The sequence below is a fragment of the Mya arenaria genome, chromosome 12 (genome assembly GCF_026914265.1).
Source record: "Mya arenaria isolate MELC-2E11 chromosome 12, ASM2691426v1".
NCBI lineage: Eukaryota > Metazoa > Mollusca > Bivalvia > Myida > Myidae > Mya > Mya arenaria.
Window position 1 is genome coordinate 62922218 of NC_069133.1, and position 211059 is coordinate 63133276.

General features: G+C 36.4%; 6 protein-coding genes and 1 pseudogene across 13 annotated transcripts; 5 read left to right on the forward strand and 2 right to left on the reverse strand.

Moving 5' to 3' along the window:
- The first annotated feature begins 3241 nt into the window (after positions 1 to 3241).
- On the forward strand, positions 3242 to 25480 carry LOC128210401 (ATP-dependent RNA helicase DHX58-like; annotated as a pseudogene).
- Positions 25481 to 46207: 20727 nt separating this feature from the next.
- LOC128212175 (antiviral innate immune response receptor RIG-I-like) lies at positions 46208 to 76682 on the forward strand. Of its 2 annotated transcripts, XM_052917483.1 has the most exons (22): positions 46208 to 46325; positions 46877 to 47017; positions 54161 to 54298; positions 54813 to 55145; positions 55425 to 56039; positions 56156 to 56263; positions 56683 to 56811; positions 56983 to 57318; positions 57581 to 57652; positions 60257 to 60514; positions 60679 to 60801; positions 61620 to 61730; positions 62777 to 62931; positions 63247 to 63431; positions 63719 to 63917; positions 69339 to 69507; positions 69746 to 69841; positions 70363 to 70535; positions 71029 to 71167; positions 72864 to 73091; positions 74553 to 74720; positions 75047 to 76682. In XM_052917483.1, exons 2-22 carry the CDS (start codon positions 46879 to 46881, stop codon positions 75679 to 75681), a joined length of 4509 nt encoding a protein of 1502 aa, XP_052773443.1. In that variant the 5' UTR covers positions 46208 to 46325; positions 46877 to 46878; the 3' UTR covers positions 75682 to 76682. The 2 variants fall into 2 exon arrangements, with proteins under 2 accessions (XP_052773443.1, XP_052773444.1); XM_052917484.1 differs by lacking the exon at positions 60679 to 60801.
- A 3640-nt stretch (positions 76683 to 80322) lies between these two features.
- LOC128211671 (phosphatidylinositol 4-kinase type 2-beta-like) lies at positions 80323 to 102055 on the forward strand. Of its 5 annotated transcripts, none has more exons than XM_052916675.1 (10): positions 89096 to 89426; positions 90158 to 90596; positions 94506 to 94706; positions 95122 to 95253; positions 95682 to 95835; positions 96910 to 96977; positions 97492 to 97591; positions 98255 to 98388; positions 98923 to 98982; positions 100123 to 102055. In XM_052916675.1, the coding sequence occupies exons 2-10, from the start codon at positions 90351 to 90353 to the stop codon at positions 100291 to 100293; spliced, it is 1266 nt and encodes a 421-aa protein (XP_052772635.1). In that variant the 5' UTR covers positions 89096 to 89426; positions 90158 to 90350; the 3' UTR covers positions 100294 to 102055. The 5 variants fall into 5 exon arrangements, with proteins under 5 accessions (XP_052772633.1, XP_052772635.1, XP_052772637.1 ...); XM_052916677.1 differs by having other exon boundaries at positions 90173 to 90596; XM_052916676.1 differs by having other exon boundaries at positions 89096 to 89360.
- Positions 102056 to 121653: 19598 nt separating this feature from the next.
- Positions 121654 to 147546, reverse strand: LOC128211457 (condensin complex subunit 3-like). Of its 3 annotated transcripts, none has more exons than XM_052916271.1 (26): positions 147458 to 147546; positions 147158 to 147266; positions 145971 to 146192; positions 145516 to 145744; positions 142303 to 142533; positions 141855 to 142047; positions 138772 to 138921; positions 138419 to 138535; positions 136249 to 136462; positions 135137 to 135313; positions 134625 to 134852; positions 133921 to 134154; positions 132607 to 132788; positions 131996 to 132170; positions 131840 to 131854; positions 131293 to 131463; positions 130143 to 130284; positions 129854 to 129901; positions 128525 to 128737; positions 126253 to 127323; positions 125827 to 125966; positions 125144 to 125441; positions 124096 to 124212; positions 122806 to 122988; positions 122380 to 122551; positions 121654 to 122047 (listed from the first exon to the last, which is right to left on the reverse strand). In XM_052916271.1, exons 2-26 carry the CDS (start codon positions 147257 to 147259, stop codon positions 122029 to 122031), a joined length of 5043 nt encoding a protein of 1680 aa, XP_052772231.1. In that variant the 5' UTR covers positions 147260 to 147266; positions 147458 to 147546; the 3' UTR covers positions 121654 to 122028. The 3 variants fall into 3 exon arrangements, with proteins under 3 accessions (XP_052772231.1, XP_052772229.1, XP_052772230.1); XM_052916269.1 differs by having other exon boundaries at positions 147462 to 147538; XM_052916270.1 differs by lacking the exon at positions 131840 to 131854 and having other exon boundaries at positions 147462 to 147538.
- Positions 147547 to 147614: 68 nt separating this feature from the next.
- LOC128211459 (uncharacterized) lies at positions 147615 to 167080 on the forward strand. The gene is made up of 6 exons (XM_052916272.1): positions 147615 to 147743; positions 152350 to 152521; positions 153168 to 153194; positions 154096 to 154290; positions 162156 to 162335; positions 166617 to 167080. Exons 2-6 carry the CDS (start codon positions 152364 to 152366, stop codon positions 166696 to 166698), a joined length of 642 nt encoding a protein of 213 aa, XP_052772232.1. The 5' UTR covers positions 147615 to 147743; positions 152350 to 152363; the 3' UTR covers positions 166699 to 167080.
- A 1926-nt stretch (positions 167081 to 169006) lies between these two features.
- Positions 169007 to 183260, reverse strand: LOC128210873 (integumentary mucin C.1-like). The gene is made up of 4 exons (XM_052915226.1): positions 183215 to 183260; positions 171952 to 172638; positions 169400 to 169415; positions 169007 to 169172 (listed from the first exon to the last, which is right to left on the reverse strand). The coding sequence occupies exons 1-4, from the start codon at positions 183258 to 183260 to the stop codon at positions 169007 to 169009; spliced, it is 915 nt and encodes a 304-aa protein (XP_052771186.1).
- A 13823-nt stretch (positions 183261 to 197083) lies between these two features.
- Positions 197084 to 206495, forward strand: LOC128210874 (formin-2-like). The gene is made up of 2 exons (XM_052915227.1): positions 197084 to 197087; positions 206050 to 206495. Exons 1-2 carry the CDS (start codon positions 197084 to 197086, stop codon positions 206493 to 206495), a joined length of 450 nt encoding a protein of 149 aa, XP_052771187.1.
- Positions 206496 to 211059: the final 4564 nt, after the last annotated feature.

Consider the following 211059-nt stretch of genomic DNA (forward strand, 5'->3'; position numbering starts at 1 on the left):
TTTTATAGAGTAATTTGAAAATAAATATTTCTGTTAACTCATTATTGTATTGAATTGATAAAGGAAACCTTACATGTTCTTACATTTCTTACTTTATTGGATTTTTTTTATTATTTGACTAATTATTTTGGCTTATTTTTTTTACAAAACTTTATTTTCCTTATGTAACAAAACTAAAATAAAACATTTCCATCTCATGTGTAACATATACCGATATGCATATTGGAGTAATATCTTCATAGCAGACACTTATTAAAATTATATTTATTGATATCATATCAAATGTATTTTCAATGATGGTATAAAATGTGTGTTATGCATAATACTGAAATAAAACTGTATCACAAAAGGTAGTCATGCTCAAATGATAGTTTGAAGAGCCTGATGCTAAATTAGTGCTATTGTAATTCCGTGTTAGTTTTAATATCCTTTGACGGTTAATACTTTCGAAAGGTTTTTAAAATGACAGCAAAAACAACGACGTCAGCGTCACTCGCGTAGCAGTGCAGATTGTTGCGCACGCTGTTTATATTAAAGGTTGTTCGAATCCCCCAGTAGGAATGTAACGTACTCTGTTTGCGTTAAAGACTGTGCCCTACCCCACTAGAAATGTTTAGTACGCTGTGTAACGCACGCTGTTTACGTCATAGGTTGTGCCCTACTCCACAAGGAATGTTAAGTACGCTGTGTAACTCACGATGTTTGCGTTATAGGTTGTGCCCTACTCCACAAGGAATGTTAAGTACGCTGTGTAACGCACGATGTTTGCGTTATAGGTTGTGCCCTACTCCACAAGGAATGTTAAGTACGCTGTGTAACGCACGCTGTTTACGTCATAGGTTGTGCCCTACTCCACAAGGAATGTTAAGTACGCTGTGTAACGCACGATGTTTGCGTTATAGGTTGTGCCCTACCCCGATAAGAATGTTAAGTACGCTTAGTAACGCACTCTGTTTACGTCATTGGATTCGCCCGCGCTAAATAAGCATGTAACCCACGCCTTCAACATTTTAGGTTACGCCCATCCCTATAAGGGATGATACACACTCTGTTTGTGCAATCATGAGGTTGTGTCCAACCCCCAATTCATAGGGATGTCACGTGCGCTGTTTACTTGATAGGTTGTGCCCACCCCATAGGGATGTAACGCACCGCATACTGTTAACGTTAAAGGTTGTGCCCACTCCATAGGGATGTAACGCACGCTGTTTACGTGATAGGTTGTGTCCGATAGGGACGTCACGTGTGCTGTAAACGTTATAGGTTGTGCCCACCCCATAGGGATGTCACGCACTCTGTAAACGTTATAGGTTTTGCCAAACCCATAGGGATGTAACGCACGGTGTTTACGTTATAGGGTGTGCCCCGTAGGGATGTAACGCACGATGTTTTCGTTATAGGTTGTGTCGTCAATAGGGATGTAACGCACGCTGTAAACGTTATAGGTTGTGTCGCCCATAAGGATGTAACGCACGCTGTTAACGTTATAGGTTTTGTCGCCCATAGGGATGTAACGCACGCTGTTAACGTTATAGGGTGTGCCCTCGAGGGATGTAACGCACGATGTTTTCGTTATAGGTTGTGTCGTCCATAGGGATGTAACGCACGCTGTAAACGTTATAGGTTGTGTCCCTCATAGGGATGTAACGCACGCTGTTAACGTTATAGGTTTTGTCGCCCATAGGGATGTCACGCACGATGTTTACGTTATAGGTTGTGCACCCCATAGGGATGTAACGCACACTGTTTACGTTATAGGTTGTGCCCCCATAGGGATGTAACGCACGCTGTTAACGTTATAGGTTGTGCACTCAATAGAGATGTAACGCACGCTGTTAACATTATAGGTTGTGCACCCCATAGGGATGTAACGCACACTGTTTACGTTATAGGTTGTGCCCCCCATAGGGATGTAACGCACGCTGTTAACGTTATAGGTTGTGCACTCAATAGGGATTTAACGCACGCTGTTAACGTTATAGGCTGTGCCCCCATAGGGATGTAACGCACGCTGTTAACGTTATAGGTTGTGCACCCCATAGGGATGTAACGCACGCTGTTAACGTTATAGGTCGTGACGCCCATAGGGATGTAACGCACGCTGTTTACGTTATAGGGTGTGCCCCGTAGGGGTGTAAAGCACGATGTTTTCGTTATAGGTTGTGTCGTCCATAGGGATGTAACGCAAGCTGTAAACGTTATAGGTTTTGTCGCCCATAAGGATGTAACGCACGCTGTTAACGTTATAGGTCGTGTAGCCCATAGAGATGTAACGCACGCTGTTAAAGTTATAGGTTTTATCGCCCATAGGGATGTAACGCACGCTGTAAACGTTATAGGCTGTGCCCCCATAGGGATGTAGCGCACGCTGTTAACGTTATAGGTTGTGCACACCATAGATATGTAACGCACGCTGTTTACGTTATAGGTTGTGTTACATAGAGATGTAACGCACGATGATTACGTTATAGGTGGTGCTTACCCTAAAGTGATGTAACGCACGCTGTTAACGTTATAGGTTGTGCACCCCATAGGGATGTAACGCACGCTATTTACGTTATAGGTTGTGCCGCCTCCCATTGAGATATACCCCACGATGTTTACGTTATAGGTAGTGCCTTATTGGGATGTAACGCACGATGTTTACTTATAGGTTGTGTCTCCATAGTGATTTTACACACGCTGTTTACGATATAGGTTGTAACCACCATATTAGGAATGTAACGTATTCTGTATTCTTGTTAGAGTATAGGTTGCGCCCCGCCCCTGCCCCCCACCTCCACACACACACATACGCACATACTCACGTGCGTTGTGTAACGCCCGCTGTTTGCGTCGCAAGTTGTGCCCGTCCCTGGTAAGGAATGTATCGCACGCTTTTTGCGTCGTAGGTGGTGCCCGTCCCTAGTAAGGAATTTATCGTACGCTGTTTGCCTAATTGAAATAAAATGAGACTTAGCTAGGATTGGGTAATTTTTATTACTGAATCGGATGACTTGATATTATCAATTCACCCAGTGTCTACTGTAAAATTTATAGTTGGTTTAATTTTCCGTGAATCACCAAATACAATTTTACATTGAACTCGAGCTCAATTTACATAAAAACAGAACATGGGGGTGTGCGTTTGCCAGGCGTGTTTAAAACGAAAGTAGAAGTATGTTTTATTTCTGAAAATTTAAATCTCTATGGCACGTCATCTCAAACACTCGCCATACTTTAACCCGGCCTTGCATTATACTACCACCGCTCTTATGGGATAAAAATCTATTTAAATCTAGGGTATTTCCTAAGTAGTGGAGTGATAAGGTAAGATTTTGTTTTGACAGATAAAAAAAATGTGTTTATTTACTTTATTCCGAATAAACATCGATTTACTACTTAGTTAAGTCCTTAGCTAAGATATTTATACTGAATTAGTGTTTTTTTTTGTATTTCAGTTTTGTTTATGATAAATGTGTAATTTTAATTAATGACGGATTCCATTTTCAATGCTTTTATATCTATATTTCACAGATTATTAAAATATTTGCTTTGGAAGATCTAATTTTAAGAATACAAAATAACGACATTTGTAGTAAAAAACATTTGAGAGGTTTATGTATTTTTAACTTTGAGAGCATTTTCTGAAAGTGGTAAAACTAAAAGCATGCCTGGTAATCGCACACACGATTTTTTAACTTGAGACTGGTGCAACTTTGTTGTTTTATACAAAAAATTATATTAACGCGTACCCTCAGAGAAACGTTGTAAAATATGAGGCTAGTATATAAGGTTATATCTCGAAGAGTTCACTAGCTACAATAATGAGCCATCAGGGATACTTTTTATTATTTTGACATTTTTTATGTATCTCTGTCATAGTAAAAAATGGTCAAAAGACATTTTGGAGGACTAAGAACCCACATGCTGCTACATGTATGTCTCGGCTGCCCTTTAACCCAACTAATGAATTAATTATCACTTGATCTTATAGGTAATTGTTATATGGATATATCATACCAAGAAATACCAGCCAATTTTTTCCACTTTTCATTTCTCTACGAGAGTCAACTTCAGCTACACATTAACCCCTAATTGACCGAGATGAAAAGTCAAATTCTCCTGTTATCATGTCTAGGGGAATTGCTGCGGTTTGAGTCAAGATTTGGAAGAATGTATGAAAATCATGAAGAAGTATTAAGAGTAATACATAATTATTGACAAGTTAAAAAGGTTAAACGTATACATAAAATATGTTATTTGGAATGTAAATGTAACCTGTATTTATCTATATGAATCTGGTCGTTTCATAGGTCGAATTGTATTTAGGGTTATGCCTTAGTAAGCGTTTATATATTGATTTTACAATGGAAGCTTGATAGGTTTCGCATTTTAAAAAAGATACAAACGCTCTTTTAATTATTCATTTTAAAACCTTTGTTGTTCACTGTATTTTTTATATAAAATTCGTTAGTACAGTCGAACACCATTGGCTAGAACTAATAGGGACCGTCGAAAATACCTCGAGCCTCGGAAAATTCAAACCAAGCGGTATTTCTTACTTTCAGTATAAAAACACATTTTCGGCCCAACGAATTCGAGCCAAACGAGTTAGAGCCAACGGGGTTGTACTGTATACGTATACACCATGAAAGGGGCAATGTGAATTCATTTTCGTATTACAGATGTTTTGTCTTCATACCGTGATCGGCATAAGAACATATTTTGGCCGACATAAAATAATTATCCTTTAGTGACTCATTTTCTGTATAACATTGAGCCCCCCGTACCCCCGCCACCTCTAAAAAATAATAAATTGACTCCCTACGATCGTGACTATTTTTTAATATAACTTACTGCTGTTATCTCGCAATAAATAACTATAAATTATGTAGTTGTGGATAAAGAGACAACGTGATTTTCGACATCCACCGCAAAAAGACTCCCTGGTATGATTTTATTTCATGTAAATGAGTCAAAATATTAGTTTCAACATATATTTTTTACAACGATTGTGAAAAAAACATTATATCAATTACTCTTGTTGGTACGATTTTAAGCGAAAGTGTGAGCGCGCTTATTAGTGCGCTTACTGGACAACCAGCCCAGTAGTCGATAAATTGTGACGTGTGCTCCATTTTTTCTAGAATATAATGACTGGGTCGTAATTCTATTTGGGATAAAATACATACAAACGCAGGCCAAATCATAATAGTCTCTTATACAACAAGAGAAATCAAGTTGTTAAATAAATGGACACAATCTAAGCTAAAGGCGCTATTTTAATACATGTACATTTATATGGTAAGAAATATAGTAAGTTACTTTTGTTCTTGATGTTTTTAATCTTTAAACTCAAATGCTTGGTTTAGAGAGTTAAACTCTGTTGTCAAGGACATTTTTAAACTACAACATCGATTTACTACTTAGTTAATTATAGTTCTGCAAATCATGTTTATATTCAGTAATAAACCATTATTGAAATGTTTGTGTTATGTTTGACAAGTATCGAACTATACAAATTGAGATGAAACGTAAAACCGGAGAATCATGCACTATTCCAAAAACTTACCAGAGTCCTTGCTCCAATGCAATTCATGCTGGGCGTAATGACCATTAAATTTCGATGATTTAACTAATAGTAGATAACTGATAAAAGTTGCCTGGAGAATCACAAAACCATTGACTTGAACATTCTGCATGTGCCAGGTATATGCAGGCATAGCCCCTGAAAACAAGGGTTTCCTTCTTAATCGAAATTGGATATGATTTCTTGGCATGTCTAATAGATGGTGTATAATTGTTCAGAAATGGCAGATCAGGAAGGTGCCAGTATGGATGATCTACCTAGAGATGACATTATCAAGGCGAATATCCTGGCATATCTTCCCCGTATACGCACCTTCATTCAATCAACAGATCTTCTCAGATTGAAATGTTATAGCAAAGGTATGTCAAAATAACATGATAATTTGAAGTTAAAGCTAATCATTTAAGCCATAAATAGTTTAAATGAAAGCTGACTTGGTAAAGCCTGTGCATCACCAATGCCCCCCCCCCCCCCCATTTCAATACATGTCCGTTTTCAGGGCCCATGTCTATGAACAGTATCAAGTCTGACTCAGAAAAGAACCTTTATTGAATAACAAAAAATCATCTATATTCCATTTCTTTTTGTACTATAAAATCAATGTCGGCTTCAAATAGTTATAAAATTCTGGATATTTCATTATGGATACTCAACTATAATAAAGTTTCAATATAATTAATATTTGCAATTTTGCCACTTGAGTCTCAGACTTGAGACAGTAATCATGGTCCCTGACCTTTAAATATGTATTTCTTATTTTAGTTCTTAGTGTGTAATGTATGTCTTAATATTATACCTGAATTTAAAATATTAAGAAATTACAAGCTGACCAGAGCATGCAATACCCACATCTTAATACATGTATACGTTACCTGAAAATGCTTCGTGTTTTATTTATTAAATTTGCTTATTGTTGAAAACAGTTCACGGCATGTTTTTGTGTAATTATATACTATAGTGTGCCCCTACTGTAAGTATTAAATAGTCTGAAGCAAAACAAAGCGTGTCATATCCATTTCATTGTGTATGCTATTTAGAAATGTGTTTTACTTTGAAAGCCCATGGTTTTCTGTAAACTGTTCTTAAGTATGTAGTGTATGTTTTTTATAATGATATTTGTGTAAATACTATCAATACTGCCCATAGATAACGATTACATTCCGTCATGCTCACTGCCTTTTATGTTTCTGATGTTAAAGTAATACATTTACCACAAAAGGTATGTAATCATTTCATTTTATCTTTTTACAATTCCAAACAGCTATTTTATGTCATTTTATAAGCTTTCTTCTTACGCTTAACTTGACACTGGAGTGGCAGGTATGGAATATATATATATATATATATATATATATATATATATATATATATATATATATATATATATATATATATATATATATATATATATTTATATATGATGATATTTTTTCAAGTTTAACTCTTACAATTTATGTCCAATCTATGTGACCATGACGTGTGACCTACAATATATAACGGGTATTATTGGATGGGCTTCAATGTGTCCACAATATGCTTTGATGAGCAGTTGTTGATGGGTTTCGGTAGGGTTATCATTGAGGTAAATTTGACGCTGCTTATGTGGCCCATCGAAAGCTAAATGCACCATTGCTTGATAGGAACATGATGCAGATTAAACATTTGGAATTAATTACAACACATTTTGTTAAAATTTGTTTTTAAATTATTTAATTCCTTCTGTTTGTTCATTATTTAAACTTCACCATTTCCAATAAAAAATAAGTGTTTGTTTTCTTTAAACTTAAAAAATACAAACAACATATCTGATAAAAATGTGTATTTCCATTGCTCTCTATATTTTTATACACTACGTTGTTGGGGCTATTAAAGAATCACCTTGTCCCTTTCTCCCGTCCTTCCATCCTGGGACATAAGGACAAGTCAACTTTTCACCATTAATCCATATGTTTTTTAGGTATTGACTTCAAACTTTATACACATTATGATGTTGACTGTGTTGAGGAGAAGTACTGTGCAAAAGAAACATTGCTTTGTGTCTGTATTTTTTATTGTTATAGCTCTTTGATTATTTTATACTTATTTTTTTACTTCTCTCCATCCGGCAGTGCACAAGAACCATAACTCTGGCTGCAGACCCAGTATTTTTTTAGTTATTACCTTCATTAATTTTCATACTTATGTTTTGTCCGAAGCATAACTTTAAAGTCTTTGAGGTATTGAATTCAAACCTCACTCACATATAGATATTATAAGGAGAGGTGTAGTACTCGGAAACCATGGCTGCAGTGTTTTTAGTGAGCTATTAGTTTAAATTCTAATGTGTGGTCCAGAGCATAACTTAAAAGGTTTTTGAGGTATTTACCTCAAGCATCATATAAAGGTATATCTCGTTGAGCAAAAGTGCAGTGTACATGTACCATTAATCTAGATGCAGTATATTTTAGTTATTGCCCTTTGTTAATTTTCATAAAGTTTCCGCTGTGTCCGTCAGTCCGTCGTTCCGTCCGTCATACTCTTGTCCGGATAATACTTCAAAACCAGTGATGGGATTGAAATAAAACTATTTTATATAGATAGATGATAATCAAAGGAAGTGCAGTTCACAAGAACCATTATCTTATCATGCATATTTATAAAATTATCTCCCCTTTACAATTTTTAATAAGTGTTGCTTGTCCGCACCATAACTTCAAAACTGCTGATGAGATTGAATTAAAACTTGGTTTACAGATAGATGGCAAGTGCAGCACACAGACACCATACTCCTTTCATGTATATCAAGGTAGCTCATTTTTAATGGAAACCTCCACTTGAAACTCTTCAATTCTAATGTTTAAGCCTATGTCGTTAAGCACAAGATTACACAGCTTTTTAGGGTTTCAAGGTAGCGGTCCGAATCCACCCAGAAGCATTCACTCACTGATAAAGTGCAAAAGTGTTTACAATTCGCAAATACGTATATTTTTATAATAATGAAATATTGGGACCATGAACATTAAATGCTGTAACATTGAAACAAACGAAAATAATTACTGTAAATTTTGATTGTAATTTCAAACATGCCCAAGTTCTTTCAAATAATTCTACACTAAAGTAATAATAATGATGAAAGTCAAGTGTATAAATCAAAAGTCTTACCTTTAATGTAATGGTAACTTACTTTTACACACAGGCTTATACACAGTATTAGGTTACTGCAACTTTTTTTTTACCTTGCCAACACTTTAAGAGATGATGGGTAATCATCAAACGAACGAACATTATTGTATTAACAACTACTTCTAAAAGAAATAGCGAGACACATGTTTTTTATATATATATTTATACTCAAGACGCAACCTTTTTCAAACATATATAAGCTCCAATGACAGAAAGTGACAGAAAATGGCAAAAGGTTCAGTAGAAACATAACGTCATGATAATATAGGTCTGGTATTGAAAATTATCACCGTGGGGGAGTATGTTCACTATTGCTGTAAACTATGTATGACCTGCATACTCAATTCACTTAATATAGAAACAGTTGATGTACCTCATAGGTGAATCCAACATGTCTTGTACAGTTTGGAATCGTTTTGATTGTTTGTCAAAAAAAATATGGATTTACCTTTATTTATGTGAGCTCATTATTAATATGTTGACAATTTTGAATACACTATATATATATGTAAGAAAAATGATTGTGTATTGTATAATTCATGGTTGTATTGGACGTGTACCGGGTACTTAAATAATTGAACCTAAAAACCAGCCAAAACGTATCTGGCCCGTGGGCCCCATATAATTCGTCAATGTTCTACTATTTGCATCCGTATCTCAGTTTCAATTTACAATCGGTTTTCAGAATTTCCATCGGATGCTGATATGTTGCTCGGCCATTGATACCAACATGTTTACGCCCGTTTTTTTTTCTGTGTAGAGCAAAGAAAGAGGATATTTGAACTGTCCCGAAGGAGCGGTGATAAAGCTGTTGAGCTCGGTTTGCGAATGCTTATCTATGATATAGAGGACTGCGGGCGTTTTACCGCGTTCAAGGAGCTGATGGCCAGCGAAAACGGTACACATAAAATGCTTTGTGGTAAATGACAAAAGTTATGCGTGAACATGGAAAAGTCACTTATATAAAATGAAAGAACGGAAACTACAGAGAAAGGTACCTTAGTGTAACAAAAAAACCTATTAGAGGCCGATTGGTCAAGACCGAACAGACACTATACTAGAGACACAAATGTCACAAGATAACAAAATACATAACACAAACATAAAGTATAACAATGAAAACTACAGGAACAAGCCCAGTAGCCGAAAACTCAAAATTAAACCCTGTTTAGAGGTACAAGACAAGGATACAAACTGCAGTGAACTAGAGTTCCAAACACACGCCCTTATATATAAATGATCGAGTTTAAGCTTTAACGGAGCTATAAATTTTACTTGCAATGAAATCGAAAGAGTATTTCCATACATTTTCAGTATAATTCAAATTAAAAAGACTGCCTGCCAGGTACCTAAGAGTGAAATGATGTTCATGACCAAGCCATGTATTATTATTGCAGGATATCCAAAGATTGCCCGATACATCGAGGGTGAAATTGTTGCTTCAGATGAAAACTTCAGGAAACTTTTGGACCTATTTGCTGATCAAATAGTTTCAGTAGTGAATCCAACGGAGATTTTACCAACCTTGCTAACAAGAGATCTTATAACGAACGAAGATGTTCAGAGGATAAGAGCTGAAACTTCCAATCAGGGACGCTGCGGCATGGGAAATGCTTTTTAGATTACAAAGTAGAAAGGATAACTGGTTTAAAGATTTCTTGGTCATTTTGATTGACCATGGATATAACGATTTAGCTTCCAAACTGGAGCCGGATATGTTCAACAGTAATAATAAGCCATGTTATTTTCTAACGAACACAAAATATGAAATGTGTAACGGTCTGGTTATTTCTTTGAATAAGCAGTGCTTTTATTACATTGTCCTCTTTAAATGATTTGATTATTCTTAAAACGTGAAACATTCTATTCATTAGTGTAAATTGATTTCCAATTATAATATTGCCTGAAACAGTAAACATGCGAAACCCATGAATGAAAAAACTCCTATTATAAATGAAGTGATAACAAATGTGTTTCTACGCCTCATGTTTTATATATATGTTGCAGAGATTGTTGTGCAGAAAAACGAAGACACTCGGATGTATGACAATTTAAGAGATAGCACCGTTTCTATGACTTCTGAAACAAAAGAACCAAATGCTTTTGTGGCTGAAGGATGTGAATTTGGCAGTGGGGGGAACAAACAAGCAAACACTGATATGAAAATGTCAGATTTGAATTCAGAACCAATTGCCAGCTCTCATTGCAAACCAAACGAACTTGGTGAATCGGATACCTTAAAGATGGAGTTGGACGGACTTGGCATGGAATTTATAAACATGCTACTGCCGCAAAACAAGGAGGAAGTTGTGACTCCCTCCGATGATGATACTACAAGTTTTAAGGCCGTACAAGCAAGAACCTCCAGAGGTGACAGTCAGACAGATGATGCCTTAATTGCCGATAAAAGCGAAACTGATAAATTTCAATTAAGAGATTACTTTACTCGATACCCTAATCACGCAGAACTGACGCATTTGAATATGGAAATAGAAGAAACGCTTGTTAAAGTTATTGCAAGAGACAATAATTCAAGCGGATTAAGTCCACAGAAGTCTCATGAAAACCAGACACAGTTAGAAGTCGATGACAATTCTAGCAAGAATTCCGTTTCACAGTCTGGTAGGCAAAATGAACAGCAGTTTTTTCAGTGAAGTTGTAATGCCTTGCTCTTATGTTAATTCAAGATACGCATTGTTGCTGCTATCTTGTATTTCTTTGTATTTTTTTCAGAGTTCAGCAACGATGAAATAATCGAAGGTAACTTGAAATCTTTTTCTAGATATATCTGTCCGTGTTTGGAGCCAACCGACTTTTTAAGGCTGCCTTATTTTAATCAAGGTAAGAGTTTGCATGGTAATTTTGAAAAAGCTTGCATTTCAAGTAAAAGTTATTGAACCTTGTTAAAGACTAATTATCTTACGTTTAAAGGCTCTCGAAAAGGCATCATTTACAATATGTTTGCGAAAAAACACATCTTTGAATTATATAATTATGTTTTGGGCGCTAGGTAGCAGGTCCCATTTTCGCAAAACGGCCCGAGTGCAAACTGAATTAGTTTATGATCATTTATTTTTTACTCTTCTTTGCCAAATGATATTAAAACTTGTTTTGTGGTGATATTTAAAAAATACACCATCTTCAATGAGTTTCTAGAAGCGCGTTTACTTTCAATGAATGTTGTCAGGTTTCAATTAATGCCAAGACTAAGAAAATAAAAACTTTGACCTTTGACATTTCTGATATACCGATCATTTCTTGAAACAGAGCAACGCAAACGGTAGAGAGACTGTGACAGCATGGCTGTCGAAATGGGCTATGATATCTTCATGAACGAAATTGACGACCCTGGACGATTTGTAGCTTTTTATGAGCTTATGGCTGGAAAAAATGGTATCGTAACAATTTAGTTCATGTACATATACTTTGCATTCGAAATATTGTATCGTAATGGTGATTAAATGAAAGCGAAAAATAAGATTTCTACGACTAACTTCCATGCGAATATGGTGAATTGCAGTGTGTTTTCAAAATGGTATGTTGGTATATCTTAGGTTATCCCAAAATTGCACGGTTATTGGAAGGCGAGTTCGTTGTTTGTGACGAGGATTACAGAAGATTGCTGGATTTATTTGTGGACGAGTTATTAGAAAAAATCACTGATCCTACAACACTTATTCCTATTCTTGAAAGATTTAAAGTTATAAATGACGCTGATGCACAAGAAATAAGAGCAGAATATGTCAATAAAGGGCCAAATCGAGCTATTTGGATCTTGCTGTTCAAACTTCCTTGTCGAGTAGAGACTTGGTTTAAGGATTTCATGAATGCTCTCATTGAATGCGATTTATTGGCACTGGCTGAAAAGTTGGAACCTGACATTTTCAAAAGTGAGATATTTCCTTTATTGATTTACATTACTTTTATCTGAATGTTCTTATTTTTGAAAATATTTGTTCTGTTTTTAGTTTTTGAAACCTATCAATAACATTAATTCCAAAAAATCACTTGTTTTCGAAAGTACGTAACCTAGACAGATGTTCATGAAATGGTATTAACCTAAAGGTTGGAGTAAATTTTCTTTATAGTAAATAGTTCTATAACTGATTTTCTGTTTTAGAATTGATGGCGCGACATAGGTACGATGAACGAGACAGTTGTGGTACCGAGACAGAAATAGCAACTTCATTTGGTAAAAAATAATTTCTGTGTGATATCTGAGCTAGTTTGTAAACTCTTTTTTAAAATTTGTTTTACCAAGGATAAGCTCAATGGTAAAGAAATCAAGTATAAACCCATTTAAGATGCACAATATAAGGGCCCAAGCCACATTAAACGAGAGACACAAACGTAAAAACATCACAGACCATATACGCGTAAATAGCCTGACAAATTAACGATGGGATAACCGCCTAGGGACGGTCAGTGAATCAAGTCAAATCAGGGTGGATGAATATTCCATTATTTTTAATGAGTTATCGTTTACATACATAGTGTAAATATTTTACTACTTACACTACCATTCATATGCCTTTTTTTGTGTTCACAAACAATATTTACAACGACCTTTTCGTAGATTGGGAAGAAGCAAAAAGCTGCCGAAATGGAGACGTCCCTGAATTTAGCGAGTTACTCCAGTCTTCTCCAATCATGTCCGATGAGGAAGAAACATATTTGAGGGCAAATGTTGCTGTTGATGACCTTACATCGGCTTTCAATGAACTTCTTCATAACACTGATAGCCATGAGACAGAAATATATTCTCGACTTCCCAAAGGGGAAACACGAACGACTGTTAATCAAACAAGGTCTCAGATGGATGCAACTGAAGCTGGTAAGGCTTTGACATTACTTACTCAGTTAAACGTGTACGGAAGACAAATGTATTTATTAATTTAGATGTTCAAAAACGTTAAACAACAATGATTATATTAGAAAGGTGAACTCTATTCAATTTTACCTACCCTTTTATCTTATTAGAATTATTTTGATATTCTACAGGAAAGCGATTAGTTTATGACAAAGAGTTTTTATTGGCATGTAAAGGATCGCCCCTTTCTTCGATTTGTCCACCCGAAATAGCAAACATTCCGGACATTGATATACGTATGCCTACTAGAATCGGTTTGTTGAGTAGATTTAGATTTGTTAATGATGCCTTTCTTCTTCATTCGCTTATATATTCGCGGCATTGTATCATACATACTCTTCATTTTGTTTTGCATTGCCACCAAAATCCTTATTTCAATTTGACTTTCATCAAATAATAAACGGAGCTGCAATACATATCGTCACGTTAATTTTAATCAATTTGATAGTCATGTGTTTGGCTGGCATGAAAAGAGTGATACTGCTTTAAACAAATGAATTATACATTAATTATATTTTTTATAATTAATCATTTTGGACAGTAATTTGAGTCCGTATGTGATTATCTATGTCTCCAATTCTTAATTGGCTGTTTTGGTTTGAATATCAGAGATACATTGTTTGTTTAAAAAACGATAAGTCTGTCAATCTTTTCGTTCCAGTTCAAAACATGTGCACTCTCGAAATAAATGTTGTTATTTAACGAAAATGATATTGAAAATACATGCAAGTTAAACTTGCAAACACTCTTATCTAAGTAGGTCATTGTTGGTGTATTTAACTATTTATCTATCAATTCATCAATGATTAAAATATTTTGCATTGTGTTCTTTTTTAAAGTTTATTTCATTTTAATTCTTATAAAATTTTCTTCTATTACACAGATCCGGAAAGGGTCTTTAGCGAGGATGAGTTTGAGATAAATATTGAGACAGGTAAGTTGAATTGTAGGACTTAATATATATATTTTGAGATCTTTGAATAATATAATTAAGATTTAAATTCGTTTAGCATATAATATGCAGTTTAAGCCGTTGCAAGGAGTCGTTGTCAGTATTGCAATTCCTATTTTTGTTAATGAACAGTTCCAAACCAAAACTGCTGCTTTCATTATCATCTCGACTATTAGAAGAATATGGAGGCTATCCTACTCGCCCCAGCGTTAGCGTCCGGTTAAACTTTAAAAAAAAAACAAGTTAGCATTTGCACTCATAACTCCAATACCCTTCACTCAATTCACTAAATACTTTAAACAATTGTTCAGGACCATCACACAATAAGGTTACATACCCTCATAGTTTCCTTAACACAAATGTTGGTCGCTGATTGACTTAGGAACTTTAGTTAAAGTTTTAGGGCTCTAAAGGTCAAGGTCACTAAAATAGAAAAAACCCAGCTGAAACTGAATTTCACAACGAAGGCTGAAGTTCTTCTGTCAATCATTGAAAACCTGGTTTCGTCGCATTGCGGCGTTTCTTGTTTACTTTCTAATTTGACCTTTGTGGTGCTTTTGACAGGCATATACTACATAGTTATTGTATTCATTTCCAAGACAACGCTGCGTAAAGTCGAGCGCGCTGTCCTACGACAGATCTTGTTATATATGTACTTTGTGCTTCTAAAGGATTTTATTTCCCTTGATAGAAGCATCAGTACAACATTGATAAAAAGTCAATAGCAAAAGCATATTGGACGTGTACGTTTCTAAATAATTATTCGTGTGACATTGTTCATGCATTTATTTATGATAACAATATAAATGACTATGATGCTGGTGAGGAGGAAATGGAGAAGCAGCATATAAACGCGGATGATAAGGCTGATGGTGTTGGTTATTGTAAAATATAGATTGTAATGTGAGTTTGGTCAAGATGCATTTTTGGAAGTATGTGAGAAATAATTATCAAATTTAAGTATATATGTTTGAAGTTTATCGTTCGGTTTGTTTCCAGACCAAGACGATCTTAAAACGAATGTTTATGACGTGGATATAAGTCTACGGGGTTACCAAGAAGAGTTAGCACAGGAGGGTTGCTATGGAGAAAACGTTATAGTGATGGCTCCAACAAACTCGGGCAAGACCAGAGTAGCATGTAGAATTATGCAGGTAATTCATCTTTTGAAAAATCATCTTTCAAAGGGTTTTGAGGAATGAATATGAAAAGGTTATATAAATGCCAAACTTTCTACCATTGTATATGAGTTCATGCTTTGTTTTATGAAAGAAACGGTTTGTATTCAAACACGTTTTTTCATTATTTTTGTTTATTATCTTTACAAATATGTATTGATATTGTATAACACCACTATGTACATATCATTACATAATGGTGTCTGATGAGAAGCAATAGAAGTTATTGTCACTTTACATTTATTTAAATAAAGATCGACTTACTTTAAATTAATGTTATTATAAATTGTTCAGTAAATTAATAATGCTGTTGACGCTTATCTGTTTAATCTTCGCTATTAGTAAAATTTGTACGTATACATCGTAGACTGATATTATTTTCATTGTTCTGTCGTTAAATCCTTAAAGTGCACTCATAATGACAAATCCTGCATGATTATTTCTTTCAACACTTCTAGGTTCACCTAAGACAGAAAAAAGCAGAAAGAAAGAAGGGTCGTATTTTATTTCTTGTTGAAAACGAAGCGCTAGCCATTCAGCAAGGAGAAGTTTGTGCAGAACGACTTACAACTTACAGGACAAAGGTGTTCAGCGGTAACGTCCACAGGCTGAAAAGGCAAATGCTCTGGGATTTCCTTGAAAGGCAAGTCTGTTCGTAATTGTTAAAAACATGATGCAATGAAATTGGTAAAATGTCATAAACTGTTCGTGCAAACTGTCATATATGATGGCCGTCATAAGTTTAATTTAATCTATTAAAATATTATGGTTTAATACAAAGTCCACCCAGACGTAAGAAGCTATTTTGACACGCAAATTCATGGTTGAATTTATGCACCAACTGTAATCTAAATGCATGATAAATATATAAAAAAGAGAATTGAAAACATATACTTTATAGGTATTTTGTTCTCCTTATTGAAATATTTTCAAGACTGACTTGGTTTTTTACTGTTTTGTTTTATTGATTGTAGAAGAGACATCTTTGTTGTAACAGCACAGATTCTGGTGAATGCTTTAAAGGCAAACAAAATTAAAAGCCTCAGCAAATTTTCTCTGATTGTGTTCGACGAATGTCATCACTCAAACAAACAACACATGTATAATCAAATTATGGCTCGATATCTTGACCTAAAACTGCGGGAGAAAGATGAACTGCCCCAGGTGAGTATCAATTGACGTTGCGTATTTGTTGTTACATGAATACCGTATTGAATGGCCTGTCGCTCAATAGCAAAAAAACTGTTTTAATTTAATAGCCGATGCATAATTTAGATAGAAAATCATGACATTAATTGCTCGAAATAAACATATTTTATTAAAAGCAATTGTGTTAAAATGGCGATCTGCGGCTCACCATTTTTCTGGTAGCTCATCTCGATAATCTCCACTTATTCGACCTCGCTTTTGTTGCGACAAATGCGTCGGTGACAGCGGCGTCGGTACACCAAAATACCTTGTTCAGACAATAACTAAAATTATTGATGAAATCGCATCAATAACTCAGGGTTTTGCCCTTTTTATGTCATAAAATGTGCAGTTTTGTGCAGACAATGTAGTATCCAATCATAATAAACTTTAGTGACAATGTTTGTTGGCGTATGTCTCGGTCAAGGTCGATCGTTTGGTAAATTACATCAGTTTCTTCATAGTATGTGTTTCCAATCAAGATAAAACACTTTGTGACGGTGTGTGAGGGCATAATGTCCCGATTCAGTTTGTTCATGGGATAAATTTCCTAATAACATATAGTGTTTTGCCCCCTTTAAAGCTGCACTCTCACAGATTGATAGGTTTTTCCCTTTTTTGTCTCAGACTAAGCTGAATTTGGCATCTATTCCTTCACTGCAGTAATATAAAATAACTCACTATCGAACAGATCTCAATTATTAGAAACACTGCCGGAATTTTCATTTTTCTTAAGGCGATAGTAACGCTTTTAGCCAAAAAACTTCAATTTCGAACATTAATATGAGAAACTGCGATCTAATTTTTTGTCAGCAGTCTTATATCAATGGTTTCCAGACATTTACGCAAAAATGGCTTATTCTAAGACAATAGAAATAGAAAAAAAACAATACGTTCAATTTGTGAGAGTGCAGCTTTAAGTTAAAAATAGTAGTTGAATGCGCAGACAATAACTTAATTAAGTATTGATTATCCAAATATGACGAAAGTTGGTAATATCGTTTGTGGGCACAATGTATCATTCAATGTCGATCGTCGGGTAAATAAATCTAGAGTTATGTTTATTCCATGTTCTGTAATAACTTAACTTTTTATTATCCTATCATGATGAATAATGAGGCATTCATGTCTTTGTCATGAATGATCTCGTAGTGAATTAACTCAGTAATTTCCAGAGTTATGTGCACACAATAACTTTAGCATTTATCACAAATTTATGTTGAAATTTTCTGACAGTGTTTGTATGGACAAAATCTCGATCAAGCTTGATGTGACAAATCGCCCGTGTTAATCAATCTGCTAGTGTTGGTCTTTTTGCATTTTTATTTATATTATATTGAACTTACTATGGTGTTCGCTCTAAACAGGCTACTCATCCGATTTCGAAAAAAAGAAGTTATACATTGAAGTAGTTTTATGTTGCTTGTTAAGTTAGTTGTTGTATTATTAAACAGGCGATCATATTAAGCCTCGACATTTGTTTCTAAATTCTATATATCCCCTCTTTGTAGATCGTTGGACTTACAGCATCCTTGGGCGTTGGTGGAAAGACTGAATGGGGCCAAGGAGTAGATCATATGAAGAAATTATGGCAAGCATGGACGCAAAGTTTATATGTACAGTGAAAAAGCCTGATACAATTATTGAATTTAAATTATTTGTGAACCCACCGGTTGAAGGTATGCCGACGGTTTATTCTTATTAATTTTGTTTGTTGGCATTGGGGCAATGAAGTAATGAAAAACGCACTGGAGTTTTGGCAATTGAATCTACATTCTAATGAGTCTGTATTATACATTTTTGATAGTTGCAAAACTTAATAACGACAGTTAATAAAAAGCACGTGTTATACAGAATAACGTTAAATTCATCGTAAAGGAAACCTATACGTTTTTAAATGGAAAAGTGTCTTTGTAATTACAGAACTATTGCCTGTGCCTGGAAGAGCTGTCGACTGCTTCAAAAATGCTGTAGAAGAAATGGCTAAGCGCATCGACACACATATGGCGACACATCGAAGTAAATTTACCATATTAGTGATTATTCAATTTTTATAAAAGGCTTAAGTTTTTGACAAATAACGAACAAGAAACTGATATAACATTTGTAAATCGTTTGATGTAATGAAAATGATGTTGTTTTGAATGTGTTGTAGGATCTTTAAAAATTATTTGAAACTCATTTAGATGAGTTATTGTCTTGCTTTGGTGTCGTCGTCGACTTCATCTTTGTAATGCCCCTTGAAAATTGGAAACATCGTTCCATAAGCTTCAACTTTGCCATAACATAATAACCTTATTCACATGAAACATTGTATATGTGTTACTAGTATCTAGTGCAGTGGGAATAGGAACATGATTGGCATGGCCCGTAATTCCGTTCAATATAATTACATGGAACATGGTATACATATTACAGTGGCAATGTGCATAATGTGCACATTTATGGCAAGGCCCATAACTTTTACATAAATTATTGTCGAGTTATGCCCCTTATTCGACTGGGAAAAATCAGAACGTTGTAGTTTCTCCGCGGCGCTTGTTTTACCTTGATTTAAGACATACTTGTTTAGAGTTGTAAGTTATGATTGCTGTTATATGAATATAGCTGTACGGGATGCTGCTCCAGAGGATGAATTTATAAAGGCGATGTGCAGATTTCCACCAACATTTGGAACCGTCAAATACCTGCAATGGAATGCTGAGTTCGTGAAAAATATAGCAAAGGTCCGATCAAAAGACATTCGTCGAGTGATAATTCCTTGTCGGTTACATTTAGAGGTAACAATTTCAATTTTTAGATTTAAGTATTGACGTAAGTCCCTTTTTCGATGAAAGAAACAACAGAGAAACGTTTGCTTCGCGCTGTTATGTTTAATGCAGTTCGCACATGAGACACACAACCGTCTTATAACCATTGTATAGTAGTCCTTAGAAGTGTAGATTTTTTGGTTAAGAAAACGAATAAACAAAACGCCTGTCATTTGTACTATTTCGATCAGGAAAGGCTTGGTTTAAGGATAGCTCAACAGATGTGTACGAATTATACTTGAATATATCAATATATTGAGTTTGAAATAGGACCCATATGTAGTTTTATTTGTCATTCCAGGTGTACAACAAAGCGTTAATGGTGCATAGTGATGCGAGGATAAGAGATGCATTGGTTATTCTTGAAGAGTTTATGGAAGACTACAGGGTAGTTTTAGCAAAACATCCTACAGATGCCTTTCTCATGGCTCTTTATGATGGTAACTATTGTCAACTCAGTAATTAGTCTGTTCATTGATGCAATACGATCTATTTATATTGGTACAACTTAGATATATTAATCTACAACCTTAGATTATATCATTGATGTGACCAAAAGTGTATTATGTACCAATCAAACGGGGTCAGCGTGCGATTGGGGGCAGCAGCCCACACATTTTCCAATACAGCAATTACCCCCAAAACATAAAATTACATACTTAACACTGTTACAGAACGTCAACCTTAAACATATTACATGTTTATGAATAATGATCATGTATGTTTGGAGATTTTAGCTTGACTATTCGAAGAATAAGGAGGGCTTTATTACTCGCCCCAGCGTCGGCGTCGGCGTCTGGTTAAAGTTGAAGGGCAAGATGGGATTTTCACTTTTAACTCCAATACCCTTCATTCAATTTACTTAATACTTTACACAGTTCATCAGGGCAATCACTTAATGAGGTTAGATAACTCCATATTATCATTTATACATATTTTTGTTGAACTTAGGTTAAAGTTTTAGGGCAGGTTGGGATATTTATTAATAACCTAGGGTTAAGGTCACTGTTACTTAAAATAGATTACCGGTTGGTACTAAATAACTTTAGTTATGGTTGACATACTTGACCAAACTTGATATGTAGGAAGATTTAACGGAGGACTACAATGGAATTGGTGTTTGGGGCCCAAAGGACCCGGTTTGGTCACATCGGGGTTCTTGTTTACTTTTTAATTTGATTTTTTATTGCTTTTGACAGGCACCTATTACATCATTATTTTTACTTCTAGGACAAAGCGGCGTAGTCTAGCGCGCTGTCTTACGACAGGTCTTGGTGTTTGAATGTTTTATTTCGTGTTGGCATTTAAATTCAACCGGGGTAAAATCATATTCGGCACGAAAAAAGTTCGAAGTCTTTGTCTTTTTTTCGACGTTTCCCTCTTTGGAAGACTGCCGTTTTAGTACGACAACGCTTACGTCATGTTGTGTATCAATGACCTTATAAAAAGCTTCGTGACTCAGTTTTAGCCACGGTTGATGGGTCTTTTCAGAGATAGGCCATAATGTGGAATTCATTTCCCTCCTTTGTGGGATCGGCCATGGCTGTTGGCTGGCCATAAATTTGAGTATGAATAATAAGTCTATGTAAGAGTTCATTTTGGCGATATACAGCAAGGCCACAGGCAAGGAAAGCTCGCACCATTTTCTGTAAAACGCCAAAAATGATTTACTCTTTGGTGTTCGCACATATGTGTGGGCCAATGGTAGTCAAGCATTTGCCCCATTTACTGTAGCTCCATTTTATGTAAAGTAGATCTTACGGTAAATACAACCATGTTTTCGTAGAGAATATTTTGTCAGTCTACATAAATTGGTGCAGTCTTCTATTTTCTGTAGTATGCTGCTCCCTCTGCACTGCGGGAAGTGAATATAATTGACAGCTTACGGTACCGTTGTCTGGAGGCAGTTGAAGCTTACGTTATGAACCCAAATTTAGAATTGATGTGTTATAAACTATCGGATCGTATTTGCGACGATTTAGTACACATTTAAATATTTATGTGACAATATTCAAATAACAATTAATCTTTTACGTTAGATTTTCTTCTTCTTTTGTTATTTTCTTTCTAATACACAACCAAACACAATTCAGTACCAAAAAGTGCGTTTTTTTTGTTGATTTTCATTCTCATGCGAAACTATATCAGAAGAGCGTTATTGAAAAGAGCATAAAATCATTACCAAGGTCATAATAATCAAAATATCTGCAATTTGTTGAATTTAAATGAAAAGTACCCTACAAGTCCACCTATCGGTGCTTTCCCCCTATTGTACAACAATCGCACGACACTATATTACTGATTTTATTAAGCTTTTAGCTTTCGCGCCAAAATACCACGCGACTACATAGAGGGCGGAGCAAATGAGCCAAATATAGGCGAAAACCAAATATAAATAGACGATTAAAATGATGCGAAACAAAACGGGTAAAGAAACCTTTACATTGCATGAGGGTATTTTTAATATTCCTTCATTTACTACCTAAAACCTGCTTAACATATACTATTTTGGGGACTGCATACCGAAAATGCTAAATGTTTCCGTGTATCTGGTAAAACCTCTAACTCCGAGTACTGTTTGAAAATAATATGTGCTATAAAAACTGGTTACACCCTGCATGTGGCATTACAAGCATTCACACATATCTCTATTTCTTAGATCTTCGGGAAGAAACATTCGACACGGAACCAGAAAACCCCAAATTGCTCAAACTTGAGCAAATCCTGTCTAGAGTTCTTTGTGAGGACAAGAATGGCCGAGGGATTATATTTGTGCGAACGCGGGAATTGGCTCAAGCATTGGTTAGATGGGTGAACGAAACAGATGGTTTGAACATTCTAAATGCTTCCGACTTTGTTGGACAAAGCGCGTCCGATTCAGTTGGAGGTATGGTATTTTATTGATTAATATATTTTTTTTTATAAATAATGAAGAACTAAAGAATATAAATGAACATTTATAATCCAATCACGATGAGGTGACAGAGTATAGGCATAATGACTTGGTCAAGTTCGATCGTTGGGTAAATGGCGTTAGTAAATCCAGAGTCTTACGTTACTAAATAGTATGTATACGTCTTGTGTAGACAATATCGTTACAAATTTTTCTCCTTTGTGGTACAATTGTTTTGACAATAATTGGCTCTCCAAACAGGCGACAAATCCAATTCCAGACAGGTCTTGTTATGAAATACAAATGATTTAGCGTTAAAAAATAACAGGTTTTTTCAAACTTCGTAGTAAGCCAAGTTTTGTCTTTCATAGTTACACTCTACCCCTAAAACCTGATGCGTGGTATCTAAGTTACTGAGTGCATACAGTTAATATTAATAGTCGTACATTCGATTGTATTTAAATGTAGTCGATTCCATTGTTTTATCTTTGGGCGAAAGCTAAATATACACTGAATTACTTTTCTTATTCGACACGTTACATTTATTTCTGATGTAAAATGGCCGAAATATAATACAATACAGGTGGTCTTGTATGTGCAACTACTGTGCTGACTTGTTAAAACTATCAAATAATTCGTAACAGTAAAACGATTACGTCGCAAATGATATTCAGATATAAAGATAAAACCAATGACAATGAAATGTGTAAATTTACAAGTAGAACTTATTTATAAAAGATGGACTCCTTGTCCAACGCATAAAGGATTATTGCTTCTTTTAATTAGTGTTTTTCCAGCTTAAAGTATATTAACGTTTGAGATTTTGACAGATTCGGTGTACAGCATTGAAATAACAATAGGAAAAGCTTTAGTTTACCATAAGGTCAATTAAGATAATGCTCTTAAGATAATTTATAACAATTATATACTTTAATTGAACTATAATGCTATTTTACGAACTGTTTCGGTGGTATGGCATAACATAGGCCGGTACTCCTGCTGAATGAATGTACAAAACACTCTTTATTGAAATGAACAAAAATAGTTTTGTACAGAAGGGGTTATAAATCGGTAAGTGATAATTCGCCAATACCAATTTGTGATAGAATGGTCATTACGTACAAGGTGATTTCCTACTTACATATATTGAACCAGCAATTCAAGTTGTTGCTGTTTAGGGATGACCAGAAAGATGTGTTGCAGTACTTTAAGGATGGACAACACCGACTTCTTATTGCGACGTCTGTTGCTGAGGAAGGTCTTGATATATCTAAATGCAACCTTGTGATTCGTTATGAGCATGTCACTAATGAGATCGTCAGACTTCAATCGAGAGGAAAACAATTGAACACAAACAGTTGAAAACGTTACAATTGACTTATCAGTGAACCGATCAAATTTAGAATATCGACATAAGTTTATACTCATTTATTTTAGCCCGATTATGACGACAGCTATAACCTGAAATATTTAGACGTATTCTTGTTTATTCACCAATCGAGATAAAATTAGGGTTTATGAAAGAATTAAATATTATCCTACGAGTATTTATTCAAAATATGATGAAAGTCATGTTATAAATAAAATTAAAGAATTAATGTTTGGAATTGTTTTCACGGTACATTTATCACTTCCTGATAATCTTGAATGCAAAATATACCAACTTCAGGGCAGGCAAGAGCGGAAAATAGCTTGTACTTTGTTATCGCGGAGAAGGACTCTTGGATTCTTGCTAAAGAGGAAAAGAACCATCAATGTGAGGAACTTATGAATCAGATTGTTTCGCACCTGCAGGTGTTCACTGAAGATTATGCGAACATCTGGGAGAGAGAGCTCTTAGAAATTCAAGAAAGAATGAAACAAGAAGAAGAAAAACAAGCAGAAGAAAGAGAGCTGAACATGGCAGCTAGAGGTGCCCGTTTTGAATGCTTTAATTGCAGTTCCTTTATTTGCTTGTCTGACGATATTAGGGTCATAAAATATGCACATCATGTTATCATTGATGAAGAAGCAAAACGACGTCTTACTCTCAAAAGAGGGGCTCCTAACTTTTTTGAACCAGAAGGCGCCCAATATGGAGGGATTTTGTATTGCGCAAATGAGGAATGCCAACGGGAACTGGGATCGGTTTGTACTTACAAATTCTCTGAGTATCCATTGGTAGGATTGAAGAACTTTAAGAGTTTTGATAGATTTGGACAAGGTCGCGTGTTTAAGAAATGGAAACAGGTCAAATGCAAAATCGAGGAATTTACTTTTGAAGACTTGGAGACTGTTGTTGCAGAAAGACTTGCGAATGTTTAAACTGCTGGTCTTACCTTTGCGTTTGTGAAACATTTTGTTTTGTAAAATCACAAAGGAAAATTACTAGATCTAGTCAAATTATCAACGCCATTTAAAATACAAACATGATATGTTGTTAACTCTTAATTGATCCGTTTAATGTGCAATATGCTTCAAATCGTTCCATAATTATTAATTGTGTTATTTATTTTATATTTGTAAGTCAAATATTTATAGTATGCTTTGTGATACGTTGCAAGTCATAGTTATCGTGTATAATTTATTGTAATAGTGGTATATGTTGTGGTTATGTCAAAATAAAGCAATCTGGTGATTATATTAAACAACTAATATAATAGTCGCTGAGCGTTTTTCCTTTCAGTAGTACTGCATTGTCCAAAACATATATTATTCAGATGTTACCACTTTGTAAGTCATCGGCTGCCAATTATTTTTTTCTTTGTACTGCACGTGTATTATACAAGTCATGTTTTTGCAATGCATATATGAATTGGCTTTGTGATTTGTTTTGTCATGTATTTATGTTTGACTGATAAAAATTGCTTTGTACACTTTGCTTTGTTACCCCATAGTATGGTGTTAGATTGCATGCAGAAGAACACAGCGACAGTCAAAAGCCAAATGTTTGCTTAAACTTATTATTATATTTTGTCATTATTTGAAATGGTATTTTGTTATTTATTTATTTATTTATTCATTTATCATTTAATTGCTTTTATAACATAACTTATGCCGCAGATGAGATAAAACCCCATGCAATATTTTTCATATATAACTACATGTAGTGTTATAACTATGCAAATTAGGAAACTGCATCACATGAAAATGTATTCATACTCGCTGTCAAAAAACTTAAACAAACATGGCGTCGGTCGATATTTTCGTCGACGACAAAGTATCAATATATGGCAAAGGGACTTGTGTTGTAACCGAAATTGTTTTCCATGGCTTTGGAACATGAACATGGTAAAAATAGACGGCACTGAGTTTGAGGTAGAGCTTGAAGATGAGCATATTACACTTTTGCCTGAAAATGGTCCAGCGTCCCAAATATAGAATAATAAAAAACGATTTTCCATTGCTTCTCAGCCGAAGTTGATGAATTTAATACAAACCAAAGAAATAGAAACACTCTTGTAAAAACTGTTAATGATCTCAAGATATTTAAGGCATTCTTTGACCAGCCAGAAATTAATGAATCCCGAGAAATCCACGACATCCCGACTCAAGAACTGTCATCTCTGCTATGTCGCTTTATAATTAGCGTAAAAAAGCAAAATGGCGGCGATAACGAGTCTTCCTGATCTCTATTTGTGTCGATAGGCAGTTAAGAGAAAAGTCTACGAGGAGAGTATTAACACTGGGCAAGGGTTTGGAAAAAAATCGCGAGACACTGGCGATGAAGCAACGGCAGTTGAAAGGTGAGGGGAAGGGTTATTTTTCAAGGAAAAGCGATCTACTGACTGACGACGACATTGAACGGTTTTGGCAGACCATCTACACCAGACAGTATTTTGCAAACATTTTGGCTTTATAATAGGTGGTTCAGGAGCACAAGGATATGTGTTGGGGGACGTAGAACTGAAAAGTTAGGGCAGTGTTCATGTCCAGTGTACCTATAGCCCGATTATGTTAATCGGTAGACAAAACATCGAATATTCGAATACCGATTTTGACATTCGAATACCAAATGTTTGATCGAATATTCTGATATTCGTTTGCATCCCTATAAACTACATATCAAACTCATAACACGTAGACCAATGTTAGTTTTGTTTAACCGATCATCTCTAAATTCCAATCGTTCCACTCCGTGTTTAAAATGGACGATTCCGGGCGAATGATTTATAATGGACCATTCCATTCCTATTTTTCAAAATTCGACTACTGTGCATATCTGGAATAAAATATCCCATTCCTACATATATAATAAAATATTCGATCATATTTTATATGTGCATGTCTTTTTCGCATATGGTGCAGTTTCCGTATGTATCAAATGATCTTAAATTCAGCTTCGAAATTGCAAAGCTAATAGTTACACAACGTAGAACGGTTTAGTTCAGAAAAATTATAGAGATTAGTTCAGTTAACGACCGATGATCACAAGAGTATTAATCGAAGCGCCGCTGAAAGACTGTCAGTGATGTAAATGAAGCAAGCAAACACTTCCGCTAAGCCCTTTCAAATGAAAAGTGATCAATCGATTTCATACATTTGAAGAACTCTCTTTAAAGTAGATGAAAAAAGATAAATCTGATTATGATAAGCACAAATATATCGTCCCTATATAGGCATGTATCCAATGGCTTAAGATTATTAAATCAAGTTTGAACCGCTTTAAATCAGATTAAAGCATATTATTCATGTTTGAAATGCTTCAATGTTTGCTTTTTGACGTCGCTTTTAAAAGTTTCAGTACGCGAGTACATGCCTTCATTTAGTTAGGCTCTGTTTAAGCCAATGTCTTTAAAATGCAAATCCAATACAAACTATACGCAAGATTCAAGGAACAGAATGAAAATATAACTTAATATAAGTACTCTTTCAAGCCTGAATTTGCTTTTCAGAACTTTTATGAACAAACTCCACATATGTACAAGTTCTTTTTTAACTGCAAACCTGCAAAGTATGTTTACGTTTGTGTGAGTATTGCAAAGAATGGTTTTAAGGTAATACAAACGAACTGTACTAAATCTGTAAAATGAAGATGTTATATATTTATTTTTCGTGTCATTCTGAATATGTACATTATGTATTATTCCTCGGGCGTGTCTAGCATCTTTCTACGTATAATTCCTCGGGCGTAACTAGTATCTATTACGTATAATTCCTCGGGGCTAACTAGTATCATTATACGTATAATTCCTTGGGCGTAACTATTATCTTTCTACGTATAATAATACTTCGGGGCTGACTAGTATCTTTCTACGTATAATTCCTCGGGCGTGACTAGTATATTTTTACGTATAATTCCTCGGGCGTCACTAGTATCTTTTTACGTATAATTCCTCGGGCGTAACTAGTATCTTTCTACGTATAATTCCTCGGGCGTAACTAGTATCTTTTTACGTATAATTCCTCGGGCGTAACTAGTGTCTTTCTACGTATAATTCCTCGGGCGTAACTAGTATCTTTTTACGCATAATTCCACAGGCGTAACTAGTATCTTTTACGTATAATTCCTCGGGGCTAACTAGTATCTTTCTACGTATAATTCCTTGGGCGTGTCCAGCATCTTTCTACGTATTTTTCCACAGCGGGTCCAGCATCTTTCTACGTAGTATTCCTCGGGCGTAACTAGTATTTGTACGTATAATTCCTCGGGGCTAACTAGTATCTTTCTACGTATAATTCCACGGGCGTAACTAGTATCTTTTGTCACGTAACAGAGTTACGTATAAAATGTGACGTAATACCGTAATACTTTTATCAAAGTTATATTTAAGATATAATTAAGATTTAATTAAATGTATATGTGTCTACATACTGTATGTTTAGTAATGTAGGGCATATTTGATTGTCATTTGAATATGGAGACGGTTGACAGCCGACCTGGTACAAATGTACAAAATGGTCATGTTAATTACAAAAACGTGTATTCCTTGGGTTGTAAAGCTGTCATATTTAGACCACAAATTAGTATAAGAGAGAGGGGTTAGGCAAGGCAAGGAGAGCGGCCTTGGGTCCTTAATGGACGGCAGTTAGGATGCGGGATTACCTTAAATGTCATGCTGTATTTAGAACTTATCATTGTACTTAGAAAGAACGGTGAACAATAAAGACTTAGAACACTTGAACAGTTGTTGGTTGGTTACTGAACGAACTATCACGAAAGTTAAGTGAACGGTGGCATTACGTGACACTTTCTACATATAATTCCTCGGCCGTGTCCAGTATTTTTCTACATGACAGTTATATTTATTCTACACTGGATTTAAATGACAATGTTTAAAGATGGAAAATATCAAAATTCAAGGACAACACCCTTTCATGAACATGGCTGCACTTGAAATATTTCAAGGCACACTGTGACTTTATGTTAAATGGCTTACTCCCTGTTTGTGTTACGTCACACACTCATACCAAGCAATGTAACAGTTGATACATTATTCATTACTTATATCGCTGAACTTGAATTTTATTACGATCGTAGTGATTGAAAATATTGTTACTATGACAAAGCAAGTACTTTTTATGGAGTAATCAGAAAATAAATATTTCTGTAAACCCATTATTCTATTGTATTGTTAAAGGAAACCTTACATGTTCTTACATTTCTTACTTTATTGGATTTTTTTTTTGACTAATTATTTTCGCTTATTTTTTTTTTACAAAACTTTACTTTCCTTATGTAACAAAACTAAAATAAAACATTTCCATCTCATGTGTAACATATATCAATATCAATATTGGAGTAATATCTTTATAGCAGACACTTATTAAAATTATATTTATTGTTATCATATCAAATGTATTTTCAATGATGGTGTAAAATGTATGTTATGCATGATACTGAAATAAAACTGTATCAGAAAAAGGGTCATGCTCAAATGATAGTTTTAAGAGCCTGATGTTTAATTGCTGTTATTGTGATTCCGTCCTAGTTTCAATGTCATTTGACGGTTTCGAAAGGTTTTTAAAAAGACAGCAAAAACAACGACGTCAACGTCACTCGCGGAGCATAGCGCATTGTTGCTCACGTTGTTTACATAAAAGGTTGTTCAAATCCCCCATAGGAATGTAACGTTTGCTGTTTACGTTATATGCTGTGCCCTTCCCCAATAGGAATGTTATGTACGCTGTGTAACGTTATAGACTGTGCCCTACACCACAAGGAATGTTAAGTACGCTGTATAACGTTAAAGGCTGTGCCCAAAACCACAAGGAATGTTAAGTACGCTGTGTAACGTTATAGGCTGTGCCCTACACCACAAGGAATGTTAAGTACGCTGTGTAACGTTATAGGCTGTGCCCTACACCACAAGGGTTGCTAAGTACGCTGTATAACGTTATAGGCTGTGCCCTACACCACAAGGGATGCTAAGTACGCTGTATAACGTTATAGACTGTGCCCAAAACCACAAGGAATGTTAAGTACGCTGTGTAACGTTATAGGCTGTGCCCTACACCACAAGGAATGCTAAGTACGCTGTGTAACGTTATAGACTGTGCCCTACACCACAAGGAATGCTAAGTACGCTGTGTAACGTTATACGCTGTGCCCTACACCACAAGGAATGCTAAGTACGCTGTGTAACGTTATAGGCTGTGCCCTACACCACAAGGGATGCTATGTACGCTGCATGACGTTATAGACTGTGCCCAAAACCACAAGGGATGCTAAGTACGCTGTATAACGTTATAGGCTGTGCCCAAAACCACAAGGGATGCTAAGTACGCTGTATAACGTTATAGGCTGTGCCCAAAACCACAAGGGATGCTAAGTACGCTGTATAACGTTATAGGCTGTGCCCTACACCACAAGGGATGCTAAGTACGCTGTATAACGTTATAGGCTGTGCCCAAAACCACAAGGAATGTTAAGTACGCTGTCTAACGTTATAGGCTGTGCCCAAAACCACAAGGAATGTTAAGTACGCTGTGTAACGTTATAGGCTGTGCCCTACACCACAAGGAATGTTAAGTACGCTGTATAACGTTATAGACTGTGCCCTACACCACAAGGAATGTTGAGTACGCTGTGTAACGTTATAGGCTGTGCCCTACACCACAAGGAATGCTAAGTACGCTGTGTAACGTTATAGGCTGTGCCCTACACCACAAGGGATGCTAAGTACGCTGTATAACGTTATAGGCTGTGCCCTACACCACAAGGAATGTTAAGTACGCTGTATAACGTTATAGACTGTGCCCAAAACCACAAGGGATGCTACGTACGCTGTATAACGTTATAGGCTGTGCCCTACACCACAGGGAATGTTAAGTACGCTGTGTAACGTTATAGACTGTGCCCAAAACCACAAGGGATGCTACGTACGCTGTGTAACGTTATCGGCTGTGCCCTACACCACAAAGAATGTTAAGTACGCTGTATAACGTTAAAGACTGTGCCCTGCACCACAAGGGATGCATAGTACGCTGTATAACGTTATAGGCTGTGCCCTACACCACAAGGAATGCTAAGTACGCTGTATAACGTTATAGGCTGTGCCCAAAACCACAAGGAATGTTAAGTACGCTGTGTAACGTTATAGGCTGTGCCCAAAACCACAAGGTATGTTAAGTACGCTGTGTAACGTTATAGGTTGTGCCCTTCCCCAGTAGGAATGTTATGTACGCTGTATAACGTTATAGGCTGTGCCCAAAACCACAAGGGATGCTAAGTACGCTGTGTAACGTTATAGGCTGTGCCCTACACCACAAGGAATGTTAAGTACGCTGTGTAACGTTATAGGCTGTGCCCTACACCACAAGGAATGTTAAGTACGCTGTGTAACGTTATAGGCTGTGCCCTACACCACAAGGAATGTTAAGTACGCTGTGTAATGTTATAGGTAGTGCCCTACACCACAAGGGATGCTAAGTACGCTGTATAACGTTATAGGCTGTGCCCTACACCACAACGGATGCTAAGTACGTTGTATAACGTTATAGACTGTGCCCTACACCACAAGGAATGCTAAGTACGCTGTATAACGTTATAGGCTGTGCCCAAAACCACAAGGAATGTTAAGTACGCTGTGTAACGTTATAGGCTGTGCCCTACACCACAAGGAATGTTAAGTACGCTGTATAACGTTATAGACTGTGCCCTACACCACAAGGAATGTTGAGTACGCTGTGTAACGTTATAGGTTGTGCCCTACACCACAAGGAATGCTAAGTACGCTGTGTAACGTTATAGGCTGTGCCCTACACCACAAGGGATGCTAAGTACGCTGTATAACGTTATAGGCTGTGCCCTACACCACAAGGGATGCTAAGTACGCTGTATAACGTTATAGACTGTGCCCAAAACCACAAGGGATGCTACGTACGCTGTATAACGTTATAGGCTGTGCCCTACACCACAGGGAATGTTAAGTACGCTGTGTAACGTTATAGACTGTGCCCAAAACCACAAGGGATGCTACGTACGCTGTGTAACGTTATCGGCTGTGCCCTACACCACAAGGAATGTTAAGTACGCTGTATAACGTTAAAGACTGTGCCCTGCACCACAAGGGATGCATAGTACGCTGTATAACGTTATAGGCTGTGCCCTACACCACAAGGAATGCTAAGTACGCTGTATAACGTTATAGGCTGTGCCCAAAACCACAAGGAATGTTAAGTACGCTGTGTAACGTTATAGGCTGTGCCCAAAACCACAAGGTATGTTAAGTACGCTGTGTAACGTTATAGGTTGTGCCCTTCCCCAGTAGGAATGTTATGTACGCTGTATAACGTTATAGGCTGTGCCCAAAACCACAAGGAATGTTAAGTACGCTGTATAACGTTATAGACTGTGCCCTACACCACAAGGAATGTTAAGTACGCTGTGTAACGTTATAGGCTGTGCCCTACACCACAAGGAATGTTAAGTACGCTGTGTAACGTTATAGGTTGTGCCCTACACCACAAGGAATGTTAAGTACGCTGTGCTATGTTATAGGTTGTGCCCTACACCACAAGGGATGCTAAGTACGCTGTATAACGTTATAGGCTGTGCCCTACACCACAACGGATGCTAAGTACGTTGTATAACGTTATAGACTGTGCCCTACACCACAAGAAATGCTAAGTACGCTGTGTAACGTTATAGGCTGTGCCCTACAACACAAGGAATGTTAAGTACGCTGTATAACGTTATTGGCTGTGCCCTACACCACAAAGTATGCTAAGTACGCTGTATAACGTTATAGACTGTGCCCAAAACCACAAGGAATGTTAAGTACGCTGTGTAACGTTATAGGCTGTGCCCTACACCACAAGGAATGCTAAGTACGCTGTGTAACGTTATAGGCTGTGCCCTACACCACAAGGAATGCTAAGTACGCTGTGTAACGTTATACGCTGTGCCCTACACCACAATGAATGCTAAGTACGCTGTGTAACGTTATAGGCTGTGCCCTACACCACAAGGGATGCTATGTACGCTGCATAACGTTATAGACTGTGCCCAAAACCACAAGGGATGCTAAGTACGCTGTATAACGTTATAGGCTGTGCCAAAAACCACAAGGGATGCTAAGTACGCTGTATAACGTTATAGGCTGTGCCCAAAACCACAAGGGATGCTAAGTACGCTGTATAACGTTATAGGCTGTGCCCTACACCACAAGGGATGCTAAGTACGCTGTATAACGTTATAGGCTGTGCCCAAAACCACAAGGAATGTTAAGTACGCTGTCTAACGTTATAGGCTGTGCCCAAAACCACAAGGAATGTTAAGTACGCTGTGTAACGTTATAGGCTGTGCCCTACACCACAAGGAATGTTAAGTACGCTGTATAACGTTATAGACTGTGCCCTACACCACAAGGAATGTTGAGTACGCTGTGTAACGTTATAGGCTGTGCCCTACACCACAAGGAATGCTAAGTACGCTGTGTAACGTTATAGGCTGTGCCCTACACCACAAGGGATGCTAAGTACGCTGTATAACGTTATAGGCTGTGCCCTACACCACAAGGGATGCTAAGTACGCTGTATAACGTTATAGACTGTGCCCAAAACCACAAGGGATGCTACGTACGCTGTATAACGTTATAGGCTGTGCCCTACACCACAGGGAATGTTAAGTACGCTGTGTAACGTTATAGACTGTGCCCAAAACCACAAGGGATGCTACGTACGCTGTGTAACGTTATAGGCTGTGCCCTACACCACAAGGAATGTTAAGTACGCTGTATAACGTTAAAGACTGTGCCCTGCACCACAAGGGATGCTAAGTACGCTGTATAACGTTATAGGCTGTGCCCTACACCACAAGGAATGCTAAGTACGCTGTATAACGTTATAGGCTGTGCCCAACACCACAAGGAATGTTAAGTACGCTGTGTAACGTTATAGGCTGTGCCCAAAACCACAAGGAATGTTAAGTACGCTGTGTAACGTTATAGGTTGTGCCCTTCCCCAGTAGGAATGTTATGTACGCTGTGTAACGTTATAGGCTGTGCCCAAAACCACAAGGAATGTTAAGTACGCTGTATAACGTTATAGACTGTGCCCTACACCACAAGGAATGTTAAGTACGCTGTGTAACGTTATAGGCTGTGCCCAAAACCACAAGGAATGTTAAGTACGCTGTGTAACGTTATAGGCTGTGCCCTACACCACAAGGAATGTTAAGTACGCTGTGTAACGTTATAGGCTGTGCCCTACACCACAAGGGATGCTAAGTACGCTGTATAACGTTATAGGCTGTGCCCTACACCACAACGGATGCTAAGTACGTTGTATAACGTTATAGGCTGTGCCCAAAGCCACAAGGAATGTTAAGTACGCTGTATAACGTTATAGGCTGTGCCCTACACCACAAGGGATGCTAAGTACGCTGTGTAACGTTATAGGCTGTGCCCTACACCACAAGGGATGCTAAGTACGCTGTATAACGTTATAGGCTGTGCCCTACACCACAAGGAATGTTAAGTACGCTGTGTAACGTTATAGGCTGTGCCCAAAACCACAAGGAATGTTAAGTACGCTGTGTAACGTTATAGGCTGTGCCCTACACCACAAGGAATGTTAAGTACGCTGTGTAACGTTATAGGCTGTGCCCTACACCACAAGGGATGCTAAGTACGCTGTATAACGTTATAGGCTGTGCCCTACACCACAACGGATGCTAAGTACGTTGTATAACGTTATAGGCTGTGCCCAAAGCCACAAGGAATGTTAAGTACGCTGTATAACGTTATAGGCTGTGCCCTACACCACAAGGGATGCTAAGTACGCTGTGTAACGTTATAGGCTGTGCCCTACACCACAAGGGATGCTAAGTACGCTGTGTAACGTTTTAGACTGTGCCCTACACCACAAGGAATGCTAAGTACGCTGTGTAACGTTATAGACTGTGCCCAAACCACAAGGAATGTTAAGTACGCTGTATAACGTTATAGGCTGTGCCCAAAACCACAAGGGATGCTAAGTACGCTGTATAACGTTATAGGCTGTGCCCTTCACCACAAGGAATGTTAAGTACGCTGTATAACGTTATAGGCTGTGCCCAAAACCACAAGGAATGTTAAGTACGCTGTATAATGTTATAGGCTGTTCCCTACACCACAACGGATGCTAAGTACGCTGTATAACGTTATAGGCTGTGCCCTACACCACAAGGGATGCTAAGTACGCTGTATAACGTTATAGGCTGTGCCCAAAACCACAAGGGATGCTAAGTACGCTGTATAACGTTATAGGCTGTGCCCAAAACCACAAGGAATGTTAAGTACGCTGTGTAACGTTATAGGCTGTGCCCAAAACCACAAGGGATGCTAAGTACGCTGTGTAACGTTATAGGCTGTGCCCAAAACCACAAGGAATGTCAAGTACGCTGTGTAACGTTTTAGACTGTGCCCTACACCACAAGGAATGCTAAGTACGCTGTGTAACGTTATAGACTGTGCCCAAAACCACAAGGAATGTTACGTACGCTGTATAACGTTATAGGCAGTGCCCAAAACCACAAGGGATGCTAAGTACGCTGTATAACGTTATAGGCTGTGCCCTACACCACAAGGAATGTTAAGTACGCTGTATAACGTTATAGGCTTTGCCCAAAACCACAAGGAATGTTAAGTACGCTGTATAATGTTATAGGCTGTTCCCTACACCACAACGGATGCTAAGTACGCTGTATAACGTTATAGGCTGTGCCCTACACCACAAGGGATGCTAAGTACGCTGTATAACGTTATAGGCTGTGCCCAACACCACAAGGGATGCTAAGTACGCTGTATAACGTTATAGGCTGTGCCCTACACCACAAGGGATGCTAAGTACGTTGTATAACGTTATAGACTGTGCCCTACACTACAAGGAATGCTAAGTATTCTGTGTAACGTTATAGGCTGTGCCCTACAACACAAGGAATGTTAAGTACGCTGTATAACGTTATAGGCTGTGCCCTACACCACAAGGTATGCTAAGTACGCTGTATAACGTTATAGGCTGTGCCCAAAACCACAAGGGATGCTAAGTACGCTGTATAACGTTATAGGCTGTGCCCAAAACCACAAGGAATGTTAAGTACGCTGTATAACGTTATAGGCTGTGCCCAAAACCACAAGGGATGCTAAGTACGCTGTATAACGTTATAGGCTGTGCCCAAAACCACAAGGAATGTTAAGTACGCTGTGTAACGTTATAGACTGTGCCCTACACCACAAGGAATGCTAAGTACGCTGTGTAACGTTATAGACTGTGCCCAAAACCACAAGGAATGTTAAGTACGCTGTATAACGTTATAGGCTGTGCCCAAAACCACAAGGAATGTTAAGTACGCTGTATAACGTTATAGGCTGTGCCATACACCACAAGGGATGCTAAGTACGCTGTATAACGTTATAGGCTGTGCCCTACACCACAAGGGATGCTAAGTACGCTGTATAACGTTATAGGCTGTGCCCTACACCACAAGGGATGCTAAGTACGCTGTATAACGTTATAGGCTGTACCCTACACCACAAGGGATGCTAAGTACGCTGTATAACGTTATAGGCTGTGACCTACACCACAAGGGATGCTACGTACGCTGTATAACGTTATAGGCTGTGCCCTACACCACAAGGGATGCTAAGTACGCTGTATAACGTTATAGGCTGTGCCCTACACCACAAGGGATGCTAAGTACGCTGTATTACGTTATAGGCTGTGCCCAAAGCCACAAGGAATGTTAAGTACGCTGTATAACGTTATAGGCTGTGCCCTACACCACAAGGGATGCTAAGTACGCTGTGTAACGTTATAGGCTGTGCCCTACACCACAAGGGATGCTAAGTACGCTGTATAACGTTATAGGCTGTGCCCAAAACCACAAGGAATGTTAAGTACGCTGTGTAACGTTATAGGCTGTGCCCTTCTCCAATATGAATGCTAAGTACGCTTTGTAACGCATGCTGTTTACGTTATAGGGTGTGATCTACCCCACCAGGAAATTCAGGTACGCTTTCTAACGAAAAAGGCTGTACCCTACCCCAATAGGAATGTTAAGTACGCTGTGTAACGCACGCAGTTTACGTTAAAGTCTGTGCCCTACCCCAATAGGAATGTCAAGTTTATTGTGTAACGCACGCTGTTTACGTAATAGGCTTTGCCCTACCCGACCAGTAATGTTAAGTACGCTGTGTCACTCACGCTGTTTAATTTATATGCTTTGCCCTACCCCAACAGGAATGTTAAGTACGCTGTGTTACGCACGCTGTTTACGTAATAGGCTGTGCCCTACCCCATTAGGAATGTTAAGTACGCTGTGAAACGTTATAGGCTGTGCCCAACACCACAAGGAGTATCAAGTACGCTGTGTAAAGTTATAGGTTGTGCCCTTCCCAACTAGGAATATCAAGTACACTGTGTAACGTTATAGGCTGTGCCGAACACCACAAGGAATATCAAGTACACTGTGTAAGGTTATAGGCTGTGCCCAACACCACAAGGAATATCAAGTACGCTGTGTAACGTTATGGGCTGTGCCCTTCCCAACTAGGAATATCAAGTACACTGTGTAACGTTATAGGCTGTGCCCAACACCACAAGGAATATCAAGTACACTGTGTAACGTTATGGGCTGTGCCCAACACCACAAGGACTATCAAGTACGCTGTGTAACGTTATAGGCTGTGCCCTTCTCCAATATGAATGCTAAGTACGCTTTGTAACGCACGCTGTTTACGTTATAGGCTGTGCTCTAACCCACTAGGAATTTTAAGTACGCTTTGTAACGTAAAAGGCTGTACCCTACCCCATTAGTAATGTTAAGTACGCTGTGTAACGGACGCTGTTTGCGTTATAGGATTTGCCCTATCCAACTAAGATTGTTAAGAACGCTGTGTAATGCATGCAGTTAACGTTAAAAGTTGTGCCCCACCCCAAAAGGAATGTTAAGAACGCTGTGTAACGCACGCTGTTTACGTAATAGGCTTTGCCCTATCCCATTAGAAATGTTAAGTACGCTGTGTAACGCACGCTGTTTACGTAATAGGTTGTGTTCTACCCCATTGGGAATGTTAAGTACGCTGTGTAACGCATGCTGTTTACGTAATATGCTGTGCCCTTCCCCATTAGGAATGTTAAGTGGTTAAGCACGATGTGTAACTTACGCTGTTTACGTATACAATAGGCTTTGCCCTACCCCATCAGGAATGTTAAGTTCGCTGTGTAACGCACGCTGTTTACCAAAAGGAATGTGTTGTTGGCGTAATGACTACATACTGTCAAATGACTTTGATCTTGTAGCAATTACAGAAACGTGGCTCGGAACAAAAGTGGATAAAGTCTGTGTTAACGAACTATTGCCAGACGGATATAATATAAAACACGTGCCTCGGATAGGAAAGGAGGGTGGAGGTGTTGCAATTGTTTATAAGTCTGCAATTCAAATTAAAGTACTATCATCTAGTAACGCAAACGAATTCAAACAATTCGAATACATGGACTGTAGCATCAGTGTTCGTGACTTTTCAACACGCTTGTTAGTAGTATATCGTCCACCACCATCAAAAGACAACGGTCTAAGCACAGCTTCGTTTCTTAATGAGGAATGGCCTGCTTTCCTATCCAGATATGTGACAATTAACAAACACATAACAATTCTTGGTGATCTGAATTTTCATCTTGATGACCCAAGTTATCGAGATTCCGTTAAATTTCTCAGTATTCTAGACACATTTGGTTTTATTCAGCATGTTCATGAACCAACTCATGTAGGTGGACATACATTAGATGTTGTAATCACAAAAAACAATGAACATTTTATATCAGATCTAAATGTAAGTGATCCCGGTTTCACTACTTCAAAAGAAAAAAATTCACGTGATCATTTTGCAGTGTTAATGACCATCAAAACATCCAAACCTGCACCTATTCGTAAAACAGTCTCATACAGAAAATACCGGAAAATCGACATTGATTCCTTCAAAAAAACATAAAATCTTCTGATTTGTGTACCTCAGACATAAGCTCACTAAACGTAGATGAAGCTGTGGACAAATATAACTCTGTACTGAAGTCACTTATTGACAAACATGCTCCTTTGCGAACAAGAAATATAGTGTTAAGACCAACCTGTGCATGGTACACGGATCAGTTACATGAGGAAAAACATACCAAACGTAAGCTTGAAAGAAAATGGCGAGAGTCAAAACTAACAATCGACCATGAAATCTACAGAAATCAATGTGAAATAGTTAACAAGTTATTGAAACAGGCTCGAGAGACATATTATATAAATGAACTTCAATTACGTGATCAAAAGAACCTATTCCAAGTCGCAAACCATCTTCTTCGAAACAAAAAGGAAGTTGTGCTACCATCTCACACATCGCCCAAAGAACTAGCTCAAGAGTTTAGTGACTTTTTCGTTGAGAAAATTGAAACGATCAGAAACAATATCGCATCAGCTGATAACACAAATCTTGAAAATACTACACTTGAAATGCAAGACTCAGAAGTGAAATTTAATGAATTCGAACCCGCAACAGAAGATGAAATTTCTAAGCTAATTGCAAATTCTTCCACCAAATCGTGTGAACTTGACCCAATTCCAAAATGGTTATTTTAAGAATGTTCCATTGAGCTTGTTCCAATAATTGCAAACATTACCAACATCTCATTGAGGGACGGAGAAGTGCCATCGTCATTCAAACACTCGCACATTCGTCCTCTTTTGAAAAAAGAATCATTGGATCCTGACATATTCAAAAACTACCGACCAGTCGCAAATCTTCCGTATTTTTCGAAAATCATTGAAAAAGCTGGAGACACTCGCTTAGAAAGACATCTGGAATCCAACAATCTACATGAACCTTATCAATTTCATTCCACAGAAACTGCCTAACTTAAAGTGCAAAACGACATCTTGCTAGCACTGGACCAACAAAAAGTTACTATTTTAGTGATGCTTGATCTATCTGCGGCGTTTGATACCATAGACCATAAACATTGGTCACACGTCTTGAACATCATTTTGGCATTTCTGGGAAGCCACACGAGTGGATGAAATCGTATTTAAGCGACCGCTACCAGACCGTATGTATTGACGGTGAGCTTTCCGAGCCCGTGCACATGACCTATAGTGTCCCCCAAGGTTCCGTCCTGGGTCCTAAATTCTATGTCATGTACACAAAACCTGTTGGTGCTATTTGTCGAAAACACGGACTTAATGTACATTTCTACGCTGATGATTCCCAATTGTATTTGTCGTTTGAACCAATAGATGAATCAACTATCGAAGACATGGTAAATCGTGTAGCAAATTGTGTTTCTGAAATCATGCACTGGATGAATAACAATATTTTGAAACTGAATTCGGATAAAACGGAACTTATAGTTTTCTCATCTGGTCATAAGTCTGAAAAAGTATCAAATCATACAGTAACTGTTGGAACATCTGTTATCACTCAATCAGTTAACGTCAGAAATCTTGGTGCTTTTCTAGACTCTCGGATGAACATGGAATCGCATGTTAAGTCTGTGTGCAAATCAACTTACGCTCAGTTGAGACAGATAGGACGCATTCGACAGTACATCAACGAGGATGCTACGAAAACACTCGTAAATGCCTTAGTAACATCTAGATTGGATTATTGCAATTATCTCTTGTATGGAGTCCAACAACAATCATTGAACTTGTACAAAATACTGCTGCTAGGATAATTACCAGACAGTCAAAGTTTAGTCACATCACGTCAGTGCTTAAAGATCTTCACTGGCTCCCAGTGGATTACAGAATCAATTTCAAAATACTAATTCATGTATTTAAATCACTTTATGGCAAAGCTCCACAATACATTAATGATATGATCAACGTTTACAAACCGACTAGAAATCTACGTTCAGCCAACCAATCGCTAACTCTTGTGCCACCAAAAACAAAACTTAAATTTGGGGATAGGAGCTTTTCTGCAGCTGCTCCTAAACTATGGAACACTTTACCAGCACATGTTAGAGACTGTACTTCTCTTGAAAGCTTCAAACGACAACTAAAGACTCACTTCTTCGTTCAGGTTTATGGGAACTGAAAACTGAATCGCTTACTTTATTAACTGTGATTATGTAATTTGGAACAGTCAAGATGGAAAATATCCCATATTCCAATATCTTAATAGAATGGTTTTATTTCATATTATATTCCATTTAAGTATTAGTCATTCGATTGTTTTATCTATGCTTTCAGAATATGTCTTAGAAAACTGCTTTATATTTTTAATTCCATGCCTATTTTTAAGTATTAGTCATTCAATTGTTTTATCTATGTTTTCAGAATATGTCTTAGAAAACTGCTTTATATTTTTAATTCCATGCCTATTTTTAAGCATTGCTTTCACCTTGTTCAGTATATTTTGCGCAGATGTGTTGCTTATTTTCCTAAATTTTAGTTGGTCAGTTTGGAGTATTTAAAAAGTTATCATACTTTCAATCGCAGTAGGGCAATCTGTTGCGGACACTACACACGTACATTGTTATGCATCAATTTTTTCAGCTGTAATCATTAACCAGCACTTTTAATTGTCTAATCCATTGAAGAAACTCATTTGCCAAATATAAAACCCAACTTGGTGGTTGTTTATTGATGGTTTGTGTATATTTTGTTTATTTGGATGTTATTTACTTCTTGCAAATTATTTTAGTTGTTTGTCTACATTTATTTATTTATTTAAAAAGGAGGCAGGTAAACCTGGGCTGTGTTCATGATGTCAACTGTAAAGGTATACTTATAAAAACAAAACAAAACATTTGAGGTGTTAAGCTATGCATTTATTTGAAATTAAAAGAATATCAATACCACTATTTTGTTGCGGACACTACAGTTTGAACTCCAGAAATGTACTTGTTACAATAAAGTATAATATGTATTTGAGAGATGTTTTTGTTAAATTTTGTTAAAGTACATTTAAACTCACAGCAAATTTTAGACCTATTTCATGAGCTTTCATTTGGTGTTTATCAATTTATGCGTATTGTATCATGAAAAGCTGTGAAAATATTTCTTTACAGAATCAAATTTATATGGCTTAATTATCGCATTCTGTCCAAAGTGCTTCCTCCAGAGACAATTCAAACACCTATTTACCAAAAAGAAACAAAGTGGAGAGAGCAACTTTCAACTGTAAAACTGTAACAAAAATAACAGAAACATACATGCCATGTTGCGGACACTACACATTTGAACGCCTAACGCTAAGTAACTTGTAACTGGAGAAATAACAATATTTCTTGTACATAACTTATATCTTTATTTTAACAAGTTCAAAACACATGTACTTACATGTTTTAATAACAAAATTGAGAAAACAGTAAAGACTATTTTGTAGAGTAGATTGTAGACACAGATTTAAAGTTTTCCTCGAGAGATTCAGTGTCAGTCTTTGTTAATTTCTTTGTGTAAGGCTTTTTCACACAGGAAGTTGTTGATACTTTCAGCGACTAGTGCTGCATTGCAGCAGATCTGGCAGTGGCAGCATCTTTTGTTTGTTTCACTAACTTTCCTCACATTTTTTGGCTTTAACAGATAAAATGTTGTTCGGCCTATTTTCTTGTCTGGATATTTCTGCAAGAAGGCTTGATGGGCTTCTGTTATTGTTGCTGTCATGATAAACTTTGGCTGGCATTCTTTTGTCACATTTTCTGATTTGGAATATAGCGGCTTACTTCTCCTGATATAAAAAAACTATTTTACCACAGCTTTTGTTTCAGCTGTTATCTCGCCTGCTTTTGCTTTTCTTACTCTGTTCCTCCACCAGCATTTGTCTTTCAGTGCTTTTGAACAAACGCAATTTCGAATTGTATTCCTCCGTCTGCAGATAGAGTTGGGATCTCTAATCATAGAAGTTGTTGGGGTTTACCTATAATTTTTTTTTATTTGTTTTATTGTTAAGTTTCCTCAAGCTAATGCATACATTGTTGGGATAAGAGAGAGGTTTGTGCACTTAAACTGGTTTAACCCCCCCCCCCCCCAGTAAATTTACATTTTACTGACTGTTCCAAGGCGGTACCTAACAATCCTTGATAAACATACCTAGTTTTTTATATATAAAGTATGTATGCAGTGTGCCATTTGTTGAGTTATGTGCTGTTTTTTATGTTTCTTGTTTGTGTTTATGTTATATGTCTTTGGCGTTAACCCCGTGCCATTAAACCGTGTTTATGTTTAAAATGTTTGCTACTGAGCTTGTTTCTGTAGTTATTCGCATAATATTCATCTGAAATGTTCTTTTCTTTTTCAGTTTAGTTGCACTTTCATTCATAACGTAGGCTAGTGTTTTCTCGAATGGCATGTTTCTTTTCCCGTTTTTGTGTTATTTGACTTTGACCTACTGGTGTACTATTTAGACTAGATACAGTTTTCAATACAGATTCTCCAAAGGCATCCACTTCTCTTAATTTTGGAGAAGTAAGAATCCCTTTCTCTTTGAGTAGCTCATTTGTTGATGGTGATGTGGCTAGTTTCTCTACCAGTCTTGCTCTTTTTGCTGGTGTAGTTGGTAAGGTCTCTTTGACTCGTTTCAAAGACAGTGTTCAGGCACCTGGATGTGAAGGGAAATTTTGCACTACTGTTGTTTTCCTTTACTCCATGAATGTTAGTGTTATTTTGAGTTCCTACTTGATTGTCTTTATTGTTTTCATTTTCAGATTGAAGATCAATGTTGCTTTCATTTACAGTTTGTTCATTTCTAATGGGTTCTCCTTGTTTAGTGCTACTTTCTTTAAGCTTTAATCTCAACGCCAATTTTGTGTTCTTAACACTGCTCTCTGCTTTCTATATTCTGCTTGCTTCTCCTTTAGTGATATAACCATCTTTTTTGCTGTACTGTTTTTGTTGTTATTTATTGTTTTATGTGTTTTCTGTTGCTTCTTTTGAGCCCTATACCTTTGTATTTCCTCACACTTTTTTATCTTCAGTTCCCTTTTCAATGTTTCATTATTACTAGCGTGTTCTTTATGTTTAGCACGTTCGCGTTTCTTTCTTTCTCTATCTTTCTGTTTCAACTATTCATGTCTATTTTTTGTCTTGTTTTAACTTTGCATGACCTTTCCTACATATCTCAGTGCTAGTCATTGGTTTAGTTTTCATTTTTTGTTCTGCAACGAAATGAAAAACGTGATAATAAGCACTGGACAGTTCCTGTAGTGTCCGCAACAAACCCAGAAAACAAGATACAGCTGTACATAGTATTAATTGTTCTTATAACATATTTTGCTGTTTTGAAAGGAAGTACTTATGAAGCTTTTCACTACAGTACACTTTCAGAGTACATAGCATTTCCAAAATATTGTTCCAGGATTAACATACAAAATATTCAAATTTGCATTATGGGCCTGTAAAATCATCCTTAGATTGTTTACCTCATTCTCTTTGCTGTTTTATGATAAAAATGAATTGGTTCTAAATATTTACAGCGAAACAAATGATTAATTAACACTGACTTGTATAGAAATATACAGTTGGTCTTTGCGTTGCGGACACTACAGCATTGCGGACAAAGACATTTAACTGCTGTTGCCTAATTATTCAATGTAGGGAGAAGATATTTGGTATTTTTGTTTGTGTGTTTATGCCATTGTTGAGGAACAGTAAGTGCCCTCTGTAAGTAAACTGTAAGAGTGTTGTCTGAAGCCCTGTTGCGTACACTACACATTTTGGATGTTTGAACTGACCAGAAACGAGAAAACAGAACTTCATTTTATCAACAGCAATTGTTCTCATTCTTTGTTGTTATCAAAATGCATATGTATTCATCCTTTAGAACATATTTAAGATAAAATCATGATTATATTTATGTAAAATATGTCATGTTTTACAAAAGAAGGTGAAAAAAAGCAAAATTCATAACGAAGGACCGGTTTAACATAAATTAACATTACTTGAAAAGTAATCGTCCGATTTTGGTAAAATAAAAAACATACTAGGCACAAAATATTTTTGGAAAAGGGAAATTTACAAGCTTATCGTATAAAATTGCCTCAATTTTATAGATTTAATAATGAAAAATATCATTTTTCTAAGTTCAACAGCATAACGATGAAAAACATCTGATTTTTAGCACCAATTTTATGTCGTACAACATACATACCAAATATAGGCATGTTATACCTCGTTGTAAAGCTAAATCCATCCTTTAGCTATATAAAAAACACTGTTTCAAAGTTAAATATTCAGTAGTATCTTAAAAACATAAGTATAACAAAGCTTCATTCTGTGTGCGCAAAATATACTGAATAAGGCGTTTGAACTTTTCACATTGCTTTAAACTTGCATATATATTTTTCCTTTCTGATTAATTTGTACTGTTTAACCATATATTGTTAAGCGCTTTTGAGCATTTTTGGAAAGAGCGCTATATTAATGTGGTATATTATTATTATTATTATTTATTAATGATAGATTGCACCCACGCTAATCGGAATGTAACGCAACTTACGTTATAACAGAGATGTCACGCACGCTGTGAACGTTTAATGCTGAGCCCATCACCACTAAGCGATAATGCACCAGTCAATTGTGTAAATATAGCGGGAAATGGGCCTTACCTAGGGTCCCTTGGATATGGGGGCATTTGGCGGGAATTTTACAATCTGTTCGTCTTCGCAGGGCGGGGATTTTAGCCGGGGTTGGCTGAACTGGAAGTCAAAGTCCCCGCTATTCCCCGGACACCTGGGTGAAGGGCTTCGTTACAATTGACTTGTGCATAACGCATATATATCCTGGAATTTTCCAAGCCCGAATTGGAATAAAATGAGGCTTAGCTGGGATTATGTTATTTTTATAACTGAATCGGATGACTTGAAAATTTTAACTTCCTCTAGTGTCAATTCATGATTTACATTCCGCATAATTTTCCTTGTTCAAATCACCAAATATAATTTAACATTGAACTCGAGCTCAATCACATAAAAACAGAACATTGGTGTGTGCGTTCGCCAGGCATGTTTATAACGAAAGTGAAAGTGTGTTTTATTTCTGAAAATCTAAACTTATCTCTATGACACGTCATCTTACGTCACTAATCGTACTTTAACCCGGCCTTGCATTATACTACCACTGCTAAAACGGGATAAAAATCTATTTTTATCTTGGGGATTTCCAAAGTAGTGAACTGTACTGATAAGGTAAGATTTTGTTTTGACAGATGAAAACATGATTTTGTGTTTGTTGATTTTTATTTACTTTAATCAGAATAAAGCGGAATTAACCAGGATTTATACTGCAATTGTTTGAATGCTACCGTTCATGTAGGTGTTTTGTTTTTGTATTTCAGCAGTACTGAATTGTTTATGATAAATGTGAATTTTAATTTATGATGGATTCCATTTTCAATGCTTTTATTTCTTTATTTCACTGACTAGGAAACTATTTGCGATTGTAGATCTTGTTTTAATATTAAAATAACGACATTAAGTGTAGAAACCATTTGAGAGGCCGGTGTATTTTTGACATTGAGGGCATTTTCTGACAATGGTAAAACTAAAGTTACGCCTGGAAATCGCACACACTAACTTAATGTGTGTGCGATGTAACGTTAACTCATTGTTGTATGATACAACAATTTGAAGGAATGATTACGTTCTCAAAGAAACCTTGTAAAATATGAGGGATGTATCTAAAGTAATATCTCTTAGTACACATATGTCTCGGCTGCCTTTGAACCCTACTAATGAATTAATAACCACTTGATCTTGTTGTGTTTTTTATATGTATGTATGTACATGTATGTATGTGTGTATGTATGTATGTATGTATGTATGTATGTATGTATACTAGTATATAGTGTATATCTCTTTAGAAATGGCAGAAACTGAAGAGTCAAATATGGATGATCTGCCCAGAGATGACATTATCAAGGCGAATATTCTGGCATATCTTCCCCATATTCGCACTGCCATTCAACCAACAGATCTTCTCAAATTGAAATGTTACCGCAAAGGTATGTCAAAATAACTTGATAAGCTTATCATTTAAGCCATAAATAGTGTTAATGAATGCTAACGGACTTGGTATAGTATGTGAACCACCAATACCCCCCCCCCCATTTCAATACATATCTGTTATCTTGGCCCATCACTTCGGACAGTCTCAAGTCTCAAGCCTTAGTCTAGACTCAGACTCAGAAAAGCATATATATTCCATTTGTTGTACAGAAATCAATATCAGCTTTATATAGTTATAATATTCAGCTATTTTCATCATTGATACTAGAAGGAAGTTACAAGATAATAAAGATTTGCAATCTTGCCACTTGAGTCTCAACTCATACTTGAGACAGTTAGTTATCATGGCCCCTGACCTTTAAATGTGTATTTATATTAAAATAAGCCTAATTTTAGTTCTTAGTGTGTAATTTATGTCTAAAAATTATTTCTCATTCTGAGATATTAGGATATTTCAAGCAGATCAGAGCATGCAATACATGCTGCTTATTGTTGAAAAAAGGTTCTTGGCATGTTTTCGTGCAATTATATCTATATTGTGCCCCTAGTGTAAATATTAATAAGTCTGAAGCCAAACAAAGCAGGTCATATCCATTTTTTTTTATTATGTATGCTATTTAGAAATGTGTTTTATTTTGAATGTAGCCCATGGTTTTCTGTAAACTTTCTTAAGCAAGTAATGTATGTTTTTTATATGGATCTCAATGTGAATATTATTAATACTGCCTATAGATAAAGATTGAGTTCCAATATACTCACTGCCTATTATGTTTCTGATGTTAAAGTAATACATTGACCAAAGAATGTACATGTATGTATTCATTTCATTTATCTTTTTAAAAGGTTGTTCAAATTATTTTATTTTTCTTATTAAAGGGTCAAAATTTAAAATTTCATACAAGCTTCATTTTAATATTCTTTCAAAATATAAAACAATTCCAAACAGTTATTATATGACATTCTTATAAGTTTTCTATGTGGGACTAACTTGAACCTGGAGTGGCTGGAATGGATAATTTAGGGTGTGTTTTTATTGGTCGCAATTGAATTTGTACGGGTCAACTTGAATTAGGGTTAAACTGCAAGGGCTTGGTGTTGTTGGCACGAATGAAGTAATCTTATTTAATTAATATAATCATATTTTTTCAAGTTTAACTCTTAGAATTTTATTGAAATATCATATCATTACTTTTAACAATACCAGAAAAGTAAATGGCCATATTTTAGTGTCCAATGTGACCATGGGCGGCTCCAGGACTCGCCGTTAGAGGGGGCGTAACTTAGAGGCATATCCTTTTTACTTTTGCCACTCCCTCAGAGGGAGGTTTGGGGTTCCTCCCCCATGTATATTTAATTTCTAATCCGAAATGGTGCACTTTGGGCGTATTTTATTACTTGTCTTACCAAATATTGGAATTAAATGTAAACTTGGAACTTGGACAATTGGGGGGGGGGGGGTAGATGAGGCGCGCCAGGTGCCCCCCCCCCCCCCCCAGCCCCACTTAATCTGCTTGTGGTGCTTGTGGTGACTGGTGACCATTACCTGTGATCTTCAATATCTACTGGACATTGGATGGGCTTCAATGTATTAACAATATGCTTTGCTAAGCAGTTGAGGGGTAATCTTTATACTTACTTTTTGTCTAGAGCATAACTTAAAGTTTTTGAGGTATTGACTACAAACATCATATACAGTTATATCTGATTGAGGTAAAGTGCACTGAACAAGAACTATAACCCTAGGTGCAGTTTCTTTTGAGTTATTGCCCCTTTGTTAATTTTCATACTTTTTCTTTTGTCTGGAGCATAACTTGAAAAGTGTTTGAGGTATTGACTTATAAATGTGGGGGCATTTATTTCAGTTTTTGTCCATTGTTTCATATTCCTTAGTCTAAAGGCAAAGTTGATACTGTTCTTAATTAGGCGGGGGATATTACTTTACTCTAAAACTTTATATGTTGTTAAGTCATTGACTTCAACTGTACAAGACAAATATTATTCAGTGTTAAGTCAACTCAAATAATACTTTGCTATACTTTTAAACAAAAAAATGGCATTTCCCTGATGTTAAGCTTGTTATTTCTATATAATAGGACAATTAACTTAATTAATGCCTTCTCACCGACATAAGGCATCTAATGAGTATACATCATTCCAGTGATATTTCTCATTACAATAAGGTTGTGAAGTGGGGGTATTAATCACATCTAGTGACAACTTTAGTTGTTTTTGGTAAAGTAAACTACACCTTCAACCAGCATCACACTATCAGTACATTTATCTAAACATATACTATTTTCAGATGTTACATTGCTTCCAAACATTATAAAGAAAATCAAATCATATTATATAAATCATAAGTAAGAGTAAAAGGTTACAATTACATACATTGTTTAACATGGTAGAAACGCTTAGTTTCTAATCCAGAATATAAATAATAGTACATAATTAAAAAAATGCTTCTTTCTTTCCTTTTTAATATCTTAATTACTAATCCATAGAATAAAGTTATAAAAGTTCATTATTTTTCGTTCCGAATTGAATAAAAGATGTAAGAAATGTTCCTTTTTAGCTCGACTATTCGAAGAATAAGGAGATCTATACTACTCACCCAAGCGTCGGCGTCGGCGTCACCCCTTGGTTAAGGTTTTGCGTGCAAGCACACATAGGTTAATATCTCAGCAACTACTTGAGGTATTGCATTGAGACTTTATACAATGGTACTCAACCATCTAACCTACTTAATTAACCAAGTTTGATAACTCTACTTTGCATTTAATTCCAATAATAGGCCTTTATTATTTGACTTAGAAATTCTGGTTAAGGTTTTGTGTGCAAGCACAAATAGGTTAATATCTCAGCAACTGCTTGAGGTATTGCATTGAAACTTGATACAATGGTACTCAACCATCCAACCTACTTTATTTACCAAGTTAGATAACTCCAGTTTGTATTTAATGCAAATAATTGCCCTTTATTATTCGACTCAGAAATTCTGGTTAAAATTTTGCATGTAACCACTTTTTAGTCAATGCTTCAGCAAATACATCATGTATTGCATTGAAACTTTACACACAGGCTCCCAACCATTTAACCTTTTTGTTAAATCAAGTAAGATAACTCTATCGTTCATATTATATAATTTTTGCCCCTTTATTATGCGACTTAGAAATTCTGGTTAAGGTCTTGCAGTTTAGCACACATAGGATAATATCTCAGCAACTACTTGATGTATTGCATTGAGACTTTATACAATGGTATTCAACCACCCAAATTCTGGTTAAGGTCTTGCATGTTAGCACACATAGGATAATATCTCAGCAACTACTTGATGTATTGCATTGAGACTTTATACAATGGTATTCAACCACCCAACCTAATTGAATAATAAAGTTAGATAACTGTGTTTTGCAAATAATGGCCTTTTATTATTACACTTAAAAATTTTGGTTAAATTTTTGCATGTAACCACATTTGTGTTAATATCTCCGCACATCATGTATTGCATTGAAATCTCATATAACAGTGATCCATGCATGTTTCGCCAAAACTTTCCAATCCTTACACTGAAAAGCGGCGAAATAGTCGAGCGCACGGTCTCTGTGACAGCTCTTGTTATTGTAGAAATATTGTTTTAATTTATTCGTGATTTTCTTAAAAGACTACAAGTCATAATAGCGTATGCTATGTCAGTCGTGTATGCATCGCATCCGTGCGCCCATGCGTCTGTCGGTATGCACTTGCTTGTGAACGCGATAAAGTCTTTAGTTTTGAATGTCTCTCAATGAAACTAGCACAGTAGTTAGATATCCATGAGAGCGAGGTTCTTTTTTTAAACCATACTGATCCACCAATGCATGACTGGCGTGCGACCCTTGGAATTATCAAAATTGTTATTGTAGCCAAGTCAAAAATTACAGTCTAGGAGAGACAATCTGTTTTTAGAGTGTGCAGTTAATTTTTGTTTTACTTTCCCTTGCCTTTCTTAAAAAGGTGAAAAGTATAGTTTAAGAGAGACATATTGTAATCAAATGACATTGACTTTGACCTTTTGACCTACTTTTTTATTATGCACCCAGAATGGAGAGCATAAAGTAACCGCTTTGTCCTGCCGTCCCTCCTTCCGTCCGTCACACTCTTGTCCGTCCGTCACACTATTGTCCGTTCGTCACACTCTTGTCCGGATAATACAAAACTACTGTTGGGATCATCCTTAACAGCATCTACAACACATTGCCATGCCAAGTTCCTCTCATTGGGCGTCATGTTGTTACACTTATGGCGGTTGTTTGGACGCCCAATATGCTAGTCGTGAATAATATGTTACGAGGATATCAAACTCCTATTTATTATTCAATTTTGACATTGAATAAATGTCCTTTTCACTCACTGTTGTTTATTATTCACGTCTCCCATTTAATTGAACTTGTCATGGCCAGCCCCTCATAATTCAGTAGCAATACTTAAACCTTGGTATATAGATAGATGGCAATGGAAGGAGGGTATATAGATAGATGGCAATAAAAGGAAGGTATATAGAAAGATGGCAGAGAGAGAAAGGTATAAAGATAGATGGCAATGAAAGGAAGGTATATAGATAGATGGCAATGAGAGAAAGGTATATAGAAAGATGGCAGTGAGAGAAAGGTATATAGAAAGATAGCAATGAGCGGAAAGTATATAGATAGATGGCAATGAAAGGAGGGTATATAGATAGATGGCAAGGAGAGGAAGGTATATAGATAGTTGGCAATGAGAGAAAGGTATATAGATAGTTGGCAATGAGAGGAAGGTATATAGATAGATGGCAATGAAAGGAAGGTATATAGAAAGATGGCAATGAAAGGAGGGTATATAGATAGATGGAAGTGAGAGAAAGGTATATAGATAGATGGAAATAAAAGGAGGGTATATAGATAGATGGCAATGAAAGGAAGGTATATAGATAGATGGCAATGAAAGGAGGGTTTATAGATAGATGGCAATGAAAGGAAGGTATATAGATAGATGGCAATGAGAGAAAGGTATAAATACAGATGGCAGTGAGAGAAAGGTATATAGATAGATGGTAATGAAAGGAAGGTATATTGATAGATGGCAATGAGAGACAGGTATATAGAAAGATGGCAGTGAGAAAAAGGTATAAAAATAGATGGCAATGAGAGAAAGGTATATAGAAAGATGGCCGTGAGAGAAAGTGTATAGATATATGGCACTGAGAGGAAGGTATATAAATAGATGGCAATGAGAGAAAGGTATATAGAAAGATGGCAGTGAGAGATAGGTATATAGAATGATGGCAGTGAGAGAAAGATATATAGAAAGATGGCAATGAATGGAAGGTATATAGATAGATGGCAATGAGAGGAAGGTATATAGATAGATGGCAATGAGAGAAAGGTATATAGAAAGGTGGCAATGAGAGAAAGGTATATAGAAAGATGGCAGTGAGAGAAAGGTTTATAGATAGATGGCAATGAAAGGAAGGTATATAGATAGATGGCAATGAGAGAAAGGTATATAAATAGATGGCAATGAGAGGAGGGTATATAGAAAGATGGCAATGAGAGAAAGGTATATAGAAAGATGGCAGTGAGAGAAAGGTATATAGAAAGATGGCAATGAGAGGAAGGTATATAGATAGATGACAATGAGAGAAAGGTATATAGATATATGGCACTGAGAGAAAGGTATATAGATAGATGGCAATGCAAGGGCGGTATATAGATAGATGGCAATGAGAGGAAGGTATATAAAAAGATGGCAATGAGAGAAAGGTATATAGAAAGATGGCAGTGAGAGAAAGGTATATAGAAAGATGGCAATGAGAGGAAGGTATATAGATAGATGGCAATGAGAGGAAGGTATATAGGTAGATGGCAATGAGAGGAAGGTATATAGAAAGATGGCAATGAGAGAAAGGTATCTAGAAAGATGGCAGTGAGAGAAAGGTTTATAGATAGATGGCAATGGAAGGGCGGTATATAGATATGAGGCAATGAGAGGAAGGTATATTGATAGATGGCAATGAGAGGAAGGTATATAGATAGTTGGCAATGAAAGGGAGGTATATAGATAGGAGGCAGTGAGAGGAAGGTATATAGATAGATGGCAATGAAAGGGTGGCATATAGATAAATGGCAATGAAAGGGCGGTATATAGATAGATGGCAGTGAGAGAAAGGTATATAGATAGATGGCAATGAAAGGGCGGTATTTAGATAGGAGGCAATGAGAGGAAGGTATATAGATAGATGGCAATGAAAGGGCGGTATATAGATAGGAGGCAATGAGAGGAAGGTATATAGATAGATGGCAATGAAAGGGCGGTATATAGATAGGAGGCAATGAGAGGAAGGTATATAGATAGATGGCAATGAAAGGGCGGTATATAGATAGATGGCAATGAAACGGCGGTTTATATATAAATGGCAGTGAGAGAAAGGTATATAGATAGATGGCAATGAAAGGGCGGTATTTAGACAGGAGGCAATGAGGGGAGGGTATATATAGATAGATGACAATGAAAGGAAGGTATGTAGAAAGATGGCAGTGAGATAAAGGTATATGGATAGATTGCAATGAGATGAAGGCATATAGATAGATGGCAATGATATGAAGGCATATAGATAGATGACAATGAGAGAAGGTGCAGTTGACAAGAATCATAATTTTTTCGTGCATATTAAAAAAATATCTCCCCTTTACCATTTTTAATAATTGGTGCTTGTCCGCACCATTTCTTCAAAACTACTGATGAGGTTGAATTAAAACAGTTTGTACAGTTTGGAATCGTTTTGATTGTTCGCCAAAAGAAAATACGGATTTGCCTCTTATTTATGTGAGCTCATAATTAATATGTTTACAATTTTGAATATATTAAATACATTTAAGACAATAACTGTGTATGTTATTGCTGTGTTTTATAATTCATTGCTGTATTGGATGTGTACCGGGTACTTCAAAAATTGAACCTGAGTACCAATCAAAACGTAGTGTTCGTCAATGTCCTACTATTGCATACGTATCTCAGTTTCAATTTACAATCGGTTTTCAGAATTACCATCGGATGCTGATATGTTGCTCGAACTGTTGCCATCGATACCAATATGTTTTTCACCCGTTTCTTTTTCTGTGTAGAGCAAAGAAAGAAGATATTTGAACTGTCCCGAAAGAGCGGTGATAAAGCTGTTGAGCTCGGTTTGCAAATGCTTATCTATGACATAGAAGACTCCGGGCGTTTTATTGCGTTCAAGGAGCTGATGGCCAGCGAAAACGGTACACTTAATACAAATAATGTATGATGTTTTATGGGGAATAAAATGCTTTGTCGTAAATGACAAAAGTTATGTGTGAACATGGAAAAGTCACTTATATAAAAGAAACAACGGAAACTACAGGGAAAAGGATCTTAACTGTAACAAAATTCCTGTATTAGGTCGATTGGTCAAGACCGAACACAAAACGTCACAAGACAACAAATATATAACACAAACATTTTTATAACAATGAAAACTACAGGGACAAGCCCAGTAGTCGAAAACTCAAAATCCAACCCTGTTTAGAGGCATAAGACAAGGATACAAACTACAGTGAACTTGAGTTACAAACACACGCCCTTATAAATAAATTATCTGGTTTAAGCTTTGGCGGAGCTATACATATTACTTGCAATGAAATCAGAAGAGTATCAGCGCTCTTTTTCAGTATAATTGAAATTAAAAAGTATTTGCCTGCCAGGAACCTAAGAGTAAAATGATGTCCATGACCAAGTCATGTGTTATTATTGCAGGATATCCAAAGATTGCCCGATACATCGACTGTGAAATTGTTGCTTCAGATGAACACTTCAGGAAACTTTTGGAACTGTTTGCTGATCAAATAGTTCCAGTAGTGAATCCAACGGAGATTTTACCAACCTTGCTAGCAAGAGAGCTTATAACGAACGAAGATGTTCAGAGGATTAGAGCTGAAATGTATAACCACGGCAGGGACGCTGCAGCATGGGAAATGCTTTTTAGATTACAAAGCAGAAAGGAGAACTGGTTTAAAGAGTTCTTGGTCAGTTTGATTGACCATGGTTATAACGATGTAGCTGAAAAACTGGAGCCGGATATGTTCAACAGTAATAATAAGCCATGTTATTTTTTAACGCACACAAAATATGAATTGCAAAATGTGTCTGGTTATTGCTTTGAATAAGCAGTGCTTTTTGCTATAAATGATATGATTATTCTTAAAACGTGAAACATTTTATTCATTAGTGTTGTAAATTGTTTTTCAATCATAATATTGCCTGAAACAGTAAACATGTGAAACCCATGAATGAAAAAACTCCTATTATAAATGTAGTGACAACAAATGCGTTTCTACATTTCTTGTTTTATATATATATATGTTCCAGAGATTGTTGTGCAGAAAAACGAAGACACTCAGATGAATGACAATTCAAAAGATAGCACCGTTTCCATGAATTCTGAAACAGAAGAACCAAATGCTTTTGTAACTGAAGGATGTGAAATTGGCAGTGGGGAGGACAAACAAACGAACACTGATATGGAAATGTCAAATTTGAATCCTGAATCAATTGCCAGCTCTCATTGCAAACCTAACGAACTTGGATCGAATACCTTAAAGATGGAGTTAGACGGACTTGGCATGGAATTTATGGACATGCTACTGCCGCAAAACAAAGAAGCAGTTGTGACTCCCTCCGCCAATGATGATACTACAAGTTTAAAAGCCGTACAAGCAAGAACCTCCAGAAGTGTCAGTCAGACAGATGATGCGATAACTGCCGATAAAAGCGAAACTGATCAATTTCAATTAAAAGAATCCATTACTCAATACCCTGATCACGAAAAACTGACGCATTTGAATATGGAAACAGAAGAAACACTTGTTAAAGTTATTGCAAGAGACGATATTACCAGCGGATTAAGTAGACAAGAGTCTCATGAAAACCAAACACAGTTAAGAATCCATGACGATTCTAGCAAGAATCACGTTTCACTGTCTGGTAGGTAAAATTAACAGCAGTTACTTCGTAACGTTCTGACGACTTGTTCTAACGTTAATTCAAGATACACGTTGTTGTTGTTGTTGTTGTCTTGTATTTCTTTGTATTTTTTTCAGATTTCAGCAACGATGAAATTATCAGAGGTAACTTGAAATCTTTTTCTGGATATATCTGTCTGTGTTTGGAGCCAACCGACTTTTTAAGGCTGCATTATTTTAATCAAGGTAAGAGTTTGCATGGTAATTTTGTAATAGTTTGCATTTCCATTTAAAGTTATATAACCTTGTCAAGGACTAATTATCACTACGTTTAAAAGCTCTCGAAAAGGCATCATTCACAATATTTTTGCAAAATGACACATCTTTGAAATATATAATTATGTTATGGGCGCCAGGCCAAAGGTCTCATATTTGCGAAACGACCGAGTGCAAACTGAATTAGTGTATGATCATTTATTTTCTACTCTTCTTTAACAAAATAATATTAAATTTTGTTTGTGGTGATATTTACCAAAAACACCCCTTTGAATAAGTTTCTAGAAGCATGTTTACATTATATGAATGTTGTCAGGTTTCAATTAATGCGAAGACTCAGAAAATAATAACTTTGAACTGTATGATATACCGATTATTTCTTGAAACAGAGCAACGCAAACGGTTGAGAGACTGTGAACTCAGCATGGCTGTCAAAATGGGCTATAATATTTTCATGAACGAAATTGACGACCCTGGACGATTTGTAGCTTTTTATGAGCTTATGGCTTCAGAAAATGGTATTGTAACAATTAAATTAAATTTTATATACTATGCATTTTAATTGTAAGCGAATACTATATCGGAATGTTGCTGAAATGAAAACGAAAAATAATATTTCAATGACTAACTTCCATACGAATATGGTGAATTGCTGTGTGTTTTCAAAATGTTATGTTTGTATCATTTAGGTTATCCCAAAATTGCACAGATATTGAAAGGGGAGTTCGTTGCTTGTGACGAACCTTACAGAAGATTGCTGGATTTATTTGTGGACGATTTATTAGAAAAAATCCCTAATCCTACAACACTGATTCCTATTCTTGAAGGATTTAAAGCTATAAATGACGCTGACGCACAAGAAATAAGAGCAGAATATGTCAATAAAGGGCATAATCGAGCTATTTGGGTGTTGCTGTTCAAACTTCCTTGTCGAGTCGAGACTTGGTTTAAGGATTTCATGAATGCTCTCATTGAATGCGATTTATTGGCACTGGCTGAAAAGTTGGAACCTGACATTTTCAAAAGTAGATATTTCCCTTGTTTATTTACTTTACTTTTATCTGAATGTTCTTATTTTTGAAAAACAATTTTCAATGTTAGTTTTCCTTTTAGTTTTTGAAACCAAATATCATCCAAAAATCAATAACATTAATTCAAAAGATCTGTTGTTTTCGAAAGTACAAAACCTAGACAGATATTCACGAAAAGGCATTAAATTTCTTCGACAAAAAATAAGCACTCAAACGACCATGTAAGCATAGTTCTATAACTGAATTTCTGTTTTAGAATTGATGGCGCAACATACGTACGATGAACGAGACAGTTGTGGGACCGAGATAGAAATAGCAACTTCGTTTGGTAAAAACCCCTAAATTCTGTGTGATATCTGAGCTAGTTTGTAAACTTCATTTTTTTACAATGTTTAGCTCGACTATTCGAAGAATAAGGAGGGCTATACTACTCGCCCCAGCGTCGGCGTCGGCGTCCGGTTCAAGTTTTAGGGCAATTTGGGATTTTCACTTATACGTCTAATACCCTTCATTCAATTTGCTTAATACTTCACACAGTTATGCAGGGCCATCACATAAAGAGGTTAGATAACTCCATATTATCCTTTATACAAAATATAGCACCTGATTGACTATTGAACTTAGGTTAAAGTTTTAGGGCAGGTTGGGATATTTATTAATCACTTCTATACCCTTATTTCAATTAAATTAATACACAGTTGTTCAAGACCATCAAACAACAAGGTAACATAACTCCACATTATGCTTAATACAAGTTATGGCCCCTGATTGACTTAGGAACTTAGGTTAAAGTTTTAGGGCAGGTTAAAGTTTAAGGGCAAGTTGGGAGTTTCTCTCATAAGTCCAATACCCTTCATTATACCCCCACAAACGAAGTTTGAGGGGGTATATAGGAGTGAGCTTGTCGGTCGGTATGTCTGTCGGTCGGTCGGTCGGTCTGTCGGTTTTCATGGTTTCCGGACGATAACTCATGAAAGGCTAGACAGATTTGAAAAACTTTTGGTACACAGGTGTAACATCAGATAATACCGGTCAAGTTCGATATTGGGGCTGGTGGGGCCAAGGTCAAGGTCACTGTTACTAAAAATAGAAAAACGGTTTCCGGACGATAACTCATGAAAGGCTTGACAGATTTGAAAATTTTTTGGTACACAGGTGTAACATCAAAAGATACAGGTCAAGTTCGATATTGGGGCTGGTGGGGCCAAGGTCAAGGTCATTGTTACTAAAAATAGAAAAAACGGTTTCCGGACGATAACTCATGAAAGGCTAGACGGATTTGAACAATTTTTGGTACACAGGTGTAACATCAGAAGATACAGGTCAAGTTTAATATTGGGGCTGGTGGGGCCAAGGTCAAGGTCACTGTTACTAAAAATAGAAAAACGGTTTCCGGACGATAACTCATGAAAGGCTTGACAGATTTGAAAAAAAAATTGGTACACAGGTGTATCATCAGAAGATACAGGTCAATTTCGATATTGGGGCTGGTGGGGCCAAGGTCAAGGTCACTGTTACTAAAAATAGAAAAACGGTTTCCGGACGATAACTCATGAAAGGCTAGACGGATTTGAACAATTTTTGGTACACAGGTGTTACATCAGAAGATACAGATCAAGTTAGTGAGCTTGTCGGTCGGTCGGTCGGTTTTCATGGTTTCCGGACGATAACTCATGAAAGGCTAAACAGTTTTAAAAAAATGGTACACAGGTGTAACATCAGAAGATACAGGTCAAGTTCGATATTGGGGCTGGTGGGGCCAAGGTCAAGGTCACTTTTACTAAAAATAGAAAAACGGTTTCCGGACGATAACTCATGAAAGGCTTGACAGATTTGAATTGTTTTTTGGTACACAGGTGTTACATCAGAAGATACAGGTCAAGTTCGATATTGGGGCTGTTGGGGCCAAGGTCAAGGTCCCTGTTACTAAAAAAAGAAAAACGGTTTCCGGACGATAACTCATGAAAGGCTAGACGGATTTGAACAATTTTTGGTACACAGGTGTAACATCAGAAGATACAGATCAAGTTCGATATTGGGGCTGGTTGGGTCAAGGTCACTGTTACTAAATATAGAAAAATGGTTTCCGGACGATAACTCATGAAAGGCTTGACTGATTTGAACATTTTTGGCAGTAACCTTGGAGTTATGGCCTCTTTTCAAAGGAATGGTTTGCCATTCCTGTGTCCAGGCGGCATTTGGGGGTATTCGTCACTCCTGTGACAGCTCTAGTTCAATTTACCTAGCGTCAAAGTCATCTTATGTATGGAATAATTTAGGTTTGACATTTAGTGACCAAAATTGGTATATAGGAAGAGTTTATGGAGACCTTTCCTGGGATTGTGTTTGAGGCCGCTAGGATCAATGTCAAGGTCAAAGTTACTATTAATAGAAAAATGGTTGGTATTGAATAGCTTAAGTAAGGGTCGACATATTGCGAGCAAACTTGGTTTATATAAAGAGTTTATAGAGACCGTTCATGAAATTGTGTTTTGGGCCCCCGAGAGTTATGGTCACTGTTTACTTTTTTATTATTTTTTATTGCTTTTGGCAGGCACATACATCATTATTGTATTCACTTCAAAGTCAAAGCGGCGTAGTCGAGCGCGGTGTCTTACGAAAGCTCTTGTTTAGTAAAAACAAGCCCAGTAGTAAAAGAAACAAATATAAACCCATTTTTGAATAACAATATTAGGGCTTAAGCGACATTGGACGAGATACACAAACGTACAAAACATCACAGACCATAAACGCGTAAATAGCTTTACCAATAAACGATGGGATTACCGCCTCTCATGTCAAATCAGGGTGGACGCATATTTTATTCTTTTTAATGAGTTATCGTTCATATATACATGTAAAGTGTAAATATTTGCACTGCCATTCGTATGCCAATTTAGCGTACACAAACAATATTTACAAACTTTCGTAGATTCAGAAGAAGCAAAAAGCTGCGGAAATGAAGACGTCCCTGACTTTAGCGAATTACTCCAGTCTTCTCCAGTCATATCCGATGAGGAAGAAACATGTTTGAAAGCAAACTCCGCTGTTGATGACCTAACATCGGATTTCAATGAACTTCTAAATAACACTGATAGCCATGAGACAGAAATATATTCTCGACTTCCTAAAGACGAAGCACGAACGACTGTAAAACAAACAAGGTCACAGATGGATGCAACTGAAGCTGGTAAGCTTTTGACATTACTCACTCAATCAATCGTGTACGGAAAACAGTGTCATTTTTAATTCAGATGTTCAGAAACATTAAAAATCAATGATTATATTGAGAAAGTTAAACTCTATTTTAAGTTTACCTTCCTTTATATCATATTATATTTTGATAATCTACAGGAAAGCGATTAGTTTATGACAAAGAGTTTTTATTGGCATGTAAAGGATCGCCATTTTCTACGATTTGTCCACCTGAAATAGCAAACATTCCGGACATAGACATACGTATGACTACTAGAATCGGTTTGTTCAATACATTTAGATTTGATCATCATGATGCCTTTCTCCTTCATTCGCTTATATCTTCGCGGCATTGTATACCTAGTTTTCACTTTGTTTCGCATTTTCACCAAACTCCTTATTTCAATTTGCACTTTCACCACATCAATAAATGGATCTGCAATACATATCATCACGTCAATTTTAATCAATTTGATAGTCATGTGTTTGGCTGGCATGAAAAGAGTGCTACTGCTTCACAAATTAGTTATATATTAATTATATATTTTTATAATTAAACTTTTTGGACAGTAATTTGAGTCTGTATGTGTTTTTCTATGTCTACAATTCTGTATTGGCTGTTTTGGTTTAAATATGAGAGAAATTGTTTATTAAAAAAACGTTGAGTCTGTTATTTTTTTCGTTCCGGCCCAAAACATGTGCACTCTCGAAATAAATTATGTTATTCAACGAAACTGATATTGAAAATACATGCAAGTTAAACCTGCCAACACTCTTATCAAAATAGGTCAGTGTTGGTGTGTTTAGCTATCAATTCATCAATGATTAATTTGTTGTAACATCGTGTTCTATTTAAATGTTTATTTAGTATCAATTCTTATTTCATATTCTTCTACATATTAAGTGTTGTGCGTTTATATCAATTGTTGTGCGTTTGTGTCTATTTAAAGGAGAAACTATGAATTCGTTATTTAACTTTATGTTTTCCGAATACGTAAAAGGTATGTATTTCATTGTAGCAAACACGCAGATGTATGTTGAAAAGTCCAGAGAAGTATTTATTTTAACTGTATAAAGAATAACTATACGGTATGTTTTAGGTATCCACGACACTGAAGACAATGAAGAGAATAAGATACGAAACGATTTAAACATAATTGGACCGGAAAGGGTCATTAGCGAGGAAGAGTTTGAGATAAATATTGAGACAGGTGAGTTTACCACAGTGTAGGTCTTAATATTCTGGTCTTGGTGATCATTGAGTAATATAATTATGATTTAGAATTTTTTAATATAGGATATGCAGTTTAAGCCGTTGCAAGGAGTCGTTTTCAGTATTGCAATATATATTTTTGTTAATGAACAATTCCAAACCAAAACTGCTGCTTTCATTATTATCTCGACTATTCGAAGAATATGGAGGCTAAACTACTCTCCCCCAGCGTTGACGTCCGGTTAAATTTAAAGGGCAGTTCACATTTTTACTTATCACTCAAAGTCAAATACCATTCACTCAATTCACTAAATACTGCAAACAGTTGTTCAGGGCCATCACAAAATGAGGTTACATTACCTCATATTATCCTTAATACAAATGTTCGCCGATGATTGACTTAGGAACATATGTTAAAGTTTTCGGGCACTAAAGGTCAAGGTCACTAAAATCGAAAAAAATCCCAGCTGAAACTAAATCGCAAAACGAAGGCTGAAGTACTACTGCCGATCATTGAAAACCTTGTTTCGTCGCATTGCAGCTTTCATGTTTACTTTTTAATTTGACTTTTTGTGATGCTTTTCACAGGCACATATAACATAGTTATTCTATTCATTTCTAAGGCAAAGAGGCGTATAGTCGAGCGCTCTGTCTTACGGCAGCTCTTGTTATGGATGTACTTTGTGCTTCTTGGGGTTTTATTTAGAATGTATATTTCTTCAAAGAATATCTGTACAATATTGATAAAATGTCAACAGCAAAAGCATATTGGACGTTTACTTTTCTAAATAATTATCCGTGTGTCATTGCTTATGCATTTATTAATGATAATTATGTAAATGATTGTGGTGATGATGAGGATAAACAGAAGGAGGAAATGGAGGAGGAGCATATACATACGGATGATGAAGATGGCGGTGGTGGTTGTTGTAAAGTATCGGTAGTGATGCGAGTTTGGTCAAGATGAGTTTTTGGAAGCATATAAGAAAAATATATCAAACTAAAGAAAATATGTTCGTAGCTTATCGTTCGGTTTGTTTCCAGACCAAGACGATCTTGGAACGAATGTTGATGACGTGGATATAAGTCTACGGGGTTACCAAAAAGAGTTAGCACAGGAGGGTTGTGATGGAGAAAACGTTATAGTGATGGCTCCAACAAACTCGGGCAAGACCAGGGTGGCATGCAGAATTATGCAGGTAATTCATCTTTCAAAGAGTTTTGAGAAATGAATGTCAAAAAGTTTATATAAATGCCAAGTTTCCTACCATTGTATATGATTTCATGCTTTATTTTATAAATTAAGATCGAGTTACTTTAAATAATTGAGATTATGAATTGTTCAGTAAAGAAATAATGTTGTTGACGCTTGTCTACTCCATCTTTGCTCTTAATAAGAATGAACGTATACCCCGTAGACTGATTTCATTTTCGTTTTTCTGTTGTTAAATCCTTAATGTACAATCATAATGGCAAGTCATGCATGATTATTTCTTTCAACATTTAAATTCTAGGTTCACCTAAGACGGAAAATAGCAGAAAGAAAGAAGGGTCGTATTTTATTTCTTGTCGAAAACGAAGCACTAGCCATTCAGCAAGGAGTAGTATGTGCAGAACGACTCCCAACTTACAGGACAAAGGTGTTCAGCGGAAACGTCCACAGGCTAAAAAAGCAAATGCTCTGGGATTTCCTTGAAAGGCAAGTCTGTTCGTAATTGTTTAAAACATGACGCAATAAAATTGGTAAAATGTCATAAACTGTTTGTGAAAACTGTCACATATGATGTCCGTCATAAGCTTTATGTAATCTATTAAAATATTTATGTAATCTATTAAAATATTTATGCTTTATGTAATCTATTAAAATAATACAAAGTCCATTCAGTCGTAATATTTCATCATATCTTTTTAGTGCATTTTGTTCTCATTATTGAAATATTTTCAAGACTGACTTGGTTTTAAACTGTTTTGTTTCATTGATTGCAGAAGAGACATCTTTGTTGTAACAGCACAGATTCTTGTGAATGCTTTAAAAGCAAAGAAAATTGAAAGCGTCAGAGAATTTTCTCTGATTGTGTTCGACGAATGTCATCACTCAAACAAACAACACATGTATAATGAAATTATGGCTCGATATCTTCACCTTAAACTGCGGGAGGGAGTTGAGTCTTCTAAAATGCCCCAGGTGAGTATCAATAAATATTGACATTGCATATTTGTTATTTCATCTCAGCGTATTGAATGGCCTGTCGCTCAATAGCAATAACCTTTTTGTCCTTGTTTGTTGAAAATTGAATGATTTTGACTTTTGAGCGACAATCTTTTAGGTCAGTGTTTTAATACGACATTTGAAATTCATTTAAAAGTTGATTAAGTTGTGATAAAATATCGATCTGCGACATACTGTATAAGTGGTTATGTTCGCTGGTCAAAAACTTTGCGAATTGAAGATTTCCCACGTTTCGCTGGCAGAAATATGACTGTGCGTAATATTTACACGAGTACGTTAGATAAATTCTGCCAATTGAAAGATATGTTGTCAATATTTAGTAATCGGTTACTCGGGTTTCATAAATAATAATAATCATCTAAATATAAAGGAATAGTATTCTCAGTTTGATAATTATTTTGTGCAGTTCAAAACAATACTGTTCAATACACATTTCATTTAAAGCCGATACATGGTAACAAAGAAACAGTCGCTATGCCATGCTTTATCACAAATGATGTGTGAAAACTAATATGTAGCTTTTGTTTGATTGTACAGATGTGATGAAGCTGCTCTGGCTTTTGAAAAGTGCGGTATTCAAAATGTTAATCAATATTTTGCATTTTGCATTTATTAAACAATAAAACATGTTTGTGTACATAATGTTAGTAATAAAATTAGTATTTTGTAAACATCTGATGGCGTGGATATTTACGCTGGTCAATATATTCGCGAATTTTGTCAAATCGCGAAATTCGCAAACATTTCCACGTCGCGAACTGAACCACTTATACAGTACCAGTTTAGTAGCTCAATTCGCTAGTCTCCACTTATGCGACCTCGCTTTTGTTGCGACATATGCGTCGGTGGCTCCAGCGAGGGTACAGAAAAACCTTGTTCAGGCAATACCTTGAATTACTTACGAAATCGCATCAGTAACTCTAGGGTTTTGCCCTTTTTATGTCATAAAATATGTGCAGACAATATAGTATCGAATCAATATGGAACTTAGTGACAAAGTTTGTTGGCGTATGTCTCGGTCAAGCTCGATTGTTTCGTAATTCACATAAGTTTCTTCATAGTTATGTCCCATGTATGTTAGAAAAGAAGGTTTATGTCTTGTGCAGACAATTACTTGGGTATTTTTCCCATTCGTGATAACACCTTGTGATGGTGTTTGAGGGCATAATGTCCCGGTTCAGTTTGTTCATGGGATAAATTGTCTTATAACTGGTAGTGATTTGACTAATGACTGGTAGTGTTTTGACGAGCTTTTGTCGTCACTTGATTGTCGTCGGAAGCGTTGGTCAAGTTTTGTGTTTAGGTGTACATGGAAACTATCAAAGGTATCACTTTGAAACTTGGTGAACTTGTTCATGTTATACCCTTCTTCACATTGTACCCTTGAGAATTGGACATAGCTTCTTCAATTGTTGTTGGATATCACATAAGTATTGATTTCATTTTTTCATAAATGGATAATGCACTTCAACAGGTTTTTGAGTCACACATTTGGAAGGGTAGGGAGAAGGTGTGGGATATTTAGATATGTTTGGCATTTTTAATTTTTAGCTAGTCTGATTTTTTAAGATTGTGCTTTGGTCACTTACATGCAAACTATCAAAGCTATCACTTTCAAACTTTGGAATACCTGTTCACTATCAAATGTAATAAATGAAATGAATAAACGGTAAAAGGTTAAAATTAGACGAGCGTTCAACACCCACAGGCGGTGCTCTTGTTATTTTTTGTCTCAGAATAAGCTGATTTTGGCATCAATTCCCTCACTTCAGTCATATTAAATAACTCACAATCGAACAGATCTCAATTATTGGAAAACCTGCTGAAATTTTGCTTACGGCTTTAGTAACGCCTTTAGCCATAAAACATCAATTTTCGAACAATAATGAGAAACTGCGACCTATTTTTGTAAGCAGTCTTATACCACTGGTTTCCAGACATTTGCGCAAAAATTGCCTAATCCGAAGATTTTCTTTTTATTAAATGTGACAAAACGTTCAATCTGTGAGATTGCAGCTTCAAGTTAAAAAATAGTAGTTGAATGTGCAGACAATAACTCATGATTTAAATATCAAAATCCAACGAAACTTGGTGACATTGTGTGCGAGCACAATATATCGTTCAATGTCGATCGTCGGGTAAATAAATCTAGAGTAATGTTTATTCCATTTTCTGTAATAACTTAACTTTTTATTATCCAATCGTGATGGATGATGGGGCATAATGTCTTTGTCATGAATGATCGCGGGGTGATTCCCAGAGTTATAGAGACAATAACTCTTATGTGTGAGCACAATCTATCGTTCAATGTCGATCGTTTGGTAAATAAATCTAGAGTAATGTTTATTCCATTTTCTGTAATAACTTAACTTTTTATTAATCAATGATGACGAATGATAAAGCATTATGTCTATATCGTGAATAATTGCGCAGTGAATTAATTTACTCAGTAATTCACAGCGTAATGCTACGTTTTCATCTAAAAATAAAAGATTTACATTTTGTGCAGACAATAACTTGAGCATTTATCACCAAATCATGTTGAAACTTTCTGAAAGTGTTTGTATGCAGAAAATCTCGATCAAGTTTGTTTGTGTGACAAATCCCCCCTATTTATCAATCAGCTAATGTTGATGTTTTGCATTTTTAGCTCACCTGTCACATAGTGACAAGGTGAGCTTTTGTGATCACAATTTGTCCGGCGTCCGGCGTCCGTCCGTCCGTCCGTCCGTCGTCCGTCCGTAAACTTTTACTTTAAACGACATCTCCTCATAAACCGCTTAGCCAATTTCATCCAAACTTCACAGGAATGTTCCTTGGGTGGTCCCCTTTGAAAATTGTTCAAAGAATCGAATTCCATGCAGAACTCTGGTTGCCATGGCAACGGAAAGGAAAAACTTTAAAAATCTTCTTCTCCAAAACCACAAGGCCTAGAGCCTTAATATTTGGTATATAGCATCATCTAGTGGTCCTCTACCAAAATTATTAAAACTATCCCCCTGGGGTCAAAAATGGCCCCGCCCCGGGGGTCACTTGTTTAACATAGACTTATATAGGGAAAACTTTAAAAATCTTCTTCTCAAAAACCACAAGGCCTAGAACCTTGAAAATTGGTATGTGTCATCATGTAGTGGTCCTCTACAAAATTTGTTCAAATTATTCTCCTGGGGTCAAAAATGGCCCCGCCCCAGGGGTCACTAGTTTTATTACATAGTGTTATATAGTAAATCTTTAAAAATCTTCTTCTCCGAAACTGTAAGGCCCAGGGCTTAGATATTTGGTATTCAGCATCATCTAGTGGACCTCTACCAGATTTGTTCAAATTATTGCCACAGGGTCAAAATTGACCCCGCCTAGGGGGTCCTTGTTTTTACGTAGTGTTATATAGTAAATCTTTAAAAATATTCTTCTCCAGAACCGTAAGGCCAGGAGCTTAGATATTTGGTATACAACATCATCTTGTGGACCTCTATCAAAGTTGTTCAAATTATTGCCACAGGGTCAAAATTGGCCCCGCCCTGAAAGTTATTTGTTTTTATATAGTCTTATATAATAAAACTTTAAAAATCCTCTTCTCCAAAATATAAGACCTAGAGCTTTCATATTTGGTATATAGTGTTACCTAGTGGACCTACACCAAAGGTATTCAAATTATTGTCCTGGGGTCAAATTGGCCTTGCTCAGGGGTCATTTGTTTTTACATTGTCTTGTCACTTAAACATCTTTTCCTCTGAAAGTAAAGGTCAGGATGACTCCATACTTGATATGTAGCATCCTTACATGGTCCTCTCTCAACTTTGTTCAAATGGTTTTGTTTGGCTCATTTTAGGGGTCACTAGAGCAAAAAACAGAAAAACCTTTAAACAACTTGATCTTATTTTTAAAACTGCTTGATGGATCTTCAAGTCTGAAGCATCCTAGCATGGGCCTCTGTCATGTCTTTTCAAATAATTTTGTTTGGCCCCTTTTAATGGCCACCAGAGCTAAAATTAGTAAAAAAACTTAACATTTTCTTCGCATGAACCCCTTGATAGATCTTCAGCAAATTTGGTTTGAAGTGTCCTTGCATGGACCTCTCTTAAATTTGTTCACATAATTTTGTTTGGCCCCTTTTAGCTAAAAATAGAGTAAAAAACGATTATTCTTGTGAGCTTACCAAATTTGGTCTGAAGCACCCTTGCATAGACTTCTCTCAAATGTATTAAAATAATTTTGTTTGGTCTCTTTTATTTTCATATTTCTTATAATATGCATGAATGTTCTCAAAATGTCAAGACTTAAATCATTGTTGTGTACGCTAAATTACTGAAATACGACGATAATTATCGAAATACACAAGACAGTTATCGAATTATGCCTTAAATACAATTTTTTGTTTGCTTTTTACTTCAATATATGTTGTAAATACTAGTGTTGGGAATCGGTTGCAATTTTACTATCGATGATCGGTTCCACTCAAGTAACCGATTATCGATAGTACAATCGGTTTTTAAAATACTAGATTTCCATTCTTTGAATGAATAATCCAGGAATTTGTTCTTTACAAATCACTGATACTCTTTTTTTCATGTCTTGAATTTCACAATTTATTGTTAACACAATGCTCTAGTATCAAGAAGAACAACAAACTGTTCCTAAAATAATCTAAAACCTTAGTACAGTGCTCCAGCGAGCCCCTTTTTTGAGGGCGGTTACCTCTAAGTTGAAGGTCACACTTAGTGTTTATTCACAATGGTATGCTGCATATAAGTACATGGAGGTTAGGCTGTCGTAACCGGGCTGTAACTTTCTCTTGAATGGACAGATTTTAAAATGACTAGCCACATATTTTCGACATACCAAGACGACATGTCGTGTGCAAGACCGCTGTCCCTACCTCTAAGGTGAAAGATACACTAAGTGTTTATTCACAATGGAATGCTGAATATGAGGACATAAGAGTGTAGGCTGTCAAGTATGGGTGGTATTTCAGAGGCAATTTATAATAACTTGCCATAACAATTTGACACGTAAAGGCATGATCAACTTTTCATGTACTTGTTCATAGGTCAATGACACATTCGGGGGCATTCGTCTCATACTGTGACAGCTCTTGTTCAATATTCTTTGAGAAACAAGCTATATTGATAACAAAGGTTAAACTTTTTTACTCAGGTGAGCGATTTAGGGCCATCATGGCCCTCTTGTTATTTATTTGATATTGATTTCACTATGGCATAAACAGGCGACGGATGCGATGCCGCGGAATTTCATTTATACATTGAGGTAGTTTCACGAAGCATGTTCAGTTAGTTGTTGTTAAGTATTAATAAACAGACGATCATGTTAAGCTTCTTCATGTGCTTCTAAATTCTGAATTATATCCCCTCTTTGTAGATCGTTGGACTAACAGCATCCTTGGGCGTTGGTGGAAAGACTGAATGGGGCCAAGGAGTAGAGCATATGAAGAAAATTATGGCAAACATGGACGCAAAGTTCCTCTGTACTGTGAGAAAGCCTGATACAATTCAGGAATTGAAATTATATGTGAACCCACCGGTTGAAGGTATGCCGACAGTTTATTCTTTTTAATTTTGTTTGGTGTCATTGGGACAATGTTTTAATGAAAACCGCGATGGAGATTTGGCAATGGAATCTTCATCCAAAATGATACAGTTTAGCTTGATGCAAAACTTAATAACAACGGTTAATAAAAAGCACGTGTGATACAGAATTACGTTACATTTATCATTAAAGAAACCTTTTTGTTTTTTTAAAATGTAAAAGTGCGTTTGAAATTACAGAACTATTACCAGTGCCTGGAAGAGCTGTCGACTGGTTTAAAAATGCTGTAGAAGATATAGCCAAGCGCATCGACACACATATGGCGACACATCAAAGTAAATTTACTACATAAGTGTTTATTTATTTTTTTTATAACAAGTTTTTGACAAATAACTCAAAAGAGACTGATATTGCATTTGAAAAGTTTTCAATATTTTGACGATACAGATGTTGTTCTGAATGTTTTGTTATATTTTGTCGTCGACGACATCTTTTTTTATACCCCTTTCAAATTGGAAACATCTTTCCCTAAGCTTCAACTTGGCCATAACATAAAAACCACATTTACATGCAACATTGTACATGTGTTACTATTAACTAGTGCAGTGGTAATAGGAACATGTAAAGCATAGCCTGTAATTCCGTTCAACATTATTACATGGATCATTATATACATATTATAAGTGACAATGTCCACATTAATGGCAAGGCCCACAACTTTGACATTAATAATTGTCGAGTTATGCCCCTTATTCAAAACAGTGTTGGCGTTTGCTCGGAGGCGCTCTTTTTACCTTGATTTAAAGAAGTTTACTAATCAGGGTTTTAAGTTATAATTGCTGTTATATGAATCCAGCTGTACGGGATGCTGCTCCCGAGGATACATTTATAAAGACCGCATGCCGGTTTCCACCGACATTTGGAACCGAAAAATACCTGCAATGGAATGCTGAGTTCGTGAAACAAATCGCAAAGGTCCGATCAAAAGACATCCGTCGAGTGATAAATCCTTGTCGTTTACATTTAGAGGTAAACATTTTAATTTTTAGGTATTTTTTTCCGAAGGGAAGAAGTCAAAGGCATTGTCAAAGCCTTGTCGCCGACGGCTTACAAACACTTAAATTTTGACGTTAAATCATAACACGTTCCATATATTAGAACTAAAAATGTATAGAATACGCACTTGTACAGCAAGTACCATATATCAGGCTGAAGTATTGAGGTAGTTCCCTTTTTCGGTGAAAAACAACAACAGAGGAACGTTCGCTTCGCGCTGTTTTGTTTAATGCAGCTCGCACATGAGTTACACAATCATTTTATAACTATTTTATAGTCCTTAGAAGGATTTGGTAGATCATTTAGTTCAGAATACTCGTTAACAAAACGTCTGTCAGTTTTACCATTTCAATAAGGAAAAGGCTTGGACTCAAAAGAATGAGAACAAATTACACTCCAGTGTATGTATTTTTAAATATATTTAGTTTGAAATAGGAACCATATATAGTGGTATTTGTCATTCCAGGTGTACAACAAAGCGTTAATGGTGCATAGTGATGCGAGGATAAGAGATGCATTGGTTATTCTGGAAGAGTTTATGGAAGACTTCAGGGTAGTTCCAGCAGAACATCGTACCGACGCCTTTCTCATGGCTCTTTATGATGGTAACTATTGTCAACTAAGTAATTAACCTGTTCATTGATGCAATACTATATATTTATATCGACACGACTTAGATCTATTGACTCACAACCGTGGCTTATCTGACGTGGCCAAAATTGCTATATGTAAAACATTAAAAAACGGGGTCAGTGGGCGATTTGGGGCAGCAGCCCACACTTCCTATTCCAATACAACTATTACCCAAACATAAACATGACATAATTTACACTGTTACAGAACATCTAACACTTCCGGTCAACATTTAACATACTCTGTGGAGGCTTTGACTGACGTAACGGTTCGCAATTTACTATAAAGTGACACTGCCTTCACAGAAGAACAAAATAAGACACTGTTCGATGCAGTTCACCTCTTTATTCAAATGACAAAAAGATTTGATAGCCAGTGACAGTCACTTCCTACTACCAAATATCAATCCAACCCGGATTTGTCTCTTTTCTATATACATGTGATATTCAGCACTACCAATCAGGGCTCAGTGAAGAAAAGACACTGGAAGTTGTTCATTTAAACCAACCATCCTACCCTCTTTCTTTACTCTTATCCTCTTTACCTTCTTATTCTGTTCTCAAACAGAATTAACGACTTTTGTATTCGAAAACTAAGCTTATTACAGCATTGTTAATCACACAAAATGTTTAACTTTTAGCTACTTTCTTGTCTGTGTACATCGTCTGCAAAAAATCTTTAAATATTTGATAAAAGTATATGAAGCCAAATCACATTTAAACACTACCACCTGATCTAATCCAACAATATCAATATCATTGTGTCATCTACATTGTAAGCTGTACAAATGTCCGTCATTAAATATGTACTTCTGCGTAGGTTTGGAGAAGAACGTTTTAAGATATATTTATCTTTCTTTCTAATCCTTTTCTAGATTGTACATGTGTTTTCTGTTAGTCTGTATAATATGTGTGTATACGCTGATGAATAAAATATATTTAAATTAACGTATAACATGCATATGAATAATGATATGTATTAATTACAGTTCAGTACAATTTATGTGTGTTTATAGAGTTTTGTTTGAATGTTTTATTTTGTGTTAGCTTTTAAATTCAACCAGGGTTAAATCCGATAGTATTCAGCACGAAAACAGCTCGAAATCTGTATTTTTTATCGAAGTTTCCCCGCTTTGGTAGACCGCCGTTTAAGTCCGACAACGCATACGTCACGTTGTGTATCACATGACCTCATATAAAGCTTAGTAACTCAGTTTTAGCCACTGTTGTTGGGACTTTTCAGGGATCGGCCATAATGTGGAGTGGAATATATGTCCCTCCTCTCTGGGATCGGTCATGGCATTTTGGCGATCTATGGAAAAAGGAGAGCGCGCAGCAAGGCCGCATGCGAGAAAGCTCGCACCATTTTCTGTAGAACGCCAAAATGGACTCTTTTGGTGTTCGCACATATTTTCGTGCCAATGGTAATCGACGATTTACCCCATTTACTGTAGTCTTATATTCCTCCATTTTCTACCTGAAACCTGCTTAACATATACTAGATAACTATTTGTTGAGACCGCATACCGAATAATGCTTAATGTTTAGTTTCCGCGTACCGCGTAACACCTTTAGTTCCGAGTACAGTTTCAAAAGAATATGTGCCAAAAAGAGTGGTTACACCCTGCATGTGGCAATACAAGCATTCACACACATCTTTATTTCGTAGAACTTCTGGCAGAAACATTCGACACGGAACCAGAAAACCCCAAATTGCTCAAACTTGAGCAAATATTGTCTAAAGTACTTTGCGAGGACCAGAATGGCAGAGGCATTATATTTGTGCGAACGCGGGAATTGGCTCAAGCATTGGTTAGATGGGTGAACGAAACAGATGGTTTGAACATTCTAAATGCTTCCGAATTCGTTGGACAAAGTGCATCCGCTTCAGTTGGAGGTATGGTATTTTATTGATTGAATTTCATAAACAATGAAGAACTTATATAAATTAAGTATTTATTATCCAATCACGATGAGGTGACAGATAATAGGCATAATGTCTCGGTTAAGTTCGATCGTTGGGTAAATGGCGTAAGTAGATCCAGAGTTATACGTTACTAAAATGTATGTGTATGTCTTGTGTAGACGATATCGTTAGTATTTTGTATCCAACATGATGAAACTCGGTGACAGTGTTTGTGGGCACATTTAATCGATTTTTTTTTCGTTGGGTGAACCGACTCAATAACTCCCAAAGTTATGTCCCTTTTACATTAAAAATAGGTTTATTTTGTGTAGACAATAACCAGTATTTATTACCCATTCATGATGCAATATGATGACAGTGTTTGTGGTCATAGTATCTCGGTCAAGCTTGACTGTGTGATAAATCGCTATAGTTATAACCCTATTTACTATAAATTTTGCTCCTTTGTAGTACAATTGGTTTGACAATGGCTGTCCAAACAGGCGACAAATCCAATTTCAGAGAAGTCTTGTTATAAAATACAAATGATTTAGAGTTAAAAAATAACAGGTCGTTTTAAAATTAACAGTAATCCAAGATTTGTCATACATGGTTACACTCAACCCCTAAAACTTAAGGCGTGGTATCCAAATTGCTGAGTGTGTACAGTTAATATTATATAGTCGTACTTTCGATTGTCTTTGAATTTCAAAGACAATCGAAAGTACGACTATATAATATTAACTGTTTGAATGTATTCGATTCCTTCGTTTTAACTTTGGGTAAAGGCTAAATATGCACTGTATTACTTTTCTTATTCGTCACGTAACATTTATTTCTGATGTCAAAATGACAAAAAGATGGATACAGGTAGTCGGTCTTGTATGTGCTAGTACTGTTGCTGGCTTGTTAAATATATCAGAGAATACGTAACAATAAAACGATATTCAGATAAAACCAAATTCCAATGAAATGTGTAAATTTACAAATAGAACGTATTAAAAGCATGTTGCAGATAAATGATGAACACCATGTCCAACGCATGACAAGGATTTTTGCTTCTTTTAATTAGTGTTTTCTAGCTAATTAGTGTATTCTAAAATATATTAACGTTTGAGATTTTAACAGATTTGGTGAAAAGCTATGCAATAACAATAGGAAATGCTTTAGTTTCTCAAAAGGTCAATGACGATAATGCTCTAAAGATGATTTAAAACATTATATATTTAAATAACAGTATATATTTAAATTGAACTATAATGCCACTTTTGTTCAAACTGCTTCGGTGTATGGCATAATATAGACCGATACTTTTACAAATGAATGTATAAAACACCTTTTATTGAAAGCCATTTGTAATAGAATCGGCATGCCATCTTGGTTGGTCATTACGTCCGAGATGATTGCCTATTTACATATATTGAACCAATGAGTAAAGTTGTTTTTGTTTAGGGATGACGAAGAGTGGCCAGAAAGATGTGTTGCAGTACTTTAAGGATGGACAACACCGACTTCTTATTGCGACGTCTGTAGCTGAGGAAGGTCTTGATATATCTAAATGCAACCTTGTGATTCGTTATGAGCATGTCACTAATGAGATTGTCAGACTTCAATCAAGAGGTAAACACTTGAAGACAAATAGTTAAAAACGCTACAACTGACATATCAGCGAACCGATGAAATATCGACACAGGCTTATACTCATTTATTTAAGCTCGATTATTACGACAGCTATGACCAGAAATATTTAGACGTATATTTGTTTATACACAGATTGAGATAAAAACTGCGTTTATCAAAGAATAAAAAGTATTATTATACGAGTAATTATTCAGAACATGATGACAGTCATGTTTTTGTTTTTTAAAGAACCAATGTTTTCAATTGTTTTCACGGTACATCTATCACTTGCTGATAATCTTTAATGCAAAACTTACCAACTTCAGGGCGGGCGAGAGCGGAAAATAGCTTGTACTATGTTATTGCGGAGGAGGACTCTTGGATTCTTGCTAAAGAAGAAAAGAATCGTCAATGTGAGGAACTTATGAATCAAATTGTTCCACACCTGCAGGTGTTCATTGAAGATCATGCAAACACCTGGGAGAGAGAACTCTTAGAAATTCAAGAAAGAATGAAACAAGAGGAAGAAAAACAAGCAGAAGAAAGAGAGATTAACACGGCAGCTACAGGTGCCCGCTTTGAATGCTTTAATTGTAGTTCCTTTATTTGCTTGTCTGACGATATTAGGGTCATAAAGGATGCACATCATGTTATCATTGATGAAGATGCAAAACGACGCCTTATTCTCAGAAGAGGGGCTCCTACCTTTACTGAACCAGAAGGCGCCGAATATGGAGGGGCCTTGTATTGCGCAAATGAGGAATGCCAACGGGAACTGGGATCGGTTTGCACTTACAAATTCTCTGAATTTCCATTGGTAGGGCTTAAGAACTTTAGAATTGTTGATAGATTTGGACAAGGTCGCGCGTTTAAGAAATGGAAAAAGGTCAATTGCAGAATCGAGGAGTTTACATTTGAAGATTTGGAGGCCGTTGTTGCAGAAGGACTTGCGAATCTTTAAACTGCTGGTGTTGTTTTTGCGTTTGATGAAACATTTGTGTTTGTGAATTACAAACGACAATTACTAAATCTAGCGAATTATCAACGCCGTTTAAAATACCAAAATAAATATGTTGTTAACTCTTAATTGATGCGTTTAATGTGCGTTTTATAGTTTGCTGCTATTCATATTGACACTGACTTGAATGACATTCGTTGAAGCAATATGCTTCAAATTGTTCAATAATTATTGATTGTGTTATTTAATTGATATTTGTAATTCAAATATTTATGGTACGCATTGTGATACGTTGCATGTCATAGCCATCGTGTATAAGTTATAGTGATAGTGGTAAATGTTGTGGCTGTACCTAAGTTTAGCAATCTGGTGATTATGTTTAACATCTAATATAATATTTGCTGAGCGCGTTTCCTTTTAGTGGTACTGCATTGTCCAAAACATATATTGTTCAAATGTTATAACGTCAGTCAGTCGACGAATGCGAATTAATTTCTTCTTTGTACTGCACGTGTATTATACGAGTCATGTTTTTGCATATCTGAATTGGCTTTGTGATTTGTCTTGGTGATATGGCTGTACATATCATGTTTTTGTTCGACTGTTGGAATTTTTCTATGTATGCTTTGCTTTGTAGCGCCATAGTATGTTGTTAGATTGCATGCCGAACAACACAGCGACAATAAAAAGCCATATGTTAAATGTTTGCTTAAACTTATTTTTTGTCATAATTTGAAATGGTATTTTGTGATTTATTTATTAATTTATCATTTAATTGCTTTTACATTATATTTCAATTTTCCATGTATGCATTTTTATACATGTTGCTCTGTTTACTAGTATTTATACAATTTAATGAATCCATTATTTCTATTTGCATGTGAGAAAGTGCATACATTGTCTGTGATTGCCATTTTCTTGTTATTTCAATAAATGTAGTTATATTGCTATTAAAACGTCCATACATAAACATTAGTTACTGAGTTAATAAAGTCGATATAAATTCTGAGAATTGTTATCTGATTTAGAATTAAATATTTTACAAACAACGGGTAAATTAAAGTGCTGACGATTGTAAAAATGCATATCAAACTCATACCCCGTAGACCAATGTTAGTTTTGTTTAAACGATCATCTCTAAATTCCATTCCGGTCCAATTTTTCAAAATGGACCATTCCGTTCGAATTGTTTAAAATGGACTATTTCATTCCCATTTTTTTCAAAATTTGACTACTTTGCAAGACATGTCTTAAATAAAACATCCCATTCATACATTAAAATAAAAGATTCGATCATATTTTATGTTTGCATTTCTATTTCGCGTATGGTGCAGTTTCCGTATATTATCTTAATATCTTGTACCAATCGATTGCAAGTTAAAACAATAAATGATCGTAAATTCAGCTTTAAAATTGCAAAGCCAATAGTTACACAACGTAGACCGGTTTAGTTTAGAAAAATTATAGCGATTCGTTCAGTTAACGACCGGTGATCACAAGAGTATCAAATATTTATCGAATATACAGGTGCCGTTGTACTGCTTGAAGAATTAAATAAATGGCACATAATGAACCCAGAACGAAGTTTTACGTTAACATTGTCCCAAAGTATGACTTTCAGAAGATAGCTTCTAAATATTGTAAAATATGTTAGATTTGCTTGTGTTTTAAATCTTGATTTTTTTAGAAAGATGCAACGCTGAAATTTGGGCCAAGGTATGCACCATTGAAGATTGTCAACAATCGTGTCAATAAGTTATCGTGTATTTAATAATGAATATATATATTCACACACACACACACATGCAATGCAATTTCATTTTAGCCAGATTTTTCAACGAAAAAATACGGCTAATAGAATAGCGAAAACCGGACAGGCGGACTTTAGGATGTCTGGGTAACGGGTTGGCTGGTCTGTACTCTGTTGGCTACCTGTAAAACTGTTTCGTGTTACCTCTGTTAATTGCCCTTCCGCGCTACTGACGTTTGTTGCCTCGTACCGCCTGGTTCTGCAAATGCGCGTAAGGTTGAAACGGTGCTTGAAATGAGGGTGGGGGCTTATCAAATTCAGTTGGAGTGTTTCTGACCTCCGGATAACAAGACATGACAAAACTGTCAAACCTTTTCGATATAATACTGAATGTTACTTATCTTTGAGTTGACCCTTTGTTCGAAGTCGACTAGCTGTTTGAAGTAGATTGGTGAACATTTGAATGGAGATTAAATTCGGCAATATTAAGTTCTCATCCAATTTGCATTTTTTCTCGGAAATGCTGGTCATAGTCAGATGAGGTATCTAACTTGTGGCGAGTAATATTTTAAAGACAATCAGAGTTTTATTTACCCGGTCCATGACCTTTCACCGAGAAGTCCATTACTACCAGTGTTAAGAACATGGCCACCTTCAAACGCGAATCAAACAGTCTGAAAGCAACGGTACAGCCGAAAGCAGTAACCGATTTATCTTGTATCCGAGTGGAAGATGCATGCATTGAAACATCTTGCCAGGAAGGATAGCGAAGTTGACTTTAAAATAAGATCAACAGGGAAATGTTCAACCTTAAAAGTGACCCGGATGGGATGCTCGGATAGCCTGAATAATTTGAAAAGCAGAGAAAGAAGAGTCTCTTCAAAGAAAACGGAATAAATGTTGCCATTCGAAAAGGCAAATTTCATTCTTTGGGACTGGGTCATCCAAAAGAATAAGGGGATCTTTGGGTGGTCTAGAAACACAGTAGGAGTATGGGTAGTACATGTTTAAGAAATGAGAGGGGGCTGTAAGCATTAGCAGTGTATTGAAAGAGATGTATTTTAGGTTTTATACCCTTATCAGAATTTGGAGTGAATATAAACTTATTTGACAAATACACCGACATGAAAAGTGGATTAATGTCTCTGATGTACAGGTGTTTCACTCTTTAAAAATGGAATATAATCATCAGTGTAAATGCTAGATGTCTGCGGATGATTCGACGCCAAATTTCAACGCAGGGAAGAGTAATGAAGGAAATAAAAGGAAAGCTCAGTCACCACTCATAACAGGTGGACACGCGGAAAGTGAGACCGCCATTGATACCGTGTACTCAGACAGTAGTCCATATTTGGGGACAATATCAACCCATGTTTAACATTCTATAGACACAACCGTATGCCGGGAGTCCACCACTTGCGCCGTAATGTATCTAACCCCTCCCATGCCTCCCTGTGCTGCGCAAATGATGGCTGAGTTGAAGTAGAGACCTCAGTTAAAGAATTAAAGTCAAAATACAGCAATCGTACATTCTCCTTTCAGAACTAAATGACTCCGTGTTGAAAAGGAAGGATAGTACAGGCCAAAAAAGTGACACAAGACAAACTGTTAAATGAGGACTTGTATGGTATAACTGAGCAAATTGGCGAAAGTTGTGAGGAAAAATTAAAACAAAGGTTCTACAAAATATTCTAGATCAGGATGCAAATGGCATCGAAGCAGAATGGGCAAAACGTGGGGGTCGTCCAACCCCTAACAAAGCTCGATCGATTATAGCAAAATTCAAATACACTTTTATTTTTAGATATCACGGTAGAATATTGATAACAAAAAGTAAACAATAATTTGGAACAAACAGAAGATATTGCCTTACAACAAATTAAAACTAGAGCTGTCATTGGATGTGAATAATACCCCCGCTATTCCACCTCCTTGTAATAAGAAGTATCATTGGGAGTTATGTATGCTCATTGAATGTCTTATGTCGGTTAGAAGGCATCAATTAAGTTAATGGTCGTACTATAGAGAAATAAGGGCTAAAACGTATGGGAAATAAATCACGACGATTTCTGTTTTCACAGCACAGTTTTTAATAGTGATGTCCAAAGACGAATGTTTATACCTCAAAAACATATGTTATCAAAGGAAGTAAATAATATAACAAAAGCAGTCACAAACTGTCATATCCCCCGTCGAATGAAGAACAGTATCAACTTCGCCTTCCGACATAGGATTGCTATCAAACAACGGATACTAACTAAAATAATAATGCAGTCAGAGTAATCATGGTTCTTGTGCGCTGCACTTCTCCTCAATGAGATATATCTGTATATGAAAATTGAAGTCAATGCATTAAAGAAATTTAAAGTCAACAACTGGACAAACTTGAAGTGTGAAAATTAACAAAGGACAATTTAACTCAAAATATAATGGTCAACACAGCCTGACAGACCGACAGACAAACAGACGCAAGGCTCTCTCTCTCTCTCTCTCTCTCTCTCTCTCTCTCTCTCTCTCTCTCTCTCTAGATATATATCTATATATATATAGCCAACACGACTACGTGGTGGGAGTATGTTCTGTAATTACTTTTAGTTTAAAACGTTTTGTGAAACTGAGGCCAGATTTGTCCCATTATATAATGAGGGAGGTAACTGTTACAGTAATGTTTTAGTTGCGTGTTTAATGGTTTTGTTTAACCTCACCCCTCAAATAACTGCGAATTCAATGTTTATCATATTACGGATGCAATAAGTAATAATAAATATCAATACAATTAAAGGAAAAATCTGAAATTAATTGAAATTTTACTGAACTCCTCATGAGTTATTAAAAAAATTTCATTGCAAAAATCCGAACATGAGAAATTTATTAGTCATAACTTCCGGGTTAAATGTCATCAGATTTCGCGTAAATTACTAACGACGAATAATCACGGGATCTACATGAATATCGACCGACCTTTATCGTCATTGATACCCTCTGATGACGAACAAATGGAGCACGGTCCGCCACCTGACGTTACGAACGTTTCTGTGACGTTTGCGCCACGTTTGGACCGATCTACGCGTTCTCCGACGCGTGAATCCAGAGCCGGTGATGGCAATCAAGAACAATCTCCTCTCTTAGCTCCAAGATCTCTTGAAATCGAGTATGGTGGTTTTGAGAACCACTTTCCTGAAGACCCTGTATTTCAGGAACATGCACGAATGGCAGAAGACGCCATCGACTGTGGCCGTTTTCCGGAACGCATTTACCAAGGCTCTAGTGGGAGTTACTTCGTAAAAAATATTGATAATGTAAGTACAGTATAGGTTTTAGGAAAAGGTACAAGTATAGAAATAAGATAACCATGCAAAAAATCATGAAAATGGTTATATAATTATTATGCCCTTTTTTGTAGTTCAACATTTTTAATAAGTAAACAACGATAATCAGGCTCGTAGCTAGGGCCATTTTGGGATTACTCAAATTGATGGCGACTAGCTTAATAATCCCTTCACCCCATACTCCTCATGGATTTTTATTTTAAATTTGGGCTTTTGGTATGACAAAAACTTTGACTTGTCAAAATTTCATTACGCAACTGCGTATTTGCTTTCTGTCAGCTATGAGCCTGATAATGGATAATAAACTTTACTTGTAGCTTAATTAAATGTTAAATATAAAGAAATCGATCAGTCAATTTTAGTACATTAGTCATACTCTGCATGTAAGATAATAATGCGTCTATTTCATAGTTATGTTGTGACAAAGCTTTGTCACTTAGTTGTATGTAACCCGACCAACTATAAGGAGGCGTTTTTTAGAGCTTTACGGTGCAGCCTAAAGTCTATGCATGCACTCTCTTGAGATTCAACCCGCGCAGTTACTAGACATTAAAAAGAGTCCTGTATTTCCAAGAGACTATAAGAGTGTCTTTGTGCGGTTCGAAGGGTTCTAGTTTAGTGATAAAGGTTATTTAGGACTAGGGGAACCAGGAGATCCAAGAAACACTTTAGATATGACTGTAGTACATGTTATTTGGTCACCATTTACAGTCAGATATTTTATTTGCTATATGAAAATGTATTTAACAAATTTATCATTCCAGTAAAGTTTTTTGATGAAAAAAATGCTGTACAACTACTTAATTTACAGAAGTTTTCTTAAACAATTGCTTATACTAAAATAAGTAAATGTAATATTATCACCGCAAGCTTGATCATATGAGCCACATTGATTTTCGACCTTAGGACATCATTATAACAGATCAAATAATCATTAATAAAAAGTGCTAAAATAATTATTTTTTCAATGTGTTATAATTTCTTTTTAAAGAATCTTCATCAGACATCATAGACATCATTTTTTGATGATGTATAAATATTACCTGACTCATGTTTCTTTAGCAACCACAGTTTTCTTCTTGACTAATTTCGACTGCATTTAAAGTGTCTGTTTCAAACATCCCTAAAGTTTAAAAATACTACAATGAATCATCAAACTTTTCTTTATTTATGAATCATTTTAGATTTTCATGTTGCTCTAATTAAAGTGGTTAATATTTAGCTCGACTATTCAAAGAATAAGGAGGGCTATACTACTTGCACCAGCGTCGGTATCTGGTTACATAATGACGTTAGATAACTCCATATTATCTTTTATACAAATTATGGCCCCTGATTAACTATGGAACTTAGTTTAAAGTTTTAGGACAGGTTTGGATATTTATTAATAACTTCTATACCCTTCTTTCAATTGACTTAATACTTCACACAGTTGTACAGGACCATCACATAATGAGGTTACATAACTCAATATTATCCTTTATACAAGTTATGGCCCCTGATTGACTTCGGTTAAAGTTTTAGGGCAGGTTAAAGTTTTAGGGCAAGTTGGGATTTTCCCTTATAAGTCCAATGCCCTTCATTCAATTGACTTAATACTTCACACAGGGCTATCACACAATGAGGTTACATAACTCCATATTATCCTTTATACAAATTATGGGCCCTAATTGACTATTGAACTTAGGTTAAAGTTTTAGGGTAGGTTGGGATATTTATTGATAACTTCTATTCCCTTCATTCAATTGACTTAATACTTCACACAGTTGTTCAGGACCATCACACAATGAGGTTACATAACTCCATATTATCCTTAATACAAGTTATGGCCCCTGATTGACTTAGGTTTAAGTTTAAGGGCAGGTTAAAGTTTTAGGGTAAGTTGGGATTTTAATAAAAAAAACTTCTATACCCTTCATTCAAAGCACTTAATACCTATGCAGAATTATTTATGACCATCTTACAATAAGGAACATTATAAACTCCATTTTAACCCTACATACAAATTATGGCCCTTGAATGATTTTTTTTTAATTTTTCTTTAAATTTCTTTTGAAAGGCACATTTTTATATTCTTAACCGCATTTTCATAAAGGGAAAACAAGTTATTTGAATGACTTGCGTCATGTTTGGGCGGGCTAATGGGAGGGTCAAAGTCACCTTATGTATCGAATAATTTTAGCTTTTTAGCTAGGTTTGACATAAAGAGACCAAACTTGGTAAATACGAAGAGTTTATGGAGACCTTTTATTGGAATGAGGTTGAGGCCCTGGGATCAAGGTCAAGGTTACTATTAATAGGAAAATGGTTGGTATTGAATAACTTAAGTAAGGGTCTACATATTGTGACCAAACTTGGTATATAGGAAGAGTTTATAGAGACCTTTCATGAGATTGTGTTTACGGCCCCCGAGAGTTATGGTCACTGTTTACTTTTTACAAGTAAGGGTTGACATAGTGTGACCAAACTTGGTATACAGGACAAGTTTATGCAGAGCTTGATATGTAGGAAGAGTTTATGGAGGACTTCCATGGGATTGTGTTTGGGGCCCTTAGGATCAAGGTCACTGTTACAAAAAATAGAAGAATTAGCATTTAAAACTGAATCTCTTCTGCCAATTATTAAAAACCTGGTTTTGTCACATTGTGATTCTTGTTCACTTTTTAATTTATTTGTTGTATTGCTTTTGACAGGGACATTGTTATTGTATTCACTTCTAAGTCAAAGCGGTGAAGTCGAGCGCGCTGTCTTACGACAGCTCTTGTCTTTTTCATTCTTCGTTTATTTATATATATATAAACTTCAAGACTGAAATATCACTTTAATATAGGTAAAATTAAGAAAATTAGACAAAAACAGATACTTTTTATATTGAAAAGAAAAAAAATGGTATGGGTTATAATGTTTGACTGTTGCAGTAAATCCGCGATAACTCTTGCAGCCGAATTCTTGATAACTGCTAATTGGTCGAGAACATGGCTACTTAGTCCCAAACTTTATTCCTTCTATTTTCATTTTAAATATACTGCCGATAATTCGAAACCTAACCTCTAATTAAGTTGCTCACAAGAACACCATTTTTTGTCCCAAATACTAAAATCATACATAAAGGTCTATCAATAACTCAAGCAGTCCATTAGTCATAATTTCATGCATTTTCCGGAATGCATGTTCCAAAATAAACAATTGACAGGCATTAACTTTTTGCAAGTTGCAATGAAAGACTTAACAAATTAATTAATGGGGTATTGAAAAAAAATGGCTGAGAGAAAAAGATGTTATATTATGAAACAAAATATTATTAAATAACTGATGTTATTTTGATTTTAAATGATGAAAGAAATGTTTAGAATTTGAAAACGAATATAAACATGGTAAATATATATAATTTTACTAGACATGTTTTGACTTCAAAACTTTGAAATAAGGCATTTCATAAGGCCTTTTTTTATTATATGTTTTACTAACGGCCAGAGATGTTAAGTTTCAGAGGAGGAGGAAATGAAAATAAAAATAAAAGTTTTTGGTCGGGTGGGGGAGGACACACAGAAAAGCAAAAGCTATGATGACTGATGTATCCTTTATGATTTTCTATTTGAATGTCAAGTCATTATATATGTAAGTGTGTGCACATTTGTTTGTATTTGTTTTATCTGACAAGTTCACTTCATATTTTCATCAATCACTCTTTATACTTTGTTAATGCATGTTATAATAGACAAGTGACATAAAAAAAATCAATTATTTTCAGTAAATTTATTTGCCATTAAGAATTTAAGGAATCGGCCATCACTCCACTGCGTTGTCTTTGCTGCAAATTGTCCGATACCAATTCACCAACCATGTCATTGTTACAGGTAGCAAAAGAGCTTTTTATCTGTTTGTTTCCTTCTATACAGCGAATATTTATCCGCCAGGAACTAATGGGGGCAGCCATTTTATCAATGACGATGCAAATCGGGGTGAGCTAAAACCTGGTACCAGGTATCGATATCGAAAAAAGCCGTTATCACAGTTTGTGATACTGGATTATGTTGATACCGTGTTATTTAAAGTATGCATTGGTTGTCAATAAGCAATTAATAACGGACCGTGGATACTTGGATTTATGGTCTGATAATAACCCTCGATATCAACATAATCCGGTATCAGAAAGTGATACCGGATACCGGGGGATACAAGGTACCGGATACCGGGTTTTTAGCACCAGCCTGCAAATCCGATGAATGTTTTTCATTGGCTTAAACCTTTTCAGAGATGTTTACACCAACATTTTAACAGCTATTGCGATGTCCTCTGCTTTTAATGATTTGCCGCGATAAAGTTTCATCGGCGGAAATAAAAAAAACCGAAATCACAATTTTATTTTTATTTCAAAAATGAGTTTTTTCGGGTGTGTGTTAACAAGAAACATTAGCTCAATGAGCTATTTTCCGACATTTCAATTGTCAAAATGACATAATATTATTTCTGTTAAGTTTTGTTGCAGGCCTTTAATTAATTCTGATAAATGAATTCCATATGACAGACACACCAATTTGCCTAAAGTTTTCATTATGTAAACCTTCAAAACAGTTAAAATTATATTGTGTCACACAGTTTTATTTAAAGCTACAGTCTGAAGGACAAATGAAAATAACATTTTATGTTAGGAACGATGTTTCGGATAAAGAATTAGTAAGCTCATTAAACATTCCATTGGAGCAACATGCAAATCTGCTGTTGGAGCACATTACCGGTACTTGATATGGTAAAAAAATTAGATGAACATGTCAAAAGTTTTGAACCCAAAAGGCAATTTCGAGTACTTCTTTTGTTGGAATCCAGCCATCCAAGTAAAAGAATTGCTGGAAAAAAGGATTTTTTCTGAACTTTATGCTGATCCATGACCATGCAGCTTTCAGAGTGTTTAATTATTTTGATGGAAATTAAAAATTCGCATCAAAAGAACTTGGCCCCTATCCAGGCTGCTTGTAATAATTGTACCTATGGCAACTGTTTTTAAGTTCTACAGTGCAAGAAAATGTACCATATACTTTGTAATAAAAGGTTCCTTTTTAGAATTGAAATAAAAAGTGCATCTGCTTGTCAACAGCTTTATGGGGTTATTAGCAGGGCTAGCATTGTTTTTGTTTAATGTTCTTTTAATCGTTAATATTTGTGACTTTATGAAGTGTTATATTACAACTTGTTATGCTTTTACTGCAATTTCTAAGGGTGGATCAGGATTTTATGTATTTAAGGAGCGTCCCACCACAGGAATCCCCGAACTAGACTCTAAACATACCCCTCTCCCACCCCTCATTCTTGTGGATCTGCTATGAAACATTATCATAGTTATTGTATGCTGTATTATCTTCGAAATCTAGTGCTTGATGTATTAAATTATGTATCATAATGACATATACCGGTACTGGAAATGTAAACTCCTGTTTTATCAACATGGCAACATCTGTCATCATTGATTTTTGAAGATTTCAGTTGTTCTTTTTTTTTAAATATATCAATGAAGATAAAAACACAGCTAGAATGCAATATATTTGTTTAAAAATAGCATACAAGTGTAAATAACTAATGTTTTTACGCATAGTCCAATAGCAGGCAATGAATTGCTCATAGCCAAGGGAGACAAATCTGTCATATCTGTCAATGTTCTTCCCACATTTAAAAACCTGTCTATATCTCAAAGAATGACATAGTGCTTGATAAAAAAATGTATAACAATTAGGCAATAATGGCTATAAATGTTTTAATTTTCAAAACATGGTTAAGTACAGAAAAATTTGAAAGAGGTTTATGTCAGAATTTTCGTCTTTTAATCATTATCTGACAGTAAAATACAAAATGTAGGACAACTTCCCCTGTTTTAAAGCTCACCTTCCAAGCATGATTTTGGATGTCTCATATGAAAAAGTTTTTTTGCCATGACTGCTATTTGCGATATTATAATAATATATGATAAAGATAGTAAAATAACAATAATATATTATCATTATTATTATTATTATTATAGTAATTATAACAGTACTAGTTTTTGAAGATAATTTGTTAAGCTTTGTAAGTTATTTACAATATGGCTTCATAAAAAGAATATAACATGCACAGGCAAATACACACACACACGTAATAGTTTCCAAACTTCTTCCTCAACACAATCTACAGTTGAATCCCGTGTTGGCTCAAACTCACTGGGAAATATACATTTGAGCTACAAAAAGTTCGAGCCAAGCAGAAATTACACATTGCAACGTTTTACACAAATCGTCTTTTATTCCTTATTTATATAGATATATGTCGTACCTTTTTACAAACAACAAGCCTGTCAAAAGTCTTATCTATCTCCATAAAGGAGAATATTTATGCAAGATATTTCCAGTATCATTCTGTACTAAAGATGTTGGGGAATTTTCAAACTTTACTGCTACATATTTAAATTTGAGAAATACTTGCGTTTAATATCTTATCTTATATACAAGTCATTGATACTTAGCTTAGTGGTCAAACTTGGTCACCTACTCTGATTATCATCGCTTTGAGGTAATTCAGTGCAATGAGATTTCACCAAGGTAAATTGTACAGAGCCTAGTGGGTCCCCCAATACTACCAGGACTGACCACTCTTTCTCTTCTCCAGGTTCTGTTACATTTTAGATGTCATTCATTGATGTTATACAACTACTTTGTTTGATCTGGCTATATATACATATATAGCCCTCCCCCCCCCCCCCCACACACACACCCTTTAGGCTTCTACACAGCACAAGGAATGTGGTGGGATCAAGCCTATTGCAGCCAATGGGTGAGGGTAGACCTTAACAATTAACTGCTCCTCTCAAAGGTCCAAGTCATGATTGGAGGTCATACCCTGTACATGCACATACTCTAAATGAATGTCTGGATTGAAACTTTGTCCAGCATTGGACCAAATCATTTTTAGCTCTACTGGCCAAAGGCCAGAAGAGCTTATGCGATGGTAATGTGTACGTAGTATGTGCATCCGTGCGGTCGTGCGTTCGTGCGTCTGTAAACAATTGCTTGTGAACACGATACAGTCTTCAGTTTTGATTGTATCTTGATGAAACTTGTACAGTATCTAGATATCCATTAGAGCTGGGTTCCTTTCGAAAACCAGCCAGATCCGCCCATGCATGCATAGATTATGGCCCTTGATAGTATAAAAAAATGCTATTGTGTAAACAATTGGTTGTGAACACGATACAGTCTTCAGTTTTGATTGTATCTCGATGAAACTTGTACAGTATCTAGATATCAATTAGAGCTCGGTTCCTTTCGAAAACCAGCCAGATCCGCCCATGAATGCCTAGATTATGGGCCATGAAAGTTTCAAAGAAATGCTTTCTATTTTTAGCCAGGTCTGCATGAGCAAATTCTATTTTTAGCCAAGTTTACATGTACATGTAAATTCAAGTCTAGAGTTAAGGGAGACAATTTGCAAGTCTAGGATTTTGAGAGACAATTTGCTTTTTGCTTCTGCAGCTGATTTTGTGAAATACTCTGCCTTGTTCTTGTTGAAAGCCCAAAGGCCATTTTTTAGCTTTAAGTTCTGTAGTTTGCGCATTCATCTTAACAAAATTGGTTGTGAATGTTTAAGTTATGCACCTGGTGTCATTACTGGCCACACCCAGGGTTCACAGGTTTGGTAAACATAAATCTGGAAAGGTTTGAAAATCTTTTTGTGTGTTCGTGCATCCATCTCAGCACAACTGATTGTGAATGTTTGTTCAAATTGATCAATGTTGTCCTAGGATGCCCTTGACTTTGACCAACTTTTTTTAACTTTTAAAACTACAGAAATTTTTACTATGAGTACAGTTTTGAAAGCATTTTTTTTGGTCAGATGACTTTTACTTGGCACATATTAAAATAGTTCATGCAACTTATCTGCTTAAAATACTTTCTGGGCTCAGATGTTGAACGTGCTACGTTTTCAGGTAACCCAAACACAAAACATAAACTATATGTCTGTTGCCTTTTACCCATACATACATGCTCTGGATTGATATGACCACAAAAGCCATGCCAGTAGAGCATAGGCCCTTTTGGGCCTCTTGTTTTTCAATCCAGTATAACTGTATCCTTATTTCCTCTACAGTCCTCAAATGTTTCCTTAGAAGTGTAATACACAGCAGACAAGACATAACACAGTGATAACCATCATCAATGTAAAATTAGTTTTAGGACCTCTGATTTGTATAACAAGAATCATTGGTGTTGAAAAGTGGTAGACAGTCTGAAATTGGAAAATAGTGACGCTGGATGAATTGGGACAGCCTGGGAAGTAGACTCGACATTGGAAAAAGTGCAAGAATGTGGAAAATAGCTCGCATCAAGTATAGTATTGTTCAGATTGAAGCTATTGGATATATTTAGATCAGCGGAAATGTAAACAATACAACGTGTCCATTTAGGATTTTCTGTTAACACAGAACTTGATGCTCTGTATGAATTAGTGTGTCAATCGTCCATGGTTTATTGAAGAGAACGTGCTAAAGGGGTTAGTGTTGAACATGTTGATAACAATTTAAGATCATTTAAAATGAGTGAAGTACAAATATGGATACAAAAGTTTGTGAATGTTGTGAGGTAAACAGAAAGATAACAGATACATGTGATTATCCTTATTTCATCTCCATTCATCAGTGGATTAAGGTTCAAATTTGTGAATGGTCTTCTGTGTATTAATTTAAACAATGTTAAAGCCTTTGTCTTAGGAATGTGTCTATTGTATATTGGATAATAAGGTTTCATTTTTGGAAGTATTGTTTATTGTTATTTTACTATGTACCTATCTTGTACTTCCAGTGTACACTATTTAAAAGCATACGTCATGTAAACATGTATTGTTTTTGATGGCATTCAACTTACAGCATTTCATTTTCAACCTACATTCAATAATAATTAACCACAATACAATAGTACATTATAGAAAATAAATGACTGCCTTTCACAACCTTACTTTGACCTGTAATCAATACAAAATCTATTATTATAGATTACCATACAATCATGTGTTATTTTTCAAGAGTCATATTAATCAAATGATCAAATGTAATACCAGTCATTGATTTATTTAAACCCCTCAGGAAATATAGACTGTTTAAGTGTGTAAAAGTTCTCTGTATTTGTAGTGTTGTGATAAGGATGTTATAACTACATGTCCTCCAGTCAGTGTACAAATTAAATCACTTAAATGTCCAGTTAAGAAAATTCAAGTTCAGGATATGAGCAGGTGTTTAAATCCTACTTGTACGGTTATTGTACAGATGTGAAAGAGGAAGTTATATTCTTTTCTTTTTTTAAGAAACACAAAGGGAATATACAAGTTTGCATTAATGGCATGTTTTTCTGTTTGAGATATTGATTAAGTTTGAGATTTTCAGAAAATATTTTGCAAGACGAGTAAATAATTCGGATCCCTTGGCATATCATGCAACATAGATCCACGAGAAGATTATGGCGTAGACAAATGTGAGACAATAATTAACGGAGGATACTGTGTCATGTGTGACAGGGTATTAGGAAACCGAATTAGCCTAAAATTGCGTAAGAGACAGGAAATATTTGTGACGTGCCATGACAGACTCAGACACGATACACATTGTGCAGCGTCAGGATGCAGGACCGGAGCTGTACCAAGCTTTCGATTACAAAATCGATCCAAACACGTACATGTCACCATATGGAAACAAGTTTAAAACTTGTGAAGAAGAATATGCCCAGATTGTGTATGAATGTGAATTGGGGCTCGACTTTGGTCAGCAGCCCAAATTGAGCAAAAAAGGGACAAGTGGATGCTACTTTGTGTACAACAGACAGGGAGTAAGTATTTGTGTTCAACAGACCTTCAACATAGATGAAAATAGTCAGACAATGTAACTAATGATCATTATGATGTTATGATTCATATGATGGTTTTTGCCAACAACTACCTGATTTGTTTATTGTACAATGAAATAAAGCCAATAACCACTTGCATGACCCCTGGCTATTTCTTGTATGAATGCATGTACACAAAAACATTCAATCTCTCTATTCATTGTTGTGTTTTTTGTAAGCATGGTGGCCCTGGGTCCATTTCTCATCCCAATAGTCTTACGGTAATTAACCATGATTGTTGGTAGGAGCATTTCTGATAGACCCTATATATGTCACCTTGTATTTCTCCAGTTCGGAAGAGTATAATACATTATTTTACTATACAAAACGCAATTCAATCACATGTCGTTCAAAGTGAACATGTGTTACAAAAAAGGAAAAGCCTCAACAAAAATAAACATAGAATGAAAAAGCCTGGTATGTGATTTAAGAACAAAACTGAACATGAATATAATGCAATAATAATATGTGTGATTCATATACCAATGCCTTATAGCTTATTGAAGAAGCATTACGGTAGTAAACATTCAGAACAATATTAAAATGATCCCTTGGTACGCATGAAGTCATGTGTTCAGATCATTTTCCTCATATATGTCACTTAATTGTGGACGTTATATTGAACAATATGCATGTATGTACATGTAGTAAGGCCCATAACTCTTGTTTTAGTGATAATAGTTCAGTTATGCCCCTTGATTGACGGAGAATATTATGGTGTAACTGTTACAGTTGGCATCTGTCTGGAGCTCTTTTGTTATTCCAGCAGCTTAACATATGGAAAAAGATCTGAATTGGCAAATAATGTTTCTCTAAAGGGGCATATAATGCCAATTTTTTATTTCTATTTCACAGCATTAATATTTTTAAGTCATTTGACTTTAATGATCATAACAAAACAGCATATGATTTGCGTAAGGATAAACAATTATTAGCGATATTTTGTCGCTTTTTTAACTGCGGAATTTGTGGCCACATCCCATTTATAAAGCCTGTTATTTTTATTATCTGTTCCCAAATGTTTTTCTTGGTTTTAATCATTTAAGTGAAGTGAGTTAAACAAAATAATGCATTGAAATTCTTTTTTTAAATGTTTTGCATGAATCTATATTGTGCACCTTTAACATCCCTGAAACAATTTGGGAAAATTGATACTGGTAACAAAACAAGTCTGGAAAGGAATTGGCCGGCTGCTAAAAATCATTAATTAAGCAATTATTCCGGAAGCTGTAGCACTCGGTTGTTGCTGTAAATATTACTTTAGATTGTAGATATTGTTATTGAGCTGTAATTTAATCGGAAGAATATATTAAAACTGTTGTTTGTCCATTAACTCAAATGACACAACTTTTCACAGCCTTCCATGAAAATCTTTTGGTGATAAGAGTTTCTTTTCCGAGTGTTCATTTTCAGTTTTTGGCAAGAAAGCACATGGAGCATATAACATAGAAATGATATACCCCAGTAGCATCTGCAACAATGATTTAAGGCCACAGGTGTACATACATATAAAGAAATGATATACCAGTACCCAAGTAGCATCTGCAACAATGATTTAGGCCATAGGTGTACATGATACATTTAAAGAAATGATATACCCCAGTAGCATCTGCAACAATGATTTAAGGCCACAGGTGTACATACATATAAAGAAATGATATACCAGTACCCAAGTAGCATCTGCAACAATGATTTAGGCCATAGGTGTACATGATACATTTAAAGAAATGATATACCCCCAGTAGCATCTGCAACAATGATTTAAGGCCACAGGTGTACATACATATAAAGAAATGATATACCAGTACCCAAGTAGCATCTGCAACAATGATTTAAGGCCACAGGTTTACATACATATAAAGAAATGATATACCAGTACCCAAGTAGCATCTGCAACAATGATTTAAGGCCACAGGTGTACATACATATAAAGAAATGATATACCCCAGTTGTATCTGCAACAATGATTTAGGCCAATAGGTGTAAATACCTATAGAGAAATGATACCCCAGTAGCATCTGCAACAATGATTTAGGCCAATAGGTGTAAATACCTATAGAGAAATGATATACCCCAGTAGTATCTGCAACAATGATTTAGGCCAATAGGTGTAAATACGTATAGAGAAATGATACCCCAGTAGTATCTGCAACAATGATTTAGGCCAATAGATGTAAATACGTATAGAGAAATGATACCCCAGTAGTATCTGCAACAATGATTTAGGCCAATAGGTGTAAATACGTATAGAGAAATGATACCCCAGTAGTATCTGCAACAATGATTTAGGCCAATAGGTGTAAATACGTATAGAGAAATGATACCCCAGTAGTATCTGCAACAATGATTTAGGTCAATAAGTGTAAATATGTATAGAGAAATGATATACCCCAGTAGCATTTGCAACAATGATTTAGGCCAATAGGTGTACCCGGTACATACATTTAAAGGAATTATACATTAACCTTTCTCAGAAAAATATTGGGGGGAAAGTTGTTCTAACCTTTCTACCTTAATATTGCAGCAAAGTGTTTTTATTAAACAAACTGTTTTTATGCATTTGTTGCCTGCCTGTTTAGTGTTTTGACTGGTGAGCAGAAATCCCACTGGAATTATTGTTATTTTATGTTCATTTCTTCTTGTGCACCATATGTTTATATACATTTCATGGTGGTTTTCCTTATAGACATTTAATCAATGGAAAGTGAACCTAATAACAGTGAATTATGCAGTTTCTTCTCTTTTTATTGTAAGATTTGTTAAAAATGATGGTAATCTTAGAATTGAGAGCCATATGAGATTGGTGCTATGCTTTAATAAATTCATTGTGACCCTCATTTTTTTCTGTTTTTTGGGTGGCCATGAAGTATATTGAGTCATTCGGTTTTGCTAGATATATATTCATATTTGAATGATCAAGGACCTACTTGTATTTAAAAAATTACTATTTGATTTCAAGTGGTTTACATGTGAATGAATCATCATGTTTTGGGAATTAAACAGTCATTATAAAAAAAACACCTTTTTCTGAATTGGTGTATTTCAAACTAAAAAAAATTGGTGGACATTATTACACAATTGTTATTAAAGCAATACATCCAGGCCAAAAAGTGCTTTTACACTGTAGCTCATAGTTATTAACACATATATAAACCAAGGTCATGAGTTTGATCCTTCTGGGTCATATTAAAACACACTGGCCTAACAAAGTGGTAATTGCCAGAGATTGACATTTTGATTAAAGAGAAAGGATCTAGAATTTGTTTTAATTGGCAGGATATGTGCAACAAGTACAGGATGTTAAAAGTGTCTTCGGTGAAAGCAAAGACAATCTAGTATCTTCTGTATTTTTGTTTGACATCATTCAAAGCATTTCTTTTTTTTTCCACCTTTGAAATGTAAATTGCAAGTTGAAATGAAACTGAGCAGCTCATAATGATCTAGCCAATGAAAACCCTGGGATAAACAAATGCTCGTGGACTTGGATTCAATAAATTTTATCATAAGCTAGACTGAAGAACCTGTTTGTGAAGTTTTCTTAGCATTTTTACCAACAAGTACTATACCTCTGTAACTATTATTAGGGAAAATTCTTGCTATTCAATTTCAGGATAAACTTGTTGAAATTGCCTCTTCTCCTTGATTTAAAGAAGTTTCTAATTAGGAATTTGACGGAAACCTTACCGATAGTACGCCTACATAGGCCAGCTGTTATTTCCGAGGGAAAACACAATCTGATTGCATGTCATGTTAATTACTGTATGGTATTATTGCATACTTGGATATTTTAAGAATGAAAAAAACACAAGAACTATTGACATTAATGAGATAATTGTGTACTTCTTCTTTCAGAAAACCATTGCTGTGTTCAAACCCAAAGATGAAGAGCCATATGGAAAGTTGAACCCAAAATGGACCAAATGGCTTCACAAACTGTGCTGTCCGTGCTGTTTTGGGCGAAGTTGTCTTGTTCCAAACCAGGGTTACCTTTCTGAATCGGGTGCAAGTCTAGTTGACCAAAAACTGCAGTTAAATGTTGTCCCAACTACTAAGGTAAAACTGTGGATGATGGCGTGGTTCATTTCTGTGTAAAACAACATATATTATTTTGTAGGACATCATGAACTTTCAAGTTTTAGGCCATTCCAATATTTACATTTTTAAATTGCTGCTCCTAATTCCCCCTTAAAAAACTCAGATATTGTCAGTCAGACTGATTGTCATGTTTTGACACACTAATATGCTAAAACAGTTTGTAATTTAAAGCTTCTAGGGGGTATTTCCTTAAAATTATATTTAAATAAGTTAAAACATTTTGTTTTAAGAAATTAATCATAGTAAAAAGCGTGTGTTTTTAAACTAGATGAGAAAAAAAAAATGTTTTGTTTTACTCACTATTCCAAACTTTTTTGGTCAAACAATAACTTCAATTGGTGTGGCTTTTAGTACTTTGATATACATATTTCAGGTTGTTAAATTGTCGAGTCGTACCTTTAACTATAATGCCATAGATCGGGCTAAAGCAACAACTAAGAAGAACATCAACAGAAACTTCCCTCAAATTGGCAAAAAATTTCACAGACTTGGACTACCAAATAAGGTAAATTGCTCAGGGATATTTTTACCTCTGTGTCTATATCTTACTCTATTTAACCTTAAGTCATAATTATTTATGTGCCAGGACTTACAAACTATTATGGTATTTTTTGATACTCATATTTCAAAATCCAAGCATTGTCTAGTTTTTCAAAGCAAAAGCTTAGGTAATGTGATAGCCTTGCTGTCATCATTGTTGTCAGGATCTTTGTCTTGCCTGTATGACAAAAACTGTTGTAGAAAAACAATAACAACTTGGCAAACATGTAACCAGCGATTATACAGACTTGTGAAGCAAGGCCCATACCTCAGGCTTTAGTAATTGGGATTTATACTTTGTTGACTGAAAAATCACAACTGACAACATTCATTGGCATGTGATTTTAACTGTTCTCCGGTGCTCTTGTTTTATTGTGTTTTTCTAATTGAAAGTCGGGTTCGTTCCAACTGTTCGTGAACGGGTACAAGGACGCAGACTTCTGGTTACGCCGGTTTGATGCAGAGGCTTTGCCAGAATCCACTGCCAGAAAGTTCCAGCATTTGTTTGAGCGACTGGTTGTGCTGGATTACATCATAAGAAACACAGGTCTGGACTTGAGTATTTTTTCTGACTTAAGGCTTACATTGGCTGACATTTCTGGATAATTGTAAGACTGATTATTTGCAGAATGTTGATGAAAGCCATGCTTGATTAAAAGTTCCTTTAGAAATCATACAGTTTTCAAATTCGAAGCAGGGTTCTAACTTTCTCACATTTTGATGCTCTCTGGTCTCACCTGTTTGATTTGATACTAGCAGACTCTCTTCATTAAATATAACAGTTAAGCAAAGAGTGCTGGATTCATTCATTTCAACCAATTGCTTTTGAGGCTAACTGCCATGTACTGAATCCATATTTTCTAATGAATTAATATTTGGTCACAAATTTTAAACTGAGTGAAATTGCTCAAAAGTAAATTAAGCTAAAAAGGACAAATTTGAAACAAAAATGTCACCTGCCATGTTTAGGGCAATTTTCATTTTCTATATCGAAAGTTTAACTATGAATTGTTATTGCAATATCTCTTGTTTGTAAATATTGACATTGATTATCTTCCCTGATTATGGTATTGTTGAGTATACAGAGCAATATCTGCTACACATGTACAGACTGTGTCCTCGATATGAGAAAACTTTGATGGATAGATAAATGCTAAGCTTCTATATATGTACAGATAGTGAACAAATCATTGTTATTTAATCTGTATGGTATCTGATATTATATTATAATCTTTATAAGTATATTGAATTATTTTGAAATTAAAATTAAGCTTAATTACCTTTAGTAGTAATGATATTTCCGGCTTATTTATATTTTATTTGTGGAAATATACCAATTATATACATTTGTCAAATGTAAAAGTTTTTACCTTTTACATTACACAAAAAAATGATGAATGTAATGAATCTCTTACACAAAGTATTGTACATGCCTTTTCGCCCAGAACAGGAATCAACCTTAAAACCCCTTGTAAAGAATCAAATACTTACCTAAAAAATACCTTACTGCTTATGTTTCATGTTTTGTATTTTCATCAAGGGATGTGAAATGAAGATTGCTGCATTATTTATGAAAAAATAACAGTTAATTTTATTTCATTGTAAAAATTTGACATTTCAGATCGGGGTAATGACAACTGGCTAATCAAATATGAACCAGCCTCTGCCGAAACAGACAGCGGAAAAGGGGTTTGTTATAACATTGAACTAAAACATTTAAAAACAGCATTTCTTTCAACTAGATTAACAATCTGAATTTGCTATAACCCTTATTTTGAAATGTTCACACATTTTTATTTATTTCATTGCACTATTCAGAAATTCTTCAATCCACAGAAATATGTTAAAGCTTAGCTTTGTAAAAGGCTAGAAGAAAGTACAGAATAAGAATTTACCCTGGTTGTCATTGGAAATTGAAATCTCATAGCAGTAGACCCCTCTATCTGCCATATAGGGGCCGAAATGTGGCCACTTTCACCCATCAAAAGCTTTTATTTCTCAATGATTGAAAGTCCTGCAATAAGTGTCATAATGCAAATCTTTTTTTAATAGTCTTTGGTTGAGATGTACTACACATTTTGCTAGTGAGACTAGGTGTATGTGGAGCAAGTCCCGCAACTCTGGTTTTACTAGTTGTCAGATTATGCCCCTTATCAAACAAGCTATGGCATTCCCTTGCAGTGTTCTTGTTTGCGTGTTTCAGGACAGCGACTGGAGTTTTGTAGAGAACCCGGAAATCTCAATAGCTGCCATTGACAACGGTCTTGCATTTCCCTTTAAACACCCGGATGAGTGGCGGGCTTGTAAGAGTTTTTCATTTATATACTTAGGCATTACTGTTAACATGTAGAACATGAACATTACATGTGTCACATAACAGGTGTTTCATCCAACGTCAGAAATCTTTGATTTGTATTATTTATTTTTTTGTTTCACTGAATTAAACTATATAAACTCCGAAAAACAACTTTCAACCAAACATTCTTGTGAAGATGCATCATGAATATGCAGCAGATGCTTGCTGCTTACTCCCATAAAAAAATGGTTTCAGTTGAATTCTGGAATATTCATACACTATTTTTAAATGTTCAGAGTATGTACGTAAGTCATTCAGCTATGGTAGGATGACTTGCAACCAATTTTTTGTGTTTTTGGAAGAAAATTGCTGTAGACCTTGTATTGTCGTTAGTGTACAAAACCTTCAGCTTTGGCATTAGCTAAAAACTATTCCAATTAAACTTAAAACATTTCAACTCACAGCAATACACATTTATGAAATAAGTCCGGTAACTCTAGCTGTTGAAAGTGTTGAGTTGTTAGCCTTGATTATCAAAGAAAAGTAGATGAATGTTGACAATCACTTTCGGTGCTCTTTTTAATTATCTTATGTCTTTCAAAGCTTTCAACAATGAATTTTATGACAAACGTTATATTACACTGTTACAAAGTATATGCTTTTATTTCAGACCCGTACCACTGGGCGTGGCTTCCGCAGGCTAAAGTCCCGTTTTCACAAGAAATCAAGGACCTTGTTCTTCCCCAGCTGTCAGATATGAACTTTGTGCAAGAGTTGTGTGACGAGCTGTATACACTATTCAAGGTAGGCGTTGTGTTGATGAGTGTTGTGACCCTGGAACCAGTCACTTTATCTATTTTAATAAACCAGTCTAATAGCAGCTTATGTAGGTAACCAGCTCACAGGAAATAGGAGATCACAATAATAAGCAATCATATGAACAAATGCAGTTGTTAAGACCAAATAGAAAAAAATAAAAGCACTGTGATAACAAAGCAGATATATGTATGTTGAAATTAATAACTTAAAATTAAAGTCTAAAATATTGTATAATTAAAACATAAAATATTGAAACCGGAAAAAAAAAGTAGCTCTGTGCACGCGTGCCAATCTACATCCGCATTACCATGCAAATGAAATAGGATGTTTTCCATCAACTCATAAATGCTTTTGTAAACAAAGCTATTATTATTTTTATTTTATAGAAACTTTAAAGGTAAACAATTAAAGAAAAACTATGATATTTATAATATTCACTGTGTACAATTATGAACACATTTTTGTCCAAATGCTCAACAAGCACCTGCAACTTACATGTGTCTCCCTTTTTCTTTGAAGACTGACAAGGGATTTGACCGTGGAACATTTGATAAGCAGATGTCTGTGATGCGTGGACAGGTATGGCAATTTTGAGCCCTCACTTTTATTCTTAAAAACAGTGGCCAGGCCCCAGTTTCTGAAAACTCTTACCTAACTGAGTGCACTATTTAAGTCCTATTTATTTTGTAACTAGGAAGGAAATAAATACCAGTTTTTTTCATATTTTGATGATGTTTAAGCATTACCTTCCTTTATAAGGTCATGAAATCTGCAAAAAAAAGTTGAGTACACTTCATATGATAATTGAGTTATTATGAAAGTAAATATTTTTTTGTTCTAAACACATATTTTTCAAGTTTTGGACCATGATTCAAATGAGTAAACATATTTAACCATGCTAGGCTTTTAATTGGTAAAAGAAGAAAGTTTGTAGTTATTTCTTCAAAATTTTCAAAAGACTGGAGCCTGACCAGCTTGTCTTTAGTTTACTCAGTATGAGAAAAATCTCTACTTGCCTCCCCATTGAGATGAACCTGTGTGGGAACATTAGTTTAAACGTTAGTTATTTCATGAAATACATTGAAACACATATTATACATGTATCACCTTTTAAAAGGATTGAGGAGATAGCTAAAAAGTAATAGTATTACCTCTCTTATTTTCTTATATGTTGTAAATTATAGTGTTTACAGTATCAACAAATTTTTATCAATTGAAAATGACAGAAATTATGAAATTATGTTATGTTTCATTATTTTTTTAAATATTTTAGATTATGGTATATTTAACAATACAATGCATTTAAATGAATAATTGACTCAGCTATAATGTTGATTGGAAGATAGGATGGAAAAGAGAAGAAATTTGAGAATATCCAAGTGGTTTTGAATGATGGAAGAAAAATGATAGTTTCGATGTATGAACTGTAATAATGTTCACCAAATAGCATTGCTTTATACTTAACCTTGGGAAATATTAATGTATCAATTAACTAATGTTATTTATATTGAATGCCTTAAGAATCTCAAATATTTGGCTATTTTTTAACAGAATTTTCTTCTATCAATTTATGGGAATTTAAGCTCTTTTGTTTACAATTGAGAGTACATGTGTATAAGTATATGACTCAGTATCTTGGCATACACATGTATTATCCCGGTCTTAAAATTAGATTGTTCATGATATCTATGTTAATCATGATATTGTTTCATCCCACAGATATTAAATCTCACACAAGCCCTCAAAGATGACAAATCACCTGTCCAGCTGGTCCAGATGCCTGTGGTAACAGTCGAGAGAAATCGGTCAAGCAGTGGACGTCTCCGAACTGACAGTGACTCTTATACACAAAGTTTTCAACATAGAACTCCTTTCTTCTCCTGGTGCTGATTATGGCCATTTTTGTAGCAACAATCTGTTTTGTGATTGTGTAATATTTAATATACTAGTATTTTTGGATGATCCGTGAAGTGATAAGTGAATAGTTTGCTGTGGAGGAGTTATCAGAACATCCAGATGAACGAAGAAGTGACATAATGTCAGGGTGTGATATGGAAATCCATAGACTCCGTACAAAGACAAGCATGTGGACAAAGTGGTTCTTGTATTCTTTTGTTAAACAAACTTAATAATTACAGCAGACATAAAAACTCAAATTTTAGCGACATGTCAATTTCATACTAAGTTGTGTTTTAATTAATACTTGTGCAAATTTTGTAATGGGATGATAATTTGTATTTATGACAATTTATGGTGTATGTATTGACCAAGTGTGATAAGTGATGCCTGTCTGTACATGCCTGTCTACAAATCATGTTGAAGCTTTATAAATGATTTAACTTTATTGGCGTAAGTCAAAGACTGCTTCTACAATACACATATACACAAAAGAGGTATCCACAGGGAAGCAGTCTCGATGTTATTAAGACTGTTCATTGTTAGCAACTGTTGGTGCAACACTGTCAATGACCCCTACCGCAGTTTCTACTATGACATTATACATTAAGTCATTGGATTCTGACGGACCAGAAAATAAACACCTACAATGTGCTTATTTGTTATGTTATGCATTTGTACTCAGTTATTTTTTCAGCATTTAGAATCTGTGTGTATAATTTAATATAATCAGTACATTGTAAACTTTGATATAAAAAACTAATAACATTGTTTCAGAGTAGGCCATCCAGTATTGGAATATTTTAATAGATCTCTAGCAATTCCAATGAGTAGTGTTTAATATCAAATATGTCAATAATATGTTTCTGTTGCAAACCATCCATAAAAACATCATTATTTCATTTTTCAAAAACTACTGAAACAATAATTTTCCATTGTTTAGAACATTTATATAGTATGTCCATTGTTGTTGTTTTTGTTCAAGATTAACTAATTTGCACATATGTATGGGTACGCAAAATACTTTATTTGTTCAGAAAGTCCCTCAGAAATGTATCTGCTAACACTTTGTCTTTCATTAAGAAGGAACCAGAGTTTATTTGCTCAAATGTTCTAAGTTATTTTGTGTTTTTCACATTAAGGGCGTTCAAGTTTGTGGCTGTAATCACCTTGTGTGACTGCATGTTATTCTCTAACTGTTTTCTATATTAGTTTGTTGGTGGCAGCAGGATCGTCGTCCAAAAGACTTTAAGCAATTACTGAAGCTCATCCCTCTTTAGTTGTGTTAAAATGTGGAAAATTTTCATATTAGTTGAAGGATTTCAAAGATAGTTGATTCCTTGGAGGGCGATAACCAATTTTTGAAGAAAAACATATTCAGAGTTGAGAGATGCTGTATTTTCTTAAGTTACACATTTTATTTGAATGAAAATTAAACAAATGGAGGAATAATGTGAAGAAATTTAAACAACCTTTTTGGGGGACAACTTGTCTTGACACATAAATTACCCTTTAACTGTTAGCGCTTATGTCATTGAGAATATTGAGATGCTTGGATATAAATATTGTTTAAATAGTGCTTGTAAATATATTTAAGATTATTGAGGATTATGAAATGTTGCTAAGTTATTGTCAATGTATATAATGCTGCTATATTTGACTCATACTTGATTAATTGCTTATAAGTAATATTATTTTATTCACTTTATGTTATGAAATTTCATAATAATTGGTGCAATAAAAACTGTTTAAATTACATGTGTGTTATTTTTGTCCTGTCATGATGTCAATGCTCATATAAACATTCTTTTAATTTGTGTCTGATATTCTGTAATTCATATTCAGCTAAAACTATACGCTACCCAACTGTTCTTGGTCCATTATATTGTCAGCTATAACTTGAACCCCACTGTTCTTGGTCTATACCATTGTCAACTATGACTTCTACCCACTGTTCTTCGTCTATACCATTGTCAACTATAACTTGTACCCACTGTTCTTGGTCTATACCATTGTCAACTATAACTTGTACCCACTGTTCTGGGTCTATACCATTGTCAACTATAACTTGTACCCACTGTTCTGGGTCCATACCATTGTCAACTATAACTTGTACCCACTGTTCTGGGTCCATACCATTGTCAACTATAACTTGTACCCACTGTTCTTGGTCTATACCATTGTCAACTAAAACATGTACGCACTGTCCTTGGTCTATACCATTGTCAACTAAAACATGTACCCACTGTTCTTGGTCTATACCATTGTCAGCTACTGTGAAATCATTTATATTCGTTGGCATGAAATTTCGTGGTTTGCCGAAAAAAAAACAATTTCGTGGGTACTTGAATTCGTGGTTTTTCATTTTTGAAAAAGAAAATCGAATATGCGATCGTCCTAGATCGTCCGCATAATCTCCACGCGCTGGCCCGTGATTTCCATCTTGTACGTCACACGGTTTATGACACTTGCTAAAGTGGTACGACATGCCAATTAGTGCATATACCGTTGTCAATTATCGATTTAATTGGGAATTAAAGTCATAAAAAAAGATGTACCGTGATCATAAATACAGATAAGGGAAGCCATTAAGAATTTTGCAAACTGTGGAAACACCGAAAAGGTACGTTTTTTTGAGTAAACAAGATCATTTCAAAATTTATTCACACGTTTTTGTTTTATAAATATATTGAACGCGTCGTTTTGTAGTTTGTCTCGTTGGGTGCTCAGTAACCTCCAATGTAATCGGTTAATTATTTCATAAATCAAAAAATCGAGTACCGACACTCATCACGCACATCTTGTAAATCTTGAGATTTTCATTAACAGCACAAGTTTAAACACGTGCTTCTGTCATTTGGTTCATAAAATTACATAATTGATTTGGTTAATTATTTGTGGCAGTAATATATTAACAAAACAATGATACTAAAATATACAGTGAGACAGGTATAAACGCTGTATACTGCGACTTCTGTAACAAATAAACTAGTATGTACATAACATGGCAGTTGAAAAAGTGAATAAAGAGTCTATATTTCGTCGGATCTTAAATTTGTGGATCACCCTACCCACGAAAACCACAAACATTAATGCCCCACGAACATTAATGATTTCACAGTATAACATGTATCCACTGTTTTGGGTCTATACCATTGTTAGCTATAACTTGTACGCACTGTTCTGAGTCTATACCATTGTCAACTATAACTTGTACGCACTGTTCTGGGGCCATACCATTGTCAGCTATAACTTGTACCCCACTGTTCTTGGTCTATACCATTGTCAACTATAACTTGTACGCACTGTTCTGGGTCCATACCATTATCAGCTATAACTTGTACGCACTGTTCTGAGTCTATACCATTGTCAACTATAACTTGTACCCACTGTTCTGGGTCTATACCATTGTCAACTATAACTTGTACGCAGTGTTCTTGGTCTATACCATTGTCAGCTATAACTTGTACGCACTGTTCTGGGTCTATACCATTGTCAGCTATAACTTGTACCCACTGTTCTTGGTCTATACCATTGTCAGCTATAACTTGTACGCACTGTTCTGAGTCTATACCATTGTCAGCTATAACTTGTACCCACTGTTCTTGGTCTATACCATTGTCAGCTATAACTTGTACGCAGTGTTCTTGGTCTATACCATTGTCAGCTATAACTTGTACGCACTGTTCTGGGTCTATACCATTGTCAACTATAACTTGTACCCACTGTTCTGGGTCTATACCATTGTCAACTATAACTTGTACGCACTGTTCTGGGTCCATACCATTATCAGCTATAACTTGTACGCACTGTTCTGAGTCTATACCATTGTCAGCTATAACTTGTATGCACTGTTTTTGGTCTATACCATTGTCAACTATAACTTGTACCCACTGTTCTGGGTCTATACCATTGTCAGCTATAACTTGTACCACCCTGTTCTGGGTCTATACCATTGTCAACTATAACTTGTACACCACTGTTCTGGGTCCATACCATTGTCAACTATAACTTGTACCCCACTGTTCTTGGTCTATACCATTGTCAACTATAACTTGTACGCAGTGTTCTTGGTCTATAACATTGTCAACTATAACTTGTACCCACTGTTCTGGGTCTATACCATTGTCAACTATAACTTGTACCCACTGTTCTGGGTCCATACCATTGTCAACTATAACTTGTACCCCACTGTTCTTGGTCTATACCATTGTCAACTATAACTTGTACGCAGTGTTCTTGGTCTATAACATTGTCAACTATAACTTGTACCAACTGTTCTGGGTCTATACCATTGTCAACTAAATAACTTGTACCCACTGTTCTTGGTCTATACCATTGTCAACTATAACTTGTACCCCACTGTTCTTGGTCTATACCATTGTCAACTATAACTTGTACGCAGTGTTCTTGGTCTATACCATTGTCAACTATAACATGTACCCACTGTTCTGGGTCTATACCATTGTCAACTATAATTTGTACCAACTGTTCTGGGTCTATACCATTGTCAACTATAACTTGTACCCCCCTGTTCTGGGTCTATACCATTGTCAACTATAACTTGTAACAACTGTTCTGGGTCCATAACATTGTCAACTATAACTTGTACCTTCTGTTCTGGGTCCATACCATTGTCAACTATAACTTTTACCTTCTGTTCTGGGTCCATACCATTGTCAACTATAATGTGTACCCACTGTTCTGGGTCTATACCATTGTCAACTATAACTTGTACCCCCCTGTTCTGGGTCCATACCATTGTCAACCATAACGTGTACCCCCCTGTTCTTGGTCTATACCATTGTCAACTATAACTTGTACCTTCTGTTCTGGGTCCAAACCATTGTCAACTATAACTTGTACGCAGTGTTCTTGGTCTATACCATTGTCAACTATAACTTGTACCCACTGTTCTGGGTCTATACCATTGTCAACTTTAACTTGGACCCCACTGTTCTGGGTCCATACCATTGTCAACTATAACTTGTACCTTCTGTTCTGGGTCCATACCATTGTCAACTATAACTTGTATCTTCTGTTCTGGGTCCATAACATTGTCAACTATAACTTGTATCTTCTGTTCTGGGTCCATACCATTGTCAATTATAACTTGTATCTTCTGTTCTGGGTCCATAACATTGTCAACTATAACTTGTACCTTCTGTTCTGGGTCCATACCATTGTCAACTATAACTTGTTCCTTCTGTTCCGGGTCCATAACATTGTCAACTATAACTTGTACCTTCTGTTCTGGGTCCATACCATTGTCAACTATAACTTGTACCCCCCTGTTCTTGGTCTATACCATTGTCAACTATAACTTGTACCCACTGTTCTGGGTCCATAACATTGTCAACTATAACTTGTACCTTCTGTTCTGGGTCCATACCATTGTCAACTATAACTTGTACCTTCTGTTCCTGGTCCATACCATTGTCAACTATAACTTGTATCTTCTGTTCTGGGTCCATACCATTGCCAACTATAACTTGTACCCCCTGTTCTTGGTCTATACCATTGTCAACTATAACTTGTACCCACTGTTCTGGGTCCATAGCATTGTCAACTATAACTTGTACCTTCTGTTCTGGGTCCATACCATTGTCAACTATAACTTGTACCCCCCTGTTCTGGGTCCATACCATTGTCAACTATAACTTGTACCCCCCTGTTATGGGTCTATACCATTGTCAACTATAACTTGTATCTTCTGTTCTGGGTCCATACCATTGTCAACTATAACTTGTATCTTCTGTTCTGGGTCCATACCATTGTCAACTATAACTTGTATCTTCTGTTCTGGGTCCATACCATTGTCAACTATAACTTGTACCTTCTGTTCTGGGTCTATACCATTGTCAACTATAACTTCTATCTTCTGTTCTGGGTCCATACCATTGTCAACTATTACTTGTACCCCACTGTTCTGGGTCCATACCATTGTCAACTATAACTTGTATCTTCTGTTCTGGGTCCATACCATTGTCAACTATAACTTGTACCCCCCTGTTCTGGGTCTATACCATTGTCAACTATAACTTGTATCTTCTGTTCTGGGTCCATACCATTGTCAACTATAACTTGTACCCCCCTGTTCTGGGTCTATACCATTGTCAACTATAACTTGTACCTTCTGTTCTGGGTCCATAACATCGTCAACTATAACTTGTACCCCCCTGTTCTGGGTCTATACCATTGTCAACTATAACTTGTACCTTCTGTTCTGGGTCCATAACATTGTCAACTATAACTTGTACCCCCCTGTTCTTGGTCTATACCATTGTCAACTATAACTTGTACCCCCCTGTTATTGGTCTATACCATTGTCAACTATAACTTGTACCCACTGTTCTGGGTCCATACCATTGTCAACTATAACTTGTACCTTCTGTTCTTGGTCTAAACCATTGTCAACTATAATTTGTACCTACTGTTCTGGGTCCATACCATTGTCAACTATAAAGTGTACCCCACTGTTCTGGGTCTTTAACATTGTCAACTATAACGTGTACCCCACTGTTCTGGGTCTATACCATTGTCAACTATAACATGTACCCCACTGTTCTTGGTCTAAACCATTGTCAACTATAACTTGTACCAACTGTTCTGGGTCTAAACCATTGTCAACTATAACTTGTACCTACTGTTCTTGGTCTATACCATTGTCAACTATAACTTGTAACCCCCTGTTCTGGGTCCATACCATTGTCAACTATAACTTGTACCTTCTGTTCTAAACCATTGTCAACTATAACTTGTAACCCCCTGTTCTGGGTCTAAACCATTGTCAACTATAACTTGTACCTTCTGTTCTGGGTCTATACCATTGTCAACTATAACTTGTACCCCCCCCCCCCTGTTCTGGGTCCATACCATTGTCAACTATAACTTGTACCTTCTGTTCTGGGTCTAAACCATTGTCAACTATAACGTGTACCCCACTTTTCTGGGTCTATACCATTGTCAACTATAACTTGTACCAACTGTTCTGGGTCTATACCATTGTCAACCATAACGTGTACCCCACTGTTCTGGGTCCATACCATTGTCAACTATAACTTGTACCCACTGTTCTTGGTCTATACCATTGTCAACTAAAACATGTACCCACTGTTCTGGGTCTATACCATTGTCAACTATAACTTGTACCCCACTGTTCTGGGTCTATACCATTGTCAACTATAACTTGTACCTACTGTTCTGGGTCCATACCATTGTCAACTAAAACATGTACCCCCCTGTTCTTTGTCTATACCATTGTCAACTAAAACATGTACCCCCCTGTTCTGGGTCCATATCATTGTCAACTATAACTTGTACCCCCCTGTTCTGGGTCCATACCATTGTCAACTATAACTTGTATCTTCTGTTCTGGGTCTATACCATTGTCAACTATAACTTGTACCTTCTGTTCTGGGTCCATACCATTGTCAATTATAACTTGTAACCACTGTTCTGGGTCCATACCATTGTCAACTATAACTTGTACCCCCCATGTTCTGGGTCTATACCATTGTCAACTATAACTTGTACCCACTGTTCTGGGTCCATACCATTGTCAACTATAACTTGAACCCCCCCTGTTCTGGGTCTATACCATTGTCAACTATAACTTGTACCCATTGTTCCGGGTCCATACCATTGTCAACTATAACTTGTACCCCCCTGTTCTGGGTCTATACCATTGTTAACTATAACTTGTACCCCCCTGTTCTGGGTCTATACCATTGTTAACTATAACTTGTACCCCCCTGTTCTTGGTATAAACAATTGTCAACTATAACATGTACCCACTGTTCTGGGTCTATACCATTGTCAACTATAACTTATATCCTTTGTTCTGGGTCCATACCATTGTCTACTATAACTTGTATCCCCCTGTTCTGGGTCTATACCATTGTTTACTATAACTTTTACCTTCTGTTCTGGGTCCATACCATTGTCAACTATAACTTGTACCTTCTGTTCTTGGTTAAACCATTGTCAACTATAACATGTACCTTCTGTTCTGGTCCATACCATTGTCAACTATAACTTGTACCTTCTGTTCTGGGTCCATACCATTGTCAACTATAACTTGTATCCCCCTGTTCTGGGTCTATACCATTGTTTACTATAACTTGTACCTTCTGTTCTGGGTCCATACCATTGTCAACTATAACTTGTACCCCACTGTTCTGGGTCTATACCATTGTTTACTATAACTTGTACCTTCTGTTCTGGGTCCATACCATTGTCAACTATAACTTGTATCCCCCTGTTCTGGGTCTATACCATTGTTTACTATAACTTGTACCTTCTGTTCTTGGTCTATAACATTGTCAACTATAACTTGTACCCCCCCTGTTCTGGGTCTATACCATTGTTTACTATAACTTGTACCTTCTGTTCTGGGTCCATACCATTGTCAACTATAACTTGTATCCCCCTGTTCTGGGTCTATACCATTGTTTACTATAACTTGTACCTTCTGTTCTGGGTCTATACCATTGTCAACTATAACTTGTACCTTCTGTTCTGGGTCCATACCATTGTCAACTATAACTTGTACCCCCCTGTTCTGGGTCCATACCATTGTCAACTATAACTTGTACCTTCTGTTCTTGGTCTAAACCATTGTCAACTATAACTTGTACCCCCCTGTTCTGGGTCCATACCATTGTCAACTATAACTTGTACCCCCCTGTTCTTGGTCTAAACCATTGTAAACTATAACTTGTACCCCCCTGTTCTTGGTCTAAACCATTGTCAACTATAACTTGTACCCCCCCCCCCCCTGTTCTTGGTCTAAACCATTGTCAACTATAACTTGTACCCCCCTGTTCTTGGTCTAAACCATTGTCAACTATAACTTGTACCCCCCTGTTCTGGGTCCATACCATTGTCAACTATAACTTGTACCCCCCTGTTCTGGGTCTAAACCATTGTCAACTATAACTTGTACCCCCCTGTTCTGGGTCTATACCATTGTCAACTATAACTTGTACCTTCTGTTCTTGGTCTATAACATTGTCAACTATAACTTGTACCCCCCTGTTCTGGGTCTATACCATTGTCAACTATAACTTGTACCCCCCTGTTCTGGGTCTATACCATTGTCAACTATAACTTGTACCCCTCTGTTCTGGGTCTATACCATTGTCAACTATAACTTGTACCCCCCTGTTCTGGGTCTATACCATTGTCAACTATAACTTGTACCCCCCTGTTCTGGGTCCATACCATTGTCAATTATAACTTGTAACCACTGTTCTGGGTCCATACCATTGTCAACTATAACTTGTACCCCCCTGTTCTGGGTCTATACCATTGTCAACTATAACTTGTACCCACTGTTCTGGGTCCATACCATTGTCAACTATAACTTGTACCCCCCTGTTCTGGGTCTATACCATTGTCAACTATAACTTGTACCCACTGTTCTGGGTCCATACCATTGTCAACTATAACTTGTACCCATTTTTCTGGGTCCATACCATTGTCAACTATAACTTGTACCCCCCTGTTCTGGGTCCATACCATTGTCAATTATAACTTGTAACCACTGTTCTGGGTCCATACCATTGTCAACTATAACTTGTACCCCCCTGTTCTGGGTCTATACCATTGTCAACTATAACTTGTACCCACTGTTCTGGGTCCATACCATTGTCAACTATAACTTGTACCCCCCTGTTCTGGGTCTATAACATTGTCAACTATAACTTGTACCCACTGTTCTGGGTCCATACCATTGTCAACTATAACTTGTACCCCTCTGTTCTGGGTCCATACCATTGTCAACTATAACTTGTACCCTCCTGTTCTGGGTCTATACCATTGTTAACTATAACTTGTACCTTCTGTTCTGGGTCCATACCATTGTCAACTATAACTTTTACCCATTTTTCTGGGTCCATACCATTGTCAACTATAACTTGTACCCTCCTGTTCTGGGTCCATACCATTGTCAACTATAACTTGTACCTTCTGTTCTGGGTCCATACCATTGTCAACTATAACTTGTACCTTCTGTTCTTGGTCTAAACCATTGTCAACTATAACATGTACGCACTGTTCTGGGTCTATACCATTGTCAACTATAACTTATATCCCCCTGTTCTGGGTCTATACCATTGTTTACTATAACTTGTACCTTCTGTTCTGGGTCCATACCATTGTCAACTATAACTTGTACCTTCTGTTCTTGGTCTAAACCATTGTCAACTATAACATGTACCTTCTGTTCTGGTCCATACCATTGTCAACTATAACTTGTACCTTCTGTTCTTGGTCTATACCATTGTCAACTATAACTTGTACCAACTGTTCTGGGTCTATACCATTGTCAACTATAACTTGTACCCCCCTGTTCTGGGTCTATACCATTGTCAACTATAACTTGTACCCACTGTTCTTGGTCTATAACATTGTCAACTATAACTTGTACCCCCCTGTTCTGGGTCTATACCATTGTCAACTATAACTTGTACCACCCTGTTCTGGGTCTATACCATTGTCAACTATAACGTGTACCCCTCTGTTCTGGGTCTATACCATTGTCAACTATAACTTGTACCCCCCTGTTCTGGGTCTATACCATTGTCAACTATAACTTGTACCCCCCTGTTCTGGGTCTATACCATTGTCAACTATAACTTGTACCCTTTGTTCTGGGTCCATACCATTGTCAACTATAACTTGTATCCCCCTGTTCTGGGTCTATACCATTGTCAACTATAACTTGTACCCCACAGTTCTGGGTCCATACCATTGTCAACTATAACTTGTACCTTCTGTTCTTGGTCTAAACCATTGTCAACTATAACATGTACCTTCTGTTCTGGTCCATACCATTGTCAACTATAACTTGTACCCCCCTGTTCTGGGTCTATACCATTGTCAACTATAACTTGTACCCACTGTTCTTGGTCTATAACATTGTCAACTATAACTTGTACCCCCCTGTTCTGGGTCTATACCATTGTCAACTATAACTTGTACCACCCTGTTCTGGGTCTATACCATTGTCAACTATAACTTGTACCCCTCTGTTCTGGGTCTATACCATTGTCAACTATAACTTGTACCCCCCTGTTCTGGGTCTATACCATTGTCAACTATAACTTGTACCCCCCTGTTCTGGGTCTATACCATTGTCAACTATAACTTGTACCTTCTGTTCTGGGTCTAAACCATTGTCAACTATAACTTGTACCCACTGTTCTGGGTCTATACCATTGTCAACTATAACTTGTACCCCCCTGTTCTGGGTCTATACCATTGTCAACTATAACTTGTATCTTCTGTTCTGGGTCTAAACCATTGTCAACTATAACTTGTACGCACTGTTCTTGGTCTATACCATTGTCAACTATAACTTGTACCCCACTGTTCTGGGTCTATACCATTGTCAACTATAACTTGTACCTTCTGTTCTGGGTCTAAACCATTGTCAACTATAACATGTACCCACTGTTCTGGGTCTATACCATTGTCAACTATAACTTATATCCCCCTGTTCTGGGTCTATACCATTGTCAACTATAACTTGTATCTTCTGTTCTGGGTCTAAACCATTGTCAACTATAACTTGTACCCACTGTTCTGGGTCTAAACCATTGTCAACTATAACTTGTACCCCCCTGTTCTGGGTCTATACCATTGTCAACTATAACTTATATCCCCCTGTTCTGGGTCTATACCATTGTCAACTATAACTTGTATCTTCTATTCTGGGTCTAAACCATTGTCAACTATAACTTGTACCCACTGTTCTGGGTCTAAACCATTGTCAACTATAACTTGTACCCACTGTTCTGGGTCTATACCATTGTCAACTATAACTTATATCCCCCTGTTCTGGGTCTATACCATTGTCAACTATAACTTGTACCTTCTGTTCTGGGTCTATACCATTGTCAACTATAACTTGTACCCACTGTTCTGGGTCTGAACCATTGTCAACTATAACTTGTACCTTCTGTTCTTGGTCTAAACCATTGTCAACTATAACATGTACCCACTGTTCTTGGTCTATACCATTGTCAACTATAACTTATATCCCCCTGTTCTGGGTGTATACCATTGTCAACTATAACTTGTACCTTCTGTTCTGGGTCTAAACCATTGTCAACTATAACTTGTACGCAGTGTTCTTGGTCTATACCATTGTCAACTATAACTTGTACCCACCTGTTCTGGGTCTATACAATTGTCAACTTTAACTTGGACCCCACTGTTCTGGGTCTATACCATTGTCAACTAGAACTTGTACCCCCCTGTTCTGGGTCTATACCATTGTCAACTATAACTTGTACCCACTGTTCTGGGTCCATACCATTGTCAACTATAACTTGTACCCCCCTGTTCTGGGTCTATACCATTGTCAACTATAACTTGTACCTTCTGTTCTGGGTCCATAACATTGTCAACTATAACTTGTATCTTCTGTTCTGGGTCCATACCATTGTCAACTATAACTTGTATCTTCTGTTCTGGGTCCATACCATTGTCAACTATAACTTGTACCTTCTGTTCTGGGTCCATAACATTGTCAACTATAACTTGTACCTTCTGTTCTGGGTCCATACCATTGTCAACTATAACTTGTACCCCCCTGTTCTTGGTCTATACCATTGTCAACTATAACTTGTACCCACTGTTCTGGGTCCATAACATTGTCAACTATAACTTGTACCTTCTGTTCTGGGTCCATACCATTGTCAACTATAACTTGTACCCCCCTGTTCTGGGTCCATACCATTGTCAACTATAACTTGTACCCCCCTGTTCTGGGTCTATACCATTGTCAACTATAACTTGTACCTTCTGTTCTGGGTCCATACCATTGTCAACTATAACTTGTACCCCCCTGTTCTTGGTCTATACCATTGTCAACTATAACTTGTATCTTCTGTTCTGGGTCCATACCATTGTCAACTATAACTTGTACCCCCCTGTTCTGGGTCTATACCATTGTCAACTATAACTTGTACCCACTGTTCTGGGTCCATACCATTGTCAACTATAACTTGTACCTTCTGTTCTGGGTCCATACCATTGTCAACTATAACTTGTACCCCCCTGTTCTGGGTCCATACCATTGTCAACTATTACTTGTACCCCCCTGTTCTGGGTCTATACCATTGTCAACTATAACTTGTATCTTCTGTTCTGGGTCCATACCATTGTCAACTATAACTTGTACCCCCCTGTTCTGGGTCTATACCATTGTTAACTATAACTTGTACCTTCTGTTCTGGGTCCATACCATTGTCAACTATAACTTGTACCTTCTGTTCTGGGTCCATACCATTGTCAACTATAACTTGTACCTTCTGTTCTGGGTCCATACCATTGTCAACTATAACTTGTATCTTCTGTTCTGGGTCTATACCATTGTCAACTATAACTTGTACCCCCCTGTTCTGGGTCTATACCATTGTCAACTATAACTTGTACCCCCCTGTTCTTGGTCTTTACCATTGTCAACTATAACTTGTATCTTCTGTTCTGGGTCCATACCATTGTCAACTATAAATTGTACCCCCCTGTTCTGGGTCTATACCATTGTCAACTATAACTTGTTCCTTCTGTTCCGGGTCCATAACATTGTCAACTATAACTTGTATCTTCTGTTCTGGGTCCATACCATTGTCAACTATAACTTGTACCCCACTGTTCTGGGTCTATACCATTGTCAACTATAACTTGTACCTTCTGTTCTGGGTCCATAACATTGTCAACTATAACTTGTACCCCCCTGTTCTGGGCCTATACCATTGTCAACTATAACTTATATCTTCTGTTCTGGGTCCATACCATTGTCAACTATAACTTGTACCCCCCTGTTCTGGGTCTATACCATTGTCAACTATAACTTGTACCTTCTGTTCTGGGTCCATACCATTGTCAACTATAACTTGTACCTTCTGTTCTGGGTCCATACCATTGTCAACTATAACTTGTACCTTCTGTTCTGGGTCCATAACATTGTCAACTATAACTTGTACCTTCTGTTCTGGGTCCATACCATTGTCAACTATAACTTGTATCTTCTGTTCTGGGTCCATAACATTGTCAACTATACCTTGTACCTTCTGTTCTGGGTCCATACCATTGTCAACTATAACTTGTACCCCCCTGTTCTTGGTATAAACAATTGTCAACTATAACATGTACCCACTGTTCTGGGTCTATACCATTGTCAACTATAACTTATATCCTTTGTTCTGGGTCCATACCATTGTCTACTATAACTTGTATCCCCCTGTTCTGGGTCTATACCATTGTTTACTATAACTTTTACCTTCTGTTCTGGGTCCATACCATTGTCAACTATAACTTGTACCTTCTGTTCTTGGTTAAACCATTGTCAACTATAACATGTACCTTCTGTTCTGGTCCATACCATTGTCAACTATAACTTGTACCTTCTGTTCTGGGTCCATACCATTGTCAACTATAACTTGTATCCCCCTGTTCTGGGTCTATACCATTGTTTACTATAACTTGTACCTTCTGTTCTGGGTCCATACCATTGTCAACTATAACTTGTACCCCACTGTTCTGGGTCTATACCATTGTTTACTATAACTTGTACCTTCTGTTCTGGGTCCATACCATTGTCAACTATAACTTGTATCCCCCTGTTCTGGGTCTATACCATTGTTTACTATAACTTGTACCTTCTGTTCTTGGTCTATAACATTGTCAACTATAACTTGTACCCCCCCTGTTCTGGGTCTATACCATTGTTTACTATAACTTGTACCTTCTGTTCTGGGTCCATACCATTGTCAACTATAACTTGTATCCCCCTGTTCTGGGTCTATACCATTGTTTACTATAACTTGTACCTTCTGTTCTGGGTCTATACCATTGTTTACTATAACTTGTACCTTCTGTTCTGGGTCCATACCATTGTCAACTATAACTTGTACCCCCCTGTTCTGGGTCCATACCATTGTCAACTATAACTTGTACCTTCTGTTCTTGGTCTAAACCATTGTCAACTATAACTTGTACCCCCCTGTTCTGGGTCCATACCATTGTCAACTATAACTTGTACCCCCCTGTTCTTGGTCTAAACCATTGTCAACTATAACTTGTACCCCCCTGTTCTTGGTCTAAACCATTGTCAACTATAACTTGTACCCCCCCCCCCCTGTTCTTGGTCTAAACCATTGTCAACTATAACTTGTACCCCCCTGTTCTTGGTCTAAACCATTGTCAACTATAACTTGTACCCCCCTGTTCTGGGTCCAAACCATTGTCAACTATAACTTGTACCCCCCTGTTCTTGGTCTAAACCATTGTCAACTATAACTTGTACCCCCCAGTTCTGGGTCTATACCATTGTCAACTATAACTTGTACCTTCTGTTCTTGGTCCATACCATTGTCAACTATAACTTGTACCCCCCTGTTCTGGGTCTATACCATTGTCAACTATAACTTGTACCCCCCTGTTCTGGGTCTATACCATTGTCAACTATAACTTGTACCCCCCTGTTCTGGGTCTATACCATTGTCAACTATAACTTGTACCCCCCTGTTCTGGGTCCATACCATTGTCAACTATAACTTGTACCCCCCTGTTCTGGGTCCATACCATTGTCAATTATAACTTGTAACCACTGTTCTGGGTCCATACCATTGTCAACTATAACTTGTACCCCCCTGTTCTGGGTCTATACCATTGTCAACTATAACTTGTACCCACTGTTCTGGGTCCATACCATTGTCAACTATAACTTGTACCCCCCTGTTCTGGGTCTATAACATTGTCAACTATAACTTGTACCCACTGTTCTGGGTCCATACCATTGTCAACTATAACTTGTACCCATTTTTCTGGGTCCATACCATTGTCAACTATAACTTGTACCCCCCTGTTCTGGGTCCATACCATTGTCAACTATAACTTGTACCCACTGTTCTGGGTCCATACCATTGTCAACTATAACTTGTACCCCCCTGTTCTGGGTCTATACCATTGTCAACTATAACTTGTACCCACTGTTCTGGGTCCATACCATTGTCAACTATAACTTGTACCCCCCTGTTCTGGGTCTATACCATTGTCAACTATAACTTGTACCCACTGTTCTGGGTCCATACCATTGTCAACTATAACTTGTACCCCTCTGTTCTGGGTCCATACCATTGTCAACTATAACTTGTACCCTCCTGTTCTGGGTCTATACCATTGTTAACTATAACTTGTACCTTCTGTTCTGGGTCCATACCATTGTCAACTATAACTTGTACCCCCCTGTTCTGGGTCCATACCATTGTCAACTATAACTTTTACCCATTTTTCTGGGTCCATACCATTGTCAACTATAACTTGTACCCTCCTGTTCTGGGTCCATACCATTGTCAACTATAACTTGTACCTTCTGTTCTGGGTCCATACCATTGTCAACTATAACTTGTACCTTCTGTTCTTGGTCTAAACCATTGTCAACTATAACATGTACGCACTGTTCTGGGTCTATACCATTGTCAACTATAACTTATATCCCCCTGTTCTGGGTCTATACCATTGTTTACTATAACTTGTACCTTCTGTTCTGGGTCCATACCATTGTCAACTATAACTTGTACCTTCTGTTCTTGGTCTAAACCATTGTCAACTATAACATGTACCTTCTGTTCTGGTCCATACCATTGTCAACTATAACTTGTACCTTCTGTTCTTGGTCTATACCATTGTCAACTATAACTTGTACCAACTGTTCTGGGTCTATACCATTGTCAACTATAACTTGTACCCCCCTGTTCTGGGTCTATACCATTGTCAACTATAACTTGTACCCACTGTTCTTGGTCTATAACATTGTCAACTATAACTTGTACCCCCCTGTTCTGGGTCTATACCATTGTCAACTATAACTTGTACCACCCTGTTCTGGGTCTATACCATTGTCAACTATAACGTGTACCCCTCTGTTCTGGGTCTATACCATTGTCAACTATAACGTGTACCCCCCTGTTTTGGGTCTATACCATTGTCAACTATAACTTGTACCCCCCTGTTCTGGGTCTATACCATTGTCAACTATAACTTGTACCCTTTGTTCTGGGTCCATACCATTGTCAACTATAACTTGTATCCCCCTGTTCTGGGTCTATACCATTGTCAACTATAACGTGTACCCCACAGTTCTGGGTCCATACCATTGTCAACTATAACTTGTACCTTCTGTTCTTGGTCTAAACCATTGTCAACTATAACATGTACCTTCTGTTCTGGTCCATACCATTGTCAACTATAACTTGTACCCCCCTGTTCTGGGTCTATACCATTGTCAACTATAACTTGTACCCACTGTTCTTGGTCTATAACATTGTCAACTATAACTTGTACCCCCCTGTTCTGGGTCTATACCATTGTCAACTATAACTTGTACCCCCCTGTTCTGGGTCTATACCATTGTCAACTATAACTTGTACCCCTCTGTTCTGGGTCTATACCATTGTCAACTATAACTTGTACCCCCCTGTTCTCGGTCTATACCATTGTCAACTATAACTTGTACCCCCCTGTTCTGGGTCTATACCATTGTCAACTATAACTTGTACCTTCTGTTCTGGGTCTATAACATTGTCAACTATAACTTGTACCCACTGTTCTTGGTCTATAACATTGTCAACTATAACTTGTACCCCCCTGTTCTGGGTCTATACCATTGTCAACTATAACTTGTATCTTCTGTTCTGGGTCTAAACCATTGTCAACTATAACTTGTACGCACTGTTCTTGGTCTATACCATTGTCAACTATAACTTGTACCCCACTGTTCTGGGCCTATACCATTGTCAACTATAACTTGTACCTTCTGTTCTTGGTCTAAACCATTGTCAACTATAACATGTACCCACTGTTCTGGGTCTATACCATTGTCAACTATAACTTATATCCCCCTGTTCTGGGTCTATACCATTGTCAACTATAACTTGTATCTTCTGTTCTGGGTCTAAACCATTGTCAACTATAACTTGTACCCACTGTTCTGGGTCTAAACCATTGTCAACTATAACTTGTACCCCCCTGTTCTGGGTCTATACCATTGTCAACTATAACTTATATCCCCCTGTTCTGGGTCTATACCATTGTCAACTATAACTTGTATCTTCTATTCTGGGTCTAAACCATTGTCAACTATAACTTGTACCCACTGTTCTGGGTCTAAACCATTGTCAACTATAACTTGTACCCACTGTTCTGGGTCTATACCATTGTCAACTATAACTTATATCCCCCTGTTCTGGGTCTATACCATTGTCAACTATAACTTGTATCTTCTGTTCTGGGTCTAAACCATTGTCAACTATAACTTGTACCCACTGTTCTGGGTCTGAACCATTGTCAACTATAACTTGTACCTTCTGTTCTTGGTCTAAACCATTGTCAACTATAACATGTACCCACTGTTCTTGGTCTATACCATTGTCAACTATAACTTATATCCCCCTGTTCTGGGTGTATACCATTGTCAACTATAACTTGTACCTTCTGTTCTGGGTCTAAACCATTGTCAACTATAACTTGTACCCACTGTTCTTGGTCTATACCATTGTCAACTATAACTTGTACCCACCTGTTCTGGGTCTATACAATTGTCAACTTTAACTTGGACCCCACTGTTCTGGGTCTATACCATTGTCAACTAGAACTTGTACCCCCCTGTTCTGGGTCTATACCATTGTCAACTATAACTTGTACCCACTGTTCTGGGTCCATACCATTGTCAACTATAACTTGTACCCCCCTGTTATGGGTCTATACCATTGTCAACTATAACTTGTATCTTCTGTTCTGGGTCCATAACATTGTCAACTATAACTTGTATCTTCTGTTCTGGGTCCATACCATTGTCAACTATAACTTGTATCTTCTGTTCTGGGTCCATATCATTGTTAACTATAACTTGTACCTTCTGTTCCGGGTCCATAACATTGTCAACTATAACTTGTACCTTCTGTTCTGGGTCCATACCATTGTCAACTATAACTTGTACCCCCCTGTTCTTGGTCTATACCATTGTCAACTATAACTTGTACCCACTGTTCTGGGTCCATAACATTGTCAACTATAACTTGTACCTTCTGTTCTGGGTCCATACCATTGTCAACTATAACTTGTACCCCCCTGTTCTGGGTCCATACCATTATCAACTATTACTTGTACCCCCCTGTTCTGGGTCTATACCATTGTCAACTATAACTTGTACCTTCTGTTCTGGGTCCATACCATTGTCAACTATAACTTGTACCCCCCTGTTCTTGGTCTATACCATTGTCAACTATAACTTGTATCTTCTGTTCTGGGTCCATACCATTGTCAACTATAACTTGTACCCCCCTGTTCTTGGTCTATACCATTGTCAACTATAACTTGTACCCACTGTTCTGGGTCCATAACATTGTCAACTATAACTTGTACCTTCTGTTCTGGGTCCATACCATTGTCAACTATAACTTGTACCCCCCTGTTCTGGGTCCATACCATTATCAACTATTACTTGTACCCCCCTGTTCTGGGTCTATACCATTGTCAACTATAACTTGTATCTTCTGTTCTGGGTCCATACCATTGTCAACTATTACTTGTACCCCCCTGTTCTGGGTCTATACCATTGTTAACTATAACTTGTATCTTCTGTTCTGGGTCTATACCATTGTCAACTATAACTTGTATCTTCTATTCTGGGTCCATACCATTGTCAACTATAACTTGTACCTTCTGTTCTGGGTCCATACCATTGTCAACTATAACTTGTATCTTCTGTTCTGGGTCTATACCATTGTCAACTATAACTTGTACCCCCCTGTTCTGGGTCTATACCATTGTCAACTATAACTTGTACCCCCCTGTTCTTGGTCTTTACCATTGTCAACTATAACTTGTATCTTCTGTTCTGGGTCCATACCATTGTCAACTATAAATTGTACCCCCCTGTTCTGGGTCTATACCATTGTCAACTATAACTTGTTCCTTCTGTTCCGGGTCCATAACATTGTCAACTATAACTTGTATCTTCTGTTCTGGGTCCATACCATTGTCAACTATAACTTGTACCCCACTGTTCTGGGTCTATACCATTGTCAACTATAACTTGTACCTTCTGTTCTGGGTCCATAACATTGTCAACTATAACTTGTACCCCCCTGTTCTGGGCCTATACCATTGTCAACTATAACTTATATCTTCTGTTCTGGGTCCATACCATTGTCAACTATAACTTGTACCCCCCTGTTCTGGGTCTATACCATTGTCAACTATAACTTGTACCTTCTGTTCTGGGTCCATACCATTGTCAACTATAACTTGTACCTTCTGTTCTGGGTCCATACCATTGTCAACTATAACTTGTACCTTCTGTTCTGGGTCCATAACATTGTCAACTATAACTTGTACCTTCTGTTCTGGGTCCATACCATTGTCAACTATAACTTGTATCTTCTGTTCTGGGTCCATAACATTGTCAACTATACCTTGTACCTTCTGTTCTGGGTCCATACCATTGTCAACTATAACTTGTATCTTCTGTTCTGGGTCCATACCATTGTCAACTATAACTTGTATCTTCTGTTCGGGTCTATAACATTGTCAGCTATAACTTGTACCCACTGTTCTGGGTCTTTATCATTATCAACTATAATTTGAACCTATAAGAGCAACAAATTTTATTTGATAGAAAATGGAAAAAAATAAAACATTTTGATGTCAGTCTGAAATTTGCTTTTCGTTTGTATTTATAATTTTATATATTTACAATTTCTTAGTTGGCGAATTATTAGTACAGTTCACCGTCATCTTTGTAGATTTTAGTATGTTTGGTACATAAACTCGTTCATTAGCATACTTGAATTAACCTTATCATACTGATGTTTGAAACAGGGGGCCTTACTTCTTCCCTGTAATATTTGATTTGGAAATATTCAATATTTTTCGAGTTATTCAAGAAACACCTCCATTTCCGGGTGCAAAGGAGTCCCTAACAAGTACATAAACAAAATAACTTGTTTATAAGAAGCAATCATACAGTAGCAATCTGTTGTCATAATTATTGTATCCAATAGATCACTGAATTTTTTTATTCATGTATATGGTGATATTCTTTGCAAAAGTAAATTGCGCTGACGCAGGAATCATTATGTTGACCTTCAGTCTCTAGTATGACCTCGATCTAGACTCTGCAGACTGGATCATGCACAGTACACGTCATATAGATATGGTGTACATATGTGCCAAGTTATTTCAAAACCCACCAATGCATGTACATACTACAGCGCACCGAGGACAAGACGGAGGGAACAGAGGGGACTATCCTACTGGCAGCATAGTAACAGAATGGAATAGATATCATGAATGTTGTTTTTATTTCAGCAGGCTCCACAAATAGTATGGCTTTCTTAAAACGAATAATACAGCTTGTTAAATTCAAATTTATTAGAATGAATTATAGAATTAGAAAAAGGTAAATTACATCACATGACAATAAAACTAAACTAAGTTTATTGACCTGAATCACTTGCATAGAAGAGTTTTAATAATTTATCCCAGCACCAAAACACTTACAGAAACACATTTATACAGTAAGAAAACATCTGATAGAAACATACAATGTACATTATAGATGGTTCACAAAGTCTATATTAAGTAGATATCATAGATATCCCAGTCCGGGTGATTTCTCAGTGGCTGCTCACTTTGTTTTCTGTAGATGTTCTTCTACTTGGCACCAGATTTACTGCAGTATAGAAATAGAACAGGATAAATATTTCATGCATGTGTATGTTTAAATTATTATTTGATAAAGGCATCAATTAATTAAAAAATTATTTTAAGATATAATTCCTTTAACACAGAGATAAATTTGAAGGCTGCTGGAGACTGATCAGAAAATAATGTTCCTCTGACAAGATACACTAAAGATGATGAAACATTTGCTAAATGTGTTATCTTTGATATTTTTTTAACAATTCTTAGTAAATTGTACATCCATACTAAGGTAAGTCTTGCTGCTCTGTCTTATTAGGTTCTCTTTCATAAAGATATAAATTAGAGTGCACATTTTTGTACCTTGCATTTTTTGCCTTTCTCAGAGCTGAAGATCTTGTCTCAGACGGAGCGACCACCTTCTTGCCAACAGCTGACCTTGACCCTGCCCTTGCACTGACCTCTGACCTTGTGGATCGAGAACTGCCTGGGCTTGGGATTTTGGAACTAGCCTGGGAGCTTGCATCACCATCACCTAAAAAATTTGTAAACATTGAAGGGATTCTTTCAATAGTACTTTGGTCAATGTTTGTTCCAATTTGAATGTATAGTCTGTGTTCATTTGGAAAATATGCACACACACAAAAGAACAATAATAAAATAGGAAGAATGAAACAGCAATTCAATCACTCTACTCCTAAGTGTAAGATTTAATGTTGATACATGCATGTTCATGTAATTAAAGTCAAAGCAACACCTTTTATTTTCAATTCCATACTACGAACTCACCTCTAGTACTTCTGCGAGTGGCTGAACTATCCTGACCTCTGCTAGCAGACCTTGAACTATTCACTACATTTCCTGTGTCCTTGACCTTGCCTGAAGTGCCAGGAGATTCTACAGAACTCTGTGACAGCGAGGCCCGAGTTCTACGTGCAGAGGATGGTGGTGTCATTGTCATGGAGACTGAAACTGAAAGAGATCAATGAAGACATAACTTCTTTTAATTCAATAGTGAAGCCAGAAACTGATATAATTAAGATCATACCCAAATCATGAATGAAAGGATTTTATGTGTCTTTTTTGTGGCTCAAACCAGACCCCATGACGGTTGAAATCAAGTGAGCGGGAGTGATGGAGAAAGAGGTAGGGAAATGGGTCTTGCATGGGACAACAAGACCTTCTATACATGTGCATTAGGCATTCCATAATGATTTAACTCTTACTGCGGTAGTCTGACCTTGAAGTAGGCTCCAGGGCCATGCACACGCCACATTGTCTTTATGTACTTAACAAATGAGTCAATTTATTTCCTTCTGTGCATGATTAAATTACAGCGCGGACTTCATATATATACATATATGCAGCCTTCCATGATAGACCTGTAAGGGTGACCTTGACTTTTGTGGAAGAGATGTGGGTTTGGCACACACCATGTCATCTAAATGTCAACACATGTGCCAATTATATTTAAAATCTCACCCTGCATGACAAAGTAACATCCTTTCCACAGAAAAAAAATGATGGGACACGGTGCAATTTTAATATGCCCACCTTTTTGGGCATCAAAAATGATATTTATAAGGCTTTGTACCCTTAATTAAAGCAAACCTATATATTTTGTAATAGCAAAGGTCATACCAACCTTATAGAATTATTGGACATCTTTGTTCATGGCAAAGAACACAAAACAACAGTGTCACAAAAAAATTACTCACAGGGATTCCCCCACAGATATCATGTGGAATTGTTTTTGATTTTCAAAATCTCTTCCTATTTAATTATTTCATGAACAAAAACCAATTTGAACTTACTTGAACAGAAATTTGATACTTATACAGCGTCACTTATGATTTTTGAATAAATCAAGTATTTTCTAACATTTTTCCCCTAAGTATTTATGAACAGAAGATATACCAAGATTTTTTTTAAATGTCTTAACTTCTTAAAATGTGTTATTACTTTAAAATTGGTACACATTTCACCAACTTGTTAGTGGTTTGGTCCAACATAACATAATAGAGACCTTTTAAGTCCAACAAAAACGAACATCCCACACAGAAAATAATAAAAACATACTGTTTGCACTACGGCGAGAAGGTCTGGCCTTGCGCTTGATTTTATCTTCTTCATCATCAGTTGTCTGGGACGAGGCTTTATTGAAGAGACGCTCCACCGGGGCTTTTTGGTTTGGGGCTGCAGGAAAAATATATTCATCTAAGGTTGGAATGCATAGTTCTTATACATCTACCGTTATAGGCACCATCACAGTATTACCGTATAATTCTGATGGATAGCTCAAGTAAATGTGCTTTTTTTCACCATTAGCACCCTGTCCTTTTTTTGCAGCGCGCTTAATTTTTTAATACCTGGCTTAATCCCTATATTTGAAACTCCCATTTATTTTTCAGTATTCGAAGCTCAAGTCATGGTACAAACTCATCTTGATAGACATTAAATGATCCATTTTTAATGAAAATAAACTGCAGTTATTAGCCATTTTATATGATTAATAAATAACACAACAAAACAAAAAAGATTGAATTAATCTCCAGTTTAGACAATATTCCTAGAACTTCTCCAGAAAACTACAATTTTGCATACTAGCAGACATGTGTATATTTCAAGGTGCAAGGAGTATTATGTAATATTAAAATATTTTCTTCACAAATACAGGCTGTCAAGTGAACTTCTTTTAAAAAGTAGGAGAAAAGTAGGAATAAAATTTACCAAAAAGTAGGAGTTTTACATACATTTGGGCAGAACTTTGTATTACTAGTAGATATTAATTGCAAACTATAATACATCTTGACGAGACTGCATAGACTTGTCTTTTGTCAGATTTCACCTTGGTGTGATCATAAAGTAAGCAGCCATAGGCCCCCAGTCTGTACAGTCTAATCAAGATGATTTAAGTCTTCTATGCACTCCCTATTGAAAAGATCCTACAAATATACTACCATTTTCTAACTATTAATATAAGGTAATTGTGAAATACACAACTTGAACCAAAAAAGTGGGAAATTTCAGGAGTTTTCAACCAAAAAGTAGGAAAAAGTAGGAAGGAATAAAAAAAAATAAGGACCGCTTGACGGCCTGCAAATAACATCTTACAAACAAATAGTACCTGATTTAGGCTTTGTAGTGACTTTGCTAGAATCTGACGAACTGGAATCCCCAGTGCTAGATGTTTTGCTTTTCGCCATACGGACTGACATTGACGCAGATTTATCAGATGAAGAGTCGGACTGCGAACCCTGAGAACTCTGGCTTGATAGTTGATTACGTCTTGTTGTATGCCTGCTTGAAGAAGCCTCAGGTGTTGAGGATGGCGTTGATGCTACGGCATTTGCTCTCTTTGCAGATCTTGTAGATGTCGGAGTTGGCGTTGGCACTGACCTCTGAGACGACCGTGTGCTAGATGCCTAAGAAAATGGTTACAAGTTGTTAGCAAAGTATATATATATATATGTAAAATTAACAAATAGTTATAACTTAAACCCTAACAATTTTTATTCTATACTTTAGAGAGCAATCCTTTTGTTGTTGAAGATTTGACCTAGCCTATGATAATACAAAACAGTGTAGAGTTTTGAAAGTGAACAGTTAATAAGATATACCAGTTATTATTAGTTTCGATATCCAGATAACTCGTACTTTCCAAGGAATCTTTTATTCAAGAAAGAAATGAATTTTCAATTCCCACAATCAAACGGTTCTGCAAAGTACCCGTTCTGGCATTGTTTTTTCATCGGGCACCTGCAAGTTCTTTTTTATGGAACAATACAGCTTCACAATATCAAGTCCTACCTGAGATGACCTAGGGGTGGACTTTTCTGCATTCTTGCTGCCTTCTGATGGACCATTTGAGGGGGCGGGGCTGTTAGCAACTCCCCTTGCGGACGCTCGCCGCACTGAGCTGGGCTTATCAGTAGCCTTAGTCTTTGTAGCTATAAGTTGTAATTTTATGTTATTTTACCAAAAATTGACATTCATAATGTAAATTACTAAGGGTCAAACAAGACTATACATCCTATTCATTCCAGTCAAGTATGCTCTGATTTCAATTTTTGTTTATCTATTAATCAAGCATAAAAAGGAACCCTAAATAAATTATTAAAAGTGGGAATAGGGTATGCAGCATTATACCCTAATCTACATTATAACAATGGCGTTTTTTCAATAGGACGTATGGTTGGTGGGATTGCATTAGAAAAACCTATGAAAATTTCTAACCTGTCTTGGCAGTCCGAGGTTCTGGCGTCTCTGCCACAGATTCCTCAATTCCCGCTCTGCGTGTTTTTCTCGGAGAAGGCATTTCAGGTGTATCAGCCACAATCCTAGCAGATGATCGTTTCCCTGTAGCTGATCCAGGAGTTCCAACCGCAGCTCGGGTAGCCACACTTCTTCCTTTAGCAACTTCTGGAGTTTCAGTACCAGAGGACTTTTTGCCAGTCGATCTTCCTGAAGTCCTAGGTGACTGTGTTGCATTCAAAGATCTGTCAGCAGCTTTTTTCTCATTGGCTTGTATCTGTACCGTCACTGTTTTAGCCCTAGCAGTGCTTGGTGTATCAATAGTAACTGGCTTCACAGCTGCCTTTCGGGTATTCTGTGTCTCCTTCTTTTTAGGTGACTTATCTTCCTTGTTTTCACCTTTATTCTTCTCTTCCTTATCACTTCTGGCTGATGTGGGTTTCTTCTTGCTTTCCCCAGCTTTTTTAGCTGGTGATTTGCTTGGAGATAAAGGCCTTTCCACACGAGGGGATTTACTCTTGCTGCCTTTTTCTGAAGTTTCCTTGATGGGAGTTTTTGGCAGTTTCCTCTTTTCAGGACTCCTCGAATTGGTTTTCTTTGCCCCTTTGTTAACAGGAGACTTTGACATTCTTTTCCTCTCTCTGCCAGGTGACTGGGAGGCTTTCCTTTTCTGCTGTGTTTGTCTTGCAGGTGATGCAGACACAATACGTTTTCCTGGTGAAGTTTTGTCTGGCGACTTTGAAGCTTTACGTTTTTCCGGCTGCTTCTTTTGAGGGGATTTGCTTCTTCCCACTTTCTCTGGTGATTTGCTGGAACCAGATTTCACTGGTGACTTACTTTTGCTTTCTTTTCTGGGTGATCCTTGCTTCTTTGACAAGTTTCTTCCAGATTTTTCTGTAGCTCTCCCTCTTCTGCTTGGCGACTTGTCTTTAGTAGCAGGTTCAGCACCCTCATCTTCGCTGTCATCATCAGTTGATTTCCCAGCCTCTTCATTGACTTCAGGAATTCCATTGATGCCCTTTGCTGTTGATTTCTTTTTAGATGCTTCTGGAGCTGTAAAATGTAAAAAAAAAAATATATTGAACATTTTAATGTTTATGGAAGAAATTATCAAAATTCTTTTGATACATCATGTTAAAAACTTTTTTTCATGAATTTTAAGACTGGAGTCCTCAACTAATATCTTTTTAAAGGCCTTTATAAAACATTTTTTTAAAACAATCGATTAAAACAACAATTGCATACACCATCATTGTGTTTGCATTTTTATATGCTTTGATTTATTTTAAATACGCTTCCTGTGAGTTGAATTATGTACAGTCGAAACTTGTTGGCTCGATATCTCATGGCTCGATATCCTCGTTGGCTCGAACCAAATTAAAAGGACCGATTTTTATTTACTCTTTGTTCATATAAATTTCGATCGGATGGCTCAATATCTTGAGGGTCGATATTTCTCCACGCTCGAAGTAGTTTTCGCGGTCCCAAACAAGAATTTCACACTTTGATTTGTTTGCATGGGTCGATGTCATTTTCGTGGGTTCAGTTAAGAATCTCACACCTTGATTTGTTTGATTGGCTTCATTTAGCACAAGGCGCTAATCGATTAAAATTGCTTGACTGATATTATAATTATTATCGAATTTAAATGGTTTAACAGTTTGAATAAACATGCCATCACTTTAAGTTCTGTCTCTAATTGTTATCCATCCCTAAATTACTATGCATTTTAATATAACTTAAAAGCTATGTTTGTGTTTACAATTGCTTGTTTTTGCATAAATGTATTTTTATTAGAAATAAAAAAATAAAATTATATTTTCTAATAATCGAATAAGTCATATTACGAAATTTAGGGTGCGTAACTTTGCCCAATAAATACTCTTGCGGGGATAGTGTAGCCAATAACAAACGAGGTAAATAAGACTTTATGTAACAAATGAAAAAATAACATTCTGTAAGCAATCCCGCTTGGCTCGATATTCTCGAGGCTAGAAGTACTTTGGCCGGTCCCTAGAATATCGCGCCATCGAGTTTCGACTGTAATAACAAAAATATGGTGCACATATGGTCATCTACCTTGAGGAATTATTATAGTATTGATCATCATGACCAAACACCATTTTAACCATTTAAAATTATGAAGTCGACATCGTAGGTAATAAGCTAGTTCCTTTAAGTAAAAATTCCGTCTTGAGTGGTTAATAATTTTAGGTTCTTGATATTCTACGGACACTGTACTCCAAAAACTCACCTTCCGGCACAGTAAACACCTCTTCCTCCGCAAGTTCTGTGGTCGTGTTAGAGCGAGGCCGTGGCCTAGACGGGGTCAAACTTTCTGACACACTAGAGTTAGTTCTCATAAGACACGAGGCATCCACAGGCTCGGGGGATTCAGCTGTTGTGTCTAGTTCCGACTCCATCTCTAGGCCGAGTGTCATGTTCTGCGAGTACAGTCCTCTCACTCCTATAACAGATTTTATAATAAACAGATGATTGCTAAAAAAAATTGACACTAATATTTCATAAAGTTCTATCAGACTGGAAAATTCACTCATACACATACAAATCAGTTGTTAAACTAATGCCATCATCTAACTCCGCAAAATTGACCAAAAACTTAAGAGGGAGAGCAATAAGGGGATCCCATAAAACTGAAACTCTCTACAGTTCAGTTTACCAAGGCCAATAATAACCACACTATGGCTATCACAGGTCTTAATTGGTTTTCTTTAAACAACAAGAGACCAGCAGCTTACAACCGATTATCAATTCAACAACAACACCAGTGTTTTTTTTTCACTTTTAGGGGAATGGGGCCAGGGCCCGTCAGGAGGGGAAAATCGCGTCGTAAAAGGGCAAAAAGGGGAAAATGTATAAATGCAAAAATCATTAAAGCTTTGCCTTCCTCTTTAATAAATTGATCATATGCATATACATAACAAGATCAAAGTGAAAGTGAAAGCAATCTACAAAGCAATATCTCTTTGTTTCATATTGTAAAGGTTGATTATGTTGTCAATGTCCCCTGCTGACAGTTCTTTTGGCACTCTCATACATATTCTTATAAGACTGTCAAGATTTATCATCACTGAAAGTTTCAGAGCTGGTATAAGAAGTGCTACAAACGCTGGTGCTGCTGCTAGCAGGCGCAATAGACATACAAGATTGTTTAAATAAAACATCTATCTTCTTCGAGCCGGCAGCAGCCTTTTTGTCAATCTTTTTGGTGTAAAATTTCGCGTTGTGCGACATTTTGATTTTGAAGATTGACGGGACGCTTGTTTTTTCGTATAATCGTAATATAATTAATTTTCCGAGCGCTTGAACGATACCGATCAATCAAGGGAGACTAGCACGTATGATCACTACGTGTAAAATGCGGCGCCAAACTGCATTTACCGTATTGAAAAGTGCCGTAATTACGATCGGCAAAGTTATTTTAGAGGACGATTTTGACATCGTCGGGAGGGGAATTTTTTACTGAAATAGGGGAAAAATATATACTTTTTGGAGAGGGGAATGGGGCCGAATTTCGGCCCCAAATCAGGCCTAAAAAAAACACTGAACACTTAGATCTTACTTTTTCTCTTTGGAGTCTGAGTGGTATCTGCAGTTTCATCCGCTACATCTGAAACAAAACACAACAGATTAGGAATTCCCATATAAGATCTCCATCAGCATAAAATTATGAAATAATAGAACTTGTTAATGACAAATAATTTATGACCTGAATGCAAAGTAAATGATATGATACAACATCCGTTACGGCTAATACAAGTGGATGAAAATTGTTATAGTGATGTAATGCCACTGTATTTGATTTCCCTGTGAGCTCAAATCCGTATCAACTAAACTCATGATTGAAGTACCTTGTGTCTGGTCAGTTGGTGCAACTGGCTCAATCTCAATATTTTCCAGGTCGTCATCGTTGCTAACAAATTTGCTGGCCAGGCTGTTAATGGTCGCTTGAAACTTCTCCAGTCCTCGTAGGGAGATGCGATCCTTCACAGTCTGTTTAAAACACAATAGTAATAAAGATACAAGACATATACAATTGCAGCAAGCTTTCATTTAGACGGGCAATGAATATAAGGGACTGAGGCCTATTTCAATGAAGACTTTTGTCGTCAATTGAAATGATCTAATTGTCACATTTTTGTTATTATACGACATTATTGAGTGAAATAAACTTCAACCAGGTAAGATGAACTGAAAAATGTCAAAATCGGCAGCCATTTTGTTTTAACAAATTTTGTTGAATCACGAAAATGGCAAAGGTTATTCAATAGTACAACAATTTTAGATAAATGATAAAATATATTGAAATTACAATGGTACATAGCATATGTCATTGCAACAGTTTGTACTATTGTTAGTAAGGCAGCGGCCATAAGGTAGATTTAGGAGATTTTTACACCATCACACATTGAAAATGCACAATGAAACCACTTTGTAAACAAACATATTTCGGCTTGAAATGGACTTAGGAAAAAAATAGTCTGAAGCCTTATACTGTATACAAGACACGGGCATTTTATTTATAACAGTGGTGGAAAAAAGTGTCCTTTACTCAATGATTTACAGTAATGACTTAAATTTAAACATACTTCTATGATATAAAAGCATAAAGGAGCAAATGATGCAAATGATAACAATTGTCTGATGTTGTTTTTTTCAACCTAAGAAGGAGCATAATTCTACAATTAATACAGCCGCACTTGTGGCCCTTGTTATACATGAACATCTTGTGTCTGGAAACATGTGTACCAATCTAACAGTTTTTTAATTAAGTCCACAGTTTTTGCGTGCACCATAACAATGGAGACAACGCATTTGAAGGATTTTTCCTTTATAAGTTAATTTGAGCGCCCTGCCCTTTCCACCAAATTGTTTTTATTAAGATAATCCAAATAAGAATATGAAAAAGGTTTTTTTCCAAACCTTACTATATGCCACCACTTCACCCTGTATTCCCTCGATTTGTTCAATATTAAGGGATGCATTTAGCTTTTTTCATACCTTCACCATCTTGTATGCCAAAATCCGCAGATCTTTCAACAGAACTTCATTATCCGGAGACACTTCCATCTGATTGAGAATGCGCAGCCACAGTCGAACGTTCGGGGAGTCAGGGGCGGACAGAATCTCATTACACACGGTCTCAGTCAGGTTATCATGCCCTGGGTTGTCCTGTAATGAAAAAGGATCAATGAACATGATCTAGAGAATGGAAATATAAGAATGAAAGAAGGAAGTCTGACATACTTTTTTCACTGAAAGTTCCAGAATATGATTCTGAAACATTTGGACGCAAATATGGACAAACAACAACAATCAACTTAAGAAAATGTCAGATGTAAATTAATAATAAGCAATTTTTGTTTTCAATGGCAAAATCAAACTTCAATGTCCTTTCATAATTTCAATCTTAAAAAGTTGAAAAAACAATGTTGTTTAGTTTCTATCATAAGGGTTACAGCATCTCTGCTGAGTAAACTTGTAACGTAACTGAATTTTTTAACAAAAGCAAACATAATAAAAAAACATGTTAAACACTTAAACTTACCTGCATAACAAATGACTGAAACAGAATGAAAAACACTGACTTACTGTTGAACAAAGGAATAATATCAATCTCCACTTGTAATTATTTGAAATTGACATAAATAACCTGAAGCATGATTATTTGACAGTAAATTTATGCAACACAAACTGGCATTACCTGACTAATATCCTGCTGGTTCTGATTCACAGTGATCAGTTTGGAGTTAGTCAACTGCACGAGAAGTTCAGCCACGTTATTCACGTTCACATCGGCAAGCGGACTCGTGCTGGGGGCTCGGAGAAGTGTCTTCAGGGTAGGCAGAAAGGCATCCTCCACTACCTCTTGGTTAGACCTGTACAAAAATGACCAATAAACATCCAAGATTTGAACAGTGCACAAAACTGACCCATCAACATCCAAGGTTTTAACAGTGCTACAGAAAGAAATGATGCATCAAGAGCAAGCAGACTCAGGATTGAGCCTCTTAGGGTAGCATCATCTTAAAACACTTGTTGAGTAACTTCATTCAAACAGCAGAAGACACACACAATGTCAGTCATCAAAATATGTCTATTGGATTAACATCCCGAAATCTTACATAAGTAGTGCCATATAAAATACAGAAAGTGAGTAAGCCTTGAAATCCTAAAACCATTGCAGGGCTATCAATAGCCTCACTTTGATCATTGATGCAAATAAAACAGAGTTTCAAATACAAGTTAATAATTGTACGATATTTCCTGTCCGAGTTGCATACACACTTAAACATTTTTAATAACTGCACCTACCTTGATGCCAGTGCATACAGTGGAAAGAACGTCCCAAGGCAGTCTCGTAGATGAGTGTCATCCTCTGATAGTGGGTTGTACCACAGTAAAATCAGGTGAGAAAGAATCTTGGAGGAGACCACTCGCCCAGACAGTAGAAGCTTGGACAAGCCTTCTGCTGCACATGTTCTTAGTTCTACTACCTGAAGGGATGAAAGTACAAAAGTTAAGTCATATCCAGGGCCTTATCTCTCCTTCCTTAAAGTTGTCATATCTTGGCAAGATAATTGTTCAATAAACTAAGCACCAACTGTGTATAGGTAAAGGTTGAGATTAACTTAAGCAAATGAAGCCATGAAAAGCACAGATCCTTGCCAATATCTCTTGATACACATCAGAAACAATGCTTCCATTTCACTATACTCGATAAAAACTTCTGAATTTAATAGTACTTTTTATCAGATATGTTTACTAACTACAGTGGAACCTCACTAAACCGGATCTCCACAAAACGGGAATCCTCGGGATACCGGACTTTTTCCATAGTCCCGATTTTCCCCTTCTATTTTCAATGTAAAATAATCCCCACAAAACCGGAACCTCGGAATTCCGGATACCGGACAAAAAATCGAGAAAATTTGTTAGTTGTCAACGTAATTTTACCTCGCAAAACCGGACATATTTGTTCAAACATGTCAAAATGATTTTGTGTATTAGGAATTCGCGAATCGCGTGTCACTTTGTTTTGACAGCCGGTGCGTCGTTAAATATTGCACCTTTGATGTTGTGATAACTCGATAATGATGATTGCGCTGTGGATTGACTGCCGCGCGATAATCAAACGTTAATCAAACTTGTGAAAAAAAAATTGATTGAAACATTAATTTGTTTGTTGCAGAAAATAAAGAACTAGAAACGGTTATTAAGTGATCATTTTGGAGGGTTGTTTTATCTAAAGACATCTATGAGTGAATCAAATTAGAGCGGTGCGTTAATTAAACTATCAAACATACTTAAATTACGCGAGTTGTTTTATTTTTTTAGACTCGGAAAAAAGATGATAATAAATACTTGAACCATCGTTGATGTAAAATAAATGTTATCTTTATGTGTTTTTATTTTATTCCAATTTCCAACTTCCCTTTAAAGGTTAACTCAGTTAATATTTTGAGTAAACTTACTCCGTACATCAAATCCTCACTAAACCGGAATCCTCACTAAACCGGAAATTTTGCCCGGTCCGGACCTTGTCCGGTTTAGTGAGTTTTCACTGTACTATTTTTAACGTAATCTTTTGTTTTAACTCAGAAGACAATTCCCCAGACTTGAAATTACCTCTCCATCAAGGAAGGAACATATGATAGCGACAAGTTTGCTAGCTGTGCCGTTCCTATCCTCTGATGTCCTCTCAGTCGACAATGATCCCTCCCCCACGGTGCCGATTTCCCCTGTCGATTCAGTGGACGAGGATTCGCTGGCATCTACGATGTCGAGACCATACAGGAGGAGAAGGTCAAACAGAACCTGAAGGGCGGTCACTCGTACCCCTTCTACATCTATCTGGGAGGCCTGGAAAGTGATAGATGAAACGTTTTATAAATTGTGAGCAACACCTAAAGACTGTAACCCCCACACACCAAGTCTATTTGAGATTCCTGAAAGAAGGTTTTATAGAATACATATTCAGGTATTGAACAATGTTGGAAAGAATCAAAATCAATCATCAACATTGTTTGAACTTTAAAAATACATCTGTGTGAATATATTCTTGTCCAAAGACAGATCCTGAGGGAAATGGGATTTAAAAGACTTATTTTTGACAAATAGAAGCCTGGATCACTAACTTGTGAACAAATTCAATGTTCATGTTCAAATGAGCGAATGAAAGCATGAATCTGAAATCATGGCAAAACTAGACCAGACACCAAAATCAAATAAACTGCAAAGACCACAAACCTTCCAGTATCAAATTTCATTTTTTTTGTCATGAACTTTTTCTCCCTGTAAATGAAACTGCTTTCAAACCACATGCACCGTACCTGCATGAAGAGTGGAATATAGGTGACGAGGAGGTCTTTACTCAGATAGCAACACAGTCCGAGGGCCCGCATCGCCATGTTGCGGACCTCTGCATCCTCGTTCTGAATCCCTGGCACAATCTGAGACTCGATCATCATCTGCAGGGTCGGGCTTACAGCATTCATTTTCAGCAGTTGTAGCATCTCTGATATTATGGTCTGGCACTTCAGGATGGTGAGAGGGTCATTCTGTAGAAAGATTCATTTATATTAATCAGTGTGCCACTGTGCAATAAAAAGATAAGGTACTGACCAAGTTTTCTCTTACACTTTTGTCAATATTTCACACAAAAAATATATCAAACAAAACACACTTAATAAAAGCAAATTAATTTCATACAAGCTCATGCATATTAACATGTTGCAGCCTGTATTTGTTGATTTTCATATAATTCCAATATAAATGAATAAGGACATGACATTATCCCTTTCGAGTGTCATGTAGATTAATGTGCTTAAGTCTTAAGCCTTACCCTTTCAGCCCGTATCTCTTCTCTGACAGGCTCTGAGGTCTCAAGCAAGGCATTTTTCTCCAGGTCCAGCTGTGCTATTTTCCCCTTTATTTCCGCTGCTCGTGTGAAGTCCTGGCCCCTTACAGCCTCGTCCAAATCTTCTCGTAGCTGGTTCAGTTCTACCCGGATACCAGCAATCTGAAATGAACACAATGAAAGAAGTTACAGGGACATGGCTGGCTGTCAAAACTTGGAACAGAAACATTTCTTAACACTTTGATATAATGCAGGGTTTTCAACTTTCATATCAAACTTGGACTTAACAGGAGTTTAGTGCCACTTAGCTCCAAAATACAAGGTTTAAGCATAGTCTCCAAAGCTGGGAAATCCCTCTTTATTACATATTGTACTTCGATGATCTGTAGATGCTTTCACAAGTTTCAGTCAAACTGATTTCTTTACTGAGGCAGCTCTTGCTACTCATTAACATCAAGCTCTGTTGGATTTCAGCCAGTATTCACGCAGGGTATTTCCTATTAGTGATTTGTGAATTTGGCCTGGGATCTTTGAGTGTGAACATAGTGACACAAAAATGTGAACAAAATATATGAACTAATATTGAAAAATTCCAACCATGTTTTTTATGAAAACTTGCGTAGTCAATGAACATTGGTCTTGTTTTTGTTTTGTTTTTATCATAAAATTATGTAGAACTTTACATAGAAAAATGTGTTTTTGTATTTGTATGTATTTGGATGAGAGTTTTCAATGAAACTTGCAGCCAGAAAAGGTTATGGACAACGTCTCTGACTATGGTGTTTAATATGCAACATTTTATGCAACTGCACAAGTGTTTTTGGCTAATTCTATCAATATAAAAAAAAGTCTGGAAAGCTTGTCAACTGCTTTCTTGCATGTTTTAGAAACAGTCTGTATCTACACATATATAATAACATCAGTAAAAGCAATAAAAACCTTTTATAAGTAAAATGAGCATGTTCCAACTTTCCCATTTTTGGACTTATCACGCTTATTTTCCAAATTGAAAAGGCACAGGCAGTAAAATTATTTTGAAAAAAATTCACTGCTGCATTGTGTGGCCTTCCAGTCACTGCAGTCCAACAGATTCGTACCTTCAGGTTAATCTGTCTCTTCTGTTCCTCAGCTATGTCCTTCTCTACCATGGTGATTGGCTCACGAATCTCCGACACCACCTCAGCAAAGTAGTCCACCATGTTTTCGGCCATCCCTCTCAGTTCACACACACGGGAGACAACAGCTTTAACCAGCCGGTGAGAAATGTGCTCTGCCATTAACATGTTGTGCAGCAGAGTCTCCAGGGCTTTCCTGAAGGTACATGTAGTGACGAATATGAAACTTAATTTTTACTAGAGATTTAAAACTGATCAATAAAAAATGAAACTATAAACATTCCCCCCTAACTTGCATTTTGGTTATATTATTCTTTATTATTATTACTTCCTACATACCAAATTCTTCTATGGTCAGCATTATACATGTTTTGACAATGGTTACAACCAGATCATTGCTAAATACACACATGAAGCATGTTTATACACAATAGCTTTCAAATAATAGAATCATATTGTAGTCTGAGTAGCCATAATGCGGTGTATTTTGATGTTTTATGCTAACAGCAATTTTAAGGTACAGGTTCAGGGTTCGAATTTAGACTCGCATACTCGCAAAATGCGAGCAACATTTGCAAATTGCTAGTGACTTTTATTCAAGCTCGCAAAATTCTGCGAGTGGCTTTTTCTAGACCACAAAATGTTAAAAAGAAAGTAAAATAAACATGAACTTAACTCCGCTATGTAGTCGAGTGTAAACAGCCTGTAAGTGGCATGATTACACTACCAGTATAAAGAAGACAGTACGGAGTTACGCTCTAGCAAGTTTTCAAAAATAGAACAAATACAGAAAAGGCCGAGTTTTATCTCGAATCTTTCTGGGATGCTCCGAGGCGTGCATAATGCAAAGTTGAATACAAATGACGTAATAACCTAGCTCAATCAATGGCTAAATTTAGCGCTTTCGCGCACTCATGTAAACCCCATCAACCTTCAAATATATTTCAACCCAACTGTCGAAGTGAATAGACTTCGTCGATCGATATATTTCATGGTCCAAAGCATCCATGTTTAATTTACTGTTGCTTTTATTTATCTTAAATTTATAATGTTATTGTTTTTAATACTTATAGACTTAATGAAATCTGTAGCGTGCTTGCCGAATGGGTATAACCCGATGGCGAGGGTAAATATACAGAGTGAACAATGTCAAATTATTGGACAGCTTTGTTATCAAAAAGCAGCCAGCATCTGATGAGTCTTTCCGTACCCCCCAAAAAAATAAGCCATCTTTAAGTTCTAGTATTCGAGTCACTCAAGATTAATACTTTTTAATATTTATAATATGTCTTGGGTGTATTTTTAATTAGACAATATTATAAGGAAATAAAGCAAATAATAAAATTGCAAATTGATTTTTCATTTTGCGAGTTGCCTCAAAAAGCACTCGCAAAATTTTGCGAGTGCTGCTCAAAGTTAAATTCGAACCCTGAGGTTGGAATGATCAAAATTAAAGTTCTATCGACTGTCCCTATCAGCTTTTTCATTTAAACATTCAAGCCCTCCCAGGACGGTAACATAAATCAATTCTAAAGTGGGAGAATCATGTTCGCTTCTTGCTTCAATAAGTTTAAAAATTATCACCCACTAATGGGGTAGCATCTGAATTGAAAAAGCCTTCCTAAACAGTGTGTGTATACCATGTGATAAATTACGTCATAAATGCTACGTCCTAAGGCAACATTTCGCTTTGAATTAAGACTTAAAACAAGGATAACTTCACTATTTCTTCACCATTTAAAATGAAACATAGCGCAGTCTACGCCGCTTACGGAGCCCCGCCTTCAGTCTTCTACCCGATTTTGATTGAGAGTTTAGTTTCTTAAAACACTTAAACAAACCTTTTCACAATACGGCTGTCTGACAGTGCACTGTCAAAACATTATTTTGGAAACAGGTTTGTCAAAGTGTTTGAGGAAACTAATCACATTATCAAACTCAGGTAATAAAACCAATGCGCGCATAGACTGCCCTAAAAATTGTGAGGTAAAACAAAAGTAATCATTGTTTTTAGTCTTCATTTTAAGCAAAATGATGCCTTCCGACGTAGGATATATGACGCAATTTATCACGTGGTATACACACACTGCTAAAGAGGGTTCAATGTTTACAAAGAATAGCCCTTTGCTGTACAGCTCTAGGTACTTTGTACCTTGATGAGGCATCAGCCATGTCCATGAGTCCAGTGATCAGTAACATCTGTTCTATGATGAACTCGCGGCCAAGCTGGATCTCGGGGTCATGGATGTTCTTCAACTCATCCATATACCTGCAATAAACATGCACTAATGACAATTTGTATGAACAAATCTGAATTCTAACATAACTTTTTTGCTAAAAATCATTGTAACATACTTGGCAATTTAAATATAAGATTTTGAATAACCCCTGGAGGCGATTTACCAGTGCCAAATTTGCAAAAGAACTACACAAAATTTCTACCAACATCTAAATCTCAAGTAAAATACATGTTTAAATTTTCAAATAGTAAGCAAATAATCTCACCTCTGCAAGAATGCGCAAAAGTCGACAACGACAGGCATGACTTTCTCCAAGTACTCGTCCCCTTCACTGCCCATCGCATGGAAGTGTTTACACACTGCTCGCCAGTACAGGGCGCTCTCACTTGTCAGCTGGTCTTCTGGGATCAGGAGACTAAAAAAATAAAAAAACTCACTGAATAAAGACAACACATGTGACTTTTTCTTGGTAAAAGTCTCCTTCTGTTTCTATATCTGAAAAGCTTAAGCAGAAGGTCCTCTCATTCATCTGTGTTTCTTCCGTAATAATATATAAAGACTGTAGGTATGAAATAATGTCTGACTTATAGAATTAAAACAACAGGCACAACGTTTTGAGGTCCATGTTTGCTGTCTGTGCCTGTGTCATGGAAGTTTACGCATTGGTCACTCTCAGTCTCACTCCTCAATAAGTACACTACATGCCTGGGTGAAAGTTAAATTTTTTGAAAATGATGATAAAAATGCTAGGGACCAGGAAACCAAGGGCCCCCATTGGGTCTAGGGCAAAGCTATGGCTAGGGATTCCTGAGAATAAAGGATTTTTAAGGGTTAGAAATGCCTTTCCGTTACCTGACAATAAGTTGACTTTCAAATAAGAATCAAACCTGTCTTTGGTCATTTTTCAAGAAACACTATTACTGCCAAATAAGATTTACCACAATTCAAACAATTGTTTAAATGTATATATACCAGAAAGGATGAATAAATGTCGAAAAACAATGGTTCTTATGAAGGATTCAGAGTTTAATTTGAAAGAAATGTGCAGAAAACACGGTATTTCTACCTCATGAGATGATAGAAGATCATTCAGCATTCACCCATCATTTAATATTTTTGCGTTTTCATCTATTAAATACAAGATTGCAATCAAATTATCAGTAATTAATAATTTCCATAAATGCATTACTTAGTAAGCAGTCATCGAAATAAGACATTTGGATGAACAAGCCCGAATTCTTATCATATTGCATGGAATCATATTTTTAAACAAGCCCTGCTGTATAAAATTCAGAATTTGAGTAAGCCCGAAAGAAATTTTACCAGTGCAGGGCTTGCGGGCTTGTGCTAATTTCGACCACTGAGTAAGTAGTAAAGCAGTTATCACTTAAAATTTATGTTTGTATATGTATTAATTTTGAATTTATAAGAGTGTAACTTTGAGTGTGACTTTATTTTATTTGTACCCTAGTTTTAAATGAATCATTACAAGAAAGAAGATAAACAAATAAATATTACTCATGTTCCTTTTAGTAATACTTAATTCAACTGATTTATTTGTTAAGATATGCCACCAAAAGCAAAAAGTTTTAAGTAATTTGTGTACCATGTATTAAGTTAATAAGTATATATGGTACACAAATTACAATTCAAGCAACCTTGCATTATTTTTTTTAAAGCAAATTTCCCCATTTTTCAAAGTTTTTGTCAACCTCAGACAACCATTTCAACATCCACTTGTTGTTAGCTTCTTGTTCATGTGAGGCCTGCAGGTAAAAGCTTCATTTTCACATTTTTTTTGTGTTCTCATCTCATATGATTTCAATTGTCAATTATAGTATCGAACATCTTTTAGAGCGTTTAAATATAAAGCATTGCGTTTTCATTCCGCAGCAGAATCAAGCAAGCCAATCAAGTTTCATTTCAGAAGATTGAAAATGACGTGTACAGCTCATGACCTTACAGGGCTTTTTTAGCCCAAATTGGGAAGACACCCTAGCCTTTCCATTTTGGGAAAATTAGCGCGTAAAATGCTGAAATTGGGAAGAAAACGCACATTTTTTTTGAAATTGGGAAATATGTATTCTTTAGACATATATCATTAAATAAACAAGCTTTAGAAGGCAAACAGATTTGTTTTCGCTTAAATTTCACTTACTGACAGGTTAAAGTTCAAATAGTTTGGCACCCATCATTAAATTGTTAATCAATCATTCAAAGTATTTGCCTGCTAATACTCGTTTGTTGCAAGTCATCAGCATAAAAATAAACAAAACAGAAAACTGTTAGCATTTATTTCTTCAGACACTGAAAGTTCACAGGACAAGCTCTCTGTTTTTTGCAAACTGAAACCGTTACTCGACCACATGGTATTTTTTTCATTTTTTACGATCTTTAAACATCTACAAAATCAACAATAATTATAAATTTTGGTTCATATACTAACCTTTCCCTTCACTGTGACGCCACAGTCAAACAGCGATCAATCGGGCTTCAATCGTTTTAGCGATTTTTTATAATACTTGCTGTTGTGCGACATCGTTTTATTTATAAATTCTTGCAAGGAATTAAGTCAGAGTGATTCCCCTTGTAATTGAATGTAGTGAAAACGAAAGTACAAGTTGCGCGCGCATGCGCAGCGGAAGTTCTTGCCGAAAAAACAAAAACAAAATAATAAAGAAAACATGACGATTTTGCATTGGGAAAATGGATATTTTTGGGAAATTTGCTCTGTGAAATTGGGAAAAAGGTTGATTTTTTTCAATTGGGAAGACGCCGAATATCGGCGTCTGTTAAAGAAGGCAAAAAAGCCCTGCCTTATTTTATTTAACAGAATCAAACGATCGGCTTTCTGCATAAACAAAATAAAACATGCACATGCTAAAATGAGCATCTGCAAGATCTGAGAACATCTCACTAAAAATAGGTAGTAGAATCAATTTTTTGTTGGCTGCCATGAGTTGGTTCATACCCTCCCTCCCCCCTCTGAACATCTCAACAGATTTACACGTATTTGAAAAAACAACCCCTCGTGACCAGGAGAAAATGGACTCTCCTGCATATGCCAAAACACTTTCATCCATGATACTCTAGGACTTTAAATCATTTTAAAGGGCACTGTAATTCTTAAAAAGTCTGAACAAATTTACAGCACATTTAGTTAATGATCAAACATTCAGACAAACTTAAGGTTTGTCCTCTAACAAATACACTTATATTGGGAAAAAATACAAAAGTCAATTAACTAACAAGGCATTTGTTGTTGTTATTTAAAAACAAATAAAATACAGATTTTCTTTACAGAATACAACTTATTGGTCAAGGTGGAAGTTTTGCATTCTATAGTACCTCTCATTCAGAATATCGAATCTCTCCAGAAGGTCGTGGGTTGTCGTAGCCTTGAACAGCGTGTCCAGTACCTGTAGGCAGATGTCTGTCGAATCTTCCACATCCAGACTTCGCAGTAGATCGAGGAAATTCCCCTGGAATGTCCGCATCCAAGCCTGCAGCAGCTTACCTGAACAGGCTCCACGCACAAGATCTTGAAAAACAAAAATAGAATTGATGAATATTTATTCATTTATTTTACACAAGAATAATTGGAAGTAAATAATATACAAGATGAGTTAACTTAATTATTTATATAAAATATCTGTGAAATTTAACATGTAAAGGTTAGTATTAATTTAACTTTCAAGGCATCAAACAAATTGACTTGTCCTGATCAGTCATATTTGATGACAGAAATCACACAGAAGAATATACATTAACCTAAAACACATGGCAAACCACCAACCTGATCTGTCTTTGAGTCCCTCACTAACTATCTGCAGCCTCAGGGCAATGGAAAGAGCCTTTATGTGGATTTTCTCAGAGATAACCTCGTACGCAGTTTTCCTGACCATTTCCTTCACATCGCGTGTTCTACCCACCACACTAGAGAGGGTTTTAGTGGATGGAGCTATTGATGTCAACACAGCCCTGCGTACATCGTGGCTTGGGTCACAGTTGAGTAGAAACAGGTATGCTGAGAAAGAGAAAAACAATATACTTGAATCGAAACGGAGTCAGGCTAAAAACCAACTAAAAACAAAAGCTGTCACTATTTCACTTTTAATGAATTCATATAATGACGGGTCATAATTTGCAGAACAGGCAAGATTATTATTTAACTTGATTAATGAAGGTTACATGGTCTAGAACACTTTCCTGAAGTTTTATCATAGCAATACATGATGTCTTTGCTGAGATATTTACTTAAATGTACTGACATGCAAATCCTTAACCAAGAAGTCCAAGATGTGACGCCAAAAACCAGGGTGAGTAGTATAGCTCAATATTCTTTGAATATTCCACACAAAAGGATATATGATAGACAAAAGAATAAGTAACAAGAGATGTTTGTCAAACATTATGCCCCCTGAGCGCCAAGTTGCCAGAAATATTTGGACAATTGAATGAAATATGCATGGACTGAAATGACAGCTGATTTGTCATTGGATGCATATGAGGCAGGTCATCTACTGGTCATACCTAATCTTCATGTCAAGTTTGATGACCATAGGTCCGGGAATTGTTGAGTTATCACTCGGACAAGCTTTGGTCTTCCAACAGACCGACCGACATGTGCAAAGCAATTATATAACCCCTCTGCTTCGAAGGGGGGCATAATTAAACTAGATGTTCACTGAAAACTGATACTTCAACTCATGCATTTAGTGACATATAAATTTCTACTGTCTACTATATAAGAAAATAAAATATGGACAATCAGAAAACCTTTTTTCAGCTTACAGTCACACTGACCTTGACCTTTGACCCACTGACCTCAAAATCAATAGGGTTCATCTGCTGGTCATGACCAATAAGCCTACCTAGTATGAGGTCCCTGGGTCAAAGCGTTCTCAAGTTATTGATCGGAAACCGTTTTTCATGTTAAGGTCACACTGACCTTGACCTTTGACCCACTGACCTCAAAATCAATAGGGTTCATCTGCTGGTCATGACCAATACACCTACCAAGTATGAGGTTCCTGGGTCAAAGCGTTCTCAAGTTATTGATCGGAAACCGTTTTTCATGTAAAGGTCACACTGACCTTGACCTTTGACCCACTGACCTCAAAATCAATAGGGTTCATCTGCTGGTCATGACCAATAAGCCTACCTAGTATGAGGTCCCTGGGTCAAAGCGTTCTCAAGTTATTGATCGGAAACCGTTTTTCATGTTAAGGTCACACTGACCTTGACCTTTGACCCACTGACCTCAAAATCAATAGGGTTCATCTGCTGGTCATGACCAATACACCTACCAAGTATGAGGTCCCTGGGTCAAAGCGTTCTCAAGTTATTGATCGGAAACCGTTTTTCATGTAAAGGTCACACTGACCTTGACCTTTGACCCACTGACCTCAAAATCAATAGGGTTCATCTGCTGGTGATGACCAATACACCTACCAAGTATGAGGTCCCTCGGTCAAAGCGTTCTCAAGTTATTGATCGGAAACCATTTGGTATTCCGACCGACCGACAGACAGACAGTTTTTCATGTTAAGGTCACACTGACCTTGACCTTTGACCCACTGACCTCAAAATCAATAGGGTTCATCTGCTGGTCATGACCAATACACCTACCAAGTATGAGGTTCCTGGGTCAAAGCGTTCTCAAGTTATTGATCGGAAACCGTTTTTCATGTAAAGGTCACACTGACCTTGACCTTTGACCCACTGACCTCAAAATCAATAGGGTTCATCTGCTGGTCATGACCAATAAGCCTACCTAGTATGAGGTCCCTGGGTCAAAGCGTTCTCAAGTTATTGATCGGAAACCGTTTTTCATGTTAAGGTCACACTGACCTTGACCTTTGACCCACTGACCTCAAAATCAATAGGGTTCATCTGCTGGTCATGACCAATACACCTACCAAGTATGAGGTTCCTGGGTCAAAGCGTTCTCAAGTTATTGATCGGAAACCGTTTTTCATGTAAAGGTCACACTGACCTTGACCTTTGACCCACTGACCTCAAAATCAATAGGGTTCATCTGCTGGTGATGACCAATACACATACCAAGTATGAGGTCCCTCGGTCAAAGCGTTCTCAAGTTATTGATCGGAAACCATTTGGTATTCCGACCGACCGACCGACAGACAGACAGACCGACCGACCGACCGACATGTGCAAAACAATATACCCCACTTTTTTCAAAAGGGGGCATAATGAATAATACTTTAAACATTTTTGTTATAAAACTTATTCATTACTCATTCTTTTGTATATCACATTCTTGTGTGTGGAATATTCTAAGAATATGAGAGCTATATTGAATAATAGCGACGTTAGTTCAATTAAATTAACTAATTCAATCTAAATATACAGTGCTATAAAGCATGCCTCATATTGACAGTGTCTTTTATAGGACGGGTGACTGATGGATTCACAAGATTTTTTTCAAGATCGCACATTTTGGTAGCGTGTGAGTGAAAACCCCACATATTAATGATTACCTCAATTGTTAAATTTTCATTTCAAAATATTTGTGTACATAAAACCAGATGCCATTTCGAGTATACGACATAAATTAAAAGATAAAAAGTACTTGTTCAGAATTGGGATTTGCAAGAATAGCAACGGAATGCAACTTCTATAACAGCAATAATTTCATTGAAGAATTTTGACTAGTATGGTGTACATGTGAACAAAGCAGACAACAAAATCCTGTTATGTCATAGAAAAGAATAACATATATTTTTTTGAAAAAGCCATGCTAATAAAGCACAGTCTGTAGGGCTCTCATGGAATTCAAAACAAAGAAGCAGAGATGAATATTGCAAAAAACTGTCCATTGACAAATGCATGTAAAGGGTCTGTTACAATTAAAACATAAAATAATTGAAAAGGTGATTGATATTAGCCCCCAAATTAATGAAATCCCTCCCTGGTCTTGAGATTTGAGATACCCTTTTTTTTAATTTCTAGAACCGACACAAGATGATGCTTGTAAGAACCCAACCTCTTATGACGGGACAGTTCTCATCAGTTGGATCCTGCAGACGAGCCATAGCGAGCACAGCATGATAACGAACAACAGGGCACTTGTCCTTCAGCCTGTCTAGCATGCACTCGTACAGTCGATCGTAAAGCTCATCATCTATTTGGGCGTCCTCTCCCAGGTTCGTCAGCAGCTTGTTTATCAGCTGGCAGCATCGGAATCTGACACCCCTGTCACGTGCACTGTGGGACTGAAAGAATGCAGGTTATTAAAGTTGAAATAATTCTAAAACATGCAATTTTATCATTTCTAATACTTATAAAACATAATTTATTTGATAAATAAATGATACATTTTATCTAATTACTCAATAGTTACGCTATTCATAGCTACTACTTTATCTATTTCTGTAACTGCTATCTACCAACTGTAACTAAAACTGTTGAACTTTGAGGAAAGTGATTTAAGTTACTCACAGAGAGCAGAAAATCAAACATTTCTTGAAGCAGGCGGTTGTCGCCGACACTGTCTGTTTCATCATCCTCTTCATCACCGTCTATTGGACCACCTTTGCTTAGACTTGGGGCAAACTTTGCAACAAAGTCAATCACCCTCTCCACCGCTGGTTCTCTCTTGAAAATTACCATGGCATACTTCAAGCAGTGGGAAAATTCAGACCAAAATTCCCCAAAATCAGTCTGAAAAAAGACAAGAATGAACCTTTGAACACATGCATTCATTATGTCACGTGAAAAATAATCTGACAGTGTTTGAAGATATTCTCTGATTTCAAAAAAGTACATATAATTACCATTACTACAAATAATTTTTTATAGATAATTCATATATCCAAATTTTTTATCTGTTAGATTTCTTTTTTCAAAATAGATAAATAACAGTAAAATAAACACTACATTTGTGAGGTCAAATGTCGGTCACATGGGTATTTTCTGAAAATCTTATTATCACATGATTAAATTTGACCACAACTATGACCTAGTTAAGTGTGTATAATGAGTTTTGTTATATAAATAAAACAACTATCTATTCAGTGTTTTGGGGTTTTGAACATGTGTTTATGAACTACATTTGACTTTATTTACCTGAAAATATAGTTATTTTGTCAGTACAATGCATTAATTTATGCACAAAAGTGAAATAACAGTGTGACATAAAAATGTCACGAATTCTGGTTGAGTTTAGATTCAATGTTTTCTTCAGCGAACATGTCCTAAAGGGTTATATATAACATGTTCGCTGAAGGTCTTTAGCCACTGTCAACACAAACAGCAGCCTGTGAGATTTAATATACAGTATACAGGGTTCTCAATATGTTTCGGTTGAACTCTCTCAAATAGTAAAGTAACTGAGCAGCTTCTACTTATTCTACTGAAAATTCATTTCGTTTTCCAAATTTGAACCAGCCCTATTGCCATTTGAACCGTCCATTTTGGCCGGCAGCCGGTTCTTATTGAGAACACTGAGTATACTTGTGTCAGAAGCAAAGGTATGAACTTGGGTTATCATGGGAGGTGTAAAGTTTGTCTGTTAGTGCCTGCTGCTGCAGCTCAAATTAGTTAAGTTGGTTAGATGCAGTGCTAGTGTTATGGATTCATCACACCTGTCAAAACATTCGTTGAAAAATTGATCAAACGTAATATACCTTCTCATAAACTTTGCTTAAAGTCTTCATGAGCTTTCCATGGCCCTGAAGACCTGTTTGGCATTGAGTAAAAACCTCTTTTATCCTTGTCCGGTCGCCCATTGTGGCCCTAAAACGGCAAAAAAACAATCAATTTTAAAATAAGACATATATTTTCGCGATACAAAATGTATTTTGCTTTCTATCATCCAAAGAGTTCAGTCATATCGAATTTAACACTTGTGAAAAAAGATACAGTTTATATTATTTCGTTTATTGTTAATTTTCAAATTTAAATTCTTGAAATCAAATCATTCTCACCTACTTTCCTGAACGGACTCCCCTGTTTTGAAGTTTCCGCTCCTGGTACGTCACGTGACTTAACATTTCACATTTCGGATTTTTCGGAAGACATCCACTGTACTTTCGTTTTATGACCGGAATTTAACGATTAGTTTTACCGTTCTTTGATTGGCTTCACAAACGACAATATCTTCTCGGATTATTCCGGCTTATCACGACATTTCACGATTTTGACCGAAAATGGGATGCTGAAGCTGAAAGTTAGCCAAGTTTTTGGAAATTGGATCAAGTTTATAATTACGTGGTAAGCTTCCAATTGAGCTCATTATCACTTGGTAACTTTTATTATGTGAATTTATCTCATTATATGAATGGAATTTTTATTGTTGTTTATAAATTTTGGAAGAAAGACATTTGAGCGAAATAATTAATTTGTACAATAACAGCTGAAAAATGACACCTTCTCATTCTCAACCTTTGTGTTAAACTTTCAGTGTAACATCGCAATATGTAGCGTGTACATAAAAAGCTGTATTCACAAGTAGCCACAAGTGTTACAACTACTTTTCATACCAATCACTGGATGGGGTGAAATTCCTTGCCATTTTAACTGGAAACAACCAATTTGTCTTTTTATTTTGTGCTTTAAATTAAAAGGATATAAAATGAAAGTTGTCATGTATTTAAGCGCCACAGATGCATGATTTTTTTGAGAACTTTGTGTGCCATTTAAGGAATGAATAGCGGGGTTGATGTCATTATCCGGGTATGAACGCAATTGGGTTGGTCAATGTGTGTGGAGTCCGAAGGACTCCACACGTACTTTGACCAACCCAATTGCGTTCATATCCCCGATAATGACATCAACCCCGCAATTCATTCCTTATATTTACACCAATAGTTCATTATTTCATTCAAGAATTGTTAAAAAAATACTTCATTTCATTTAAGAAAACCTTTCAGTAATCCGTTCTTACCCATTCTGTAAATAGAACGTCCTGACTATAACCGGAAACATTTTTTTTCAAATGACGTCACAATAACGCGGGAAAAGATCAACCACTTGAAATCACATTAAAACGTAAAATTGAAACACTTCTGGTACCAATATATTTAATATATATAATAAACTAACACTTTTAAAAATGTTGATCTATATTTTACGGGACTTGCAGACACAATACAACCAATAACAAGATCAATAGCTTTCATGTATATTGTTATGCAATGAATTACGATCCGAATATAACCGAAGATGAACACAATTGCCGAAAGGCAGTTCATTTAAGGAATGAAAGTTGAGGTGTAAATATAGTGTAATGTGCCCACCTTATGTTTAATTTGCAAAATTGAACTTATATGGATAGCTTTTATACCTAATTTTCCTCAGGCTTTATTGCCTCATATTTGGAACCAATGATAAGAAAATGATTGAATAGCAAATTACTGGTTATCATGTTCATTAAGGCCTCATTGTATTATTAGATTGAAGCTTAAACCAACTCTGGGTTTCTATCACACACATGTACCACACTCCTTGACTCAGTCTCCTTGACTTGTCAGAGCATAGGCCAACTTAAGTACAAATATTCAAACATTTGTTGTCTTAAGGCCTACTCTAATACTCTTATACAAACTCAAAAAAAATATTTAGTTATGCAGGATTCAGGTATTCGGTACGCAAGGGGCAGGGTGTTTACACTCATGTTGATGGGAGTCAGAATTCGCCTTATTTGGTAAGTAGTACATGTAAGTCGAGAGCTTTTATGGAGTACTCTGGACACCCTCAGGATTTTGTATGCAAAAGACTTGAAGTATGATATTGGGACTTAACTGTTATAGCTTAAAGCTGCACTCTCACAGATTGAACGTTTTGACAACTTTTTTATTTTTTGTCTTGGAACTAGCCAATTTTTGCGAAAATCCATGGAAACCATTTAAGTAAGACTGCTGACGAAAAATAGACCAAAGATTTTTATATTTTTCTTAAACCGTAAGTAAAGGCTTAGGCCAATTAAATCAACCATTTTCGTACGGAAATATTAAAATCTACGATCTGATTTTTTGTCAGCAATCTTATATCATTGGTTTGCAGATATATACATAAAAATTGCTCTTTCCAAGACAAAAAATTAAAAAGTTATAAAAATGGTAAATCTGTGAGAGTGCAGCTTTAAGATGTTAATTTTCACCTGGACAATCGGTCAAACCCTAACACGTCAAAATTCAACAGCGTTTTGGAAGCGTGTGGTATGAGACAGCACGTCACTGAGCCTACTCATGTAGCAGGCCACATACTAGATGTGCTTATTACCAGAGATACAGGCACAACGGTATCAAATGTAGAAATATCTGATCCCGGACTCCCGGACAACAACGGCAATACATCTCGTGATCACTTTGCTGTGGTTTTCAATGCTAGTGCGTCCAAACCACCACCAGTACGCAAAACTGTGACTTACAGAAAGCTAAAGTCTATAGATGTTGATGAGTTTAAAACCGATATTTTGGAATCAGATATTTTAAATAGTGTAAACGATAGTCTCAATGTTGATGAACTAGTTGATGCTTACAACGATGGTCTCTATTCCCTTCTTGACAAACATGCGCCTCTTAAGTCCAAGACCGTTGTACTAAGACCAATGAATCCGTGGTATTCCCAAGAACTTCATGATGCTAAACATTTAAGACGTCAGTTAGAGCGAAAGTGGCGGTTGACTGGATTGACAATAGATCACGCAATCTACAGAAACCAATGTGCTGTAACTAACAAGCTTCTAAATGTGTCCAAAGTCAATTACTACAGTGAGAAAGTAGAGTCTTGCGGTCATGACATGAAAGGCCTTACCAAAGTAACCCAACATTTGATGGGTAATACCAAAGATGCAGTGCTGCCATCTGGTAAATCTGCAAAAGTTCTAGCACAAGACTTTAGTGACTTCTTTGTAGATAAGGTTGAATGCATACGTAGTGATATAGCCTGGACCAAGTCTCACCAACAAATAGACACTGTTGTTCCTGAAGCACCTTTTAATGAAGAGCAATTTTCAAACTTTTCAGTAGTCTCTGATATGGACATCTCAAAGATTATTCGCAATTCTCCTAACAAATCCTGTGAACTAGACCCCATTCCAACATGGCTGTTGAAAGATTGTTTAGGTGAACTATTACCATTGATCACCAAAATCATTAACACTTCACTTGAAAGGGCATATGTACCACCAGCTTTTAAAAGCTCAAGAGTAAGACCTTTAATCAAGAAGACAGGATTAGATCAAGAGGTACTGAAAAACTACCGGCCTGTATCGAATTTACCGTTTTTGTCAAAGGTTCTCGAGAAAGCTGTCGATTCCCAACTTGAAAGACACCTATCTGCACATAACCTTCATGAAGAACGCCAGTCTGCTTATAAGCAATTTCATTCAACAGAATCTGCTTTATTATGTGTACAAAATGACATCCTCCGCTCACTTGATCAGAATGAGGCTACGGTGCTAGTCATGTTGGACTTATCTGCTGCTTTTGATACGATTGACCACAGCACCCTGCTTTGCCGACTTGAACAACACTTTGGCATAGTAGGCAAACCTCTACAATGGATGAAATCGTATCTATCCGAGCGTCATCAAACAGTCTGTATCGATGGAGAACTGTCAAAATCTGTATGTTTGACATTTTCTGTGCCACAAGGGTCTGTTCTTGGCCCCAAGAATAACATCATGTACACCAAACCTGTGGGTGCGATTTGTCGGAAGCATGAACTTCAATATCATTTCTATGCTGACGATTCGCAATTGTACATGGCGTTTAAACCAAAGGAAGCTGTTTCACGCAATGAGACTCTGCAACGGATTGAATCGTGCCTAAATGACATCGTACTGTGGATGAACAATAACTTTCTAAAACTCAATGCTGACAAAACTGAAATGATTGTCTTTGTACCAAAACGTAGTAAAGTTGAAGACCTCACTATACGAGTAGGTGATTCTGTTATAAAACCATCGACAACAGTTCGAAACCTTGGTGCCGTACTAGATTCTCACTTACACATGGAACAACATGTAAACTCTGTCTCTCACTCATGCTTCATGCAAATTCGACAAATAGGTCAAATCCGGAAATACCTGACCGTTGACTCAACCAGAACCCTGATAAACACGTTAGTGACATCAAGGCTGGATTATTGTAATTCGCTGCTTTGTGGATCTCCAAAGTACGTTCTCAATAAACTCCAAAATGTTCAAAATACGGCTGCTCGGGTTATCACCAGGACACCACGTAACAGCCACATAACCCCTGTGTTAAAGGAACTACATTGGCTTCCGGTGCACATCCGAGTTGAGTACAAAATCCTCACTACTGTGTTTAAAGCGCTTCACGGACAGGCCCCTACTTACATACGCAACATGCTAGACATTTATATCCCATCCAGACAACTTAGGTCCCAAAATGATTGTTTAACACTGGTTGTACCGCGTAGTAGGACTGTGACTTATGGTGATCGTGCATTCATGACGGCAGCCCCTAAACTCTGGAATGCCCTACCTAGAACACTTAGAAGCTGTGAAACTCTGCCAGTGTTTAAAAGAGCACTTAAAACTCACTTTTTTAAGAAGTTTTATCTGGACTAATTATTTGGATAACCTTGTCGCTTTAGAGTCTTGAGTCTTATCTGTATCTTATTTTTATGTGTGTCTTTTTAACTCTTATTTTACATTTGAATTTAATCTGTGACTTGAGTAATATTGATGTTTTAATTTTTTAAATATTTTTATTTTTATCTTTTTAAATATTGTAACATTCTAGTAATTCTGTACAGTACTTTTGAACGTGTTAATGTACATGAAAAAAGTGCTTGAGAAGTCTGGTAAATAATAATAATAATAATAATAATAAATGATTTTTTCCAGTAACACAGAAAGAAATGGAGTACAGTACATATTCTGAGATGGATTGTGATCTGGATGGGCGATGTCGAGACATGTTCTGGGAGTTTGTCTACATCGTGGTCATCCCTGGGGCCGTCCTCTTCACTATTGTATTCATTACAAGCATTCTCATGTGCTGTAATACATGTAAAAGGTACTGAGTACTTAGAAATGTCTGCTCAATAGATACGACAATAAAAATTATTAGTTTCTTCAGCACATCATCATTCACATCCATAATCTTTGCTCCACTTCTTTGAGAGGCTTAAATAGAAAGTTTTGAGAAGAAATGTTTTCAAGAAAATGTTTGCATTGTAATATTAAAATCTGTTAGTATTATTTTGTTCAACAACTTATTTCATTTTTCACACATTTGAAGTGCATAAATGGCTACAGTGTTGAAAGAAAAAAATACAACTGATTCTTTTAAGTAGGCCATAGAAACTGATGATTAGTTTTTCTTGGCCTAAGACTGATTAGTTTTTCTTGGCCTAAGACTGAGCGTTCAATATATTGAACCAAGGTCTGTAAGTCAGATTGAGATACTGTATGGTGGTACTGGTATGAATCAATTAATGATAGTGTGTTACAATTTTTATTTTTACATTGATTCCAATAACCCTGGTATCAATCCCTAATCAAGGTGATTATAGAAAAGTCATGTTTGATGAAATATATGAAATATTATTGGAAAATCTATTTGCTACATCCTCTTTATAGAGGTTTTCGACACGAATAATATACATGTACAAAGTAATGGCAGAGATCATGTTCACATACATATTTATATTTATTTCCAGGAAGAAAAGTGATATTCTGACAGATGAGTAAGTATCTATAATTTTTGTGAAAATTTAAAGAAATACAAATAAGAGCCACAATCTGGACATTTTAGGCCAAATTCCTGCCCCATTTAGCCCCACTCCCCTCCTGTAAAAGTATAATTTTTTTCCCTACCGAGGTAAAAAAATCACCTTTAATTTTTTTTATAATTTTTATATATATTTCTCTTTTTTTTAAAGGGCCATAGATCTTTAAAAAATTAGCATATATAGTAATATAGAGCCATATTATATATTATGTATAATATTTCTATAATTTATTGAATAAAAGGTTGGAAACAAGTTGAACATTATATGAACCATGTAAGTGTTTTCCCCTTTTTGCCAAAACAAGGCTATTTTCCCCTAAAAAAGGGCCCCGCCACCCTTACCGTGAAAATTCTTCCTCTAGGACAAAGGCACCTATAAGATTGATCAATGCAGTGATAGATCCCGAAATGGTCATGTTATACCCATGGCACATGTAGACAGCACATCATCAACCAAAGAAAAAGCCTTCTCACTTTGTTTCTGGCTTGTAAATGAGTTTTGTAGTGCCCTCAATGAGCATAATTAATACATTATCTAGTCTTTTTTCTAGGCTACCATTGTACCCACAGGTCAGATATTCTGACAGGTTCCCAAAGAGAAAATTCATTAAAAATATGCAGAAAATATGATATCTTAATTGGTCATTTGAAAAGTTGAGTGACAACTAGAATTGTTTACTCCCATCATTAAGTTAACTCTGGAAATTTCATTCCTAAATTAAATAATCATAAATTTCCCCCAATTTAGGTGCATAAATAGCGGTACTTGATTAAAAAATGCCTAGGAAAGGGCCAGATACTACAGCAATGTATCATTTATGTATACAAATTCATTTAGCAATTACCTGTGTTACCAGGACCCAGTTGCTTCAGTACAACTCGATACGTCGTGCCTCTCTGAATCTCCGCCACCTGTCCAGGAATCGGGACACACCCCTGTTGTCAGCTCGTGCAGATCGAGAGTACAGGACGGCCTCATTAAACATGGACGGGGAACAGAGGTACAGACGGACGGGACATGCAACCTCCAGCGCTCCAGGCACTTTGCAAAGGTTTCAAAGATTTTCAAGCCAAAAAATAAATGTCATTTATCATCAAGTGATTTCATAAAGCAGAAATGGGGCACGCATTGGCCAATGCAATATCACTAGGAAAAAGTGGGTCTACTTTTTTCAGTTTTGAATAAAAACTACCGGTAGTTCACTGATGTTTATGTTACGGTTGTGTTTTTTGCCATATTTATCTCTGGTCTATATGACCTTGGCCCTTGTGTCTATACGACCTTGGCCCAGGCTCAAACTAGTTCACTGATGTGCAGGTAAGGGTCGTGTCCTTGTCATATTTGTTTTGTGTCTATACGACCTTGGTCAAGGCTCATTAAACTAGACTAAAATTAAATAGGAAACATACTTTCATTTACAAACATGCAGTTGATTTGATGCATTTCTTTAATTGTAAATATTTTAAATTTATTTCATATATTACTTATGAACAAGCAGGCAATTGACCAGTTACCAATTAGCAATCAACGGGTAAACCAATTACAGTATTATATTTTATAAATAAATAAAAGCACCTGACTGCATTGCTTAATGGATCAACTAAAAAACCTCCCCTTATGGCCTAAAGTTGCAGTAAATTGCTTTGGCGACTGGTCAATATTTTTATCATATATTTTCATAAAGCCATAGCTTATGACTGCCTATCTGAGGCAGAGGAAATGAGCTCGTTCACCACTTGCCTGTGGTTTAGGACTGTTCAACGAGTATGTTTCAATGTATGAGATCATTGTGCAGCATTCAATATTAAAACTTTTTTTATCAGGTGACAAGCATCTACCACCAAAACAGGGTGTTCTGCATTTTTTTCTTACAATAATTTAGAAGCTATGTATTGTCTGTTTGAAGCCATACATTGTCAAGCTTTACTATTTCTATTGGGGAAATGACTCTGAAGCACCGCCTACAAATTTTACATCACAAAAATGTGTGGCAGAATTTTTGGTCATACTAAAATCAGTTTTACGGAAAAGGTTGATTTTATTTAAAATTATGTTGTTATTCATTAATCGTTCATAAAGTTAAGTGCTGACAATATTCTTACACATCAGATAATCAAACTGTCAATGGAGACTGGCTTTTCTGTATGTACAATGTACTTAATTAACCAATTACAGTAGAGAGGTCGGAGACTAGATTCTAAAACATCCAATGATGTCACACTTAGCAGTATTGACTGCTATTTACATGAAGAGATTGTTTTATTTATCGGTAAAGCAGTTTTGTATTTATTTTTGGTTTGTACTTGGTCAAAAAAATATGAAATTACTGTGAAGGCCCAGTGTATTTTTTTTGTGAGCTGGCAGATTCCCTAGCCAATTGTCTGTGCTAATCCTGTCAGAAAAGTGGTTGTCTTGGGTCAATTTTTACTCTCTGATCAAGATTTGAAGTATTGAGTTATATTGTATTAAATAACCGTGAATGATGGTAAAGAACGGTGAAAATGTGACCTTATGACAATATGACATGTAACATCACTTCCATGTGTAAATATGCTTTACAGCTAAACGTAAGTTTAAGATTGGCTTGTCTCCCTTTTGTCCATTTGGAGTTGAATTATACTACCATTTTTCTCAGGGGTTAAATTTTAGGGATGGAAAATTGGTCTTAAATTATTATCAATCATCTGACATTAACAAAATTAAAATTTCATTGAAATGTCATGAAAACAATTAGAATTAACGTAAGTTAACCAGCTTGGTTTAAATGTTTATACCGGTAAATGTACAGTGCGATGAACGCAATTCTTCTGCTGTATTTTGGTTTTTTAGAAGTTGCTTTTCAATGTTATGCCCGAGTGTTTTAGCTACCTTTTTAATAAAATAATTTGTACTACTGTTCTACCTCATTGTTCAGTTTTAGAGAATACAGCCAAAAAGTGATTAATAATTCCAAGGTTATGCAATTGGGACCTCTTTCGTAAATATCGATTTTCTACAATAATCAGCATTTTATCCTTATAATAGAGTAAGAAAAATCAATGTTATTAATATAAAGAATAGATGTTGAGGGAACATAGCATTTTTCTAAACTTAATTCATTAACGCTCTTAAAATATGTAAAAAAAGCATAAAGGTATTGAACAAAATATTGCAAATGTTTTTTATTGAATCATTTCAAAATCTACTGGAATGCAATTTCTGGACACTTTTTACAAAACTATGGGCATACATGCGATATTTCTGGAGACCATTCTAGGGGATTTGTTCAGAAAAGCTGAGTATTCAGGGGGATTTTTATAGCAGAATAATTTCGTACGAAAAAATGTATTTACCTATATTTATTGCTATGAAAATCTTTATCTTTTTGTATATACAGAACTTAAACAGAAAGAAGTATTATATAAGTCAATATATTTTTAAGAGACACTGTTATATCATTGTATAATATATATATATATATATATATATATATAATAATATTCATTTTAATTCATGAAGTCATTTTCTCTCATGTTTAGGTGTTTATTTACATTAGGTTGGTACCATTTTCTCACTACTGCCTGTTGTAAAATTTCCTTAAAAAAAAAATCCTGTTTTTTTATCCTCCGATACCAAAAGGATCAGAATTCCGAGGAATCTTTCACCCCAGCGGAGGATATAACCCTGGTTAGAGCTACCCTAGTTCTTTAAGAGCACCAGTGTAAGCACTATAACACAGGACTTCCATTTAACATCCGTCCTCAATGAAGTCGATAAGTAGTTCTTTATTGTGCACCAGTGTTAAAGCACTATAACACAGGTCTTCCATTTAACATCCCTCTTCCTTGAAGACGATAAGAAGTTCTTTGATGTGAACCAGCGTTAAAGATGCACTCTCACAGATTGAACGTTTTGACAACTTTTTTATTTTTTGTCTTGGAACGAGACAATTTGTGAGAATCCATGGAAACCAGTTATATATAAGACTGCTGACGAAAAAAGAGATCGTAGATTTGAATATTTAAGTTAAAAAATGATCTTTTATGCATTTTTCTTAAACCGTTAGTAACGGTTTTAGCCATAAAACATAAATTTTCGATCGGAAATATGAACATCTACGATCTGATTTTTTGTCGGCAAACTTGTATCATTGGTTTGCCGATATTTATGCAAAAATTTGCTCTTTCCAAGACAAAAAATAAAAAAAGTTGTAAAAATGGTATATCTGTGAGAGTGCAGCTTTAAAGCACTATAACACGGGACTTTCTTTAACATCCCTCTTCCTTGAAGACGATAAGAAGTTCATTAATGTGCAGCAGTGTTAAAGCACTATAACCAGGACTTCCATTTAACATCCCTTTTCCTTGAAGACGATAAGTACCGGTAGTTCTTTTATGTTGTGCAGCAGGGAATCACACACTTGACCCCTGGATTGACAGTGTGTAACGACTAGACCTGGGATCCACAACTAATATATTCAGATTGTGTAAATCAGTGATTATATACAAACTACACCACCCAAAATAAATCGCTCATTATCTGACATCTATGTTTGTTACTAACGCTTGCTCAATGATCTTTAACAAGTGCTTAATTGCTTCATTATCACCTCAAAGTGATGCCTGTGTTCTATGGTGTGAAAACTACGAGATGACCGAGTTTGAAACAAAGACTGCTAAATAGTTGGGAAATACCAAATCATGACATAATTTTAATTTTGAAATAGCCATTTCGGATAATTGATGAAAGTTTTAATTAAACAAAAAAATAATAATGTCGGGACCTAAAAATAAATTTGAAACAGTGATAAAGGGTGTTTGAATTAAAGGTTTTAAAGGGAGTAAGTTTTGACACTTTTTTTGTCTCAGAATCGGCTTATTTTGGCATGAATGCTTTTCATTCAGTCATATTAGATAACCCACAACAATATCTCATTCATTTGGTAAACTGCTGAACATATTTCGTAAAGTGTTAGTTACGCTTTTAGCCATAAAACATCTATTTTTGGACATAAATTGGATAAACTGTTATTTGATATTGTTTCAGCAGTCTTATATCACTGGTTTCCAGACATTTAATATGCAAAAATTAGCTCATTCAAAGACAAAAAAGTTGTCAAAACTATCAATCTGTGAGAGAGCAGCATTAAGTTAGAAATGCAATATTGTTAAGAAGTCCCAGTTTCATTTAGAGTTCAATTTCAAGCGTGTGAGCCATGGCCTATATCTAGATGGTACAGAAATCGGACAAGAAATGCGTAGAAAAGGGTGATGGTCGGTCCATTCAAGCAGTCATCAAGAACAATAGACACTCAACAAGATTGCTTTTCTGTCTCATGATGCCGCTAGATTGCTTCATTTCCATAATAGTAAATCAAGATGTGCAAGGCTATTGCTGAAACTGCATAAGGGAGATACTGGCGGTGCACATAATAGGATTTGTATACATTAATCACAAATTGCGTTGCTATCACTAATGTCTTATTGTTGCTTTTAGTAGCTCACCTGGTCACAAAATGCTCACTTAGTGAAAAGATATGGTTATTCGCACTCCACATTTGGCACCATATATTTATGATTTTTTTTTAGAAATGGAGGTATTGTTGATAATAGGTTTTGACAGAACAACAAAAACACTGGCCAGTCTAGATGGAAATTAATGTTAAAAACACATTGCTATCAAAGACATTACCCAGAGTATCCCTGATGTGTTTCAGTAGCCCATTGAAGTGAAATCAGTCCTCAAATCCAATTAGCTCATTATTTTTGTATGGAGTTAGGTTTGTAAGCCAGTGAAAATGTGGAATACAGGTTCCCCTTGCTATATCTGTCAAGACGTAGCTAGGCCAGTTTTTTTAACTCGCCAGCTAAGAATTCAAAGGGCCTCTGCCAGACCATTTCTCATCAGTTTTGTAAAGGCAATGCATTTTAAAACTGATATTAAGGGTGTGTCTGTATCTCTAGCCACCTTCCTGTCTGAAGCTGTGTATATTATTTTGGCCTTATATTTTCCCACTTTTTACCCAATTTTCTTGGAATTTGGTCAGATTGTTTGTATTTATGAATTTGGGGTCAAGTGAATATGGGGTATGCTTCTCAGGTGAGCGATACAGGTCCTTTGGCGTTCTTGTTTAAATTGGTTTGATATATGAATGAGATCAGCTTCTAAATTGTCTGCAGATATTGCCACAGGTCAGGTGTCTGCAGAATCTCTCTTGGACGTTGAAGAATTGCAATGATGAATTAACTCCAGATCCTTATAGGTAACATAAGAAATAGGCTAATACTGTCGAAACCCTTTGGCTCGAAATCGCTTGGCTTGAAATCGTTGTTGGTTAAAACTAGATGTACAGGACCAATTTCTTGAAACTTTAGGTAAACATTCCCGCTTGGCTCGAATTTTCCGAGGCTCGTGGTATTTTCGCCGGTCCCTTTGAGTTCAAGTGAACAAGTTTGACGTTACTGTTATCTACATGTAGTCACCTTCAATCTCCAGGTAAAATATGGTCTGCAGTTGTTATCTTTTAGGTCTAGGATTTTGCTGGTTCTAATGGCTAGAATGTTTTGTGCTCCTGAATTCTTTCACAGCCTGTCTTAACAGGGACTTGCATGTACTTTACAAGGAATTACATGTTCCTTACAGGGAACTACATGTAATAAATAAGAACACAAACTTGGAAGGATTTTCATGAAACTTCAAATGCTTACCACATCAAGACATTGTATAGAAACAACATGACGGATGCACTGGGTCAGGGTGAAGGTCAATGTTCAAGGAGAAAGGTTTGAGTCGTAGATTTCGTGTCTGCTCTGTTTTCGGAAACCCTTTGAAGCATTTTCATGAGACTCATGGTCAAATGCTCACACATTGAGACAACGTGCAGAACCCAGATTACAGGAGTGATAGCTCAAGGTCAAGGATACAGTTCAAGGTTCAAGTCATTGAGTTCACACCCACTCTGTATCTCCGAAACCCCCAGAAGGATTTTCATCAAACTTGAGTAAAATGTCTACCTCATTGACAAAAACACCCACAAACCACACCATATCTCCCAATGTCAAATGGCGTGGAACAGAATGAGACAAGCATGATGACGTGGGAGACATCCGCTTTTGTTTCCAATGACAACTGTGTGTTTTTCTTTTATTATTTAATTTATTTAAGGTATTTCATTTCATATTCAGTTTTTGCATGTTCTATTCTGAGAAATTCTAATTGCAATTTAGATATTAACTGTTTCCTCATTTTTATTATTATCACCACAATTTACTAAGATCTTGATCTGATTGCTTAAACTTTACTTTTGGACTATTTTTCTATTAATTTAATACTTTCATTTGAATTTCATTGGTTGATTATTATCACTTACTTCTCATTGGTAGCTTCTACTCTTCCCTTTTGTTTAAATATGTGTGTGGATCCATGGTCTTGTGGTAAGACAGTCTTGCCTATCAATCAAATGGTCGCAGTATTGATCCCCCACCTCAGCACCAACAAAAATAACCATCTTCTGTGAGCAACATTAAACGGGCTCCCAGTTGACTAAGGCTGCCATGTTCCAGATTGTTGTAAACATGTACATGGGACATAAAAAACCAAATGATGCCATTTATTACACATTCTAGTAAATGAACTATGCATGTACGTGCACGTATACAGAAGATATATACATGTTTCATTGAACAAGATGTACGAATTAATGAACGTCCGCTAGTTTTCTAGTCTGCATATATATTAAAAGTCGGTATCCAAATTGAACTCTCTGTTTTCCTGTATATCATAAATGCCATATACACACTTGTTGTGATGTCATGAAATTAAATTTATATCAGGGGGTCGTCTCAAGGGGATTAATGTTAAACATTAGTAAACATATTTATTTAGAAATTTCTTGTTTACTATTTCACTTCATCAAAAAGTAATATATTGTAAATCAGCATGTTACAAGATGAAATTGCTAGTGACTGTTTATATAAACAATACTTCAAGTTGTTTTATCGAGATACTTAAGTGATTTTAACGAGATAAAAATCCAGGTAAGTCACATCTATGCCACCTTATTTCATATTTGGAAGTCTTTAGTTGGTCCGATTAGAATGGACAAATATTTTGCTGATTTAGATCTGATATGGGTCCAAGGTATAGTGGACATAATATTGGAGGGCGAAGAAGTATAGGTGCCATATCCCTTTCTATATCTGTCATGATATTGGAGGGCGAAGAAGTATAGGTGCGATATCCCTTTCTATATCTGTCATGATATTGGAGGGCGAAGAAGTATAGGTGCGATATCCCTTTCTATATCTGTCATGATATTGGAGGGCGAAGAAGTATAGGTGCGATATCCCTTTCTATATCTCATGATATTGGAGGGCGAAGAAGTATAGGTGCGATATCCCTTTCTATATCTGTCATGATATTGGAGGGCGAAGAAGTATAGGTGCGATATCCCTTTCTATATCTGTCATGATATTGGAGGGCGAAGAAGTATAGGTGCGATATCCCTTTCTATATCTGTCATGATATTGGAGGGCAAAGAAGTATAGGTGTGATATCCCTTTCTATATCTGTCATGATATTGGAGGGCAAAGAAGTATAGGTCCAATATCCCTTTCCATATCTGTCAGATGCAAGATTATTATTTATCTGATATCAGCTATTTAAATGAGTTTCCTGACTTGAGATTGGTAACAAACAAGTTAAAAACATCAACATCTGCATAACCATGGGAATCAGAGATTTGATAAAAACCTCATTTTCACTTCCAGAAGCATTGATCGAAAATACATCACCAATTGTCAAGGTGTTCATTGACATATTCTCCACAAGCAGCTGCAGTTGGCTTACAAACAAGCTCGGAACATCAACAGCTAACATTGTTGCCATGAAAGGTTCCCAAGTTATTTAAGAAATAAATCAATTGGATGTTTATTGCAGAGATCGGGATAGGCGTCAGCGTCATCAGATGACAAGGCGTTCCCTTACAGATGTTCTACAAGCGGCTGCAGATGGCCTACAAACAAGCACAGAGTATAAAGAATCTGTTCCAACATCTGAGCAACAACAGGAATCAGGAAGGAAACAAAGTCAGTCAAGCATGCAAGCGCAGGGATCTGGGTAAGACAAAAATGTTTTGTTTGTATACCTGACTGAACCTCTATGTCCATCCTCCACCAGTCAAGCCTCCACCAGCTGACAATCACATTCTAACTGTGCAATAAATACAGACAATCACATTCTAACTGTGCAATTAGAATAGACAATCACATTCTAACTGTGCAATAAGAACAGACAATCACATTCTAACTGTGCAATAAGAACAGACAATCACATTCTAACTGTGCAATAAGAACAGACAATCACACTCTAACTGTGCAATAAGAACAGACAATCACACTCTAACTGTGCAATAAGAACAGACAATCACACTCTAACTGTGCAATAAGAACAGACAATCACATTCTAACTGTGCAATAAGAACAGACAATCACACTCTAACTGTGCAATAAGAACAGACAATCACACTCTAACTGTGCAATAAGAACAGACAATCACACTCTAACTGTGCAATAAGAACAGACAATCACACTCTAACTGTGCAATAAGAACAGACAATCACACTCTAACTGTGCAATAAGAACAGACAATCACACTCTAACTGTGCAATAAGAACAGACAATCACACTCTAACTGTGCAATAAGACAACAGACAATCACATTCTTACTGCGCAATAAGAACAGAGCTTTCTGATATACATTTCATATTAGTGTGTGTAAAAAGTATATTCCACTCAGAACAAAATGTTTGTATGTAGAGTGTGTGTCTGGTAAAATTGGTCTAAAATTTAATAAATCATCGGTATAATTGTTCAAGCCATTTCCATCAATTTTTATTAATGTAACTGCAATAAAAGGTTAATGGAAATGTAAAGATTTCAATGGTATACAAGAGCGACAAACTGAAATAAAATGTTTACAAGTTAACTTAACAATGAAAGAACATTTATAAAGCGAAAAGAATTTTTATTTCAATGATAATCTTGAGGTTTTTAAGTGAATACAAAACTAATTTATACTGTTGTTGTGCTATATCTTCCTGATTTTAATAGAATACATAGCGATATATCAATTTCCTGATAATGCAACTGATAATAGTCCACCTCATTCGTAAACAATCAATTTTGGACAATACTCGATGATCTTTGTATCCCTAGTGTCTCAGGAATAGTAATGTATTAGAACAATAAAAAGTTTTGAATAAATAATAAAGAGAACTGTGAAATAAGAAAGGCTCAGGGAGTGGCCAACCCTGGCTTTTTGCAAAAAGTATAAAAATAGGTGCTTTATTTGTCTTAAGTGCTAAATAAAATGATTTTAACAAATACCAATCATTTAATAACTGTCTATAGAATGTATCAGTTATTAAGGCCATTTAAGGCAGTCTTCACTATTTCCGATAAATTCTTATACTGTGTAATAATTAATGTTCGTGGGACATTAATGTTCATGGTTTTCGGGGTCGGGGTGATCCACGAATTCAAGATCCCATGAAATATAGACCCTTTATTCACTATTTCAATTGCCTTGTTATGTACATACTCTAGTTTATTCTTTACAGAGGTCGCAGTATACAGCGGTATACAGCGTAAATACAGAACTCGCAGTATATCTTACTATTATTGTTTTGTTAATATATTATATCTTCCTTTAACAAGCAAAATGAATTCATTGATTTTTTTATGAAACAAATGACAGAAACACGTGATGTAACGTGTGCTGTTCATAAAAATCTGCTGATTTACAGGATGTGTGTGTTGTGTGTCGGTACTCGATTTTTTTCTTTAATGAAATATTTAATTGATTACATTGATTGTTCACTCAAATATATGCACCTTCTCGGTGTTTTCACAGTTTGCAAAATTCTTAATCAGTATTCAATGTCTTTGCCTATCTATATCTTTGATCAGGGTACATCTTCTTTTATGACCTTAATTTCTGATTAAATCAATAATTGACATGGATATTTGCACTAATTGGCATGTCGTACCTCTATTGTGAGTGTCATAAACCGTGTGACGTAGAAGACGGAAATCGTGTACCCAGCGCGTGGAGATTATGCAGACAATTTAGGACAATTACAGTTTCAGATTTTTTTTCAAAAATGAAAAACCACAAATTCAAGTTCCCATGAAAATGTAAAATTTTGGAAAACCACGAAAATTCATGCCAACGAATATAAATGCTTTCACAGTATCTGTTAAATCTGTTAATTTTTCTGTTTACAAGTGCTCTAAAATTACATTATAGATGCAGCTATCATATTTGTCAAATGTCACAGTTTGAAGTTATCATACCATTTCCAACTTTTTATATACATCAACAAAACAACAACCGCCAAGTGCTAATTGAAAAACCTGAAAAAGGACGTCGTCTCTGCATGCTGTGCTCAATATGCAAACAAACTACATACAACAGGGACTGCATGGTGGATGTAACTTTGCAATGGTTATATTGTTAAGACTGCTGTAATTCTGTTGTCAAAGTCTTATTTAGAAATTAAATACCAATACATATTTAGCTAAATTTATTTTGAAGCTGAATAATGGTATTTTGCACAAATGAAAACAACGTTGTCGGGTTACGCTGTCCTTCTCTACCTCAACATTTTTATGCCCCCACAAAGTGGCGGCATATAGGGTTGCCTTGTCCGTACGTACGTCTGTCCGTCTGTCTGTCTGTCTGTACGTACGTACGTCCCGAAGATTGTTTCCGATCTAATTCTTGAAAACCGTTTGTCCAATCCTCACCAAACTTTAAACACATGTTTGTGACCATAATATCTTGATCAAGTTCGATAGTCATGGAAATCGCTTTAGTCATTTAGGAGTTACGGCCCTTTTTTGCCAAAAATACTTCAAAAATATATGTTTCCAATCTAATTCTTGAAAAGTATGTGTCCAATCCTCACCAAACTTTACATACATGATTGTGACCATAATATCTTGATCAAGTTCGATAGCCATGGAAATCGCTTTTGTCATTTAGGAGTTACGGCCCTTTATTTGCAAAAAAAGACTTGAAAAATATGTCCCGAAGATTGTTTCCGATCTAATTCTTGAAAACTGTTTGTCCAATCCTCACCAAACTTTTAACACATGTTTGTGACCATAATACCTTGATCAAGTTCGATAGCCATGGAAATCGCTTTAATCATTTAGGAGTTAGGGCCCTTTATTTCCCAACAATACTTAAAAAATATCTTATCCGATCTAATTTTTGAAAAGGATTTGCCCTTGTGCAGATTATCCTGAATAATCATTATGGCTTATTTTCTGTGACAAAAAATCGAAGTGGGGGCATCCGTGTCCTATGGACACATTTCTAGTTAAAATATAGTTAAACCAAGCATAATTAATGTACCTGAAAGATTCTAATGATTTCTGTGATATTTATAAATGCTACTTGTTTTAATTATGTTAGATTTAGTGAAGATATATACATATAATATTAGTGTTTGAAATCGGATAGAAAAGTTACTATTGATAATTGGTTTATGAAACGGATCAATGAACGATTGATTATTCATTGATTTAATCATTATTTAAATATCTTTGGTCATCATATTTAAGGCATACAGATACAGTACATGCATCAGTTTTAAGCAACAATGTTCCCTTACAATATTGTTTGTACATTTCTTTGTATGGGTTACATTATTTATTCAGAACACAACTATCCTTTAGTGTTTACAAGTTTCTTTTACAGGAGATGAGTCCACAGGCTCTAATTTTGTCTTACATTTAGTATTGTATACATGTGTAAAATAAACACAAAGAAAGATATCAATTTCTTTTTAATAATCAGTCAGTAACAAGTACAACAAGCAGTTGAAAATTCTATACGTTTTACAAGAACACCTCAGAAAACTGAGAAAACTAAATTCTTACATGGTAAAAAGTAAATGGTAACATTTTTAAAAAAATCACTTTTAAACCATAAACATGAGAAGTTTAGAGCCAATCCTTTAATAGTTAAATTACAAATAAAACTTGTTATAAGGTACTGTAGTGACTTACTGACTTGATAGGAATACGACTAGATAACTTAACATAGTAACACCTTGACATTTCAACATTTACTAGCATTAACCAGAAACAAAACATATTTTCATGTCAAAATTGTTACTGGTAGTCGGTAGTGGTTACATCCCTTGTTTCTATTATCGATTGTTCAAATTTCACTATTGATTGTTGCCAACGTAGGCCTTTCTGATCAATTGTCGATTATCATCGGCACAACACTAATATATATATATATAACGAATGGCCCTCTTACATCACCTTTAACTTGTATGCACTGTGTTATAACTACTATGTACACATATATTCTCATTTCCAGGGTGGAGTATGCAGAGTTGAACCACGAGGCAATGACGGCCAGCACATCTGCTGGTTCACCCAGTGAGAGACTCATACAATAGAACACATGAGCAATAGCTTGTTAAGCATTGTTTAACATGAACTAATCATGCTTTGATACAATAAAACACATACAACATGAGCAATGACATGATGAACATTGTTTAACATGAACTTTTTGTGTTATTTTACGTTACAAAACATTTACATGAACAATGGCATGCATTTATTCTTTTTAACATAGATTAATTGTGCTTTTATACAATAGAACACATAATAGATAATCAATGGTGTGTTAAGTGTAAAAATAGCTCACACAACTGAACTACTTGACATGAACATACCCAGTGAATAACTGGTACAATAGATTTATCAGACATTCAGCATGTTTTGTGGTACCTTGTGAAAAACTCGTACAATAAAAATAGGTAACATGAACATACATCCATACAACTTGTTATGTGGTACCCTGTGAGGAACTCGGACAATAGATCTATGACATAAACAAGAGTGTGCAATATAATTTGTAGTTTAACATGATTATTGTATGAAGTAGGCAAGTTAAACATTAACATGATATACAGTCAGTGGCGTAGCTGCCGTTACGCACAATACGCCCGTGCGTACAATTCGTCGCACAAGTCAGAAAATATTTGTGACCAAAAATGCAATAAAAACTGAAAGGTAAGGGGGGTAAACCGTTCGCGGACCGCCTTTTTTCAATATGTGAGACAATAAAATCTAAAAAAAAAATTCACCGTTTAGTTGAAGGGACACCTTTTTTATCCATGCACTATACAGGGCCAGTTATACAAGTTATACACGCCTGGTGAGTAGTTTCCCTTATTGTTCAGTCATAAATGAATCGTCGATAAATACTGAATATAAATATACCGAACGATGTCTACAAAACGGCATCTTGACATGTTCAAAGATAATCTTCAAACCGTTGACAATGCTGATAAATTAAACATCTTAGCTGCAAAATGGGAACATTTCTATGAGTTTTCCTCCCAAAGGTGGTACATTTTGTTTAGGTTATTTGTAAAGCATAATTAAATGTGTACTGCCCCGTAGCATTTGACATAAGAGGACGATAAAGCACACATTTAAGATAGAGGTGTCTTTTTTAATTGTTAATACATGTATTATTGATATATTTTGATTTTAAATATCAGATAAACAAATATTCTCTACAGATATCGACAAGATCCATTTCTCAAAATTGTTGAATATACTGCGGGTGAAAAATATGCTTCATGAATGTTCACGACTCGATAAAATGTTAATGGCTCACTGCAGCTTGTGTTTATACTTATGAATACGACAGAAATTGACCTTGGCTTTTTCTCGAGTATACCTTCTGTAACATTACATTACAATGTGAAGGATCTTTTTGTATATCCCCCACTTTCCCAAATTAAATTTGTCATCACTTGTCCGGTCTTGGACTGCTTAACATTTACCATGAACGGGAAATCGAAACACAACGGGTAATAGACATCTTCGCCCAGAAGAAGGGTCGACTTTTTGCATAACTCTTTCGGGTGTAATTTTGTGGAGTAATCGTTGACAATTTCCTTCAGTGCATACTTTAAACGACTTTTTTCTATGAAATAAAAGTTTGTTTCCTGTTGAAAATGTTAAATGAGCTAAGGAAAACCATTTAACAAATGTTCATAAGCATTTTTATTATTTAAGACAATAACCATTTTTGAATTTCCTACGAAGCCGTTTTAAACATAGCATTTTTGAATTGAATATGTAAGAGTTAGATGACATGGAGTGAATTCTTAATGATTAAGAATGGGCGGAGTGAGCGTAGCGAACGAGTCCTACTTAATCATTAAGGATTCACTTCATATTATCTAACTGCCGACTTAGAATACTACCACATTGGCTGATACATTGTCAACGCAGAATCTGAAGCAGTATCAGATGATTGTCAGTAGGCGGATCTTTAAACATGCGCGGAAGTTGAAATTCTTAATGATAGAGTCTACTACTTAATGACTGCCTATCTGCAAATTCATTGGCTGAAAATGTAGGTTGTGTTCAAATCGTTTATTAAATGCTGATGTTCCTGTACTAATAAATTAATTTTGTTATACAGTATCATTCTGACCTATGACAAAACCGAGAGCTCCAGGAGGGCATAGCCCCCCTGACCCCCCAAAAGGGCATTCCACCCATTTCAACTACAATTGTGCGTATACTGCGAAACGGCCTAGCTACGCCCCTGACAGTAGGCAGTTCTAAAGTGAACATGATATGAAGTAGGCAGATTTAACATTAACATGCTTTACAGAAGGCAGGTTTCACAATGATATACAGCAGGTTTCACATGAAAATGATGTTCAGTAGGCAGATTTAACATGAGCATGATATACAGTAGGCAGATTTAACATGAACATGATATACAATAGGCATATTTGATATGAACATGATATACAGTAAGGAAGTTAAACATGAACATGAGATACAGTAAGTAGGTTTAACATGAACATGAGATACAGTGGGCATGTTAAACATGAACCTGATATACAGTAGTCATGTTTAGCATGAATGTGATATACAGTAGGGCAAGTGTAACACGAATATGATATAAAGTAGGCAGATTAAACATGAACATGATATGCAGTAGGCAGATTTAACATTGAAATGGTATACAGTAGGCAGGTTTTACATGAACATGACACACAGTAAGTAGGATTAACATGAACCTGATATACAGTAGGCAGTTTTAACATGAACATGATATACAGTAGGCAGTTTAAACCTGAACATTACATGCAGTAGGCAGATTTAACATGAACATGATATACAGTAGGCAGTTTAAACCTTAACATGATATACAGTAGGCAGGTTTAACATGAACATGATATGCAGTAAGCAGATTTTCCATTGACATGATATGCAGTAAGCAGGTTTAACATGAACATGATATTCAGTTGGCAGATTTAAACCTTAACATGATATGCAGTAGGCAGATTTAACATGAACCTGATATACAGTAGGCAGGTTTAACATGAACATGATATACAGTAGGCATATCTTACATGAACATGATCAACTGTTGACAGGTTTTACATAAACATGATATACTGTTGGCAGGTTTTACAAAAACATGATATACTGCTGGCAGGTTTTACATCAACATGATATAAAGTAAGCAGGTTTAACATTAACATGATATACAGTAGACAGTTGTACCACGATTATGATATACAGTTAGCAGGTTTATTAAGATCATGTATTGATATACAGTAGGCAGGATTAACATAACATGAACATGATATACAGTAGGCAGATTGAACATGATATACAGTAGGCAGATTGAACATGATATACAGTAGACAGATTGAACATGATATACAGTAGACAGATTGAACATGATATACAGTAGGCAGATTGAACATGATATACAGTAGGCAGATTGAACATGATATACAGTAGACAGATTGAACATGATATACAGTAGACAGATTGAACATGATATACAGTAGACAGATTGAACATGATATACAGTAGACAGATTGAACATGATATACAGTAGGCAGATTGAACATGATATACAGTAGACAGATTGAACATGATATACAGTAGACAGATTGAACATGATATACAGTAGACAGATTGAACATGATATACAGTAGACAGATTGAACATGATATACAGTAGACAGATTGAACATGATATACAGTAGACAGATTGAACATGATATACAGTAGACAGATTGAACATGATATACAGTAGGCAGATTGAACATGATATACAGTAGACAGATTGAACATGATATACAGTAGACAGATTGAACATGATATACAGTAGACAGATTGAACATGATATACAGTAGGCAGATTGAACATGATATACAGTAGACAGATTGAACATGATATACAGTAGACAGATTGAACATGATATACAGTAGACAGATTGAACATGATATACAGTAGGCAGATTGAACATGATATACAGTAGACAGATTGAACATGATATACAGTAGACAGATTGAACATGATATACAGTAGACAGATTGAACATGATATACAGTAGACAGATTGAACATGATATACAGTAGGCAGATTGAACATGATATACAGTAGACAGATTGAACATGATATACAGTAGACAGATTGAACATGATATACAGTAGGCAGATTGAACATGATATACAGTAGACAGATTGAACATGATATACAGTAGACAGATTGAACATGATATACAGTAGACAGATTGAACATGATATACAGTAGGCAGATTGAACATGATATACAGTAGGCAGATTGAACATGATATACAGTAGGCAGTTGTAACATGATATACAGTAGGCAGATTGAACATGATATACAGTAGACAGATTGAACATGATATACAGTAGGCAGATTGAACATGATATACAGTAGACAGATTGAACATGATATACAGTAGGCAGATTGAACATGATATACAGTAGGCAGATTGAACATGATATACAGTAGGCAGATTGAACATGATATACAGTAGGCAGATTGAACATGATATACAGTAGACAGATTGAACATGATATACAGTAGGCAGATTGAACATGATATACAGTAGACAGATTGAACATGATATACAGTAGGCAGTTGTAACATGAACATTTTTACTTCCAAGAAATAAGTGCAATTGTCTATGCAACGAACTTGAACATAAACAGTATGTTCAATGGTTCTTTTTATCATGAAAAAATATCTGAGCACTTGGCTAAGTCAAATTACAATTTATGAGGACATGTATACGCCACAGAAAGCCTAAATGAGCCATATCAAGATCAACAAGCCACAACAAGCAACACATTTGAAGCTGATAGTTTAAGCATTATGTCAAATACTCATTGAATAACAAGAATGGCAAATAACCTTGAAAGTATCTTTGACCTTCTTTGAGTGTTACCCCATAGGCACCACAATTTCGGATCACAATTTCTTATTGCAGCAAAATTTGCTTTTACATATCCAGCTTTAGTCCTATTTACAATAAGACCCACATGTACCCTGGTTTGTTTGCTGTTCATTTCTAATGGGCTAGTGAAACATAATCATATGGGGTGCAACAAGATGTGCAACATAGCTTTATTCAAAATGACCAGCAAACACTATCGTGAAATTTTAACTTGAAAATAAATATTTGTAATAGACAATGTAGTAGTGGTGGTAGTGCTAGTTGAAGTGGTAGTGGTGTTGGTAGTAAAAGTCATTTAGGTAGTAGTGTGGTTGCGGTCAGAGTAGTAGTTATAGTAGTGATGATTGTGGTGGCTGTGGTAGTAGTTATAGTATTAAATGGTGGTTCACTGGTTGTTGTGGTGGTGGTAGTAGTTATTGTAGTAGTTGTGGTTGTGGCAGTAGTTTTAGTAGTTGTAACTGTGGTGTTATTAGTTGTGGTAGTGGTGGTGGTTGTGGTAGTAGTTTTAGTAGTTGTAACTGTGGTGTTATTAGTTGTGGTTGTGGCAGTAGTTTTAGTAGTTGTAACTGTGGTGTTATTAGTTGTGGTAGTGGTGGTGGTTGTGGTAGTAGTTTTAGTAGTTGTAACTGTGGTGTTATTAGTTGTGGTTGTGGCAGTAGTTTTAGTAGTTGTAACCGTGGTGTTATTAGTTGTGGTAGTGGTGGTGGTGGTTGTGGTAGTAGTTTTAGTAGTTGTAACTGTGGTGTTATTAGTTGTGGTAGTGGTGGTGGTTGTGGCAGTAGTTTTAGTAGTTGTAACTGTGGTGTTATTAGTTGTGGTAGTGGTGGTGGTTGTGGTAGTAGTTTTAGTAGTTGTAACTGTGGTGTTATTAGTTGTGGTTGTGGCAGTAGTTTTAGTAGTTGTTACTGTGGTGTTATTAGTAGTGGTAGTGGTGGTGGTTGTGGCAGTAGTTTTAGTAGTTGTAACTGTGGTGTTATTAGTTGTGGTTGTGGCAGTAGTTTTAGTAGTTGTAACTGTGGTGTTATTAGTTGTGGTAGTGGTGGTGGTGGTTGTGGTAGTAGTTTTAGTAGTTGTAACTGTGGTGTTATTAGTTGTGGTAGTGGTGGGGTTGTGGCAGTAGTTTTAGTAGTTGTAACTGTGGTGTTATTAGTTGTGGTAGTGGTGGTGGTTGTGGCAGTAGTTTTAGTAGTTGTAACTGTGGTGTTATTAGTTGTGGTAGTGGTGGTGGTTGTGGCAGTAGTTTTAGTAGTTGTAACTGTGGTGTTATTAGTTGTGGTTGTGACAGTAGTTTTAGTAGTTGTAACTGTGGTGTTATTAGTTGTGGTAGTGGTGGTGGTTGTGGTAGTAGTTTTAGTAGTTGTTACTGTGGTGTTATTAGTTGTGGTAGTGGTGGTGGTTGTGGCAGTAGTTTTAGTAGTTGTAACTGTGGTGTTATTAGTTGTGGTTGTGACAGTAGTTTTAGTAGTTGTAACTGTGGTGTTATTAGTTGTGGTTGTGACAGTAGTTTTAGTAGTTGTAACTGTGGTGTTATTAGTTGTGGTAGTGGTGGTGGTTGTGGTAGTAGTTTTAGTAGTTGTAACTGTGGTGTTATTAGTTGTGGTAGTGGTGGTGGTTGTGGTAGTAGTTTTAGTAGTTGTAACTGTGGTGTTATTTGTTGTGGTAGTGGTGGTGGTTGTGGTAGTAGTTTTAGTAGTTGTAACTGTGGTGTTATTAGTTGTGGTAGTGGTGGTGGTTGTGGTAGTAGTTTTAGTAGTTGTAACTGTGGTGTTATTAGTTGTGGTTGTGACAGTAGTTTTAGTAGTTGTAACTGTGGTGTTATTAGTTGTGGTAGTGGTGGTGGTTGTGGTAGTAGTTTTAGTAGTAGTAGTTGTGGTGGTTGTGGCATTTTTGGTTGTGATAGTAGTAGTAGTAGTTGTGGTGGTGGTGGTATTTTTGGTTGTGGTAGTGGTAGTAGTAGTTGTGGTGGTGGTGGCATTTTTGGTTGTGGTAGTAGTAGTAGTAGTTGTGGTGGTGGTGGCATTTTTGGTTGTGGTAGTGGTATTAGTAGTAGTTGTGGTGGTGGTGGCATTTTTGGTTGTGGTAGTGGTAGTAGTAGTAGTTGTGGTGGTGGTGGCATTTTTGGTTGTGGTAGTGGTAGTAGTAGTTGTTGGTGTTGTTGTTGTTGTTGTTGTGTTGAAATCAAAGTGGTATTTTTTTTACAATATTTATGGAAATTAAATGTACAAAATAAAAAATAATTTACTTTAAGGCAGTTAAGGTTATTGTGGTTATTAACTACTGGTTAATATATAAACAACATGTGCAGCAGATGGACTTTCTAAATAATTCAAATTAATGTTTCGTGTTGTTGTCAGCTTGTACCCAAGGCAGAAATGCTAATGTAACAGATGGTATTTACAGTCAAAAGGGGACTAATGTGAACTTCAATATAAAATGTTACTAACAATTTAAAAGGTTACACAAAATATGTTATCATAGCCGCATGCATGCAGATGGCTTTTTCCCAAGTGCACTTGCGAATAAAGCTTAGGTGAAAAAACAACAAGCATAGAAAAACTGCATTTACAATGCAAATAAGGGAAAAATTATATTATGAACCATAATGATGAAGATTTACTTATAGTTATTTATGATGCTGCAGGTGTATAGTTTTGTCTTTTAACTTCACATTGTGGGATTGCTTTTCTGAGCACCTGCTGTTTATAATTCAAAGAAGTTCAAATTATTTATGTTATTTAGTTGATTTAAGGAAAATGTGGATAGTTTTTTCATGCTTTTTAGGGAGCTTTTGAAATTGCAACCTGATGCTAATTATGGAATCAATTTCAAGAGCAAAATCAATTTATTTGTGATACTAGGCAGTGTTTACCCCAGGCCAGTTTGGGTCTGAAATTCGTCCCATTCCCCTTCTGAAAAAGGATATATTTTTCCCCTACGGAGGTAAAAAAAAATCCCTTTAATTTTTTAAATATTTTTTAGAGGAGCAGGGACCTCATAACATTTAGCAAATCTAGCTATTAAGATTCATTCATTGAAATGTTGAAAGATTTGTTGAATAAAAGGTTTGAAAACAAGTTAAACATTATATGAAGTATGTTAGTATTTTCCCCTTTTTCCAAAGCAACACTTTTTTCCGCTTTCAAAGGGCCCTTGCCACCATTCCCATAAAAGTGGTTAAAAAACACTGCAAGGCCACAGGTTTTTGCTTCGAAACGATACCGCTTTATTCACATGGAGGAAACGGAGACTGCCGTCGTAGTTAGTATAATTGAAAATGGCTACTACAGTCTGTGATACAGGTTGTGCAATAAAGATTAAAATGAATATTAAGAATTGTACTGTGAACACTGATCAGTCTATGAACAGAGATATGCACCACTGTATGAACATAACCTCACATAATATGCACCACTGTATTAGCGACCTCACACAATAAGCACCGCTGTATTAGCAACCTCACACAATATGAACCACCGTATGAGCATAACTTCACTTCATATGCACCACTGTATGAACAACATTAAACAATATGCACCACTGTATGAGCAACCTCACACAATATGAACAACTGTATGCACATAAATTATTTTAATATGCAGCACTGTATGAACAACCTAACACAATATGCTACACTGTATGAGCAACCTCACACAATATGCATCACGGTATGAACAACCTCACACAATATGCACCACGGTATGAACAACTTCACACAATATGCACCACTGAATGAACAACCTCACACAATATGCAACACTGTATGAACAAAACTCACACAATATGCACCAATGTATAGAACACCTCAAATAATATGCACCATTGTATGGAAAACCGCACACAATATACACCAGTGTATGAACTTAACCTCACACAATATGCACCACTGTATAGACAACTTCACACAATATGCACCTCTGTATGAACAACCTCACACAATATGCACCTCTGTATAAAAACCTCACTCAATATGCATCCCTCTATGAACATAACCTCATAAATTATGCACCACTGTATGAACATAACCTCACACAATATGCACCACTCTATGAACATAACCTAACACAATATGCATCACTATATGAACATAACCTTACACAATATGCACCACTGTATGGACAATACCTCACACAATATGCACCACTATATGAACAATACCTCACACAATATGCACCACTGTATGGACAATATCTCACACAATATGCACCACTGTATGGACATTACCTCACACAATATGCACCACTGTATGGACAATACCTCACACAATATGTACCACTGTATGAACATTACCTCTTACAATATGCACCACTGCATTGACAATACCTCACACAATAAGCACCATTGTATGGACAATACCTCACACAATATGCACCACTGTATGGACATAGCCTCACACAGTATGCACCACTGCATGGACATAGCCTCACACAATATGCACCACTGCATTGACATAGCCTCACACAATATGCACCACTGTATGGACATAATCTCACACAATATGCACCACTGTATGGATATAACCTCACACAATATGCACCACTGTATGGACATAACCTCACACAATATGCACCACTGTATTGACATAACCTCACACAACATGCATCACAGAATGGACATTACATCACACAATATGTTGCTGGGTCTGCACCACTGAATGAACATAAACTCGCACAATGTGCTACTGTATTAACATGTAGATAATGACCGCACATTGTGCAATTAATATGTATCTGGAGATTCAAGCTTAACATAAACCATATTGTAACATGCTTGTTTATCATGTGAATTGGGGGACAATATATTATCACATCAACTGCATAGAAGGAAGATGGTAACATAAATAGACGTCTGTGCAGTATGGTATGCAATATGTTATTTAGGGAATGAATCGTGGGATTGATGACATTATCGGGGTATGAACGCAGTTTGGGGGATTAAAGTTTGTGGAAGCTGAAGGACAAGAGCATGTCATTAAATGAAGGTTGTGAGGCAGATTTCCTTTTAATTGTTTTTAAAGACAAAATCAATATAAAAATACGAGACAAAATAACAACTATTTTTTGCGTAATGATAAATTTGCTTTGATGTGCAGTGGTTAAAAAGGAGCCGTACTTCGCTGTCCCATTCATTGTTACAGTGACTTTTAGTTCCCTTTCGTATTAAAATAAAATAAGCATTGAAATGATTTTGAGATAAAATAGTACAATAAGTGTACAGAAAAAATGTATACATATTCCAACATGAACCACAGGGTATTATGGGTACATTGTCTTCAATAGGCAATACATTATGACAAGAACCACATTGTATCATGGGTTCGGTTACTACTATATATTATAAGATGAACCACATTGCATCATGGGTACATTGTCGGCAATATATTGTAGCATGAACCACACTGCATCATGGGTACATTATCAGCAATATGTTGTATCATGAACCACATTGTAGCAAGGGTACATTGTCGGCAATATGTTGTATCATGAACCACATTGTAGCATGGGTACATTGTCGGCAATATGTTGTATCATGAACCACATTGTATCATGGGTACATTGTCGGCAATATATTGTAGCATGAACCACACTGCATCATGGGTACATTATCAGCAATATGTTGTATCATGAACCACATTGTAGCAAGGGTACATTGTCGGCAATATGTTGTATCATGAACCACATTGTAGCATGGGTACATTGTCGGCAATATGTTGTATCATGAACCACATTGTAGCATGGGTACATTGTCGGCAATATGTTGTATCATGAACCACACTGCATCATGGGTACATTATCAGCAATATGTTGTATCATGAACCACATTGTATCATGGGTACATTGTCGGCAATATGTTGTATCATGCATCACATTGTAGCAAGGGTACATTGTCAGCAATATGTTGTATCATGAACCACATTGTAGCATGGGTACATTGTCGGCAATATGTTGTATCATGAACCACATTGTAGCATGGGTACATTGTCGGCAATATGTTGTATCATGAACCACATTGTAGCATGGGTACATTGTCGGCAATATGTTGTATCATGAACCACACTGCATCATGGGTACATTATCAGCAATATGTTGTATCATGAACCACATTGTATCATGGGTACATTGTCGGCAATATGTTGTATCATGAACCACATTGTAGCATGGGTACATTGTCAGCAATATGTTGTATCATGAACCACATTGTAGCATGGGTACATTGTCAGCAATATGTTGTATCATGAACCACATTGTATCATGGGTACATTGTCGGCAATATGTTGTATCATGAACCACATTGTAGCAAGGGTACATTGTCAGCAATATGTTGTATCATGAACCACATTGTAGCAAGGGTACATTGTCGGCAATATGTTGTATCATGAACCACATTGTAGCATGGGTACATTGTCGGCAATATGTTGTATCATGCACCACATTGTAGCATGGGTACATTGTCGGCAATATGTTGTATCATGAACCACATTGTATCATGGGTACATTGTCGGCAATATGTTGTATCATGAACCACATTGTAGCATGGGTACATTGTCGGCAATATGTTGTATCATGCACCACATTGTAGCATGGGTACATTGTCGGCAATATGTTGTATCATGAACCACATTGTATCATGGGTACATTGTCGGCAATATGTTGTATCATGCACCACATTGTAGCATGGGTACATTGTCGGCAATATGTTGTATCATGAACCACATTGTATCATGGGTACATTGTCGGCAATATGTTGTATCATGCACCACATTGTAGCATGGGTACATTGTCGGCAATATGTTGTATCATGCACCACATTGTAGCATGGGTACATTGTCGGCAATATGTTGTATCATGCACCACATTGTAGCATGGGTACATTGTCGGCAATATGTTGTATCATGCACCACATTGTAGCAAGGGTACATTGTCGGCAATATGTTGTATCATGAACCACATTGTATCATGGGTACATTGTCGGCAATATGTTGTATCATGAACCACATTGTAGCAAGGGTACATTGTCGGCAATATGTTGTATCATGAACCACATTGTAGCATGGGTACATTATCAGCAATATGTTGTATCATGAACCACATTGCAGCATGGGTACATTGTCGGCAATATGTTGTATCATGAACCACATTGTATCATGGGTACATTATCAGCAATATGTTGTATCATGCACCACATTGTAGCATGGGTACATTGTCGGCAATATGTTGTATCATGAACCACATTGTATCATGGGTACATTGTCGGCAATATGTTGTATCATGAACCACATTGTATCATGGGTACATTGTCGGCAATATGTTGTATCATGAACCACATTGTAGCATGGGTACATTGTCGGCAATATGTTGTATCATGAACCACATTGTAGCATGGGTACATTGTCGGCAATATGTTGTATCATGAACCACACTGCATCATGGGTACATTATCAGCAATATGTTGTATCATGCACCACATTGTAGCATGGGTACATTGTCGGCAATATGTTGTATCATGAACCACATTGTATCATGGGTACATTGTCGGCAATATGTTGTATCATGAACCACACTGCATCATGGGTACATTGTCGGCAATATGTTGTATCATGAACCAGACTGCATCATGGGTACATTATCAGCAATATGTTGTATCATGCACCACATTGTAGCATGGGTACATTGTCGGCAATATGTTGTATCATGAACCACATTGTATCATGGGTACATTGTCGGCAATATGTTGTATCATGAACCACATTGTATCATGGGTACATTGTCGGCAATATGTTGTATCATGAACCACATTGTAGCATGGGTACATTGTCGGCAATATGTTGTATCATGAACCACATTGTAGCATGGGTACATTGTCGGCAATATGTTGTATCATGAACCACATTGTAGCAAGGGTACATTGTCGGCAATATGTTGTATCATGAACCACACTGCATCATGGGTACATTGTCAGGAATATGTTGTATCATGAACCACATTGTATCATGGGTACATTGTCAGCAATATGTTGTATCATGAACCACACTGCATCATGGGTACATTATCAGCAATATGTTGTATCATGAACCACATTGTATCATGGGTACATTGTCAGCAATATGTTGTATCATGAACCACATTGTAGCATGGGTACATTATCAGCAATATGTTGTATCATGAACCACATTGTATCATGGGTACATTGTCGGCAATATGTTGTATCATGAACCACATTGTATCATGGGTACATTGTCAGCAATATGTTGTATCATGCACCACATTGTAGCATGGGTACATTGTCGGCAATATGTTGTATCATGAACCACATTGTAGCAAGGGTACATTGTCGGCAATATGTTGTATCATGAACCACATTGTAGCAAGGGTACATTGTCGGCAATATGTTGTATCATGAACCACATTGTAGCATGGGTACATTGTCGGCAATATGTTGTATCATGAACCACATTGTAGCATGGGTACATTATCAGCAATATGTTGTATCATGAACCACATTGTAGCATGGGTACATTATCAGCAATATGTTGTATCATGAACCACATTGTAGCAAGGGTACATTGTCGGCAATATGTTGTATCATGCACCACATTGTAGCATGGGTACATTGTCGGCAATATGTTGTATCATGAACCACATTGTATCATGGGTACATTGTCAGCAATATGTTGTATCATGAACCACATTGTAGCATGGGTACATTATCAGCAATATGTTGTATCATGAACCACATTGTAGCATGGGTACATTGTCGGCAATATGTTGTATCATGAACCACATTGTAGCATGGGTACATTGTCGGCAATATATTGTAGCATGAACCACACTGCATCATGGGTACATTATCAGCAATATGTTGTATCATGAACCACATTGTAGCAAGGGTACATTGTCGGCAATATGTTGTATCATGAACCACATTGTAGCAAGGGTACATTGTCGGCAATATGTTGTATCATGAACCACATTGTAGCAAGGGTACATTGTCGGCAATATGTTGTATCATGAACCACACTGCATCATGGGTACATTATCAGCAATATGTTGTATCATGAACCACATTGTATCATGGGTACATTGTCGGCAATATGTTGTATCATGAACCACATTGTAGCAAGGGTACATTGTCGGCAATATGTTGTATCATGCACCACATTGTAGCAAGGGTACATTGTCGGCAATATGTTGTATCATGAACCACATTGTAGCATGGGTACATTATCAGCAATATGTTGTATCATGCACCACATTGTATCATGGGTACATTGTCGGCAATATGTTGTATCATGAACCACATTGTAGCAAGGGTACATTGTCGGCAATATGTTGTATCATGCATCACATTGTAGCATGGGTACATTGTCGGCAATATGTTGTATCATGCACCACATTGTAGCATGGGTACATTGTCGGCAATATGTTGTATCATGAACCACATTGTAGCATGGGTACATTATCAGCAATATGTTGTATCATGCACCACATTGTAGCATGGGTACATTGTCGGCAATATGTTGTATCATGCATCACATTGTAGCATGGGTACATTGTCGGCAATATGTTGTATCATGCATCACATTGTAGCAAGGGTACATTGTCGGCAATATGTTGTATCATGCACCACATTGTAGCAAGGGTACATTGTCGGCAATATGTTGTATCATGCACCACATTGTATCATGGGTACATTGTCGGCAATATGTTGTATCATGAACCACATTGTAGCAAGGGTACATTGTCGGCAATATGTTGTATCATGCATCACATTGTAGCATGGGTACATTGTCGGCAATATGTTGTATCATGAACCACATTGTAGCATGGGTACATTGTCGGCAATATGTTGTATCATGAACCACATTGCAGCATGGGTACATTGTCGGCAATATGTTGTATCATGAACCACATTGTAGCAAGGGTACATTGTCGGCAATATGTTGTATCATGAACCACATTGTAGCATGGGTACATTATCAGCAATATGTTGTATCATGCACCACATTGTAGCATGGGTACATTGTCGGCAATATGTTGTATCATGAACCACATTGTATCATGGGTACATTGTCGGCAATATGTTGTATCATGAACCACATTGTAGCAAGGGTACATTGTCGGCAATATGTTGTATCATGAACCACATTGTAGCATGGGTACATTATCAGCAATATGTTGTATCATGAACCACATTGTAGCAAGGGTACATTGTCGGCAATATGTTGTATCATGCATCACATTGTAGCATGGGTACATTGTCGGCAATATGTTGTATCATGAACCACATTGTAGCATGGGTACATTGTCGGCAATATGTTGTATCATGAACCACATTGTAGCATGGGTACATTATCAGCAATATGTTGTATCATGAACCACATTGTATCATGGGTACATTGTCGGCAATATGTTGTATCATGAACCACATTGTAGCAAGGGTACATTGTCGGCAATATGTTGTATCATGAACCACATTGTAGCATGGGTACATTATCAGCAATATGTTGTATCATGAACCACATTGTAGCAAGGGTACATTGTCGGCAATATGTTGTATCATGCATCACATTGTAGCATGGGTACATTGTCGGCAATATGTTGTATCATGAACCACATTGTAGCATGGGTACATTGTCGGCAATATGTTGTATCATGAACCACATTGTAGCATGGGTACATTATCAGCAATATGTTGTATCATGAACCACATTGTAGCAAGGGTACATTGTCGGCAATATGTTGTATCATGAACCACATTGTATCATGGGTACATTGTCAGCAATATGTTGTATCATGAACCACACTGTATCATGGGTACATTGTCAGCAATATGTTGTATCATGAACCACACTGCATCATGGGTACATTGTCAGCAATATGTTGTATCATGAACCACATTGTATCATGGGTACATTGTCGGCAATATGTTGTATCATGAACCACATTGTAGCAAGGGTACATTGTCGGCAATATGTTGTATCATGAACCACATTGTAGCATGGGTACATTGTCGGCAATATGTTGTATCATGAACCACATTGTATCATGGGTACATTGTCAGCAATATGTTGTATCATGAACCACATTGTATCATGGGTACATTGTCAGCAATATGTTGTATCATGAACCACATTGCATCATGGGTACATTGTCGGCAATATGTTGTATCATGAACCACATTGTAGCATGGGTACATTGTCGGCAATATGTTGTATCATGAACCACATTGAGACATAAATACTTTGTCAACAATATCATGACATCTGAGCAAAAAGGCAATATTATAAACAAGGTATAAAATAATACCGTGATTACATGATCAGACATCTGTGTATTATGGCCTTTGTGGCTTGCAATATATTGTATATATTTATACATGAACATTGAATGTTATTGAGTATCTCATATAAAAGCTGAACCAGGCATAGTCTATGCCTATCATCATGATCATGTAATACTCTACCTTGAGCTGGTGTTGCATATTGCCATGTTTTTTTACATAGCAACATTATTGGCTTATTTTATTGTGCGGCAAATTGAGTAATTTACATATGTGCCAAATAGTTTGATTCATTCTTATGTTGTTGTCAATGTGACTAATAAAACTAGGTATTTTGCCATCTTTTTTTAACGTCACCTGCGTAGCATGACATACATATCGGGACCATGTTGTCTGGTGAAGCCGTCGTCTGCAGCATCATGATTTTGTGTCCGCTATCTTACTTCAGCATTTTTATCTATTTTTTACCAAACTTGTTTACAATGTTTATTGGCATGCTAGTATGAATGATTTCAATCAACAGCTTTATCAGACTATTAACTCTTGAGTTATGACATTGTTAAAATGTCCAAACGGACGGCCTCTATAACCGTAGGAACTGCCCAAATGCTTGCTCAGGACTCCAGAATCCAGACTGTTACACCTACCTTTAAACTCTTAAAAGTCTCAGTTACAGAACACTGCAGCTTTCTAAAACCCAACGCCAAATGCAAATGACTGTGACACAAACCCCCTCTGCCTATAAAGAACTGAGTATAATTATGAATAATTATGTAAAGTGTTCAGGGACTGCCTTCCGACGTCAACACTATAGAGGCCAGAAACCCACTAACAATTATCACTTTTGTCCCATCTCTGTGAATTTACTGATGTATCCTTCCAAGCCAGACTTTAATCTTCTAACACCAACGCAGAGGAGAGAACATAAAGCCACTGTGTGAGAACTAAGAATTTAGCTAGTGAGTGGTACTATCCCCGCAATGTGAACTCGCTACTGTCTCATTCTGTCTACTGTCCCATTTCAGACTACTGCTTATAAAACCAATGAGTTCGCTCTGGAGTAATGGCCGTCAAATAATCAATATTTGACCAAATTCACATTGAAGTTCTCTCCAGTGGTACTGGAGCAGTTCTTATCAAATCCTAATCAAATGGGGTGACAATGGTAATGGGATAATATCTCACTTAGTTGGGGTGTTGTTTTTTTATAAAAAGAGCAGATCACAATTTCTTACCAGAGTTATAGCTCATAATATTGTCAAAACTTTGCCAAATTCACTTCAGTTTCAGTAGGCAACATGATACAGTCAGGAACACAATTCAATTAACAAATAACAACTAAATTTCAATGATTATCATTTTCCACTTGTTCATGCTTTACTCAAAATATGCGAGGAATAAAGACAAATGATTTTAAGTGATGTGTTTCTATATTTAGCCGATGTTTTTAAAATGTTGTGAATTTAAATATAAAATATCTCTGCACATAACTTAAATTGGTTTTGCAATTGTTGGTGATATAATTCAAGTTTGATAATGCATTCACAAACTATTGGAAAGGGTCAAGCATTGTGGATAGGATTTTGTTTAATTGTACAATGCTCAAAAGTCAACTTATGATATACAAAAAGACGCACTGATATGCATGCACGCACACAGCCGCGCACAGCCGCGCACACAAACATTGCAAAAGAGAGTATAATATTATGATTTCAGTATAATTTTATGATTCAGGCTATGACACTTTCCCAAGTTTGCACATACTATAATTTTAAAGTGTTTTTCCACTATTGAAGCCAGTTTAGAGTTTAGACTTTGAGGTAAGAAAAAGTAATTGACCCTTGGGACATCTGGTTAGAGCATCACTAGATGATGCTAATAAATTTCTAAGCCCTAGCTTGTATTAAATGTAAAAACCACAATGGATTCATGTTGGTATATGTGGAAACCAGTGAACGGACATCAAACTGTGGAGCATTATTCAAGCAGAGGACAGACAAAAACTTTCTGTGGTTCAGAGTGTACCTTAATTTTTCTCCCGAGGAAGCCCTATGTGCTGTTTGCCTTCTTAGAGATGCGATTTATGTGTGTGTTCCACGATATATCTGATGACAGGTCAACATCCAGATATTTTGCTGTTGATACAAATTCTAGCAAGCAATGGCGAGTCTATTGTGTTGGAATGGGGTGTTTTGCCCTTGTTATGTGAACGACATGACGCTTGTGTCATGGAAAATAACCCAATGCCATTTAGATGGGTTATTTTCCATGACACATTCAGAATTTTGATAATTAGAATACTGTTGATTTTTCTGTTTTAAAATGATTAAACTTGACATAATTTTGATTCTGATTATTGATAATTGTAATTCTATTTGTAATTTGAAACTCAATGTATCATTCCTTTCGGACAACATTAATCTCATGGTATACATCATTGTTTTTGACTGAAAAATAAAGAAATTAGAAAATCTACCGCTTTTGAACCCAAAATACCGCTTTTGAGACCTAAATCTACCTCTCTGTCATTGCAAAAGGTCCCGATAGGAGCAGACAGCATACCATTTTTTTAATGTTCCCATAATTTAGATCATAGTGTTGCATTCAGTCAAGAACATGTAGTATTTTCTAATTTTCGAAGAAAAATATATAAAAATAGATGTTTGGGTTACCGACCACCTTGGTACGACCAACGTTAATCTTGGTTAATACTGTGTTTTTGTGTGATCACGTGCTTTTAGTATAACACTTATCCCATATTCAGTATTACTCTTATCCCTAATTAGTTTTCCTAATACCCTAGATATATTTTATTTAGAAGAATTAAACACTTCAAATGAATATCAAAAATCATATTAGTGCGGTTGCTTGAAAAAGTGGTCTGTTGTTGAATACCGGCGGACAAACAGCATATGCTTCTTGTCTAAACTGAACCCTGAAGGTGGAAGTTGATCTTGCCTTAAATCCCTGAGCGGGAAATGTGGAAGGCATCACGACTTTCAGAATGTCATATCAACATGGTCTAGGTGCAGTATCAAAATGTAAAATGTAAGTCTTAGTTTGATATCCACAAGTAAAGTGTAGGTCTGAATGTGATATATATATATATATATATATATATATATATATATATATATATATATATATATATATATATATATATATATATATATATATATATATATATATATATATATATATATATATGTGTGTGTGTGTGTGTGTGTGTGTGTGTGTGTGTGTGTGTGTGTGTGTGTGTGGAAAGTGTAGATCTGAATGTGATATATATATATATATATGTGTGTGTGTGTGTGTGTGTGGAAAGTGTAGATCTGAATGTGATATATATATATATATATATATGTGTGTGTGTGGAAAGTGTAGATCTGAATGTGATATATATATATGTGTGTGGAAAGTGTAGATCTCAGTCGGATATATACATGCAAATTGTACGTCTGCGAGTGATATCTACATAAATATAGGAGTGTGGTATCTACATGTAAACGTAGGTCTGAGTGTGATATACACGTATAAAGTGTAGGTCTGAGTGTGATATTCACATGTAACTTTTAGATCTGAATGTGATATACACCTGTAAAGTGTAGGTCTGAGGGTGATATCCACATGTAACTTGTAGATCTGAATATGATAACCATTGGTAAAATGTAGGTCAGAGTGTGATATCCACATGTAAATTGTAGATCTGAATGTGATATCCACGTGTAAAGTGTAGGTCTGAGTGTGATATCCATATGTTAATTGTAGATCTGAATGTGATGTATAAGTGTGATATCCATGTGTTAATTGTATATCTGAATGTGATATACACGTGTAAAGTGTAGGTCTGAGTGTGATATCCAAATGTAACTTGTAGATCTGAATGTGATACACACTTGTAAAATGTTGGTCAGTTTGTGATATCCACATGTTAATTGTAGATCTAAATGTGATATCCACGTGTAAAATATAGGTCTGAATGTGATATCCACATGTAACTTGTAGATTTGAGTGTGATATCCACAGGTTAATTGTAGATCTGAATGTGATATATACATGTAAAGTGCAATCTTAGTGTGATATCAAGAGGTTAAGTGTAGGCCTGGGTGTGATTTGCATATGGAAATTGTACGTCTGAGTTTGATATATTCGTGTAAATTGTAGGTCTGAGTGTGATAACGTCACAACAGAAGGTATGAGTGTGATATCTATATGTAAAATGTAGAAATGAGGGCAATATCCACGTGTAAAGTGAAGGTCTGAGTATGGTAAATACATGTAAAGTGTAAATTTTAGTGTGATAATTATTGATATGTAAAGTTTAGCTCTGAGTTTGATATCTACATTTAAAGTGTAGGTTTGAGTTTGATTTATACATGTAAATTGTTGGGCTAAGTGTGATATCTATACGTAAAGTGAAGCTCTGAGTGTAAAAACCACATGTGAAATATAGGTCAAGGTTTGATATATACATACCGTCAAGGTTTGATATATACATACCAAATACAGGTCCAACTGTAGCATACATATGTCAAATGTAGGTCTGAGTGTAATATCCTTCTATAAAATATAAGTCTAAAATGCACATATCATTTTTTTTACCATACCAGGGGAAAATGGGGGTCAAAACAGTGGATTTAGACAAACAACAAATTATGTTGTCTGGATCCCTGAGGTGGGGAATGCAGCTCTTAATTTCAGAATGTTGTGGGGCATGAAAACTAATATTAGCCTACTTCTGGATTGGTGATCTCACCGGGCCTGTCAGAAATAATCTTCCATCTAAAGTAACGTATATATCCCCGCCAAATCGAAAGCTATCATAAATTTATTACGGAAACTTGCTTTAACGCAGTGACTGACCTCCCCAACTCCAAAAACATTTTGAAATTAAGCACTTCATTTCCTGGAGCAAATACTGAGAGATTGGTGAGTGCTTAAATATTTACTGTGATCTATTATCGTCTCATATGGTAGAAATACGGTGTTTTCTGCACCTTTCTTTCAAATTGAACTTGGTATCCTTCATAAGAGCCATTGCTTTCGATATTTATTCAGCCTTTTTGGTATATTAAAACAATTGTAATGATTGTGGACAATCTTGTTTGTGAGTAAGAGTTTGATATATTAATGTGAATTGTAGGTCTGAGTGTGATAACTTCACAACAGTAGGTATGAGTATGATATCTTTAAGTAAAATGTAGAAATGAGGGTAATATTCACGTATAAAGTGTAGGTCTGAGTATGATAAATACATGTTAAGTGTGGATTTTAGTGTGATAATTATCGACATGTAAAGTTAGGTCTGAGTGTGATATCTACATTTAAAGTTTAGGTCTGAGTGTTATATCTACATTTAAAGTGTAGATATCACACGCAGACCTACTTTACACGTGGTTATCACATTCAGATTTACACTTTACAACTGATTATCACATTCAGATCTACTCTTTACAGGTGTATATCACACTCAGACCTACACTGAGAGTGCATCTTTTAACATAAGGGTCTGCTTGTCAAATAACGAGAGTCTAACGTTGGATACAACATACTGCCATGCATTCGTGATTATCTGAACATTTGCAAGCAGCACGTAGTTCTCTGACTCTTAGTCGATCTAGTTTGGGCCTGGCTTGAGGCTGAACTTCTTCAAAAATCAAGTTTAAGTCCGTAACAGTTTTAGATTTCCCTTAAAGACTTTGTAGTTAACATCGGAAATAATATTAGACTATTTGCAGATGATACAAGTATCAATTTTATTATTTGAGAACCCTTAAGGGTCACTGAATACATCGATAACATACACACTAGGGCAGCATACACTATATATATATATATATATATATATATATATATATATATATATATATATATATGTCTTTTTGTTATCTAGATAAACGCCAACCTCGTAAATATCCTAAGTTGTCTATGCTTCTGACATTAGAATGGTACTTTCACGGTTCAGCTCTTTTTACTCGTTATTCTTGCCATCCTCTGCACGAGCATGGAATGAACTTCAATTTTAGTGTTTTAACGGTTTCTCATAGTTAATATTTACATTTCCCTTCCTATCCACAGAGTGACATCTGCAGGTCACCCTTGCTCGACAACGTATTTAGTGCAGAGCCCTTAATTACCACCTCTTCTGTATATAAATTGTGGATTTGTCTTGAAGTTGAATGTGGCGCTTATTATTTCCTACTATGTCCTTTGTCGCTTTTTAGTGACATGTTTGTAATAACGGAAACAACCGTTCATTGTTAATTAAAATCCCACCCTCGACCACGATAACAAATGAACCCTCTTTAGCATGTTAAGGAATTCATCCAAGATTCGAAACAAGTTTGTTATCTAATCTGTCCCCTGTACCCAACAATGTCTCTTGTTTATCTCCCTTGATAACCATCTAACTCTATCCATACCTTGCTTCTATCAAAATCTACAGTCTAAATGTTTTGCCTTGCATTAGTGCGTTTATTTTTGATAACATAAAACATATGAAAAATTGGAAAGTGTGCATTCTACCGCTTATTAGTATGATTTTAGTTACTCGGAGAGAAACACTGTATCTTCTGCTTCCGCTTTAATCCGTTTTAATCCGTTTAAATATACACTATCATGCATATAAGGACATGTATACTATATTATGCTGCAATCGGATGCATGATGTTTATGTTGAATATATATGTTTAAACTAGACTTTCCCTACTGCCAGCTCATTCGTTTTCCCAACTTCACACCATTGTTGGTGTGTGAGCCATATCGATTTCTAGCTCTCTCATCACTGATATTTGATATTTCTAGCTAGATCTAATTTTGATACAGACAAATCCCATTACAATAATTTTTCCACACACAATATATTTCAAACAACACAAATATGCAAAATTCATTTCTGTGCATTTTTCTTTTACTTGCATTTTCAGCCACAGGGTCACTGGACTACATCTGATGGTTCAAACAATATTCTTTTTTTTCCCAAATCTCTCACCGGTTTTGGTATACACATGTTTTCTGTCATAACAGTATCACAAAATTATCGAATAATTAATTAAGAATGTCACTCTCAAACTGCATCAGAGCTAGTACAAACGTAAGTGTAGATCCCCCGGGATTTTTTAATATGACTAACTAGTATTTAACATAGAATACCTTTCACAACAGTATTCGGGCAACAGTTCAGAATGTTATCCCCTCCAACTCGGGACAACAGTATTGAATGTAACCCAAATAACCATGAAATAACTGTATACTAGTATTTAAACATAGAATAAATTTTAGACCGGTGATATGTGGCGTTGACATCGTTCCAATTGGCATTACTGTCTCTGGCTACATTAATCACTAAATTACTCGTATTCAATCTAGCGGGACACACAGATGCTTACGAGGCAGCTGTGACCAGTAGATGTTAAGATATCAAGATAATGAAGTGATAAGTATTGGCACTCCAGTACATTTCAAATAGCAATGCTTGTAACAGTTGGAATCGTAAAGATATATATCTTTATGCAATATTTAAGGAATATCTGGAAAAAGGCCATAGTGAAAACACGATTCAGTAATAGGCAAGGACAGGTGAGGATGGCGATGAAAGTTAAACATTATACATTTTGCAATGACAAACCCAGGAGCATTTATGTCTTATGCCATGGTTTTCTCTTTCGAATTACACAAAAGATGAATATATTTATATGGCCTTAGATTTTAAAGCTTCTGTTCCAACGGAGTTATTACTGTCATGACCTGGGTGGTATGGCCCTGGGGGAAATGGGAATGATATGGTGTGGTTGTTGTGTCGATTTATGTGTGTGAACAGAGCATATCGTTTGTTAGTATGTGTGCCATGATGCACTTAAATGAATAAAATTTGCAAAACTTGAATACTCAAATTTCATTCCATTATCTAACATATGAAATGATAAGGGTTAAAGATTGAAATTTCTGGGAGTTTTTTAAGAGAGTTGGATTTTGGAACAATTTAGTTTTGTAAAAGATTCAAAGTCATTCACCTCATTTCTTCATGTACCAAATTTGACCCGGTATTCACTATATATATTATACCGCACGCAATTTGACATAACTGTCATTCAAGAACATTTTTCATTTGTGTTGTCAACCAAAATGAAGTAAATAGCGGGAACAAGTGGCTTAACAGACCTGGATTGTGTAAAACTTCTTTTAAGATTGAATAACCTTTCTCTCCAGTGTGATTTGGGGCGTTTTTGTTAATACAAACTCGTTTTGGTTTCAATGGTTTCGGCTTTGAAAAGTTTTACTTGAAGTTACAAATGTAAAAGACGTTGTGTACAGTTTCAACAACACGGGGAGCTTCTGCATGTAGCCATTATTTCTAAAAATCTTAAAAAAACAATGATACAACAGATGGTTGTTTGCCAGCATTAACTAAATGGTGTTTCAACACACGTGTTGGATCACTATCAGCCATGTTGTTTTTCAACGTGAACTAGTTTTCGGATGGAGCGAACCGACAAAACCGCCTGCGGAGAAGGTTTCGATAGTTCTAAAAACCAGTTTCGGTTTTTGTAAAACAAATGAAAGAACCAGTTTTCATTAAAACTGGTTTTCATTTTATTTGAAATTGTTACAACAAATACACCGTTAGTAAAACTGATATAAAACCAGAACTAGTTTATTACAAACAAGAACGCCTTTAGAAAAAATATGAGATACGGTCCTATTGTTTATATATAGTCTGTACATCTGTGAAATTCAGATTTATTTTCAGAAGGATAACTTTCGATAAATAATAAGCTGATACAAAATACCATTCTGTCCCCTTAGACCAAATTTAAGTCAAAACGGGCTACCCTGGACATGCTATACTGTATCATTAAAAGCTTAGGTGGCCATGATTGTTTAGTCAATGCAAACAATATACTCAAAGTCTGGTATATGTTATCAAAAACATAAGCTCATGAATAACAAATATGCATAACGTATCAAAACATAACAATGAGCTTGTGACCTGGGTATAAATGCATACAGTTACAATATTGTAAAAAGCATTTACAAAAGTCGTTCCGTTATATATTCATGCATAAAATTACAAAATGTAAGATGGATTAGAGCCCTATATACAGTGATAACATCAACTAGTTTTCCCGGATTGCGTTCAATCCACACGTTCATGGTTCCTCTATTCGACATAGCACTGTAAAATGGTTAGTTCTTTCAAAAATATAAATTAAGGGAAATCGTATACATTTAAAACTTCAAAATTGCAAGTAGCATTATGTACATGGGAATTACAGCATGGTACAGTGGTGTGTAGTCGGTAAAAATGTTATAATTAATAACGAATTCTAGAAAAAAACCTTGGAAAGAATTGCTTAGAGGAGGTACTTAATTTATCATGTTATTTAAATACTTTCAATACAAAGGCATGGTTAATCCCTGATTTGGTCAATCCCTACCTACAGGTTACCATTAAACTCTCTGTCCGGCTACCGTTCTGACAATATCAGCACCTACCACTGTGTAAGCATGTTACTAGTAATTGAAAATGCCAAATCGTAACACCTTAACATTTACTTGCCGAAAAACACACACAAGTAGTTGTATGTGTTCGACAGATTGTAATGATTTGAAATAATCATGAATACATTTTAACCCTTCAATGTTATTTAATTTGATAGTTTTTATTCATATTTAACATGCCCGCTAAAATAGTTTCTGGTATTTTAATGGCACATTTTGTCCAGTCGGTGAAGGCCATCCCGTTAAGAACAAAAGCATAATAAATATTCAGTGAAGCACATTCTAATTCTCAGTTTCTTTTTATTTTTTAAGTTATAAAAGATTATTTGCGCATTGAGCATTTACAACAGGGACATGTCCAGATGCGGATCAGTCTTCTAAAGTCCATGTAGTTTTGAGAGCACCTACTTATGTGAGGCTGTTTCATACCTGACTGGCCTCAAAGCGGGAATTATTCCCATATTTAGCTGTTGTTTTACTGAGAGCACATCTACACAGTCATATCAGTAGTCTTATATAACTGGTTTCCATGCTTTTTTCGCAAAAAATGGCTCGTTCCAAGACAAAAAATAAAAAAAGTTGTCAAAACGTTCTATCTGTGAAAGTGCAGCTTTAAAAGTACATGTCTTAAAAGCTACAACATATTGAACATATTCTGGTGAGTACCGTACAATCATTTGTAAATTTCAATAGTGATGCATCTTTCCCAGCTCATATGTTATTTTGAGGTGTAATGATCAAAAAAATATCAAAGCTCTCTTTTCTAATTGTTTCTGTATTGGTCTAGATACAAACATGCCAAACAACAGGACAGTAGTTGAAATTGGATCTATTAAAAGATATAAAGATAATAAGCTTAGTATTGATTGCAAAAATGTGCAATAGGATATTCAGGTGATTAGCTGCTTTTACGTACATTTTAGAAATCTGGGCATCAAAATTTGATAAATTATCCATCTCAACGCCTGAAAGTTTAACTTGCTCTTCACAAACAATAGTATGATAAAGTATATTGAATTGTTTTATATCTTAAACAGACTTTGGGCCAACCGAAATTGCTTGAAAATTGTCTTGGTAAGCCTGCATTTGATTGGAAGTAAACCAGTTTATCAAAATGTTACTTTCTTCTTCAAGAGTAGTCTTAACAACATCAGTATTTCTATCACACGCAGAAAAAGTATTTTAATCTCCAAAATTATACAAGGCTACCTTATTTATAAAGTAGGATATGTCATTGAGAAATATGTTGAAGAATAGAGGCCCTAATATTGATCCTTGTGGTAGTCCTTTCAGGATGGAGTCCCACTCACTGGTAATTTGACCAAGTTTGACACGTTGTTTTCTATTCACAAGATAGCTCTCCATATGTTTACATGCGGGGAGACCATATATATGCATTTAGCTTGTCTAAGATGAGATCATGGGACGGGCAGTCGAATGCTTAAATATTTGTTATCATCAAGGGATTTTTCAAGTATTCCAGTTATTTAGATAAAGCTGGTGTTTTCGTATAATGCCACTGTGCGACGGAATGTTTTTTTCAAACGTTCATATAAAGTATTATAATTGTATTTATTTATTAAGATGCGTAAACATGTAATAATAACGGGCTGTGTTTATTCAATTCAATACTCTACAAATCTTATAGATATGCATTATTTAATAATGCACCAAGTTGAGTTCGTCCACACATTAACTTCCTTGGAATAATACACTCGCGCCATATACCAAATTTGCTAAACGTCATACAATAAGGAGTCGTGTCGAGTAGAGTAAATGGGCCTTCTCGCCCTTACACAGCAAACAGAACGTCGGCGTGTATAAATCCACTCTCGACGATCGGTATTCGGAAAAAAATACAGTAAATTTATTGATTAATTTTTGAAAAAAATAAATGGTATGGTCAGAAGTTACATAAATCTTGCTTTATCGCTACATTTTTATTGAAAATTTACGCGTTTTATTCTATATACTCAACATCGAGGACCGACCGTTTATAGTGGATTTGTACATTCCGACGTACTGTTTGTTGTGTAAGATTGAGTAAGCTTAGTTACACAACCATAGGTACTCTACTCGATCAACATCGAGAACCGACCGTTTATCTAGAGGGGAATTATACATTCCGACGTGCTGTTTGCTGTGTAAGATTGAGTAAGCTTAGTTACACTACTCGACACCGATAATTGACCGTTGAGAGTGTAATTATACATTCCGACGTTCTGTTTGCTGTGAAAGGGCGATTAATCCCAGCTACCCTTCTCGACACAACTCCTTATTGCATGATATACGGCAAATTTGGCATGAAACCCATTTCATTGCAAATCATGATTATGACTTTATGTTTTTGGAATAAGGTTGTAGATGCAAAAGATCATTGAGATGTGAACTATTGTATATAGAGGATCTCAAATGAGTGTTTATTTTGTATCAACTTTATTAAACGAGTTCATTTTAAAACGTAAATACGAGGCTTTGCCGAATTTTTAACGTTTTTAAATGACGTTTTTATAATATAACTCAATTACGGTCGAATTCAAATCAAAGTTTCTTCAATACACATTCTCATGTCTTAGAGCGAAGAATTTATATTGAGTGTTCTTAGGATGCCTCATCCGCAGGAAAGAAAATAGTACGACATAAAAATATTTTATTTACAATAAAAATAATAATTTATGTTTCAAATATCAAACGATTTTCAAAGGTTTCACTTAAAAACAAAAAAAGAACATTTCAATACATTTAAATCAAGCGAATCAATAATTTGAGCAATGTCATAACTGAGTGACGTCATTAGTAAACACCCGAGTGTGTACATGTCATTTGGCGGTTGAAGATTGAAAAGACCGTTAGTCAGCGTCACAGTCGCTTTCAGTAGTGGGAATTCGCTTTGTAGCTGTTGGATTAATTACATCATGGATTTTTGTCATTTTGATGGATATGCACAATGAGTTTTACCTCCTTGAATTGGAGCACCAAAAATGTTGTAAAATGCAACAGAAAAAGTGAGATTTCATTGGGAATCAGTGACTGTGTGAACTTTTTTTATACATAGTACGTATGCACTGTGCTGTTTGTGGAGTTTTGTGCTGTTCTTCCATGTTTCTTGTTTGTGATTTTTTTGTTTTTATGTCCTATGTCTTTGGCGTTTGCCCAGTGCCATTACACCGGGTTTATGTTTAAACTTTTTGCTACTGAGCTTGTTTCTGTAGTTTTTCGCATAAATAATGAGCATTGCTTGCGAACTGTGTGCATAGACTGAGCATTTTACAGGTATTTTCACTGGAGTACAGGATGTTTGATATTTCCCTGTGTTGATTTGGATTTATGTGGCTTCGGTTGTTCAAAGATGCAATTTTCTTGTGTCCCGATATTTGCATAATCTGGTTCGCAGTAACATTGTTGTCATTCATGATTAAATTCTTGGACGAGGTATTTTCTGGCGCTGTGATCAGGGGGTCGTTTGTTTGGATTAAGCCCAGCCTTCTTCACCATTCGTTTCATCGTGGAGCTGAGTTTGTTGACATCGACAGGATTTCTTTTGAAACATTGTTTCTAATGTTTGTTTACATTTTTTTGACAACGCGTATGAATACATTTTTCTGTGATGCGGTTACCTAATTTGCACAGTTATTACACTCGTTATATATGACAAATATTGCATGGGGATATATCATCCCTGCGCCGTAAGTGTTGATTATATTAGAAGCTAGGTATACGTTCTATGTAACTGTGCATGAATTGTCTCCCCTGATTATTATTAAACATGTTGAATTCCACTCCGTCTTTGTTTACTGCACGCCTTCGACATAATCTGATAATTATGAATCAATGACCGATTCCTGCAAGTAATCAACAGTAAGTTATGTTATAAATAGCAATATTACTGTTATTAATCCTATGTTAAGAAATCTTCAGATGAAAAAGGCTTGCTAGAATATTTTATTAACCAACATGTCTTTTGTATTAACAAGTTTCTGGTTAAGAAAATAATACGTGATCGATTTTTACAGAGTTACAGAAATGTTAAAGGCATCGTTTACTCACAGGCACAGCTGAAAACTGTTGCACAACAGAGCAATAAAGCTTCAAAAGTTAACAATAATGCCATAAACAGCGTTGTTAACGTTCATTCGAGATAAGTTCGATGCCATTTGGAATGTTTCGATTGCACCAGTAGTTTTGCGTGATATTTGATATTCGTAAATCACTAGGAGAAAGGTGAGTTCGTCCTCCTATGCTTGACAAAGTTGACATTTTCGCTTATTTCTTGGTATTATTTGTGGTTTATGCCACCTGCCATTTCTATATCTAATTGATTAATGCCATGTTATTCAAGGACTTATCGCATTTATTTCTTGCGTTTATACTGTCAAGTCTCACTATTCAAGTTTCTTTATACAGACTGTATACCATACATTTTCTTGAGATATTTACACTAGAAACCCACTCATTTATAGAAAGGTCGGACACGTGTATATTTTACACGACGTAACCACTGAAGAGTGATTGTCGAGGATTTCGGAAAACATAAATCTACAATGACACGGGAATTCTGGGGTAAGGTATTAAAGGGACTCGCTCATGTTTTAAAAGCATTTTTTTTCACGGGAATGCATCTGAAAACATTAATATTATTAGAGTATTCAAACCCTGGTTTTAGTGACGATCACATTCGGAACTCCTCGGCCATTTTCATCGAAAACAACCTCGGATATATTTGGACGGTTTATATACTCAGAAATGGGTATGTTAAATTTAAGTCCGCTGCAAGTAGATCGCGTAGTAATTTAATTTAGCAGTTAAATGCACTTCACTGGCAATCAATTTAAACTTAGATCAATAAAAACAAGCAGAAAACACTACATTTAATAAGTGACATAATTAAAAAAAAATACGAACTACTTCAACTGATGTACCGGCATACATCCGGGGTTATTTTCGATAAAAATGGCTGAGGAGTTCCGAATGTGGCGATGAAGCCCACGTCGGTACAGTCAAGAAAAATATAGAGAACTGAAAACAAAACCGCTCGCCCACATGGACTCTTACATAAACTCAGGGATAATTTAACTTTTAAGCCTTTTGTTGGAAAGTGTTAGTAACGAAATATCCATCTGTATGAACAAAATAGGGCAAGCGAGGAAATTTCATGAAACGGTCTATCGTGCCCTATTGCGTCCATACATCATATACGCAAGAAGAAATGCTATAAGTGTTGTTGTTGTTGAGTTTATGATGGTCTGACTGCGCACTATCATGAGTTCATTGTGGCTTGACCCCGTCACAGCCCCACGTTACTTAAACAAAAAAATAAGCCAATGAAGGAGTTTTACACCCACCGGCGACTGAGTGTAACCAAAATGCCGCGAGACCTGCGTTGAAGTATATCTAGAGTGGTCCCACAGATATGACTATGGTTTCCTTTTTATAGTCTTAAATAGTTGTAGTTTAGCAATTTGACATTATGTATGTCTAAAAATTCATGAACTTATGTAAGAAGGATGAGCATGACTCACGGTCATTTCATTGACAAGAAAGCCTTGTGAGAATAGGACGGTTCGCCCAATAAATAATTATGTATATGAATATTATGAAATGACCACTGCACTTTGTTGTCGATGCCCGGGCTGCCGCACTAATTTAATATTGAAACTTCTTAAACGGGAGAGTGCGTTGACTTTGTTCATTATATTATTGTTATTATCATCATCATCATCATCATCATCATCATCATCATCATCATCATCATCATCATCATTATTATTATTATTATGTTGTTGTTGTTGTTGTTGTTGTTGTTGTTGTTAATGATAAGTTATAACATAATATAGTTAATATTCAAGAAAATGCACACACTCATTTATAATTATGATTGATTTTTGACGTCATATCCGGTAATGTCAAGTGAATTCTAAGTGCAGTTTCGTTAGTTTATGCTAGAAAAACAGGTTGTTTCAAAATTTAAGGAGACATGCATATTATAAAAGGAATATTACGATAGGGTACATATTTTCTGACGATCAGCTGTATCAGGTTTTGTTCGTAGTCCATAGAAACAGTCGCTTCAGAGTGACAGTCTTTGACGTTTTTTTGTGTTGGCGACTCTACGCTTAGGGAACAAAATGAATATCCAAATGTTAAAAAAGTTCCCTATACGCGCATTATTGTGGCTAGTTTTGTTCGGTGTATAAGCATAAGCGTTTACAAACCAATACCAATGTGATTCAGGAAGTCAGCAAATCGTCCTTTCGTAACAGCCCCATTGATTGCGCTCTTCTTATTTGGCTTCGAATTCTTAACAAGTAATTGAAAAAATAATAATTTCAAAATCTGGTGACGAATGTGTTCTGTGATACATGAATTTTATAGTCGTTGCCATTTAATATTAAATTTAACGAAACTCGTTAAGGAAAAGTCGTAAAATGATCCTTTAATGTTTTGTATTTAATAGCAACTCATGTAAAATACTATATTTATCACAAGGTTTATAATTGCTTGCTTGAGATGATAGCGGTAAACACACCCAGGGGTTTTCGAGAAACTTCAATATTCCCGATCGCAGGAAAGTTGTCCCCGATTTCGGTGTTTTAAAACTAAAGTTAATGAAAGCACTGAAAGTGTTGAAAGGCTGATGGCGCGACAAGTGTGAGTAAACCCTTTTTTACAATTCTGTTCACAGGCTATAACAATCAAATCCATGAAATCTTTTTAGTGGCCCCAAACTATAAAACTATAACCGATATGTGCTTGTTATTACAAAGTATAGGTAATGTAAATTGATGAATTTTAATACAGTTTCATAGCAATAACTGACAAACCTATATGTACTAGGATATATAAACACTGCTTTAATCTCGCAAGTTTATTGCTAGTGTAAAGTTAACTAAATACAAACCGATATTGGCTGAGGACGTTGTGACTAGTTGTAATAGGTAAAATAAGGCTCTTTGTCAACAAGTTTTAATTTTCTGCGTAATTATCTACAATTATCTTTTATCCCATCTTTGGCTTGCTTTCAAATTCACATCAACGTTGTAATCTTATGAGCATATTTAAAGGGCATAGCCACCGGATGATACAACTGCAAGAAAAAAATAAAATTGTAAAAAACTTAAATAAAATTGATAACGTTACAACGCATTGAATAATAATTACTGATGTATCACATTGCTTACGACATTTGTATCATTCGAAGTTTTTTTGCGTTTTTTTAATACAAAATTTCCTGTGTTTCTCTGCCACAAAAATCCCAGTTAATTTAAAAATAGCATCGGTATATTTATAACCCGACGCATAAATTCCTTTAACACGTCATGTCGGCCAACAGCCTAACAAAACAAGCAGTCAATGTTACATTTAATTTTTAATTTGTACATAAATTACCAATTTTACTTTCCTTACAATTATCGAAATAAGTAAAAATTACTAGCAGGGTTTAACATTTACTAGTTGTTTAGTAAACTTTCATTTTTCAGTGACTACACATAACAAGTAATAAAAGCTATGTATAACTATCCAAAGAGCTTCATTTACTTTTCGGCATAATACAATATATACTAATTTTATTGCAGTGTAGAAGTAACAAGACGTGCTCCACGAACAGATGACAACACACGCTTTCAGTCTGTTAATAGGCATAACCCAACACATACCAAATCCATAGCTACATGCCTTGCTAAACAGATGATAAATACTGGTAATGTGTGAACCAAGTTTCAGGTGATTGTTAGAACGATTGTTATGGCCTAATTAAATCTTCTGCACGAAAACGACGTCAGCGACGACACCAAGGTTATTACTTCGACTTCGAAAAACACACAACCTTTATTGTGGTTGGGCGTATCATCGAATTTATCAAAAGCATGCATGTTGGAAAAAAATACATTTGCCCACCCACCGACCCCCCGATTAGGGTAAAAGCTTATAAGTGCATGGAATGTTCAGGCCTAATAATCAACTGAAAATCCCAAAATATGTATAATAATAAGCGAATACGTCACAAATATCGGCACTCATTGATTAAGTATTCAGTGGTTATTTGAATTGAGATTTGCATTGACGTAGATCATTTAAGGCGATATCAAATGAGCTTACACTGCAGAACAAGTTTCATGGGTATTGATTCCTGGCTTAACAACAGGCAAACTTTCAATCAATGCGTCCATAAAAGTGTCTTTGGTCTTCGGCAGTCAGTGATTCTCTGGCAATGAGATTTATTTCCTTTCCCCATAAACTTTAATGAGAAGTACGTAAAGATCCATTTATAGTTTCGAAGTTTTGTCTTAAATTACAGCACATACAGAGTATCATTGACAGCCAAGAGAAACGCGGTCAACGCCCAGAGGGGGGCTGCCTTCACTTACGGTTTTCTGTTTCCACGAGTCTCGATCTGCACTGCAATATGTATGAACGAAGTGTCTGTCTTAGGCCAAAAAATACCTGTGTTTCCGGTAACCCGACCGACCCTATTTTTTCCTCGCCGACCCGAATCTTTTTTTTAGACATAAAAGTAAAAAAAAAAAAAATTTATTCGATCGGAAAAAAAAAATATTTTTTTTTTTAAATATATCGTCATTATTTTCGTTGTTTGTCTTTCTTTGTTCCCAGAGAATAAACTTTTATTCCTTATTACGTATTACCGAGACGCTATGTCAACAGGAAAACAAAATGGCGGAGGGCGGCGAACCCTGTCCGATATCTTCAAATTGGCGAACGCATGTTTACGGTCCAAACACGTGGTTTATCACAACATATTTTGCTGTCTTTAAAATGAAAATATCTAGGATTATAGCTCGCGGTGTTATTTATTCATGTCCAAAATAAAACTTACTTTTTTACGATTAGGCATTGCGTATATCATGCAGGCTTCTTACGATTAGGCTTAACCTACCTTCACTTGGAGGCCTAGTTTAAGGAGCTCACAGTTGACAAGAAAATCGGCGATTTTCACCAAGCAAATTAATAAATTTAGTTGATAATTGACTGTTTGAGTAGAACTTTATCACAGATTTGTAGAAATTGAAGTGCTGGATTTGTTCTTAAAAACTGATCGCGACTTATAAACGAGTATTGTATACAAAAAACACCAGATTTCATGGGCAAAATTGGCGGGAAAATACGGTAGTCGAAGGTAAGGAAATGATTTCAGACATTATACAATGCTGTTTTTCTCTGACTTTTTGTAAATTATGAAACGCTTAGATATAACATAATTGATCTGATACAACAGAAAATTGCATGATATGGAAAGAGTAAAAAAAAAAAATCCCGACCGACCGACCCTATTTTTTTCGCCATGTTACCGGAAACACAGGTATTTTTTTTGCCTTATATGCACTGTGCCTATACGAGGTCTCTGTCTTAACTGCACCGTGCATATACGACGTCTCTGTCTTATTGCACCGTGCATATACTAAGTCTCTGTCTTAACTGCACCGTGCTTATACGAAGTATCTGTCTTAACTGTATCGTGCATATACGATGTCTCTGTCTTAACTGTACCGTGCATATACGATGTCTCTGTCTTAACTGCACCGTGCATATACGAAGTCTCTGTCTTAACTGCACCGTGCATATACGAAGTATATGTCTTAACTGCACCGTGCATATACGAAGTATATGTCTTAACTGCACCGTGCATATTCGAAGTATCTGTCTTAACTGTACCGTGCATATACGAAGTATATGTCTTAACTGCACCGTGCATATACGAAGTCTCTGTCTTAACTGTATCGTGCATATACGATGTCTCTGTCTTAACTGCACCGTGCATATACGAAGTATATGTCTTAACTGCACCGTGCATATACGATGTATATGTCTTAACTGCACCGTGCATATACGAAGTATCTGTCTTAACTGCACCGTGCATATACGAAGTATCTGTCTTAACTGCACCGTGCATATACGATGTATATGTCTTAACTGTACCGTTTATATACGAAGTATATGTCTTAACTGCACCGTGCATATACGAAGTATATGTCTTAACTGCACCGTGCATATACGAAGTCTCTGTCTTAACTGCACCGTGCATATACGATGTATATGTCTTAACTGCACCGTGCATATACGAAGTATATGTCTTAACTGCACCGTGCATATACGAAGTATATGTCTTAACTGCACCGTGCATATACGAAGTATATGTCTTAACTGCACCGTGCATATACGAAGTATATGTCTTAACTGCACCGTGCATATACGAAGTATATGTCTTAACTGCACCGTGCATATACGATGTCTCTGTCTTAACTGCACCGTGCATATACGAAGTATATGTCTTAACTGCACCGTGCATATACGAAGTATATGTCTTAACTGCACCGTGCATATACGAAGTCTCTGTCTTAACTGCACCGTGCATATACAATGTATATGTCTTAACTGTACCGTGCATATACGAAGTCTCTGTCTTAACTGCACCGTGCATATACGAAGTCTCTGTCTTAACTGCACCGTGCATATACGAAGTATATGTCTTAACTGCACCGTGCATATACGAAGTATATGTCTTAACTGCACCGTGCATATACGAAGTATATGTCTTAACTGTACCGTGCATATACGATGTCTCTGTCTTAACTGCACCGTGCATATACGATGTCTCTGTCTTAACTGTACCGTGCATATACGAAGTATATGTCTTAACTGCACCGTGCATATACGAAGTATATGTCTTAACTGTACCGTGCTTATACGAAGTATCTGTCTTAACTGTACCGTGCATATACGAAGTATATGTCTTAACTGCACCGTGCATATACGAAGTATATGTCTTAACTGCACCGTGCATATACGAAGTATATGTCTTAACTGCACCGTGCATATACGATGTCTCTGTCTTAACTGCACCGTGCATATACGAAGTATATGTCTTAACTGCACCGTGCATATACGAAGTATATGTCTTAACTGCACCGTGCATATACGAAGTCTCTGTCTTAACTGCACCGTGCATATACAATGTATATGTCTTAACTGTACCGTGCATATACGAAGTCTCTGTCTTAACTGCACCGTGCATATACAAAGTCTCTGTCTTAACTGCACCGTGCATATACGAAGTATATGTCTTAACTGCACCGTGCATATACGAAGTATATGTCTTAACTGCACCGTGCATATACGAAGTATATGTCTTAACTGTACCGTGCATATACGATGTCTCTGTCTTAACTGCACCGTGCATATACGATGTCTCTGTCTTAACTGTACCGTGCATATACGAAGTATATGTCTTAACTGCACCGTGCATATACGAAGTATCTGTCTTAACTGTACCGTGCTTATACGAAGTATCTGTCTTAACTGTACCGTGCATATACGAAGTATATGTCTTAACTGCACCGTGCATATACGAAGTATATGTCTTAACTGCACCGTGCATATACGAAGTATATGTCTTAACTGCACCGTGCATATACGAAGTATATGTCTTAACTGCACCGTGCATATACGAAGTATCTGTCTTAACTGCACCGTGCATATACGAAGTATCTGTCTTAACTGTACCGTGCATATACGAAGTATCTGTCTTAACTGCACCGTGCATATACGAAGTATATGTCTTAACTGCACCGTGCATATACGAAGTATATGTCTTAACTGCACCGTGCATATACGAAGTATCTGTCTTAACTGCACCGTGCTTATACGAAGTATATGTCTTAACTGCACCGTGCTTATACGAAGTATCTGTCTTAACTGCACCGTGCATATACGAAGTATATGTCTTAACTGCACCGTGCATATACGAAGTATCTGTCTTAACTGCACCGTGCATATACGAAGTATCTGTCTTAACTGTACCGTGCATATACGAAGTATCTGTCTTAACTGTACCGTGCATATACGAAGTATATGTCTTAACTGCACCGTGCTTATACGAAGTCTCTGTCTTAACTGCACCGTGCATATACGAAGTATATGTCTTAACTGCACCGTGCATATACGAAGTATATGTCTTAACTGCACCGTGCATATTCGAAGTATCTGTCTTAACTGTACCGTGCATATACGAAGTCTCTGTCTTAACTGCACCGTGCATATACGAAGTATCTGTCTTAACTGTACCGTGCATATACGAAGTATATGTCTTAACTGCACCGTGCATATACGAAGTATATGTCTTAACTGCACCGTGCATATACGATGTCTCTGTCTTAACTGCACCGTGCATATACGAAGTATATGTCTTAACTGCACCGTGCATATACGAAGTATATGTCTTAACTGTACCGTGCATATACGATGTCTCTGTCTTAACTGCACCGTGCATATACGAAGTATATGTCTTAACTGCACCGTGCATATACGAAGTATATGTCTTAACTGTACCGTGCATATACGATGTCTCTGTCTTAACTGCACCGTGCATATACGAAGTCTCTGTCTTATTGAACGGTGCTTATACGAAGTCTCTGTCTTAATTGCGCCGTGTGTATATGAAGTCTCTGTCTTAACTGCACCGTGCTTATACGAAGTATCTGTCTTAACTGTATCGTGCATATACGATGTCTCTGTCTTAACTGCACCGTGCATATACGAAGTATCTGTCTTAACTGCACCGTGCATATACGAAGTATATGTCTTAACTGCACCGTGCATATACGAAGTCTCTGTCTTAACTGTACCGTGCATATACGAAGTATATGTCTTAACTGCACCGTGCATATACGAAGTCTCTGTCTTAACTGTATCGTGCATATACGATGTCTCTGTCTTAACTGCACCGTGCATATACGAAGTATATGTCTTAACTGCACCGTGCATATACGAAGTATCTGTCTTAACTGCACCGTGCATATACGAAGTATATGTCTTAACTGCACCGTGCATATACGAAGTATCTGTCTTAACTGCACCGTGCATATACGAAGTATCTGTCTTAACTGCACCGTGCATATACGAAGTATATGTCTTAACTGCACCGTGCATATACGAAGTATATGTCTTAACTGCACCGTGCATATACGAAGTATCTGTCTTAACTGTATCGTGCATATACGATGTCTCTGTCTTAACTGCACCGTGCATATACGAAGTATCTGTCTTAACTGCACCGTGCATATACGAAGTATATGTCTTAACTGCACCGTGCATATACGAAGTATCTGTCTTAACTGTACCGTGCATATACGAAGTATATGTCTTAACTGTACCGTGCATATACGAAGTATATGTCTTAACTGCACCGTGCATATACGATGTCTCTGTCTTAACTGCACCGTGCATATACGAAGTATATGTCTTAACTGCACCGTGCATATACGAAGTCTCTGTCTTAACTGCACCGTGCATATACGATGTCTCTGTCTTAACTGCACCGTGCATATACGAAGTATATGTCTTAACTGCACCGTGCATATACGAAGTATATGTCTTAACTGCACCGTGCTTATACGAAGTATCTGTCTTAACTGTACCGTGCATATACGATGTCTCTGTCTTAACTGCACCGTGCATATACGAAGTCTCTGTCTTATTGAACGGTGCTTATACGAAGTCTCTGTCTTAATTGCGCCGTGTGTATATGAAGTCTCTGTCTTAACTGCACCGTGTATATACGAAGTCTCTGCCTTATTGCACGGTGCTTATACGAAGTCTCGGTCTTAACTGCGCTGTACATATTCATGGACAAAGTCTCTGTCTTAACCGCATTGTACATATACGAAACCCCGTTCTTAACCTCACTGTGCCTATAGGAGGGCTTGGTCAAAACCTCACTGTGCCTATAGGAGGGCTTGGTCAAAACTTCACTGTGCCTATAGGAGGGCTTGGTCAAAACCTCACTGTGCCTATAGGAGGGCTTGGTCAAAACCTCACTGTGCCTATAGGAGGGCTTGGTCAAAACCTCACTGTGCCTATAGGAGGGCTTGGTCAAAACCTCACTGTGCCTATAGGAGGGCTTGGTCAAAACCTCACTGTGCCTATAGGAGGGCTTGGTCAAAACCTCACTGTGCCTATAGGAGGGCTTGGTCAAAACCTCACTGTGCCTATAGGAGGGCTTGGTCAAAACCTCACTGTGCCTATAGGAAGGCTCGGTCTTTATCGAACTGTACCTATAGGAAGGCTCGGTCGAAACCTCACTGTGCTTATAAAAAGTCTCGGAAAGGGGAGCAAAGAGAAGCATTCAGAATGGATTGAATGACAATCAACACTGTCCAAGTTATTACGGAGGTGGAGGTATTGACACCTTGGTGTCTTCCACGGCTGAGGCAGTCACGCCTTGGTGTCGTCCACGGTTAAGGCAGTCACGCCTTGGTATCGTCCACGGTTAAGGCAGTCACGCCTTGGTGTCGTCCACGATTAAGGGAGTCACGCCTTGGTGTCGTCCAGGACTGAGGCAGTCACGCCTTGGTGTCGTCCACGGTTAAGGCAGTCACGCCTTGGTGTCGTCCACGGTTAAGGCAGTCACGCCTTGGTGTCGTCCACGGCTAAGGCAGTCACGCCTTGGTGTCGTCCACGGCTGAGGCAGTCACGCCTTGGTGTCGTCCACGGCTGAGGCAGTCACGCCTTGGTGTTGTCCACGGCTAAGGCAGTCACGCCTTGGTGTCGTCCACAGCGGAAGCATTGACACCTTGGTGTCGTCCACAGCGGAGGCATTGACACCTTGGTGTCGTCCACATGTGAGGCATTCACATCTTGGTGTCGTCCACGGCTGAGGCATTGACACATTGGTGTCGTCCACAGCGGAGGCATTGACACCTTAGTGTCATCCACAGGTGAGGCATTCACATCTTGGTGTCGTCCACGGCTGAGGCATTGACACCTTGGTGTCGTCCACAACGGAGGCATTCACATCTTGGTGTCGTCCACAGGTGAGGCATTCACATCTTGGTGTCGTCCACTGCTGAGGCATTCACATCTTGGTGTCGTCCACAAGTGAGGCGTTTAGTGCTTCAAACGTAGGGTCATCTATCTTAATATCATTATTGACGACACTAGGCCAGTACTAGGGTTTGCGAATGATACTTCAGTATCTCTAATAAACAATTGTAACGGTTTGCAATACCAAATAAGAGAAATAAACATTTGTTACATTATAGAGATCAACATTTGAGACCACTACCAAAAAATTGTAATCTGTGGACAGGTGACACGTGCCTAATGCTCAATAAGTGCCTGTGACAGAGCTTCATGTATCGGGTGATGGAAGGCTCGAACTTATATGTTCCATACATGCTCTATGGGATTTCATACCTCCATTGCCCTCACGTTCAAGGTAAGTGTTGACAACCAAAGCTCAGTGTGGGCGAGCGTTATCATCCATAAGCACGAGCACCAGCAGATGGCCTTCAAAATTCATTTTAATTTTTTTCGTGATAATGAACACAAGTTAAAGATCCGTTACAAACCATATACAGGTCTGTAGATCCATCATAGGTCACCCTACCCAAGGCATCACAGATGAACCACCGAGCCTTTCATGTTCAATGGTATAAAATCCTTGAACCTATGTCTGCGTCCATACACGTTTCCGGACGTAGTTGAAATCAACACAGAAATTCAAATCATTTGTGAAAGAATTGGCCTGAGTCTTGGATGCGTACTATTTTGTCAATCCTTGGAAAATTCTAACCTCAGTTTCGGTGACTTTAGATCAAAGGTGGATGAATAGCAAGTCTGCGGGCTCGAATATTAGCGGCATGATGGTTATTTCACAATTGCAAACCACATACAGCTCTCGGAAGTGTGCATTCAGCGTTTTCATGGATTAAAACCTGCCTCGTTTGACAGTATTCAAAACATAACGGTCATCGCGGACCGTTGTCTTCGGCGGACGGCCAGTCAGGTGACGTTCTACAACAGAGCCAGTGTCAATGTACCTTTTTCATAATCGGAGAGTCACTGTATGGCTAAGTTTATACTGACGTAGGCCGTAACGTTCGCTCTGTCCTGCCAAAAGCCCCACCATGATGTGTTCTATATCACCCACTGGCAATCGTCGTCGAACAGGCATAATACGTCTAAAATAGTTCAGATGTATATTGATATCTTTGAAAAGTTTTTGCATAAGGTACTCTGAATTGTATTCCTTTGTTTGCAGATAGAGTCGGGATCCCTAATCATAGAAGTACTGAGGGTTTACCTATTAGTTTATCATTATTTGTTTTATTATTAAGTTTCCTCAAGTTAATGTATACTTTAATACGATTTACGTTTTCACTTTATTTAGGATTTTTGGGATAAGAGTGAGGTTTTGCACACAAACTGGTTTAAACTCCCAGTAAATTTACATTTTATTGACCGTTCCAAGGCAGTACTTAACAATCCATGATAAACACACCTTGTTTTTTTTAATATAGTGTTTATGTACTGTCTTGTTTGTGGAGTTTTGTGTCGTTGTTCCATGTTTCTTGTTTGTGATTGTTTGTTAATGTGTTTTATGTTTTTGGCGTTTACCCTGTGCCATAAAACGGGTTTATGTTTAAACTTTTGGCTACTGAGCTTGTTTCTAGAGTTTTTCATATGAATTTTGTATTCAAAAATCCTCTTTAACAAAAAACACATGTAAGAATTAACAAAATTCCGAAACCAGATTGACATCGAGAATGACATTGATTTACTGTATATAGTGGGGGTACACATGTTTAAATCGTTGGTTCACATGAATACACTATTATAAAAGGCATAACTATGACTAAAGAAAAAAAATCACTGTCACCTAGTTTTTGTATATGGGTTAAAACTTGTTGTCCTTAAATTATTTTTTTTATAACCCGTATATATATTCTTAATTTCTTTGGTAAACAGTACAGTAACTTGTAGAAAGTTTAGAATATAGCAGACGTTTACAAACAAATAAGTCCAGTCGCTCTATCACTTTAGCGTTCACATAGCCCCAGACCTCACAGTAATAATTAAATATTGAGCATACAAATGCATCAAACACTTGACATGAAGAGTTTTGATCTGAGATTAAATTATTATAGATTTGACAGCGTGTTCCTGGCCTTAAGGTCCTTTCCCGTCAGCATTTTATGATTAAAAGCAAATGACCAAATTGAACTAAATACCTCTCCTAGATAAATAAATTCATCGACAATCTCTTTATACTGGCATAGGTGCATTTTCTCTATGTCTCAAACGACCTCTGTTTTTGAAAGCAATGACCTTTGTTTTTTCGGTATTGACTTTAAACACCATCTATCACATTATTCTTTAATAATATTCAGGCTTTTTTTGTAAATTTTCAGGAGATTCAGCTATTAAAGTCAGATATCGTCTGCATACATTAATAGAGGTAGTCACCTCTATTTAATATTCAACTGGAGGGATATTTTCAATATAAAGTCCCTTATCTTCTACGAACATTGGAGAACACACATCACCAGCCCATTTTCCACTTAAAAAAACAACGTGCAAATTGGCCGAGGAGTATGATAATAATGATAATGATAATATGACAGACGGTAAAGTTGGAAGGTAGTTGGTAGTTGGGGATTAGAATATTCAACTACTTACCAGTTGCCTGTTGGGGATTCGAATATTCAACTACCTGCTAGTTGCCAGTTGGGGATTCGACAAACACTGTTTTAATTCACTTTTATTTGTATATTCGCCAGTCGGATATTCGACCATTTCCAGTCGGGTATTCGCGAATGCTCAACTGCAAACCAGTCAGGTTTTAAAGGTCACATATGGGAACATTAATCGCCAAATGTTTCTTTATGCATGAACACATATGTATCTTTGCGACAAACACTATTTTAATTTACTTTTATTCGTATATTTGCCAGTCGGATATTCGTCCATTTCCAGTCGATTATTCGCAAATGTTCAACTACTAACCAGTCAGTAGTTGGGGATTCAGATTATGGCTATATGAATGGTTTTAAAGGTCTCATATGGGAAAATTAATCGCCAAATGTTTCTTTATGCATGTACGTACACATATGTATCTTTGCGACAAACACTATTTTAATTTACTTTTATTCGTATATTCGCCGGTCGGAAATTCGACCATTTCCAGTCGATTATTCGTGAATGTTCAACTGCAAACCAGTCAGTAGTTGGGGATTCAGATTATGTATATATATATGGTTTTAAATGTCACATATGGGATAATTCATCGCCAAATGTTTCTTTTTGCATGTACACATATGTATCTTTGCGACAAACACTGTTTTAATTTACTTTTATTCGTATATATTTGCCAGTCGGATAATCGACCATTTCCAGTCGATTATTCGCGAATGTTCAACTGCAAACCAGTCAGTAGTTTGGGATTCAGATTATGTCTATATATATGGTTTTAAATGTCACATATGGGAAAATTATTCGCCAAATGTTTCTTTATTTATGTACACATATGTATCTTTGCGACAAACACTGTTTTAATTTACTTTTATTCGTATATTCGCCGGTCGGATATTCGCCCATTTTCAGTCGATTATTCGTGAATGTTCAACTGCAAACCAGTCAGTAGTTGGGGATTCAGATTATGTCTATATATATATGGTTTTAAAGGTCACATATGGGAAAATGAATTGCCAAATGTTTCTTTATGCATGTACACATATGTATCTTTGCGACAAACACTGTATAAAATCACTTTTTCTCGTATATTTGCCAGTCGGATATTCGACCATTTCCAGTCGATTATTCGCAAATGTTCAACTGCTAACGAGTCAGTAGTTGGGGATTCAGATTATGTCTATATATATGGTTTTAAAGGTCACATATGGGAAAATGAATTGCCAAATGTTTCT

Coding starts and splice junctions, on each gene's coding strand:
- LOC128212175 (XM_052917483.1), top strand. CDS start 46,879: ATGGCAGAAACTGAAGAGTCAAATATGGATGATCTGCCCAGAGATGAC. Junction 56,264..56,682: donor GCTGCATTATTTTAATCAAG/GTAAGAGTTTGC, acceptor TTCTTGAAACAG/AGCAACGCAAACGGTTGAGA. Junction 61,731..62,776: donor TGAGATAAATATTGAGACAG/GTGAGTTTACCA, acceptor GTTTGTTTCCAG/ACCAAGACGATCTTGGAACG.
- LOC128211671 (XM_052916673.1), top strand. CDS start 80,374: ATGAATATCGACCGACCTTTATCGTCATTGATACCCTCTGATGACGAA. Junction 97,592..98,254: donor CCCGGATGAGTGGCGGGCTT/GTAAGAGTTTTT, acceptor CTTTTATTTCAG/ACCCGTACCACTGGGCGTGG. Junction 98,983..100,122: donor TGTCTGTGATGCGTGGACAG/GTATGGCAATTT, acceptor TTCATCCCACAG/ATATTAAATCTCACACAAGC.
- LOC128211457 (XM_052916269.1), bottom strand. CDS start 147,523: ATGTTAAGTCACGTGACGTACCAGGAGCGGAAACTTCAAAACAGGGGA. Junction 128,738..129,853: donor TCAGACTCCAAAGAGAAAAA/GTAAGATCTAAG, acceptor AATCTGTTATAG/GAGTGAGAGGACTGTACTCG. Junction 122,552..122,805: donor CACTCGCAGAAGTACTAGAG/GTGAGTTCGTAG, acceptor CAAATTTTTTAG/GTGATGGTGATGCAAGCTCC.
- LOC128211459 (XM_052916272.1), top strand. CDS start 152,364: ATGGAGTACAGTACATATTCTGAGATGGATTGTGATCTGGATGGGCGA. Junction 152,522..153,167: donor TGCTGTAATACATGTAAAAG/GTACTGAGTACT, acceptor ATTTATTTCCAG/GAAGAAAAGTGATATTCTGA. Junction 153,195..154,095: donor AGTGATATTCTGACAGATGA/GTAAGTATCTAT, acceptor CTGTGTTACCAG/GACCCAGTTGCTTCAGTACA.
- LOC128210873 (XM_052915226.1), bottom strand. CDS start 183,260: ATGATGCTGCAGACGACGGCTTCACCAGACAACATGGTCCCGATAT. Junction 172,639..183,214: donor AGACAACATGGTCCCGATAT/GTATGTCATGCT, acceptor ATAACACCACAG/TTACAACTACTAAAACTACT.